At 33.7% G+C, this 288,358-nt stretch overlaps 9 protein-coding genes across 13 annotated transcripts; 4 read left to right on the plus strand and 5 right to left on the minus strand.

Annotated features, from left to right (window-relative positions):
- Positions 1–15,997: 15,997 nt before the first annotated feature.
- Ppcdc (phosphopantothenoylcysteine decarboxylase) lies at positions 15,998–17,411 on the minus strand. Its single transcript, XM_076497437.1, has one exon. It carries the CDS (start codon positions 17,238–17,240, stop codon positions 16,581–16,583), a length of 660 nt encoding a protein of 219 aa, XP_076353552.1. The 5' UTR covers positions 17,241–17,411; the 3' UTR covers positions 15,998–16,580.
- A 1,845-nt stretch (positions 17,412–19,256) lies between these two features.
- LOC143248755 (guanine nucleotide-binding protein G(I)/G(S)/G(O) subunit gamma-12-like) lies at positions 19,257–30,526 on the plus strand. The gene is made up of 3 exons (XM_076497438.1): positions 19,257–19,559; positions 26,002–26,110; positions 29,883–30,526. Exons 1-2 carry the CDS (start codon positions 19,468–19,470, stop codon positions 26,105–26,107), a joined length of 198 nt encoding a protein of 65 aa, XP_076353553.1. The 5' UTR covers positions 19,257–19,467; the 3' UTR covers positions 26,108–26,110; positions 29,883–30,526.
- Positions 30,527–33,926: 3,400 nt separating this feature from the next.
- LOC143248756 (tyrosine-protein kinase transmembrane receptor Ror2-like) lies at positions 33,927–69,301 on the plus strand. The gene is made up of 9 exons (XM_076497440.1): positions 33,927–34,272; positions 43,884–44,150; positions 46,193–46,317; positions 56,757–56,913; positions 57,890–58,235; positions 59,840–60,042; positions 62,579–62,667; positions 63,075–63,228; positions 66,034–69,301. Exons 1-9 carry the CDS (start codon positions 34,197–34,199, stop codon positions 67,185–67,187), a joined length of 2,571 nt encoding a protein of 856 aa, XP_076353555.1. The 5' UTR covers positions 33,927–34,196; the 3' UTR covers positions 67,188–69,301.
- Positions 69,302–77,812: 8,511 nt separating this feature from the next.
- Positions 77,813–88,589, minus strand: LOC143248757 (uncharacterized). The gene is made up of 2 exons (XM_076497441.1): positions 87,953–88,589; positions 77,813–81,240 (listed from the first exon to the last, which is right to left on the minus strand). Exon 2 carries the CDS (start codon positions 81,230–81,232, stop codon positions 80,372–80,374), a length of 861 nt encoding a protein of 286 aa, XP_076353556.1. The 5' UTR covers positions 81,233–81,240; positions 87,953–88,589; the 3' UTR covers positions 77,813–80,371.
- A 12,494-nt stretch (positions 88,590–101,083) lies between these two features.
- Positions 101,084–196,301, minus strand: LOC143248758 (integrator complex subunit 1-like). Its single transcript, XM_076497442.1, is given in 51 exon segments — positions 101,084–101,223; positions 104,351–104,460; positions 104,632–104,723; positions 108,282–108,352; positions 110,474–110,551; positions 110,554–110,711; positions 111,380–111,504; positions 114,353–114,545; positions 115,423–115,556; positions 119,700–119,829; positions 125,042–125,304; positions 126,471–126,558; positions 127,842–128,105; positions 128,287–128,434; positions 130,255–130,468; positions 130,790–130,885; positions 131,460–131,534; positions 135,155–135,312; positions 136,294–136,338; positions 136,341–136,465; positions 136,941–137,013; positions 137,503–137,664; positions 142,375–142,486; positions 145,315–145,479; positions 145,657–145,761; positions 148,427–148,588; positions 151,091–151,240; positions 152,892–153,050; positions 155,376–155,505; positions 155,900–156,024; positions 157,956–158,028; positions 158,565–158,625; positions 160,070–160,161; positions 162,345–162,441; positions 162,703–162,860; positions 166,689–166,766; positions 168,125–168,242; positions 173,584–173,692; positions 174,271–174,359; positions 174,362–174,449; positions 175,216–175,357; positions 179,990–180,135; positions 183,283–183,466; positions 183,864–183,966; positions 184,997–185,144; positions 189,916–190,056; positions 191,367–191,563; positions 191,981–192,229; positions 193,895–193,927; positions 195,020–195,152; positions 196,162–196,301. Coding segments are annotated over 50 exon segments (6,369 nt in total). The 5' UTR covers positions 195,057–195,152; positions 196,162–196,301; the 3' UTR covers positions 101,084–101,107.
- A 7,821-nt stretch (positions 196,302–204,122) lies between these two features.
- Positions 204,123–205,957, minus strand: LOC143248274 (leukocyte elastase inhibitor-like). The gene is made up of 2 exons (XM_076496681.1): positions 205,044–205,957; positions 204,123–204,781 (listed from the first exon to the last, which is right to left on the minus strand). Exons 1-2 carry the CDS (start codon positions 205,950–205,952, stop codon positions 204,473–204,475), a joined length of 1,218 nt encoding a protein of 405 aa, XP_076352796.1. The 5' UTR covers positions 205,953–205,957; the 3' UTR covers positions 204,123–204,472.
- A 14,653-nt stretch (positions 205,958–220,610) lies between these two features.
- Positions 220,611–224,908, minus strand: LOC143248275 (uncharacterized). Its single transcript, XM_076496683.1, has 3 exons — positions 224,431–224,908; positions 223,188–223,523; positions 220,611–222,314 (listed from the first exon to the last, which is right to left on the minus strand). The coding sequence occupies exons 1-3, from the start codon at positions 224,513–224,515 to the stop codon at positions 222,151–222,153; spliced, it is 585 nt and encodes a 194-aa protein (XP_076352798.1). The 5' UTR covers positions 224,516–224,908; the 3' UTR covers positions 220,611–222,150.
- Positions 224,909–226,648: 1,740 nt separating this feature from the next.
- On the plus strand, positions 226,649–249,991 carry LOC143248759 (uncharacterized). 5 transcript variants are annotated; one of them, XM_076497445.1, is made up of 6 exons: positions 226,649–227,184; positions 240,824–241,300; positions 242,528–242,626; positions 244,175–244,591; positions 245,535–245,643; positions 246,601–246,939. In XM_076497445.1, the coding sequence occupies exons 2-6, from the start codon at positions 241,003–241,005 to the stop codon at positions 246,668–246,670; spliced, it is 993 nt and encodes a 330-aa protein (XP_076353560.1). In that variant the 5' UTR covers positions 226,649–227,184; positions 240,824–241,002; the 3' UTR covers positions 246,671–246,939. The 5 variants fall into 5 exon arrangements, with proteins under 5 accessions (XP_076353560.1, XP_076353559.1, XP_076353562.1 ...); XM_076497447.1 differs by lacking the exon at positions 226,649–227,184 and adding an exon at positions 236,090–236,442 and having other exon boundaries at positions 241,097–241,300; positions 246,601–246,945; XM_076497446.1 differs by lacking the exon at positions 226,649–227,184 and adding an exon at positions 236,091–236,287.
- LOC143248088 (uncharacterized) lies at positions 226,693–227,116 on the plus strand. The gene is made up of 2 exons (XM_076496524.1): positions 226,693–226,700; positions 226,792–227,116. The coding sequence occupies exons 1-2, from the start codon at positions 226,693–226,695 to the stop codon at positions 227,114–227,116; spliced, it is 333 nt and encodes a 110-aa protein (XP_076352639.1).
- Positions 249,992–288,358: the final 38,367 nt, after the last annotated feature.

Here is a 288,358-nt window from a genome sequence, read left to right on the forward strand (position 1 = left end):
TCGTTTCAGTATAGTCTTAAACTTTTGACCAGCTAGTATTTAGGCTAATTTCATAGTGTTCACATTTTCTTTATTAAATGCTAAAAAAGTTTTTTATTTTTATTTTCCCTTTTCTTATTTTCATCTTTCGAAGCTCTACTCAAATAAGTGGTTGAGTCTAACAACGCAAAATGCGTATTTTTTCTTTATGTTCATTGGTCTTAAGATTTTGGCCAGCAATGTATAACATTATCACTCCAAGACCTTGGGATTTAGTTAGTCATGTCTTTACATTAGTAATATCTAATCACATATAACATTATCACTTCAAGATCTTGGATTTAGTAAGTCATGTCTTTACATCAGGGGCTCGGCATGGCCTGGTGGGTTAAGGCATGTGACTCGTAATCCGAGGGTCGCGGTTCGCATCCCCGTGGCGCCAAACATGCTCGCTCTCTTAGCCGTGGAGGCGTTATAATGTGTCGGTCAATCCCACTATTCGTTGGTAAAAGAATATCCCAAGAGTTGGCGGTGGGTGATGATGACTAGCTGCCTTCCCTCTAGTCTTACACTGCTAAATTAAGGACGGCTAGCGCAGATAGCCCTCGAGTAGCTTTGTGCGAAATTCAAAAACAAACAAACCTTACATCAGTAATATCTAATCACATATAACGATATCATTCCAATACATTGGATTTGATTAGTTAGGATGTGTGTTTGAAAAATACTGAATATTTAAATCATTTATTCAATGACATTTTAATTGCAATGGTGTAATGGAAAAGTTATGGTTCGCTTCAATGCTAAATAAAGAATTTGGTTACTGAATATTCTATTTCTTTATTAATTGTTTATTTTTCTTTTTGCTACAGATGGCGTTAAATACAGGTTACACTGATTAATTATAGGACTGAAGTGAGGCTTGCATTAACTTCACACTCTAATGGTGCTCAGAGAACAGAACGAGCAAGTAAAGAGCCTGCACGTGTTTCAAACTAAACATTCCATCTCTGAATTATTTTATTTGCTTGCTTTCAAGTGGACGAGAAGAACAATCTTCAAGTTCCACAGTTATAACTGAAAAATATTACGCCACATGAAGCAACACTTTATTATAAAGCGATCATCTCGAGCGTAATAAATTCGAAAATGATAGACACTTACAATATAATGGTGATAATGTTTTCCTTACACTTTCAGTGTTTCACTAATTACTAAACTTCGTCACTTTACAGGAATATGTCACGAGTTGCATAATTTCAATCAGGCGTGTCGTTAGCCATTATTGTACGAATGGTTTCAAGCAAGGCATCAAAATGGAATCGACGAATTTCAACATTTGAAACCTAATTTACTGCAGTAAAAATATTCTTACAATCGTGGTCTTAATTTCTATCGTCAAACACATTTTCGTGCTGAACAAATTGTTTAACCTGAGGTAAATCAATATATGCGTGGTACAGCAGCACAGATGTCGGTGAACAAAGAACATGTAAAAATATTGTAACACTGGTATAAAGAACATCATATAAAGATACTGTAACAGTGACGTAAGTAAATTATATCACGTGCTTTAACATATCTTTGTTTTCTTCAGAAATGATATGCAAGAATAGTGTATTTTTACACGAACACTATACTAGCATATTTATGTTTTATATGAGCATAATACTTGCATATCTGTGTTTTATATGAATACTATGCTAGCATATCTGCGTTTTATATGAGCGCCATATTAGCATATCTGTATTTTTATATGAACACTATACTAGCATATCTGTGTTTTTATATGAACACTATACTAGCATATTTGTGTTTTTATATAAGCACTATATTAACGTATCTGTGTTTTTATAACAACTGTCCTTAGGAATTTCGTATTTTTTCACTCAACACTACCCTAGGATATAGAGGCCTGGCATGGCCTAGCGCGTTAAGGCGTGTGCTTCGTAATTCGCGGGTTCGCGCCCGAGTCGCGCCAAACATGCTCGCCCTCCCAGCCGTGGGGGCGTTATAATGTGACGGTCAATCCCACTATTCCTTGGTAAAAGAGTAGCCCAAGAGTTGGCGGTGGGTGGTGATGACTAGCTGCCTTCCCTCTAGTCTTACACTGCTAAATTAGGGACGGCTAGCACAGATAGCCCTCGAGTAGCTTTGTGCGAAATTCCAAACAAACAAACCCTAGGATATCTGTGATTTTGCATCAACCATACTCTAACATATCTGTCTCTTTACAACTATAGCATATCTGTGTTTATACAATAACAGTATTTTAGCATATCTGTATTTTTACCACAACGCCACCCAAACGTATATTTGCTCTTATATCAACACTGCTTTAGAGTATCTGTGTTTCATAACGACAATACTCTAGCTTATTAGTATTTCTACATTGAGTTTACTCTAGCATATCTGTGTTTTTACAAGAACTCTACTCTAGGAACACCCTAACCCTAGAATCTTCATTCCTTCATATTAATATTCACAAATAATCTTTTGAATCAGTTTGAAATTTCTGATGGGCAGTCGGGTTTATATTATTTGTAAAAACTGTTATATAAATTCTTGCTGATATAAGAAACAGTGAGTTGATTATTTGGTCCAAGATTCGTGGGTTAATGTTAATGCCGTTTAAATAATATTATTTAGTTATTACAGTTAAGGATTTAATAATAATACGCTTGAGTTTTCATAAGGGGAAACTTACCGAGATGAAATTATACATTACATTTTTAATTACAGTTTCTAATCTTACTGAGCGAACGTTCTCGGATCAAGTGAACAAAGTTATGATATAATTGAAAGTTCAATATTTAAGACAAATTACCAAAGTCTTATTTCCTCACTTTAACGTTACAGGAAATTTTCATTTGGAAACTGCAGTTGACATATGAAATTCGGAAGCGTAAAATAATTAATTTTGTTCATTAGAAACCTTCGCCAAAAGTGAGCATGTGGTGTTTATCAGAAAACTATGTCGTTTAATTATCAACCGAATTCGTAGAAAATTCTCTTGATTCATTTGCGCAATAACAAAGTTATCAGAGATTGATTAGAAACGTTCACCACGCAGTTTTAACTTGGTTCGTTAAGCCTTAACGTCTCAAGGCAGACCTTGCAGGAAGAAGATCCTACACTTCCACACCTTTCTACAACAAAAGTTAATTGGTATTATTTGATATTTAGCAAAGTTTAGAGACTAAAAGAGATTAAGAATATTTTTGGTTGAACAGCAGACGAGGATAGAGTGATGTCATTGCTTGTCTTTAACATAATGTTCTCCCACGTTTATCATTGAAAGTATTTCTCCGTTTTGTTTATTTTCGAAAATAAAACGGAAAGTATATTTTGTTTTCACGTATTTCTGTTTTACGACAGCACAATTTTTCTAAGAATTTAAGCAGCTCCTCGGACGCATAAAAAGAGGGGACTAGTGGAAATATTTTTCAAATATTTGGAATTTAGACTTTGGAATCAGTAATATTTTCTTTCACTTTACGTACTGAAAGTCACCTAAAAGCGAAGAAGTAAAATTCTGAAAAAAAAAGTCTTTCAACAAAAATAAGAAACACCGAAGAATTATGAACATAAAAAGTGACATCTATATAACATTGTAGAAAGGAACAACTAACCCTAATTTTGTAAAGGTAAAACTATCAAAAAATTTTAATCAATGCACAAACATTATCCAAAATTTACATAAAAAATACTAAAAGCCATGCTGAACACGAAATGCAAAGAACTACATGATTAAAAAAAACAAAAAAATGAACCTAGACCATCAACTGGCATGCTGCATTGAACCAAAAATTTACGAACTTATACAACGAAACATAAACCAAATCAACACTAGGAGTGACAGGAAGTAAAAGATATGCCACAATAAAAAACTAGAGAAACTAAGATGCAAACAACAGAAAAGACACCAAGATGACAAACCATTGACTAACCTCATAATTAACAGATCTGACCGACAATTAAACACAGACGAGATACGTCTACTTAACAAAGGACTCAACTTTGCAATAGCACCTAGGTACATTCCAACCATAGAAATCAAAACATGTTTAGAAGACCTAGCCAGGAGACTTGTGATACTTTCCACAGAAAACAAAAACAAGAAAACAACCGAAAAACAACCAACAGAAAGCAGACAACTTCGACAATTTTATTGACATGCAACAGCCAAACTTCCCAGGAAAATTTAAATATTTATATTTTTCAGAAACACCTAAAAACAACATCTTAAACGATTTTTTTTCAAATAATTTTCTCACAAAACCATCAACATAATTTCACAAAACAGAAAACTAAAAAAAACAATCTCACATAAAGAGACACTATTTCCAGTAAAAACCTAAAACAAGACAAAAACATAAAAATTATAAAAGCAGATAAAGGAAACGCTATAGTCATAATGAACACGAATGAATACATCAAAAAAATGAAGATCCTATCAAACACTAACAAATTTAAACCAATACACACAAATCTAACAAAGACACACGAAACGCAACTAAACAAAATACGACTAAAAATGAAAAAGGCTAACACAATTTCACAAACACTTTATTCCTACCTATGCAAAACCGACTCACGCACACCACAAATATACGGCATCCCCAGACCTCAAAAACCAGATTGTTCATTACGACCAATAATGTCCACATATGAATCGTTTAATTACAATCTGGGTAAATACACAGCATGGGCATTCTCCAAATATGTAACATCAGCCAGCTCATTTATCAAAGACTCTTTTAATTTCAAGTCTAGTCTTAAGCAACTTAATCATAAAGCCTTAATGGCCAGTTTTGATGTTATATAACTCTTTACATAGGTCCCCAATAGACATTCCCAGCAACCAATAAACAACCCTCATAGAATTCACCATGATAAAGACATATTTCATGTTCAACAACCACAACTATATACAAACAAATGGCCTAAACATGGGCAACCCAGTATCACCAGTTCTAGCCAATATTTTTATGACGCAAGGTGAAACACAAGCAATTAACACAGCATTACATCCACCACTAAAACTAGTACAGATATGTAGACGACACGATTGCGGGATTCACATCTACAGAACACACACTTAAATTTTTCAATCACAATAACTCTATACATCCCAACATTAACTTCACACGTGAACAGGAAGAGAGCAATCAATTATCATTTCTTAACCTCATAATTACAAGAACCGATACACAATTTAAAACAGAAATTCACCGAAAAATTACCCATACTGGACTATACATTTCTTGGGACTCAGCACATGAAACAACACAAAAACTCAACATTTTAAGAAACCAAATAAACACAGCCATAAAACTATTCTCACCAGATAAAATTAACGACGAATTAGACAAAATAAAACAATACTTCATCAACATCAATAAGTTTCCTCCACAAACCGTAGAAAACATTATACGCACACACCTAGACAGAAATTAAAATCAACAAACAAAAGTAAATATATCACACGATTTAAAAAATCATGAAACCATATACTGCTGCATACCATATATTCCCGACATCAGCAGAAAATAACCAACATTTGGCAAAAACTAGCAACAAAATATGACATTCCAGTTAATACAAAATTTATTCAAAAACCAGGCACAAAACTAAGGTCTATACTATGTTAAAACTACACTGACAAACACCACACCAACATTATTTATAAAATACAATGTGATAACTGCCACGACTTCTATATTGGAGAAACAAGTGGAGAAATGGAAACCAGATTCAAAGAACACAAATAGCCACCTTCAGACGTTTTCAAACACTGCAAATCAAACAAACACAACATAACCATAAAAAACACCCAAATACTAAATAAAGAAACAAACATAAATAAACGCAAAATTAAAGAAGTCTTACTTATACAACAACTCAAGCCTAAAATAAACCAGTACAAAGGAACACCTTTATACCTATATTAATAAATATAATCAAACATCTAAGCACGCCCTCTACATTCCTACACTCAGTTACACAACCCCTTTCAAACATGTGATCAGCTATCGGTCAGTTACCTTTTTTTTGTGTGAACCTGACGATGACCGAAGAAGGTCGAAACGTTGTTCGCTCTTCCAGTTTTCTTAACCCAAACCAGCCGTTTTTACATATATGAAAATAAGAAATGTAGAGCAAGCTACAGCACACCTGTTATTCCTATGTATTCAACAACATAACACTAGCGCATGTATTTCATATTTATTCAACAATATAACACTACTATTCTCGATGTTGGTAATGCTGTTTAACTGTCAACCCACAACTTGGTGCTGTTTGTGATAATATAATTGTAAGCCCACAACTTGACGCTGTTAATAGAATATAACTAAGCCCACAACTTGATGTTGGTAGTAATAATATAACTAAATCCACAACTTGATGTCGGTAGTGATAGAATAACTAGATCCATAAGTTGATGTTGTCAGTGAGAGTATAACTAAACCTACAACTTATAAGGATAAAATGTTTGACAGGCGTCTTATGTCTATTACAAACGAAAGGCCAATAATTATCTTTTTTCAATTACGTACGTAACTGCAACAGTTTACTGAATAGTTAACCCTAATAACTCTTAAGGCCTAGCATGGCCAAGCGCTTAAGGTGTGCGACTCGTAATCCGAGGGTCGCGGGTTCGCGCCCGCGTCGCGCCAAACATGCTCGCCCTCCCAGCAGTGAGGGCGTTATAATGTGACGGTCAATCCCACTATTCGTTGGTAAAAGAGTAGCCCAAGAGTTGGCGGTGGGTGGTGATGATTAGCTGCCTTCCCTCTAGTCTTACACTGCTAAATTAGGGACGGCTCGGTGCAGTGGGCTAAAACCTACTCACTTAAATACTTGTTGAAGAATCCGCAAGCGATTGCGGCCCTATGTTCCTAGATGGAATCTAATGGTGATAACTAAACTGACTAATAACTGTTAAACGTCTTTCGTAACTTTGCAATACACAATTTTTCTTTAGAACTAGGCCTCAATTTTTTATTAGCAGAAATAAAACCAAAATATCTCTACCAATAAATATTAATCGTAAGGCCACAATGATTATGCCGCATTTATACAGAGGGGAAGAAATACGTTCCCATTACCTGATGCAAAAGCAATTTGAAGCAATAACTCTAGAAACTGTGTTAGGCGTAATTAATGAGACTCTGCCAATAATTTATTAGTTTTATGAAACAACAGTTTTCAGAAATATTTGACCGATCATCAATCAGTCTCAGACTGTATAACTAGCAGTTTTCTCTCGTCAAGCAACAAGAAACAAATTAGGTTAAAGTTTGTAGATCTCGTGATACTGAACCATACTGGAGCTTCGTTAAGAACAGTTTTATTTTTTGTTTGTTTTTGTTTTTTGAATTTCGCGCAAAGCTGCACGAGGACTATCTGAGATAGCCGCCTCTAATTTAGCAGTGTAAGACTAGAAGGAAGGCAGCTAGTCATCACCACCCACCGTCAACTCTTGGACTACTCTTTTACCAACGAATAGTTAGCTGAAAGGGCGAGGATGTTTGGTATGACGGAGATTCGTACCCGCGACCCTCGAGTTAACCACCTGGTAATGCCGGGCGTGTAAATCTTTAAGGACATTCGTATTAGAAATTTTAGTTTTTAAGAGGTTATGGGAGTTTAATACTTTTGTTACAAAGTTAAATAGATTGTTAACTTACGCGTCTTGAAGATCTTATGTCTTACTGGTGAATAACATTGACCGTAATTTAATCCCACCTTTACTTGTTTTATTGTAAAACACGAACCAATACAATGGACTATCTATCTGTGCTGCATCCGCCAAATGTATCGAAACCCGGATTTAACATGTCAACCCTCAGACTTACCGATGAGTCACTGGAGAAGCCCAGCCATTACCACAACCTGTTTATAATAACGTCACCTGTCCCCACGAGAGGACAGCACTATGCATATATCGGTTTCTCTTTCTTTCTTTACCTTTTATCTGAAACAAACAAATTAATTATTTGATAGTTTTTGTCGTTTTTTCTTCTTCTCACGTTGGCTTTAAAGTTACTCATCCACGTGCGGGTAAAAGACGGATAAATAGAATACTGGACCCTCCCGTTTACCTCCATCGAACATTACCTTTCTTTATCAAGATTGAATCAACGAATTAGTGTAGAAATAAATAAATACATAGCATTAAAAACGTATAACTAAAATAAAATAGGTTGGTCGAAGCTGGTCCTAACAAATTTTACGACAAAATGATAATTGATATCTATTAAAAAGCTAAAGTTCTGTGATCGATTCCCTCAAGTAGACATGGTACAGACAGCCCACTGTGTAGCTTTGACTAAAACAAACAAACAAACTGATATTTATGCAAATCCATTACACAATAAAAACTGATCAAGAGAGTCTTTGTAAAATAATAGTGATTTCATGACACTTAGAAGGAACACTAGACTGATTTACAATATCAAACTACCACAGTCACTTTAAAGTTAAAAAATAAAAACTGGGAAAGCTAAACGAAAGCTGAGGAAATTGTTACATGTGTTGAAAAACAACAATAAGGTGTGTTTGAAACAGTGTAAATGTGAAATAAAGCTGAGGCAATTGTTACATGTGTTGAAGAACAACAATAGGGTGTGTGTTGAATTGATGTAATATCAAATAAAGCTGAGACAATTGCTACATGTGCTGAAGAATAACAAATGATATGTGTTGAATTGATATAATGTCGAATAATGCTGAGAAAATTGTTACAGGTGTTGAAAAGCAACAATAGTGGACATAAAATACTCTGAAAATAGATCAATTCCTCTAACTTGTGAAACAATGTGGACATAAAACAACTATAATAGTAGATATGTCCCTATAGTTCATAATTGTTACCATCAATGTAAATACCGCTAAAACCCAAAACTGTTACTTACTCAATCATTACTTTATGATCTCAGTAATAACGTAATTAATTTAGTAAATATATTCACCAACAGGTGGAAGCAGCATAAATTAGTGAAGAATAAATACACGAAAATATTTGATGTAGATTGATACTTTTTAACCACTTTATGAAAGAAAAAAAAAACATTTCGTAATGACTTAATTCTTGTTGTATTGTGATATGTATATGTATGTATAGCTAAATGAAGCAACTTAAGTTTACAACCCAAAACAGGGATTGAAAATCGTTTTAAAATCTATACAAAATCTATAAAATCTATCTAGTATCACTTTATTTATTTGTTTACTTTTATTGCACGAAACAACCCTACTTTCCGTTAAAAGTTTAATTTTTTTCTTGTTTATTTGTTTACTTTCTATATGTGCATTGACTGGACACAACATTTATAAACTTTTAGCATAACCATATTCCTGATAGCTATACCTTTTACCAGAATGAAAGACACAAAGGCCTCGCGTGGCCAGGTGGTTAAGGCACTCGACTCCTAATCTGAAGGTCATGCGTCCGAATCCCCGTCATACTGAACATGCTTGCCTTTTTAGGCTCTGGGGCGTTATAATGTCACGATAAATCGCACTATTCGTTGGTAGCCCAAGAGTTGGCGGTGAGTGGTAATGGCAAGATGCCTTCCCTCTAGCCCAGAAGTAGGCATCTCCACGGCCACTGCTTACAAGTGGCCAGTGGATAATACAGTTGTGGTCAGCTTGAGTTTAATAATCAACTTTTTCCATCATTTATTTTTCATCACAGATTTGGTAATCAGCAATTGCAATGACTCACGTCATTGCTAATGTCACGCGCTTCATCACTGCCACAGACTTTGCCCATTTTGTAATGTTAGTCTGATTTAGATGTTTGTTATCGAGTGTGCGTTGTTTTGCATGCGCTTGCAAACATATTTTTATTGTGCGACTTTCAAGTGTTTAAATATATTTTGTTTTTAATCCCATAATATGGATAAGTGGATAATTCGAAAACGAAAGAATCCAGATGATGATGAACACTCAGAAAATAAAGACAATTTAATTGATTCTGGAATTTTGAATGATGAATGACTGGAAAACCGTGAAACTAGAATTAATGAAAGTTTGGAGTTGAAATTTACAGTGATTGAAGCAAATAATAAGCCAGTGTGTCTTTTGTGTAACAAAGTTTTTAAGAATAATAACGTATACAACCTTAAGCAACACTTTAACAATTTTCACAACGAATTTGATGTAAAATTTCCAGTTGATAGCAACAATCTTAAGAATAAAATTAGCCGTCTGAAAGCACAACTTCATGAACAAAAGGGAGGCCTCAAAATATTTTTTATTATCGCTACAACTAGTACGTTTTCTAGCTATAAAGTAGCTTGGATTCTAGCTTAAAAAATAAATAATTTTTCTGATGTTGAACTAGTAAAAGAAATATTGATTGTGGTCACTGAAACTCTGTTGAAGAATTATGATCCAAAAATAAAAGTTGATTTTCTTTAATAGGTAAATAATTTGCAATTAAGTAGAAGAACAATTGTCTGCAGAATGCTAGAGTTAGCGAAAGACATAGAAAATCAGTTGTTTGAACAACTAAAGGACTGTTTGTATTTTTTTTAGCACGATATGAGTCAACAGATGTTAGTGACACTGCACAGTTGATATTTTGGGTTCGATACGTAACTTCAGATCTGTAAGTGAAGGAAGAAATGTTTGGCCTTTGTAGATTACAAAATCAAACATGTGGAAAAAACATATTTGAAAAAATTTTGAAATGTCAAAAAAATTCAATCTGGATTTTAAAAAACTGGTTCCTGTCACAACAGACAGCGCTCCAGCCATGACTTGGGAGAAATTATGATTTGTCTCTCTTTTGAAGCAACATTTAATTAAAAATAATGTGTAGTCCACGCTTCCATCTTTCCACTGCATTTTACATGAGGAAAATTTATATGCTCAGATGTCTAAAAGTGATGAATTGAAAAACTTCATGGGCATTGTTATAGAAATTGTGAATTATATTAGAAATGGAAGCTCTCTCATCCAATGACAATTTGTTGAGTTTTTGAAGAAAAGCAGTGAATGTACTTTTGATGATCTTACTGATTTTGCAAATGTAAGATGGTTAAGTAGAGGAAAAGTCTTGGAACGATTTACTTCCATATTTCCTGAAATAAAAGAGTATCTTGTTGAAAAAGGTAAGATTGAAAATTTCCCTGAAGTTGAAACTTTGTCATTGCAGTGTGATTTGTACTTTTTGTGCGACATGATGGATCACTTGAATAATTTGAATACGAAGCTTCAGGGAAGGGGTAAAATAATAAGTCAATCACAGTCTCTTCATGAATTTCATTTAGAGCTAAACCTCCCTGTGGAACAGTTACAAAAGAATGATTTGACACATTTTGCAAAGTTGAATAATTTTCTAAAAAATAATAAGAACTATGATTTCTCTGATGCTAAAGATGATCTATATGTAAACTGGATCAAATATGTATCTCAAAAATTTGAATAATGTTTCTTTGAATTTAAAAATTTGAAATTGATATTTGAATTTTTGCATGTGCTATTTCAATTTGAGTTAGGAAATTTCAGTAAGGAAATTGCATCTTTTTTGTATTTGGAAAAGTGTGGATTTGAAGACAAGATGCTTATCCTGGAAAGTGTATAACACATAAAAGGTAAACAAAAATGTTCTATCAGAAAGATGTGGCTCACTATTCTGAAAAATGAAAGCCTTCCAAATTTAAAGATAGCAATTTCAAAATTAATTTTCATTTTTGGATCTACATGGACGTGTGAGTCAACATTTTCTATGCTAGATTTTCTTAAGTCTAAATATAGATCTCGACTTACTGATATATATTTAGAGGCAGAGCTAAGATGCTTATTGAGCACAGATATTAAGCCAAAATTCACGAAACGTGTTGATGAAACCCCCATCAATCTTCACTTTGAAGGTTAGTTGAAATGAAATTATTTTGATTAAACTAACGTCTTTCAGTTATTTTTAATATTGTGGCCAACAGTGTTTTCATTAGCCACAGTTGTGGCTACTATGAAAAATAATTTGCCCACCTCTGCTCTAGTCTTACACCGCAAAATTAGGGACGGCTAGCGCAGATAGCCCTTGGGTAGCTTTGCGCGAAATCCAAAACAAACCAAAAACCACAATCATAAATTTATAAAATGTAACCCTTATTTTGGCTTACAAGTAAGTGTATAAATTTGTAATTGTGGATTTAATTTCTGTTTCATTACTTGTTGTAGCACGATCCCAACTTCATATTAAAATCTGACTTTTACCTTTAGGAATTGTCGTGTGTCTATTGATATGTAGCGTCATCTGCTGGATTAAATTGAAGTTAAAAGGTATTTAAGTACGTGCATGATATGTTTATCATTTAGAAAAAATCTACATATATCAAAAGCGAATACCCACAGACCAGTCAAATAAGCTGGAGAAGTCTTATAACGATAGTCCAAGCCGTCTAGAGGCTAGCCTCTTTGACATGATCAGGTATGCAAGTCGTGTTTTAGAAATTTTTGAATTGGTCTACGTGCGCATAACAATAACTTTAAATTGTCGGCTTTTTTCTTAGAAATTCGATATGGTGGGTTCTGGCGCATGAATTAGTTAAAACTTTAGCGATCCATGTTAACAAGTACTGCAGAACCTAATATTTTTGTATTTTTCTACTTCAGTAATTTCTCTAATATTTAATTCAATTTGAAGTTCGATTTATCAAGTTTACGTAAACTACAAAACTTGCATTATCATTGAACCTATTGTTTCTGGTTCCAGTATCTCAGAAACTCACCCTTCTAGTTTAACTATGCCTGAAACTAATGCTTCTGGCTCAGATACGTCAAAAATTGGTTCTTTTAGTTTAAATATGCCATAAAGTGATGTTTCTAGTTTAGATATGCTAGCAATTGATGCTTCTGCTTGTATGTCAGGATCTCGTGCTTCTGTTCCAGATATGTCGGAAACTGGTCTTTCCTGTTCAAATATATCAGAAACAGATGGTTTTGGCGCAGATGTGTTGGAAACCAGTGCTTATACATTAAAAATAACAGAAACTGGTACTTATAATTCAAAGATGCCAGAAACAAATTTTTTCTGGTTTGAATATGTCAGTAATGTGTTCACTGTTGTAATTACAGAAATTATTTAATTTTTTTTTTTTCCAAAATTAACAGAAATGCGAGTAAAGAAAGACCTATACATTAAGTTAAAAATGTTTCTGTGAATAGAGAAACAGAAACTGTGCAAGTGTCCAAAACACTGTACGTGGAAAGAAGGTTAGAAAGTAACTAACTGTTCATGTAATTATAGGCTTATTAATCTTACATCAGTGGTGGGAAAGTCTTACAAAAGATGGTTTATAAAGTCATCTAACAAAGTTTAGAATTTTCTAAGATAGTCAGCATGACTTCACTAGAGTGGGACCTTTGAAGGAATTATTGTTTATATAGATAAATATATGGTTGTGGATTTGAAGTATCTGGATATTCAGAAACCATTTGACAAGATGTGGGTAATGAATTGGCTCACATGACAAAAACTGACTAAAATAGAAGACACTAGAGGGTAATTATAAATGGAATACAGTCAAATTGGATTACTGTCCCAAGAGAGATATCTCAGGACTTAGTCTTGGATTATTTTCTCTTTCTGGTTTACATCACTGACATAGGTCAGTTAATAGTCAATAGATTATTTAAATCTACTGATGATATTAAGGTGTTGGGTGTTGCTAGTTGTGAAAAGGATGCTACTGATTTTCAAAAATATTTAGATCATTTAGTGAGTTGGTCAAATAGATGGCAGGTGAGTTTTGATTATAATAAATCTAAAATAATGTATGTGGGTTGTCATAAGTTGAATTGTGAGTGTATTTGTGATGGAAGAAAAAGATCAGTCCTATAAGACATCCATGTTGTTTCTAGTGGAAAAACAAATAGTATATTAGGTTGTATCTACAGAAACATTAAAACAAATAGTATATTAGGTTGTATCTACAGAAATATTAAAACAAATAGTATATTAGGTTGTATCTATTAAAACAGTAAATATTAAAACAAATAGTATATTAGGTTGTATCTACAGAAATATTAAAACAAATAGTATATTAGGTTGTATCTACAGAAATATTAAAACAAATAGTATATTAGGTTGTATCTACAGAAATATTAAAACAAATAGTATATTAGGTTGTATCTACAGAAATATTAAAACAAATAGTACATTAGGTTGTATCTACAGAAATATTAAAACAAATAGTACATTAGGTTGTATCTACAGAAATATTAAAACAAATAGTATATTAGGTTGTATCTACAGAAATATTAAAACAAATAGTATATTAGGTTGTATCTACAGAAATATTAAAACAAATAGTATATTAGGTTGTATCTACAGAAATATTAAAACAAATAGTATATTAGGTTGTATCTACAGAAATATTAAATACACGTCTAAAGAGGTTATAATGTATTTTTATGTTTCTGGTTAAGCTACATTTGGAGTATTATGTTCAGTCTTGGGTTCTTTACCTCAGAAAAGTCATTGAATTGTTGGATATGGCTCAGAGGAGGGATTCTAAGATACCTTTGATGGATATGTTGTTATTCAAGGAAATAATTAAGATATTGTCTTATCTTGAAAAAGTTATAGAATCTGATTGATGTATTAAATGAATTGATAGTATTTGTGCATCATCTTTATCTATATTTAATAATGAGAACACAAATATTAATATTTACAGGTCACTAGGGAACACAAATATTAATATTCACAGATCATGAGTCATCTTCAGCTAAGACAGTTTTTTTGTTTTTCTAACAGGATTGTTGGCCTTCAGACACTGTGGGTGAAATTAAATTAAGAGTTTAAAGGATGACTTGAAAAATAATCAAATGATAAATGTTGTTTTGAATGTTTTATATTTAATTTAATTGGATGGGACAGCCTTGATTCATCAACAAGACCCTTGTTTTAAGATTGTGTTTTATAATATATATAACAATATTATTCTTAAAACACTACACTACAGTCCCATACAACATTTGTTTATAAAACACTCCACTACAGTCTTGTAAGATATGTACATGAAACACTCCACTACAGTCTTGTATGATATGTTTATGAAACACTCCACTACAGTCTCGTTCGATATGTATATGAAACACTCCACTACAGTCCCGTACGATATGTTTATGAAACACTCCACTACAGTCCCGTAAGATATGTTTATGAAACACTCCACTACAGTCCCGTACGATATGTTTATGAAACACTCCACTACAGTCCCGTACGATATGTTTATGAAACACTCCACTACAGTCCCGTACGATATGTTTATGAAACACTCCACTACAGTCCCGTACGATATGTTTATGAAACACTCCACTACAGTCCGTACGATATGTATATGAAACACTCCACTACAGTCCCGTACGATATGTTTATGAAACACTCCACTACAGTCCTGTACGATATGTTTATGAAACACTCCACTACAGTCCCGTACGATATGTTTATGAAACACTCCACTACAGTCCCATACAATGCATTTATAAGACACTGTAATACAGTCCAGTGAAACATGTAGTTTTTTTCCAAGTAACCTCAACTGCATCACTTTTTCCATTTTTTGTAGGTCACTTTTATCACCTACTTGTTTGAAAATTTCAAATTATTAGTTTACTTAAAGTGTCATATAATAAAACACAGCTGTTACATTTTCATCATCATATTTTCAATAAAAACTGAGCTCATTAATGATAACTCTTTGTTAACCTGAAGATGACCGAAGAAGGTTTAAATGTTGTTCTGTACTTTAATGTAATTAAAACTGCAATAGCTCTTTAAAAAATGTAGGTAAACTTCAAAACTGTTCAGCCAGTTTAGATCATCTATGTGTAGATTTAGATAAATGCTTTGTAATTTAAATTATGTATATCTTGATACATTAAACACTCTAAGCATTTAAAAGTTATTTTTATCTTAACAGTAAGATTTTTAAAGTGATGGTTAACAGGGAAGGGTTTGGTAAATAAAATAATTCTACTGATCTTGCACATACAACGAAAAAACTGATGAGTTTATGTATATATTAATATACAGAATGCTACATAAATACCACAACCTTCTGATCCCATGTTGCAATAGCTAAATATTTCTACTTAAACACTGTTACTTTATAAAATTAATTTTAATATTCAGATACTGAGTTTCCATGACTACACAATGTAAAACACATTCCCCATATGCAATCAGAAAAAAAAAAATACTAAAAATGTTCATGTCCGAGATTTATTAAATATTTGAAGAATATGTGCTTATTAACTATGTAATTTTGTTCACAGGTTCTTTTAATTTAGTTTCAACATTTAAGTAGTAATTGCCAAAACATTCTGCATTTCTATAGAATAATTGTGTGTACAACAAAGCTTTAAAAAATTATATTTATAGAAGATATTATCTTCCCAAATACCATTAAAATTGAATTATTCAATAAATGCTTCAAATATTGCCACTGATAAAACTAGTCACACGGACTGAGAAAGTACTGGGCAAACCTGTTTGTTTAACTATAACCTCTAATAGTAGTATAGGCTTTCTGTACTGTTGTAATACACTACTTTCAACCTATTACATTTAAGGTTTAACTATAGTCTTTTTGTAATACACTATTTTCAATTTCATCTATTTTATATTTTATAAAAGTCTGCAAATGATTCACCACAGTTTCAACAATTGTTGGAACTTCAGCCATAGCGCCATAACCAGTATCACCACATGCCAACTTCTTGGCTACACAAGGCACCTCTATGTATCCAAGTTCTTTCAGTTTTTCAATTTGAATGATTGTTATCGGGTGATCCCACATATGAGTGTTCATAGCAGGGCAAAAAACCAGTGGTTTCTTCATATCCCATGCTCTCACTATACACGTTAAAAGATTGTCACAAATACCACTGCTTATTTTGGCCATGGTGTTAGCATCAAGAGGAGATATCACAAGGGCATCGGCCCATCGTCTCAGCTCAATATGCAGCACTGGGTCGCTCATTTTTTGCCAAGTTCTCCATTCATCTTCGTCTCGAAGCACGTTCACTAAAGTGTTAACTTCATCTAAAGGATAAAAGTGTAAGGCACGTTCTGTAGTAACGACCTGTAGATTAATTCTCAGTTCTGGAAACTCTGGAAGTGTCACTGTTTGTAACTGACGAACAAGCAGAGGAAGCTTCAGAGCGGCAACACTACCAGTAACACCGATTAAAATATTAGCTGTTTGAGACGATGGAGTGTCTTTATGATTCATGATAACAATAAAACATACAAGCTTTAAGATTTCGTGGAAGTAGTAGCAGAAAAGTTTGATACTTCTATGATGAATATAAAACGAGTGATAATAACACTAAAATAGAATGTCTCAAATTCATTTTAGTAACACTAGCTCGTGTTAAAAAAGGAATGAGTTTCGTGAAGACCCTCTACCGGGTAAATTGTGTACTATATATATATATATATGTGTGTGTGTGTGTGTGTGTGCGTCATATAATTATTTTGATTAATCGTATTATATGTCTGTAATCTTTATTTCTAACTAGGATTGGCTAATAACTACGAATAAAATAAATTTATATATACTTTTGGAGTACCTAGTATTATTAATTAAATTATTTGGATTTTATTGACTATAACAATTTTCACCAGAACACAAAGTTTCAGAAACTTTGAGAATTTATCATTATATTATTCTCTTTATAGCACCATCGAAACACGTATATAATGTCACTTTAAAGTTTACTGCCCCACAAAAACATAGAATTTATATTAAATTTGTTTTTTCAGTTTCAGCTTTTGTCGCTTTCCAGGACACATATATCCATGATTATATATTATCTACGAGTATTTTGTTTGTTTGTTTGTTTTGGAATTTCGCACAAAGCTACTCGAGGGCTATCTGTGCTGGCCGTCCCTAATTTAGTAGTGTAAGACTAGAGGGAAGGCAGCTAGTCATCACCACCCACTCTTGGGCTACTTTTTTTACCAACGAAAAGTGGGATTGACTGTCACATTATAACTTCCCCACAGCTGGGAGGGCGAGCATGTTTGGCGCGACTCGGGCGCGAACCCGCGACCCTCAGATTACGAAGCGCACGCCTTAACGCGCTAGGCCATGCCAGGCCCTATCTACGAGTAAAAACATTTATTTGTGTAGATAAAATTTCAAGTGGCCTGTATATATAAGGTAAACTTACAATTAATGTGTCTCATTTTTTCCGGATGCGTGAATTATATCGATAAAGATGTTAGCCAAGCTTTAATTAGAAATAAATCGAAAGAACATCATCTAAATTCCGTGTCAATGATTAACCATGATCATATACATCATGTATATTTACAAGCATATTAGCGAGAAGTAAATAAAAAAATCGACTGAAAGGTAGTTCTAAGTTTTGTGTTTTTTCTTATGTTTGTTTGTTTGGAAATTTCGCACAAAGCTACTCGAGGGCTATCTGTGCTAGCCGTCCCTAATTTAGCAGTGTAAGACTAGAGGGAAGGCAGCTAGTCATCACCACCCACCGCCAACTCTTGGGCTACTCTTTAACAACGAATAATGGGATTGACCGTCACATTATACACCCCCACGGCTGGGAGGGCGAGCATGTTTAGCGCGACGCGGGCGCGAACCCGCGACCCTCGGATTACGAGTCGCACGCCTTACGCGCTAGGCCATGCCGGGCCTTTTTCTTATGGCAAAGCCACATCAGGCTATCTGCTAAGTCCACAGAGGAGAATCAAACCTCTGATTTTAGCGTTGTAAATCCATAGACTTACCGCCGTAACAGCGGGGGACAAGTCTTAAGTTTTCAACCATATCAGAAACATTTTTATCATTAGTTATTCATACGATTATATACATGTACATTTATATATACCTGTAATAATTAAATACTAGGTCCGATCTATAAATTGAAATAATAATTTAGGCATAAACTCTAACATTAGTCAAATACCTAAATTATTTTAGGTTACTCTGTTGGTGATTGAAAAGGAATTAAAAGTTCATTAAAGTAATTCGTAATATTTGGGTAAGTAACATTGAAATTAAATATATATATATATGTTATATCCTTTTACAATAGTGAATACTTTTTTTAAAATCATGGATGAAATGTAACTGTTATCTTTTTAAATTATTTATATATTAAATTTAAATTCAAGATATTCTGTATTCTGCAGTTTGCAAAATCAATTAACAACGCCCAAATTTAACACTTCGTTCGATTAGTTTCCCATAGATACCACGAGCTGATGTATCCTATTCGATACAGTTGTACTTTAGTTACCCGAGGATATCAATTGAACTCAATAACGGGAAAGGAAAGAAGAGACAGAAGAGATTAGAAGCAAAATTGCTTAAGTTGAATGTAGTAAACATTGAAGAGTTATTTACTGAAGCCTGTATTTCACTTTGTTTAGAGAATCTGAAGATTTAAATTCTTTGCATTTATTAAGTTGTATACTAATTTGTAGAAACCATGTCTCAAGTTCAAGCTATGAAAACCCAAGTTATGCAGCTGCGTCAAGAAGCCAATATCCAGAGAGTGAATGTTTCTCAAGCATGTGAAGAGTATGTTAATTGTAACATAATTTTAAAACTTCTTTAAGATAATTTAAATTTCGCTTCTTACTGTTAGAATAACTTCATTAACTTAACACTATGCTCTGTATAAGGAGATATAAAGTACACTTATGTCATAAAAATAAATTATAATAATGAGGTTAATATTTAAATACTAATTACTGAGTGATTCTCTGTCAGTGCCTTAATCTGGAAAGTGAGGGCATATAAATATAAACCAAACCTAGAAAATGATTTATTGAGACTAAGACTCGCTAAGAGTTGTATTCATTAGTTTTAGTTCTTAAACTTGAAAGCGATCTTTACCCTAATACTTACCTTGTTTTGCTTCCTTATATTTTACACATTTTGAGTGTACTATGTATCAGTAAAATATCCCCTTATACATTCTCCCCTAATCTTTAGTAAAGTAAAAATTCAAACCCACTTATTAGTTGTCAGAAAATTGTTAGGTCTTAACTTATACTTCTGTAAAGTGCTGACTCCACTAGTGCTGGCAAAATTTCATTCCAATATTGATTACTACTCTGAGGAAAATATAAATGAAACTTAATTGGAGCATGTCAAGTCATATTTGTGTCTTCTAATCCTATTATCTTCAGAATATTTCTAAAAACAATCAGAATACTTTATCCTATTGATCCTATAGATAATGATCTAAGCTTTAATAATATTACCTCTTACTGTATTGTTTGAGAAAAAATAAGTTTAAGATAACCCGTACTTTAATAAAATTACTCATAAAACTTCCATCCCAAGGATCAACTGCATAGTTTCCCTGCAAAATTCTTTTTCAACATGTCAAAATCTTTTTTTAAATTTTAGACAAGGAGTTGAAAACTGATTATTGTTCCAAGTAAGGCCTTCCAAGTGATTATTATAGAGATAATTACTTCATTTAACTTTAATTAATATGTCTGTAAATACATCTTTAAATTTTATTACCTTTGCTTATGTTAACAGAGCATTTCCTCAATGGCTTAAATGATTTATTTACCACTATGTCAATATTTTTTTCTTTGCAGAATTTAAGAGGAGGGTTTATAAATATTTAAATGATAACTGCTAGATTTATATGTCTTATTTTTATTTTAAAGTTCAGTGGATTGAATGATCAAGATGGAACAATAGGTCCCTTTATGTCTTTAAAGTTTGTCTCCACTTCTATTAAATGCATAATCCATATTGTATTGTTTTGTTCTTACTAAAAGGTAATTTGTTGAATATTTGCTCAACTTACCAATTGATTCAAATCATTTACTGGTATCTCATTCTCAACATCCTCAATACAACTAGGAATACTGAAGAATTTAATGTCCCTCTCAGTATCATTAATGTAAAATAATTAACGAAGCAAAAACCCAAGCACTGATCCTGCTAACAAGGGTCCAAATTGATCAGACTCCATTAATAATAACCATTTACTTTCTCCCAACTAACCACCACATAAATTACAATTCAGTTAATTATGTTTTTTTCTAGCCCTTACTGATGTGATTTTCATTGCTAATCTTTTGTGTGTTACCTTGTCATTAGAGTTTTGGAAAACCTAAAAGTTTAATGTCATACCTTTCCCATTGTCCAGTTAACAGACTAGTAGGGAAAATGTAGTGAGTGTGCTGGCTTTCTTTAAAGACATATTTCACTAAATAAATCTCTTAAGTTTTTTTTTTATCAGACTCAGTAATAATACAAATGTAAGAATAAATCCCTTTTATCTTCCATGGTGATGACTCTCATTGTCCCTTTTTAAAAGACTCAGTAATATTACCTACTACAAATTTAAGAATAAATCCCTTTTATCTTCCATGGTGATGACTCTCATTGTCCCTTTTTAAAATAGAAGTAACATTAGCCATTCTTCAGTCCCCAGACATCTTGCTGTCCACTGATAGAACACTGTGATTAGTGATATTTGTTAATTGACAACCCTGGAAATTGATTAGTATGGAGTTTAATTTCTTGTTCTTTTTACTTGGAGATGGCCTCCTCATAAAATGTGTATAGTTAGAAATATTACTAGAAAAACCAGAAGAGAACATTTAAGTTTGGCCATCTTTTACTTTTCAAACATAACATTGTCATCAGCATTTTGTGAAGTTCAGTCTCCATTTTAACATTTTACTTCCCTTGAATATGCTTTAAAAGCCCCTGCTGCTAATTTTAACATTATCATTCAGCAGAATTTTTTAAATCCTTATGGACATCTTAATCTCTAGTTTTACTATATGATGGCAAATCTTGTAACCCATTAGTCAGTTTAAACTTTACATCTAAGGCATTTATCCCTGTTTTCTCCTTTTTGTTCTTAGTAAACTATTTCTTGTTTTCTTTATTAGAACATAAATATTTTGAGTTAAAGCCAGTTTATTTTTCATTTTCCTAGTTCATTTATGATTAATTTCATACCATGGCTAGGATATTCTGCTTTTGACAAATACTTTGTAAGTATTGACCAATACTGAGCATGGACTCGCCATCCTATCATAACAATGTGCAAGTTCAGTAGAAGTATGGAAACATAATTTTATTTTTTGCTGAAACAGGACAGTAAAAATACTTAAAGGATTGATATTAATGTATGGAAACAAAGAGTATATTTTTTGTCAAAGTGCAGCTAATGGTTTTTATTGGCAAAGTTTAGAGGAATTATGTTTGGTAGTTGAATTAAAGCAGTCTGAGGCTGTGATGTAACTGCTCAATATTTCTAGAGTGAGATTATTTCTGTTTAACTTGCTAATTTCTCCATCAACTACAGTACTAAGTATGTTCCTTGTTTGTTCTGTTATTTTTTCCCCTAAACTAAAGTGCTTAGCATTTTATAGAGTGAGCCTATTCCAATTTGTTTCAGTGGCTTCTTACCTTAACCCTTTTATGATGGATCATGGGTCAAAGACCATGCCATTGCATTTGTTGACTTGCATTCAAAATTTTATTGAACTGTTATTTTATGAATTTGTATTAATAAGTTTGGAATCGCATTGTAGATTATAATTCAAACTTTAATGTTATATACGAGTTAATTTTTAAATTAAAAGTAAATATTAAATGAACACATCTAGCCCACTAGTGGCACAGCAGTATGTCTCTGGACTCACACCACTAGAAACTGGGTTTCAATACTCATGGCGGGCAGAGCACAGCCCATTGTGTAGCTTTGTGCTTAATTACAAACAAACAAGAACACATCTAAATATAGATTTTAGTGAGTCACATGGTATGTTGAATGCAGCACTGTTTAAAATTAGATGTTTGTGGTATCAAAATACGAAGTCTGTAGTTTTGTACAAATTAGAAACTCAAATTACTAATACCATAAAGCTAGAATGTAAAATAAGAGCCTCATATCTTTTTATTTTGCTGAGATATGGTTTATTTACTAAATCAAACTTTCCATTTTTGAAAATGGTCCCTTATATACACTTGCTTCAGTATATGACATTTTAATAACCAATCAACAGCTTAGAATGTCTCTCCAGTGTTTTTTCTGAGCCATTTTAATCTCTGAAAAGGCTTCCATGTTCTTTCGATCCAAGATTTCAAGGAGGTAGGTTGTGTCTTTAGTTTAGTTGAAGTTTCATATTTTTAAAAATTTAAATTCATCTTAATTACTAATCTTAATAAATTATAGTGGTATTCTATGGTATTAATATAATTATTTATGATTTTTAGTTATTTAACTGTATATATAACACCTAAAAGTTTTTGACATCCTGCACATACAAAATTTTAAAAGGCTTAGCAACCTGTGTCCAGCAGCAACTAAGTTCAGAGGTTCTAGCAAGAAGAGATAATTTTTTTCTTTACTTCTTGATTTATTGTTCTATATTTTCAGAAAAATAAGCTTAATAATTTATTTCTAAATAGTAATACAGCCAAAGCAGGAAAGACTAAAGGTCAGTTTTATATTACTGGATACGTAAGATGAGTGCATGTGCACCTCATCAATGCAAGTTATGTTGTGTTAGCTAAGCATGACTGGAAGGTCAATATAATAAAAAATAATAAATATATGTAATATATAGCTTATGAGACTTAAGCTACTTAAAGTAAACAGTTGTATTTTTATGTTATGATATGTAGTCATCCTAGTATGAAAAAATCAGTTTATATAAATTTCTTAATTTTTTTATGATGGTTACGAGGTTGGTCAAATGACAGACCCCATATAAAGTACTTAGAATAAAATGTAAAGTCTTACTGAAAATAAACATTTTAAATGTATTTAGGAGGTTCTAGAGACTATGCAAATTTGATTTGAGATTTGAGGGATAAAGAATAGTTTTTTATCGTAACATAAAATCATTTTGCATTCAGACTAGTAACAAATCTTTAATAAAAATATTTCAATAAAAATCTGATATTTTATATAAAAATACTTGTAAACTTTACTAAAAGTCTGCCAGATTTCATTAATATACACATGGTGTATCAAAAGTTACAGTGCAAATACTTAATGTGTGCATATGTGTAGATGAACTTATGTATTATACTGAGCCTGTTGTAAAAGGGTTAGTTTAAGGTTATCAGCATATACTAGGATAAGTTTGTTCCTGGTTTTTTTCAGTGATTTCATCCATTGAACTAAAGTGTTTTGTTTGTTCGTGGGTGAGAGACGTCTTATTTGTTTCAGTGGTTTTTACTCCTGTAAAATACATCTTAATAATATAATAAAAATAAAAAATAATAAATATATATATATTTTCCTGGGTGTGCTTGTTGCCATTTGTTTCAATGATTTCTTACCCTGAACTAAAGTGTTCAGTATATTCTACGATGAGCATGTTCCTGTTTGTTTCAATGGTTTTTATCCTTGAATTAATTATTTATTATATTCTTTGGTGAGCCTGTTTCGATTTCATTGATTTTTCACTTGAACTAAATTGTTCAATATCTTCCTGACTGATCCTTTTCCTATTTGTTCTAGCAATTTCATACCCTGAACTAGGATTACTTAGCCTAGAGCCATGTGCTCAAAATTTACCGTAAACATTTAAAAATGCACTGGTTTTTTTATACATTAATAGTTGATAATCAAACTTTATTACCAATAATTATTCTATGAACATGCCACAAATTTATTTCATGAATTACCTTATTTTTGATTGGCTCACAAAAGAATTTTCCAACATGCGAGTGTCTCAGCTGCACTTTTCTGCATCTTTATTGGCCAAGATCGATTTCACAAAATTTATTTATTTCAGTTAGCCATGAAATGTGACATTAAGGTATACTATGGAATAGGGATGGCCGTACTTTCCCTGTCATTTTTGACGGTTATATGTCAATATATAATAAAATGTATGAATATACTCAGTCAGAAAATGGTTTCAGTACTGCTCTGCCGATAGTCTCAAATGTGGCTTTCTGAAAATTAAAACCTTAAATTATGTTCAGTTGTAGAAACACATTTAACCTATTTATACACTGATCACTTTCATAAACGTTCCTGTATTTAGCAAGTAATGGATATATGGGTAGGCCTGCCACCTGTGAAATTTTTACTGATCCTTACACTAAAAATCTTGCAGGTGGTGTGCTGTTGAGTGTTGTTGATTGGTGTCACATAATTAATTAATTGAAATTAATTTTAGCTTAATAATCAAATTAGTTCTATGGACTACATTTGATCTCCATACATTTTCCCTTATAGGATGATGTTTTTCAATTTTTATAGTTTGGTGTTTTTTTTCTTGCTCTGCCTTTGTTAAGAGAAAGTTACTAAGGCTGTCTGCCACTGACAGTAAATTTGAACAGCTGACTAAAGGGAAGGTAACCATCTAGCAGCACCCTGTGACAGGTTCTGTTTTTGTTGTTTTTTGCTTGTATTTACCATTGTTTGAGGATGAAATGAAGCCATCAGTTTTCTAACACCATTAACTAACCAGCTCTAATTACTCATTAATAAAGAAATTCATAATGGCCTGACTATTAGTTTTCTAAGATGGCTAAAAGTTTTACCAAAAATATTTCAATTTTACTTAGATTTGAGACAGTGGTAAGTTTTTGGATTTTCCACTCTCAAAATCAGGGTTCTGATTTACCTTGGTGGACATAAGATCCCAATATGGTTTTAACACAAGAAAACACAAGCTTGTTTGTATATTGTGTAGTTCAGACAGTAGTATTTTAGATGTTGTTATAACTACCATGGTTTTTGTATGTGATCTATTTATAACAGATGTATCATATTTTTATAGTCAGTGGAATATTGTGGAATTTAATATTAGCATCACCAGATTGTTGGCGTGATAAAAGTTTTATGTTTTATAGTTGTGTCCCATTTTGTTCTTGTTCTTTCATGGTGTAAGATGTACACACAATCTGTTCATTTTCAAATGTTCTGACAGTTTTATTTTGCAAAAATAATAACTTTTCTAAGTATGTTTTTTACTGCATAAATTTTCTGAATAGATTTATTGAATTTTAGATTAATCAAGTATTGTATGGAACATCAGAAGGGTGATATTCTAGTAACTGGAATCAGCCAGTCAGAAAATCCATTTAAAGAGAACAAAGGCTGTGTTATTATTTAACAGGTAAGAATTTCTTAAAAAAGGATTTGTTCTTATTTCACAGGTAAGAGCTTAACAAAGGCTGTGTTATGTAACAAGTAAGACCTTAACAAAGGTTGTGTTGTTATTTAATGGGTAAGACCTTAACAAAGGTTGTGTTGTTATTTAACGGGTAAGACCTTAACAAAGGTTGTGTTGTTATTTAACGGGTAAGACCTTAACAAAGGTTGTGTTGTTATTTAACGGGTAAGACCTTAACAAAGGTTGTGTTGTTATTTAACAAGGGTAAGACCTTAACAAAGGTTGTGTTGTTATTTAACAAGTAAGACCTTAACAAAGGTTGTGTTGTTATTTAACGGGTAATACCTTAACAAAGGTTGTGTTGTTATTTAACGGGTAATACCTTAACAAAGGTTGTGTTGTTATTTAACGGGTAAGACCTTAACAAAGGTTGTGTTGTTATTTAACGGGTAAGACCTTAACAAAGGTTGTGTTGTTATTTAACGGGTAAGACCTTAACAAAGGTTGTGTTGTTATTTAACGGGTAATACCTTAACAAAGGTTGTGTTGTTATTTAACGGGTAAGACCTTAACAAAGGTTGTGTTGTTATTTAACGGGTAAGACCTTAACAAAGGTTGTGTTGTTATTTAACGGGTAAGACCTTAACAAAGGTTGTGTTGTTATTTAACGGGTAAGACCTTAACAAAGGTTGTGTTATGTAACAAGTAAGACCTTAACAAAGGTTGTGTTGTTATTTAACGGGTAAGACCTTAACAAAGGTTGTGTTGTTATTTAACGGGTAATACCTTAACAAAGGTTGTGTTGTTATTTAACGGGTAAGACCTTAACAAAGGTTGTGTTGTTATTTAATGGGTAAGACCTTAACAAAGGTTGTGTTGTTATTTAACGGGTAAGACCTTAACAAAGGTTGTGTTATGTAACAAGTAAGACCTTAACAAAGGTTGTGTTATGTAACAGGTAAGACCTTAACAAAGGTTGTGTTATGTAACAAGTAAGACCTTAACAAAGGTTGTGTTGTTATTTAACGGGTAAGACCTCAACAAAGGTTTTGTTGTTATTTAATGGGCAAGACCTTCCTAATAAAGGCTGCTACTTAATAGGTAAAACCTTAACAAAGGCTGTTATTTCATTTTTTAGTAATGAAGGTTTAAACAACATTCCCAGAGATGCCAACCATTACGATTTGAGCGTAATCATTATGATTTTGGTGTATACGTTACGACTATACGCTCATACAGACAAATATTACGACTTGTTGCAACTCCCAAATTATTATATATTATATAGGCCTATACAATAAAGTGATAAATTGTTCCCCCAGGGCTTGAAAGGGGTGAAAAGAAAATTTCTAGTGGGATACAAATAAATTTTGATAATAACTAAAAGACATAGTCCAAATAGCTACTTGCGATAATTATGTTTGTGCTTGAAATAATAAAAAATATTTGTATCTCCGACGTCTACCAATAGTTTGAGTGTGATGCTTCTCCATACTGGGTACGTGGGGGAATCCAGAGTTATGTCATCAGTGCTTGTCAGCCAATCAGTGCTCATGTAAATGGGTATTTCTCATTTTCTAAGCGGCATAGAAACACCAAGGCCTCATTCACCAGATTGTCTTGTTTTAGGCAAATCTAAAAGGACTAAAACTGTGAAAGGGCTCTGTCTACAATCATTATGCTCAGTCATTTGAAATAGTTGGCATCTCTGCATTCATTATCTTGATAGATAGGAACAAGGTTGGACAAGAAAGTTACATTAATTCTGAGTTTGTTAGGAAAACACTAGGAAGTTTAAAAATAAGTATCCTGGAGAAGATATAATTTTCTCAAGGGTTTTGAAGGAGGTTAAGGATTGGATATGTGAGTCACTTGCTGCTACTTTTACTAAGTCCATGAACAGGGGGCAAGTACCAGAGAATTGGAAGTTAGGTAATGTAACTCCTCTTTTCAAGGGAGGTGATAAAAATTGTCCCAGTGATTATAGGCCTATTAGTCTTACATCATTTCTGGAAAAACTTTTCCAAAGTCTGTTAAGAGATGCTTTGTAAAGTGTTTTAACAAAGTTTCTAGTTTTATTAAATGGTCAATATGGTTTCACTAAGGGAAAATATTGCCTTACAAATCTTTTGAAATTCTATGAAAATGTTGCTGCTTATGTAAATGAGAGTAAGGATGTAGATTTGGTGTATTTGATTTTCAGAAAGCATTAGAAAAGGTGCCATGTAAAAGTCATATAAAACAATTATCTCTAATGATGTTGGGGGTAGAAGAATGGCTGAATGGAAGAAAGCAGAGGGTTGTTCTATATAGAGTTAAGTCAAACTGTATTGACATCACAAGTGGGGTACTTCAGAGGACAGTCTTAGGACTTTTGCTTTCTAATTTATATCAGTGATATAGATGAAGAAATGGTCAATAAATTACTTAAGTTGAGGTCTTGGGTGTTTCCAGATGTGAAGATGTTGCTGATTTGCAAAAAGATTCAGGTCATTTAGTGAGTTGGGCAAATAAGTTGAATATTGGTTTAAAGTATAATAAATGCAAGATAATGCATGTGGGTATCTTATTTAAAATTATACATACAATTTGGATGGGAATAATCTTAACAGTTTAATGAAAGGAAGGGATCTTGGTGTAGTGGTTGATCAGTCTCTAAAACCATACAAGCAGTATACTGTTGCTGGTTGTAAGGCAAGTATGATTTTAAATTGTACCTACAAAAATATTGAATACAAGTCTAAAGGGTTTACAGTTTAGTTGTACAGATCATTTGTCAGTCTGCATTTGGGGTATTGTGTTCAATCTTGGGTTCTTTACCTTAGGAAGGATATTGAAATGTGTTGGAAAGGAGAGCTAAAAATGGTGCCTGGTAGGGAGAGCTAAGAATGGTGCCTGGTAGGGAGAGCTAAGAATGGTGCCTGGTAGGGAGAGCTAAGAATGGTGCCTGTTAGGGAGAGATTGTCATACAAGAAGAAATTTTCTCTTGGGGAAAAAAAAGTGTTAGAAGGGATTTAATTGAAATGTTTAAGATTGTAAAGGGAACTGGTGGTTCTGTCATCATCACACTTAACAGTAAGAACGTTAGGACTAGAGGACAAAAATATAAATTTTGGCAGAATAGGAGTAATTTTCAGCAAAGACAAGGTGATTGGCTTTTGGAACAGGTTGCCTTTAGATGTCGTGGAGGTAGATAACCTCATATAGGCGAAGTGACCACTGTTATTCTTCTGAATGAAATTAAGTATTATCTACACATACATAATTTTTCTTTAAAATTAGATAATAATACAATTTCTATTTTGTAAACTAGTATTTAATATAATTGTATTTTTTGTTTACTTTTATTAATTCTTGTGCTTAATTACTTTTGTGTCAGAGTTAGACCAAACATCCCAAATTTGAGAAGCAGTGTCACTGAACACACACTACACGTCCAGTTGTGGATGAATTATAAAATTCCAAGTCATTCCAGTTACTTATAGTGGCTGGTAATATTGATTGGTTATCTCTTACATGTTCGTAAAGTGCTAATTGGGTTCTAACATTGGTAGCTTAGTATTGTCATAATGCTAACCTAAATCTAAGTTGACTGAATGGACACAAATACTGTCAGTTGTGATGAGTACAAACACGATGATTCACATTAGTTTATAAGTGATATATATGCATTAAAAAGTAACGTGATCAAAAATTATATTTTTCAATATTTTTAAAGTTTTATGTTCATTTGTTTTTGAATACAGAATAACTATTTTTTATTCTATTTTTCTAGGAGCGTAAGTGACAAGTGCTGAGGAGTTTCATCTTCATTTTGCATCAAACTGAAAGGAAAACGTTTATTGAAAGTGCACTATTTCAAATCTGTTTTTAACACAACTTGTATTCGTATCTAGTAAAGGCACCATCATATTGGAAAATAGTTTCTTATCTAATTAGTTAATTCTAGTCACAAAGTAAGCAATTATGAAGTTGTTTTTTTATTTCTACATTCTTTTGTATCATTTTCTTTCGACTTTTATATAATCAAATGGTGGAAAATATTTGTATCATTTCTTTTTTCATATTTTACAACAAATATTTCTTCTGGTTGTAAGAAATGGAACTGTGAAAAGAAACAAATCAGTTTACTTATTACATTTTCTTTATCCTTATTAATGTCATTCTTGAGTAGTTAGGAGTAAGCTATTAGGATTTTAAGGCATAGAATGTTTTAAATGTTATGTTAAATCTTATTTATTCTAGTTCTCATGGTTACATCATTTCTATGATGCTATTTCCTTTACAAAATAGCTTTAACTGTATGTAATATGAAAGAATTAATTTACTGCATTCTTTGTGCTTAAGTGTAGTTGTCATTCTTTCTGGCATAGCTCTCTGTACAATAGTTTTGCAGAATAAAGTTTGTTTTTATTCATATTTATGTACTATTAAGTGTCTTTTATAACATTTTACAAAATTTAAAATAGCCGTGAATACTTGTCGTGGGTTTAGGTTTCCTTTTATATTCTTACCAGTTTTTCAGCATCTATTTTTATTGCAACTTTAACTTTTATCCCTGTATATCTATGTAACCAGAACCTTTAACCTGTTCAGTGCCGTAGACGAGATAACTCGTTCAAGCCGATCGGTAACACAGTGCCACGGACGAGTTAATTCGTTCTCAATAATACCTAACTTCAACGCTAGATGTCAGCACCATACATGCGTTTGACCTACTTACATATTGTTTCACTTTCGATCCAAAATGGCGTCACGAAAATGGTTACAAAATGGTTATTAGAGTCGTATTTTGAACTTGGTTCAGAGTTGCCGTAGCAGCTGAAATACTTGGCAGTCAACAGGTTAAAATAGTCGTGAATACTTGTCATGGGTTTAGGTTTCCTTTTATATTCTTCTTGCCAGTTTTTGAGCATCCATTTTTATTGTAACTTTAACTTTTATCCCTGTATATCTATGTAATCAGAACCTTTCCTGAAAATACTGTGCTGTTTATTTTGATGATCTATAAACATAACTCTAACTGTTGACTTAATGTCAAGTAACCATGAAATAACTGTAGAATTGGTTCAACCTTCATACTTAATGTGCAACAAATAATTATGAAACATCTATACGATTAGTCTAACCTTTATAATTTGTGTGAATCAACTAAACATTAAATATCTATAGGGCTGCTCTAACCTTTATACTCATGTAAATTACTCTAACGAGACATCCAACAATGATTCGACACGACCAAAGAAATTGTCTCGAATTTTCCTTGTGTCAATTATCCAGTTAATACGTACGAGTTGAAACCATCCAGACGCTGAACTATTTATCTAACAATTTTTAAAATTATTTTTAAAGTTTAGCTGCAATGAAATATCTTAGTACTTTAGTTTAAACAACTGTAAAGGTTATAATAGCAATAATGTAAAATTTTGAAAGTAAACATCTGTGTTTAAAGATCGAAAAACTTTCAAGACGTCTTTAATCCAACTCTACTGCCATCTTTCCATAGAAAATATAACTAAACCAGTAATGCTCTCAGTTCATAAAAGTCGCCTATATTTACGTTTCCATGGGAGTACTGAAACTTTTAATGAAATTATTATAGAAGTTAAATAAATAAAAAATATGCCATTGTGTTTCATATGACGAGGGGCCTCGTGTATCGTGATGTTTATCGTGCTCTTAGTGGGAATTAGTGCCACAAAAACGCACTCCCTACATATTATCTGTGGAATGTTCTCAAGAGTGAGAGTCAATTCCAATTATTTACTCAGACAAAAGTAGCCCAGTAGTTGCTATCGGGCGCTTTTGACAAGATACTTTCTCTCTGGCCTATCAGTTCAAAAGTAAGAATGATCATGCATTTTTGTTAAGATCTTCTGTAGCTTTGCGCGAAATTCCAGAACGGACCATAGAGTTTTCTAGTAAAAGACTATTTTATATTGTCCAAGAATAACAGAATTAAACGTTTCACATATTAAATACCAACAAATAAATTCTCTACTTTTATGCACTCGGAAATTTCACTACGTCACCATTCGGTGACGTGGATTCTTTGTTTGTTTTGAATTTTGCGCAAAGCTACACGAGGACTATCTGCGCTAGCCATCCCTAATTTGACTGTGTAAGACTAGAGGGAAGGCAACTAGTCATCACCATCTACTGCCAACTTTTGGGCTACTCTTTTACCAACGAATAGTGGGATTGACCGTCACATATTAACGCCCCCACGGCTGAAAGGGCGAGGATGTTTGGTGTAACGGGGATTCGAGCCTTCGGATTTCGAGCTGAGTGCCTTAACCACCTGGTTAAGCCGAGCCCAGTGACTTGGAGAGACGACGGAACAATTCTAAATCAAATCTCAACAGATAAGTAATAGAAGATGTTTCTAAAAAAAACAACAACTACAATATTATTACCATAAGTTACCTTAAAACTGAAATAAATGTAACATCAATTACCGGAAGATGCTATAAATCTGCTTCAAGGTATTTTAAACCTAAACTAAAAAATAACTCTGGGTGATTAAAGTTAAGTAAGAAAAGGGTAAAGTGACAAAACTGCTAAACTACAGATGACAAATATACGAAAACACTTTAGTAGTTAAATAAAGCGGGCAAATAATGAAAGTATAAAAATCGTACGATTAGTTTAAAGAATTCGGGTGATTAATATGTTAAAAATAAAAGACGTAGGTCTAACGTATATACGAAGGTTGAATGATTTGTACGTACAAAAGGTGTAAGCAGAATTGGTAAAACTACAAATCTTAAGACGTGTAGATCTGAAGAAACGTCAAAACTTGGCTGATATAATGAGTAGAAAAGGTTGAACACTGCTGAAACTACAAAAGACAATAAAGGTGGAAAACAAGGTATTAAATAAGTAAAGGTAGAGAACTGACACAACTACAACAGATAGTATTTAGTTAAATGAAGGTTTGAGAACTGATGAAACTACAGAGATTAATGAATTTAATGAGTGATGAAGACCTGATTAATAGAGTGATTATTTAAATAAAATAGGGTAGAACAATGATAATACCAGAAATTTCGGACAATTATTTAAGTGAGGAATGTGTGCAGCTCAGGTGAATAGCGAAGTGTGTGTGTGTGTTTCTTCTTGTAGCAAAGCTACATCGAGCTATTTGCGGAACCCATCGAGGGGAGTCGAGCCCCTAATTTTAGCGTTGAATAGCGAAGTAAATAATATACTTTTAGGTTTAATGAATTAACGGTGCCACCTGCTAGTCCAGCGGTAAGTCTACGGATTACAACGCTAAAATCAGGTGTTCGATTCCCTTCGGTGGGCTTAGCAGATAGCCCAATGTGGCTCTGCTATAAGAAAACACGCATGAATTCACGAACTTTAAAGATGTAAAAAGTCGGATGATTGATAATTAATATAATTTACTTCATCACTGTTGTTGTTTTCGACAGATGCTGTGATAATGATGGTACATGGGATTTTGGTTAAAATATATTCATAGTTCTATCTTTATTTGAAGATTCCTTTCTGTTTGTCGTGGAGTTCTCAACTTCTAAAATATCGATTTTCATAATACGTCATTGTGTGTATTGATAGAAATACAATTGGAAAGTGTTTTCGAAACAGCATGGATCGCTTTTGTATTCGCTGTTGTCATGCGCAGTACCAAGTTTTGTAATTAATTAAAGTACTGTTAAAGATAAAAGGGTGTTGTGTTCTTTATAGCATTACTTAATCTGGCAAGGAAAACGTATTGGGCACAGATGGCGCAACACTCTCAGAGAAGAGCGCAAACGCCTGAGGAAAAAAAAGAAAAAAACAGTCGCGTGTGCGGATGGTTGTTACATCTAGAAACATCAAGCGGAACACGTCGATAGAAGTAACGTTCGTGTCCCTAAGTTATATACACGTTTTCTGTGATGTGATTCCCCTAAAGTTTTTTGTTTTTTACTTTCACATTGCGATTCGAAAGCTGTACATCTTAATATTAAGTGTATTGACAGTCGTAGGTTCGTTTCGTTAAAAACTTGCATTAAGAAAATGTTTGACTTTGTGGTCCTAATTTAATGTGCGACGTAACGTGCAGAACTGTAAATGGTCTCAGATGACAGGGGACATAAAGACTGTCTTTTCTGTGGTGCTGGTTACTGGGATCATGAAGGTCATCACGGCAAGTGGACGTAAGTATACCGATTAACTTTCCGCGATGTTCACGTTATTACTAGAATGTTACCAGGATGTCCAGAGTAACGTTTCTGGTTATAATATGTTTTATGTCAGTTCGCATTTTGTTCTGTAATTATAAAAATATATATTTCTTACACTAACCGGCGAAGATCAAACTACAGAATAAGTTTAGATTGTTTACAGTATTGATAAAAATGTCATTTTTTTGGTTACTGTACCTCCAATATTTCCCGGCTTGCCTGTTCTAACATTTTCTGTGCTATTCGTTACCTAGTTTGCAGTTCGCACATATAAGACAGACAGACAGACGTTTCTGGATATTTTCAATTGAGATAAAAACAAAGAATACAACGACATCAGCAAGAGTGTGTTAATAAGAGAAATGAACACGTATAGTTTGACGTGGACAGCAGAATTCAAGACTGATACGCCATAATAAGAAATCAATAGAATGTTACTGTGCTACTTTTGACACCACTATCCCTCCCTACAATTTCCAGAACGGCTACTGATCAGCCATATCATCATTATCATCAGTGCGTGTCAACCTCTATCTGTTGTCTTGGCAACCTCATCAGTGTAGGCATTTCGAATCAAATGATTTGGTGTCACTGCTATTGAAATATTGCGAGTGTACCTCAAGTCTAGTATATGTCGCGTGCTGAACTGTGAACCTGCGGGCCCATGGTTCATGCCCTTCTCCAGCATAAACGTACTCCCCCACTTTGGAGCCCTGGGAACATTATAAGAAAGACGATAAGATTACATACACTATTCGATAAAGGTAGCTCAAAACTTGGCGGTGAGTGCTGTTGATTAGTTGCCTTTTGTCTAGTCACTAGTTCAAAATCAGATAAGAAAGCTGTTGTGTAGCTTTGTGCGAGTTTCAGAAACAAATTGTGTGTTAAAACTTACTACACACGCTATCACCAATTATGTCTGTGTTTACGGAGGACGAAAGTTCTTCGAGATAATTAGATAACCCCTTTTTTCTCAACTGTTTCGTATTCTCACCACAATGCTCCTGTGCTCCGACTGTGAGGTTCTTTGTTCCGCAGTGCTGTAAGTGGATTTGTGGGTGGAAGGTTGATTTCCTGAAGACGCCTCCACATCCTTAGACTTGTCGGCTCCAGTGTTATTTCAAATGGTGGTGGTCCACGGCTGGGGGCGCTTGGATCGCTTTTAGCCAATTATGTGTGTTTTATCTTCTTACATAATGTATCGAGCTATATAAATATCGAATAGTTTAGTAATTTATTTTTCTGGGAATTTCGCTTATAGAAATGCTTCTGTAATAAAATTATTTGGTAATGATACAACTATATAACAATATTCTATTATTATATATAGTTTGAGAAATTCAAAGACTGCCAACGATGTATTAAAATGGGAAATTAGTTTGTTTGTTTTTGTTTGGAAATTTCGCACAAAGCTACTCGAGGGCTATCTGTGCTAGCCGTCCTTAATTTAGCAGTGTAAGACTAGAGGGAAGGCAGCTAGTCATCACCACCCACCAACTACTCTTTACCAACGAATAGTGGGATTGACCGTCACATTATACACCCCACGGCTGGGAGGGCGAGCATGTTTAGCGCGACGCGGGCGCGAACCCGCGACCCTCGGATTACGAGTCGCACGCCTTACGCGCTAGGCCATGCCGGGCCAGGGGGGAAATTAGAGAATGCAAAATAAACTTATCCATAAAGTAAAAAACCGTGAAACTGTTGGAACAGAAATTTTAGACAGACAAGATAGTAAAACGATCCAGTGTTGGGACACGATTGCAAAACACAACAGACACTGGACAGTGAAATGTTGGAATACAATTTCTAAACAGTGACATAATACACTGTTGGGAAACGACTTCTTCTACGCTTGCGCAGTAATTCAAAATTGAAAGTCCAAAAAACAAGATAAAGGATTTTCGGCTGCTTGAAATTGAAAGAGTGACGATTTTATGAGAAGAGCAGATGTTGGAAAAGGGGAATCCTCAAACGCCGCAGCTGTAATTAGTTCTTTGTACTAGCATAAAAACTGAAAGCCGTTCTAGGAGCCGCTATGCCTTGCCTAAAAGTTGTAGAGGTGATTTAAAAACAGTGGTCGTTTCTATTAATTATTAACATTACTGAAATATATAATATGAAATTATTTTGTGAGAAAATTATGAAGAAATGGAGCCGTTGTAAAAGTATACAGAAAAATTTACTTTAAACCTAACAAAAGGAAAAAAAGGTAGTTTTTTCAACAAAATTAATATAATTACAAGTAGCGTTGTTACTTTATTTAATTACAAACCATTTACCCCAGCCTCAAAATCCTAATGGCCAGTGGATTAAGGCGTTCGACTCCTAATCTGAGGGTCGCAGGTTCGAATCTCTGTCACACCAAACATGCTCGCCCTTTCAGCCGTGGGAGCGTTATAACGTACAGTCAATACCACTATTCGTTTGTATAAGACTAGCTCAAGAGTTGGCGGTTGGTGGTGATGACTAACTGCCTTCCCTCTAGTCTTACACTGCTAAATTAGGGACGACTAGCGCAGGTATCCCTCGTGTAGCTGGTGGGCGAAATTCCAAACAAACCACAAAAACCATCAAAAGCCTAAATATCTCTATGAATTTCTTCGAAAGTTTAATTACCGTAAAATTGGAATACCAACCAAGTACTAATTTATAATGCCAAAATCAACTTCCCGCCTTTGAAACAGATATCTACATTCAGTTCTCAACCGTTCTATCAACTACCAACACTTAGACCAGACCTCTGCATTCAGTTGACTGTTCCTGCAACTAACAGCCTCTGGGTCATAGTTCTACATTCAACTGACCATTCTACCAACTACCAGCCTCTGAGACAAACACCTACTTTTATGCTTGACCTTTCTACCAGCTGACGTTCTACCAATTACCAGGCTCTGAGACAAATCTATACTCTCAATACTTCACCGTTCTACCAATTACCAGCCTCTGAGACAAATCTTTACTTTCAATACTTCACCGTTCTACCAATTACCGGCCTCTGAGAAAAATCTTTACTTTCAATACTTCACCGTTCTACCAATTACCAGCCTCTGAGACAAACCTCTACTTTCAATACTTCACCGTTCTTCCAATTACCAGCCTCTGAGACAAATCTATATTTCAATACTTCACCGTTCTACCAATTACCAGCCTCTGAGACAAATCTTTACTTTCAATACTTCACTGTTCTACCAATTACCGGCCTCTGAGACAAATCTTTACTTTCAATACTTCACTGTTCTACCAATTACCAGCCTCTGAGACAAACCTCTACTTTCAATACTTCACCGTTCTTCCAATTACCAGCCTCTGAGACAAACCTCTACTTTCAATACTTCACCGTTCTACCAATTACCGGCCTCTGAGAAAAATCTTTACTTTCAATACTTCACCGTTCTACCAATTACCAGCCTCTGAGACAAACCTCTACTTTCAATACTTCACCGTTCTACCAGCTTTCTCTAATAAAAACTGTAGAAGCTCCACTGTGTCAAACTTCTTCAACCTTCGAGCACCCGAACTTCACAGTACAGTACAGTCCTCTCTTCTAACTTCTACACCTAAACTTACATCACAGTACAGTCCTCTCTTCTAACTTCTACACCTAAACTTACATCACAGTACAGTCCTGTCTTCTAACTTCTACACCTAAAGTTACATCACAGTACAGTCCTCTCTTCTAACTTCTACACCTAAACTTACATCACAGTACAGTCCTCTCTTCTAACTTCTACACCTAAAGTTACATCACAGTACAGTCCTGTCTTCTAACTTCTACACCTAAAGTTACATCACAGTACAGTCCTGTCTTCTAACTTCTACACCTAAAGTTACATCATAGTACAGTCCTGTCTTTTAACTTCTACACCTAAAGTTACATCACAGTACAGTCCTGTCTTCTAACTTCTACACCTAAAGTTACATCACAGTACAGTCCTGTCTTCTAACTTCTACACCTAAAGTTACATCACAGTACAGTCCTCTCTTCTAACTTCTACACCTAAACTTACATCACAGTACAGTCCTCTCTTCTAACTTCTACACCTAAACTTACATCACAGTACAGTCCTCTCTTCTAACTTCTACACCTAAAGTTACATCACAGTACAGTCCTGTCTTCTAACTTCTACACCTAAAGTTACATCACAGTACAGTCCTGTCTTCTAACTTCTACACCTAAAGTTACATCATAGTACAGTCCTGTCTTTTAACTTCTACACCTAAAGTTACATCACAGTACAGTCCTGTCTTCTAACTTCTACACCTAAAGTTACATCACAGTACAGTCCTGTCTTCTAACTTCTACACCTAAAGTTACATCACAGTACAGTCCTGTCTTCTAACTTCTACACCTAAAGTTACATCACAGTACAGTCCTGTCTTCTAACTTCTACACCTAAAGTTACATCATAGTACAGTCCTGTCTTCTAACTTCTACACCTAAAGTTACATCATAGTACAGTCCTGTCTTCTAACTTCTACACCTAAAGTTACATCACAGTACAGTCCTGTCTTCTAACTTCTACACCTAAAGTTACATCACAGTACAGTCCTCTCTTCTAACTTCTACACTTAAAGTTACATCACAGTACAGTCCCCTCTTCTAACTCCTACACTTAAAGTTACATCACAGTACAGTCCCCTCTTCTAACTCCTACACCTAAAGTTACATCACAGTACAGTCCCCTCTTCTAACTCCTACACTTAAAGTTACATCACAGTACAGTCCCCTCTTCTAACTCCTACACCTAAAGTTACATCACAGTACAGTCCTCTCTTCTAACTCCTACACTTAAAGTTACATCACAGTACAGTCCCCTCTTCTAACTCCTACACCTAAAGTTACATCACAGTACAGTCCTCTCTTCTAACTCCTACACCTAAAGTTACATCATAGTACAGTCCTGTCTTCTAACTTCTACACCTAAAGTTACATCACAGTACAGTCCTGTCTTCTAACTTCTACACCTAAAGTTACATCACAGTACAGTCCTGTCTTCTAACTTCTACACCTAAAGTTACATCACAGTACAGTCCTGTCTTCTAACTTCTACACCTAAAGTTACATCATAGTACAGTCCTGTCTTTTAACTTCTACACCTAAAGTTACATCACAGTACAGTCCTGTCTTCTAACTTCTACACCTAAAGTTACATCACAGTACAGTCCTGTCTTCTAACTTCTACACCTAAAGTTACATCACAGTACAGTCCTGTCTTCTAACTTCTACACCTAAAGTTACATCACAGTACAGTCCTGTCTTCTAACTTCTACACCTAAAGTTACATCACAGTACAGTCCTCTCTTCTAACTTCTACACCTAAAGTTACATCACAGTACAGTCCTCTCTTCTAACTTCTACACCTAAAGTTACATCACAGTACAGTCCTGTCTTCTAACTTCTACACCTAAAGTTACATCACAGTACAGTCCTGTCTTCTAACTTCTACACCTAAAGTTACATCACAGTACAGTCCTGTCTTCTAACTTCTACACCTAAAGTTACATCACAGTACAGTCCTGTCTTCTAACTTCTACACCTAAAGTTACATCACAGTACAGTCCTGTCTTCTAACTTCTACACCTAAAGTTACATCACAGTACAGTCCTGTCTTCTAACTTCTACACCTAAAGTTACATCACAGTACAGTCCTGTCTTCTAACTTCTACACCTAAAGTTACATCACAGTACAGTCCTCTCTTCTAACTTCTACACCTAAAGTTACATCACAGTACAGTCCTGTCTTCTAACTTCTACACCTAAAGTTACATCACAGTACAGTCCTCTCTTCTAACTTCTACACCTAAAGTTACATCACAGTACAGTCCTGTCTTCTAACTTCTACACCTAAACTTACATCACAGTACAGTCCTCTCTTCTAACTTCTACACCTAAACTTACATCACAGTACAGTCCTCTCTTCTAACTTCTACACCTAAAGTTACATCACAGTACAGTCCTGTCTTTTAACTTCTACACCTAAAGTTACATCACAGTACAGTCCTGTCTTCTAACTTCTACACCTAAAGTTACATCACAGTACAGTCCTGTCTTCTAACTTCTACACCTAAAGTTACATCACAGTACAGTCCTGTCTTCTAACTTCTACACCTAAAGTTACATCACAGTACAGTCCTGTCTTCTAACTTCTACACCTAAAGTTACATCACAGTACAGTCCTGTCTTCTAACTTCTACACCTAAAGTTACATCACAGTACAGTCCTGTCTTCTAACTTCTACACCTAAAGTTACATCACAGTACAGTCCTCTCTTCTAACTTCTACACCTAAACTTACATCACAGTACAGTCCTGTCTTCTAACTTCTACACCTAAAGTTACATCACAGTACAGTCCTCTCTTCTAACTTCTACACCTAAAGTTACATCACAGTACAGTCCTGTCTTCTAACTTCTACACCTAAACTTACATCACAGTACAGTCCTGTCTTCTAACTTCTCCACCTAAAGTTACATTATAGCAAAGCTCACTCTTCTAACTTCTACACCTAAAGTTACATCACAGTACAGTCCTGTCTTCTAACTTCTACACCTAAAGTTACATCACAGTACAGTCCTGTCTTCTAACTTCTACACCTAAAGTTACATCACAGTACAGTCCTGTCTTCTAACTTCTACACCTAAACTTACATCACAGTACAGTCCTGTCTTCTAACTTCTCCACCTAAACTTACATCACAGTACAGTCCTGTCTTCTAACTTCTCCACCTAAAGTTACATCACAGTACAGTCTTCTCTACTAACTTCAACACCTAAAGTTACACCAGAGGACATTCCTCTCTTCTAACACCTACACCTAAAGTAACATCACAGTACAGTCCTCTCTACTAACTTCTACACCTAAAGTTACACCAGAGGACATTCCTCTCTTCTAACTCCTACACCTAAAGTTACAACATAGGACAGTGCTCTCTATTATTTCCTAAACGAGAAGCTTTTAATAGTGTTTCAGCTACACTATGTCCAACACAATCACTGTCGGTGATGTGTTTTGCTCAATCCAGAACTAATCATACCGATCGAGACATAAGCCGGCAGAGCTCTGTTCAGAACATTATCTACGTATAAGCCATTCCTTACAACAACTGTTGGTATAATGTGAGCACAATATCATTTATACGACATTGTTCACTTTTCTCGTCTTTCTACTCTAGTGGTGTTTTTGGCTTCTAGTTCTTCTTTCATCTGTAATTTACTCGTCGGATCTATTCACATTTCTTTTCAAATTTTCTTATCATAATGTTGTAAAGGTGAAACACCTGCGTGAAATACGGAAGAACTGTCAAAGAGAAACTGTGAACAAATTTACAAGTACAGAGAGACAATTTGAAAATTAAACACAGATTTGTGTAGTAGTATTGGCGAGGTTCGATCCTAGATCTTTTTAGACTGGCTTTGTTATCGACTTGTCTAGGGTCACTACCACTACAGACTGTCTACAGTTACTACTACTACAGAGTGTCTAGTCTCTACGACTACAAACTGTCTAGAATCACTACCACTTCAGACTCTTTAGTCACTAATACTATATACTGTATAGAGTCACTACCACTACAGACTGTCTAGAATCACTACCACTACAGACTGTCTAGAGTCACCACCACTACAGACTGTTTAGAGTCACCAGCACTACAGACTGTCTAGAGTCATTACCACTACAGACTGTTTAGAGTCACCAGCACTGCAGAATGTCGAGAGTCACTACCACTACAGACTGTCTAGAGTCACTACCACTACAGACTGTTTACAGTCACTTGCACTACAGACTGTTTAGAGTCACTACCACTACAGACTGTCTAGAGTCACTACTACTACAGACTGAATACAGTATCAGATTGACATCTAACAACATAGAATTTAAAGTAGTAAATAAATAGCATGTATTAATAAATAAAAATATTGTAAAGTAACCAATAATTAGAATTAACCTTTCCAAGTCAAGACTGATGACACGAACAAGTTACATTGTACTAGAACCTTTGACTGTAAGGCGATATTCCTTACAGTTAACGTACCAATTTGTTTCAACTTCACTTTCCAGTAACGACACGCTGTAATTTCTGACCGAATCGATTAGCCATGGCTGGATACATTACGACAAGCTAGCCAATATATTTCAGTGAAAGAGCAACATGGATGGTGTTATTCGGAGTTCACTATCAAGATGTTTCCTCTCAGATACAAAGTGTTGGTTTTTAGTTTCAGATACTAGACTTTGCACCATACATTAGGAACTATTGTTGATATATTTACTTGAGTTGACGTTGTTTTAAGTCTTGTATTTCGGTTGTTTGAATGTTATATATATTTCCAGAGGTTATTGCTACGTTTAACAGTCGGTGTTTTGTTTCAGTAATTAAACAAAATTTCATCAAATCATGTTTAACAGTCGGTTTTCAAAAGAAGTTAAACTGATTAGTTTTAACAGTTCGTTTTTAAAAGACGTTTCAACAGAAAACTTATAACAGTATGTAGATACACTAAACGTTATATTCAGTGTAATCTTTAAAATTTACCACAGGACTGTTGTCTCTTTTCATATAAGCGAAATACTGAGATATGAATGATCATACTGGGGACAAGTGCCCCCTCCCCAATTCCGACGTCCACGGAAGTGCATTCAACTCAATTAGTGGTAAATTTAGCGCCCGATATTCTGTGTTATTTTTTCGGAAGATGAAATGCACAGCGCTTTTGTGTACAGAACATATCTGTGGACGAAAAATGAACAAGTTTCCATGACAACAGAGTGTTGTATACAGACACTAGTCTCAAGTAAAACCTGGTTTAATCCATTGATTCGCTCGAGCGTGATGAACTCCGCAAAAAGTGCTTTTCTTTCCTGCGGGTACTAGTTTCCAGTGTACATGTTTTAAGTGTTAGTATAGAACCTTCTCCCACCAAATCCTGTAATGAAACGTATAAATGTTCTAGAAAGCGTACTTTAACGTGGCAGAGATTTAACATTTGATAACACAATAGTTATTGTGTCAGGAAGTTATGTGAAAACAAACTAACACATTTGCTGTTTTTTGGGAAGTTTCTTTTTTATGTAACAGTACATCTTGACCTCTTGGATCAGCGTAAGGCACGCGCGTCGTACTAATCATTGTAAAGAGCTTCTTAATGCGAGAGTGGGTCTTTGAAGTACAGAAAAGAAACTCTCGAACCAGTTCTGTATTTGTTTCGGTCCTTAGTTTCTAATGCATTAGTTTAGAACTTAAGTTATTTATTTAATTTTCAGAAACTACAAACCAGTTCAATGTAATAAAAATAATTTAAATTAACAAAAATTTAGTTATGAATAATAACAAGGGCCAGTCTTATATTTAACAGTTTAAATAATTTTAAGGGTCTTTCTGCCATGTTTTGTTATGTTTTAAATTTATTTCGAGACGGAGTGTTTCGAGTAAAGATTTCAAGTTCCGTTATTTATTCTCGCTAATCTTCGTATAATCAGCGAGACTGAAATCGTACGACGATCTCATGTGTAGAAAATCAGAGACTTATACGAATAGAAAAACGTCAAGAGAAATTTGTTGATCAGTTGTCACTCTTTCTTAGCCCCTGTAATTACGAACGGTCCTAGAAGTAAGACGGTAATGTCTGGAGATAATGTCAATTTCACGTGTCTAACCAGTGGTGATCCTAAACCGACCGTCACATGGCATCGGGAGGTGCTGCACGGCAGTGATGACAACTATCAAGTCGTCGACAGTAGCGTCCTCTCGCTCAGTAAAGTGGGACTAGCTGACGAAGGGGAATACAGATGCTCAGCGGAAAACATTAACGGAGTTCAAAGATCGAAAGCGGCCATCTTAACAGTTGATGGTAAGTATTGTATCAGATTTGGAGTACATAAACCCAATAATATGTGTCCATAGTAAATAAACACACATGTTAGCTAGATGTTTCATAAACACGTGGTTTGTGATAAACACAATAATATGTTGCTATAATAAATAAATACACATGGTAGCCAGAAGCTTCATAAACACGCAGTTAGTGATAAACCAAATAATATGTGGCAATAATAAATAAACCACATGGTAGCTAGAAACTTCATTAACACGCAGTTGGTGATAAACCCAATAATATGGGACAAAAATAAATAAACCACATGGTAATCACAAGCTACGTAAACACGCAGTTGGTGATAAACCCAGTAATATGTGGTGATAAAACCAATAATAATCACACGTGGTAGCCGGAAGTTTCATAAATACATGTTGTTTTTTGATAAATCCAGTGACAAATCCCGCATATAAACAGACATGGTAGCCAAAGGCGTCACAAACATATATAGTTGTGGTCGAGCACTTCATAAACACACGTAACTGCTTCCAGGTGTCTAAAGAATAAGTCATAACTATTAATCCTTTGTAAACACACGTGGTGTTTGCTGAGTGTTTTGTAAATAAATCCAGTTGCTGTCAGGTGTTTTATGAAGAGTTTTGTAACTATTGATATGACAACTTTAATAATGTATTTATTTTATCTGAATTTACGATATTGCATATGAAAAATAGCAAGATTCAGTTATAAATAACGTTAACCAATAAAATACTTTGTAATTTTTCAATCTACGCCACATAACGAAGTACAAATATAAATATTATACTTATGGAAAACAAAACTGAAAATTGGAGAAACCATCATTAGTTACCCATAAACAGTGGGCTTTTTTAACACACATATTTGACACATGACTCTATACTCTCGTTAACAAATGACAGCCAACATGAAGACGACATGTCCCTCCTGGCTGCTAGGCCTTGTTTTATTCTCTGTCTCCAGCTCTCCCTCTGATACTTACCATTGGCTTCCTACTGACATATCTGTTTGAACGCCCTGAGTAACGGAAGACCTTATGAAAGACTTCTTTCAGTAGTTTTGACAGTTTAACTGTCTCGAAGAATATGGTTTCATTAGTATTTTAGTTTATGATGCGAAACGTAAAATCTTCTCACCACACGTCAGTGACTGGATCAGCTAATTAGGCTTAATAACAAAACGTTTTACTAAATCGTTATTTTATTATTCATTTTAATTATCTTCTCTTCAATTCACTGAGTTAACAAAGCCGATTAACGAGGTTCTGTGGACATGTTGACAAAATAAAACGATCAGTCAGCTCTGAGAATCTGAAGATTTTTAAAAAGTTAACTGAAGAGACACTGCTCGACTTTTTTATAAACATTACGTACATTAGCGAGTTGTCATTCATCAGGGTTAACTCTACTCTCGCTTACATAATACTGACAACGAAATGTCAAAGGAAAAAAAAACAGATTTATGTTACCGTATTAAATTCTGCAATCAACAGATCTTAAAAACGTTTGTTTGTTTTTGAATTTTGGGCAAAACTGCACGAGGGCTATCAGCGATAGTCGTCCCTAATTTAGCAGTGTAAGACTAGAGGGAAGGCAGCTGGTCATCATCACCCACCGCCAACTCTTGGGCTACTCTTTTACCAACGAATAGTGGGATTGATCGTCACATTCGATCCCGCGACCTTCAGATGACGAATCAAGCTCCCTAACCACCTGGTCATGTCGAGCCTATCTTAAAAAAAAAAAAAAAACATTTACAGGGAACACTGAACGAAGAGTCTTTCATAGTTGAGTAATTAACTTGTACCTTTTTAGAGAGAGATTAGGACATAGTGGCAATAAAATTATCTCATGTCTTATGCCAGTTAGTCCTGTAGTTTAAGAGGAACGTTTTTTTATAATTCGAATTTTGAATGAACATTTTCACAGTAGAGAGGAAAAGCTTGTAATAGAGTCTAACTTAAAAAAACAGCCTAAAACTGCGAGTTTGGATAAAAGTGAGCTATGTTAATTTAAAAGAGTCGTTCTCTTTATTTTTAGTGGCTCCATCTATACAAGTGACGAGAACCGTTTACAACGTGACCTGGGGTTCAGAAGTCAAATTGTTTTGCTCAGCCTATGGTGCTCCACCCCCTAGAATGTCCTGGTTGAAGGATGAGAAACAGGTAAGAAGAAATTGAGGGGATAGAGAGAAGGCAGCTAGTTAGGAGCACCCGTCACCAACGCTTGGGTACTCTTTTCTGGCTGCATAGAGGGATTTGTCCTTCACTCTTATAACGCACTTGCAAATTAATTAAGAAGTGTGGAACGCATTTTTTGAGACATTGGGAAGCGAGGAATAAACCTTCGATTTTAACAGTACGTTAGACACGAGGCCACGCCCGATGACAGTAATATTTACTATGACTTAATACTTTATATGTTACACTTTATTTCACAGAGATCTAGAGACTGTAATGCACGCACTCACTCTGCATTTTCTGTATTACAGTTCATTAGAATTCATTCACGAAGTTGAAGCCTTTTATTAATGCAGCTCATTGTTCATTGAGTAACATCTCAGAATGTAACGGCGATTTTGTGGTTAGTGTCATGATAGTCAACTGCACCGCAGGGTAACTTGGAAACACAATCTGTTAATTTCTATTCTTTTTTAAATGGCTTCCCTAATCAAGAAAAAGCTTGAGGAAAGAGGAAAGTAGAGACATTCCCTATTCATTAACTACATAAGAACTTGGTCGCGTTGGTGAGTTTAATACTAGTTATCTCTACGCATATGGTGAATGAAAGTGAGGTGATATTGTGTGTGTATATAATGTATATATATATGTATGTTCAATTCCTGTTCATTATATTATAATGCTTGATATAATACCTGATTTTCAAGGTCTCGCTTTCATTATCATATTATTAAGTATGCTCCAAATCTTTTTTTTGTTAGAAATTTTAAAATACGCGGAAGTTAACGACATAGGGGAGGTTTGGTGTTTTATTTTAGTTTTACGCAGACTTTTCGTTTCTTGTGTTTTTAACGAGGATTTTATTTTTTGTGTGTGCATGCTTGACTGTTTTCTTAATACTTTACCAGTTTATTAGTTCGTTAGCAAGATTTCTTCCTCAAGATCACAAAATAATTATTCTGATTCGTGTATTTTAATGTATCGTAAGAACAGTCATAAATTAATAATGCTTGTATTTCGAAGTACTTTAAGAACAACAGTAAAGATATGGTCCGTGTAACTTAGAGCACAGTAAGAACAGTACTAAACATATCACCCGTGTATTTTGATAGTACGGTTAGAATAATATAAATAAGTTACTGACCCCTGTATATTTGAGAGTATGATTAGAACTTTATAATTAAATTATTGACCTCTGTGTATCTGAGAGTACTACCAGAACAGTACACGTAAATTGCTGACCCCTGTGTATTTGAGAGTAAAACTAGAACAATATAAGTAAATTGCTGACCTCTGTGTATTTGAGAGTAAGATTAGAACAATATTAGTAAATTACTGACCTCTGTGTATTTGAGAGTAAGACTAGAACAATATAAGTAAATTGCTGACCTCTGTGTATTTGAGAGTAAGACTAGAACAATATAAGTAAATTGCTGACCTCTGTGTATTTGAGAGTAAGACTAGAACAATATAAGTAAATTGCTGACCTCTGTGTATTTGAGAGTAAGACTAGAACAATATAAGTAAATTGCTGACCTCTGTGTATTTGAGAGTAAGACTAGAACAATATAAGTAAATTACTGACCTCTGTGTATTTGAGAGTAAGACTAGAACAATATAAGTAAATTGCTGACCTCTGTGTATTTGAGAGTAAGACTAGAACAATATAAGTAAATTGCTGACCTCTGTGTATTTGAGAGTAAGACTAGAACAATATAAGTAAATTGCTGACCTCTGTGTATTTGAGAGTAAGACTAGAACAATATAAGTAAATTGCTGACCTCTGTGTATTTGAGAGTAAGACTAGAACAGTATAAGTAAATTGCTGACCCCTGTGTATTTGAGAGTAAGACTAGAATAATATAAGTAAATTACTGACCCTTGCGTATTTGAGAATACTGCTAGAACAGTATACGTAAATTACTGACCTCTGTGTATTTGAGAATACTGCTAGAACAGTATACGTAAATTACTGACTTCTGTATTTGAAAGTTCGGTAACAACAATTGTGAAAAAATGTTCCTTTTTTACTTATTTTAACAGACTTGAAAACTTATTTATTGCGTTATTTTGTCGGAGTCTGTAGTGATTGTAGGCGAGAAACTTGGACACGATTCTCGGTCAGTGAGATATCGATCTATAAATATACGACCTCTCATAAGAAGGTTATCGCTATTTACCTACGACCAGAAAATGCTAGATAGATAATTAAGTGTAGATTAGATTTGGTTGTAACAAATTATTTTATGTTGTCTTGATTTTAAAACCTTTCAATTTGCGCTTATATTAGACAGTATGGAAACCTTACTAGCAGACGAGACACTCTTATAGAGACATTGTACTGATAAAACAAAAAAACTGAAATATGTATAAACGTTACAACAAGTAGGTAACAAGTCATCTAGGAAAAAAGTGAAAAAAATGAAACGTGATCAGATTTGTTGGCCTGAAAGGAAGGATTTATTCAGCTCAGGTGAGGGTAATTTCAACTATATAACTGAAATAGTCGAGTGAAGTATCTTTGACTATACCTAGACGTCTAACCCTTTGTGTCCACAAATAACCAATATTGTTACTAGCATCTTTGGTCACATCTTTGTTTGGCAGGTTGACTATTTACGGAGCTCTTTTCCCGCAATTTACATAAGTTTTGAAACCTTTGTTTCTTGTGGTATCGACTATGTAGCTATATCATGTTACAACAATAAAGGAAGAACTTTATCAACAACTTATTTTAACCGAATATTCGTCTATTTGATTTAATTATTTCAAGGTCATACTTATAATAGTGGTGTTTCTTAGTCCCCATTTACACTGTGTATACTTTATGTTATATAAGAACAACTGAACGACGCGTTTTACAGTGTTGAAAATTTGAAAAATAAAAATAAAGTTGAACAGTAAACTTTCCCAGCAATGATTAAAATCACGTGAAACTTGCCAGGATGAAAGGATATCCATTAATCTGATTCAAGTTACAGTCTGTTCACAGTATCCACTAATCTGTTTACAGTTATAGTCTGTACACAGTATCCACTAATCTGTTTACAGTTATAGTCTGTACACAGTATCCACTAATCTGTTTACCGTTACAGTCTGTACACAGTATCCATCAATCTGTTTACAGTTACAGGCTGTACACAGTATCCATCAATCTGTTTACAGTTACAGGCTGTACACAGTATCCACTAATCTGTTTACAGTTATAGTCTGTACACAGTATCCACTAATCTGTTTACAGTTATAGTCTGTACACAGTATCCACTAATCTGTTTACCGTTACAGTCTGTACACAGTATCCATCAATCTGTTTACAGTTACAGGCTGTACACAGTATCCACTAATCTGTTTACAGTTACAGTCTTTACACAGTATCTACCAATCAGTTTATAGTTATAGTCTCTACACAGTATCCACAAATCTGTTTACAGTTACAGTCTGTAAGAAGTATCTACTAATCTGTTTACCGTTATAGTCTTTACACAGCATCCACCAATCTGTTTACAGTTATAATCTATACACAGTATTAACCAGTCTGTTTACAGTTACAGTATTTACACAATATCCATCAATGTGTTTACAGTTACGGTCTTTACAGAGTATCCACCAATCTGTTTACAGTGATAATCTTCACACAGTATCCACCAATCTGTTTACAGTGAAGTCTCTACATAGTATCTACCAATTTGTTTACAGTTATTGTCTTTACACAGCATCCACTAATCTGTTTACAGTCACATTCTGTACACAGTATCAACCAATATGTTTACAGTTACAGTCTGTGCACAGTATCCATCAATCTGTTTACAGTTACGGTCTGTAAACAGTATCGAACAATCTGTTCACAGTTATAGTCTGTACGCACTATCCACAAATGTTCGGCCTGTGCACAGAGAATACACTAATCTGATCACTGTTTCTTCCTGTACAGTATACACCAGTTTAAAATCTATACATATTAACAATATAGACAAATTTAACTATAATTGCTGTCTGTACACAGTATTCACAAATCTTATTAACGATTATTGACAACACGGTGTTCTGTAAACTGATTAGAAACATTGTAAACGCTGTATCTAGAAACGTGATTAGCGATATTGTCTACACAGTATCCCAAAATCTGTCTATTCAATGTCGCGAAATATGCTAAAGAAAAAACGTGCAATGAAACAGCGAGTGACATACGAAGATACAAGCCAGTCTGTGTTACATGATATTAATTTCAGTACGGAGCGACAAAAGGGGGCCGTCTCTAGTTCTTGTTCCTTACTCACAAGAAACGAAGCCGATAGACAAAAAATCTTGAGTTAATGTGAAGCAGAACTGAACGTCTTTTGTAGTGTTTTCTGTTATAACTTGTGCTCCCGGACGTACTGAATAACAATCAAGAGGCTCACATCTATCAGATATCAACTAAAACAACTGAACAATAAAAAATAAACTGAAGTAGCTAGCAAGTATTTAAAAAGGACTATAATAAAAAGACACACTTCTTGTTAGGTATCACAGTTCCAAGTTAACACGTGAAGATAATTCAAGTTGAGGAACTCCAAAGTAAGGTCTCATTATATCAACTTTATCCAACGATAAAGTTCAATTGGGAAACTAAGGGTTGAGTTTAGAAATATAAAAGGTTTATCAAATCAAAATTGGAGTAGTTAGAGCCCCAATGGCATTACAGTTTCCCGAAATGTCGCGAGAGGAACGGGTTGTTTAGTTGCCATGATATATGATCACGTCATAATTCCACGAAGTGGAACCAGAGAGCGCAGCTAGCTTAGAGATGGGTGATATCATAGTTCAATACCAGAAAGCCTGTTTCTAAAGGTGTTTTGGTTATTTTAGAGCAAAGCCACAGTGGTCTATTTGCTATATCCACCATGGGGAGTCGAACCCGAGATTTTAGCGTTGTAAGTCCATATACTTACCACTGTCCCATTGGAAGACTAATATAGCTGGATTGTCTTACTAAGGTTTCTAATCACATATTTAATCATAGCTTTACATTTCCTGACGTTATATATTGCTGCTCGTTCATTCCAACTCATTATATAAGAAATTATGTAGTTATAAACAACAGAGTCGAGTCTAAGTCTTCTATTTCAACATTCGGTTGAGACACTGTCAGTTGGCTTAGAATAATTTTTAAATGAAAAATTGATTCAGTTCAAGTTTATAATAATTACACAAACTTGTGAAATGTATGAGATTTCTCTATACACTAATATCTAAGTATTATTCTAAATATCTCATATTATATTGTTTCAAAAGTGTTTAAAGCAGTATTGCTTATCTCTAATTCTTTATTTCTGTATTCAATTACAGATTCTGATTATATACAAATAATCCTGAAAAAGGAGACTTATTTAAATATCATGTAATGATAGAATCCTACACGTTTAATAACTCGATTTTATGATATTAATACACCTTGAGAAAATATTTCATTTATAATACTTTATAACTTTAGATTAACAAGGATGAACATTACACTTCCACAGATGCTGAATTATGTTAAAACCATTATTAGGGACAATATTACTGTCAGTATTACTCTCACAAATCTGCTGTTATCTGTTATTTGAATGAGACCATATCTTACACTTTGCTGCATAATAAATATAGAATAACAACATTTACCATTTTCTTCATAACAGAATTTTCTTGGACATAAGACGACAACGGTAATTATTATAACATATACTAATGAACAATACCGAAAACGGGGTTGGCAATCTAATCATAAAATAACCTTTATTTGTAAATCAAGTAATTATTTTTCATCTGTTTCAAAACCATTCCTCAAGTGGATTTTGAAATTGCTAACATATCATGTGTTATATCTCATTTACACTTTACAAATGGATTATCAATTATATAAAAATCATCTGTTACAAGTCAGTGTTCCGTATTTTCCTTACATAAAACTCACTTATCATCATAGAATAATATACTAAAGATAGTATACTATCTTTAGATATATAGACATATTCCATAAATGGATTGTAAGTCAGTTCTAGCTAGTTATTGGTCACCATAAATGGATTGTAAGTCAGTTCTAGCTAGTTATTGGTCACCATAAATGAAACACAAGGGCATTCTCTAAAGTTATCAAAATATTGAATAAGTACACTGAACCATAGAACTTCTCGTTGGATTTAAGTAAGTATTTTTTTTTAATAACAGTAACGTTATTTTGTAACTTAAACCAGAATGTTCTAAAATGTTGTCAACTGAAGTCTGAGATGCAGCTTCAAATTTTGAAGATGTCTCAAGTCTTACTTTCGCAATTATCGTAAAAGAAGTCTCAACTATACTCCCAATCTCTGTTCTAGTCTCGAGTTAAATTTAATTACGTGAATCATTCTTCTTAGTTCTCGTATAAAGTGAATGTTTTCTGTCCAGAAACAGAATAACTATTGATTTTTAATCTCTTTCTTTCTGATGTTTTGGTCGCGCACGTGCAGATCGAATCGCAATCCACGTCTTTGTCGTAGAGTTCCTCTGTGTGTTATTTGTGATATAATAATCAAATTATAACAGATGTTTAGACAGATGTAGACTCGACTGAGGTCACTCACTGACCTAACCTCTTGAGAAACAATCGTCCGTTTAAATCTCATCAGAGTTTCACATTGAAAAACATGGGTTCGCTTACAAGATCTGAAACATCCTGTATTAGAGAAACCAACAGTTAACGTGTTACTGAATGAAATCTAGACCTTTAATCAACCTGAAACCTCTCAGAAGGAACACATATCAAGAGAGGTAAAAACCACAATGATATCGTAATTTCAACTTTTAAAAACTATCTAATATTTTCGGACTGTTAAGGCTCATAGAATAATAATAATAATAATAATAATTTAACACAACTAAACGTTTCACTCCAAATTATCGCTATTATATACTCTTCAAAAAAAGAAACGCAAAAGGCAAAATATGAGACACATTGTTAACAAGTTTATTCCGGGTAGTTCTGTATGACATGTGTGAAACTTTGCACATTCACTGCTGAACATCCAAAGTCTGCAAAGGCGAAGTCCACGCTCACTAGGTGAAGTTTAACGTCACTCAACATCAATAACGAGTATGCCCCCCGTGCGCATCAATAACTGCTTGGCATCTCTTGCCCATGGAAGCGATGAGATGACGAATCACATCCTGTGGAATGGCTGTCCACTGAGCCTGCAAAGCTGCCAAAAGCTGAGGTAGAGTCTGCGGTTGAGGTTGTCGCAGACGTCGGTCCAACTCGTCCCAAAGATGTTCGATGGGGTTTAAATCTGGTGATCTGGAGGGCCAGGGAAGAACGTTGATGTTGTGGTGTCTCAAGAAGACAGTGGTGAGTCGGGCTGTGTGAGGACGGACGTTGTCATGTTAAAAAACGTCGTTGACGTTCACCATGATGGGTTGCACATGGGGCCTAAGAATCTCGTAGACGGTTGCGTACGGTCTGATCGGAAATTCTACGCAGCCCTGGTATGGTTGAGGCAGTAGACGTCGCAGTGGTGGTCCTATCCCGAAGTTGACGTAACCGGATGTTGCGATCTTGTGCGGGCGTGGTCACACGAGGACTGCCAGATCGTGGACGGTCACGAGTTGATCCATGTTGTTGGTGACGATTTCATAGCCTTGTGATGGTGCTTGGGTGGACATTCACAGCTCTGGCAACATCTGATCGAGATTCGCCTGCTTTCAAGCGACCAATGGCGTTGTTGCGTTGTGCTTCAGTCAGTCTTGGCGTAACTGTATTGCGTGTCGGTGCCTTAACACTGAGCTATGGAAACCGAGAACCCGTCACTTTTATAGGGATTTTGCACATGTTGCACTTGCAGAACATGCAGATCTCTCAAACAAATTTATTGGACACGAATGCATTTTGGCGAAAAATCCGATGTTTTCCTCCGTTTTCAAAGTGCACAACTTTTATTGTCATTTTGGCCTGACAATCAGTGCCTTAACACGTGTAACATCACATACTCTGAGCTTGTAACGTTATTACATATATTTCTCTTTAAAATAACAAAAATATCCCTTTTGCGTTTCTTGTTTTGAAGAGTATATTATATTACCAACGTTTAAAGAATATAAAACTACAAGAGGTAGACCGTTGAAAGATATCTTGTTTGTTTACGAATGTTGTAGACAATCACTTTTTCCTACTTTTGATACAAATCCAGTAGCAGAAGATCGTCTCACACATTGTTTGTTTATCAATGTTGTAAACAGCCACATCTTCCTAAATTTGATACAAATTCAGTGGTAAATGATCCTCTCACACATTGTTTGTTCATGAATGTTGTAGACAGCCACTTCTTCCTACTTTTGATACAAATCAAGTTGCACAGAATCCTTTCACACATTGTTTCATATGAATGTTGTAGATAGCCACTTTTTCCAACTTTTAATAAAAATCCAGTGGTACAAAATACTCTCACACATTATTTGTTTATGAATGTTTTAAACAGCCACTACTTTCTACTTTTGTTACAAATCCAGTGGTAGAGTATCCTCTCACACATCGTTTGTTTATGAATGTTGTAGACAATCACTTCTTCCTACTTTTGACCCAAATTCAGTGGTACAGAATCCTCCCACACATTGTTAGTTCATGAATGTTGTAGGCAGTCACTTCTTCCTACTTTTGATACAAATCCAGTAATAGAAGATCCTCTCACACGCTGTTTGTTCATGTATGTTGTAGACAGCAACAATCCTCTACCACTGGATTTGATTCAAAAGTAGGAAGAAGTGGATGTTTACAACATTCATAAAAAACAGTGTGTGAGACGATCCTCTTACACAATGTTTGTTTATGAATGTTGTAGACAGCCGTTTCTTCCTACTTTTGATACAAATCCAGTGGTAGAGGATCCTCTCACACATTGTTTGTTTATTAATGTTGTACACAGCCACTTCTTCCTACTTTTGATACAAACCTAGTGGTAGAGGATCCTCTCACACATTGTTTGTTTATGAATGTTGTAGACAGCCATTTCTTTTCACTTTTGATACATATCCAGTAGTAGAGGATCCTCTCACACTTAGTTTGTTTATGAATGTTGTAGACAGCCACTTCTTCCTACTTTTGATACATATCCAGTAGTAGAGGATCCTCTCACACTTAGTTTGTTTATGAACGTTGTAAACAGCCACTTCTTCATACTTTTGATACAAATCCAGTAGTAAAGAATCTTCCCACACATTGCTTTTTTATGAATGTTGTAGACAGCCACTTCTTCCTACTTTTGATACAAATCCAGTAATAGAGGATCCTCTCACACATTGTTTGTTTATGAATGTTGTAAACAGCCATTTCTTCCTACTTTTGTTACAAATGAGGTGGTACAGGATCCTGTCACACATTATTTGTTTATGAATGTTGTAGACAGCCACTTCTTCCTACTTTTGACGCAAATTCAATGGTACAGAATCCTTCCACACATTGTTTGTTTATGAATGTTGTAGATAAGCACTTCTTCGTACTTGTGATACAAATCCAGTGGTACAGGATCCTCTCACACGTTGTTTGTTCATGTATGTTGTAGACAGCAACTTGTTCCTACTTTTGATACAAATCCAGTGGTAGAAGATCGTCTCACACATTGTTTGTTTATGAATGTTGTAAACAGCCACTTCTTTTTACTTTTGATACAAATCCAGTGTTAGAGGATCCTCTCACACATTGTTTGTTTATGAATTTTGTAGACAGCCATTTCTTTCTACTTTTGATACGAATCCTTTGGAAGAGGATCCTCTCACATATTATTTGTTTATGAATGTTGTAGACAATCACTTTTTCCTACTTTTGATACAAATCCAGTAGAATTTTAGAACTCATGACTGGAGAAGTGAAAAACATAAATAAATTAATATTGTTGTAAGTTATGTATTAATATTTTAATTTACTTGTTTGTTTACTAAAGAGACCTAATAATGGTGATGATGACGTAATGATGCTGATAATCCATGTCATAAATAGAAAACGAAGATGGTCTAAATACATGACTTGGTGAATTATTTAGTTAAATCAGTTAATGAGTTGTCGAGGAGTTATTCACTTTCGTTTATGATTTAAACACTGAGAGTTATTGCATTTTTTGTCTGTGATTCAGTTAGTTCGTGAGTTAGGCAGTGTGTTTGATTAATGAGGAAATCCCACAAGTAGGTGTCTAGCATTCCGTTGAAACATTCTTTGCGAAGCTAGGCCTAACTGTGAATGTAACCTGCAGTGAACGTTAAACAAGAAATAAGTTAAATTGTTATTGTTATGTGGACTGTAGTTTGACCTAGTAATCCAAAAAGACTTCCTTCTATTCCCAGCGATAGAATAAGTTACTAAAATTTAATACTGCCCGAGTGAATATATGAAAATCTATAAACATTTACACACATGATACTAAAATAAATACTTTATTTAGTTACCTCAGACGAGAAAGGAGTTGTTTCACTCTGTCCTGTCGTTCACTGCTACTCAGTCTGTCAAATACACCTGTCAAGCCGTGACTCATCTCCGAAGCTCCAACCGTATCCTTAAAGACTCCAAAGACTTTTATGTCTATGTTTTTCCCAGTTTTAGTAAGTTTACATTAGTTGAGTTAAATAATTTCTTATTAGCTACAACTTAAAATATTTTACAAAGAATTTCCTATAATAATAAATTGCTGGTTTAAGAGCTTTTTTTTGTTTATTTTTAGAGCGAAATTACATTTGGCTATCTGCTGTGTCAACAACGTGGAATCGAACCCTTGATTCTAATGCTGTAAGTCTGTTTGTTTACGGGATTCAAGACGTTTTATTTCTTTGTAAAGTACAATTTTACTCGCTGAGCCATCTGTGTTCTGCTCACCGCAACTATTGAAACTTGATTTCAAACGTTATGAGTTGTTAGCTGTGCTACCGGTGGGAGTGTTTTGAAGTTATGAAAATTATGTGAACTCAAGTTACTTAATATACAAATAAAATACAACATTAAAAACTAGATTATTGTGTCATATAAATTGTTTTACAGTATCTCACGGTTAAGTCTAAAGGTATATAACCGGGTTTCGATACCTGTGGTGGACACAGCAGAGATAGCCCATTGTGTAGTTTTATATTTAGCATTAGACAAAAAAAACGAACATAAGTACTGTTAAAAATCAGGTTAACATGAAAAATAAGTGGAAAATCACATTAAAAACTTGCAAAAAATTGCAAACCGTTGTGCGGACAAATGCACCAAACTCGAAATGATAATGGAGAAATTCGACTTTGAATGAAATATTAGAGAAACATTGAAACTCAAATCACAGCAAAAATAGTTCTAGAAGAGAAAATCTACAATTTATTTGAATAATTGTTCAGAACAAACCAAGATACCAATAACGACAAATTATTAAACATAAGTAGTCGAAAAGAACATTCCGAAGCTGTGTTTATACTTGTCTTTGCTTTTCTGTAGCTGGCAATGTGTGAGAGATAATTTAATTAATTAGTTGAACTTAAAGAAAGGTGAAGGTTTTGTTCTAGTTTAAGAGTGTTAAAAAACAAACAGGGAATTATACTGATTTAGGTGAAGAGACCGGAGAAGAACGCGTGACGGAAGAAAGGATGATGGACGATGAAAATCTTCCCGAAGTTAGACATAACGTTACAGTACCCTTTGTTTCCAACGGAACATGCCGCCCTTATTCAGGAGTCATCTGTGCTGCTGAGCTTAACCGGGCAGGTTTAGTTTTCTACAATTATAGTAACTCTCTCCTGCATGTCAACGAACAGATCACTGAGGCCCTCTGGACGGAACTAATCACTCCCCTTCCTGAACCGTGCCGAAGTGCAGCTCGAAGGCTTCTGTGTTACTACGCGTTTCCACAGTGTAAAAGAGAAGGTGGTTCCATCCAAGCAATGCCGCTTTGCAGGTAGAGAAAGCTGAATAAATTACACAAAATAATTCAAAAACATATATAAACACAATAATAATTACAGAACAGAGAATAAGTCATTCTACATTAGAATATATAGTCCTAATACACCCTAAAAGTACTTTTATCATGGGTTCTCTTTGGTGACTTTTAGATTATTCTGAATCATAATATGTAAATTAATGATTTTCTAGATTATACTGAGTCACACTATATAAATTAATGATTTGCAGGTTATCCTAAATCACACTATATAAGTTAACGATTTATAGATTATCTTGAACCACGCCATGTAAATTAACGATTTATAGGTTATCTTGAATCATATAATGTAGATTAGTGATTTATAAATTATCCTGAATCACACTATGTAGATTAATGATTTATAGATAATCCTGAATTGCATTATGTAAATGAATGATTTATGGATTATCCTGAATCACATTATGTAAATTAATGATTCAAGGGTTATTCTGAATCACAATATGTAAATTAACAATTTATAGGTTATCCTGAATCACACTATGCAGATTAATGATTTATAGATTATCCTGAATCACACTGTGTAAATTAATGTTTTATAGATTATCCTGGATCACACTATGTAAATTAATAATTTATAGGTTATCCTGAATCACATAATGTAGCTTAATTATTTATAGATTATCCCAAACTACATTATGTAGATTAATGATTTATAAATTATCCTGATAATAGATTAGTGTTTTGAAAATTATCTTGAACTGCATTAAGTAGATTAGTGATTTTTATGTTATCATTCACCACATTATGTAGATTAGTGTTTTGTAGGTTACCATTCACCTCATTAAGTAGATTAGTGTTTTGTAGGTTATCATTCACCACATTAAATAGATTAGTGGTTTGTAGGTTATCATTCACCTCATTAAGTAGATTAGTGTTTTGTAGGTTATCATTCACCTCATTAAATAGATTAGTGTTTTGTAGGTTATCATTCACCACATTATGTAGATTAGTGGTTTGTAGGTTATCATTCACCTCATTAAGTAGATTAGTGTTTTGTAGGTTATCATTCACCTCATTAAATAGATTAGTGTTTTGTAGGTTACCATTCACCTCATTAAGTAGATTAGTGTTTTGTAGGTTATCATTCACCACATTAAATAGATTAGTGGCTTGTAGGTTATCATTCACCTCATTAAGTAGATTAGTGTTTTGTAGGTTATCATTCACCACATTAAATAGATTAGTGTTTTGTAGGTTACCATTCACCTCATTAAGTAGATTAGTGGTTTGTAGGTTATCATTCACCACATTAAGTAGATTAGTGTTTTGTAGGTTATCATTCACAACATTAAGTAGATTAGTGTTTTGTAGGTTATCATTCACCACATTAAATAGATTAGTGTTTTGTAGGTTATCTTGAACCACATTAAGTAGATTAGTGTTTTGTAGGTTATCATTCACCACATTAAATAGATTAGTGGTTTCTAGGTTATATTGAACCACATTAAGTAAATTAGTGATTTGTTGGCTATCTTAAACTAAGTAAATTAATGTGATCAGGTTTGTAACAAGTCTCCCTTGTTTCATATAAAAACTAAGAATGGAAATATTTCCAGGGATGACTGCATAGCTGTTCGTGAACTGTTTTGCTATAACCAGTGGGCACAGATCGAAGACAACAAAGAAAAGGGGATCTACTTTAAATCCCGGGGACATTTTCGACTCCCTCATTGTGCAGACCTCCCCAGTTGGACTAATTCAACCAAGTCCTCTTGCTCATATGCTGGACTGACAGAATTCAAAGAAGAGGAAGTGACAAGTACGACTTTGTACAATATGTTTAGTTCTCTACTTCTAAAACATTAACTGACCTGTTGAGCATCGCCATTTGGATTGAGTATATTGGTTCCAACAACGTTGTTTTAAACTCTAGTGTGTTTTAGGTTTCTTCATTTCTTTCTCTTACATAATCTGTTTGGACATAAAATGTCATTCATCATTTTGAATATAAAATTAACAAACTCCTCAAGATCAGGGGAACAATTAATATGAATCAATATTTTTTTCCAGACTATTACCACTTTTGTGTCATTGGGAAAACACAAATTAAAATGATTTGGGGATGAACCGTCGTTATATTGGCCTTTTTTTATAGAATCGACTTCATGTTGTTTCACCTATAATTGATTTAATTATAGGAGCAGCTCACTAGTAGAAGTACTACAGTGACAATTATTTTATTATGTAAAAGATTCGAGGATGTTTTAAACTATCACACTGATAATTATATTATTACATAATGAATTTCTTGAATTTTTCTAAAGAACTGTAGTTGTGTTTCGTATATTGTTATTATTTAATGTATTTGAGGATTTTCTTAGAACATTAATAGTGTTAATTATATTATTATGTAATTGATTTGAATATTTTCCTATAAATAATAGTATTAGTTGTATTGTGATGTAATGTATTCAATTTTTTAGAAGTATTTTAGTATATAATGGATTTGATGATTGGTTTAGGAACTATACTGGTGTTAATCATACTAATTTTTAATGTATTAGAGGATGTTTTAGAAATACTAGAAGTATTGTAGTTACAATAATGTTATCATGCAATGGATTTGAGGATGACTTAGAAATACTAGAAGTATTGTAGTTACAATAATGTTATCATGCAATGGATTTGAGGATGACTTAGAAATACTAGAAGTATTGTAGTTACAATAATGTTATCATGCAATGGATTTGAGGATGACTTAGAAATACTAGAAGTATTGTAGTTACAATAATGTTATCATGCAATGGATTTGAGGATGGCTTAGAACTATTATAATGTTAATTATGTAATGAATTGGAAGATTTTTTAAAAATATTGTAGTGTTAATCGTATTATCACATAATGGATTTGTAAATATTTTAGAGGTATTGTAACATTAATTGCATAATTATGTAAAGGGTTAATGGATTGATTTAATTATAATAATAAGCTATAGCTGTGACTTTCGTGTTTCAAGCTGGAATAACACGACACTATTATTACTTTCATTTTTTTATGTAATACTACACAAACCAACTGTTTTCTGTTTATTTTACTTTTAGGTAACACTAAGTATGTTGTTTTAATTTTTTAAAATTCAAATCTTTGTAAAAATAATCAAAAGTATTACTTTTTTTTCTTTAACAACTGTCTCTGGTTTTAAATTAATTTGTTTTGAGAGGTGACTAAAAATTAAATGCTAAGTTTACAAAAAATATATTGTAAAACTCCCAATGAAAGAAAATTATAATTGTTGCCTTCTAACGATCACCAAGTGCAATTGTTCATTGTAACCTTCCAACCATAGTCATATATAATTTTTTATTGTTTCCTTTCAATCATCATTGTACAGTTATTCATTGTTTCCTTCCAATCATTATTATAGAGTTATTCATTGTTTCCTTGCAATCATCATTGTAGAGTTATTCATTGTTTCCTTCCAATCATCATTATAGAGTTATTCATTGTTTCCTTCCAACCATCATTGTAGAGTTATTCATTGTTTCCTTCCAATCATCATTGTAGAGTTATTCATTGTTACCTACCAATCATCATTGTAAAGTTATTCATTGTTACCTTACAATCATCATTGTAGAGTTATTCATTGTTACCTTCCAATCATCATTGTAGAGTTATTCATTGTTACCTTCCAATCATCATTGTAGAGTTATTCATTGTTACCTTCCAATCATTATTGTAGAGTTATTCATTGTTACCTTCCAATCATCATTGTAGAGTTATTCATTGTTTCCTTCCAATCATCATTGTAGAGTTATTCATTGTTACCTTCCAATCATTATTGTAGAGTTATTCATTGTTACCTTCCAATCATCATTGTAGAGTTATTCATTGTTACCTTCCAATCATCATTGTAGAGTTATTCATTGTTTCCTTCCAATCATCATTGTAGAGTTATTCATTGTTACCTTCCAACCATCATCAAGTACATTTGTTTATTGTTTCCCTTAAAAAATTGCGATAATCAAGACAGCTAATTTGTACATCTCGACGAGATGTGAAAGAAGAAACAACAAACAAATTGCAGTCAATAAGTAAAATATTCTAAAGCTTCATCTAATGTTAGAAATTAATAAAGTGAAATATCCTATAGCAACTCTTAGCGGGACTCATCAATAAGTAAAATAACCTACAGTTCAACCTAGTGATAACATCTTCACGATGAAGGATGTCATTTTATTAAACTGCAGTAACAAATGTTTACATCAATGGGCATTTTCTGGTAGAAGAACAGCATGTTCAGAACACGGTTTAAATGTTTTTATAATCACAGTTTGTTTGTTTTTTACAACGTCCAGTGGACTGTGTACTAGAACGAGGGCGTTTCTACCAAGGAACTGTTAATGTTACAATGTCTGGATTTCCCTGCCAAAGATGGGACTCTCAGGTAGGCCAAACCAAGAATGCTTTGGAAATGAGAGTATAATATTATATACGAAACACCCAGAGTGCTATTAATTATCGAGAAACGTAGCAAATAACCCGTGATAAAAAGTCCAGCAGTAACTACAGAGAAAAGCACTAGATAAACTATGGTATAAACGACAGCATTATAGTAACTATTAAGAAATATAGAAGACACACTGTGATAGAAAATGTTATAGAAAATATTGAGGAACGTAGCAGATAAACTATTCTAGAAAATTTAATCGTATTTTTTTGAGTTACAAAGCAGATTAACTATGATAGAAAGGTTAACATGACTCGTAGAAAGTTTTGGAATTAATTATAACAGTGATGAAACAATAACTAGAAGAAACTGATAGAACCTTTTCGTTGTTTCTTTCCAAAAAGGAACCTCATCCGCATCACCGGCCGCCAACAGTATTTCCAGAAGTTTTGAATTCCGAGAACTTTTGTCGGAATGCTGGTGGAGAGGAGCCTGTTCCATGGTGTTACACCACCAATTCATCAGTCCGATGGCAGCTGTGTGATATCCCTATGTGTGGTTAGCACGTTGATTTCCTCTACTTTATATAACCTTAAGTGATATCTCTATGTGTGGTTAGCACGTTGATTTCCTCTACTTTATATAACCTTAAGTAATATCTCTATGTGTGGTTAGCACGTTGATTTCCTCTACTTTATATAACCTTGTGTGATATCTCTATGTGTGGTTAGCACGTTGATTTCCTCTACTTTATATAACCTTGTGTGATATCTCTATATGTGCTTAGCACGTTGATTTCCTCTACGTGCTGTGATATCCCTATGTGTGACTAGCACGTTACTAGTCTCGACTTTATATAACCTAGTGTGATATCCCTATGTGTGATTAACACATTACTAGTCTCTACTTTATATAACGTTGTGTGATATCTCTATATGTGGTTAGCACGTTGATTTCCTCTACGTTGTGTGATATCCCTATGTGTGGTTAGCTCGTTGATTTCCTCTACGTTGTGTGATATCCCTATGTGTGGTTAGCTCGTTGATTTCCTCTACTTTATATAACCTGGTGTGATATCCCTATGTGTGATTAACACATTACTAGTATTTACTTTATATAACGTTGTGTGATATCCCTATGTGTGGTTAGCACGTTGATTTCCTCTACTTTATATAACCTTGTGTTATATCTCTATATGTGGTTAGCACGTTGATTTCCTCTACTTTATATAACCTTGTGTGATATCTCTATATGTGGTTAGCACGTTGATTTCCTCTACTTATATAACCTTGTGTGATATCTCTATATGTGGTTAGCACGTTGATTTTCTCTACTTATATAACCTTGTGTGATATCTCTATGTGTGGTTAGCTCGTTGATTTTCTCTACTTTATATAACCTTGTGTGATATCTCTATGTGTGGTTAGCACGTTGATTTCCTCTACTTATATAACCTTGTGTGATATCTCTATGTGTGGTTAGCACGTTGATTTCCTCTACGTTGTGTGATATCCCTATGTGTGGTTAGCTCGTTGATTTCCTCTACTTTATATAACCTAGTGTGATATCCCTATGTGTGGTTAGCTCGTTGATTTCCTCTACTTTATATAACCTAGTGTGATATCCCTATGTGTGATTAACACATTACTAGTATCTACTTTATATAACGTTGTGTGATATCTCTATGTGTGGTTAGCACGTTGATTTCCTCTACTTTATATAACCTTGTGTGATATCTCTATGTGTGGTTAGCACGTTGATTTTCTCTACTTTATATAACCTTGTGTGATATCTCTATGTGTGCTTAGCACGTTGATTTCCTTTACGTGCTGTGATATCCCTATGTGTGATTAACACATTACTAGTCTCTACTTTATATAACGTTGTGTGATATCTCTATGTGGTTAGCACGTTGATTTCCTCCACTTTATATAACCTTGTGTGATATCTCTATATGTGGTTAGCACGTTGATTTCCTCTACGTTGTGTGATATCTCTATGTGTGGTTAGCACGTTGATTTCCTCTACGTTGTGTGATATCTCTATGTGTGGTTAGCACGTTGATTTCCTCTACTTTATATAATTTTGTGTGATATCTCTATATGTGGTTAGCACGTTGATTTCCTCCACTTTATATAACCTTGTGTGATATCTCTATATGTGGTTAGCACGTTGATTTCCTCTACGTTGTGTGATATCTCTATGTGTGGTTAGCACGTTGATTTCCTCTACGTTGTGTGATATCTCTATGTGTGGTTAGCACGTTGATTTCCTCTACTTTATATAATTTTGTGTGATATCTCTATATGTGGTTAGCACGTTGATTTCCTCTACTTTATATAACCTTGTGTGATATTCCCACTGGTTCAACACGCTTTTTTACATTATATATAACCATGTGTTATGTTTGTATGTGTGGTTAGCACGTTGCTTTACCAACTTGTAGTGATTGATCTGGTTTTATACGAACTTTAAGCCCAGTACTCTGTTACCTCCGCCACCGAAGAGAGTTGAACGTTATATTTTCACCTCTATATGAAAATGGCTGAATGGGTTTAGAGAAACGTTGGTTTGCATATGGAGTATGACCCAACTACGTATTGAAGGTCGAAGTCACAGCAAGGTGAAGAAAGTCAAAAACCCTCTATCTGTTAACAGGGATACCAATTTTTCACACTGTATTTGCTCTATCTCTCAGTCAAAAATCATCGGATTTTGATTAAATTTGGTAGACGCATGTAGAATATTATCCTTCATTATACTGACAAATAATAGTGGTTTGTGTTCTTTCTTAATGACGAACAACGGACGCAATTTAACATTTTTTTAAATAATTGAATAGGATGTGTACTATGTGGCGAAGGGAGACTCGGCATGGCCAGGTGGTTGAGGCCCTCGCGGGTTTGAATCCCCGTCACACTAAACATGCTCGCCCGTTCAGTCATGGGGGCGTTGCAATATCACGGTCAATCGCACTATTCGTTGGTAAAAGAGTAGCCCAAGAATTGGCTGAAGTAGGGACGGCTGGTGCAGATAGTCGTTGTGTAGCTTTGCGCGAAATTCAAAACCAAACAAACATTGTGGTGATGGCATATACTCTATCGAGTGCTTCTCTTGATGTTATTGTTGAAAGTATAACCGAAAGTAATGTTTTTTGATATCTAATATGTATGTTATTGTTTTGTAACTGGTGGTATTTCTTTCTGATGTTCACTGTTACAAGTCTAAAAGGCTTTAAACGTGAAAACATTATTTTTCCCTTTGTTTATATGCCTATCTCTCTCAGAAATAAATTTAGTAATGCGACAGGAGTTCCATTATTGATGTCACTTTTTTTTTTTTTTTGATACTTTATATTTTCAGATAACACAACTAAGGAAGACAGAGATGTTTTCGATCACTTCGTCATTTCGAAACAGCCAATGTTCAGTCCAGCCCTCATCCTCATTATAACAGCTCTCAGTTTAATGACAGTTATTCTTATGATGGGGTTGGTTTTGGCTTTTCACAGGATCCGGAGAGGAACCAGTAACTCTCCAACATTCGATGGGGATATTGATCTAGACAAACTTCCAGACAATATTTCATATCACAAGACTGTAGCCGCATTGAACCCCAAACTGGAATCTTTGGAGTTTCAGCGAAACAGCATTATATATATTCGGGATATTGGACAAGGGGCTTTCGGGCAGGTATTTCAGGCTAAGGCTCCAGGGTTAATCCAAGGAGAAGAGTTTACTACGGTGGCAGTGAAAATGCTGAAGGAAGAGGCGAGCCAAGATCTCCAGGGAGATTTCGAGCGTGAGGCTTGCCTTCTGGCCGACTTTGACCACCCCAACATAGTGAAACTTCTGGGAGTATGCGCACTGGGTAATCCCATGTGTCTATTGTTTGAGTACATGGGAAAAGGAGCCTTGAATGATTTCCTTCGATCATGTAGTAACTACAGAGACCGAACATCTAAAGTTTGTGATATGCACTTGAGCCACTGGGATCTGGTTAATATGGCCAGACAAATCGCCGCAGGTATGGGCTACCTGTCGGAACAGAAATTTGTTCATCGCGACCTCGCAACCAGAAACTGTCTGGTCAGTGAAGACATGGTTGTGAAAATATCGGACTTTGGTCTTTCACAAAAAATATATGCTGCTAATTATTATAAAGGCAGTGAACACGACGCCATCCCAATCCGATGGATGCCTTTAGAGTCCATCCTGTACAACAGGTTTACAGTGGAGTCGGATGTTTGGGCTTTCGGAGTTGTTCTTTGGGAGATCTTTTCCTTCGCCCTTCAGCCCTATTACGGTATGACACACGAAGAAGTGATCACCTTTGTCCAGGAAGGTAAAGTGCTTTCCTGTCCAGACAACACCCCACCCTCAGTTTACCTTTTAATGAAGAGTTGTTGGAATAAAAAACCTGGCAATAGACCTTCCTTCAAAGTCATCTACAAAGCACTTTGTTCTGTACACGAAGAAATGGTTAAAGCTCAAACTAAAGTCCAGCTGTTTTCATGAGCTGTAAATCAGTTCTACACATCAAGCATCTGGCTAAAATGTTGTATAGTGAGAAGATTCTACAAGTCCGTCTGACTTCATGCTCAGTCCATAAATCTTATATTGTGTCCATCTAAGTCCATTCGTCGTCCTGCAGCTTTTCTTGCCATAATTGGAGATTTTAGCTCAGGTGAAATAGTACTTAGTGCAAATCTTTTTTTTGTAAGTGATTAGGAAACTTAGTAAGTCCATACAGATTCTTGTCTAACTCAAATCGTTTTTGTATAGTGATTAGGGTTGACTATAGTAGCTCTATCTATAGATATTCTTATATAATTAAAATCTTTTTGTATAGTGATTAGGGTTCACTATAGTAGCGCCATCTATACTTATATTCTTGCTTAACTCAAATCTTTTTTTTTTTTTTGTATAGTGATTAGGGTTTAATAGAGTAAATCTGTATACATTTCTGCCTAGTTCAAATCTCTTCGCATAGTACAGCGCCTAAAGATTAACCCTAAAGTCTATTCAAATTTAACACAAATGTCGAAACACAAAAGAAATATGTACGTTCCATGTTACGTCTCACGTTATTATGTTTACAAACATGTTTCACGTACCAACCTGTTCTTTGTTTATGCTATTGCACATTAACCACAGAATCTTAAAAGTGTAGTAAGTTGAGAAACGTCTTAAAACCCAGAATAAGCGATTTATTACCAACGTTAAATATTATGACTTTTTCGACCAAAGCCGGTCACAACCTGTTTTATTCTGAAATTTACGTCGTTTTCCAACATATGACTTCTCTCCTCCAGTTCTCACGTCCCACAGAACTAATATTGATTTGTTTCTAAAGTTAGGCGATTTATTTGTTAACTTTTTTGAAAAAGTTCAAAGTCTAAGCCGTTGCTTCACCCCGAATGATAGATATTATTCTAATGGTGACTTGTATTATTTGTTCAGTATATTAATGCTCGTTGTGTTGTGTTGTCGACATTTAATATTTAGGTTTTTTTCTAAGAAAGAGGAATAATCTAGATTTATCACAGATGTTACGTTTCTAACTATTTTGGTCATTTTACACCGTTTTCAAGAACTAATACCTCGGTTTCATCCTTCACTCCCAGCCTTGCTGTAATACTGTCTGTTTCGTTACAGATCATAACAACTACCATTCAAGGACTTTACCTTACGTAAACAATGTTTCACTAAATATAATATTACTTACATTCTTGGGACCTTGTTACGAGCATTGTTACAGTAGATATAATAATACCTACAAATCCAATGTTACACTACATGTGATATTACCTCCATCCGCTCGATCTTGGAGTAAACACTTTTTTTAATTATGATACGTTATCTATACTATTAATATAATTTCAGTCTACAAATATTATATGATTAATACAGAATAATATGATTCATATTATTCTCGAATTGTGATGTTTATGTACATTTTATATATATATATTAAGATTAATAACATACATTTCTCACACACAGTGAAACATAAGATAGATATGTAAATATTAGTCGATAAGAGCGAGCAATAACCACTGTTGACTCACGAGTCAAAAGGAAAACTACAAAATGGAGAAGCAGTACTTTAAACATAAAATATCAACCAAGGAAAGGTTTGGTTTGTTTGTTTTGAACTTCGCGCAAAGCTTTGAGAGGGTTTTGTTCTGAATTTCGTGCAAAGCTACACGAGGGCTATCTGCGGTAGCCGACCCAAATTTAGCAGTATAAGTCTAAAGAGAAGGCACCTAGTCATAATCGCCCAACAGGCTACTCTTATACAGAGGAATAGTGGGATTAGCTGTCACATTACAACGCCCTACGGCTGAAAGGTCTAGCGTGGTTGGTGTGAGGAGAATTCGAACTCGCCTCCTTCAGGTTACGAGTTGAGCGACCTGACCATCTGGCCATGCCGGGTCGACATGGAAAGAAATATTTTATTTGTTTTTACTCAAGCCGTAGAGTTCTGTCAAATTTTAATGCCTAAAATAGACGATAGTATATGTAGCAGTAAGTTGATAGTTAAACCATGATGTTCTTATCGGTGGACTTAAACATACTAGTTGATTATAGGGAGTTGATATGTATGAATAAATCGTATTCTAAAATCATTCACTTGTGTCTATGGAATATTCTCACCTCATCAATTCAACATTCCATTTATACTGACCAACAATCATTCTGATACATGTCCTAATATAAACTGGGATTTCGTGACTGACGTTTCTAAATGATTGTACAACATACGTAACTTAGGTTTGTATTATACGAATTATATTTCTACGCGTCTGTAAAGCGTGCCTAACCTAGGTTTGTATTTGACGAATTATATCTTTAAATACCTTTAGAATATATGTAACCTAGGTTTGTATTACATGACTGGGGTCTCTACACGTCTGTAGAACGTATCATCCTCGGTGATTCTGTTTTCGTTTGGTTTGTTTTGAATTTCGCGCAAAACGACACGAGGGCTATCTGCGCTAGCCGTCCCTAATTTAGGAGTGTGAAACTAAAGGGAAGGCCGCTAGTCATCACCACCCAACGCCAACTCTTGAGCTACTCTTTTACCAACAACTATTGTGATTGACCGTCACATTATAACGTTTTCACAGCTGAAAGGGCGAACATGTTTGGTGTGACGGGAATTCGAACCCGCGACCCTCAGCTTACGAGTCGAGTGCCTCAACCACCTGGCCATGCCGGGTCAGATCTCAGGGCGGCACATGTTTGGCCTTGTCTTATCAAAACACTTCAACTGATGATTAAGAGCAATGTTCTCTCGGAACAGTTGATGATGACATTGATAAATGGTATTACTTTCTTTCCCTCCTCGACAAAAGAACGATCATCCGTTCCGGTAAAACTCTTCAAGTCGTGAAATGATACGGTTTTATAATATTTCTATGTTTGGTGATGGAAATCGCTACATTTTTTCTGACTTAGCCGCTCGCTTTGTAAAGTGTAAAAAACATTTGATTTATGGCTCAAGATAATTGTTCCGCACAGCTGAAGTTCTAAGTACTAGGGTGGACTGAGCTTCTTCGATATTTCGCTACATTGATTTGTTCTTTCAGAAGATGGTGGTTTTTCGGTGTGTGTTTGTGTATGTGTGATACGTTCTCTGTGCATGAGGAACTCCAGAGGGTCAACGTAAGTTCACGGATTTATAATCCTAAAATCCGGGGTTTGATTTCCCGGCAGTGGACAAGGCATAGGTAGTCATTTGGGTAGCTACGCGATAAAAGAAACAAACGAAGCAAATTATATATCAGACATTAAAAATACTTGTATCGAAACTTTAATAAAATCCTCGAAATTTCGGAAGTTGTATTTTTTGACGTTAGGTGGATACATAGTTTTGTGTGTGTGTGTGTGTGTTTCCTTATAGCAAAGCCACATCGGGATATCTGATGAGTCAACCGAGGGGAATCGAAACCCTGATGTTAGCGTTATAAATTCGTAGACTTATCGCTGTACCAGGGGGCACTGCATGGTTGTAACACAGTTTTTGAAAGATTCGACTTTACCATGCGCTGTATACATTCTGCTGTTTTAATTCCTGGTACTTCATGTCAGGATGATGCGTATTATCTACTGTATTTGTTTTTCTTTAGATGCTGCTGTTGTTAACGTTAGAGCTTCAACGTTGGTGATAAATCCTCATTCGGTTTCGTTGTTTTCAAGCACGATCTGTGCTCTGTCCACGACAGGTGCCCTAAACCTGAAGACTTTCCTCTCAGCCACTGGATGGCAGTAAAATCAGAAATTAATGTAATATTTTCAAAACCAGAAAATATCCTCCAACTTTCACGAACGAAAATTATTTTTTTACTTACATCAGGTTCAGCGCTCTTAAGATTATGGAGTGTATTAACAATACAAATGTTACTCAAGACAGAAAAGAATATACAACAGTATAAATACATAGTAAAGACAGTAGAGTGCAACAATACAAAGTACACAGTACAAACTAGTAAGTACTACGGTACAGAATACAACAACATAAAATACACAGTGCGGACTAGAGAGTACAATGGTACAGAATATAACATAAAATACACAGTAGAGACTATAGAGTACAATGGTACATAATATAACAACATAAACTACACAGTACAGGCTAGAGAGTACAATTGTACAGAATGTAACATAAAATACACAGTACAGACTATAAAGTACAATGGTACGAAATATAAAAGCGTAAAATACACAGTACAAACTAGTAAGTACAATGGTACAGAATATAACAACGTAAAATGCACAGTGCAGACTATAGAGTACAATAGTACAAGATATAACAACATAAAATACACAGTAGAGACTAGACAGTACAATGATACAGAATACAACAACATAAAATACACAGTACGGACTAGAGAGTATAATGGTACAGAATATAATATAACAACATAAAATACACAGTACAAACTAGGAAGTACAATGGTACAGAATACAACAACATAAAATGCACAGTAGAGACCAGACAGTAAAATGGTACAGAATACAACAACATAAAATGCACAGTAGAGATTAGACAGTAAAATGGTACAGAATACAACAACATAAAATACACAGTACAGACTAGAGAGTACAATGGTACAGAATAAAACAACATAAAATACACAGTAGAGACTATAGAGTACAATGGTACATAATATAACAACATAAAATACACGGTAGAGACTATAGAGTACAATGGTACATAATATAACAACATAAAATACACAGTAGATACTATAGAGTACAATGGTACATAATATAACAACATAAACTACACAGTACAGGCTAGAGAGTACAATTGTACAGAATGTAACATAAAATACACAGTACAGACTATAAAGTACAATGGTACGAAATATAAAAGCGTAAAATACACAGTACAAACTAGTAAGTACAATGGTATAGAATATAACAACGTAAAATACACAGTGCAGACTATAAAGTACAATAGTACAAAATATAACAACATAAAATACACAGTAGAGACTAGACAGTACAATGATACAGAATACAACAACATAAAATACACAGTGCGGACTAGAGAGTATAATGGTACAGAATATAATATAACAACATAAAATACACAGTACAAACTAGGAAGTACAATGGTACAGAATACAACAACATAAAATGCACAGTAGAGACCAGACAGTAAAATGGTACAGAATACAACAACGTGAAACGCACAGTAGAGACTAGACAGTAAAATGGTACAGAATACAACAACATAAAATACACAGTGCAGACTAGAGAGTATAATAGTACAGAATATAACAACGTAAAATGCACAGTACAGACTAGAGAGTACAATGGTACAGAATATAACAACTTAAAATACACAGTGCAGACTATAGAGTGCAATGGTATGAATATAACAACACAAAATACACAGTACTTACTAATTTGTTGACTGATAGAGAAGACCCATACGAGATAAAAATTAGGTATCACCACTCCACAAATTTTGTTAATATGATTTTGTACTTTCAAATAACGTGTACAGAAACTTTATATTCGTGTATCTATGTTTATATTCTGTGTTGCATTGAATTATTCTGTAAAGACTACGGTGGGCAGCATTTATCAAGACTGTCACATACTGAACATAATAATGTATTCTAGAATCAAGACTTCTTTCGCAAACAGGATTTCTTAGAAGTTCACACGATCGAAGGATAAAACACACTAAATCGTCATGTCTCACTTGATACTGATAAGTAAAGAGACAAACATGTTTAAGTATGAAACCTCCATTTATTTCTCAGAAACACACAAGACTGAAAACAATGAATTTAATTTTAAAATATTATATCGTTTCCAAAACTGAAAAGAAGACACAAAACTTTCTCTTATCCTGTTTCAAACAAACTAAAAGGTGGATTAATTTGTATAAGATGCCGAAAATACCATCTTTCTTTCACAAGTAAAGTTTCGTGTGTTTTTTGTTCTGAATTTTGCGCAACACTACACAAGGACTAGGTTCGCAAGACGTCCCTAATTTAGCACTGAAAAACTGCAGGGAAGGCAGCTAGTCATCATCACCTACCGCTGTCTCTTGGGCTACTCTTTCACCATCACAAATAAACGGTCCCACAGCTGGATGGACAAGCGGAATTGGTAGGATGGAGATTCGAACCCTCAGATTACGAGTCACGAGCCCTAAACACATGACCATGTCAGGCCGGAAGAAAAGTAGAACGAAAATTAGCCGGGATAATCAAGTTAAGTACAGGCGAAAGCCTTGAGAATTTCAACGACAATAGTCTTACATTCAAAAGCTCACACCAGGTGAATTTTTGTAGCTAAATGAGAGAAAAGCATTTTTATGTAACTTAAAAAAAATACCAAAGATAATTAATAGTAATAAAAAACGTAATTTTTTATAAACACCATAAAACTCTGTACTAGCGGGGGGCCATAAAAAGTTGGATATTTCAATAAATTATTAAGTAATATATCTCCGTTTCTGTTTCTTTCTTTAAAAGTCGAGGCGGAAACATAAAATAATTAATGAAATATACTGCATCACTTCCAAAAATAAAACTTTTTTATCTCTTATCCAGAATGGAAGCTACATAAAAGGTAGAATAAATTTCGAAAGAAATCATAATTACAATCCAGATTTACGAATTTACATTGGAAATCTCTATGTTTGAGGCCAGTCCATTATTTGCCTTTTCTTCGAAAGTAAAGTGTAAACTAGCCGGAATATTCAATACAAACCGATGCTTCAATCTTGAGAATTTTAACTAAAGTATTCAATTTTTGAAAACGTGTGTCAAGTGCGTTTAACTAGACAAATAACGCCAAAGAAGTATTTCAGAAAAGTTTTAAAATGTACCAGATTTCGGTAATTTAGATGGATTATTTTTTAAACTCGCCCAAAACTTTGAATTTTAATGGACAGGTAACCGTGATATTGCCATATATATATTATTTCTTAGGAAAACTCAAAACTGAGGCATCAGAAACTTAATTTAAAAAATACTCTTATAAAACTGAAAAACAAAACGAAAACAACTCGTTCTTATTGACGATGATACTAACTAAAATAAATTTTGTAAGAAGCCTTAACGATCATAGAAATTAATAAGAGTTTAATTAAAACTTTCTATTTTTGAAGCCTTTCTATTATTAACGTTTCACTCAGAAGTAAAGTAAGGAGGAAACTTACCGGAATATCCGGGACAAATCGAGATTTGTTTGTTCGCTTTTATTAAACATAAAGTTACACAAATGGCTATCTGTGCTCTGCTCGCCACGGTTTTGAAAACCATGTTTCCTGCAGAATAAGTCCGCAGACACATCGCTATACCACTAGAGAGCAGATAGAGGTTTAAGTCTTCAAAGTTTCAATTAAAATAATATATTTTCAAAAGCGTACATCAAATGCAGTTTTATAGTTTAATAACAGGAAAAATGTTTTTCATTAAACGTTTCAAAAATACGTTGTTTTTAGTGCTGGTACTTTTGACGAAATCTAAAATTTGTGGAACGGAAAAAAAGCGAATATTTCAATACAATATTCAGTAATAAATCTCCGTTCACGTTTCTTTCTTCAAAAAAGTCGAGACTGAAATTTCACTTTTAAAACTATGCAACAACAATTTTCTCTTAACCGAGATAAAAGTAATGAAAATCAGACTAAATATGTTTGTTTTTGAATTTCGCGCAAAGCCACACGAGGGCTATCTGCGCTAGCCCTGCCTAATTTAGCAGTGTAAGACTAGAGGGAAGACAGCTAGTCATCACCACCCACCGCCAACTCGTGAGCTACTCTTTTACCAACGAATAGTGGGATTGACCGTCACATTATAATACCCCCACGACTGAAAGGACGAGCATGTTTGGCGCGACCCTCGGATTACGAGTCGAGTGCCTTAACCACCTGGCCATGCCGGCTACTAAATATGGAAGAAAAGAGTAACGGATTTTAAAATGATTTATCTTCATTCTAATTTACTATTTTTGAATGCCTTTAGTGGCATATGTTAGAATAAATCAGTTTAATAGCACTCCACAAATAAACCTTGATAAAACAGTGTTCAACACTATTGATTAAGTTTTATTGTCATTAGATGGTCCAAAACTCGTATAGAATTGTCAGTATAGTAGAGAGTTCACATACAAGCTTTACATGATGCTGTTTGGACTCATCGAGAAGTCGCTGTAGATTTGTAATGCTCCCCAAACACTATAAAGTACGTCCTAGATCGTGACCGAGACAGGTAAATTTGAAAATAGGAAAGAAAGAGGCAAAAGACCAAAAAACAACGTTTCTAATGTTAAGTATTTTTGATTATGCAGCCATCGGGATAAAAAGAAGATTGCCACTGATCTCAAGCATGAGATACTCAGTCATATATCATAAAGTATCCAGATATACAGTATCAAGAAGACAATAAGAAGAGATTATTCGGTCATATAACAGTTAATATTTGGTCATATAACAGTTAATATTTGATTATATAACAGTTAATATTTGGTTATATAACAGTTAATATTCGGTCATATAACACTTAATATTCGGTCATATAACAGTTAATATTCAGTCATATAACAGTTATAAACCTTTACTTCGATCTTCAAATATTGTCAAGAGACTTAAATTCGCTAAAAGGTACAAACTCTGGGCAGTTGATGATTGGAAAAGGGTGTTATGGACGGACGAAATATTCAGTTCAAAGCGTAGATTGTATATTCGGCGGAATAGAGGTGAAATGTATAGCACCTACCAAGAAGCACAGGAACAGCAGCGCGATGATTTATAAGTATTTTTTTGCTGAGGAGAAATGGAATAATTCCAAAAGAAATGGAACAAGGAAACAATGCGAGTACCATAAGATTCTGAACTGTCATAATAAACCCAGAAGTTTATGTACTGGTGAAGGATTCTGCTACAGAAAACATAATAACACAGAACCACGATTTCAAACCAACTGAGTCGGTACACCACACACAGAACCACGATTTCAAACCAACTGAGTCGGTACACCACACACAGAACCACGATCTCGAACCAACTGAGTCGGTTTGAGACTTGATAGCTCAAAAACCTAACAAATCAAAAAATTCTTCAATGAACTGTATGCCAGAGTATTATAAATATGTGTAGTAAATGTCTAAAGATTAAATATGTTGTAACAATGCCTAAAAGACTGTCTTCAGTTATTGAAACAAAAGGGAGATACACAAAATATTAACTGTTTGCTGAACTCAAGCACTTCCATTGAATTTGTGTTGCATTAAGTATGAAACTTAATAACATTTTTAGGTTTCACCTGTGATTACTTTCCATTGTCCTCTCAAGTAGTCTGAAATCTAGTTTTGGCTTAGCCCAAACACTTTTGCCTATTACTGTATATAGCCTTGGTAATTTTGGTGAAAAATAAATCAATGTTTGGAAACACATTAAAAAGGGGGGCATATTTCAATACAGTATTCCATAATAAATCTTCGTTTGTGTTTCTTTCTTATAAAATGCCAAGCCTGAAAATTAAAGAGTTTAATGAAACATATATCACTTCCAAAACTATACAAGAGTTTAATGAAACATATATCACTTCCAAAACTATACAAGAGTTTAATGAAACATATATCACTTCCAAAACTATACAAGAACAATATTCTCTTATCCAAAATTAAAGTAACTAAAATCAGACTAAATATAGAAGGAAACAGTAAAGACTTTTAAAATTATTAATCTTCATATAAATTTAGTATTTTTGAAAGTTTTCCACTGCTTGAAAGTAAAACAAAATGCAAAGAAACCGGAATATTTAGGACAAATAGACGTGTCGTAAATACTGGGAGGCCCAGTATGCCCAGGTGGGTCAAGGCATTCGACTCGTAATCTGAGAGTCGCGGGCTCGAATCCCTGTCGCACCAAACATGCTCACCCTTTCAGCTGTGGGGGCGTTATAATGTTTGGTCAATCCCAGTATTCGTTGGTAAAAGAGTAGCTCAAAGTTACTTGTCTCGGTCACGATCTAGGATGTACTTAATAGTGGTTGGGGAGCATTACAAATCTACAGCGACTTCTCGATGAGTCCAAACACCATAACGCAAAGCTTTTATGTGAACTCTCTACTGGACTACGAGTTTTGGACCATCTAATGACAATAAAACTTAATCAATAGTGTTGAACATTGTTTTATCAAGGTTTATTTGTGGAGTGCTATTAATCTGATTTCTTCTAACATATGTTACTACCATATGCTAGCTTCTTGCTGTATAGTTAAGACCAAATACTTAAGCATCTATTTTTCATAAATATTCTGGTTACTTTGCATTCTACTTACTTCAAAGAAACGACAAACAGTGAAAGGCATCCCAAAATAGTAAATTAGAATGAAGGTAAATCATTTTAAAATTCGTTACTGTTTTCTTCCATATTTAGTAGGCCCGGCATGGCCACGCGTGTTAAAGCGTGCGACTCGTAATCCAAGGGTCGCGCGTTCGAATTCCCGTCGCACCAAACATGCTCGCCCTTTCAGCAGTGGGGCGTTATAATGTTACGGTCAATCCCATTATTCGTTGGTAAAAGAGAAGCCCAAGAGATGGCGGTGAGTGGTGGTGATTAGCTGCCTTCCCTCTAGTCTTACACTGCAAAATTAGGGACGGCTAGCGCAGATAGCTCTCGTGTAACTTTGCGCGAAATTCAAATCAAACCAAATAGAAAATCAGTGAAATGACTTGTTAAGAGGATAACTTATTGTACTGCTTTTTTTTTTCTAGTATTCCTCAAGAAAGTTCGCAATCCAGAATAAGAAAGTGTTATCAGCTGTATTTTAAATATTGCTTTAGATAATTGTTACAGAGAGCTTTTCACTTTATAATAAATGATTCAGTTTAATCTCAGTCAGTTAGTGAGTTAGAAAATTAAAGTTTTTGTTTCAGTTTCTCATGAATAATTTTTTGTGAAGTTAGGCCTAACAGTGAACGTAGTATATAGCAAACCTGTTGAATAAATTAATTAATTCATTATCTATACGTATAGAGGACTCAGTATTATTTTTATCCCATAATCTACCGAGCGATATAACATGTTACAACTGTTACTTGTAAAGTTTCTTGCAGAATTTCCTTGCTAATTGACAAATAACAAAAGCTAACTGACTTACTGACTGACTTTCTAATCGAATCGCTGATAAATAAACGCAATAAATACCGATCTTTAACTGAAACTGAAATCAATAATATTATCCTTAATTTAACTACCTTAGCCTTTTTTATACTGTACTCATTTTCTACGAAATACGAAAGTTTTGAGATTCTAACTTAACTTTCATCAAATTTCTAGGTGTTACGTCATGACAGGTTTCCTATAGCAAACAAACATCTAATCTGAAGCATTGAACGTATTTTACTGCCTTCATTCTTACAATGTCACGTGCTTTTGTACACATTGTATTCACAGTTTTATCCATTCCAACAAAGTTACACACTGTTTTAACGTGACATGTTTTACTTACGTAATGAATCCAGCACGATGCAACACATACTTGTGTGTAGTTTCTGGTTTTGTAAGATCTTATGTTTCAACTTGATAATTTATTTATCATTTTGATGTGAAGTTTATCCCTGGTGTTGGGCTGAATTAACCAGGTTTATTCTGCCAGATCTTTGTGAATGAACCAGTTATATTCTACCAACTCTTTGTGAATGAATCAGGTATGTTCTGCCAGTTCTTTATGAATGAATCAGGTATATTCTACCAGCTTTTTGTGAATAAATCAGGTATGTTCTGCCAGTTCCTTGTGAATGAATCAGGTATGTTCTGCCAGTTCTTTATGAATGAATCAGGTATATTCTACCAGCTTTTTGTGAATAAATCAGGTATGTTCTACCAGCTCTTTGTGAATGAACCAGATATATTCTACCAGTTCTTTGTGAATGAATCAGGTATGTTCTGCCAGTTCCTAGTGAATGAACCAGGTATATTCTACCAGCTTTTTGTGAATAAATCAGGTATGTTCTGCCAGTTCCTTGTGAATGAACCAGATATGTTCTGCCAGTTCCTTGTGAATGAATCAGGTATATTCTACCAGCTCTTTGGAATAAATCAGGTATGTTCTGCCAGTTCTTTGTGAATGAGCCAGATATATTCTACCAGCTCTTTGTGAATGAACCAGGTATGTTCTGCCAGTTCCTAGTGAATGAACCAGGTATATTCTACCAGTTTTTTGTGAATGAATCAGGTATGTTCTGCCAGTTCTTTGTGAATGAATCAGGTATATTCTACCAGCTTTTTGTGAATGAATCAGGTATGTTCTACCAGTTCTTTGTGAATGAGCCAGATATATTCTACCAGCTCTTTGTGAATGAACCAGGTATGTTCTGCCAGTTCCTTGTGAATGAACCAGATATGTTCTGCCAGTTCCTTGTGAATGAATCAGGTATATTCTACCAGCTCTTTGGAATAAATCAGGTATGTTCTGCCAGTTCTTTGTGAATGAGCCAGATATATTCTACCAGCTCTTTGTGAATGAACCAGGTATGTTCTGCCAGTTCCTTGTGAATGAACCAGGTATATTCTACCAGTTCTTTGTGAATGAATCAGGTATGTTCTGCCAGTTCTTTGTGAATGAATCAGGTATATTCTACCAGCTTTTTGTGAATGAATCAGGTATATTCTACCAGCTTTTTGTGAATGAAACAGGTATATTCTGCCAGTTCTTTGTGAATGAATCAGGTATATTGTACCAGCTTTTTGTGAATGAATCAGGTATGTTCTGCCAGCTTTTTGTGAATGAATCAGGTTTATTCTGTCAGATCTTTAACCAAAGCTTTTATTTACACATAAAAATATCCACAATAAGACTACTCAAACACACAGTTGTATTTTTCTATCAGCAGTGATTTATTTTCATGTTGAAGTTTCAGTCATCATCTAGCAGACGAGGGTGAAATCTTTTTTTTCTGTTGCTCCCTAACTCTTCCCGCACACACCTATTCTTTCCGTTAGAACCAGAAAGTTCTGTCTTGTTGTTATCAACTGCAGCCTTTCCAGACTTGGTTTCTTGGTTGGTTTCTTTAGTTGTAGAGTTAGAAACCGTCTACTTCGTCTCATGCGTCCCTCGACATCTTTGATACAGCAGGTCATTTTTTTCTAGTTTTGTTTTTAATATTTTAGAGATGGGAGAATTCCGCATGGATATTTCCATAACAATACCAGGTACTCAGTAGGCAGTGATTTCATCTAACCCATCACTGCTAGACGGTGGGCTACTGAGGCTGGACGCTGTCGAGCTAACACTCAAGCCAGCCTTGTCTTCGTTTCTTTTCTCCTGCTTAATACGTCGAACGGACAGATAGCTCTCACACTGGGAGTCCTGTTCGATACTCGTGTGGAACTTTGTATCCACTTTATTTGTAGAAGGCAGCACATCCGAGTCCATCTGGTTCGTTCGAGTCCCGGCTTGTTCTTGTTTCTGATATTCCAGAACTCCCGACAAGATTCGAATGTAACGAGTCGCCAGGCGCAATATCTCGTTCTTGCTAAGTTTTTTATCGGGTGGATGGGTCGGTAATAGTCTCCGCAGATCAGCGAAGGCACCGTTCACGTTTTGTTGCCGCCACCTCTCGCGGCTGTTTGTAAACACTCGGCGGTTAAATTTCCGAAGGTTCTGTCCCCCACTCACTGGAGCCCCTTCTTCTGAAGAGCCCCTGCTTCTGAGGATCGTCCTGGAAAGGAATTCTATGGGTATTTGCTGACTTGGGGGTAATTCCAGAGAAAGTGTCGGTCTAGAGGCAGATAACGAAAAACCGAATGGAGATTGAGGGGTGGTATGGAAGGGAGAGTCCCAAACCCATGACGGCGTGGCCTCAAAACTCGACGTAACTTGTGAGAAGAACACGTCGTCCATTTCTGTTTCTTGGTGGTCGTCTCCCATGGATCCCCCGCTAGACAGCAGGGAACACGGAGTAGCACTGTCCGACAGACGATCGCCGTCTGAGTCAGAGACGTCTAGTCGGGGACTAGCTGTCCGGTTGTCTTCGGGAAGCTGAGAATCTCCCTCCATAACGGTATGTTCAGTCATTTGAAGATCTTTAAATAAAAATACTATACCATCATTTTAAAAATTAAATAAAACAAACTATCAAAACCTCTACGATCACATCTAAAACTATGAAAAAATAAGATCTGTACCATCATCTCTAAAACCTACAAAAACATTAAAATATCTATTATCATCTCTAAAATTATAGAAGAGATTAAGAACTGTGCCATAGTTTCTAAAACCACAGAAACTACTAAGATCTCTACCACCATTTTTAAACCTATAAAAGACATTTAGAACTTTACTGCCATCGCTAAAACTACAGAAACATTTAAGAACTGTGCCATAGTTTCTAAACTACGGAAACCTTTAATATTATACCATAGTTTCTAAACTACGGAAACCTTTAATATTATACCATAGTTTCTAAAACTACAGAAGACGTTAAGAGATCTACTATCATCTCGAAACCGTACACAAAACTTACATCATAATGTACTGACTCCGATGAAGAAGGTAAGATGTTATATAGAATACACAATATAACACACACACGCAGTGGCACATCAACATGTCTGCGAATTTATACTGCTAAAAGCCTGGTTTCGATAACCGTAGTGGGCAGAACAGGATTGTTTGTTGTTAAGAGTGAGAATACACAAAGGGCTATCTCAGTTTTGCCCATCATGGGTATCGAGACCTAATCTTTAGAATTATAATCTAAATAAGTTATTAAAAATGATTACGAAACCTTTAGGTTTGTTTGGTATTGCGTCAACGTACTAAGTTAAATCAAATCAACAAATTACAATAATAAAAACTTTAAGTTTGGTATTCTTAAGTTAAGTTAATCAACACTTACGATAGTACCAGTTTTGTATTTGATATTACAACAGAGCAATGTTAAACTAGCAGTACAATTAGAGTGACGCACGAATAAAATCTCGTGATTTGTAATGAAACTGGACATAAACATTATGATCCTCCTGAGACAGGAAATAAACATTATGATTCTGCTGAGATAGGAAATAAACATTATGATCCTCCTGAGACAGAAAATAAACATTATGATCCTGCTGAGACAGGAAATAAGCATTATGATCCTACTGAGATAGGAAATAAACATTATGATCCTCCTGAGACAGGAAATAAACACTATGATCCAACTGAGATAGGAAATAAACATTATGATCCTGCTGAGATAGGAAATAAGCATTATGATCCTACTGAGATAGGAAATAAACATTATGATCCTCCTGAGACAGGAAATAAACACTATGATCCTACTGAGATAGGAAATAAACATTATGATCCTCCTGAGACAGGAAATAAACATTATGGTCATAATGAGACAGAAAACAAACATTATGATCCTGCTGAGACTTGACACAAACATTATGATCCTGCTGAGATAGGAAATAAACATTATGGTCATAATGAGACAGAAAACAAACATTATGATCCTACTGAGACAGGTGATAAACATTATGATCTTACTGAGACTGGAAACAAACATTATGATTCTAGTTAGTGTGATACTAAACTTTACTTTATTTTGGTTTACAAACGTGTCTGTATTTGTACTATTCCAATGAATCAAAAAATACAACTTATTAGTCAGATAAGTTAAGAAACATCATTTTTTAGTCTCATCCATGACAAAACTAAAACATGTATATTCGTTCCAATGCAATCAAACTAAACCACACTTCCATACTTGTTTTGATCCAGCAAAACTAAAACACACTTCCATACTTGTTCTAATCTAGCAAAACTAAAACACAATTCCATACTTGTTCTAATATAGCAAAACTAAAACACACTTCCATACTTGTTTTGATCCAGCAAAATTAAAACACACTTCCATGCTTGTTCTAATATAGCAAAACTAAAACACAATTCCATACTTGTTCTGATCCAGCAAAACTAAAACACAATTCCATACTTGTTCTGATCCAGCAAAACTAAAACACACTTCCATACTTGTTTTGATCCAGCAAAATTAAAACACACTTCCATACTTGTTTTGATCCAGCAAAATTAAAACACACTTCCATGCTTGTTCTAATATAGCAAAACTAAAACACAATTCCATACTTGTTCTGATCCAGCAAAACTAAAACACACTTCCATACTTGTTCTGATCCAGCAAAACTAAAACACACTTCCATACTTGTTCTAATATAGCAAAACTAAAACACACTTCCATACTTGTTCTAATATAGCAAAACTAAAACACAATTACATACTTGTTCTGATCCAGCAAAACTAAAACACACTTCCATACTTTCTTTATTATAACAATGTTTGAATATACATCCATACTTGTACTAATACACAAAAACTATAACATACTCCAATACTTGTTTTACTACAGAAAAAATAATACACATTTTCATACTTTTTTCCAATACAGCAAATAGAAAACTTACATAAATAACACTGTATAACACAAATATTGTTCCTAGATAGTATGTGTTATTTTTTAATTACTTATGTTGTAAAAGTACAGAAAATGGCCATTATTCCCTTCAAACTTTATTTTTGTGACCCGGATAATGAAATTTAGAAATTAACCTATTTTATATGTAAAAACGGACAAATTTGCACATTTTAATTTACGTAAGGTCTGAATAAAACAACATGTGAATCAAGATTTGTATGTATTTATACCAAAGTTAAACAAAAATGAACAACATTTAGAAGTGAGTAGTTTTTCGAGATTTGCGACTGTAGTAATGTAAATCATTTTCACATAACAGCCCCCAAATATAGTCGCCCATCATGTTTTCGTTATACGCTCCTTGATAGCGGCGTTCAAAGTCCAGTATATCGTGGTGGAGGCGCTCGCCTTGTTCCTCTGAGTATGCTCCCATGTTCTCCTTGAATTTGTCAAGATGAGCGTCAAGGATATGGACTTTCAGGGACATCCTGCAGCACATTTTGCCGTAGTTCTTCATCAGAGCCTCAACCAGTTCCACATAATTTTCGGCCTTGTGATTGCTCAAGAAACCCCAAACTACTGCGACAAAGCTGTCTCAAGCCTTCCTTTCCTTCCTACTGAGCTTCTTGGAGAATTCTGTGCACTCCAGAATCTTTTTTATTTGTGGTCCAACGAAAACACCAGCTTTAACCTTTGCCTCAAACAGCTAAGGGAAAAGTCTCGAAGGCACTTGAAGGCTACAGACTCTTTATCAAGAGCTGTGACAAATTGTTTCATAAGACCCAATTTTATGTGCAATGGTGGAAACAACATCTTCTGGAGGTCCACTAGTGGTTCACACTTGACTTTGTGCTTCCTCACAGAGAACTCGGTTCGTTGGCCAGTACTTTCTGTTGTAGTTCGCTACGGTGTCCCTGCTGTCCCAAAGACAAAGATAACAGGGAAACTTGGTAAAGTCTCCTCGGAGACCCATCAGGAATGCCACCATTTTGAAGTATCCGATAACCTCCCAGCAATACTCGTAATACTTCAAGGCTTCTAGCAAGGTCTTGACGCAGTTGTATTCCTCTTTGAGGCGCACTAAATGAGCCAGAGGAAGAGACTGATTCCCGTTATGGAGCAGCATAGTTTTGAGGCTTCTACAGGATTCTTATTCCCGTTATGGAGCAGCACAGTTTTGAGGCTTCTACAGGATTCTTATTCCCGTTATGGAGCAGCACAGCTTTGAGGCTTCTACAGGATTCTTATTCCCGTTATGGAGCAGCACAGTTTTGAGGCTTCTACAGGATTCTTATTCCCGTTATGGAGCAGCATAGTTTTGAGGCTTCTACAGGATTCTTATTCCCGTTATGGAGCAGCATAGTTTTGAGGCTTCTACAGGATTCTTATTCCCGTTATGGAGCAGCATAGTTTTGAGGCTTCTACAGGATTCTTATTCCCGTTATGGAGCAACACAGTTTTGAGGCTTCTACAACATTCTAAAAAGTTCAAGAAAATTCTCTATCAGCTACCAGCACTGAATCTATCTGAAATGTTCTGAGAAATGGATAAATTTGAAAATTTCATTACCCAGATCACAAAAGCAAAGTTTGAAGAGGAAAATAGGTCTTTTCCATTTACTTTAGGCAAAAGCAACTGGGAAATAACACTTTCTGTCCAGGAACAAGAAGAAGTAAAAAGTTTGTTACATAGTGTTATTGTTCTAATACAGCAAAAACAGAAACGTGCACTCATACCAGTTCTGATACAGAGAACCTGAATCATACTTCAGTGCTTGATCTGATACAGCGGAATGTGAACATATCTCCATACTTCCTCTGATACAACTAAATTAGAACATACTTCGATACTTTTTGTAATAAAACAAAACTAAAGTATAATTACATATTTGCTTCCATGAAGAGAAATTTGAAAATATTTACATACTTGCTTTAATACAGAAAAAAAATGAACATACTTCCAGATGTGTTCTGATACAACAAAGCCAAAACACATCCGTACTTATTCTGAAAAACCAAAATTAACGCAAGCTTCGATATTTCTTCTGCTGCAGCAAACCTAAACATACACCATACCTGTTCTCATGCAGCAAATATAAACATACACCATACCTGTTCTTATGCAGCAAAACTAAAAATATACTTATATGTTTGTACTGATACAGTAAACCTAAACATACTTCCGTACTTGATGTAATACAGCAAAACTAAAATATACTCCTATATTTGTTCTGATAGAGTAAAACTAGAAAATATTTCTATACTTGTTCTGATACGGAAAAACAAAACATACTTCCATACTTGCACTGATACAGTGAAATTTGAACAACATACTTGTTTTAATACAGCGAAATTAGAACATACATCTGTACTTGTTTTAACATAGTGAATACAGAATATACTTTCATAGTTGTTTTAATGCAACAAAATTAGAACATACAACCATACTTGTTTTAATATAGTGAATACAGAATATACTTCCATAGTTGTTTTAATACAACAAAATTAGAACATAGAACCACACTTGTTTTAACATAGTGAATACAGAATATACTTCCATAGTTGTTTTAATACAACAAAATTAGAACATAGAACCACACTTGTTTTAATATAGTGAATACAGAATATACTTTCATAGTTGTTTTAATACAACAAAATTAGAACATAGAACCACACTTGTTTTAATATAGTGAATACAGAATATACTTTCATAGTTGTTTTAATACAACAAAATTAGAACATAGAACCACACTTGTTTTAATATAGTGAATACAGAATATACTTTCATAGTTGTTTTAATACAACAAAATTAGAACATAGAACCATACTTGTTTTAATATAGTGAATACAGAATATACTTTCATAGTTGTTTTAATACAACAAAATTAGAACATAGAACCACACTTGTTTTAATATAGTGAATACAGAATATACTTTCATAGTTGTTTTAATACAACAGAATTAGAACATAGAACCATACTTGTTTTAACATAGTGAATACAGAATGTACTTCCATAGTTGTTTTAATGCAACAAAATTAGAACATAGACCCATACTTGTTTTAATATAGTGAATACAGAATGTACTTCCATAGTTGTTTTAATACAACAAAATTAGAACATAGAACCACACTTGTTTTAACATAGTGAATACAGAATATACTTCCATAGTTGTTTTAATACAACAAAATTAGAACATAGAACCACACTTGTTTTAATATAGTGAATACAGAATATACTTTCATAGTTGTTTTAATACAACAAAATTAGAACATAGAACCACACTTGTTTTAATATAGTGAATACAGAATATACTTTCATAGTTGTTTTAATACAACAAAATTAGAACATAGAACCACACTTGTTTTAATATAGTGAATACAGAATGTACTTCCATAGTTGTTTTAATACAACAAAATTAGAACATAGAACCATACTTGTTTTAATATAGTGAATACAGAATGTACTTCCATAGTTGTTTTAATACAACAAAATTAGAACATAGAACCATACTTGTTTTAATATAGTGAATACAGAATGTACTTCCATAGTTGTTTTAATACAACAAAATTAGAACATAGAACCATACTTGTTTTAATATAGTGAATACAGAATGTACTTCCATAGTTGTTTTAATACAACAAAATTAGAACATAGAACCACACTTGTTTTCATCGAACAAAACTCAAACATAATTTCATACCTGTTTTGATAAAGCGAAACTAAAACACACTGTTAAACTTGTTCCAATACAGCTAAACTAAACATAGCTCTCTATCTTGTTTTAATACAGCAAAACAAAAACATACTTGATCTGATACAGCGGAACTTAAACATAACTTAACGACTGCACGTTTACAGCGATATTTGAACACGCTTTCTCACTTGTTATGATATATCGAAATCAGAACATAATTCCATACGTGCTCTGATAGAGCGAAATGAAAACATATTTATGTTATTCTTTTGATATAGCCAAATTGGAACACATATAGATATCTCTACTTGTTTTGTTGCAGTGCAAGAAATGCTATAGATCTCCATAGTTTATGTATTAATTACAGTTTAAATACGAAGTACTTCTCCAATTGTTTTAGTATAGTAAAAGTAGAATACACAGCATAATTAGAACATAAATTCGAATGTTTTTTTAATAACGGAAAAATTAAAACATACTCCCTACTTGTTTTTAACAGTGAAATAAGGGCATACCTGTTGTAATAAAAAACGGTTTCTGATTTATGACATCTAAAACATAATAATATTATTAATAATATTTCTTCATAAGTAAGTTTCTATGCTTATAACGTTTTCTCACCAATTTTCGCAGATGTCAAAGTCGATCTTTTCGTAGGTTTCTACTTCAAATCGACGTTTAATTACAACTGGCAGAGAAAAGGCCGAACTTGGTAAATGAACTATTATCGCCTAAACCAGTAGAACTCATGTTTGTGGCTACACCGAGAGCTACGTTTTCTCCAATTTCTAAATCAACGTGAAAAATCTAACTGACTTTGTCAGAAAACCTTGGAGGGTACACTAAGCTGATCTGTCAACGTTCAGTCGTTGCCATGTCAATCGTCACTTTTCATTCATTGGATACTAGTTCCTTACGTCAGGTGTTCGTCCCTACAAGTCAGGCGAGAAAGGCGGGGCTAATTGGTGTTTCCCTGTTGTCGTTGTTTTCTTTAGTTGCTGTTTATTTTGTTTGGTTGGTTGTTGCATTTGTTTTAAATAATAGCTACTTTTTGATACAATTCAAACAAAAACGATATCATTTGTTTAAATAACAACTGTTAAATTAAATATTTTGGCTATCCCCACACAGTTCTGCTTACTGCCTAATTTTAAACTTATGACTACCGACAACACAGCTAGTTAACATTTATAACCGCCAAATCTTAAGATACTGTAATCAGATAGAAACATTTTATTACCACGCTTCTTAAACACTTACAGCCATTACACACTTTTTGTTTTCTGCATCAAGGCGACACGATCCGTGGGCACAGTGCACTGACCAATAAGCTATAACGAACACTAACCAATGGGAAACCGGCATGGCCAAGCGTGATAAGGCGTTCGACTCGTAATCCGAGGGTCGCGGGTTCGAACCTCGGTCTTACCAAACATGCTCGCCCTTTCAGCCGTGGGGGCGTTATAATGTTACTGTCAATCCCACTATTCGTTGGTCGTCCAAGAGTTGGCGGTGGGTGGTGATGACTAGCTACCTTCCCTCTCGTCTTACACTGCTAAATTAGGGACGGATAGCGCAGATAGTCCTCGAGTAGCTTTGCGCGAAATTCAAAACAAACAAACAAACACTAACCAATGTGTCTTTCTCGCAGCCCAAAGCTGAAGAAACGTTATTAACATTTCTATAATAATGTGATGTAGTATCAGTTGTTTAGGTGAAGGTAGTAAAATCATCAGCTTACTGAAAATCTAGTTACAAAATATTAGTTATATTAGTCTTAGACCAGTATATTAAAATAAAGCGATGAGAAAACAACGAAACTTACCAATATTATTCAAAACATTAGTAACATTCACCGTAAACAACAAATGTTTATTTTAATATATTTCAAAACATTAGTAACATTCACCGTAAACAACAAATGTTTATTTTAATATATTTCAAAACATTAGTAACATTCACCGTAAACAACAAATGTTTATTGTAATATAATTCAAAACATTAGTAACATTCACAGTAAACAACAAATGTTTATTGTAATATAATTCAAAACATTAGTAACATTCACCGTAAACAACAAATGTTTATTGTAATATAATTCAAAAGATTAGTAACATCCACCGTAAACAACAAATGTTTATTGTAATATAATTCAAAAGATTAGTAACATTCACCGTAAACAACAAATGTTTATTGTAATATAATTCAAAAGATTAGTAACATTCACCGTAAACAACAAATGTTTATTTTAATATATTTCAAAACATTAGTAACATTCACCGTAAACAACAAATGTTTATTGTAATATAATTCAAAACATTAGTAACATTCACCGTAAACAACAAATGTTTATTTTAATACAATTCAAAACACTAGTAACATTCACCGTAAACAACAAATGTTTATTGTAATATAATTCAAAACATTAGTAACATTCACCGTAAACAACAAATGTTTATTTTAATACAATTCAAAACATTAGTAACATTCACCGTAAACAACAAATGTTTATTGTAATATAATTCAAAATATTAGTAACATTCACCGTAAACAACAAATGTTTATTGTAATATATTTCAAAACATTAGTAACATTCACCGTAAACAACAAATATTTATTTTAATATATTTCAAAACATTAGTAACATTCACCGTAAACAACAAATGTTTATTTTAATACAATTCAAAACATTAGTAACATTCACCGTAAACAACAAATGTTTATTTTAATACAATTCAAAACATTAGTAACATTCACCGTAAACAACAAATGTTTATTGTAATATATTTCAAAACATTAGTAACATTCACCGTAAACAACAAATGTTTATTGTAATATAATTCAAAAGTCTAATTTTATCAACCAATATACTATAGTTGAGTTTAAGGAAAGCTACGGTATTGTGAGTAATGAAACTATAGCATTGTTTGTTTGTTTTGAATTTCGCGCAAAGCTACACAAGGGCTATCTGCGCTAACCGTCTCTAATTTGGCAATGTAAGACTAGAGGGAAGGCAGCTAGTCATCACCAACCACCGCCAACTCTTGGACGACTCTTTTACCAACGAATAGTGGGATTGACCGTCACATTATAACGTCCCCACGGCTGAAAGGGGGAACATATTTGGTGTGACGGAGATTCTAACCCGCGACCCTCAGATTGCAAGTCGAGTGCCTTAATCACTTGGCCATACCGAGCCGGTGAAAATAGAGAAATGTTAATATAATTGTTCAAGAACTGCTCCAGTGACCAGCGAATGGAACTTGTGTGTCTAGCACTATAGTGTTAAATAATATTATCATTGGTTAAATAAATGTATTGGAGTCTAATTAACTGCATATGTTACTACATTAACAATACTGTTTATTTATGTTTTTAAGGTAATCGTTTTTAACAATATCATGTGTAGAATTAATTATTATTTAGCAACAAGAATAAATTATTAGATGTTATAAACAGTATTAAAATTAATTAATAGTTCAAACAATCGCCAAGTTCTTTTAATTTTTATTTAACACTCCTACGAAAAGACGTTTCTAGTCCTGATTTCTCCAAGCCAGTTCCCCTGGCTGTGGTTTCGCTAGATAGTAGATAGGGACAGTGGGAATCTCGTTAATCCATTCATTAATGGATTTAAATGGCAATTTCATTTAAATACAAAATTATTAGCCTAATATTAATAACCTTTCAAGTTGCTCTGGGGCCTATTAGGCCCCATTTTCGTAGGAGTGTTAAAGAACGACGTTCGTCATGTCATACTGTTGAAATCAAAGCCTTATGATTGGACGAACAGTGCTAGCTCCTAACGTCATCATTCTTAAATAAAAATATAAACAACTTGGTTATTTTTCAACCTGTTATTCAATTTTTGTTATATTTGTAGCCTATTCGGTTTTAACTATATGTTTCTCATAACAAACAGTTTCGATAATTTCTACTTCAAATGGATCCTTGTATTAAAGGGTGAAACTTTATGACCGGCCTACACTCAAAATTTTTCCATTTGTTAATCAATAATTGTTCAGCTCATTAAACACAAATACCAACATATTTATCTCCATGTCAGGCATATTTCGGACTGCGGTTTACAACGTAAAGCTGTCGCCGGTCCACAGGTTTTATGGCAACTTTTAGCATGTTTCATATTTAACGTGGAACATACGTAATGAATTGAGAGATGAAAGTTTGCCTCTGCCCACTCAGGGGGAACGAGGTTTAGAGCGATTCTGTCTTGTTTGTTTTCTTATGACTCGGTATTAATGATAGTTTGATTCATAATGGATTCAGCCATCCAGACGTCGACAATATTCAGTCACGGTTTCATATTCATCACCGCGCCGTGAAAAGTTGCGTAAATTAATCGTAAATTATCGGAGCTTGGCGCTGCCTTCAGATCAAAATATGAGGACAATCACCTGTTTTTCCGAACGACTGAGGACGAATGTTTAAGTGTCAGTCCCCGCCAGACCTGCTTTATTGCCCGCCCGTTTCGCTCATCGGTTTCTGCCCCTGCTCGCTTGTCCAGGACGATTGAGGCGTGTTTCCAGCACGTGCATGCCTCGTGGCCCGCGAGGTAACCGCTCTGCTTCTTTCAAAAGATACTTCGATAGCCCGTTTAATTTTTTGCTTATTAGAATCTTTTCAGACGTAACACTGACGTGTAAGGTCAGCGTTTAAATCCCCGTGGCCTAACACTCTCACGTAAAGCAGCTCGTGTCGAGCACGCAGGGATTAGTGCATCCACCAATCCCGACAAGACACAACATTGTCATGCATTTCAGCGCCAGGAAGGACAACAAACAGATAACTGGTATAATCCTACATTTCAATTCTAACTTTAAGGCGTTATACAAATAGTATAAATCACGACCTGCAGATAAGGCTACACACATTCTCGAAGTAAGAAGAAGTTCACACGCGAAAATAATGATTACTTACGTTTAACGCGTCGCTGAATTGTGCGGTCAGAGCAAGCTATCGTTTCACATCCAAAATAAAAACAAATTGAGTACGTAAACGTATTTATTAAACGTTTATGCAGTTTCACTAACGAGGGTCTACGTCACATTTTTGGTCAGCAAATCAAAGAAATACAATTTGGAGAATTTTATGTAAATAGTAACGGGGCTCTGAGTCATCATTCAGTCACCTATACAATTATTGGGCGTGTAATATAATAATTTAATAATATTGTAATATTATTAAATGCCTCTTACCCAACCCGTGCCTTGACAGACGAAACTGCAGTCAGCAGGTGCGTCCAATTAAGGAGCACATTAAGGCCTCTACGTCACAGATGATCTTTTCAGTTTTTATCTTTAGAGAAAAAGAACGTAAATCTTTAATGCACACTCAGGTAGTCACTAAACAGTTAGCCTACTGTATAATACAAAATAATGAAGCAGGTGGAATGTCTCAACATTATTTCCGTACGTAATGTAATTTAGATTACTACATGATGAAAACCTAACAGAAATTGATTAAACTGTAAATAATTATTTCTTCACATTGGTAACGAGACTGTTAACCATACGTACGACAAAGTAAATTCAGTATAACCACGTGGTTGAAACAGAAACAATGGTTCAACCGTCTTTTCTTTGTTAGGCTTTATATAGAATGAATGATAGTCATATGTTTTCAGAAGTTGATATTTTCGGTCATAAACCTAATAATATCTCTCGAGACTGGGCCAACGAAGGAAACTTATTTTAGTCTTAAATACCCATTAAGCTATCACGGTCAAATAATTCCTGAAGTGAAAGTATCATAAGAAGAAATGTAACACACCTAGACACATGGAACATTCTATTCCATATAGTTAATGAAATAACGTTAAAGATACAGGGTATGCCTTAATTACAGCACACACAAACACTAAAAGTCAGTGTGAAGTACAATCGTATGTTCAATAACGAGTTTCATGTAAAATCCACTACTTTACAATAAAGCAATAAGAAAGAAGCTTATATAACACTAGAAATTGGGATTCGCTACTCGATGTGGGAATAAAATGCGTAGTCTATTGTTTTGTTTGGCAATTAATAAAAAACAAAATAAAATATATTTTTCTTGGACTGTGAAACAACAAACAAGGCGTTTCGTATCAAACAACGTTTTGACAACATACTAACTACTTAGGTGATTTGTATTGATATGTTCAACGTCCTTGGTATTCATGCAGTCTTAAATGTTATTTTAGGGTTCAGGTTTTACTACGAAATGACACAGTACAATACCAGTGTTTATAATACAATCCGTAACGCAGCACCAGATCAGTGTTTATAGTACACTCCGTGAAACAGTACCAAGCTAGTATTTATAGTTCAGTCCGTAAAACAGTAAAATACCAGTCTTTATAGTACAGTCCGTAAAACAGTACCATACCAGTCTTTATAGTACAGTCCGTAACAGAGTACCAAACCCGTGTTTATAGTACAGTCCGTAAAACAATTCAAGACCAGTGTTTTTTGTATAGTTGGTAACACGATATCAAATCAGTGCTTATAGTACTGTCCATAACGCAGTCCAAGATCAGTGTTTATATTACAGTCCGTAACACAGTAGCAAACTAGTGCTTATGTTACAGTATGTAACACAGTACCAAACCAGTGTTTATAATATAGTCCGTAAAACAGTATAAGACCTGTGTTCATGATACACTCCGTAACACAGCACTAGACCAGTGTTTAAAGTACAGTCCGTAAAACAGTACAAGACCAGTGTTTATAGTACAGTCCGTAACACAGCACTAGACCAGTGTTTAAAGTTCAGTCCGTAAAACAGTACAAGACCAGTGTTTATAGTACAGTCCGTAACACAGCACTAAACCAGTGTTTAAAGTACAGTCCGTAAAACAGTACAAGACCAGTGTTTATAGGACAGTCCGTTACACAGCACTAAACCAGTGTTTAAAGTACAGTCCGTAAAACAGTACAAGACCAATGTTTATAGTACAGTCCGTAAAACAGCATGAGACCAGTGTTTAAAGTACAGTCCGTAAACCAGTACAAGACCAATGTTTATAGTACAGTCCGTAACACAGCACTAGATCAGTGTTTAAAGTACAGTCCGTAAACCAGTACAAGACCAATGTTTATAGTACAGTCCGTAACACAGCACTAGACCAGTGTTTAAAGTACAGTCCGTAAAACAGTACAAGACCAATGTTTATAGTACAGTCCGTAAAACAGCATGAGACCAGTGTTTAAAGTACAGTCCGTAAACCAGTACAAGACCAATGTTTATAGTACAGTCCGTAACACAGCACTAGACCAATGTTTATAGTACAGTCCGTAACACAGCACTAGACCAGTGTTTATAGTACAGTCCGTAACACAGCACCAGAGCAGTGTTTATACTACAGTTCGTAACACAGCACTAAATCAGTGTTTATAGTACACTCCGTAACACAGTACAAAACCAGTGTTTGTTTATATATAGTTGGAAACACAGTTATAGTAGTCCGTAAAACAGCATGAGACCAGTGTTTATAGTACAGTCCGTAAGACAGTACAAAACCAGTATTTGTTGTATAGTTGGTAACAAAGTACCAGAGCAGTGTTTATAGTATAGTTCGTAACACGGTTCAAAAACCATTGTTTTTCGTACGGTCCGTAACACATTAGATTAGACCTGTGTTTTTGTACGATCAGTAACAAAGTCCAAATCCACTGTTTGTAGTACAGTCTATGATACAGTCCAAGTACAGAATTTGTCGTACAGTCCATAATACTGTCGAAATACAGCGTTGACAGTAAAGTCTATAACACAGTACTTATAATGCAGTCCGTAGCGCAACCAGAGAACTGATAAAAGTTCACATTAATTAAAATAAGTCGTATTTCACTGTTTGAAAAGTAACAATAGTATACGTATAGAGGGCGTAATAAATGTATAAAACGGAATTTCCAGATGTTACGTGTAAGGCACACAATAATACTTTATTTCTCCACATTTCTAAGAGTATTTACCTATCATTAATCTCACTGAGAACTGTAACACCCTTTAGGAATCTTCTTCCTTGTCATTTATATTGAGAAAAAGACACTCTTTTAACTGTATTTTTAGACTGATAAAACACAATTTTTAGTTTATGTTCAACCTTAGGTTGTATTTCCTTTCTGTGATAAACACCTGGTTAACGGCTGTATTTCCTATCTGTGATAAACACCTGGTTAACGGCTGTATTTCTTTTCTGTTATCAACACTTGTTAACTGTTGTATTTCTACACTGCGGTAAGCACTTGTTGTCGGTTGAATTTCCTCCCTGTTATAACACCTGTTTGGAGCTGAATTTTGATCCTGTAATAACCACCTGTTCGACGGCTGTAGTTTGGTCCTCTACTAAACACCTGTAAAAAATTACTACTTAAGTACTATTTCGTTACTGTAATAAAGACCTGTTTAACGGCTGCTTATGTGTGTGTGGTAAATATGTGGTTAACGGCTGTATTTATTTATTTATTTTTGTGGTAAACACCTGTGTATCTCTTTCTTTCGTTGCAAAAGCATATTTACGTGTTTTCATACGCGAACTTCAAGTTAACCATTTTTTGTTTGTTTTCGGTCACAATAAGCTGCGAAATATGAAACCAGTCGTCTGTGTCAGTGATAACCCTGTAAATGGAGATTCGTATAATTTTAAGGAAAATGTTTTGTAAGGTATTTGAAATTCGACCTTTGGTTTTCTGTGTTTACGGAATTGGGTTTCATTTTGTGAATTTTTAACTCGAACCACTTAAGTCTTTTCAAGTGAAATCTCAACTACCCAGATGAAACAAAGGCTGAATGAAGGACGAACGGCCTTTGTTATGTCATATCTTGTAAAGGAAGGACGCATAACAAAGGCTGAATGAAGGACGAACGGCCTTTGTTATGTCATATCTTGTAAAGAAAGAACGCATGTCTTTTATAAGCAGACAAGTCGCTGCTTTATCAACCAACCTTTCACAGTGCTTTTATATTATCCTAAATATACCGTATATTCCGGTTAATAAGCCGAATCGCCGAATAAGCCGAGGCCAATTTTCAGCTCTGAAAATGAGGGTTTTTGCTTATTACCGCCCAATAAGCCGAAGCCATTTTTAAGAAGTGACAAGTTTCTTTAAAATGATTTCTTAGTCTCGTTTCAGCGTCAGCATGCATGTTGTGTGTGATCATTGGCGTTCTGTAGTAAAGCAGAACGTGTCGTATTGAGACAGAGATGGAATCAATATGTCATTCGTTACTGGCTCCACTCACTGTAATTAGGTAACCAATGAAATTCCAGAAACAACGTTTCACTGTAGTCTTAACGTGCTTTGCTGATGGGACAAAATTACCGCCTATGGTAATTTTCAAAATAAAAACATTTCCTAAGAAGAAGAAATTTCCGAAAGGAGTGATCGGCCAATAAGCCGACCCCCAAAAATCAGGTCCAAAATTTAGGGCCAGAAATTCGGCTTATTAGGCGGAAAATACGGTAATTTTTAGTCGAGGAGTGTCTTCAGTTTCTACAGTATTGAAAATACAAATATATAATTATGAAAAAGAAACAATTAGTATTTGATGTCCCTTTACTACTGTAGGAAGATGAACTGCATTGAAGCATAATCACATGGTAATTGATTACTCTTTGATTGGCTGTAATCTAACCAATCAGACAATGATACACTAGCAGAATGCTTATAAAAGCACAATTTACAATATTACAATATTTATTTGTAGCAGTAGTGTGGTGAAATTCCAAATGGTACGACTATCGTTTTGGCTAGTGAAGAACACAACAGGTTAGAGTGAAGTTAGATCTTCTGGTAGAAGCCATTTGGAAACTGAAAAGAATCCGTGAAACGTACTGTTGTAGGTAATCTAGGTAGAAAATCTGAACTTTACCACAAGTAATGTCAGGTAACTCAGGATATGATTTTTGTATACAGGACAATCCAGTAGAAGTCTTGTCTTATCCAAACGTCATAGAGAAAGGTTCAGATTTTACTTGGAATTTTTTTGATTTTGTGTGCGTACGTCTTACTAACTACTTCAGTTGTTATGCGATTACAAATTGCATGCGTTTCCTCACTCTGGCCAATCAGTGTTTCTCAATAGCTCCTTTTAAGTATCTTCAGTTTCTTATTATACATGTGTGGCATTACTAAGTCTTGATATAATTTCTTAATTTTCCAGGGGTATGCGAGTTTTGATAATCTGAAAAGAGAGTTTGGTTTAACTCTTTCTTCTTCGAGGTTCACGAAACTTTAAATCTTGTCTAGATGTATAGGTTATGAAGAAACATGATCCTATCTATTGAGTCCTGAATGTAAAATGGAACATGTCTGTCAACCTTCCTTTTATTCTAACTGAGACTTAAAAGTGTCTGTTCACAGGTGGCGTAGGGGAAACCAAGTTGATGAACTGTACAGTTATGTTTTCGTGTCTGTTCACACGGACGAAGAGGAACTGTAAGTTGATGAACTGTACAGTTACGTTTTCGTGTCTGTTCACACGGACGTAGAAGAAACTGGTTTGGTTTGGTTTGTTTTGAATTTCGCGCAAAGCTACACAAGGGCTAACTGCGCTAGCCTTCCCTAATTTAGCAGTGTAAGACTAGAGGGAAGGCAACTAGTCATCACCGCCCACTCTTTTACAAACGGATTGACCGTAACATTATGACGTCCCAACGGCTGAAAGGGCGAGCATGTTTGGTGCGACGGGGATTCGAACCTGCGACCTTCATATTACTAGTAGAGTGCCTTAACCTCCTTTCCTTGCTGGGCCCAGGGGAAACTGTACGTTGATGAACTGTGCAGTTGCGTTTCTGCGTCTGTTCACAGGGACGTAGAGGGACACTGTAAGTTGATGTCTACGGATATGGCTACATCTACGTCCCAATTGTCGCTTACTTCTTTCATACCCAATAATGCTTTTAAAGCGTCTTTAGAGGATTTCGACATCATCTTTGCGTGAAGTAATAGTGTATTTTGAAAGTATTACAGTCTGTCCTCAATCTTTAATCTAAAGATGTTTGTCTTTGGTTTCTTGACACCAGCATAAATAATTTACCCATCTAATTTCAGTTTCTTCTCCGAAACAAAACATATCAATATTACCTGTTCCCGAAACGTCACCGTATAGCAAAATTTTCAAACTTTCTAAAACCCAGTTATTTTTATTCCATTTTTGTTGGAATATGTTGCATTTTCTTTGCTGTGTAAGCTCCTACCATACGTAAGCCCACCATCTTTCTTCTAATATTTTCTCAACATAGGAAGAACCATGAGGTTTCTTCTTCTTATCGAGCCGGATGGTTAAGGCACTCGTAATCCGAGGGTCACAGGTTCGAATCCCTGTCGCACCAAACATGCTCACCCTTTCAGCAGTGAGGGCGTTATAATGTGACGCTCAATCCGTTTGTAAAAGAGGAGCCCAATATTTTAAGATGAGTATCTGCCTTCCCTCTAGTCTTACACTAAATTAGGGGCGACTAGCGCAGATAGCCCTCGTGTAGCTTTGTGCGAAATTCAAAACAAACCAAACCTTCTTATTGAGGTTACCTTTTTTTTTAATTTCTGGTATCACGTGGCCTGTTCTAACTGTGATCATGTCCGATTTTAATCTACACTTTTTTAGTTTTCTAGTAGCAACTGGTATGTCTGATTTTCTCATCTCACCATCCTCATTTCTTCTGTTTCGACAATTTACGTTATATTTTCTGCCAGATCTGATTGGTAATGGTTAACTTCTTGTTTATGATAAATTGCAAATTTTAAGGAAGGTGTCAGAAAATACTTCGCTTGGATTTTTCCCCTTTAACTATTAAAATGAAGTGTTAATTTGGTTCGATGTACCTGATTTTTGAAACAGATGGTATAATCGCCTATCAGTGTGTTTTCACTTGTGTTTTAACAAACTGTTGAATACATTATCTCTTAAACTTAGTTACGGTTCTCTCTGAAAATATAGGTCTTTATACCAATCCAGTGAGCTATTACATTAACATAACCTTTGAAATAAACTCGCATAATGATGTCACAAGGGTGTTAAGAAAAACCAACAAACCGTCAAGACTTCACAATACGATGGAGATAAAACACGCAACTGAAACGTTAAAAGTAATGGATTACTTCATGAAAGAAACCAGTCGAAACCGTTTCACTGACCCACTTCTTCAGCCGGTTCAAATCGTGTTTCCTCCAACAGATTAATAGAGACGTGGGATACGCACAACGAAAGAAGAAACAGTTTCTTTGACCTCCTACCACTTAAGCGGGTTCTGACGGCGTCAGAACTAGAAGCGCGTGCTTATTAGTTAATTTTTCAGATTGTAGTTTTTATTAGTTATCACCACCCACTTATCGCACTTTTACAGCCGTGAAAAGTCTGTAAAAAAAATATAACAAACGACAGACAAAAGCACATGCAAGGTCACAAGCTGTAAGGAAAAAAACAACAAACAAATCAGATTTAACCTGTTATTCAGATTCCTGCTTAACCCATCAGAAGATCAGCCAGTCTATTTATAGAGGGCGTTGAAAAGTACTATCAAGTAGTAATTGCTGTGAGGAGGTCTCTCTTGGAATGAAGCGAACGTGGCGACAGAGCGTTCTTATCTTTAAGAAACACGCGCTCGCCAGAGACGTTGTAAATCCCCCTTTGTGTACACACCGCTTGTTATCAGGCCCCGTGCAGCCAGCTATTCTGCACAACACCTCAACAAATCACAGCAACTCTGCACGGCAGCGTGGTGTGACGACTCCCGCACGTGTGGGTGGTCACGTGCCACAAGATATTTGCCCGGCTACTGAACAAGCCAATTGATTCTATTATTAAATCTATATTAAAACCTGCTTGATGATGAAAGTGTAGAGGGTTGTTTGGATATCGATAGAGTATCGCTAGGCTGAGATCAACCGCTATGACATGGCCATGTTACTCGAGTCTTAGTTCACTATTTAGTACTGGTTTGTAACAAGACAGATGTTTGTGTACCATCTAACATCGGTAGTGACTCGAGCACTTTAGCGCCATAGATGGTTTTGTGGGTGAGCCACTGATTGATTTAATCAGACTTGTGTAACGCCAATAAAGACTCGACCAGACAAATCCACCTTCTGCGTACAATGAACTGCTCGCTGATACATATCTTATTTAATCCACAGGTCTGAACAGTTGTGAACTCGCTCATGAACTAAAGACAATCGCTTTGACCCAGATACTTGGAGATGGTTACGTCACTCTGATGCTACGGGATATAAACTGACACTCGCATAAATATTTAAGTTGCGAATACGAGAATAGAGAGAATACTTTACTTTAATGTGCAGCCCATGTGGGCAGATAAGGAGATATTCAGAAGTATTTTAGAAGTTAACAGTGTAGAATGTTAGTTGGCATTCTCTAACAAAATATGTCTAAGGTCAATGTAATGTCCTGGTAATACATTTCTGAATGTGAACCAAAATCTTTGCCATCCAGTAGCTAACCCTATCCTGGAATACTTTGGAACTATCTGCAGAGTAGACTGGAATATTTTTGTTCTAATAACACGTTTCTGAATATGTACTACTTTGTTTGGTAACTGAATTGGTTCAAATGTATGTTTCATCTATATGCTGGTGAATAATCCTGACAAAGAACTGATTTTGAGTCATGAAAAAAAAAAAAACTTTAAGAAAACTGTTTAGAAACATAATACAAACTTATGATGATTTTGGTAATATTTCTGTTTATTAAGTTCACAACACCAATGGATATATTTATGAACTAACATAAATATCTGTACATAATCTGAGGGGAATTTCAGCTTCCAGTCTGCAAGTGAAGCAGTTTGATGGATTTTGAAATCTGTGGTGCTGTGTTCAGGTTGCTGGTAATTCCTACCAGGAATGCTTTCTGTAAAACTATGGTAGCATACTCTGTATGGGGAGAAAAAACAGCTGTTATCACCTGACTAGACTGTAACCAAAACATCTACGAGAAACAGCACAGGACGTTTGACTAGAATGTAACCAAAACATCTACGACAAATTATGTAAGGACGTTTGACTAGAATGTAACTAAATTATACATGTTAAACTGTATACAGTCATTTGACTAAAATGTAGGCAAACATCAGATAAACTGTACAAGTAAAAACTATTCAAAAAAGGAAGTAAATGTAGGGATGACATTTGCATCACCCCTAAATAACAACACAGATAAAAATTAACATTCAGCAGTATATAAAATTATTCAACCATAACTGAGTTTAATTTAGTCTATTTTTGTCTGTTAATGTTCTACTACAGAGAATGCCTGTGCTATTATCAGGGATGATGGAAATTCCATCTCAACAATCTTGTTTGTAAAGAATTAATATGAGCCATGCCTACAGTTACTTCCTTTTCTAACGCAGTATTTTTATAGACATAGGAAATTTGTATCTATAACCCAGGTCTATACAATGAGTCCCTAACTGTAATATTTATTATCTATTATTGGCTGGTAATTTCTGTTTTACCCTGTACTTAAACTATTTAACGAAACACCAAAATTCTGTAAGAAAGCTAACCTCAAGGGGCAAGGCAATGAAAGCATCATTTACACTAGAATTATGATTTTTTTAATAATAGTTATAAAATAAACGCCATTTGAAACTGTCACTTCAGTGAAATCAGTCGACACAATTGTTTTGGTTTTTGAGTTATCATATAATAAAAAACAAACACACAAAAGAAAGAAAAATAAGAAATTCAAACTTCTGTATCTCTGAACTGCTGGTACGAGTGTTAACACTTTTATTGATAAGTTAATATCCATACCAGCCATACCGAGATACATTTTTATTTCAAGGGGTTTCTTGTCATCAAACCTTTTTGTTATGATATTTACAGATATAACCAGAACTTGTGACTCAGTCATTACATATATATTGTTATGAAAGGAAACACTGTGTAGTACTGGAAAGTTCTGATGACCTGTTTAGGGGATATTTAAAATACCATTTTGATGGACAACCCAAGCCATCCCTAACATAGACAATGGTACCACCTCATTATACAGTAATACATCTGTTAATGAAACCTCTGGGAAGAAAGATCCTTTATCATTTTGCAAAAAGAGTAAAATAATAAATGTTACATGCACATTGTAAATGTAACAAGCTGGGATTTGTTTACATTATCAGAAGCCAATCAGTGAAGAGTCTTCCTCATCCCACCCAATCAGAGGAGTGTTTTGCAAATCTTCTCTCTTTTTCCCTCAACTACTGGAGCTTGTGTTGGTGGTGTAATAATTTTTTTTTTTATTGACAGTGATAAAGTGATTTTATTACCCACATTATGCCACCCAGGTGACAGCTAGTTGTATTGTTGAGCATATAGGTGCAGTGTAACACAGAGAAGTCAGGGTGAGTACTACTTTATTGGTTATTATCTTATTTAATGTGTTTTTAACGTCTTGTTTTTAATGCATACTTCATGTTTATAGGTGCATTTTAACTTAATTTTCATTTGTTTCTAATGATGTTTTCCTATTGTACTCCTCCCTTCTCTGAAATCTTAGAATGTATTCCTATGAGATATTAACAGATATTAGACTAGAACATAGCCAAAACGTCTACGACAAACTGTAGGGAGATATTAGACTATAACATAGCCAAAACGTCTACGACAAACTGTAGGGAGATATTAGACTATAACATAGCCAAAACGTCTACGACAAACTGTAGGGAGATATTAGACTATAACATAGCCAAAACGTCTACGACAAACTGTAGGGAGATATTAGACTATAACATAGCCAAAACGTCTACGACAAACTGTAGGGAGATATTAGACTATAACATAGCCAAAATGTCTACGACAAAATGTAGGGAGATATTAGACTACAACACAGCCAAAACGTCTACGACAAACTGTAGGGAGATATTAGACTACAACACAGCCAAAACGTCTACGACAAACTGTAGGGACATATTAGACTACAACACAGCCAAAACGTCTACGACAAACTGTAGGGAGATATTAGACTAGAACATAGCCAAAACGTCTACGACAAACTGTAGGGAGATATTAGACTAGAACATAGCCAAAACGTCTACGACAAACTGTAGGGAGATATTAGACTAGAACCTAGCCGAAACGTCTACGACAAACTGTAGGGAGATATTAGACTAGAACCTAGCCGAAACGTCTACGACAAACTGTAGGGAGATATTAGACTAGAACCTAGCCGAAACGTCTACGACAAACTGTAGGGAGATATTAGACTAGAACATAGCCGAAACGTCTACGACAAACTGTAGGGAGATATTAGACTAGAACCTAGCCAAAACGTCTACGACAAACTGTAGGGAGATATTAGACTAGAACCTAGCCAAAACGTCTACGACAAACTGTAGGGAGATATTAGACTAGAACCTAGCCAAAACGTCTACGACAAACTGTAGGGAGATATTAGACTAGAACATAGCCAAAATGTCTACGACAAATTGTAGGGAGATATTAGACTAGAACATAGCCAAAATGTCTACGACAAATTGTAGGGAGATATTAGACTAGAACATAGCCAAAATGTCTACGACAAATTGTAGGGAGATATTTGACTAGAACATAGCCAAAATGTCTACAACAAATTGTAGGGAGATATTAGACTAGAACATAGCCAAAATGTCTACAACAAATTGTAGGGAGATATTAGACGAGAGCATAGCCAAAATGTCTACGACAAATTGTAGGGAGATATTAGACTAGAACATAGCCAAAACATCTGTAAACTGTACATAGATATTACATTAGAACACAGCCAAAACATCTATAATAGATACAACATTATGTAAAAACAATAAATTAATTTGGAGCCACTGTACTAAGTAATGCATCTTTCTTATTATCAACCAAGTATGATTTCTCAATCCATCCAATGACAACCTTTTTAATATCTCGAGTCTCAAGACAGTTTCCAGTTAAATTATAATACTCATGATGATATAGTTGAAATCTCTTCACACTTTATAAAACCTTATGTGCATGAAGACTACGTCAAAGTTTCATATCAACTGACCTTGAGCAAGGACAACAAACTGTGGAAGACATTCCACAGCCGTTAGTACCACATTTGGATGTTTACTTTCCAAACACTGGAGAAACGCTGATAGATACTGCTTGCAACACCTAGATAAAGAATAAATAATTACATTCAAATTAACATGTCATAGCAGTAGATTGTACAGATTTTCAAAAACTTTACAACAAGCTTGTATCTATGGTAACTACGAGCGAAATCATATTTCTAAAAGCTGAGTGTAACGTTGCACCTATTGTACCAACTTATATGAAACTTACCCAGGTTTAGTCTTCAAATGATGCAAAACCAAGTGAAAGGCGGTAGAATGACAGGTATCAAAAGGGGACTGCATCAACTGTTTTAGGTCATCCTACAACACATGAAATACACAAACAGTACAACATTGTATCAACAAGTTTAGATCATCATACAACACATGAAATACACAAACAGTACAACTTTGTATCAACAAGTTTAGATCATCATACAACACATGAAATACACAAACAGTACAACATTGTATCAACAGGTTTAGATCATCATACAACACATGAAATACACAAACAGTACAACATTGTATCAACAGGTTTAGATCATCATACAACACATGAAATACACAAACAGTACAACACTGTATCAACAGGTTTAGATCATCATACAACACATGAAATACACAAACAGTACAACATTGTATCAACAGGTTTAGATCATCATACAACACATGAAATACACAAACAGTACAACATTGTATCAACAGGTTTAGATCATCATACAACACATGAAATACACAAACAGTACAACATTGTATCAACAAGTTTAGATCATCAAACAACACATGAAATACACAAACAGTACAACATTGTATCAACAGGTTTAGATCATCATACAACACATGAAATACACAAACAGTACAACATTGCATCAACAGGTTTAGATCATCATACAACACATGAAATACACAAACAGTACAACATTGCATCAACTGTTTTAGGTCATCCTACAACACATGAAATACACAAACAGTACAACATTGTATCAACAGGTTTAGATCATCATACAACACATGAAATACACAAACAGTACAACATTGTATCAACAAGTTTAGATCATCAAACAACACATGAAATACACAAACAGTACAACATTGTATCAACAGGTTTAGATCATCATACAACACATGAAATACACAAACAGTACAACATTGTATCAACAGGTTTAGATCATCCTACAACACATGAAATACACAAACAGTACAACATTGTATCAACAAGTTTAGATCATCATACAACACATGAAATACACAAACAGTACAACATTGTATCAACAAGTTTAGATCATCATACAACACATGAAATACACAAACAGTACAACATTGTATCAACAGGTTTAGATCATCATACAACACATGAAATACACAAACAGTACAACATTGTATCAACAGGTTTAGATCATCATACAACACATGAAATACACAAACAGTACAACATTGTATCAACAGGTTTAGATCATCATACAACACATGAAATACACAAACAGTACAACATTGTATCAACAGGTTTAGATCATCATACAACACATGAAATACACAAACAGTACAACATTGTATCAACAGGTTTAGATCATCATACAACACATGAAATACACAAACAGTACAACATTGTATCAACAGGTTTAGATCATCATACAACACATGAAATACACAAACAGTACAACATTGTATCAACAAGTTTAGATCATCAAACAACACATGAAATACACAAACAGTACAACATTGTATCAACAGGTTTAGATCATCATACAACACATGAAATACACAAACAGTACAACATTGTATCAACAGGTTTAGATCATCATTCAACACATGAAATACACAAACAGTACAACATTGTATCAACAGGTTTAGATCATACAACACATGAAATACACAAACAGTACAACATTGTATCAACAGGTTTAGATCATCATACAACACATGAAATACACAAACAGTACAACATTGTATCAACAGGTTTAGATCATCATACAACACATGAAATACACAAACAGTACAACATTGTATCAACAGGTTTAGATCATCATACAACACATGAAATACACAAACAGTACAACATTGTATCAACAAGTTTAGATCATCATACAACACATGAAATACACAAACAGTACAACATTGTATCAACAGGTTTAGATCATCATACAACACATGAAATACACAAACAGTACAACATTGTATCAACAAGTTTAGATCATCATACAACACATGAAATACACAAACAGTACAACATTGTATCAACAGGTTTAGATCATCATACAACACATGAAATACACAAACAGTACAACACTGTATCAACAGGTTTAGATCATCATACAACACATGAAATACACAAACAGTACAACATTGTATCAACAGGTTTAGATCATCATACAACACATGAAATACACAAACAGTACAACACTGTATCAACAGGTTTAGATCATCATACAACACATGAAATACACAAACAGTACAACATTGTATCAACAGGTTTAGATCATCATACAACACATGAAATACACAAACAGTACAACATTGTATCAACAAGTTTAGATCATCATACAACACATGAAATACACAAACAGTACAACACTGTATCAACAGGTTTAGATCATCATACAACACATGAAATACACAAACAGTACAACATTGTATCAACAGGTTTAGATCATCATACAACACATGAAATACACAAACAGTACAACACTGTATCAACAGGTTTAGATCATCATACAACACATGAAATACACAAACAGTACAACACTGTATCAACAGGTTTAGATCATCATACAACACATGAAATACACAAACAGTACAACACTGTATCAACAGGTTTAGATCATCATACAACACATGAAATACACAAACAGTACAACACTGTATCAACAGGTTTAGATCATCATACAACACATGAAATACACAAACAGTACAACACTGTATCAACAGGTTTAGATCATCATACAACACATGAAATACACAAACAGTACAACACTGTATCAACAGGTTTAGATCATCATACAACACATGAAATACACAAACAGTACAACACTGTATCAACAGGTTTAGATCATCATACAACACATGAAATACACAAACAGTACAACATTGTATCAACAGGTTTAGATCATCATACAACACATGAAATACACAAACAGTACAACATTGTATCAACAGGTTTAGATCATCATACAACACATGAAATACACAAACAGTACAACACTGTATCAACAGGTTTAGATCATCATACAACACATGAAATACACAAACAGTACAACATTGTATCAACAGGTTTAGATCATCATACAACACATGAAATACACAAACAGTACACAACAGGTTTAGATCATCATACAACACATGAAATACACAAACAGTACAACATTGTATCAACTGTTTTAGGTCATCCTACAACACATGAACTACACAAAGTTAACAAACAAAGTACAACATTGTATCAACAGGTTTAGATCATCATACAACACATGAAATACACAAACATAGCCTATTGGTAATCTGAGACATGAGTTGATACTCACAGATATGTACTTTTAGCGATACTTTCCAACAGACTAATAGAGTTAACATAAATTACTGGTAATTTAGGACATAGCTTTATACTCAGAGACATGTACTTTAGCATTTTAACTTTTAACATTCAAGTACACATAAGAATGACTTATTATTATATCACAAACACTCACACATGACCTTCAAAAACAACTGATTTCTATTGGTACTAAAATAAAACAGTCAACAACAGATGAAATAATATAAAGTATTATGAAGGTAGTTTAATTGTAACATGTCATAATAGCATAAAAAACGTAGGTGATAAATGGCAGATAAAATCTTGCATAATGAGACTTGTTTATCACATGTTTCATTAATTTTCTATACCACAAAGTGCTCCAATATAGCCGGTCTCTTTTCAGCCACAGCTTTCAGTTCGTGTAGAGCAGCCGCCACATCTGTAGAAAGTAAAAATGTTTACCATTAAACGACAGTCGGTAATTAGACACTCAATCAGAAATGAACCATTAAAACATCTGAAGATAAAGTGCAAATAATGTCAGATTTGACAGAAAGAGTTGGTTAGTTGTAGGTTTTTGTATCAGTCGTATTAATAGTCTTGGTTTATAGAATAAAAAAATAATCTATAGATTGTGGATTTATAAAACAAATTAAGTTTGAAATTATCCTTTACTATATAAAGTAATGTCTAGTCTTAAACTCCATAAGGTGGTTTACATGTCTTCAAAAAGCCTAAAGTCAAGATTGGGCTAACAAAGAAAAATAGTTCAAAGATTTATTATATAAAATATTTACAATTCGTCAACTGTTTGACTTTTTATTTAATTTTGATATAAACTAGGGTCAAACTCTATCAAGTGATTTACATGTGTGTGATTTAGCCATACAGTAACGAGGAGAGATCATGACTTTCTGGTGATTAGTTAATGTAAGTACAAATAAAATGGTACAGAACATAAACATGTTTTATGTGTATTGTTTGTTGGAGGAAGAAACTGGTCCAATCAAACACCTTTCACATGATTAGTCAATCCTATCATGATAGATCATGGAGCAAAGGCCATGTTTCTGAGTTTGTTGATTTGTGTTCCAAATTTTACTGAATTCATATTTTATGAATTTATGTTTGGAACCAAACTGTTGTTTACAATTAAAATCTTACAATTATACGTTAGTTGTTTTCTTACTTTAATAACGTCGATCAAAAGGACACACCTAAATATTTATTTCTGTGAGTCACGTGGCATGCTGAATGCAGCACTGGTTCAGATTAGTTTGTGATGTCAAAATACTAAATCTATAGTTTTGGGTACAGTAAATAATGATTTTTTTTGGTTATTCAACTTTATATATAAAAACCTTAAAAATATTTTGTTTCATATCCTCCATATGCAAAATATTAAATGGTTTAGCAACCTACATGTAACAGCAACCGAGTTCAAAGGTCATAGCAAGAAGAGATAATTATCTGCATTACTTCCTGATTTATTGTTCTATATTTTAAGAAAAATAAGTTTAATAGCTTATTTCCAAATAGTAATAATCCACATATAGTAATAATCCACATATAGTAATAATCCACATATAGTAATAATCCACATACCTATGTAAAAACTGAAACGTGACTGAATATTAAAAAATACCAGTCTACTGAAACAACCAAGACAGGATAATTTTGTAAAAACTAAAGGTCAGTTTTATATTATTGGCTATGGTAGTATGAGTGCATATGCACCTTGTCAATGCAAGTTATGTAATGTTAGCTAGGCATGATTGGAAGGTCAATATAATAATAAATAAATAGTATTAAAAGGCTTAAGCTATTTATACTAAACATTTGCATTATCATGCAAAAATCTGTAGTCACTCTAGAATGAAAAGAAAGCTGACAATATTTTCACAAACAAGTCTTTTATTAAAAAATACTTCCTTAACCTGTTGACTGCCAAGTATTTCAGCTGCTATGGCAACCCTGAACCAAGTTCAAAATACGACTCTAATGTTTCTTCATTTTGTAACTTTTTTCATGAAGCCATTTTGGATTGAAAGTGAAACAACATGTAAGCATGTCAAATGCACGTACGGTGCTGATATCTAGTGTTGAAGTTAGGTATTATTGAGAGCGAATTAATTCGTCCATGGCACTGTGTTACCGATCGGCTTGGATGAGTTATCTCGTCTACAGCACTGAACAGGTTAAAAAACCCAATTTTCCACTACAAAAATTTGCAATCTTTACTGAAAATTTATCAAATTTTGTGAAGATACACAAACTGCATCAAAAGTTATGTTATACACACTTAAGATATACAAATGTGTAGATGAACTTGTGTGTATTATACTGAGTCTGTTGCACAAAGGTTAATGTGGATATAAAAAACTTGATAAAAAACATAAACATGTTTTATGTGTATTGTTTGCAGGAGGGAGAAAACTAGTCAGATCACACAACTTTCATGTGATTACTTAATATGAATATAAAAACAAGACAGTACAAAAAAAATAAATGATTTATGTGTATTGTTTGTAGAAAGAAGGAAACTACTCAGATCACACACCTTCTGGGTGATTAGTTTGTGACAGTCTAGTAGCCAAAGGAGCAAGCTGAGCCTGGGTCCAAGCAGAAGAGGTCCTCAAAAGCGACTTGATGTTGTTGTTGTCTGACCTTTGACCTCGCCTCTGTCACTTTCTCGATCCGTTTCATGAATAGACGAGGCCAGGTCAGTAGAGGTTACAGAAATCCCAGTCATAAGTGACTTTAAACTTGACAAATCTGGATACTGAGCTGATAAATACCTGATGATCCATTGTTAAATAACAAAAATACTATTTATCAAAAATATGTCTTGTAAAAATTAAGAGTAATTTCTTCAACATTTCTTTGACTATTTCTAGACATATTTTAACACAAAAAATAGTCATTTAGTCAAATCATATTAAGGAGCTATTAAATTACAGCTTTAGGTGTCTGAGCAATCTTTAGAATGAAGTAGGCACCTTTGCAAAATAAGTTGTTCAGAAATTTCCATTAAATGCTTCATAGCAAGGACTAAATTAGTCTATTGGTTTTATATATGAAAAAACTATTGTGATGTCATAAACAACAACACCTTTCCTGAAGCAAAACTGTTTATATTCTAAGTACAAGTTTGGAATATAAAACATGATGCCATGCATGTTAATTGACCATAACCATTATAAGTTAAAAATATGTATTATACCAGCTATAATTTTCTATAAAGTTTAAAGAACATATCTTATTACTTAAAATATTACAGCATAGATGTACTTTTACCTGAAAACATTTTGCTCACATTCAACACACATGCTGTCATTTTGTCACAGTATACTCCAAGTTACAACTTATACATTCTTCAGTTATAAAACACTTGGAATGTATTACCTCAACTTTTATTGTGTAGGAAAAAGCACTACATACTACAAGTTCTGTTACTAACACTTACATCAGGGTGGACTGACGCCGATGAAGGAAGGCTCGGGCTGAACTGGGGCTGGCAGACAAATACTGCTGGAGAAGCTGGAGATACCGATTCATTAAGGACACCAAGTCTCTCTGTGTACCATGGATCTATAGGGTATAAAATGTTACCATACTTACAAGAAAACTACTATGGATCTACAGTGTGAAATATACTTGCTTATCCTACATAAGTACACTGTATTAGCCTGTCCTACAAGTGTACATTGTATTTAATTAACTATACGTGAATCTACTGTATTAGACTGTACTACCTATCCACATTGTATTAATCTGTCCTATGTGAGAATACTTTATTAGCTTGTTCTACCAAGTCATCCCATAAGTAATGTCCAAATATTTAATACAGAAAATACATCGTCATTTCTGTCTTTGTAGAAAGCTTTAATGACTACAATATGTAGTAGGACGTGCATAAAAATGTTCAAACAAATAAACTAACCCAACTCCACTTTTTCAGATCATTAATCAAATAAACCCTTATGAAGATGGATGTGTCTGAGGAGCACATTAGACATATAATGTTTTATGAGTTTAAAAAAGGCAATAGTGCAGCAGAAACTACATGAAACATTCAAGGTGTTTATGGTGCGGAGTCTCTCAATGAAAGAAAATGTCAAGGTGGTTTCAGAAGTTCAGATGAGGTGACTGCAGCTTAAGTGATTTGCCATATTCAGGTCATCCTGTTGAGTTTAATGATGTCTTGCTGCTGACTGCTCTTGATGAAGATTGTGTTGTAACAGTTGAAGAACTATCACAGAAGCTTAATTCAACCCATTCAACAGTTCACCGTCATCTCATCATTTTTTTGACAGGCTAGTGACTGGAGATAAAAAAATGAGCATTTTATAAAAATGTTAAGCACTGCAAACAATGGCTTAATGCAAGTAAACTGGCTAAAGTACAGTCCAGAATGGACCTCCACCTTGGGAAAGTACTGTTAAGTGTTTGGTGGAATCCACTGAGTTGCTGCCACTCAATGCAATGATTACATCAGACTTCTACTATCAACAGCTAGAATGCTTGAATGTTGCACTGAAAGAAAAGAGGCTTAATCCATGATGACAAGAAAACCTACTTGTAGAGAAAATTATATATTTAAAAACGGCTGGTATGGGTAGAGAAAGCACTAACAGAGGAGCGAACAATGTTTCAACCTTCTTCAGTTATCATCAGGTTCACAAAGAAAGAAAGGGTTATGGGTTATTGACTGGTAGCTGACCACATGTTTGAAGGTGGTTGTGTAATTGAGTGTAGGAATTAGAGGGCGTGCTTAGATGTTGGATTATATTTATTATTATAGGTATAAAGGTGTTCCTTTCTTTCTTTGTGAACCTAACGATGACTGAAGAAGGTTGAAACGTTGTTCGGTCCTCTACTGCTGCTTTTTCTACCCATACCAGCCGCTTTTAAATACATAATGAAAAGAGGCCTGCTTTGATCAATTGTAAAGGTGTTGTGTTACACCAGGATAATGCACGGCCTCACAAGCAAAGATCACATCTGCAAAAATTGAAGAGCTAGACTAGGAAACACTTCCACATCCTCCTTATTCTCCAGACCTTGCTTCATCTGATTATCATCTATTCCAAAGTTTGCAGAACTGTCTTGATGGAAAAGAACTTGGAATACATGAAGATGTCAAAACTACCCTTCAACCTTCTTTTCCTTCAAACCCCAAGAATTTTATAGAAGTGACATTCAGCAGCTTGTGAATCATTGGCACAAAGTAATTAATAATAATGGGACATACATTATTGATTAAATAACATTAAAAGCATTTGAACTCCTTTCTCTTTTTTCTCAACCTAAAATCAGACATTACTTAAAGGATGACCTGATACATATATATGCTGTATCAGTTGATTGTACATATCCACAATGTATTCTATTTTCTCCAACATGTGTACATTTTATTAATAAGCCTGTCCTGTCTTTCATATATGTACTATTAATCTGTCATACGCATGTACACTGTAGTGGTCTATCCTACGAGTGTACACTGCATTGGTCTATCCTACGAGTGTACACTGCATTGGTCTATCCTACGAGTGTACACTGCATTGGTCTATCCTACGAGTGTACACTGCATTGGTCTATCCTACGAGTGTACACTGCATTGGTCTATCCTACGAGTGTACACTGCATTGGTCTATCCTACGTGTACACTGCATTGGTCTATCCTACAAGTGTACACTGCATTGGTCTATCCTACAGTGTACACTGCATTGGTCTATCCTACAGTGTACACTGCATTGGTCTATCCTACAAGTGTACACTGCATTGGTCTATCCTACAAGTGTACACTGCATTGGTCTATCCTACAAGTGTACACTGCATTGGTCTATCCTACGAGTGTACACTGCATTGGTCTATCCTACGAGTGTACACTGCATTGGTCTATCCTACGAGTGTACACTGTATTGGTCTATCCTACGAGTGTACACTGTATTAGTCTATCCTACAACTGTACACTGTACTGGTTGTACATGTCCACACTGTATTGGTCTATCCTACAAGTGTACACTGTATTAGTCTATCCTACAAGTTCACATTGTATTAGTCTATCCTACAAGTGTACACTGTATTGGTCTATCCTACAAGTGTACACTGTATTGGTCTATCCTACAAGTGTACACTGTATTGGTCTATCCTACAAGTGTACACTGTATTGGTCTATCCTACAAGTGTACACTGTATTGGTCTATCCTACAAGTGTACACTGTATTGGTCTATCCTACAAGTGTACACTGTATTAGTCTATCCTACAACTGTACACTGTACTGGTTGTACATGTCCACACTGTATTGGTCTATCCTAAAAGTTCACATTGTATTAATCTATACCACATTAAATTCACTAAATGTGTTGCTATTTTCAAATTAAAATAAAATTTTTATTACCTATTGCTTTTACAACATATCAAGTTTTTACTCACTTCAAAAATTTCCATGTAAGTATCCAAGGTGTCAGGGAGAGCCATGGCGTACTCTGGTCTGAAAAGATGAGGAACCAACAATTCCAAGAGTCCTAGCATGCAGGTGAAAAGGTTCATATGTCTTTGTGAAAGGAAAGTGGAAAACTCCAAGTTGACCCTCCCACAAAGTAGCACAGAAATTAGTGGTAGCTGTCTGAAATCAATCAATGCTAAAATCACAATACCAAGTTAATAAAACACTCTGGTTAAATAACCTAAACAATTCACATTCTTTTAACATGCCCTACAGTAAACAGATCAAAAAATGTATGTTAAAACATAAAAGTTGTTACGATGACTAAACTAGATAACGCATGTTAAAACACATTAAAGTGACTACACCACAGAGCCTTTTAAACTGCACTGATTCAACACATTGCACTAAAAAAAAATAAGCTGAGCAAAGTACACATATTGTGCCAAATAACTATTTTCTGTATTTGTTATAAGTGAATATTACTTCAGTTAACACTGTTACATTTTGTATAATATGATATGACAAATTCCTTCAGTCAAATGGTTACAACCATGTAGGTTAAAACCTTCACATTAATTAGCTCTCTTTATAAAAAAGTCATTTTCACTGATATATTCATACATACGGTGTTCACAAAGGGCTGTTATTTTTAAATAAATATAAAGCTGTTTGCTGTTTACTGTCCAATACTTTCTAAAAGTGTCACTTACATAAGCACAAAATAGAGGTCTGTTTTACAAATACCTATAATATCATCAAGAGATATTTTTTTCCATCAAAACTAGTTCTCATTGAAATGGATTACAGAAAACAAAATTACAAGAAAGGCATGCACTGTCTGATCTTATCTCAAAACAAGGACAAGCTGAAAAAGAATCACAATATGGAGTCCAAATTTAATACTGCCCATAAAAACAGTGGTTTCTCTAATCTCACCTCAAGAGAAGGAGAGGATAAGAGGAAGCCCTTTTGTAACAAACAAGGACCAAGTCAGAAGATTTGTCTTTTGAAGATTTATACCATTCATGAAAGATGATGGTTTCTTTAATCTTACCTCAAGACAAGAAGAGGATGAGAGGAAGCCATTTTGCGACAAACCAACTCCAAGTCCAAAAATCTGTCCTTTGACAGGTCATTACTGCCCATGAAAGATAGTGAAGTCAAAAGGGTGTGGGAGAAAATATCCATCTGTAATAAATCAAACAGCTTTCAAAACTGAACATAAAACATTTGAAGTCATTTCCTATAACCAACTAAGCTTTGTATTGTAAAAATCTGTAGATGTTCCAGTCTTTGCATCAGTCATAACATTAGTTTTCATGAGACTAGATTACATAATCATGTTTCACAACTTTTCTCCTAGAAAGCTTTTATTTTTTATATACTTGCAAATGGCTCCACACATGTAACAACTTCTGTACCTCTCCTGTTAATTCTGTAATATAAGCTAACTGTTATAGACAAGTTAAATAACATTATGAAACTACTGAACTAAAATGCATAATACTGTTCTGACATTAATAAGCTATAATGTGAAATGTAGTACTGCTTTCATCCAATTATAATATGAAAAGTGTGGTGCTGATGTCGTCAAACTGTAATACGAAACCTGTGGTGCTGATTTCATCAAACTATAATAGGAAACCTGTTGTGCTGATTTCATCAAACTATAATAGGAAACCTGTTGTGCTCATTTCATCAAACTATAATAGGAAACCTGTTGTGCTCATTTCATCAAACTATAATAGGAAACCTGTTGTGCTCATTTCATCAAACTATAATACGAAACCTGTTGTGCTCATTTCATCAAACTATAATACGAAGCCTGTTGTGCTCATTTCATCAAACTATAATACAAAGCCTGTTGTGCTCATTTCATCAAACTATAATACGAAACCTGTTGTGCTCATTTCATCAAACTATAATACGAAGCCTGTTGTGCTCATTTCATCAAACTATAATACGAAGCCTGTTGTGCTCATTTCATCAAACTATAATACGAAACCTGTTGTGCTCATTTCATCAAACTATAATATGAAGCCTGTTGTGCTCATTTCATCAAACTATAATACAAATCCTGTTGTGCTCATTTCATCAAACTATAATACGAAGCCTGTTGTGCTCATTTCATCAAACTATAATACGAAACCTGTTGTGCTCATTTCATCAAACTATAATACGAAACCTGTTGTGCTCATTTCATCAAACTATAATATGAAACCTGTAATACTCATTTCATCAAACTATAATATGAAACCTGTAATACTCATTTCATCAAACTATAATATGAAACCTGTAATACTCATTTCATCAAACTATAATATGAAACCTGTAATACTCATTTCATCAAACTATAATATGAAACTTGTAATACTCATTTCATCAAACTATAATATGAAAACTAGTTTTGATGCCACAAAATTTTGAACTGAATCCCATACTACTGACTTTATCATGCTCATGTGTATTGACAAGGACAGGATACCTGTCTGTGAAGTTTTGGATCAGCAACCTCTGTGTGAATCAGAAGTTAATCATTTAGAAGGAAATGTTTCATCATGTAATTTGTAGCTACAATATAGTATTTGTTGACACTGGTGTAGAAGCTGATCATGTCCAGGACCTTTTCATATTTAACAATGTATTCCTTGGCAGCATTTCCAATAGAAACTGCCTCATCATATTTGTGTAAGGATTCATTGTTGTAGTCAAGTTCATGATGTTGCCTTCAAGATATTCTGGCTTGATGTATCTCACAAGTATATTTTTAACTTGTGTAATCAGAGTTCTATGCATAATGTGTATGCAAGGTTCTTCTCTTTGCAATATCAAATTGACTTGCTCAAATAGAGGAATTGCAGACTGAAGAAAAAGACAAAATAACAAGTTTATTTTGTTGTCCAAGAAAACTGTTAACTTATCTAACTTGTTCTGCCCATAACTTTTCTTGGTTACTTCCTTGCTAGCTTTCGTTTTCTTCTCTTTTTTCATTGATTGTCTCTTCTTTAGTTCAAGGTCAGACTGCCTAAACATATATTGAGTCATATCAAATGTTTCTTTGTCTGCTTTTGGAGACTGTTGTCTTGTGACCCTGTGTGGCTGAGAGGATGTCTTGACTGTGTCCCGGTGTGGCTGAAAGGGTGTCTTGACTGTGTCCCTGTGTGACTGAAAGGGTGTCTTGACTGTGTCCCTGTGTGACTGAAAGGGTGTCTTGACTGTGTCCCTGTGTGACTGAAAGGGTGTCTTGACTGTTAAATTCTTGCTGCCTGACTGAGCTGCATGTTTAGATCCTTTTGAATCTAGTTTTTCCTTTTCACAGTGAAAATACTTCTTCAATGGCTTCCACATGCCCAATATTCTGTTGAGGTACACCCCAAGTGATAGCCATCTTGTGTTAACTAGTTGTAGAATTTTTCTTGTTTCTTTGTCACACAATCCTTGAAACCCTCTGAAATGTTGTTTTCTGCTAGTACTTTTCTCCAGAAAATAGTAGATATCTATCAATATATCAGACACTGGGCAGGACAGATCTTTGGAAGATTTCTGGGCAGCAATATTCATGAGATGACAGGCACAGCCCATGAAGTAAATCCTAGGGTGTCGTCTTGAGATGTATCCCAACACACTTTTACCTATACCAGACATAACTGAGGCATTGTCTGAAGAAAAACTAAGACAGTTTTCCCATGGAATTTTTCTCTTTGTCAGTTCGTGGTCCAAAGGCATGAAAATATTCTCTCCCGATAAAGCTTCTTTCCATTCCACCATTGTCAAAAAAGATACTGTACAACCACTGGATACAGTTTTGAAACATCCATGTTTGTGGATCCATCTGTGACTAAACTGTAAACACTGTTAGTAAGTATGCTTGAAATCATTTTGTCATCTTCAAAACCCAACATTTGTACAATGGCTATAGTTTTGGTTCTAGCACAGCCATGTTTTTTTGCTATATCAGAGTCTGGGAACATTTTTCTGAATAGATGTCCTGCAGGATTGACTACAGCTAGGGGTAAATTATGAGCAATGAGGAATTGCGTGAACATCACTTTTGCATTTATGGTTTCATATTCTGAATTCTTACTCATAAATCTCGTTATTTGCATCATTTTTGTCTTTGCATCAGCCTTTTGTTGGTGAGATGCCGATTTTGTATGTCTGGAACAATCGTTTATCCCACCATGCTCCACAGAAAAATCGATGTGACAAACTGTACAAAATGCATGACTGTCACTGACTTTTGATGTAATGACCAGATATTTTGCACTATACTCTTTCATAAATTTTTGATTCACAGTATTAGTCCTATTAGATTTGCCAGAAACAAGACAATCTGGTGAACAAGGTCTCTTTTTTTCCACCTTGTGAACGATCGCATTGGTGTTTCTATGCTGCTTAGAAAACGAGAAATACCCATCTGCGCGAACGCTGATTGGCTGACAAGCACTGATGACGTAACTATGGATTCCCCCACTTACCCAGTATGGAAAAGCACTGCACTCAAACTATTGGTAAACATCGGAGATACAAATATTTTTTATTATTTCAAGCACAAACATGATTATCGCAAGTAGCCATTTGGACTACGTCTTTTATTTATTATCAAAATTTATTTGTATCTCACTAGAAATTTTCTTTTCACCCCTTTCAAGCCCTGGGGGAACAATTTATCACTTTATTGTATAGGCCTATATAATATATAATAATTTGGGAGTTGCAACAAGTCGTAATATTTGTCTGTATGAACATATAGTCGTAATGTATACACCAAAATCATAATGATTTCGCTCAAATCGTAATGGTTGGCATCTCTGCACACAGTATTAGATCCTCACATTACACAAAGTCTTCATGTAAATGACCTATCGTTTACAAACAGTATTAGGTCCTCACATTAGACAAAGTCTTCATGTAAATGACCTATCGTTTACAAACAGTATTAGGTCCTCACATTAGACAAAGTCTTCATGTAAATGACCTATCGTTTACAAACAGTATTAGGTCCTCACATTAGACAAAGTCTTCATGTAAATGACCTATCGTTTACAAACAGTATTAGGTCCTCACATTAGACAAAGTCTTCATGTAAATGACCTATCGTTTACAAACAGTATTAGGTCCTCACATTAGACAAAGTCTTCGTGTAAATGACCTATCGTTTACAAACAGTATTAGGTCCTCACATTAGACAAAGTCTTCATGTAAATGACCTATCGTTTACAAACAGTATTAGGTCCTCACATTAGACAAAGTCTTCGTGTAAATGACTTATCTTTTCCAAACACTACTATACACATACAAAATAAAATATTACAAAAACAATTCACAGACCTTACTAGATCCTGATGTCGTATTCTGAGAGTCTTTCAGAACTGATGACAACTCTGACACTTTAAATACAAGACTTGGAACTTGAAGATAGAGCTGTACTAACAGTTGGTGACCAGAATCTTTGTACAAGCTAAAGAATAAGACATACATGCTTTACTATGAAAGTTAAATTACTGCAAGAAAACTTTTCATCTAGAAATGTTGTTTACTCCTATTTACTTGTACACAGGATGTTCAAAAACAATATCTACTCTTCATGAAAAGTAGGACCAAATAATTGGCTGGTTTGAATTTTGTGAAAAGCTAGTTTAGGATTATCTGTCTAATTTAGGAGTGGTAAGCTAGAGGATTGGAAGCTAGTCAACACTACCATACCAACAACTAATATACTCTTTTACCAACAGATAGTGGGATTGACCATCGTGTTATAATGTTCCATGGCTGGAAGGGTAAGCAAGTTCAAGTGATGGGAGGACACCTTACAAGTTCCAGATATTTAAACTTAGACTTGGATTAACAGCATACAGAAATAGATAATAGATAATTCACATTAAAATAAATATCAAAACCAATGCTGTTAATAACACCTAACACAATCACCAGCAGTAACTGGGCTGACAATTACGGAGCCTTATCTTATCCAAGGGCAATTATTGATGTTTTAGATTGAAACAATTATTTTTACATAAAATAATTTTGTGTTAAAAAACACTAGTATAACCAAAACTATCCTCAAATTGAACCATTAGTGTAAATACTGATTTGAAGACCTTTCTTGTAGAGAAAATTTTCATGGTAGAATCAATGACTTTTGTTTCTATCTCAAACCATACATATGTTACAAATAACAGAAGTTGAGTGTTGATTAAAACACATCAGGAGATATCACACTATCCTCTATTGATAGAATTAAGATATTTCTGTTAACCCTTCTGAAATCTTATGTGGACTGTAATAAATAACTGCAAATAAAACTACATTAACACTGATATGCAAGTCCATTAGTTTATATTCAGAAAATAATAATGATGATCTTACAACTAAGAATGTTCTCCTTCAAATATATACAAACTGGTTAAGTGTATTGGTCAATTTCATGAAACACTTCTTCAGCTTTGATGAGATATGATAAATACAAGTAATTGTATGAACCATATTATTAAAATGAAGAGTATAATAAAGTCTACCAATTCAAACAGAGATGGTAGCACAAAACTTACAAGCAAAGATATTATAATTGACAGGTTATGAGAATAGCAGGAACCTTTGTGCTTTAATATACACATTTACAATACTCTTTGTGTCACATAAACTTTAACAACTTCACATACAAACAGAGGGCTTGTGACATGTGAGAACATGGGGAACCTTATACTTTAATATACACATTTACAATACTTCTGTTTTCATATTAATAAGCCTTAACAACTCCACATATAAACAGAGGGCTTGTGACATGTGAGAACATGGGGAACCTTATACTTTAATACACACATTTACAATACTTCTGTTTTCACATTAATAAGCCTTAACAGCTTTCACACACACAAGGACTGGTGAACCACTGGAGAACACAGGAAAATTTACACTAACCTTTTTGTTACTCATAGATCAAAGTGTGCATGTCATGACCTTTTAAAGTTACATTCAAAGTTTAGTTAAGCCACTTTATTTCAAATATATACAAATAAATATGACACAAAAGTAATTCATCAATCAAAATTTTAATCATGCAAGTTCTTAATTTAGAAAGAAATATTTAACAAAATCCTCAATCTTTCCTATTAAGAGAACTGTGATATTTGTGCTATAAGTCTTCCATTTTCCTTGTTCATTTATCACCTCTCTAAGAAATACTGAATTCAATGTAAATTACTCATTATAACATAGATATTAATAATGCAAAGTAAAGGAAAGAGGCAATTGCTCTGCCTGAGTCTTGTGCCTTAGAAGGTGGGGGATGAAGCAGAAGTGCTAGATGCATCAGAAAAGCTAGGTATCAACAACTTCCTGGCCATCTAAGAGCAAGATCAAAAGGGGGGCAGAAGTATATTGCCCACTGACCTTCCAAATCTTGTTCCATATGACTTTGGAAGTAGTAGTAGAAGAGATGCTAATTCTGGCTTTGATATCTTACCTGCCAAGCATGTGCATGAACCTGCTGAAAAATGATGCAGTTTAAAAGTGTGAGGTATCCCAGGCACGTTTTGAATCTTCCATGCCATATGGCAGGCAGGATTCCACCATGGAAGAGGATACTGTGGAAAACGTGTCAAGGTTTTAGGAATACACTGAGCAGTTGCCAGGACAATACAGTCAGTCACTGCTGTCACGCAGTCGTCTAGTGACAACTTATAGACAACAGCAGGATTAAGTTCTGAGAAAGCATTGAAAGAGGGCCAGCTACCATCGAGGCATGCTGATTGGGTGACATCAACCATAGCCAGTCTCTTTCAAAATGATAGGAAAATGACCAGTGCCATGTGGATCACTATTAACCCTCCAAGAAAAGCAAGAGAAAAGTGAAGGGGAGCAGATAGAGAGATCAATAGCAGTTAAAGACCGACTAGGTGCATGAAAATAAGTATAAAAAACAGTACCGAAGAGAGAAAGATTGTGATCCAAGAGTATATACTCTATGGAATGACCCCTTCCATCAATATCAGCACCACCCAGAGGGATTATGTCCATTAAAATCCCCCAGGATTAAAAAAGAAGACAGTAACTATTCAGTGAAGGCATCAAGGTCTGATTGATCATAGGATTCTCCAGGAGACAGGCAGAAAGAACAAACATTAATGATGACCTAAGAAAATGTGGACAGCTATGGCCTCCAAGGGTGTAAAGTGGTAAAGACAGGGAAGGCACATGCTGATCAACCAGCAGTGGCATCTCTTCATGCAATCAATCATCCATCACATAACCTGTCATTTCTGTACAAAGAAAACTGTCAAAAGTTGACTGCATCTGCAGGTTTTAAAAATTTTCCTGTGAGGAGAGAAACACAGGATAATAAGAATCCATCAAATCCTTAATGTCATCTATATTTGAACAAAACCTCCTAGAGTTACACTGTATCAAAGTGGCCATTTTTATTTATGTGGAAGAGAACTGGGCAGAAGGCCCTTCTATTTTCAACCATGTTTTTTTTTTCTTTATTGAAAGGAGGTCTATTGACTTCCATGAATCCTGCCCTAAGTCAATTAGGCAGGTATCTCTCTGTGGATGAAGATTCTAGTGACTGAGGTCGTGAATGAATTATTGCTTTGCATCAGGAAATGCCTGAACCTGCAGCCAAAAAAAGTGGACCTAGTGAGTGACCACAAGGAGCGGCAGGAACAGGGACGAGAGTGGACATAGTCTTGTCAGCTCTTTTTAACCATGGAGGGCAAAAGACCCTTCAGATGCTTTACTTTGGTGGAGGCATGGAGAGAACTGTCTGTACTCCCACTTTAGCAGTGAAACAGAGTGCATCAGTATACGCCCGAGATGAAGTAGGGACAATAGCTTCTGAGCCTCTGGGTAGGAGATATTGTTCAGTCTTCAAACATTGCACCTCTTTCTCCTCCACCCACTTAGTGCAAGAACTGGAGTTTAGAGGGGTGAGAACCATTACAGTTAACAGTGTGGTTCCAGTTTGCATTCTTAGGTGTCGTGGTCTTTGTTATTACAAGAAGCATGTGTTAAAGAACATTGATGTGATATCTTTGAGTGACCAAACTGCTGACACTGGACACATCTGAGAGGGTTGGGAATGTATGGCCATACCTTACAGTTCATATAACCTGCTTTGACAGTGCCAGGTGGATGTGTTGATGCAAAAGTCAAAATTAGAACATTAATAGCCAACATAATTCCATCTTTGCGAGTGGAGAATCGATGCACTACAGAAATGCCTTGGCTGGAAAAACTAGCAGAGATCTCCAACTCGGGTTTGTTCTTCCAGTCCCTCTTAATTAATAACTCATCTTGAGGAATTAAGGGTAGCATGGGGAATAATCTTGATGGATACATTCCAGTGCTCTTCAAATTCAGAAGGAGGTTAGTGTGTTGTGGTGAGGATATTTCCACCAAAATGTCTCCAAAGGGTAACTTTCTTACTGACTTGAGGGAACCAGCAAGCCCCTCTAATCCCTTTTGAATAAAAAAAAAAAAAGAGATTATCTGCCCTGAGGATTTTTCAGATAATGAATGCAAATTGAGAAATCTAGGTACAGAATCTAACTGTAATGTTCATTGTTGAACAGTTGTTCATTTAATATACCAATAATCTTTTTTTTTCTCAGTTTTATTTATTTCTTTTTCATGAATAGGAGTATCCATAATAAAATAAGAACATTTAAGTGCCCACTGTCCCCACGTACCATGAAGCTCTAAGAGGAGACACACTGCAACATTGAACAAGGACATTGTGGCAATGCCAGGGTTTCATTAGTACAATATCTGCAATACCAGTTGAAAACACTGTTACTTGAGTTGACCCTAGCCCAAATGGACCAGTTGACTGACCTTGGGGGGCACATCCCAAGAATTTAAAGCCAAAGTGATGTGTTATGGTTGGACACTTTAAACACCAGGATCCTCTCCTCCCATTCACGGGTTGCTACTCACAGCAAACATGTGGGTGGATGTTCACATCTTAGAGGAGGTAAACTGAAAGTACAGAACCTTCTCTGGAAGGTGTGTGGTGGGATTATTAGTTAGACAATGGTCAAAAGACAATAACATTTAAGTATAAACAAATATTCCTGCTATAAACTGCAGCCATTCTAATAAGAAAAAAGGGTTAATTTATATTTCATATTTTTGTAGTGGTCACGAGGTCAGTCAAATTGACTAAAAGTTTATAGTTAAAGAAAATAACAGATAAAATATAAAGTTAAAAAGTTTTATATTCATCTAGGAGGTTTTAGGTATTACATGAATGAAATCTTACAATTTTCAAGTAGGAAAAGTATTTTTAGTTTTTGCATAACAATCATTTTGCACTTAGGAACAGTCATCACTGATTCCATATAATCACGAACAAATTTCTAGAAAATACTTAATTAAAAATATTGATATTTTGTGTATGACTTTTGTAATATTTACTGAAAGCTTGCCACATTTCATGAAGATATACATATACTATTAAAAGTTGTAGTATGTAAAACCTGATGGTAACTTTGGGTTCACGTGCTCGACTCAGTCCAGTTGATAAGTCACTAGCGAGAGGGTTAATATAAACATTTACATTAATTCTGTTGTCACATCATTAAACCTTGAAAATTTCATGTTGTGAGAACTCAGGGAACGTTACACTTAACAATCTCAGTTTCTCCTGTGTTGTAATAGTACCATACCTGTCTGATCTGTTATTGATGACGTCTAAGAGATGATCAACAACAAACTTGATTTTACATGACGATGAACAACATCTCAACAACAGTGGTACTCTGAGGGAAACAACTGGATTCACTTCCGTTTTTTTATGAGTAGAGTTTTCATCAGTACCAGCAGGTGTCACTGTGGTTTTACACATGTTTACCGATTCTTCTAGAATGTAGTCTACCACTGTTGTAAGTTGATCTTTAGTTAAAGCTAGGATATCTTCTTCTTGATAATGCTGAGAAGTTTAAAAAATTTTTTAAAACATCAGTCAGTAAATTTCACTTAAACATACATGAAATATTTCAATTAGGTCTCACAGAAATAATAATATTTTTATATCAAAAAAATAAGTGAAGTATTTCCATAAAAATTTTGAAATTCAAGACAAGTGGATTTATAAGAAGAAATGAGGTAATACTAGTTATATAATACAGGGTGTTTGGAAAGTCACTGTACACTTATATATTTATTAACAGACATGTTTCAATATAGAACACAGGGGGTAAATATGAATGACAATTATAAACAATGTTGAAAGTTTGGCATCAATACAGGCCTGGATCCTTCTTATTTTGTTTCTAATCAGTTGCTGGCTTGAAATAGACTGAATAAAATATGATAACAAAACTGCACAGTGACTTTCTGAACACCCTGTACTTTTATTTAGGCTGTATCAATTCAGGGTGTGTTACACATTTTACTGCATAATACTTCTGTAAACTATGTTATGTTATATATACATAAAAGTCATCAGACTAATTAGTCACTTATAGATGATGTATTCTCAATTGCAATGTGGGTCCTACTTCTACAGTCACCTCCACAACCTAGGGTACATTTTATATCCCACATGAAAGCTTGTACCCTGTTATCCTTTCAATTAATGCAGCATGTTTTCTTTGTTTGTTTGTTTATTTATTTATTTTTGTTTTGGCTTGTTTTGGTTTGGTTATAACAAACTAATCTAATTAGTCAGAGGTTTGGATTTGCTGTTTACTTAACTCTATTAGTATTAATTTTCTTTTTAAGAAAAAATATATATATGGTGACTTAAAAGTAATTATAATAATTTATTTTACTAGTGATTTTTTCATGTAATGTTATGAAGAGTTTTTATTTTCATTATTGGTAATTTTTTCTTTATGAAGACAGATTATTTTTACATTTTAAATTAATTTAAACCACAGTATTTGTTCAGCATAATAAGTCAGACTATGCTGTTTTTCTCTGTATTAAGCAGTTTATGGTTTACTCTTCATGTTAAACAGCTACTGATCTATTTAATCATACTATGAACTTATGATGATTTTTTTAATCATGTTAAGCAGTTTAAGGTCTCAGCTGACCAAATCAAGTAATGGTTTTGATTTACAAAAGTACATCATACACGTGCTGACTCACCTTGGGAATTTTCTTATCTCGACCTTGCCAAATCTTGGGTATATGAATACAAGCCCAAAGAAATGTTAGTACAGCAGTAGGATTATAGCTAAAGAAAATACAATAAAAATGGTTGAGCAAATTGCCATAGAACTAACATTCTAACATTCACATAACAGAAGATCAGTATGGCTATTTCTCCAAAACTACTGTCCTAACCCTCACATCATAGTTTCACTAGTAGTGTAGCTACTTTTCAAAAATACTGTCCTAACCTTCACATCATAGTTTCACTAGTAGTGTAGCTATTTTCCAAAACATCATGGTTTCACTACTGTCCTAACCTTTCACATCATACTGTCCTAACTTCACATCATGGTTTCACTAGTAGTGTTACTTTTCAAAAATACTGTCCTAACCTTCACATCATAGTTTCTATTTTCCAAAAATACTGTCCTAACCTTCACATCATAGTTTCACTAGTATTGTAGCTATTTTCCAAAAATACTGTCCTAACCTTCACATCATAGCTTCACTAGTATTGTAGCTATTTTCCAAAAATACTGTCCTAACCTTCACATCATAGTTTCACTAGTAGTGTAGCTATTTTCCAAAAATACTGTCCTAACCTTCACACCATAGCTTCACAAGTAATGTAGCTACTTCTCCATAAATATTATCTTAGCCTTCACACTGGAGCTTCATTTGCAGTAGTTATTTCTCCACAAATGTTATGTTAGCCTTCACACTACAGCTTCATTAGTAGTAGTTACTTCTCCAGAAATATTATGTTAGCCTTCACACTACAGCTTCATTAACAGTAGTTACTTCTCCACAAATATTATGTTAGCCTTCACACTACAGCTTCATCACCAGTGTAGTTACATTTTAAACAAAAACGTTTATAATGTTACACCTTGATCAACAATTTAAGAACATTAACAGCACATATCATGTTTAATTGCAATGGAATGCATAGGCTTAAAACTGAATATTTAATCTTTAAATCTGACAGCTTTCACATTTTGAATATCTTTTTAACTTCTCTCACACTACTATTAAATACACGATTCTGATTACCATATTTCTCGGGTAAGTTTACAGCACATTTCCTTACACTTCTTTTTCATTGTCTTTATAACAACAGGTTCATAGCTCAAAAAGGCCACTGCCACAACTAAACTAGTGCACATTTCTTACTGATTTATTATGAGGTTCTAAATGTATTTATTTTTAGACATTAGATGATCTTTACAACATCCTTTTGACACAACAACAATTAGGTCTGGACAGTATTAACAAACTAAATCACGACTGCAGAAAGAGTGAAGAAAACACAAAATTCTACTTTCAATGATCATATAGTTGTAACAAAACAATGATAATATTTACCTTGTGTGTACAGTGTTCTTGTCTAACAGTGATTTAATACAGCCATTTATTGTTTCCCAGCTTGCCTGATGAATCAGTAGAGCCCACAGACAAGGCTGAAAGAGAACAGATGAGTCACTTGGAAGCTTTCCATTTTCTTTTTTGTGATGCTTCATAAAGAGCAACTGCTGTTGAAGTTCTGGACAAGACCCTATTAGTTCTGGTTCAAGGTGATGTAACCAATCAATGTAGAGAGAAATATGGTGAGTTGCTGATGAAGAAAGGCTAGTAAGAAAAAATATTAAGTAAAAATTGGAGGAACACTTCTCACTGTTCTACACATTAATTACAGAATTCAGAAATTATTCCAAGTTCTACACAAGTTTTTAGAATAATGTGACAAAAATGATTCAAGAACAATCTCGAACCTTTCTCAACTTTTATAATCTATTTCTACAGTACTAACATGCTTGAATCCATAACTTTCTTGATTAACACTTCAGTCAGTGCAACCACCAGTTCTTTGCTCTTTCCTTGTTTGACTCCTTCCCTGATAAGATCACAGACAGCTTCTTCAAGGTACGATGGTTGTTCCTGTTCTACTTTCAAAATTACTGTAAAAATAACATACGTTTATACCAGATACAGTATGCCATAATTTAAGAATTTATAGTAAGGTTGTGACAATTAGATATCAACTCCTGTTATTCTATGAAAGTACAAGTGAAATATACATGAGAGATATAATATGTGAAACACACTACATCTACTACATCCAGTGCTAACAAGGTCTTTCAACAAATGCAAAGGCTCATCAGGCCAGCTGGAAAACAAAAGGTACAGTAGTGGTCCAGGAACTATTTATTAGTCTTCTTGAACAACTGCTATGGTGAAATGTAGATTAAATAAGTAAACTGTTTGTTTGTCTTGTAATTAAGCTTAAAGCTACACAACGGGCTATCTGCGTTCTGCCCACCACAGGTATTGATACCAAGGTTCTAGCGTTGTAAGTATGCAGACATAACACTGTGCCACAGTGGGACATAATAAGTAAATTATATTCATTATCAATTATATTTCAACCATTAACAAATTAGATTTATAAGAACAGAGCAGGACAAGCAACCATAGCACTGTGGGAGGAAACTATATGCTTTATAACCAATATGATCAATCACCTAAGTCTAATTACCAATGAGTAACTTGTATGTTTTCTTTGTTTGTATACCTTGCTACTAATTACTAGCTAGTTTTTATCTATGTTTCAACTGCTGTGTTCCGAGAAGTCTTAACAAAAGGTATTTCTGTATTGATAACGTCCAGGGTTCAATCCTGGGTCTTCTTGACAGGGATCTGGCATGTTACCCACTCAGCTGTGTTCTTCACAGTTAAAACTTACATCATCAATTTAAATGTATTCACCTTCTGCTGACTTCGGTGTTTAATTAACCGTTATCAGTGAGGAGAATGTAGAAGATTTGTTTTATCTTTCTTTTTATCACATGTAATTCGTATCCTATTCTAACTTACTACTGTATGGTTTTCTTCTGAGGTATTGTGGGTTGTTGCAGAAATATTAATATTAAGCTCCTGATTCTAATTTTTGCAGTCTTTCTGTTTCTCCAACATACAGGAATCCACACTGCAAGTAGTGTTTTTCATCTTCATTAGGTATTTACACAATTTTGTGTTTTCTAACTGGTCATTCCAGAATACAATTCTGACTTCATGTTAGTTTCAAAACCTCTGTATAATATAATAAAATGTTCTTTCTCCATCTCATTATTGTTATAGATATTGTTCCTATTCTCATGCAGCCTATAATGTCTGTTTTTATACCATTTGATTGGCCTGAATTATAATTGAGCTACTAAACTGTGTCTGTGGGTTTCCTGTAACTACACTAACTCAAAAACTTCCTTAAAGATGGCAAGAGATTAGTAGGCAAAACACAAGATAAAAACTTAATTAGCAATCAATATCTAGTTACAAACATGAAAAATAACCTTAATATTAATTAATACTTAGGCTTACGTGACTGTATAGCCTACCAACAGTGGTAACAGTACATTGTAATTTCATCATAATCATGCATATGAAAACCTCAGTATAACACTGAAATTTTACTTTAAAAACACAATAAAAAAAACCTTATGATTACAGTTATCAATAGATTAATAATGATATGCTATAAGTTGACTGTAAAAACCCAAAATAAAAACCTTAAGATTACATTTATAACTGTTAAACCTCAGATTAATTAATCTTGACACACTATAAATTGCTGTAAACATCCTGTATAAAACCTAATGGTTACAGTTAATAACATAAAGCTTGTATTCAGTAGTTCAGTGTACAAATTTATTTGTACACTTGTATTTAGTAACTGATCACTGCACATTAAACATAGCTATTCAGTATCAACATCTTCCACCTTTCATTACTATATCTGAAGTAAGTTTGATTTGAGACAGATTCTTCCAGCATTTTCCCTTTTGAACTGACACTTCCACCTCTCCATGTTGCTTAAGAAATTGACGCAAAATTGACAACAAGGGTGAAACACAGGACCCTGCTAAGGTAATGATTTGTCTGCATATCCACACACATTTGCTAGTCACAGGATTGATAGACATGTCTGTATTGGCCTATATAAAAACATCATTACACTCAATGTAGACACATTTTTGAACATGTTACTTTTGGTATGAATTTAAACAGATTTCACTGAAAGTCCTATATGTAATTAGCAAATGATATTATCAAGAGAAAAATGTTCAATTCAAGTTCCAGAAGTTAATACTAGAATATAAGTTTCACTCAATTATGTTGTAATTCCTTGAATAACGTAATATTAAAAACAGAAAAGAAATGCTGAAATACAAAGTAATAGTAAACATTTAAGAGTAATTTCTTCCATAAGAAAATATTCAGTAAATTTTGAAAAAATATTGTAGAAACACACTCACCAAGGCAGCTGTGACTATTCTGAATAAAACACAAGAATACAATCGTTTCTGAAGAAGTCCATCTACAAAAGATTTGTTATTTTTTCCTTCGAGTAACTATGGGAAACAAATATAATATTACTGTGTGTAAAGATTTACATTTTCTTTGTAAAAGTCACTGAAAATATACCCTTAAATAATCATGTAAAATAAAAACAATGTTTAATTTAATATATACTTGTGAGTCATATTCAATCAAATATTCACATGTAAATTAACTTTAATTAAACACATACTTGGAAATTATGTTTGATTATATATATTTTTGTAAGCTGTTTAAATAAATATATACTTTTAAATTATTTATAATTAAATATATAGTTGCATGACATATTCAACATAAATATTTGTTGTTTTTTCCACACAACTTTATTGCATCTTCACTTTTAATCAAAACAAATAAACTATTCAAACAGATCACTTTCATTATTTGTAAAACTTAGTTAAGAAAGACCAAATTTTTCAGAAACAATGTACCTAATATCTGCATTTTCTACTACCTTAAGCCTAGTCCATCTGTCTTTTAATTCCAGTTCCTGTGTTATTTATAAACTGCACCAAAAGAATAAAGATTATGAATAAATCAAACATCTAATGCAATTAACTAAAGAAAGATAAACTGTCAACATACCTGTTCACATGCACAAAGAAAGACATACAAGGCTCCTTGATCAAACTGTTTCTTGGCAATTGAAACTGTCAGATCCTAGAGGGATATAAAATATACACCGATAGTACAAGTTTTCATGGTAAAGAACACAAGAATAACTCTATAGTACAAGAAATAGATTTTTATAATGATCCCATATACATTCCAAGTGTAAAACAACTGTGATCTTACACATGATTCTAAATCCACAAACTGAAAGACCACTAAATGATTCTACCATGGCCAGATTTTAACAGTCTTCTGAGACAACTAATTTAAACCAATGTTGTCTCATGGACAACCAGTGCCTCGTGATGCTGTTTTGAGTAAAGGTCTGTTTACTTCAATCTTCAACCAAAATCAGCTGTAAATTTCCTAACTCTAAACTTGAAAATTTGAACTCCCACAAAAGTATATTTTGGTTAATTTTTTTTTGTTTACAAAAAGATTCTACCTTGGTACTATCTACCAAAAGGGGTAGAAAACACTAGGAAAAGTCTGCTTTTGTGATTGGCTAATAATACTGTTTCAATCATTAAATTTTCTATTGTGGACAAGCTGTGCCTCTGTGCTGCTTTATGCACGTAAATTTTGTGTAGAGTTCAACTAAGTATGAATGACTATATGTGGTAACACAGTACAGCCAGCATATACAGCTAAGTTAGTTACAATAACACACTCTGTATTGAGTGATATTTGTATGCACATGGGTGGACAGGAATTCACAGCACAAATGAATGCCGATAACTTGAATATTTAGCAAAATTAATTTCTAGTATGGATGCTTATGACAACAAAACTAATACGGGTCCCTCAACGTCTCACTGATAAAATTTCAGCAAGAACTAAGTGAACGAAATTTACAAAATGAAACATGTCCAACTGAGTCTGGGAAATATGGAAGACCTTGCTGTCATGAGATAAGTGGGAAAATCCTATTATTAAACAGAATACAAAATAAACAAACAAAATTTAATGAAAATTTTGATCAGTACAAAATAGAATAATGATAAAAAGGTAAAGCTAGCTTTACCTCTCTCCAGGTCAATACTAACTACAACTATGGATGACAATACATGTTAGAAGTGTGTGTGCAGTGCGCAGGTATTGTACATGTATTACACTGCTGCAGTACATATGAGAGTTCTGATATAATCTAGTCTTGCTACAGGCTGCCGTATTTAAAAGGTAGGCCAAACTGGTTAGAATAAAACATTGAATGTGACTAGACAAGATTTCTGCTCCGTTTTTAAAGTTTTACAGGTCTTTGAATGCTTATTTCCTTGAGATACTATGTAATTTTAGCATAGTTTAGTTTTTTTCCAATGTAATGAAACTTCCCAGGAAATAGAACATCAAAAATTAGTTGAATAAAAATGCAAAACTATCAACCAAACAATTGTATTTTTTGGAAATAAATAAGGTATAAAAACATCAAAATTCTTCTAATTGCTTCTTTTTTAGTGTCTCTTGAGAGTCCATGTGCATTTTTTTAGACAACTAATACAGCATTCTTACAACCTCTAATAGAGGTTAGGTTGTCCAAAGGTCAATCTGAATATTTCCTGTTGAATTAGCTGCTGAGAAACTGATGTCCTTATACACCAGATGACTTACGGAAAGCCTGAAAGGAGTAGAGGATGTGCTTCCAACATAAAAGCCTTACAATTTAGTCTTTTGCAATGAGAACTATGCTGCAAACCTAGTTTCAAGATGCATGGTTGTCTGACAAATGATAAAAGGATGAGGCAATGTGGATTGTAATGACTTGAAGTTTCACAGTAGTTTTAATACAACACAATTTCTGAATGTGTTGCAAAATGAAATAACATCAATTCTAAAATGCTTCTGGGTTAAAAATGATTGGAATAAAAATAATCATTAATTTTACTTGAAACTTTTGTACTTAACACCTTAAAGCTACCCAATGGTTGTGACACAAGTCTAACAATTTTGAGAACTATTACCAAGTTATATGATTGTTTAGGTACTATGTTACAGATCTTGTGATCTACAAACTGTATGAGTGTTTATTAGTTGAAGTACTGAATGAAATGTATTTCAGCAGCTTTAAAAAGACTTACTTTTATACAATAACTAAAACTTTCAAATCCCACACACTTACTAAACACTGGTGATCTTTCCAGATTAACAATTGTCAATAGAAGACCATTTACATTATTTTACTAAAGTTACCATAAATGAGAAAAAATGAATGATAACATATCAACAAAAAACTATACAAATGAAACACTACTGGCATTTTTTCTTACCAGCAAGAACATCAAGACAGGAAACACTTCTAGCAAGTTCTTGCTAGCTTTACAACACAAATAAGAACTACAAGACATGAAACACTCCTGGCAAGTTCTCTCAAGCTTTAGGACAAAAACAAGACCTACAAGACAGGAAATGCTCCTAGCAAGTTCTCCTAAGTTTTACGACACAAACAAAACCTACAAGACAGAAAACATTTCCCAGCAAGTTCTCCTAAGTTTTACAACACCAGCAAGAACTACAAGACAGGAAACATTCCTAGGAAGTTCTCACAAGCTTTACGACATCAGCAAGAACTACAAGACAGGAAACATTCCTAGGAAGTTCTCACAAGCTTTACGACATCAGCAAGAACTACAAGACAGGAAACATTCCTAGCAAGTTCTCACAAGCTTTATGACATCAGCAAGAACTACAAGACAGGAAACATTCCTAGCAAGTTCTCACAAGCTTTACGACATCAGCAAGAACTACAAGACAGGAAACATTCCTAGCAAGTTCTCACAAGCTTTACGACATCAGCAAGAATAAGCCAGGAAACATTCCTAGCAAGTTCTCACAAGCTTTACAACACCAGCAAGAACTACAAGATAGAAAACACTTCTAATATTAGGTTGAGGAATAATTCGTGAGCGTTTTTAAATAATTTCATTCAAGCATATACAATACTTCAATGCATGAACACATTACACCCAAAACATTTATTATGATACTTTATTTCATGTAATACCTAGGTATATAGTATGCATTGGTGTGAACGAAATTGCAAGAAATTAAATGCGAAAAGCAAATGGTGTCGAAAATGCTCGATTTTGTCCACTTGACATTCCATTTAATGAGCTGAAAATGAAAGCAAAAATTAAAGAGATATGAAAATCAAACACACCATCTATTAGAGCAAAAAATTATTTACCAAATGACATAAAACATTTAGCAAAAGCGTTTCATTTATGAACATATTTTTTAACTTGAAAAAACGCTCACGAATTATTCCTAAACCCAATAAATTCTTGCTAGCCTTGCAACACCAGCAAGATCTAAAAGACAGGAAACCCTAAAAGCAACAAGTCATTGTTAGCTTTATGATGCCAGCAAGAACTACAGCAAAGAAAATACTCCAAGCAAGTTGTTGCTAAGTTATGACATCAGAAAAAACTACAACACAAGAAGTATTCTCAGACAGTTTGTGTTAGCTTTATGATACTGGCAAAAACTGCAAAGCAGGAAACACACATGGAAGGTCTGGCTAATTTTAAAACACTAGCAGTAGTTCATTAGCTATATCACACCAGAAAGAGCTGCAAGACAGGAAAACCCTCACAGCAAGTTTTTGATGGTGTTATGTACTTTTGGTTTTTAATACATGATTATTTCTGAATACAGAGATGTGAAATACAAACCTTTTGAAGGCCTTTAAACAACTCTTGTCCAACAGTAAGTGGAGAAGATTCAACAAATAACTGTGTTAGAGATAAAGGAATAGGTAGTACAGCTGGAGGTTTAGGAGGAGCTCTCTGGATCACAGGTGTCTGGGCTGGTGTTGGTTCCATTTCTGTATCTAGAGTACACACAAAATTACCAGTCATCAAATACAAGGTAGTATACGAATTATAGTTCACACCGGTTGACTACACTGTGTTTTGTTCTCCATATAGTATACAAATGTTATAAACTAGAGTGTATATTTCATCTCTATATTATTTTTTAAATTCTCTGAGTTCTAGTTTGGAAATTTATGAAGTCTAGTAAAGAAACTTATCTTGTATTTCCTGTATTGTATTCTACTTTACCTAGTGTACAGATTTAGCCTGATGTTTTACTTTATATAGCAGTTTGGATCAATAAACTTATCTACTGTTTCATGGGGTAGTTGTACTGAATCCTTCTGTATTGAGGATAGTTCTCTAAATGCCATATGAAACAAAGACACTTCTACATTCTGTTATCTGGTTTGTCATCTACAGAAATAATGTTTTGTGCATAGAGTTTTAGCAGCCTTGGACAGATTTTTATCTTTCAAAAGAACAGATGTACAAAAGAGAGAGCCAAGACTTCGGTTCTTTTATTCTCTTCTATCACCCTTGCAGCTGGCAACGTTTGTTTGTCTACACTAATATAGTTTACTAATAAAGGTTTGTTATCTCAATGTTTATTAGTTCATCCCACAACAGCGTCTTTCCTCCACGTCATCAGTTTTTATGTTCATTTCTTCTTCAGAAAATAGTTTATTTGTGCTTCAAATTTCATCACTGACTCATCTCTTTCAGTCCAACTGTGGCAAACCACTGAATTTATTCTCTTACATATTGAGCCTCTGTACCTAAGAAATAGCATGACTGTGCAGTAAGTAAATTCTTAAATTATTCAACACTTACAATATACAAAGAAAACAACTAAAATGAAAGCAAAACCTTTCACTTATAGAATCTAACTATTTACCCACTCCTACAGAACTTAATCACACTGCAATGTGTAGAGTGAAGTATTACAATGACAGGAAAAAAAACCTATCTTCAACTTCAAGGTATTAACTACTTACCTATTTCTATACAATCTGTTTCTCCCAGTAAAGCAGAAAATTGAGTCCACCCACAGCACCACGCTGATGCTGTACCTGTACAAGTTGAGCCATGTAAGACTTGTCTACAACGGCTTGATCAACAGCACTACTGTCAAATTCCACAGCAATATCCAAGGCTTTCAGTAGCTTACTACAGCAAAGAATGTTAATGTCTAACTTAATACGTATCAAAACATTTACATAACAGATCCCAGCCTTTGAAACTACAAGTCAAGTTTGATGAAATACAAGAATTCCTCCAGGTTTCGCTAATAATACAGTACCAACAGATGTTTCTCAATATTATTACCACAAACTTAGTTTTAACACAATAATACACTCCAGTTTTTGTTAATAGTGTAGTACATATAGATGTTTTTCTATATTATTACCACAAACTTATGTTTAACACAATAATACACTCCAGGTTTTGTTAATACTATAGAACCTACAAATGTTTCTCTACACTATTACCATATCACAATGATACATTCAAGTTCTTTACAAAGTAATATTTGTGTCATTTTCATCCTAAGTCTTTTAGTTTACTGTCAAATTCAGGATAATATTTAATAAAATATTTTCTAAGCAAAACAACAGTTGGGGTTGTTGTTTTTTTTACTCACCTCATGTTAAGGACAGGGATTCCAAATGACTGAACAAATAAAACCAACTGACCAGCATCTAGATCCTTCAAGGCTATAAGAAGAAATACTAACTAAAGAAATCAGTATAGTAAATATATTAGTGTTATGATCAACCTCATTTAATGATTAGTACACCAGTTCTTTCATGTTTTCATTCCTCAGCCCAATAACGTGATCAACAACAGTTCCATTGCACGTAACAAAATATAGGATACTACTTGATAAATAGGTCGTCAAGTCGCGAAGACCTGACAAATAACGTATTTCTTGTTTCTTCAGAAAACTACTAATCAACAACAGTTTTACAAATTATGCAGGAAAACTAGTTCTCACACAAGAATTTTTCAAATAGAATTACAGAAAACCTTTTGGAATATCTCCCTTTGATAAGTCATTGTGATTAAGTTGTAATTCTCAGAACCAAACCATGAAAAGTATTGGTATTTAATCCCAGCAACACAAAGTTTCAACTAATGTTCATCATATTCCTACTAAATACCAGTGTTTATTGAACATTCCATACAGGATTAATAACAATTACCTGCATCTACAAGAATATCAACAGATGACTGAATCATTCTCAGCTTTAACCAATCAGGTAGGAGAAGAGCTTCTTCAGAAGTATCAACCAAGAATGCTTGGGGAGGTTCAGAATCAGATGGAAACCAGGCTTCTAGCATTTCTTCAAAATGACTCCGGTCCCCTAGGAAAGAAATTAATTTTGAACAAATAGAAATTAGCTACTTTGGTGTACATAGAAGAAATAGACAGTATGACTTAAATAGTAACTAAATAAAAACTAACAAGGAGATGTTCTTACAAAAGAGTATCAACAGTACTTATACTAATATATACACTGCTGGCCAAAATTTTAAGGCTAATTAACATAAAGAAAAAAGTAAAGTTTAACTGAGCTGTTTCGTGGTGTGGAAGGAGGTGTGGCATGTTTACGGTTTTTAAAGCTTTTCTCTTGTAGATGCTGTCTTATTGTTCTTAAGCTGCATTTTGCATTGTTAGACTCAACCACCTATTTGAGTAGAGCTTCGAAAGATGAAAATAAGAAGACGGAAAATAAAAATAAAACACTTTTTTAGCATTTAATAGGAAAAATGTGAACACTATAAAATTAGCCTAAATACTAGCTGGTCAAAAATTTAAGACCATACTGAAATGAAGCATTAATTGGTAAACACAATGAAATTTAGTCATTTGTGTTCAAGCATTAGCGTTGTTAACATCTCCTACTAACATCTCCTGTGTTACATTGGGTAAAAACATGGCAAAGGCTAAAAAGTTGACAGAGTTTAAACGTGGCAGAATTGTTGAGCTGCAGAAGCAAGGTCTCTCTCAATGTGCCATAGATGGTGAGATTGGGCGTCGTAAAACTGCTGTTATGAATTTCTTAAAAGACCCTAAGGGATATGGAAAGAGAATTTCAAGTGGTTAGCCCAAGAAAATTTTGCTGGCGTTGAGCAGGAGGATTTGATAGGTTGTCCAGCAAGACACCACCTGATCGTCGAACCAGGTTAAGGCCTTAACGGATGCAAAATGCAGCTCAAGAACAATAAGACGGCATCTATGAGAGAAAGGATTTAAAAACCGTAAACGTCTTCAAAGGCCACGCCTCCTTCCACACCACGAAACAGCTCGGTTAAACTTTGCTGAGAAGCGCCAAACATGGGACGTAGAAAAGTGGAAGAAGGTTTTGTTCTCTGATGAGAGAAAATTTAACCTGGATGGTCCAGATGGCTTCCAACATTACTGGCACAATAAGAATATCCCACCAGAGATATTTTCTACACGACACAGTGGAGGAGATTCCATTATGATCTGGGGTGCTTTCTCCTTCCATGGAACAATGGAGCTTCAGGTTATACAGGGGCATCAAACAGCGGCTGGCTAAATTGGCATGATGGAGAGAGCATCCTTATTTACTGAAGGCCCTCGGCTTGTGCATAAATGACTGGATATTTCAGTAGGACAATGCTGCAATTCACAAAGCCTGCAGGACAAAGGACATTTTTAGGTCGAATAACGTGATTCTTTTGGACCATCCAGCGTGTTCGCCCGAACTGAAATCCATTTAAAATGTTTGGGGGTGATGGCAAGGGAAGTCTATAGAAATGGACGTCAATTCCATACAGTGCATGATCTTCATGAAGCCATATTCACCACTTGGAATAACATTCCAGCCAGCCTTCTGCAAATGCTTATATCAACCATGCCAAAGCGAATGTTTGCAGTTATTCGCAATGATGGCCATGCAACTCACTACTGAGACCTCTCATTGGGCATTTCATACCCTGTTTAGGACTTCTTTTTGGTATGGTCTTAAACTTTTGACCAGCTAGTATTTAGGCTAATTTCATAGTGTTCACATTTTCTCTATTAAGTGCTAAAAAGGTTTTTTATTTTTATTTTCATCTTTCGAAGCTCTATTCAAATAAGTGGTTGAGTCTAATAACGCAAAATGCATATTTTTTCTTTATGTTCATTGGCCTTAAAGATTTTGGCCAGCAGTGTGTGTGTATATTACACACGTTTATGTATCAACAGTACTTATACCAATATATGTATATACACACACACACGTTTATGTATCAATAGTACTTATACTAATATATGTATATATACACACACACACGTTTATGTATCAACAGTACTTATACTAATATATGTATATATACACACACACACACACACACACACACGTTTATGTATCAACAGTACTTATACTAATATATGTATATATACACACACACACACGTTTATGTATCAACAGTACTTATACTAATATATGTATATATACACACACACACGCGTTTATGTATCAACAGTACTTATACTAATATATGTATATATACACACACACACACACATTTATGTATCAACAGTACTTATACCAATATATGTATACACACACAAACACACACGTTTATGTATCAACAGTACTTATACCAATATATGTATACACACACAAACACACACGTTTATGTATCAACAGTACTTATACTAATATATGTATACATACACAAACACACGTTTATGTATCAACAGTACTTATACTAATATACATACATATATATGTTTATGTGTCAATAGTGCTTATACTAATATACATACATATATATGTTTGTGTCAACAGTACTTATACTAATATACATACATATATATGTTTGTGTCAACAGTACTTATACTAATATATATACACACGTTTGTGTCAACAGTACTTATACTAATATATATACACACGTTTATGTGTCAACAGTACTTATACTAATATATATACACACGTTTATGTGTCAACAGTACTTATACTAATATATATACACACGTTTATGTGTCAACAGTACTTATACTAATATACACACGTTTATGTGTCAACAGTACTTATACTAATATACACACGTTTATGTGTCAATAGTACTTATACTAATATACACACGTTTATGTGTCAATAGTACTTATACTAATATACACATGTTTATGTGTCAATAGTACTTATACTAATATATATACACACACACATATATATATACATATGCTTATGTATAAATTGTAATTATAGTTATATATATACATACACATGTTTATGTATCAATTGTAATTATAGTTATATATATACATACACATGTTTATGTATCAATTGTAATTATAGTTATATACATACATACACATGTTTATGTATCAATAGTACTTATATATATAAATATGCATGTGTTTATGTATCAATTCATACATAATAGTTATAGATAATAACTAGTACGTGACTATTCAGTAGCATAAAGTTGTTGTTACAACAACTAGTACATGAGTAGTAACTAAACATAATGCTGGTGTAACAACAACTAGAACATGAGTAGTAACTAGACATAATGCTAGTGTAACAACAACTAGAACATGAGTAGTAACTAAACACAAAGCTGGTGTAACAACAACTAGAACATGAGTAGTAACTAAACATAATGCTAGTGTAACAACAACTAGAACATGAGTAGTAACTAAACATAATGCTAGTGTAACAACAACTAGAACGTGAGTAGTAACTAAACAAAGCTGGTGTTACAACAACTAATATGGGAGTAGTAACAAAGTGTAGAGCTGGAGTTACACCAACTAGCATGTGAGTAGTAACTAAACACAAAGCTGGTGTTACAACAACTAATATGGGAGTAGTAACAAAGTGCAGAGCTGGAGTTACACCAACTAGCATGTGAGTAGTAACTAAACACAACGCTGGTGTTACAACAACTAATATGGGAGTAGTAACAAAGTGCAGAGCTGGAGTTACACCAACTAGCATGTGAGTAGTAACTAAACACAAAGCTGGTGTTACAACAACTAATATGGGAGTAGTAACAAAGTGCAGAGCTGGAGTTACACCAACTAGCATGTGAGTAGTAACTAAACACAAAGCTGGTGTTACAACAACTAATATGGGAGTAGTAACAAAGTGCAGAGCTGGAGTTACACCAACTAGCATGCGAGTAGTAACTAAACACAAAGCTGGTGTTACAACAACTAATATGGGAGTAGTAACAAAGTGTAGAGATGGAGTTACACCAACTAGCATGTGAGTAGTAACTAAACACAAAGATGGTGTTACAACAACTAATATGGGAGTAGTAACAAAGTGTAGAGCTGGAGTTACACCAACTAGCATGTGAGTAGTAACTAAACACAAAGCTGGTGTTACAACAACTAATATGGGAGTAGTAACAAAGTGCAGAGCTGGAGTTACACCAACTAGCATGTGAGTAGTAACTAAACACAAAGCTGGTGTTACAACAACTAATATGGGAGTAGTAACAAAGTGTAGAGCTGGAGTTACACCAACTAGCATGTGAGTAGTAACTAAACACAAAGCTGGTGTTACAACAACTAATATGGGAGTAGTAACAAAGTGTAGAACTGGAGTTACACCAACTAGCATGTGAGTAGTAACTAAACACAAAGCTGGTGTTACAACAACTAATATGGGAGTAGTAACAAAGTGCAGAGCTGGAGTTACACCAACTATCATGTGAGTAGTAACTAAACACAAAGCTGGTGTTACAACAACTAATATGGGAGTAGTAACAAAGTGCAGAGCTGGAGTTACACCAACTAGCATGTGAGTAGTAACTAAACACATAATTGCAGTTACACAAAGTAGTAATTTAGTAGTAACTGACAGTGTGAATACTGATGACTCAGAGCTAGTTTTTCACAAACTAACATAATGTAATTAGTTTTGTGCTTTATCTTTTTTTGTATAATTCACATTCATACCTTTATATAAAATTAAAATTTCTCGAGTTATGTTTCCCAGATATTTAGTCATGTTTGTAGTATTTCAGTTTAAAGTGATTGTATTATTACTGTTACATTACATAGGTTACTGATTAGATGATAAATTTAAACAAACTATTACCTTCAGGAGGTCCATAGGTCAGAAGAATCACCATGGTATGAACAACCAGAATGTGCATTATGGCTGCTTGACCATTAGCCCACTGGACAAGAATATGCCCTTGTGATTCTGACTGAAAAAAATAATAAAAATTTCATAAGCTGAAAGATGAAACAACACTTACAAAATTAACACTGAACAACATCTAACACTTACTATATAAACCTCACCAGTACATGTAATGTTACACCGTAAATTAATATTTGCTTTATAAACCTGTGTTAGGTTACACTGTAAGTTAATACTTAGTTTATAAACCTCACCAGTATATGTGATGTTACATTGTAAATTAATATTGTATACATAAACCTCAGTGGTACAAGAGAAGCAATTGGTATTTTTAGATAGTTTTGGACAATTGTTTCAGAGAAAAAAAGATGCCAGTCACAAGTTGACAGTGATAAGCTAGTGATATGAATTTTGTTTAATTCATTTGTATAAAATATTGTTTAAAAACTCATGTCTAGAGCTGAAAGTGCAATTCTGTGGGATGACTTGAAGTTCCAAATGAACCTCCAGTTCTTCAGGACAGCTTAAGAGTTATAAAGTTCTTCACAGGAGCTATTCTGCAGAGCCTTTACAATCAAAATGATGAAGGTATAAAACCTCCAATGATACACCTCCTCAGACTTATTGTAAGTAGGATTGCAATTTCTCTAATTCAGTCAATGTAATTCAGAGCAGCACAGTAAAATAAGTGTATAAGAGAAGTTCAAAACTATCCTATTGTTAAATATCTTGAATTTGAGGAACACTATTGTTAAATATCTTGAATTTGAGGAACACTATTGTTAAATATCTTGAATTTGAGGAACACTATTTGCAACATTTCATTCAAAATTTAAATGTTATTAAAAATTGTGTTATTGTGAGAACTTAAATAAAGTTGATGTATTTTGTTACACATATGTCTCAGAATCACTTTCTTTAGTTAGTGATCTGTGAGCTCCATTCACAACTGCATTCATTAATTTAATAAATTAGGTGTAGTTGGTAGTAAAGTCTAAGAACATGTCTGTTACACAAGTACTGTCATACTGTAAGTTAATATTTACTATAAAAACTTGAGCAGTACATGTAATGTCATACTGTGAGTTAATATTCACTAAATAAATTTCACCAGAACCTGTGAATCTATTAATTGTAAGTTAATACCTCATACATAAATCCCAGAAGTAGATGTAATGCTTCATTGTAACTTAATACACATACCTCGTGATATGCATCACTATACAAATCTCTATAGTACATGTAATGTCAACAAGTTAATACCTTCTACATAAATCCCAAAAGTAGATGTAATGTCTCATTTTAACTTAATACACATACCTCATGATACAAATCTCTCTAATAAATGTAATGTCAACAAGTTAATACCTCATACATAAATCCCAGAAGTAGATGTAATGCTTCATTGTAACTTAATACACATACCTCACGATATGCATCACTATACAAATCTCTCTAGTACATGCAATGTCAACTAGTAAGCTAATACTCACTATATATACTTTAGCAGTACATTCTCTCGCTTGTACTGCGATTCTCGTTCAATGCTGCCCTCTACATACAAAATGTCTTTCGAGTGCTAAGAGCCTTGAGCTTCCACAACCAATGTGGTTCACAGCGTTTCACATGTAACTCATCATTTGATAACCCTCTACTAACAGAAATGCAACATTCAGGTAAGGGTAGAAAGAGAAAAGTCACTTACAGAGAACTGTTTCAAGGGGATGAAAAGATGAGAACATGAACCACAGAAGAAAGAAATACAGGAATGTAAGAATGAAGAGCACATATAAGACACAGAAGTCTATCTGGATCAGAAGTAGAACTGTGGGCCAAGAAGGGGAAAACCCTGTCTCAAAAACTAACAAAGGAAGATATTCCATTTATGTTGATAAACCTCAAAAGAGGAAAAGCAAATTGACTGTGCTAAAGAGGAAGCAACACACCTAGAAAATCGACATTTCTTTAGTAGGCATGGAATCAGATAGTATGAAGGATGGGATGGAGTAAAAGGAAATTCAGCAATAGTTTGAGGTGAATCAGACAGTATGAAGGATGGGATGGAGTAAAAGGAAATTGAGCAATAGTTTGAGGTGAATCAGATAGTATGAAGGATGGGATGGAGTAAAAGGAAAAGGAAATTGAGCAATAGTTTGAGGTGAATCAGATAGTATGAAGGATGGGATGGAGTAAAAGGAAAAGGAAATTGAGCAATAGTTTGAGGTGAATCAGATAGTATGAAGGATGGGATGGAGTAAAAGGAAAAGGAAATTGAGCAATAGTTTGAGGTGAATCAGATAAGGAAGCCAGATTTTATTTTGTGCCAGCTAATTAGAAGCAATCAGAAGGGCCTGACTGAGAAAGGCATAAATGACCAAAACCCACCATGAGAAAATATTGGATGGGAGGATAAACAAAGGAAGTGGTAGGTCCTCTGTGTTGAGGAAAGTGGCAAAGGCATCCAGATTGTTGTACTTTTTTATATTTTTACTGTAATTAAGGTAAGTTATTGATGTAATAATGTCAAGTTATAGTGAAATTAATGCATACAATTTCACTTAGTTACAAAACACTTCTTTAGAGTTTGTGTCCCATTTGTTTCCGCTTTTTAAAACTAGCATTTTTTTTAATGCTAGGAATAAGCTGAAAACATACTACAATTATGTTAGTACAAAATGGAAAACTGAGTGACTTATAGGAGAAACAAATATGTACATTTCAACTTAGAGCAAATCGAAACTAAATAATACATGGAAACAGCTATACACATAATAATGTACTTTCTTGTTTAGTAACAGACTACACTGTTGATTCAAAATATATGCAGATACTCATGTGGCTGAAGAATCTTTAACACTAACTTGGAAAACATTAAAAATATATGAGCCTCACCCAGGCATAGGCCTCCTTAGAAGGTCGTCGAACCTGTTTCAGGTACGTAGTGAAAATTTTGGAAATTGCTATTAGGAAAGAATTCTTCCTGCTACTATTGTTTCCATTTGAGGGAAGAATACAGTTGACAATTGTTGGTCTTTCCACAATCAACTGGGCCATGTCCTGTTAAATTACATTGTGCATTACTAATATTAGCATTTGAAACTTCAGAGGAATTTTCTGGTGAGCTTTATTACATATAAAACAATGAATTATTCCAACCTTCAATACTGACCAAAGCACATGATTGAGCATTGCACTTCTCTTATTGATACATAGCAAACTAAAAGTATACATTACCAAGGCAAGGTCTCCCACATTCTGTTGGTCATCAATAGGACTGTAAGCTGACAGGAAGTGGACATAAGCACTGATGGCCATAGGGTCATTCTCAACATGACAGGCCTAAAGAAAATGGTGATATGTAAAACAAATGATTTTCTTGGAATTTTTGACAAAACAATGCTTTTAAGTCTTACTTTCTACATGCTATGCAATGGAACCAACTACAAGTAATAAGTAACATTAAACTTCACACACAATTTGAAGGTATTTTACTTATAATACTATATAAAACAAAAAATTACATTTTTGCAAAATGTATTTGTCATTTCAAAATACACCTTTTTCCCACCTACCTCACATAAGTAGCATAAATCCTAAAACCTTGATACACTAAATTTGTTGAGAGATTTGTCATCCAAAATTATTTCACTAGTTAACCCCTTCACAACAGGCTCAGTGTAATATATACAAGTTTGTCTACACATTTGCACATGTTAAGTATTTACACCATAACTTTTGATACAGCATGTGTATTTTCACAAAATTTGGTAGACATTTAGTAACGATTATGAGTTTTTGTACACAAAAAGTCGTTTTTTTTAATGAAATACTGTCAATAAAGATTTGTTTGTAGAAATAGTTTCCCTACTTGTCTGCATGTAAAGTCATTTCATGTTATGATTAATAAAACTATTCTTCATCCTGAAAATCTCAAATCTTATTTGCATAATCCCTAAAACCTCCTAAATACATTTCAAATTTTTGTTTTCAGTGATACTTTATATTTTATGTTATTTTCTATACCCTAACTATGTGGGGTCTGTAAAATGACCCACCTTGTAACCGTCACAAAAAAAAAAAAGAAATAAATATAAATTATATTTTTCTTTGTGCTACAATGACTACATATAACACAAAAATAGAAATGTTTAATATAAGTAGCTTAAGTCTCATAACATTATGTATTTATACACATTTATCATCTTTTATTATATTGACCTTCCAGTCATGCCTAGCTAACATTACATAACTTCCTCTGACGTTGTGCACATGCACTCGTATTACCACATCCACTAACATAAAACTAACTTTTAGTCTTTACAAAGTGATCACTCTTGGTTTTGTTTTAGTGGACTAGTATTTAGTAATATATATAATTACATTTCCATTATTATACATTATATACACATATAAATTACTACCATTTAAAAATAAGTTATGAAGTTTTCCTTTAAATTATACAACAATAAATAAAAGAAGTAGAGAAAACAATTGTCTTTTAGCTATGACCTCTGAACTCAGTTGCTGCTGAACATAGGTTGCTAAGACTTAGAATTTTGCATATGGAAGATATCAAACAAAAATTTTAGGCTTTATATATAACAGTTGAATAACCACAAAATCATAACTGTAATTGTACAACAGAATTCTAGTATAATTTATTAAAGTTAGTAATTATGCTGTATTTAGGTTTAAAAAAATATGAAACTTTGAGCAGACTGAAGACACAACCTACCTTTATGAAATCTTGGCTTGAACAAAAGTGGTAGCCTTTTCACAGATTAAAATGGCTGAGAAAACCACTAACGGGACATTCTAAGCTGTTGATTGGTTATTCAAATCATATACTGTAGTAATGGAATATAAAGGACCATTTCAAAAAATGAAAAGAGCTGAACAGGGCCACTGTGTTTGATTCAGTAAATCAGCCATATCTCATAACAATAAAAAGATACGAGGTTATTATTTTATATTCTAGCTTGTAAATATTAGTAATTTGAGTTCCTAATTTGTACAAACTAAAGATTTAGTATTTTGACATTACAAACATCTAATTTTAAACAGTGCTGTGTTTAACATACTATATGACTCACTAAAATATATATTTAGGTGTGTTATTTTAACATTTACTTTTAAATTAAGAAATTAATTCATATATAATAATAAAGTTTGAGTCATAATGTACTATTTGATTTCAAACTTATTGACATAAATTCATAAATTATTGTTCAATACAATTTTTAATGCAAATTAACAAATACAATGACATGGCCTTTGACCCATTGCAAAAAGATTAACCAAATGTGCATGGGGATAGTCATCTGACCCTGTATTGGAGAAGGAACTTTGACAATAATGCTGGCTTTGTTAAATATATCTACACTAAATGTGACATAATTTTAGCAAAATATACAAGTATGTTGTACACACAACAACAGATGTATTTCAAAAGCATTTGTACTTACGATCTGTCTGTGAAGTGGTGACACCAGTCTCACTTGGACTCTTAACAAGTACAGGGCAAAGTGATATTCATATAAAGAACAAAAATACTTTCCTCCATTATACAGTTTGCATATACTCTAGAAACTCCAAAATGAATATTTACTGTGTATCTCAATACCCCTATAAACTCCATCTGGTATCTACCATGAACTAGAGTGTATTTCAGTATCACTGTATCTGGAATTTACCCTACCCTACCATTAATTACAGTATCTCATATCCCTATATGCTGTATCTGGTATTTACTATCCTTTATCACAAAGTGTCATTAAATCAACATTGGATAAAATGAATAGCCGATAACTCTGGCATCAAGTATGTAACACTAAGTTAAATGGAACTCTGTAAAAGATATATATAGGTTTGATATTAAAAAACAGAAACAGACTGTAAAAAGAAACAAGCACACAGCCCTCTGGAATAGTTGGAATAGAGTTATTATACGTCCTCAAGTTTACAGTTGAGTTAACAGAAATCCTGAAGTAGGTGAGATAAGTACCTGTCTGAGAACAAAACAAGCTTGGGATTTTGCCAAATCAAAGTGTGGGAGCATTGGCATGTACTTTAACAACCAGCTGTGTTCGGAAGTTTCCTTTTCCAGGAGGTCATCATCGTCTGAGCCAGGTGATCTGTTAGGTTGAGTGAGTACTAGGTTCAAACCCTGGAAGTGAAAAACAGTTTCAGTATTAGTTCTGTGCTATACCATAAAGGTAAGTATTACCACTTTTTGGTTTGATGATATAAACGTGTGTAAAAAGAAAGTAACAAAAGCTGTAATTTTATATGTAAATATTCCTTAGTTTGTTAACTAAAATAAACAGGTATATTTCTTTACCATAATTAGCTTAATATTAACACATGTTAAACATAACAAAACACCCACCAGCAACCATGGAAAGCAAATATAGTTTTGAGCTAAAGAAGATATTAGAATAAATGCTATTAAAATATTCTACTCTAGAAAGTTACTTTAAAAACAGTATACTATTATTATTTTGTAGTTTAAATAAAGATAATTCTGGTGAAAAGCATATAATTGGATTGAAGGAAATACCTGTTTCTTTAATGTAGCACTAATGTAAAACTGGGCATATTTACATCCTGAGGAAACACTGTTAAATATTTCATATAGCCTCGAAATTGTGAAAAAGAAACTAGTATAATGTTACAACCACTGAAAGTACACTTTTAGTCACATGTCATGTGCATAATTAACACAGCAGGGAAAATAAATACAGTAACAAACTGTTTAAACTCCCTAACATAAGAACGATAAAAACATGAAAATTCAAACACATACTCTGTGAATATTCTTATAGTTTGACTAAAAACATTGAAAAATGACTAACACTAATGAACAAAGGCCAATTAATTGTAATTAATGTCTTCATCAGTGGTAATTAATCTCATAGCAAGATAACTGGTAAAAAAAATGTAATTTCAAAACATCAAGATATGAAAGAGTGTTATATCAACAAGTGTGCCAAATTTAGTGCCAATATTGGCTTTAATGATGAAGTGGAAAAACAAACAACTTTCTATTCACTTACTATAGCTTAATTATTAAACATTTTAAAACAAAAATGAGTTACTTTTGTAGGAAAGGAGTGAAACTTTTGACTTGTGCTAAATTTCAGAAAAGTGATTTTGAAATATTGGAGGCACTTCCAAAAATTCAGTATTACTTTAATCCATATCGCATATTACTGGACTGAGAGAAGTCTCTCTCTAATCCATATCATTTTTACTTCCATTTCCAGTTTACATAGTTTTATGCAACGTTATTAAAACTGAGAATAAGGACTACATTACTCAGTTTTACCAAACCTCTCCAAGACACAAAATAAGGACTACATTACTCACTTTTATCAAGACTCAGAATAAGGATTACATTATTCACTTTTGTCAAATCTCATTAAGACTCAGAATAAGGACTAAGTTACTCAATTTTATAAAACCTCATCCAGACACACAATAAGGACTACATTACTCAGTTTTATCAAACTTCACCAAGGCTTAGACTAAGGACTACATTACTCACTTTTATCTCACCTCTCCAAGACACACAATAAGGACTGTCAGTTACTTCTATCAAACCTCATAAAGTCTCAGAATAAGGACCATGTTATTCAATTTTATCAACCTTCATCAAATCATAGAATAAGGACTTCATTACTTAGTTTTATTAAACTTCATCAAGACAGAATTAGGACTATATTACTCCGTTTCTCAAACCTCATCAAGACACAGAAATAAGACTACATTACTCACTGTTATCACACTTCACCAAGACATACAATAAGGACTGTAAGTTACGTCTATCAAACCTCATCAAGACTCAGAATAAGGGCTACAGTAGTCAGTTTTATGAAACCTCAAGACTCGGAATAAGGACCAACTTACTCACTTTTATCAAACCTCATAAAGACACAGAATAAGGATAAGAATAGCCACTTTTATCAAAGCTCACCAAGACTCAGAATAAGGACTACATTACTCAGTTTTATTATCAAACCTCACCAAGACACAGAATAAAGACTATGTTAGATACTTCTATCAAACCTCAGAATAAGGGCTACAGCACTCAGTTTTATGAAACCTCAAGACTCAGAATAAGGACTACATTACGAGGTTTTATTATCAAACCTCACCAAGACACAGAATAAGGACTACATTACTCAGTTTTATTATCAAGCCTCACCAAGACACAGAATAAGGACTACATTACTCAGTTTTATTATCAAACCTCACCAAGATACAGAATAAAGACTATGTTAGTTACTTCAATGAAGACACAGAATAAGGATCATGTTACTCACTTTTATCAAGTTCATCAACACTCAGAATAAGGACTACATTACTCAGTTTTATCAAACCTCATCAAGATACAGAATTAGGACTACTTTACTCAGTTTTATAAAACCTTCATCAATAGTCAAAATAAGGACTGTGTTACTCAGTTTTTATGAAACTGCATCAAGACTCAGAATAAGGATTACATTACTCAGTTTTATGAAGATTTATCAAGATTCAAAAAAGAAAGGTTACTTAGTTTTATCCAACCTCAACTCACCAAGATTCACAACACAGACAACATTAACTCAGTTTTATCCAAAATAGCCACAATGATCTACTCTAAACTTATTTTCTAGCTTATTTAAACCTTTGCTGCAAGTTTTCTTGCTGAAGCTTGCTGTGAGCTAAGTCTCCTCATGAAATAATCCAAGACTTCACATGTCGGTTGAGGATCATCACCAGCATCATGTAACAACGTCTGTAAATGGACCAGCAGCTGCTCCTGTTTTCGTTTTTTCTTAGAGAATAAAAATTATCATTGAAAGTTTAATTTTCTTAAGCTAGGAAAAAATTAATGTAACCTGAAAGTTTATTCTTAATATATCTGAAGAAATTTGTTATAAAAAGTTCATAATACAAACAAAAAAATGAAGAAACTGTATATATCACAATCATCAGTTATAATAAATAACATCTTCTGTTTCCTATAAGGTTATTTAGATACAATAAAAACATTCTTAATTCATATAGTAGGTGTTCTAATTGAAAACTTCAATAACTTTTGAGTACAACTTATTCAAAGTTGTACTCCATAGTCTCTCAGTGTCATAATCTATTTCCCTGCAAATAATGCAACAACAACTTTTACATAAATCAGTTTCTGCAAACTGTTACTCTACATCTGATGCAGGAAACAACCAGAAATGTACTCAGTGTAAAGCAAAACCAAACTCTGTTAAAGAAAAACACTAGTTCTAACTGATATAACAATGGATTAAGAAACTAACTAATACATTTCACTTTTCAAGAGTAGTTCCAAGAGTCTACTGTGGCACCTGCTGGTATTTATAAACTATACCTTAATAACAGCAGTACACCACAGAAGTTGTCACAGTAGACTCTTGGATCTACTCTTGAAACAGGAAAGCAACTTTAACATTAATAAAAAAGATAGAAAACCTACTCTTGTCAAAAGAAATACAGCAACTTTACACTCATCAGAAAAGAAACACCAAACCTTAATTTATCAGAAGAAAAACAACAAACCTAAACTCATCTGAAGAAATACAGCAACTTTACACTCATCAGAAAAGAAACACCAAACCTTATCTTATCAGAAGAAAAACAACAAACCTAAACTCATCTGAAAAAATTCAGCGACTTTACACTCATCAGAAAAGAAACACCAAACCTTATCTTATCAGAAGAAAAACAACAAACCTAAACTCATCTGAAGAAATACAGCGACTTTACACTCATCAGAAAAGAAACACCAAACCTTATCTTATCAGAAGAAAAACAACAAACCTAAACTCATCTGAAGAAATTCAGCGACTTTACACTCATCAGAAAAGAAACACCAAACCTTATCTTATCAGAAGAAAAACAACAAACTTAAACTCATCTGAAGAAATACAGCAACTTTACACTCATCAGAAAAGAAACACCAAACCTTATCTTATCAGAAGAAAAACAACAAACCTAAACTCATCTGAAGAAATACAGCGACTTTACACTCATCAGAAAAGAAACACCAAACCTTAACTTATAGAAGAAAAACAACAAACCTAAACTCATCTGAAGAAATATAGCAACTTTACACTCATCAGAAAAGAAACACCAAACCTAAACCCACAAAGAAAAAGAACAACCTTAAACCCATCAGAAGAAATATAATGACCTTGCACTTATCAGGAGAAACACTAACCCTAAACTCAGCAGAGTAAAACAGCAACCTTACACTCATCAAAAGAAAATGCAAATTTCAACTCATCGAAGAAGAAACACCATAAAGTATGTCAAATTTTTTTTGTAATACTTGCACATTAAATATGTTTGAAAAACTGAAAAAAAAAACATGAAATATTTCTCTAAGTAGCAAAATGAATTAAACAATTTAAATAAAATAAAATAAAACTTAAATTCAAACTACAACTTCATTAACTTACCTTAGCTCTGACTTCATGTGTTCCCTCAGGAGAACACGTGAATATTTCTGGTGTTTCATTCAACAGAAATTCACACAAGCACTGAACAGGCAGCATACTAAAAGAACCTTCACAGGATTCTACGAGTTCAGCCAACCAGGGCATAGAATGAGATGTACCCTAGACAATTCACAAGGCATATTTAGATCATTTTAAACTGTATTTTTTTTCTTTATACAGGTGCATATGAGTATCTATCTATTCAGTGATTAGTTTCAGTTATTAGCTTCAGCTTTGATGTCAAAAGTATTCACAAGCAAGCAACATAACAAAACATATCTATAACTGATGTTTATTGTACATTACATGATATTAGAAACACAAGTCTTGAAGTTACATATCAATAGAGCTAAATATGTTATCCTTTTTTGTCGTGTACTTACTCTATCATACATAAGAAATTAAGCTCTTGAAGCTAACCTGTAGTACACTATAGTAGAAACCAGTACCTGACTTTCTGTTCACAAGTTATCCAAGCCAACCTGTAGTACATTATAGTAGAAACCAGTACCCGAGTTTCTGTTCATAAGTTATCCAAGCTAACTTGTAGTACATTACGGTTGAAACCAATACCCGACTTTCTGTTCACAAGTTATCCAAGCTAACCTGCATTACACTATAACAGAAACCAGTACCTGACTTTATTTTCACATGGTATTCAAGTTAACAACCAATATACTACAGTTGAAACCAGCACCTGACTTTCTGTTCACTAGTTATCCAAGTTAATAATCAATGCACCATAGTTGAATCCAACACCTGACTCCCTTTTTCACAAGTTACTCAAGCTAACCTAGAGTACACTATAGATGAATCCAGTACCAGATTTACTGTTTGTGACTACAAAGAACAGTAGCAATAAAATAACAAAAATGGCACAAAGGTAATTATATCTCTGTGTGTTCAGATGAACTTAATGGAAAAAGTTAATAAACTTTTAATTATCAAAGCTATGGTTCAGATTAATGACACATGAAATTCAAGTAGAAATCACAGATATCACAATATAAATATATCAATCCTATCTGATAAGTGAGTTCTACAATAATGTTTAATCTAATCAAGAACACCTCAGGTGTGAAAACAAAAAAATGTGGCCAAAAGACCAAACCCTGCAACTTAAAAGAATGAAAACAAACTTGGCAGACAAACTGGTAGCTACATTTATAGAACTGATAATAATCTAACAACAAATATTTATTTACAGGCCATCCACGCTGCATTTTTTGTTCAAAATACAGAACTCAGCTAACAAACAAATAAATACTTGCTGTAAACTTCTTATCTGTGCTGTACATATAGCCACCAGTTTTTACCACAAATTTGGATTTCATTCCATGGAGTTGCACACTCATTCCCTTTTTCCACACCTAAAGTGTTTTTATTAGATATTATGACATTTTGTCAATACACACCAAGTAAGGGAGTGACACTTAATAGTAAGCAACATTAGCTTTATGATTTCAGCCCTGTTATTCGAAACAGACTTATACTTTTCACAACCAATCAGATTCTTTAAAATGTATAGTGGTAGCTTTTCATTTCTCTAAACCAGTGTTAATAACTTCTTAATGCCATGGAAAATAGATTAATAGTTTCTTGTCATCATCTGCATGCATTTAGTACAGTTGTATCAAGCACTATTATTCAGCAAATTGTGCTAATATCATGCAATGCTAAACACTCTTTAATTAGCAACATTTCATAAAATTTAGCAAATCTATACTTAAAAGTTTATAACTGCTAATCTAGTTTGCTTGTCCTGACCAATACTTATGTACCTGTACATGCTTTAACCCTACAGTTTTACTGTTTTAAATCAGCAGTCTTTGACCTAAATGACAAACAGTAGATCCTTTATCCTCAGATGAAGCTGCAGTAGAAATGCCAGACTGACAGTTCCTGTGACTTTTGTGTTGGTATGCACAAGTATTTTGATCAAAATTGTTTTTTGTTGAATAACTTTGCCATTTGGCTTACATTTAAACAAAATCTGACACCTAAATGTAGGATGTAAAGATCATCATTATACCAAATTTGAAAAAAAAATAACCCATGTAAGTGTAGTATGTTTTACAATCAAATAATGTTTCTGCATATTTCACAAGAAAAAAACAGGAGAAAATTTAATCAGCATTGGATATTTTATGTCTCATTTATTTCTCAATGGATTGCCTTGAAATTTGGTATTTCAAGTAAGTGTCCAGAGAAACACATTCACTGAAAATATGAGTTAGTTTGGATTACCACAGTCCAAGTTACAGAAAGTTCAAAATTGCAACACTATCACTTCTGTTAAGAACACACTGTGTCCTGCAAGTTTTTTTGGCCACAAGACAACCTACCACATGTTTTGATGACTTCAATTTTAACAATAAATTATTCCTATCAAAAATTATAAAAGTTAATAAAATATTTCAGTTGATTACCAATTCTCTGTCTCACCTGTCTGTGGATTATATCTAACAGAAAGTCCGGGTGACGACTTCGACATAAAAGATGCCCAAGTTTCAACGACTGATTCAAAGATTTTAATTGTTCTAAGACAGCAGCAGGAGGCTTTCGAGAGGACCCACTAAAAAAGTAATGTCTCAAAGATTAAAACATCAGGAATTTTGGAGGCTTAAGAGAAAACCTATTGTAAAAATAAAATCTTAAAGATCTAACACTACAAATATATAACTTATGGTACTTTTTTCAGGTCATAAACTAGTAATTCTAAGACTCAACTCTATAATTCTCAATACTTTTTTCATGCTACAATACGGGATATCTGATATTATGAAGGTAAAATTTCAGATATGTTTTTCAGATGACATTCTTATAAATATAACATAATAAATATACAACTTTTATAGTGCACAGATTTTGTTCAATCCAGTTTTAAGGTTTTCTTCTCTAAATTAGGTTCTACTGAAGTTTAAATAATGGTTAATAGTAGTTCACTTCTGACCAACTTTATAACTCACAGAGGATTCATGGAAAGTAACTTAGATAGAAGCAGACTGTTGGATTCTGTGATAGCAACTTTTGTTGAGGCTGCAGCCAGATGGCTCTCAAACTCCAGAATTTCATGCTTTTCCAACTGAGCAATCTGAAAGAAAATAATCCCATAGTATTTAAACAGTAGCTGAAATACTGTACTTTATTTCAATTAAAGTGCTAATACCCATACCAGCCATCTTGAGATTATATTTTTACTTCAAGTCAGTTTCTCGTCATCACACAATACTATTCTTGACAATGTGCTTTCTTTGCTACAGGGATGATATATAACCTAAATGGTTATTGCTCTATCTTAAACATTCCAATCAGTGATAATTTTTGTAATGAATCAGATAATACGACAGCATAGCCACCCATGGATTATCTCACAATATTAAAACACGTGATAATATTTGCATATTAAAATATAATTGATATTGTCTTGCCATTCTAGTGTTCCTTTCCACTAGCTTTTAAACATAGTAAAATCTTCCACAGTGGTATCTACTAGCATTTAAACAAAGTACCATCTTAACACTATACTATAATGAAGTAGTAACTCAACAATGATGAAACAACCAGTATAATACTATACTGTAAAGAAATGGTAGTTCAACAATGACAGCATAACTATTTTAATACTATATTACAATGAAGTAGTAACTCAACAATGATGAAACAACCAGTATAATACTATACTGTAAAGAAATGGTAGTTCAACAATGACAGCATAACTATTTTAATACTATATTACAATGAAGTAGTAACTCAACAATGATGAAACAACCAGTATAATACTATACTGTAAAGAAATGGTAGTTCAACAATGACAGCATAACTATTTTAATACTATATTACAATGAAGTAGTAACTCAACAATGATGAAACAACCAGTATAATACTATACTGTAAAGAAATGGTAGTTCAACAATGACAGCATAACTATTTTAATACTATATTACAATGAAGTAGTAACTCAACAATAATGAAACAACCAGTATAATACTATACTGTAAAGAAATGGTAGTTCAACAATGACAGCATAACTATTTTAATACTATATTACAATGAAGTAGTAACTCAACAATAATGAAACAACCAGTATAATACTATATTGTAAAGAAATGGTAGTTCAACAATGACAGCATAACTATTTTAATACTATATTACAATGAAGTAGTAACTCAACAATAATGAAACATCCAGTATAATACTATACTGTAAAGAAATGGTAGTTCTACAATGACAGCATAACTATTTTAATACTATATTACAATGAAGTAGTAACTCAACAATGATGAAACAACCAGTATAATACTATACTGTAAAGAAATGGTAGTTCAACAATGACAGCATAACTATTTTAATACTATATTACAATGAAGTAGTAACTCAACAATAATGAAACAACCAGTATAATACTATACTGTAAAGAAATGGTAGTTCAACAATGACAGCATAACTATTTTAATACTATATTACAATGAAGTAGTAACTCAACAATGATGAAACAACCAGTATAATACTATACTGTAAAGAAATGGTAGTTCTACAATGACAGCATAACTATTTTAATACTATATTACAATGAAGTAGTAACTCAACAATGATGAAACAACCAGTATAACACTATACTGTAAAGAAATGGTAGTTCTACAATGACAGCATAACTATTTTAATACTATATTACAATGAAGTGGTAACTCAACAATAATGAAACAACCAGTATAATACTATACTGTAAAGAAATGGTAGTTCTACAATGACAGCATAACTATTTTAATACTATATTACAATGAAGTGGTAACTCAACAATAATGAAACAACCAGTATAATACTAATAGTACAGGGTGTTCGGAAAGTCTCTGTGCACTTATATATGTATATGATTACAAAACTGCACAGTAACTTTCCGAACACCCTGCATAAAGAAATGGTAGTTCAACAATGATGAAACAACTAGTATAATACTATATCATAATGAAGAGGTAACTCAACAATAAAAGCAGGTCTTCCACCACAAACAACATTAAACTTTACCTGTAACTCTCCAGCACACATCTCTTCTGCTTTCTCCCCTGATACCATGGTTGGTGGAGGAAATGTGAAGTGACTGGGTGAAAACATTTAGTGTATTATAATTTCAGAGAGCACTCTCAGGAGAACATCATGACAGTAAAATTTGTGTATTCTTACAAGTTACACTTAGAGAAAGTAAAAAATGGCAATTTAAAATACTAAACAAAGTATTTAATGAAAGTTAAACACACTTGAAAGAACCCCTTTATTTAACTAAGACCCAAACAAGTCTAAGTGATTCTATCAGTTGTTTAACTGGAAGTAATGTAATTAAGAAACCCTATCAGCTACATAATTAAATGAAGTGGCAATAAGAACCCTCTAAGCTGAAAATAAACTAAGGGATCCTCACAGCTAGCTAACTAGAAATAAACTGGGGGATTCTCTGAACTAGTTAACTGAAAATACAACTAAGGTATCCTCACAGTTATTTAACTGGAAACAAAGTAACTAAGGCATTTTCTCAGCTAGTTAAATATAAATATACTAACTAAAGGATCCTCCCAGCTGGCTAATTAGTAATAAACTAAGGAATCCTCCTAAGCTAATTAAAGGAAAATTTACACTCACTTTGTGATGCACATCTCCATTAGTATTCTCAGTGTTGGATAGTTGTTCCAAGCTACACTACCTATAAAAACACAAGATAGCTAAAACAGAAGTCTTCAGCTAAAACGTCTAGTCATTATAAAAATCTAAACAACTAAGGTAATAGCCTACAGCTACAGCTTATAATGTCTATAAAACTCAAGACACTTAACTCTCACACCACAGATGTCCTTTACTGAGCATAACATAAATCTTTTGTGTTACATTCACAATCTTACTAAACTAACTTTTGTTTATGTCATACCAATTAGTACAGCATAAAATCTTACTGATAATTTATAATTAAATAGTATACAAGTTTTTAATTTTACAAGGCAATATTTTAAAATATCCTGAATTTCCCCTGGTGTGACATAGCTTTGTTTGGTGAAAATCAGAAACCCTGCTTCACACCCTCTCTTTCAGTATTAATTAATAGTTCTCTCTTACATTTAATTACATATTACCTATAACCAACAGAAAGTCAAGGTTTTCATCTATCAAACGAATTACTGCATAACGTTGTGCTCTGAACAAATAAGCATCAGTTTCACTCATAATACATGCTTCATTCCAATAAGATAGCTTGGACAACTTTGTAATGGCTCTCATTGCATAGTTAGAAAGCCAGAAAAACTTTGAGAGGGGAATTTGTCTACCATTTGCCTATGTTATTTGATGCATTATTTGATTCAATTCAAAATTATTTAGTGCATTACCACCATCAGTATGAAAAAGTACGGTTAGGTGTCATTGACAATATACACCAAGAAAAAATAAAAAAGACATGGATAAGTACTTTATTTCTTGTTTTTCATGTTTATTCTTTATTTATTATTATAAAAATAACTAAAATGTAAAAATAGGGATCTTTTTAGGTTAGTTAATATTAGATTAGGTAAAACAAATAATAATAACATAATAATTTTTCACAAGGCACCCATGTGAGCAGCTTGTGGGTGATTTAACAGTGTAATGTATATGCTGCAAGTTCTCCAAGTGATTTACAGTTTATAATGGTACAGACAGTAGTTGAACATGAACAATAAGGCTTAACTATAAATAGATATATACTGTTACCAGATTAAAGCTACTTAGGATAACTTTTATATTTTGAAGTCAAGAAAGAAAAAAAAAAGATAATTTAGATTTATTTCATTTTTTTTTTCAATAATTATAAGACCAGTCAAACTTACCAGTCCCATGTAGAGGTAGGGTAGATAAAATAACAACAAAATATATAATTTTTACTTAATGTTACTGTCAAATGTTGTGAAAATAAACATATCATATCAAAAGTTTGTAGTATCAGAGCTACAAAGACTTTAAACAAGTACAAAGAGATCACCAAGCATGTGTTCTGTGTTAAGTGAATCAAGAGCACTGACTTTACAAATTGTTTCATTTTGAATATAGCTTTTCAAAGCAATATCTGTGTTTTTCATGATCAAATTCAGAAAGTGTGATAAATTAGAATGAAAACTTACCAAAATTTGATGGGTTGTGTGCAACAAGTATCAGTAATATTATCCATGCTCTCCAGTACAGGTCAGCAATAGCAAGACTTGGGGGTTGGTATCTGAATAATAGAAAGAAATTTAAAAAAAGTATTCTTACTTGGATATGTAATATGTGACATTTCTGAAGTAAAACATTCTTTTCTTGTTTATTTTAGTATAAACTTTTACCAGCCTTTCAGGGTTCACTTTTGTATAAACCTTTACCAGCCTTTCAGGGTTAACTTTAGTATAAACCTTTACTGGCCTTTTGGTGTTCACTTTGGTATATTCTACTATATTGATTAAATTTTTGTTTCACTTTTCTACAGAAACCAATTTTCTGATCTGGTCCTTATATCTTTCACAATGATCAAATCATCTTGTAACCATTTTGTACTCATTAGTTTCCATACTATAACTTTCACACATTTTCTGCATGTTTTTCTTAGAGCAAAGCTACATCAAGCTATCTACCAAGTCCATTGCACATTTTGTGTATCTTCAAAAGCAGTCTGGGAAACTTTTCATAAACATTACACAAACATCATATTTTCTAATGAAGTATTTTTACTAAATATTTGTCTACGAATATATATACATATAGGAATCTATATAAAATAATCCAAATAATAAGTGATTTCTACATTAAGATTAAAAATACTTTTCTTCATCTCAAAAATCTCTGTTTTGCATAATCTATAAAACCTCCTAAATAATTTTCAAATTTTTTTTAATCAATAAAACTATTTTTTCCTCTGTTATTTTTTCTACCCTAACTTTATACAAGGTTGGTCAATTTGAATAACATAGTAACCACCAGAGGCCTGACTGTCTATTTCATGGCTCTGTGACCAAATAAGATTGAAGGGTATGAAAATTATGCTTTGCCTGAGCAATGACAATATTACAATGAATTATTTAACTTAAATTTCATACTTTTTGGAGAATGGTAAGTAAAGTAGAGAAAAGGTAGCATGCCTATACAGCAAATGTCACAGTAAGGGAAATTTTATTTTTTTTTCTATCTTGCCTTATAAAAGTAAGAACATAAATCTTGCATGTTATTAAAATATTGATCAACAGCTACATTTGTATTCTATATTCATTGGAAGACCATAAAAAATATAGTTTAACTAAACTTTAAATGCAACTCACAAAGCCTCATGACTTGCACAGGGAGGTACGTCTGTAGTGAGAGGGTTAATTTAGTGATAGACATCTTTACAAATACAAGAATATTTATATATATTTGCCTTTAAAACAAAAATCAGGAAAACTGGTAGCACCAATAATAAGTATTCTTCAAATCCTAGATGGAAAAAGGTCCTACTTGGAACATATAACCCATAACACTGTACATATATGTATAAGAAGCCCAGTCTTGTTTTCAATTTGCTCTTGTCCAGAGCTACTGATGAGGGACAGAATTCCTCAAAATAGGTATATCTCTAAATCAAATGACAGTTTGTGTTTCTTTACTATATTTAGTATGTTAAATAGGAATAATGATACATTGATAAAAATCTATACAAGTGTGTGTGCTACTGTGACAAGTTAAAAACACCAGTCTTCACATCTATGTACACATTCACGAGACACTGTATTGACTTAAGAACACCAAATATCACACTTAAGGAAAATTAAGTAAATACATTTAAATGAAGTTAAATAAGTAAACAAAACCATGAGAAAGGACAGTGTTAGAAATAGCATATTCCAACCTCTGATTAATTATAATATAACCATAACTTTTAAGTCAAAACAAAACACATTAAAATTAAACAAAATATGCTGAATTTTAAGGAAAAAAATATCCTAGGGTACAAGCTGCAACGTGGGATTATAAAATGTATTCTACGTTTTGGAGGTGACTGCAGAAATTATGTCTATATTTATGTGAGACTAATGAACTGGAGGTTAAGACTGATAGACAGTGTATCCCCATTGCAATGTGGGTCATAATTCTTCAGTTACCTCCAAAACCTAGGATACATTTTATAATCCCACATTGTAGCTTGTACCCTAGGATCTTTTTTTTTTTCTTTTTTTTAAATGCAGTATATTTTATTTAATTATAATGTGTTTTGTTTTGGCATAAATAATTATGGTTATAATATATATGCATACAAGTTGTGTAATACTGTGTTGAGTTAAAATGCTAAAATTATACTTGTACACAAGCAAATGTGACACTGCAGTAACTTTTAAAACACCAAACATTTCTTTTAATACAGAATATTAAAAATAGTTTAACCCTACTCACCCTGGTGGTAGACTTATGTTGTCAGGATGATGGTATGCGCACAAGTTAAAAATAAGATCGAAAATTTCTTGAATTTGTAGCTCCAAAACAGGATATCCTAAAAAAAACCAAAAAACAGGTGTTAAAAATACAATCGGAAACCTGAATCAAGTTTTAAACATCTTGAAAATATAGCAAACTTTTATCATAAAAATAAGCAACTAAAGTAAATGTGTTAGTATAAACACACAAAAAGAAATGAACTGGAATTAATAAGTTTAGCTTTGCTTTAGCAAACATACACTAAGAAAAACTTTTACACCTTCTACAGGTACTGAACTGGCACATTTTATCTCCAGTTAAAACAAAGTTTTCTCACCTTCTACAGATATTGAACCCACACGTTTGAGTAGCTGATCAACAAGGTCCAAGGTATCAGAGGCATTCAATGGATGCTCTTTGGAAAGTCCAATAATTAATATTCTCATTAGAGTATCTTCTAGGATGGGAACTTCTGAAGCCAGTCTCAGCATCATACTGCAACAAAAGTAATCATACTAGTGACAACTTTTTACATATACAAACAAAGAGTCCAAAATTCCAAACATTATGTATTTTTTAATAAATTAATTTTGTTTTTTTTATACACACAAAATTGTGAATAATTTCACAATGAAGTAGAACAAGCTGCTTTTGATATTTCTTTTGTAAAACTAGATGCATAAACAAGACAAAATGAAGAGAAACTATTGAATTATCATAAAATTTTATCTTCTTCAGCTTGCTCATAATGTGCATTTTATTTTTATTTATTAACAATATTTATTAAAATACTGCTTGTTTCTTATTCCTTAACTTACATTTTATCTTCATTCTTTGACAATAGTTCTTTTAATGAGAAATCAGTTTTCTCTTTAGTATTTTTTCAACAAACTGTTTTATTTTATTGCTTCAACATCACCTTGTTTCTTTCATTCTGTCACTACAAATCACTACACCTTTCCTTATGCATATGATGTCTGTTGGACATTCAAAACTGTGTAGTTTTAAGAGATATTGCTCAGTTTATTTAGTGATTTAATATTTAATGGTTATCTAGTTTTCATAACAAGTGTTAAAAGTTAATTATTTTAAATATGTGACAGCTATGACAATTTTGTTACATAACTCTTTATGAGTCATACATTGTGTATGCAATTTGATTGTTATACTAGGCTTTTGTAATACTGTTGACATCTTACTCAAGCTTCTAGAACTTTCATTATGTAAATACTGTTGTTACAAGTGGATTAGATAATTCATGCAGATACAGAGAAGAAATTAAATGATTAAAAGCCAGACAAAGTTAGTGAGAAATATAGACTGTATTTGTTAGTTTAGACAAAGATAATGTATAGTGATGGTTTAAAAGTATTGTAATCTCAGGCTGTTTTGTACAACACAGAGTAAAGAATAATTCATCTTGTCAGTCGGGCTCTAAAGTAACCGAGCCCACTTGTGTGGACTATTGATTTTAAAGAGAATTACTTAAAGTTCTGTATACAACTTTGATAACCCACCAGGTAAAGTAAGTGAACTTTCTACTAATTATATTGTGATAACAGAGAAGAGTTGAATAACTTATCTTGCTAAAGGATTAACTGAACTCACCTGTGTAAACTTTGACAAAAAAGAAAAGAAAAAAGAGAATTATTCAAAGTTCTGGATACAACTCTGATAATAAATAGTGTAACAAATCTTTGTGTGTATGTTTGACTAGTCTGAATATGTTATTCTAAAACAAGTGGATTGTGTACTGTGTATTTATTGTTCAGATTTATTGCCATCAATTCACAGACACCTACGTAATGAAACCAGCCCCTATAAAAAAAACTGACATTTGGTAAGCCAGCCAGGATTATAAAGTGGTAACAGCAGTATGAGAACACATGAATGACAGCAGAAATAGGCATAACGTGCAGAACTGTAGTAGTGCTGAATACAGTGTAGAGATTATAATCATGCTATATAACCAAGTCAACTGATTTTGATAAATGGATAGAGAGAGGAAAGCAACTTGGACTCAAAGATAATGATCTATGAGAGTTTGTTAAACAACAACAAGAACTAGAGGGAGAAGAATGTAGACAGAGAAGAAGAATGACTAAAAATTAGAAAAGGAGAGAATAGAAATAAAGAGGGTAAGAGATTACTAAGCTCACCCAACAGAAAGAGAAAGGGCCCAATAATAACAATGGGGTCAGTGTCAGCCAACTTAAGCTGCCAAAATCTGATGAACAGAAAGATGACATGCTTTCCTGGAGAGATGTGAAAGATTCATCTAAAGTCAGAACTGGGCTGTCTGTCACAAAAAAGGCCTACAAGCATATGTAGTCATAATGTCAAAAAATGCCACGGACTATGAAAAATTAAAAGTGGCCTTGCTGAAACTCTATGACCTTTCCAAAGAAGGTTTTCATTGGAAGTTCAGGGAAGTCAAACCTGATACTGGAGAAACTGAATTTCAGTTTGCGGCACATCTGTAATTATACTTCACAAGATGGACTGGCACGGCCAAGTGGGAAAATATTTCTGAGACACTAACAGATCAATTAATACATGAATGGTTCATGATCACATGTTCCACTGAAATGTTAATGTTCCTAAAGGAGAAAGCAGATGAAATGACCAAGCTGGCAGAACAGTATATGAAAGCCCATGGATGGAGTATAATGGGCAAGTGCATGAATAACCAGTTAAGATCAAAACCAGTGGTAGCTGACCAGAAGTAGGAGACCACCAAAGGTGACAGAAAGTTAACAGACAAATGGAAAATAAAAATGGATGTTATATTTGTTACAGAGCACAATGCAAATGAGTGCAAGTCTAGCATCAATATGCAACAGCAGAAATCTCAAAATAAAGTTGCTGGAGCTACCTACAAAGATGGTGCTGGCAAGAAACAAGAATAGAGTGAGTAACTGTCACCATGGATGCTGCTGCTAGAATAAACAGAACAGAAACAACCCATCAGATCCACCAAAAGAAGAAAGTGCTAGCCCCATAAGTACTCAGTACACAAATGTTTGTCAGCTCAAGTTAGCAAATGGATCAACAGTGCCAGTAGTGCTTGGAACATGTGACAACATCAAGAGGTGTCAACAAATCACAACATGCCACTAGATGAAGGCTATGTCAGTGATAAGAAAGTGATGGTCCTATGAGAAACTAGGTGCAATAGTGCAACAGTAAGAACCACTCTTGTATCAAATGGCCAGATGACAGGCAAAGTACATCTTTAAGTGCTGACTGATGAAACAGCAAGAAAGTTGCCCATAGTGAGAATAAAGGTGGAAACTCCATACAGTGTAAGAGACCTTGACACCATGTGTATGAAGGCACCCATCTGTGATTTGGTGAGTGGAAATATAACAGACAGTAGAAGTTTGGAGGAACCAGACAGAAAGATGGATGAAGCATCTGCTGTCACTGCTAGAACTCAGAAAAAGAAAAACAAGCAAGACATCAAGCTCCTGCTGCTATCAAAAGTTGATATTCCAAATGTAGATCTGCAAGAAGTGAGCAAAACACAGAATAAGGACCCCTTACTGAAGAATCTTTAGGACAATGACCAACAGGGAGTTGAGCACAAGATAAAGGGGAAAGGGACTTACAGAACAGAGGACTAGAAGGGAATGTTGTACCAGAACTATCACAGTGCCAACAGAATACCAGCCTCATGTGATAAAGCTGGCTCACAAGTCCCTGACAGCAGGAAACCTAAAAGCAAAGAAAATAGCAGAGAGGATTACTAACAACTACCACTGACCAGAGATCAAACAAGTGGATTGTATGCTGTTCATTTATTGTTTAACTATAATGCCTACAAGTCACAGACACCCACTGTAAAGAATTGACCCCTATAAAAACTGACAATGTCTTTGAATCTTTTGTTAAGATCAGGCAGCTGTATTTAAGTTTACCCTGGAAATTACCATAATGTCATAATCCCATTTTAGAAAAATATTTTTACCATTACTAGTTTTATAACAAACTATCCTTATCCATCAAACAATCTATTGAAGAATATCCTTATCCATGATATGGTTTTATTTTTACAGTTAAGTAACATATCCAATTATCTTTCTATTTTTCACATATAAATGTGTTCTACTTGACTGAATGAAGGGGTCCAAATCATTAAGTTAGTTATTGTGCTTTGCTAATACATTATACAAAATCAACAGTGTATAATTATGGGTGATCCAGTTGTTAAGTTACATTATTCTTCCTATTAGATAAGAGCAACAGAAAACACTTCCAGATTATTTCCTTCTTTAGCTACATTATTCTTACCGTTATATAAAAGCCACAAAGCATACTTACGGACGATCTCCTTCTGGTGTCCAATTATCTTTATTGTAATAATGTTCTGCTGGTTCCATGAACAAAACTTTCTGTAAGCTGGAAGGAAATGTTTCAAATCAATAACCTTTTCTGATTATGCTAGGTATACAGAGGGTTATATTAAAAAAATTCTAAATTCAAATAAACAACACATGCAACATCCATAGCTGATATAGAGTCACAGAGGAATGGCACATATCATAACTATATTTTGACATTTTTCATCATTTCATAAATACTGTGAGAGCACCAAAAACAACTCTTTTAAATTATACTAAGTATGCTAGGAAAGGCATGTAACAAAACTCTTTTTGATAAAAAATATCCATAAATTAATATCTTTTAAATGTAAATGTATTAACATTGGTAATTTATGCTTTCTGAAATGTGGATGTATTAACATTGGTAATTTATGCTTTCTGAAATGTGGATGTATTAACATTGGTAATTTATGCTTTCTGAAATGTAAATGTATTAACATTGGTAATTTATGCTTTCTGAAATGTGGATGTATTAACATTGGTAATTTATGCTTTCTGAAATGTGGATGTATTAACATTGGTAATTTATGCTTTCTGAAATGTGGATGTATTAACATTGGTAATTTATGCTTTCTGAAATGTGGATGTATTAACATTGGTAATTTATGCTTTCTGAAATGTGGATGTCCCTAGTATTTATTAGCACTTGAAAACAAAAGAAAAATGATCAAGTTGGGGTACCAGGACCATCCAGAAAGAACTCTGCAACAAGTTGTACCCCATCCATGGTAAGAAGAGTGCAGTATTTTCAAAAAATGAGAATTTGTGAATACATAGGTCAGTGGCAAAAGCCACCCATTTGTCCCAGTCAACATAATAAAAAATTATCTCCATATGAAAAACTAATACAAGTTACATGTACACAAGTTGCTTCCACACGATATCTGACCAACCATCATATTCCTCAGGCAGCTGCAGAATGAAACAGATATTCATGCTATTCCAATAAGAAGATAAACCGGTGAAATCACAAAAAATAACACATGAAATTCTGGACAGTTATATTGTTAAAATAGTTTCTGAAAAACCATATTCTTGTACATTAGATGAATTACTGAAAGCAGTAGGAACCAACACTGAAGAGGCACAGACATCAGAGCATGATCTTTACATGGCATCAGGTACTGTAACAATATGTAAGGCTCTGAAATGATTATTAATATAATGTACTTAATCTCTGCATATTGAACAATATGCAATACAACAGAATAAGAAAATTACAAAAACTTGTCCTACACTTTTCACAGCAAAGAACAATCTCTATACATTCACACTGTGGTATATGCAAGTAAACAAGACAGAAGGAAGGAAAGCTTATTGATGACTGAAAATTTTTTGTTCATAACTTTCATCTAGGACAGAAAAGTAACTTACCAGTGAATAAATGCATTTCGATCAGGTTTATACATCTTGGGAACAATCCAAAGCCACCATACAGCATCACGCTGGATCTTAGCGACCTGCATTTGATATGCTCGCAACACACCGACGTCTGTTATAACAAACACAAACAAGTTATTATCTCTAGATACCAAATCTGTTTCTACATTAGATACAATAACATTGTGATCATAACTAGGCATCAAACTATTTTCTATGCTAATACAATAACACTATGAACATAAAAAGGAAAGATGCTTTTGAAATTTTGTATTCTAAAAATAAATTACGACAAAATGTTTAAAACTTTAATGTCAAACACAGAATTACCATTAATTCATATCTTTATTTTAAAGCAAAGCCTCACTGAGCTGTCTGTTTGTTCACCTTGTGGAATCAAGCCCCAGATTTTAACATTGTAAGTCCATAGACTTACTGCTGTCTTACTTATGGGACAACACAAAGACAATTTATTGAATTACATAAAACAACTAACACCTGTAAGCTCCCTTAACTGTGTTCACAAAATTCATTTACAAATTTTTATTTTAAAAAAATGTTGGTAAGTTTCAGATAGTTCCAAGTTATTTCTCTTTCATAAAAACTTATTGCTCATGATCTCACTACCCTATATAACTTCTGTTATGACAAACATGTAAGGCTCACTGTATCATTAACTCACTTATCTTAATACTGTTTCCAGCAGATAACCCAGGATCTACATACAGTCATGTGAAAAAATTAGGACACCCTATGAAAGCCTGTGTATTTTTGAAACATTTTTGGATATATAGATATTTAATCTCAATTTCAACAATACTGAGATATTATAGGAATATAACTAAACAATTAAAACTGAAGAAAAGACTTTTCAAGATCTTCTGTAAATATAATTCTACAAAAATGCATATTCTAACTGAGGAACAAATTAGGACACCATACCCCCTAATAGCTAGTGTTACCCCCTTTGGCTGAAATAACTGCAGTGAGATGCTTCTTGTAGCCATCTACTAGTTTCTGACATCAATTTGAAGAAAGTTCAGCTGTGAGATGTTTAAGGGGTTTCTTGCATGTACAGCCCGTTTCAAGTCACCCCACAGCATCTCAATGGGATTAAGATCTGAGCTTTGCCTCGGCCATTCCAGGACTCTCTATTTCTTAGTTTTCAGCCAGTCCTTGGTGGATTTACTGGTATGTTTTGGGTTATTGTCGTGTTGCAGGGTCCAGTTCTGCTTCACTTTAATTTTCGTACAGATGGTCTCACATGATCCTCAAGCACCTTCTGATACACAGTAGAATTCATGGTGGATTCTATGATTGTGAGCTGTCCAGATCCTGCTGCAGAAAAGCAGCCCCAAACCATGACACTTCCACCTTCATGCTTCGCAGTTAGTATGAGATTCTTTTCCTGGAATGCTGTATTTGGTTTGTTCTGGTATCCAAATAATTTAATTTTGGACTCATCTGTCCAAAGAACATTATTCCAGAAGTTCTGGTCTTTGTCTACATTCTCTCTGGAAAACTTCAGTCTGGCCTCGATGTTTCCCTTAGAGAGCAAAGGTTTCTTCCTTGCACATCTCCCATACAAGTTGAACTGGTACAGTCTCTTTCTGATTGTAGAGGCATGCACTGTCACATCAACAGTAGCCAGAGCCTGCTGTAGGTCCCGTGATGACATATTAGGGTGTTTGGAGACTTCTTTTAGCATCTTGCGGTCTGCTCTCGCAATGAACTTGCTTGGACGACCAGACCTGGGCACGTTGGCTGTTGTTTTGAAAGCCCTCCACTTGTTGACTATTTTCCAGACAGTGGAATGGATGATTTCAAAATCTTTTTGGGATCTTTTTAAATCCCTTACCAGACTCACAAGTTCCTACAATTTTCTGTCTGAAGGCCTCAGACAGCTCTTTTGCTCTCACCATGGTGCTAAATCTCACTTCAACAGTCAGGAGCACACCAAACTAAATGTCTGAGGTTTAAATAGGGCAAGCCTCATTCAAAATTCTGAGTAACGATTTTCTAATCATGTGCACCTGGTGTGATACACCTGTGTGTGAGTTGAATCATTTTAAGTGGGAATAAATGTGGGGGTGTCCTAACTTTTTCCTCAGTTAGAATATGCATTTTTGTAGAATTACATTTACAGAAGATCTTGAAAAGTCTTTTCTTCAGTTTTAATTGTTTAGTTATATTCCTATAATCTCTCAGTATTGTTAAAATTGAGATTAAATATCTATATATCCAAAACTGTTACAAAAATACACAGGCTTTCATAGGGTATCCTAACTTTTTCACATGACTGTAAGTGCTAAGTTAATCAGGTCCAAAACAGTAAAGAAAAAACAAAAAACTTCTATTACCTCACAGCCAGTGTGACAAATTGCAAATTAAAAAAGGTGTAACACAATCAGAAGGTCATTTACTATCTTATAACCAATCAACAAGTTAACCATTTCCAAAATTATGAGAAAAACTTTTACAACCTTACAACCAAATGTTTCTATAATTATATTTATCAAATTCTAATTGTATATTAACTCTCTAATTCTGGATTAGTTCCAGGGAACTCTATCTCTCTCATTCTCAAGAATGAGGAGGTGGTTGATAAGTGGAGGATCACAGCCCTGTTGAAATTTATCAGAAACTTTTAAGTCTTGGAATGTATTCCATGTCATTAAAACTGAGATGGAGAGTTCTCCCAAGCAATGTATTATATTTCAAAGGAAAGACATACCATAGAGACAAGCTCAACAAAGAAAGTGAACTCTCATGCTTATGGCAAACAAGGATGGAACTGAGAAGTACACATTGACCATCATTGGTAAGTTCCAGAAACCACATTGCTTCAAAAAGATAAAGATGTTTTTAACTGTATATGACTTCAACTGGAAGGTTTGGATGAGGATTGTAGCTTCCAGTAGCTAGTTTCAAAAAGTTTGATGTTCTAAAGATGTGCTAAAAGAGGAAGGCATTGCTATTTGTTGAAAATTGCAGCATTTATTCACCCATAACAGACCTTAAAGCTATCACTCTCCAATTTCTGCCACCCAGCACTATGTCCCAGTTTCAGCCATATGATGTCAGAATAATAAAGAATCTGAAACATTACTACAGAAAATGGCTTATATGAAAGCTGCTCATCTGGTATGATAAAGGAAAGGACATTGAAGAGTTCGAAATTACCCTTTTTGATGCAATGATAATGGTTAAGTTTGCACGGTGCTGTGCGAGAAAAAAGGCACTAAAGAATTGTTTTTGGTACTGAGGATTCATACGGTCAAGTGATGCAGCAGAAAAAAAGATGGAAAACGACATTGGTACATCACTAATCATGATATCAATCCAAAGTTATAAACATGGACCACGATCTTGCAACTCACATGATACCAGCAGAGCCAGAAAATGAAGCTCATCATGCCAAACAGGAAGTAAACAATGACAATGACTGTGGACAGGAGTTACCACACATAACTACAACTGAAGCAGAGAGTGTCAAAGTACTCCAAGACTTGTGCTCTGCAGAAAGAACTGGACAATTTCATCATTAAATTTGAACAAATGTTAACAACAGAACGCTCAAGAACAAAGAATCAGATAGCACTTGATGCTTTTTACCTGAAGTTGTAAACCTTTATATAAATAAAGAACAATCTCTTGATAAATAACAAAGTTATTAGTGATAAATTAACTTTTGTACAATTATAACTTTAGGTTAGCTCTCTTAATAAATATTTCATCCATCTACTTGCATTCATTACTTTTGCTTTACTGTAAAAAACAGTATCTTTCAATTTTATTCAGCTTTGGATATACTGAAGTTTGTTTATACAGAAGTTTTTAATTGAAATTCATTATATCAGTTACCTGTAACTCACTAAAACATCACAATATGCATAGAAAGAGATGCCTGTGGAGAGAGGGTTAAAAAAACGATTTCAAATACATCATGTTTACATCTTTTCCGCACAGTTACCCCTGTAAACACTTTCCTGTGCAAGTCACTGTGTTACATCCTTTACTATCAATTTATGTGAGCAAAAGTAGTATTACAATGTATCTTACGATTTGAAGTTTTATGTTATCTAAGCTTTAAGTCCTTTATTTCAAAACAAACCTTTAAAAAATACTCAAAACTTTAGACGTATTTGTCACAAGACCTACAAGCTACAAAAATGCTTTACTTTGGTACTCAGTATCTTTTGTATATAATAAATGGCAGTTGTATAGATGTACATCTAGATTATAAGATGCTTACTTAACCTAATGACACATATAATTCTCTGGATGAAAGCAGTTGTAACAAGTAATAAATTCTGTTAACCCCTGGCAGGTGTTGTGCTCACCTTCAACAGATTTGTTTAAGTTATATAACCTACATGTAAGAGTTATGTATGCATATATATGGTAATCACAAAGAGCTTATTTTACCCTATAATATAACAACGGTTATTTTGAAACTGGCACACAGTTTTCACCATAAAGTGTAATATTAAACACTTACAACTGTTTAAATTTACTTAAATAAAATTGTTAAGAGTAAAAAAGTACAGTTATATTAATTTTTATATTTTAGTCAACTGTGTATTATTTATGTTTTAAAATGCCTAGTTGAAACAAGCAAACGTTTTTTTAAATACTTTGGGTCAGTTCTCGAGGCTTACAATATGGCACAGTGCAGGATAACTTTGCAAAAGGGTTTTATGTCTCTGCCAGAGACAATGTAATATGCCTTGAGAGTACCACTGATTTCTGTTGATATGAATAATGGTAAAGGACAAAATGGGAAAAACATTAAAAATTAACCTTGTGAGAAAAGATGTTAAACTGCAAATTCAATAAAGAGATTTTAAAGATGTTCTGCAAAAAATTAAAAGGTAATGACTTTTTCTACTTCCTAATTTTATTAATTTATTACATTGTGCCTTGATGAGAACAGCTAGAGTTAGTAATATGGTAAACAAAATGGAATATAAACATTTACCTTAAATAACTTTTGATATTCTGGAAGGTTCTAGAGATTATGTAAATGAAACAAGAAAACTATAAAACAAAGGAATGTATTTTTTACACTTAAAATGAAAACCATCTTGCACATGATTTATTACAAGTTTGAGTACAAGTAACTACAGTTGATAAATAACTTTTGTAATAAAAACACTTAATTAAAATATGATCTTTAACAAAATCTTAGCAGTTTTTGAGAAGATATGTTAAAAAATCTCAGAGTTACCATATGCATTGTTCCATAAGTGAAATCTGATACCTTTTCTGCAACTTACACAAGCCAGACACGAAAGGATGAACAGTTTCTGCCACGCATAAATTGCTCAACTACTACAGTAAGCACGTGTTAACAACATATTTTAATGTTAACAGTTACTGCCATGCAACAGTTGTTAAACTAATACAGCAAAACTTTCTGAATTAAAGTAAATTTATTAATAACCATATACCTCTCTTTTCTTCTCTTGCTAGAGCTGTTGATGCTTCCTTTACGGCAGGTCCAATGCCCTGGAGTATGGCAAGCACGAGCAGGTCAGATATCGACATGAACATTCTCTCCTACAAACAATACCATCAAGAAATAATATTAAATTAAAATTCATTTTGCCACAATTTACTCAAAATACAAATGGTACACCACAAAATAACTACAAAATATTTTTCCAAATATCACTTAACTGTATATGTGGTTTTATTCTTGTTTCCATTCACTGTGGGACAATAAAATCAGACTATTGTTACACATGTCAAGTGTAGCAAAATTTAAGCAGTTAAAGCTTTATTTTGAACAACTGTTGTCTGTTCCTTTAACAAATATATATACATATTGGTCAAGTATTGTTCTTTTCACAATGATTAGAGTATCTGAAAATCTTCCAAACAGAAACAGGAGTAATATGATTAGCTTGCTATAAAGTTATTATTTACTTAACAAATCAGCTATTCCATTTTAAGAATAATAAAAACACTGACAGCTGTTATTGATCAATATATTTCATTTTAAAGAAATTATTGTACATGAATCCTGATCCAGAGTTACATAATTCTGTAAGTTAATGTACCTTATTAGATAAATACTTACAGACAAAAAACAAAAAACCACTAAATCTACTAACTCAGTAAGGACACAAATATACCTTAATCTGGGGATCCATATCAAGAAAGCTCTGATCTTTTCTTTCTTGCATCAAGCCACGACAAAGGCTAAAACTTCACCTCGTGCGGGCGTTCGAACTATTTCTCTGAAGAGAACGCGCAGAGCACGAAGGTAGTCATCTCTGTTTGTCAGAAGGTCAAAAAATACATCAGCAAGTACCTGATAAAAAGTTAATAGTGACACATTAGGCCTATCACATTTTTAAACAATACATACATTCTCTAGTGATTTCCAAGAGTTAGATGAGAGTATTATAATAATAACAGTATTCCAACCACACTGTATTTGTCGCACCCAGTGCCAATGACACATTTCACTCAATTCAAAGCTATTCAGGCTGGCAGGGATACAACAAACACGGCAATGGTTGAAAGAGTATTTATTTAGGCTATTGGTTAAAACAAAATTTATGGTTTGTATGCCTTTCAAAAGCTGGCAAAGAATAATTACACTTATACTTATCAAAAGTTAGTAAGCCAGACTGAACAGTATCAATTATTCTGTATACTCCGTTATTTCTTTATTGTTATTTCACCAACAGTGTTGGTTTGAATGTGTAATCCATCTATTTTTGTGACAATTATTATATCTTTCATTGTCAGCTTCGTATATGCGTTTAGAACTAATACAAATACTCTTCAAAGCTGATCAAATCTTGTATGATATTACTGAGTTCACTGACAAAAAATACTATTAATACTGAGTTATATTCAATTGACAAAAAATGCACTCTAATGTTTATGAGCAGGAAATAATAACAATAACATTCATTAACTATACTAATTATCTGGTTCATTTTTATTTTTGACCTAAGATGGTAGCCATCTCTGACTGGAAGTTGATAATTCAGAATGTTTTGTTATTATCAATTCCATTTCTACAAAGAGTTAAGCTTTAATTTTGTGTAAATTATAAAAATTCATACCTTTGCAGCTCTTTCCGGTGAATGCTGAAATATTACTGAAATCAACTGCATGTTGTTAGGGTTTCGAGAATTGGACAGTTCATTATAGATAGCATGCTTCAACAATGTACTCAGGTTTTCAGTATGCTGGTTCAATAACTCCCTAGAGGAATATAGATTAAAGTTTTGGTTAAAATTCTCACCTGCCAGAATTAAAAATAATTAATAATATTTTATATTATGTGTTCGTTATACCATGTTTATTGTTCTTTATATTTTTGATCAAAATCTAAAAGTTATAATTTTCCTTCAGTGAAAATATTTTTCCAACAGGTATACACCTCCTTTCAAATAAATAGCATTTTTTTTGTTCAGCTTTTTTTTTTTTTGCATGCCACAAGTCTTCAGCTCCCAATCAACTGGTTCCAATGTATCATGCATGTAAATTATCATGTGACAACTCTCCAACAAACGTGTGGGAGACACTCTTCTGATGCACGTGAATCCCTGTATTCAATTCTACTGAACTATAATTTTGAGCTTTGGCAGAAAACGAAAGCAGCAGTTTTCAATGGGAAGAAGGGTGGGAAGTGTGAGATGAAGTAACTACCGTCCAAAAATATATTTTCAGTATGCAAAAATTATAATTTCCAATATGATACCTTACCTCCTCTCACATAAATACCAATAATCCCACACTGAATAGGCAGAGAGAATTGCGCATCTTTTGAAAAAAAATCTGAACACCCTAAAAGAAAAGATCATTACAGCAGAAGATCATATATGGGAGACTGCACCACATATGTAAGAGGTACACTCTTTGCTCAGTGTGGAATGAGGTGTTGCAGACATTGGTAGAAAAAAATAAATGAACACATACCTACTAAAAAGTACAATGCTGGGATCCAAACCACTCTATATCAAATCTCAATCCCATTATACTGCAATGTGAGTGAAAGTAAAACTATGTGCCCCTAGATGTAGAATGGCAAGGGTATGAGGTGGAGAGTACACGTCAACTCAAGTGAATTCAAAACCCAGGATGCTGGGAACCTACATAAGTGTGGGGATACAGGAAAAGATCATACTAGCAGCAAGTCAACTATAATCCAAAACACAGCCATTTAGTGTGGATAGCAATGAGGGTCACAGCATCTACCCATTTAGTTCAGCAGACTGGAGGAAGTCTTGTAGCCCCTGATCGAAGAAAAGGAAACATGATGATAGCAACGTGATAAATTGTTTGACCAATTCAGGAACCCAACATCCAGATGATCAATATAGTAAAGATGCCTCTGTAATGCATACTATCTTAATCAAAACTAACCTGACAGGAAATTCCCCCAGTGCAATAACATCTTTAGTGTAAGAAAATAACTGAGAGATAGTGTAAGAGAGAAAACTATATGAATCAGCAAGTACTACAGCCATGACCCACAACAAAGATGAAGAACAAGAGTGTAACTGAGTGAGAAAACAGACACATCTATAATACATATGTGAGGACTTGTGTTTACAAATACATAATGAAACCCACATTTCAACAGTGAATGTTATGACTATGGAAATTAGAAATGAGCAGTCAACATAGCCTGATGGTGTGGATTTGACTATTAGAAGAAAATCTGGTCAGGCACCACTTGCCACAGAATAGAATGCAGAGAGTAAAAAAAATAAAGATGAGGAAAGCTCATGAAAAAGGTATACACACACACACACAAAAGAAACTTACCCAGTCTCACCAGAGTACGAAGAATGGTTACAGGCATAAGATGATAACCTGAAGATGAAGACATAGCAAACTGAATCAGATAGTGGAATATGAGAAAAGTGTGGTAGTCCACAAACTTGATTTAAAATTTCCTCAAGGAATAATGGAGCTAAGAAACCAGGGAAATGGTAAGGTGCTTGATCTAATATGAAGACAACTGGAACAAATTATATGAAGAATACAATAGGAAGAATAAGCCAAGTAGTCAGAGTGAAAGGAGCAAAATCACAAACAGAGAATGTCTACCAAGAAATGAATATGTGGGAAGGAGCACCACAGTAAAAAGCCATGCAGACAACATAACAATGAAGAGCATGAGCAAGATGTAGTAGTCTATCTGGATCTAACCAAATAGGAAATGGAAGGAACAGATATCAGTGAGAAGAAGGAATTACCTTCCTGAGCCACTGAAGTTTTGGAAAAGAAAGATTGATTCAGATGAAGAAAAATGTATATGGAAAGATACAGACTATACAAAACATCAATGGCAAATAAATCTGACCAATTGTGTTCACAGGATAATAAGAGAAGGAAATAAGTCTTGAGAGATAAGTGAAAAATTGAGCATGAGAACAGAGGTTCAAATGGAGCAGTGAAGAACCATATTAACATTCCAAACTGGGAGAACTACATGCCAAGGTGAACGACTAATCTGGAATGAAAGCAATAAAAAGGAGTGGGTAGGAGGTAAAAACTTTACAGTAGCTGCAAAAATAAAGGTGTGGTATAAAGCAGTTCAATAACTCATGATCAAGGAGATAGAATATCAATAATTAACCAGTCAACTACTGAAATCCATTATATTGGAAACAGTGAGTCAAGCAGGGAAAAACTCTTGACCAAAGGTCCAACTGCCGAAAATATATCACTAACATAACTAAGGTAAAGGAAAATGGAATAAGTTAAAAAGGAAATGACCTGCTGAGACAAACCAGATCTCTCCTTGTTACAGACCGATAAAAACCAGGCATGAAAACCAAGAACATAGAGGTTGACTTAGAAGTGGTAGAATAAGAGGATGAGAACAAATGGGCAGACTGGAGATAGAGCAGCCACAAGAGTCATGATTGTGCTAGCCAGTATGGAACAATCAGAAGGCATTCGCACCAAGTGGCATGGACGATCAAGATCAACCTATGAAAAAAATGGATGGGAGGATAAATATACATGTATTTGTTGGTACAATCTAAACTGAATGCATAAACAGCAAAAATAAAGAGAATGAAGAACTGGAGACCAAAACAGGGGTAATCTGATATTGATGGATGTGGCAAACACATCCAGGTGAGGAGTACCCAACTGAAAACATAGCCACTGGAAAACAAGAGGATCAGGAGAGCACCTCTTGAGATAAACATTGTCAGGATGGGAAAGAGAAACCACAGCAAGATCTAATGCATTCAGAATATGACACACAATAATAAGAATACAAAGTGTGTGGGCCCAAAAAAGGAGATCCAAGGTCCAATCACAATGAGAATGAAAATGGGTACTGCCAAGATGATGGAGATGAAACACTACTACAAAATTGTCAGAATGATGATTCTGACCAGATGATTCCTGCAAAATGATCCAAGGCTTGATGTACAGCCAAAAGCTCCAAAATGTTGATATAGTATGATCTTTCAGTTAAAGGCCACCAACCTGAAGATTCAGGCTGATTGACCCACAACCCTAAAGGGAAGCATCAGTGAAGATATGCAAATCCAAACAAGAGGGAGGAACCAGGACACCTGCCCACGTGTAAGCCTTGTTCAACCACCAGTGTAAATTACCTACATAGGAAAAAGGAAGGGAAATAGGATCCACCAATGTATCCCATGCAAGATTCCAGTGGTTGTGCAGAGTCTACTGAAAAGATCTCATCTGTGCTCAACCCAAGCTTTTATGAAATATCACATCCTCAAAAGTGACAGGACTTTGTGTGGAGAACAGATTGCTCCATTGAACAAAGTCACAAAAAAGGTTGGGCCCAACTGATATTGGTGTTCAAAAATACCATTCAAATGGATAAGATATGGGCAGGTATAAGGAATGACTTCTTCAACTTGATTAAATAACCTATACAAATTGCTTCCAGAAGTAGCATATGAGTATAATGGGATGACTCCTGTTTGGAATGAGCTAACAGAAGCCAGCTGTCTACATAATGATGAAAGTACAACCCTTAAGCATGCAAATGTCAACCACCTAAATACAAAATGCATAAACTCTAATATCTAGGGAAAGAAGTAAAATCAAATACTGAGAAGTGAAGATATCCTGTAATAAAGAAGGACAGGGATAATATAAAATCAGGGAAATGAATAAAATATAACATACCTGAGAAATAATGTCTGAAAAAGTCATATTAAGCCTAGCTGATTCTGCAGTACAGGAATAGGAAGACAAAGCAAAATCAGGTGGATAAAAAAGGCTATCAACCCAAACAGGTTTGGTACATTCAGGAGAAACAGAAGCAAGATTATTCATTATATGAGTCAATCTGCTTCTCCCAGTCTCATGACAGATGATAGCTGATAAGTCCAAAGACTAGTTATCCCCACCTGTAGCCTCTGTGTGTTAATAGAAGGTACTATTTTTGAATTGGTAACTTGAACTACAGAATTCATTGTATAAAAACAAAAATCAAACACAACTATTGATGAAGAGGAATAAAAAGAAAAACTGGAAAAACAAGTTATATAAAAAGGTATTGATCCATTTTGGAATAATTACAAAAAAAAAACAAAGTTAAACAAATTTGAAGAGCTCTACAAAAATGTCTCAAAACAAGAAGTAATACTTTGGGAGAATCAAATAAGTTGAGTTACATGTGCCAAAAGATGGTGCCATGCTCTTATGGGTGGAGGGTTGTTGCACGTAAATCAAATGATTTTACGGGATGTGAGAGCTCAAGGCTTATAACTTGCATAAAAAAGCTTCTTGCACATAAAGAGCAGCACTAAATGAGAACACCTATTTTTAAATGGAGGTAATGTACTATACTGGAAGTTGTATCTAGTTGATTACAACTATAGGTACCTTATACATTGCAGAAAATGGTTTATTACAGGCTTTGTCTTCATCCTAATTTTGATAAGATGTCCAATAACTTCCACATCATTCTGGTTGTGCTGGCTGCAGTTCATACAGACTGCAAGCAAAAGATCCTGAGCTGGTCTTGTCAGCTGTGATGTACAACACATACTTCACAATCAAACAATGGTACTTGGCAGTAAACAGTACATAAATCACAGTTAGAATAATGGTACATGGCAGTACATGTAATGAATCATAAAGTCTGTAATTCACATACTAATTAACACTTGGTTAATGAGAATAGCATACTGGTATGGTATTTTAAGAATTGACTTTTGACTTAAATTGATGAATTTATAGCAAGAAAAAGATATGTAAACAATATACAGTGAAAAGATATGCAAAAATTATAATGTGAGAGATATATAGAAAATACAGTAAAAAGATATGTAAAAATTATAATGTGAGAGATATGTAGAAAATATACAGTGAAAAGATATGTAAAAATTATACAGTGGAGAAGATACATAAAAATCCATAATGTAAAAAACTATGTAAATCTACACCATAAAAGATGTGTAAAATTTATACCTGAAGAAATATGTAAAACTTATTAAAAAAAAAAGTTAATCCTAATCTGTGAAAATCTAAAAATCATACTCTGAAGATACTTAATATTTATACTGTAAAAAAATACGTAAAAACATATAACCAATAATTGAAAGAAATATGTAAAAATGATACTGTAAATTTTATGAGCTTTACTGCTATTCAATTATCTTTTGGAAGAATTAGCTTTGGTTAACCCTCTTGCCATATGTATCCTTTACTGCCCATGACACAAGATTTTAGTATCTTACATTCTAAATTTTATTAAATTACATTTGATTGATGTTATACCAATTAGTATAGCATAAACTCTAAGCTAATAATCCATATTTTAATAGTGTATACAAGTTTTAAATTAATTTTATAATGCAATATTTAAAGAAGTCCTGAATTTCCTCCTGTACTGTGACTCGCATGAGACATTGTCTCTAGATATCTTCCCATCTATATTTTATTCACCACCCCTTGAAAATACATAAAATCAAACACAAATTACTCACTATAAACTTATCACTCCTCAGACAAGCCATAATTTTTATAGCCTTTAATTTTTGTCTGTTTACAAAGATATCAAATAGAAAATCAAACCTCTCCTGTCACCTCATCTCCTTCAGGATTTGTTAATAGTTCTCTCTTATGTTTAATCATATACTTCCTATAACCAATAAAAAGTCAAGGTTTTCATCTATCAAGTGATGTATTGTATTATGTTGTTTTCCAAATAGATAAGCATCAATTTTACTTACAATACAACTTTGATTCTCACAGGAATCACAATGACTAGCTTAGTTTAATTCATAATAGTTCTTGTTGCATAGTTAGAAAACTAGAAAAGTTGACTATCAGAGGAAACTGCCTCTTATTTGCATGTTATTAGTCTATGTTGTTCGGTGCATTATTTAATTAAATAATCATTTATTGTACTACTACCATTAGTATAAAAAAAAAAGTAGGGTTAACTGTCATCAACACTTGATAGTAAGAAAATAATAAGGTAATAATACAGTAATAACAAATATATCATGAGGCACACGTGAGCAGCTCGTAGGTAGTGTAATTCAATAAATATATCATGAGGCACACGCGAGCAGCTCGTAGGTAGTGTAATTCAATAATGTAAATTAACTGTACATTTTCATAGTAATTTACAACTCATAATGGCATGAATAGTAGTTAGACAGGGTTAAGATACAATCAAAAGAGAAATAAAACAATACAGTTTAATTATAAAGAGATGTACACTGTTATGAGTTTAATGCTACTTATGACAAACAAATGTAGTTTCATACTTACATTTGAAGTCATTCTAGAAAGACTGTCAAGTTTTATAAATATGTACCACTATATCAAAAGTTAGTAGTATCAAATCTCTAAAGACTTTATACCAGTACAAAAAGGCCATGTGGTCAGTAAAACTGATTGAGTCCATATGGAGAGAGTTAAACAGCATGTAAATATAGTTCTGTACACTCTACAAGACCTGATATTATGATATAAATACAAATGGATTAAAAAAAACACTTTATAAGAAAGTACTATTCAATTATAATTTTGTTAAAATCAATTATCCTTGATTTTGCTATATTTTGTTTCTTACAATACTTCCTTAAGTCTATGCATATTTAAAACACACAAACATCAGTATTAAGAATGTTTGATAGAACAAAAGATTTATAAGGCTATTTTGATAAGCCTCATTTTTCATGTCAAAAGAAGAGGATATGAAAACCAGCCTTGGAACTACATTTCACTTTGATATTTTTTTGTTTAAGAGTAAAGGACAGCCATTGCAAAATATTAACTGTAACACTTGAAGTAAAAAGGATGTACTCTGTACTTTTACACAACGCTGCCTTTATCAGAGTTTACAACTACGTACAAGCAATATCACTGACACTACTAAATTAAACTATAATTCCAGCCTATATTCACATTATTAGTTTGTATCTTAAAACCCCCTCCCATATTAACAAAGAATCAAAACTTGTTTCCTTAGAGAAACAGTGAAACTAATTCAGTGACAGAATGTCTGTTACTCTGCCTGTAGTTGACACAAAATACCTAAGTATGACCATCTTCTCTTGCTAACAGATCACAATAATCAGGCAAAATTGCCAAAATAACTTTAACACCTTTTGTTTCGTAACAAATCACTATATCTCAGTATTTTTCTTTGTAAAGTTATCATATGTTAGAGTTTTCTGAGCTAAAACCAAAAATATATAGAAACTTTATGAATGTTTTTAGTACTTACAAATAGCATCCAAGTAAACTCTAATTATGGACAAATAACTGACAAGCCCTAACACCTGTAGTTTTGTTTCTTCCCACATTGTTGTATGATGTGGAAAGAAAGAAATCAGAGATCTATTAAAGATATTTTAACAACAGTATCTTTTGTCTTGGCAAATAATTTTACTTTTGGTTTCTATAGGTTGCTTCCTATGACCAAAAGTTACTGGTTGAAAATATCATTAATGGTGAGGATACTCCAACTGAGAAAACAATATATTCTAATTATCACACAATTATATTTAGAAGAGTACATTTCATTACTTATATTCAGTAGCTCCTACACAATTAGTTCTACAAATTTAGCTTCCTTCATAAGAGGTTATTTCATACACAGGTTGAAAATATTTGAAATTATTTAAAACATTTTTATTTCTGAGAAACACATTTCCTACTTTTGGATTCTGGAGCCACATCTCCAGCTTCGGAGCAACAAGTAATCTAACTTCACTGAGGCCACAAGTGGACACAAGTAGCCGAAGCATGTTGCGAGAAACATCAGTTGGCTGTCTCCTGGTCAGGTAGTCCCGTATTAAATCCAAGACAAAATGTTCTACTGACTCTTCACTATTAGAGAATCTAGTAAAAATAACAACACATAATTCTCAATGTTACAAATTCCAACATGCATGTCTAACTAAAAGAAATCCAGATGCTAACAGTGATTATCTAATATTAAACAACACTTGCATCCAAAAAAAAAAAGAAACATAAGGGAACTAACCTTGGAACTACAGCAGTAACATGCTAGCAAACTTACCTTGGAACTACAGCAGTAACGTACTAGCAAACGTACCTTGGAACTACAGTAGTAATATTCTAGCAAACTTACCTTGGAACTACAGCAGTAACATGCTAGCAAACTTACCTTGGAACTACAGCAGTAACGTACTAGCAAACGTACCTTGGAACTACAGTAGTAATATTCTAGCAAACTTACCTTGGAACTACAGCAGTAACATACTAGCAAACTTACCTTGGAACTACAGCAATGTTCTCCAAATTTTCTTGGCATTCCAGATGAAAACTAGATGAAGAAGCTTCATCATCTTCTGCACTGATTGTAGGTGGACTAGGACCTAAACCATAACACAGCTTACACATGTTTACTAGGACCTACACAATAATAACTTCACATACATAAGATAACTAGAACCTACAGAATAGTTTTACTTACATTGATTTCTAGGACCTACACAATAATAACTTCTCTTACAGAGACCTACCAGGACCTATAGAATAACTTCACATACACAGAATTACTAAAACCTTCAGACTTACTGAGACCTACACAATAATAGCATCACTAACAGAAACATTTTAGAACCTACACAATAGCTTTATTTACGTAGATTACTATGACCTATACAACAACTTTTTTTACATAGATTACTAGGACCTATACAACAACTTTATTTACGTAGATTACTAGGACCTATACAACAACTTTATTTACACAGATTACTAGGACCTATACAACAACTTTATTTACACAGATTACTTGGACCTATACAACAACTTTATTTACATATATTACTAGGATCTATACAACAACTTTATTTACACAGATTACTAGGACCAATACAATAGCTTTATTTACATAGATCACTAGGACCTACACAATAGCTTCACTATCATAGACTAACTATGTAAACTATCAAATTCCAAACAGTGTTAAGAGTACAACAAATAAAAGCAACAAAGTTAAAGTAAAAATTGAGTATTATTTTTCAAAACCATATTAAACAAGAAGTTCACAACAACCTTAAGTGTACAAGAAATAAAAGAAACACAGTTAAGTTGGAAACTAAGAACCATGTTCGAAATAATATTATGTGTACTATGTGTAAACTCAACAAAGTTTATGTAAAAATAATATTGTGTGTACTATCTGTAAACTCAACAAAGTTTATGTAAAAATAATATTATGTGTACTATGTGTAAACTCAACAAAGTTTATGTAAAAAGCCAAATTTTTAAACTTTAACAATTATTTGAATTACATGTTCAGATGAGGGGAATAAATTATTAACTATAATTTAAAGATATTTTGTGCTAATTAATAACTTATTTGCATATACATTAGAAACAACACACAATGATACTTGCATGCATCAGGTTTGAAAGTCAATTCAGGTGCCATCATGCTCTTGGGAGGAATTTTTGTCTTAAAAGCTGTTAAGATATTGTCAACAAATCCTTTACAATCCTCGAGGTCTACCCATACTCTTTCCCCAAGAGAATCTTCAACAAAAACCTATGTTAACATGTCAAGTTTCGATTAATCATCTAACTATTTCAACTTTCTCTTTACTTGAAAACAACACTCATCAAATTGAGATAAAAAAAATTAAAATACAATGCTGTGCAAAAATGTTAGGACAAAGTTAAAATTAAATTTCAGGCTATTTTCAAGGAATGATGGAAGGTAAATCATGGGTAAAACATCAAAACTGTATTACTCTTCATATTTAGTACAACACAAACTCAGTGGAAGTGCATGAGATCAGCAAACAGGTAATATTTTGTATATCCACCCATTTGCTCTAATAACTGCAGACAGTCTTTTCAGGTATTGTTACATGTTTAATGTCTGGAACTTTACTACAAATGTCTCTAATAAACTGCCATAAAGTTGCTTTAGAAGTAACTTTTGATTTGTCAAGTTTCTGATCTATCAAATCACAAACCTGCTCAATTGGATTGAAACTTGGGCTCAGTGGGGGCCATTGCATCATTTGAAGGACTCCAGCAGTTTTTTTCTTAGCTAAGTACTTTCTGCACAGGTTGGAATTGAGAGAGATCAGTATCCAGCAGTACTTGCACTGGTCCATTATTCAATCTATTTTGAAAATATCTCCCATTACCTTAGCTGAAAAACAGCTCCTCTAAACCATCACAATGCCTCTCCCATGCTTCAAGAAAGGTGCTATGCATTGTGGTGATTTTCTTTCACCTTTCTTCTGCCAAATATACAACTGACACCTTGAACCAAATACTTCAAATTTGGAGTCACCCATCCATAACGCCATTTTCCAATCATCAACAATCTGTTTTTAGCAAATTTCAATCTCTGGACAATATTTGATGATCAAGGTAAAGGTTTTTTTAACTGCTACATGACCAAACATTCCCTTCTTGTTGAGTCTTCTTGATACTGCATATCTGGACACTTTTCTGTCATTTGGTACATGGTTGTTTATCTCATATTTGAGATCAGAGGCTGTCTTCTTTCTGTCTGAAAGCTGCATAAACAATATTTAACATCAAATTTAGGTGTTCTGTCTCTTCCTTTTGTATTTTCAAAATCACCAGTCTTGGTCTCACAATGTAGAATGTACTCGACAGTGTTTTGAGAACATTTTAAGTGTGCAGCAATTTATCAGACAGATCAACCAGCATCACAAAATGCTTTCACAGAAACTCTCCACTGTACTGGTAATTCTCTACTCTTTTGGGGCCACAGAATGAGAGTAAAACTCAAAATGTAATGTTATAGCAGAGTACTATTAAACTAATTTCTTCTAGCATATAGCAATATGTTGTCTTCTTATATCGTTAAGACATGCATGGGGTACCATGACAGTTATTTCTTACTCTAAATTTCATCATTATGTTCACACAAGCAGAACCCTTATGATGTACCCCTAGTACAGGTATATGGGAATTATAAAGAATTATAAGTATTCTCACCCTGACTCATTCAGCTGTCAACAGGGATAAGTGAAGCATTACCATAGTGTTAAAATTTACATTCTGTAACAGTATGGAAGAATTAGTTACATAAAAAGGAAAGAATGACAAAACATTCTCTTGTTCTAACACTTATGCACATTACTGTAGATTATTAGTTACAATTTAGAATGTTAGAAAATATATTTCTTTCTTAAAAACCCATATTTATTTCCAAGTATCTTCTGTGTACTCAGAAAAAAAAATTTAAATGGGTAACTTTTGGGATCACATGGTTTAATCAAGGTAAAAATAGTTATACTTTGTGAGATGTAAGCAATCATATTAGGTGTATCTGCTAAGCTTGACTTGATGTTGATGATTGACTAGTTTTCATTTCAGTTGGTTAAAATGATGTAGTTGACCCATCAGCAACAGAAGGTTGTAACCAACACATTATAAAAAACAGTTTTAACATTGTAAACTACATTTTTAATACGTCTTCAAGTATAGACTTAAAATGTTTATTTTATATCGGTTTCCTAGTAAACCAAACCTACATTTCAGTTTGCTGGTTGATAACAACCTATATTTCAATGTTAACTGTACGATTAATTAAAACCTACATTTCAATGTTAACTGTACGATTAATTAAAACCTACATTTCAATGTTAACTGTACGATTAATTAAAACCTACATTTCAATGTTAACTGTACGATTAATTAAAACCTACATTTCAATGTTAACTGTACGATTAATTAAAACCTACATTTCAATGTTAACTGTATGCGATTAATTAAAACCTACATTTCAATGTTAACTGTACGATTAATTAAAACCTACATTTCAATGTTAACTAATTAATTAAAACCTACATTTCAATGTTAACTGTACGATAATTAAAACCTACATTTCAATGTTAACTGTGCGATTAATTAAAACCTACATTTCAATGTTAACTGTATTAATTAAAACCTACATTTCAATGTTAACTGTACGATTAATTAAAACCTACATTTCAATGTTAACTGTACGATTAATTAAAACCTACATTTCAATGTTAACTGTACGATTAATTAAAACCTACATTTCAATGTTAACTGTACGATTAATTAAAACTTACATTTCAATGTTAATTTATGATTAATTAAAACCAACATTTCAACGTTAACTGTACGATTAATTAAAACTTACATTTCAATGTTAATTTATGATTAATTAAAACCAACATTTCAATGTTAACTGTGCAATTAATTAAAACCTATATTTCAATGTTAACTGTATGATTAATTAAAACCTACATTTCAATGTTAACTGTAATTAATTAAAACCTACATTTCTATATTAATTGTATGATTAATTTAAACCTACTTTTCCATGTTTACAGCAAGAATATATAAAAAATACTTTATAACCCTTTCATGACAGGTTCAATAACATATACAAGTTCATTTACACATTTGCACATGCTAATTATTTTCACTATAACTTACAATACATCATGTGTATCTTCACAAAATTTGGTAGATGTTTAGTAAAGATTACAAGTTACACAAAAAATCAGAATTTGTAATGAAATATTTTTACTAAAGATTTGTTTGTGAGAATAGTCTATTTCATTACTGGTCTGAGTGCAAAGTGATTTCATTTTATGATTAAGAAAACTATTCTTCTTGCATAATCTTTAAAACCTCCTAAATACATTTCAAACATTTGTTTTCAGCAATACTTTATATTTTATTTTCTATACTTTAACAATGTGGGGTCTGTCAACTGACCGACCTTGTAACCATCATAAAAAAAATAAGGAAATTAATATAAATTATGCTTTTTTTCATACGAGAATGACTACATATAACATGAAAATACAAATGTTTCATCAAATTACCTTAAGTCTCATAATGCTATATGTTATATATATTTATTCGTTTTTATTATATTGATATTCCAGTCATGCTTAATGAACATTACATAACTTGCATTTACGAGGTTTACCTACACTCATTTTATGTATCCAGTAATATAAAGCTGACCTTGAGTCTTCCCTGTCTTGGCTGTGTTTTAGTAGACTAGTATTTTGTAATATACAGTCACATTTTAATTATTATACACTACATATGTATATAGATCATTACTATTTGGAAATAAATTATTAATTTTTTTTTTTTTAAATAGAACAATAAATCCAGATATAGGGCAAGTAATTATCTCTTCTCGCTACAACCTTTGAACTTGATTGCTGTTGAACATAGGTTGCTAAGACTTAAAATTTTGCACATGGAGAATATTAAACAAAATTTTATTTTAGGTTTTATATGTACAGGTTAATAACCAAAAAATCATAAGTAACTATTCTGATACCATAGAATTCCATTATAATTTATTGAGCTTAGTAACTAAGATGTATTTAGATTTTTAAAAATATGAAACTTTGAGGAACCTAAAAACACAACCTACCTTTATGAAATCTTGGTTCAAAAGAATGTGGTAGCCTTTTCACAGATTAAAATGGCTGAGAAAAACACTAAGGGGACATTTCAAGCTGTTGACTGATTATTCACATCAGTAACAGAATATAAAGGATCGTTTCAAAAAATAGAAAGAGTTGAACATGGTCAGTGTGTTTGATTCAGTAAACGAGCCATATCTCACAAAAATAAAAAGGTACGAGGTTCTTATTTTATATTCTAGCTTGTCAATTAGCAATTTTAGTTTCTAATTTGTATAAAACTATACACTTAGTATTTTGACATTATAAACATCTAATTTTAAACAGTGCTGTCTTCAACATACCACACAACTCACTAAAATTTATATTTAGGTGTGTTCTTTTAACAATTAACTTTTAAATTAAGAAATCATATCATATATAATATTAAAGTTTTGATTCAGCTGTGATTTGATTGTCTCATGGTATAAATCTCAGAAAAATACAACCAAATAAGTTTCATATTGTGTTGAAAAACATGGAGATAGTCACACCCATATGGCTGAGGACAGAACCACAGAACCAGCAAGCAACCAACAGGTAACAATTACTCATTACTTGAAACATTCTAGTAGCAATTTAATTTTACCCACCCTTTAAATTCTGCCACGTGCAAGTGGTGGAAAACTAAACCATTATGATGTTTCTTCTACAAGTGAAACTAAAAATCAGCACAAAATAGAGAAATCATTTTTCTTCAACTTCCAAACATTTTCCATGAACCAATGAATACACCATTAAATTAAAATTATCTAGATTTTTAAATTCATCCAATTCTTTTGTAACAATGAACTTGAACCATATTATTCAAAGTGCAAAAATCAATTTATAACTATTTAATTAACTTTATGTTAAAGTAAGTCCTACCTTAACAAACAGTTCTGGCCAACTCTCTTCATCATGATAAGCAGCTAGTAATATGTTCACAACCAGAACAGCCCACATATTGTTCCCCTTTGTTGTTTTGTAACTCACCGACACATCCCGTTTCAGTAAACTACAAAAAGCCTAAAACAAAACGATATACATCATGGAACAGAGAGTAATATCTTACAAGATAGAGTAAAAATAGTCATTTTGTAAAACAAGATATTCTTGATTGGGTTGTGTAACAGTTATTCCAACTATTTACATGTTAAACCACATGTTTCAAATTAATAAAAGACTTCTCAGACTGTTGTGTATCAAGATAATGAAGTTATTAAAACTTTATTACTAATCTCCTTTGCATGTGCCTCAACTAATGCTATATTAAAATGAATAAATAAATAAACCTTTACAACTATTACATTAGAGATTCAAATAACTTAAACTTATGCTAGCTCAAAGGTATAAAACAATATTTAAATTACTTCTGTAAATTCTGATTTTTTACCCACAGATTCAAAACAACAATTTTCAAATTTAATCCACTACTATCAAACACAGATTTGGAATTGGATGTGTAGACAAACAAACAAGGATCACCGACTATTAACCACATTAACCCATCATGCACATGGTTATTCTACTGGATTAACACTGTACTGGAGAAGAAATATTGTCTGTAGTTCTAAATTTACTAGGTATATACAAAAATTGTAGCAAGCTGTTAGTAAAATGTACAAGTCTGTTATGCATAAAAAAAACACCAGGAGAGCTGCAGAAGTATTTGTACTCTAAACTCCTCTGTGAACTAACAAAATTAGTCTGACTCTGACAGATAGTGTGATATGGTATTCATGTGAAGAATATAGATACTTTTGTCCATCATAAAGTTTGTATATTGTACTTGCATAAACTCCAGAACTTCTAAAATGAATACCTATGTTTTTCTTCCGTATTCTTGGATAATGTGATATTTGTTATCCACTACCACAAACTTTCATTAAGTCAGTAATGTGAAGTAAAACAAACATTTGATAATCCTGACAAACTACATGATACCACGTAAAAGTGCACTTTGTAAAAGGTCGTTGCTCATACACTTTGATATCCAGCTGGGCACACAACGTTAATAAGAACCTTTAAGCAGAGCTATGAACAGTTAGTTTTTTAACAAAATTCAAAGGAACCTTTGAGTGCAGTTAATATTCTTAGAAACGTCTTTAAACATTTCCATGAACATGACATCTATTACTAATTAGATGTGTCACAATTTGGTTTTGGTTTTTCTGTAATGAGAATATCTATACAAAGAGTTAAACTGATACTTGAAAATCAAGAAACTCCTTTACTAATTATACCTACACATGAATTTCATGTAAATCTCTGTTAGGTAATTTTTCATAACAATATACAGAATAAGTAAGGATCTTGACATTATCCATTCAACTCACTTCCATAACAATGTCAGTACAAAACATAAGGGGTCTTGTTTTAGCTAAATACATTAGACTCAAGTAGAGTGTTGGTTCAGGCTTTGTTCGGGTAGATTTCAGTTGTTTTACAGCTCCACACAGAAGACTTTCAGCCCTCTCATCATCATTGGAATCTTCTGCTTCCAAAACTTTGGTAAGGAGTTCAGATGCTGGAACTATCACAGTACACAAGTTCACATTATTCAGATACAAGAAACCAAACATCCAAATGACAAGCAACATTTCAACAGCAAAATTAACCATATTTTAAAATACCTATTGCATAAAAAATTTACACTAAAAAGGAATCTTTGGTTTAACAATGAAGTCTCTGTACCTGTAAAAAAAAACAACTGGTTTTAGTAGTTTACACCAACATTAATGACTCAGCAGTCACTGTAAATAAAACATATCTATTTTTAGTAATTAAAACCATAACTAATGGCTTTACAATTACTGTAATTAATAATAATAGAGATGACTTCTTTCAGAAGATAAAACCAAAACTAATGTCCATATGATCACTGTAAATAATAGAGAATTTCTTTTTTAAGTTAAAAATGAAAGCTAATGACTCTACAGCCACTGTTTACCTTCTACAGCTGAGGAATCCCACTGGCCTTGTTTACCAACTTCCTTCTTCAACTGAGTTCCGACTCTTCCGATTGGTGTAAATGCAGTAGCTCCACTCAGTTTTGGCTTCTTGGAAGGAAGAGAAGTTGAAGGTCCTCCACTTGAGCTTCCATCTCTTTTTCGTTCAACTCCAGAACCACTTGCAGATAGTGGTGACTTGGGTGCTGACTTACTGTCTCCAATTTCTAGTGTCCTGGAGGTTTTAGAACCTGTTAAAAAGAGAAAACTTCACCTTTTTAAAGCTATTTTCCTAACGTCACAGGATGCAAAACTCAATGTGAACAGTCCTCTTGGCATTTTCAGTCCCAAATTTGGGATGTTAAAATACGAGTTATCTATATTCAAAACAACTGAAAGACATTGGCAGGACAACTTCTCGTGAATATACTCAAACCATGATCCTGCAAGTAAGCCAATCTAAAAATCAAAATACTTTGATTTATGTCAGTTTAATATCATATGAACTACATTAATGTGTATCAGATTTATTAAAACACAATGTTTATTATTCAAATATACACTGTTTCTCAGAGAAAACAATTTATACAAGTACCATTGTATCCAAATATTTAGAAATAAAATCTACCTACAATGGAGCCAACATCTATTACTATTAACCCTCTTACTCAAAGTATTATTTTCTGTAAATGTCACAAAGTTTCAGTGTCTTACATTCACAATTCTGTTAAATTACTATTTATTTACGTTATACAAATCAGTATAGCACACAATCTTACCTAATAACCCATATTTTAATAACACACAAGTTTTTAGTTATTAATTCTACAAGGCAATATTTTAAAAAATCCTGAATTTCCTCTAGTGAAACATTTTCTCTGGGTACTTTGCCTTCTCTATGTTACCCCCCATCCCTCCAAAAAGTATGAAATTAAATGTAAATTAGTCCCTATAACAATTGTCATCACTCATACAACCACAATACTTGTAGCCTTCAAATTTGTTTGGTTATAGGGCTATCCAATAGAAAATCAGACCCCTCCTGCCACACCCAACTGTCACATCTTCTTCAGGATTTGTTAATATTTCTCTCTCATGTTTAATTATATATTACCTATAACCAAATGGAAATCAAGATTTTCATCTATCAAAAGACATATAACATGTTCTGAAGAGATAAATGCCAATTTCACTTCCCTTACAACCTTCATTCCCATGTGGAAGTTAATAACTAATTTGGATGGATTTGTAATAGCTCTTTTTGCATAGTTAGTAAGCAAGAAAAAATTTGAGAGTTAGGAGGAATTGTCTACATTTTGCATGTTATTAGTTTATGTCCCGTGGTGCATTATTTGATTAAATAAAAATTATTTAGTTCATCACTACCATTAGCTGAAAGAAGTCGGGTTAACTGTCATCAACCATCGAGAGCAAGAAAAGAGAATACTCAGCAAGTACTTTATTTCATGTTTTTATGTATTTATTATTTTAAAAGTAGCAAAAATGTAAACATTTAGATCTCTTTAGGTTAGTTTTGGTTATATCAGGTCAAATAAAAAAATAATAATATTTCATAAGACACACATGCAAGCAGCTCAGAGTAGTTGTACTTAAATTTAGAAGTATTAAATGTATAAAGACTTTAAACAAGTAGAAAGAGGTCACATGGTCAGTCAACTTCACTGAGCCCATATTGAGAGAGTTAAGAAATTTAATTTCAATATTTGGGACATCATAGAAAGAACTGAACCAGTAAAATGTTCACAAAGGAGAATTTATGCTACATGTACAAATTAATATAAATAAAAGGAGAAAAATAAACTGTTGAAAATTCATAAAGAAAATAATTTTAATTACTAACACAATGAAATAAAAACTATTAATGATGCAAAAAAAGTCTTAAACTGAAAACTCACCCAAGGCAATGAAATCACCTGATGGATACAGGGCTGAAAAAAACAACATAATTTGTGTTGAGCTAACAATATCAAAGAATTTAAGATGCATTTCTTCAACTGGTATTAGACAAATGGTAAGAATGAATATATATTTTTTCCAATTTTATTGATATTATTACATCATCCTTACTTCATTAAAATGAAAAAAAAACCATCAAAGATTAGTATTTGTTTTGTAATAATACCTCTAGCATTCCACATGTGAGTATACACCTGTAGCATTCACTATATCTAATTAATTCAAGGAATCTATTTTTCACAGTTATCACCTAACACCTTTCAGTTAGACAAATACACTAGGTTTATTAAGATTACTATCATTTTGTTAATCCTTCTGTTAAAGAAAGGAAAGTTTTTAAACTGTCGATAGTCCCGAGTCAGTACTTTATAAAATGAATTATCAAAACTCAAAACCAAAGTTATCCCATGGTTTTAGTTATAAAGAATGTTTTTACTTATACCCCTATTTTCCTTCTTAATTATATGATTATAAAACATGCAATTAGATGGTAAAAACCATCATAATAAACATCAAATTCTTTAGTACCTAAAATATTTACATAAAAAATCCAACAAACGAATTTCACACTATTTCATTTTAGAGGTCGGTTCACATACAACAATACTATCAGATAACCTTACAAGTTATGCATTCAGACTGGATTTCTTTAGTGAAATTCATGTTATTTCTAAGTTATTTACCTACAGAGAATAGAATTATAAGTCAATGCAGTAATGAAATATAATAACTTTATTTCTCACAACTTATGAGTGACAATAAGTAACACATGGCAATATGTCAGCCATACTACGTCTGCTATATCTAATGATAACAAGGCCTTTCATCCAGTACCAGGGTTCATCAAGCCAGTTTGCTTATAACACACAGTAGTGCTTAAGACATTACACACACTAACAAAATGAATAAACATAAACTATTAAGATTAAGCAGAAGTCTAATATTTATTAATTTTATAAATCGCTTATATTCACACTGAAAATGTTTTAAAAAAATTTAAGATACACCTCAATTAAAGTAATATAATAATATAAATAAAATGTTTTATAAATTGGTTTATTTACCCTTTGGTTTGTTTGGTCCTCGTTTCATAGAAGACATTTCAGGCTCTTGTTAATATATCTGCTGTGGGTTTGTCAACTTCTTGGTTTTGAATGCTATCTACTTGAAGTTGTGTACCTTTCCATCACAAGATGTCTAGAGTAGTTTAAACCAATATTAACACAACAGCACTAGTAAATACTTTCAAAACTTAACTAACACCCATTCAGGATTAGATATCCAAAACTGCCTGTTATTTTACATGTTTGTGTATTTGTGCCAAGGGGTCTACATTAATTATGCTTTTATGTTTTATCAACAGTCTTTTCAGATAACTGTTAAGTTGGAAATTGTAGTTTTAAAACAACTACATTAAATAAAAGGTTGTTTTGGAGAGGAGGAGATAAACAGTTCTAACTGAACTTATGTAAAAGCCCACAGAGTTCTTAATATGATCCTACAGTCCTGTTCCACTGTGATCTTAATCTGTTCATATTTAGTAACCACAACTTGTTCTATTTTTATAACAATTAGAATATTTATTTGTGCCATACATATGTTAAGAAAACTGGAGAAGAAATAAGACACAATTTTTCTAAACAAAACCAAAATTACACACTACAAACATAAACAAGTGCCTGACAGTGACAAGTGTAAGAGGTGAAGTAAAAACTTACATGAACAAAGTGTTTCAGAAAAAATTCAAATACAAGAGCCTTTAACTAAATACATCAGTCTTACTTCGTTATTGTTAAAGGCAGAAAAACAGTAATTATGGCTATATATATATTAATATGTATTATACGATTAAATCGTTAAACATTTTCCAATTAGATGTTTCACAGTTTCAAAGTAAATTTATCATACTGACGTCAGTCACACTTTATTACAGTTTTATACTAAATCTAAGTAACAATAAATTACAAATCGATTAACGCAAACTGAAAACATCTAATAGTAATATTATAACATTATTTTCAAAGTAAAAACAGCAGGATGAAATAAGCGCTGTTAGTTCTACTGTCAGTTAGTGTTGAAATGGTTACTCTCAAGAACATGAAAAAATAATAAGATTGAATTTCAAAGGTGTTTGTTCGAAATAATTAGTGGTATTAACAGCTTTGTTACTGTATCAATAGATTATACATCATCTTGGTATACTCACTACGAAAAGTTTTGCTTTTTCGGAATCTCCCATTCAATTACAAAGAAAGATACACAAAATACATGTAAATCACGCATGAACAATACTTAAGTTAAGGAAATATCAAACTCCACTAAAATATGACACGCACTCTCGAAGATACTTTCTTAACTGACAAATTTTATTTTAAACCATTAAATATATATATATATTTATTTATATTTGAGTTGCCTTTTAATAAGACCTCAAATTTTGAAAGTAAGAAAAATATTAAACTGTTGAATAGTAATTTGAAAATGACAAAAAGTTACTAAATAATATAATTAATTTAAACCTGATATTAAAACTATTCCGCGAGATAAAACTTAGCTGTATGTATAGCAAAGGGGCCTGTTGTAGAAACACAAGTGTAGAGAATGACATTTCGAAAGTATTGTTTGTATAGAAGGTATAATCGGTCTCTATTCTTTGGAGAATTGGAGACTTACGATAAATATGTTACTTCTCATATTTTAATTTAATGTACTAACAGTCATATAAAACACGTACACACAAAAAAATTCTCAAATACAACCTATAATGTAATCGTTAAATATCCGTCATAACAATCTATATTTCCTGAACACTTAATCGTACAAAAAACAACAACAGCATATGTACATCAAAATGCTTATCTTATTTTCAAAAGTACGTTTCAGAAATATCATTTTTGGGGGGAAATTCTTAAAAATTTCATATTGATATTGACATCACTTTGTCAGTCTTTTTTTGTCCTAAGCGGTCAATCTGAGAAAAAACTTATTAAGAACAAAAATTGTTCCTTTCTACAGGGAATTTAAAGAAAACATTTGGACTTCTTTAGTTTGTTTACTAAAATAAACATTTTTAAAATAGGAACATACATGTAAAAACGCATAAAGAGAGAGGCGTATTCATATATACTTGTTATTCATGTCGATATTATACATATGGATGATTTTGTTGCATCATTTGAATAAATTGATTTGAATATTTCATCTTTGACACTTTTTCCCAGAAATTGTTTTGTTTTGAATTTCGCACAAAGCTACTCGAGAGCTATCTGTGCTAGCTGTCCCTAATTTAGCAGTGAAAGACGTAGAGGGAAGACAGCTAGTCATCACCACCCACCGCCAACTCTTGGGCTACTCTTTTACCAACGAATAGTGAAATTGACCGTCACATTATAACACCCCCATGGCTGAAAGGGCGAGCATGGTTGGCGCGATGGGGATTCGAACCCTCGACCCTTAGATTACGAGTCGCACGTCTTAACACGCTTGGCCATGCCAGGCCTCTTTTACAGAAATAGAAACTGTAAAAAGCGCTCACTTCCGTTGTGATCTTTCCTTGCGCTCTTAAAATGACAAGGAGTGGTGGCATCCAACAGGAAAAAAAACTAAGTGGCTACTTATCGAAGCTGGGCACTCTAATGTGCTGGATGTGCCCATTGTATTTTAAAACCAAAGATTTTGGCAAACTTTCTATTGTATTCAATTTCATTTGTTTAGAAATAAATGCGATGCAATTTTCATTGGTAGATTAACATATCGTACGACAAAATATGTTTGTAAGCGGCTCACTAGACAATCATATTGCATACACGCTCTGATTCAAGGGATTGAATTGGCTGCACATTTTATATTTCTTCGCCATTATTTTTAGGAAAAATTGTCATTGAACTGTGTCAACGAGTAAGCGAATGTACTATAATACATGGTATATATATATATATAACAGTTGTGTTGCAAAGTTGTTTCTCTGATGACATGTTCTTTTAAATTATCTGATGAAAGTAATTCAACGTCTAGTCCATGTAATAATAACAAATTATTTTCATCTCTTTCTTAATGTTTTTACATGCTCAAACATTGTGGTGAGTTGTACAAGGTCAAGTTTACAGTCATATTGACTGTACTACAGTAACGTAAAAACATCAACATAACTGTTCAAAGTAACTTCAGATACTTGACAGCTCACACAAATATGTCACTAGAAACCCATTCACTGATTCACTCTGTTAACAACTTTCTACATTCTTGTTGATTCATTGTTTAACTGCAAGTTCACTTATCCAGTTGTTTAGCTCACACATGTTTATAATTTAATCCATATCCTAGATATTCCGGAAAGTCTCTCGTTCATTAATATTCCTTTATAATCTAGCACTAATTGATCTTAATGTAATGTATCCTCTAGATAACATCTAAACTACAGGTACATATCACACTAAAAATGTTCATTGAACATTGAACAATCATTTGCTTATAAACAAAATTTCGTAGCTGTTATCTCTAAAATTTGTGGAATAATATTCTAAGGTATATTTTTAATGTCGTGTTTTAAGGGTTAGTTAGAGAGAATTGCGGTCTCAATGTCGACTTTAATATCATAATGTATAGAATGCTCCATGGATGTGGAGTAAACTGTTCTAGCATATTCGAGGTTAAATTATAAATACAAGTTTGTATGCTTTTATTTCAGAATAGAGGGTTATGTTGATTAATTTTAAGTTAGTTTAAGTTATTTGTAATTTAGAACTACTGAAAATATACAGCAGTACAAGTGTTCAAGTTTGTAAAAAATGCTAAAGGAGGTAAAAATAATTTATTATGGTTACTTGGACTGGGCGTTGGATTACTTTAATATAAAACAGGAAAACAACCTACCCACCAAGAAATTACGCAACTACAACAGTTTCACTGACTTTATGAGTTGCATAACATACTGTGCAAAAGTGTTAGAACAAAGTCAACTGTTTGATTTCAGGCTACTTTCAATGAATAATGGAAGGTAAATCCCACATGAAGCATTAAAATGCTATTAATCTTTAGTGCAACAGAAACTCAGTGAAAGTGGTTGAATTCAACGAAAAATTAATATTTCGTGTGTCCCCCATTTGCTTTAATAACTGCAGACAGTTCTTCATGCATTGTTGCAAAATATTTAAGTCCGGCATGGTCAGGTGGTTAGGGCGCTTAACTCGTAATCTGAGGGTCATTGGTTCGAATCCCCATCACACCAAACATGCTCGCCCTTTCAGCCGTGTGGGCAAGATAATGATACGGTCTATCCCACTATTTATTAGTAAAACAGTAGCCCAATAGTTGGCGGTGGGTGGTTATGATTAGCTGCTTTCCCTCTAGTCTCACACTGCTAAATTAGGGACGGCTAGCGCAGATAGCCCTCGAGTAGCTTTGCGCGAAATTCAAAAAACAAACAAACAAAGCAACATATTTAATCAAAGTGTCCTTTGGGATTTTACTCCAAATGTCTCTAATACACTACCATAAAATTGCTTCAGAAGTAACTTTTGATTTGTCAAGTTTTTTGATCTATCAAATCCCAGATCTGCTCAATAGTGTTGAGAATGGGGTTCTTTGCATCATTTTAATGACTCCAACAGCTTCTTTCTTAGCTGAGTAATTTCTACATAGGTTGGATGAGTGTTTGGGATCGTTATATTCTCGGTAGTAGAATATTTTACCAATAATACGTAAATTCCTGGGTATATCATGAAAGATCAGTATCTGATGATACTTTTCGCTAGTTCATTATTCCATCTACTTTGCAAATATCTTCTGTAACACCAGAGGAACTCTCATTCCAAACTATTACATTGTTTTCCCAATGTTTCATGGTAGGTACTATGTATTGAGACATGTATCTTTCATTTTTATTCTGCTGGACGTATAGCTTACGCTTTGAATCAAATTTCAAACTTGGACTCATCCGTCCACAACACCCTTTTCCAATCATCAACAGTCTAGTTTTTGTACTTTTTAGCAAATTTCAATCTCTTGACAATATTTGGATATCAAAGTAAATGTTTTTTTAACTGCTACATGACCAAATATTCTCTGCTTGTTCAGTCTTCTTGATACTGTATATCTGGATACTCTTCTGTCATTTGGTACATGGTTGTTTATCTCATATTTGAGATCAGTGGCTGTCTTCCTTCTGTCCCGAAGACTGAATAAACGAAGATACTTAACATCAGTATAACCGAGTTTAGGTGTTCTGTTTCTTTCTTTCCTATTATCAAATTTACCTCTCTTGGTCTTACAATCTTGAGTGTATTTGAACAGTGTTTGGGAGCATGTTAATGAAAGTCTGTAGCAATTTATTATAGTCCATTCAGCAACACGTAAAACTCTTATACAAACTCTCTACTCTACCGACAATTCTCTATGCTGATTGGGCCATAGCATGACAACAAAACTTAACGTATAGTGTTAAACACTGTTTTTATCGAGGTTTATTAGTGGGGTGCTATTAAAATGATTTCTTCTGGCATATACCAAACCATATGTTAGATATTGGTTAGCTTCTTTCTATACAGTTAAGACGTTACATGAGATATTATGACAGTTATTTCAAACCCTAAATTTGTTCATAATGTTCATTCAAGGAGAACCCTTACGACATGGCCTTAGTACAAATATATGGAAATTATAAATGATGGTAAGTATTCTCACTCTGACTCATTCAACTGCCAAAAGGGATCAGTGAAGCATTACCATAGAGTTGAAATTTACATTATGTAATGGGATGGAAGAATTAGTCTCATAGAATGGAAAGAATGACAAAATATTCTCTTGTCCTAACACTGTAAGAGGTTTTTAAGAAGTATGACCAGAGATCAGGGCTGTCACGTGTTTTTTATTCTGTTTTTACCTCATGAAAACTGTTGAACAGACGAAAAAGCGGCTACTGTTAATTAATTGGCACTACTTCCCAAGCTCCAACGTACAGCCAATGCCTATATTAAAAAATGAAATTAATGTGTGAATTTTTAAGCTAATAGACAACTACGTAAGTTTATAAATACCATAATCAAATTTAGTGATAACTGTATATCCAGGATATGATTTTTAAAAAATAACTAACTCTCACCCTGAAATTTGTTTTTAGATTTTAGGTTTGTAACTTTAATCGTGAGACTAATATAATAATTTTTACGTGAATTATGACTAAAGTAAAGCTTGCGATTTCTCACTAACAACAAGGAGATACAGGTACTTAATTGTTTTCGTTTTAGTAGATAATGTTGGTACAATTACCTTCCTTTTCAGTTTTCGTATATGGGTTTTCAAGAGGATTCTATATTTTATAATTGACAATCAAAGTGTCTAATTATAAAAACACTGAGAGAAGCTACATTAGTTGTAAATGAATTAAAATAATCCTTCTGTAAACATAAACTCACTAACGCTTTATGCGTTTAAATATTTTAGTTGCATGTGTGTACGTATCGTTAACATCAAATCTATACCTTAGAATGATAGTCTATAAATTTTACAAATAGCAGTTAATGAGGTCTGTTTAAAAGCAAATAACTGTTTATTGAATACTTTGGAATAAACACATAAGGCATAGTTATTAAGTTATGTGTGTTCTTACAGCAAAACCACATCGAGCTATCTGCTGAGTCTATCGAATAGAATCCAACCTCTGGTTTTAGGGTTGTAATTCCGTAAACTTACTGCTGTACTAGCGGGGGATTATTGTTAGTGATATATATAAATTTAATGTTGTAATTGTGGTATTAAGTAGAGGGCGCATGACATTAAGATCAAGTAAGGCATCTTATAGAAACGTAAAGAAAGAATTAAACTAATTTGCTACCGTTACGTGTTACGAAACTGGCCTTACTTCCACAGAATAATTTAAAAGTACCAGCCAAAAAAAAACACAACATTACATTAGTTTGTTTGAACGACAAATTAATATTTTACATTTTTGGTTCATATCAAAAGTTATATGTAAATACGTTCTCATATGCAAGTTGATCAACTGAAGAGGGTATATTCATTGTAAAATTTATTGTGACTAATAATCTGGGATTTCGTGATAGAAATTTATGTTTTTAAACATTGCTTCAAGAACTGAAATATATTTTCATGGTGGCTGGTGTTTCTAATTATTATTTAACCTTTGTATTGTTGTTGGCCAGAGGGAATGTTTACGTTGCGTAATAGGCATGACTTAATAATAGAACAGATGATTGATTTCTAAATTTGTTACAGAGTATGATTGAGTTATCAAACTTGTTATTAAGTCAGTGTGTTCGCGACAGCCAGTTTGGGAATTATTTCATTTTTTTTAATATTGAGTTTGTGTTCAAACGAAGAAATACTGATAAAACTCTTACGAAAAAGTACCATAAGCTAGAGAAGTTAGCAAGTAAGTGAAACTGTTTTATTAATGTCTACCGTGAACTTAGGCCTATGTACTGCACTGTAGCCTGATGACGTAGCTCAAAGTTTGCAGTGAATAAATTTCAATATGAAGCAAAAACAGGTATATTATCTATTTATTAAATATTTTTTACCCACGATATATCACGTAAAAATATACATAAACAACATTCCTATTACTTTCATCCTAATGGATAAGCTTAGGGCCAAAAGAAAATTTACTGTATTATAGTTTTAGCCTTATTCATATATCATTGGTAAATTTTAGTTTGTAGTTATAGTCCAAAACTGGCCCTCTATTGTAGAGTACAATATTGAATTATATAATAACTTAACTATGTAATTCTGTTATTTATCACATGGACAAAAAAGATCATAATCTCTGTAACGAAGTGGAATGAGAAAGATAGAGGACACTAGCATTGAGATCAAGAGAAAGTTACTGATATAATTTTTTTTTTAGCTAAGCCTAAATCTTCGACTTCGTTTCACACCAATTACTAATGATATTATTTTGTTTTTTCCATAGAGCTTGTTTTTGCATTGATTACAATAGATTAAATGGACTTTCTGTTCTTTGAAACTTTTTTTTTAATTCTCTGGTTAACCTTAACGTATTATAGTTTCTTTATAAACGTAACGTTGACTGACTTCAGGGTATTGTAATTCCTTTGTGTTTGCATCATTGACTCGTTGTTCGTATTTCATCATTTTTCGATAGTTTTCTCAGCTTGGTTTATTTTATTGTTGAACACAAAGTTACACCATGAATTATCTGTTTTCTTCGCGCCACTGGATTCGAAATCTGATTTTAGTGTTGTAAGCACTTGGACTTATCGCTGAGCTACTGAGGGGCCTATCCTCCGCTGTTACTCAGTATTAATGTTTCAAGATGGTCACTGGGATTTGTGAAGGACGTGGAACTTATTAATTCTGAATATTTTACTTGAGGTAGGTCAAAGAGTTCTTTAGTGTTACTTGACCTGTTCAGCTTGTATATTAAGTCCAAACGTGAATCTTAAGTTCATAAGTTATCATACTATGCAGACACCTCCTTTCTACAAATAAATAAACGTTACAAAAGATCAGACTGTACCATCAGAAGGAATCCCGTGCCCCGTAATAAGAAATAGGTAAACGTCACAAATGAATGAGATGTGATATCGTAAGGAACCTTGTGTGTGTGTCTCTTGATCAGTAAATGTCACATGTGAAAGTGATATACTATTGTAAGGAACCATACGCCTCTGTAAATAACTACACAGTTGTCCCAAACGAAGGAAATCTGTTATCGTAAAGAGTGTGTGTTTTCTTATAACAAAACCACATTGGGTTATATGCTGAGTCCACCAAGGAGAATCCAACCCCTGATTTTTGCAGACTTACTGCTGTACCAGCGGGGGACGTTATCGTAAGGAAATTCGTGTTCATGTAACCACGAATATCAGAAGTAAAATACACTATCAGATTGAACCTTGTGCCCTTGTCAGAGTATGCACTCTTTTATATAGCCGTCATAAATTGCAATGACTTTGGAAAATATTCTCTACTTCCACAACTTGAGTTTATTGTCAAAACTGTTGAGGTAGTTGCGGTATCAATATGTTTTATAACCTAATGTCTTGAGTACTTTTAACAATTTTCCCTCCAAGATCCAGTTATCACTAAAAGTGCGTTTATATTCTGGATAACTATGATGAAAAAGTTTGAATGAAACACTTCGAAAGTTAAAGTTTTATTAGAGTAAAGACAATTTACAACCTATGAACATAATATATATTTATTTTATCTTACTTATTTAAACGTCTTACATCATCCTTTTATCTAGACGTCGTAGGTGATATATTTTTTCCTTTCTTATTTGGACATCTTACGTAATGTTTTTTTTAATTTTCCAGTAATGATGGCAACAATGTATACTGTAATTTTTTTTTTTTTTTTATGGCTGTTTTCTCACATATCTATATTAATTTTCATTACAAATAAAATGCTTTCTCTTGTACGTACCTTCTCACAGTTTAATGTTAACATTACCATTCACGTGTTATCTTTGTTATATATCAAAAAGACACAATCTCTAGTTTTCCTTTACCGTGAAGGAAAGGACTTTTTTTTCATTGGTTAAAGAATTTTCCTAAAATGATTATCAAACCGCTGATATTATCAATAACGAAGTACACGAACGGCCTGTCCAGATTAACATCTATTGCCGCATTGTCGTCAGAAGTTTCTGGTGTCGCTTCGATCTTGGCTTCTTTAATCTCAATGTTGATTTTGTGAACAATATCCGTCAGATGGAGCCACCGAGAGTCGCTGATACCAAACAGGCCAGCATATCCTGGAGTGAAGATGTTGGCGAGCCCCATGGAACTAAGAGGATAAGATAAGTTCTGGTATGTTTCTTTCAGGGTGATTCGAGGTATCTATAGGAAAGTGCCAAGAGATTACAACCAGTTCGACCAAATTTCAGTCCAAAATATTTAACGACAACAATTTAACAATTGATATTTGTAAGTCACGTCTTCTAGTTAAAAAAAAAAAAAATTTTTTTCGTCCAATAAAATTAATTATTTTCAGTTAAAGGCTGATAAGTGTACGGCTATCTCCTTTGTTATCTTGTCCTTGTTATAGAGACTGTAATAGAGGAAATTAATGTAGAATACTCTGTTACATATGCTTCATTACCTGTAGGTTCACTCTTTTCACTTCCATGTTAAATATAACGTCACTGAGCCGCTGAGCCGAGAGTCTTCTCTCTATTAGGGCGACGTCTTCTGGATTATTGGGAAGTAAAAGCACCATTGATATGAAAGCGTCCTTGAAGGGGACTTCGACGGCCGTACAGTTTAAGTATTTGTCCTCACCATACCGAAGCCGAGCCTTCTTAGCTTCCAGCACTACCGCAGCGTTCTCCACCTCTTCGGCTCCTTCTTCCACCAGAGACATGTTCATGTCCAACAATCCTCGAAAGTGGATTCCGTTCAGAAGGAGCATGGTTGTACTTTTTGCGGGAATGTCGGGCAGAATGTTTCTCAGTTTGCCACCCGTTTCTTTGGATATTACAGCATTTATGTGGTTTTTCGTTTCTTCTCCATTGTTGTAAAAGTCCACCGAGTGGACTGTGATATTGTAATATCCAAGTAAGAACATCTGGAATGGGAATCTTATGCTGAAGTCCCTCTGGACGTATATTGAACTGTAGAGCAATAAGTTGTTCATAGATTCGTTTCCAACAGTTTCATTGTTAAATCGATGGGCCGCTGAGGTTTCAAGATTGGTCGACAGATGGTACAGAAGGTCATAGAAAGCCCCGTGAATTTCCTGCGGGTACATTCCCCAGAGGTAAAGGGCGTGACGAAGAGCAGCAGTGGTATCTCCATGCGAGCCGATCATCACGGCGGCTAGAGCTGTGCTAATGCTGAATGGACTGATGGCAACGTTAGTGTTATTCGAGTCTTGACTCATAGCCCTAAACAAGTCCATCCCGAACTGGTTTGTTGCAAATGCTACTTTTCGAATGCCATAGGATAAAGAAAACACTGAAGTTGTTGACGCTAACAGTATTACCAGCTTCCACAAAACTCTGTTTCCCATTCTGCTATTTTCTGAAAAAAGATAAACGTTATTATATTTAACACAAAGAATTTCAAAAAAATATATTATAATTTGCAAGAAAATCATAGGTTTACGTGTAAAACATGTCTAACTGTAACAAGTTATACATATATTTCTAGAAAATGGAGCGATATATATTGATTTCAGAATCTCGTAATTAACTACACAAAATTACACTTTTGTGTAGTGGATATAGTTACCAAGGATATAACATACAGGCTCCAATGTGTATTAGATATAGTCACCAAGGGTTTAATACAGAGGTTCCAATGTGTAGTGGATATAATTACCAAAACATAAAGGTCCCAGTGTGTATTAGATACAGTCACCAAGGGTTTAATATAAAGGTCCCCGTGTGTATTGGTTACAGTCACTAAGGTATGACTTAGAGGTTTCAATATGTAGAGGATATGGTTATCAATGGTATGATATAGAGGTTCCGGCATATATTGGATATACGGGTATAAGGTTATAATATAGCCACCAAGAGTATAATATAGAGGCTCCTATGTGTAATGGAATGAATATAGTCACCAAGGTTACAACATAGAGGTTGTTATATGTGGTGGATATAGTCACCAGGAATATAATATAGATGTTGAAATATGCAGTAGATATAGTCACCAAGGGTGTAATACAGAAGTCTGCATGTGTTGGATATAGTTACAAAGAGTATAACATAGGGGTTGCTCTATGTAGTGGATATAATCATCAAAGGTGTAACACAGAGATTTATATATGTAGTGGTACAGTCACAGATTTCTCTGTATAGGGAATATACTCACCAAGAGTATAACAGAGAGGTTCCTATGTGTTGTATAAAATATTAAGAAATAACATAATTAAACAAAATTATAACAGTATAGCCATTAAAATATTAAGTTATAACGTTGCCATACAAAATACAAGTAACATCACAGTCATACAAAGTATTAAATGCCAACAATATCATATTTTAAGTATTAACAAAGTCTTATAAAATATTAAGTAATAAAAAGTCATATGATCTATTGTGTAATACTGTTGTCCTATGAGATATTAAGTAATGGCATTGTCTTACAAAATATTAAGTAATAAAGAAGTTGTACAATATATTTTTACTAAACAGTGTATAATATATAACTGTCATATAATATATACTGTCTAGTAAAAAAGCACGTAACCTAAAAAACAAAGTCTTTCGTTCACGGTGGCTCGGTTTGAAAGACAGCTTGCTGTATCTTTATTATACTGAAAAGAATTACTTTTAACGCCTGACCTCCTGTCTAGAGGGCGATACAGCTCGCAAGCCTTGCAGTCACGACTGATGCAACCTTTGTTTTATATATATTATGTGCAGTGAAATAAAAAAAACTTATTCATATCATGTAAAATCTGTTCTAAGCAGGAATAGGACAGTGGATTTGAAAATTTAATATACTTGATGTTCTATTAACAAATACCACTGACAGTATGACCTTTATAAATACAGTATACTGTAAATGACGGGTTCGTAACTTTCATAACATATACAAGACGTACGATTATAAAACCAGCATTACGTAAAATATGGATTTATAATTTACATAACATACCTGTTGAACGATTAAGAAAACAGTATACTGTAAAACTACAATTCATAACTTACATAACATACCAGACGTACAATTATAAAACCAGTATTACGTAAATTATTGGCTCATAACGTACATAACATACCTGTTGAACAATTAAGACAGTAGACTCTAAAACTATAATTCATAACTTATATAACATACCAGACGTATAATTATAAAACCAGTATTATGTAAATTACGGGTTCATAACTTACATAACATACCTGATAAACGATTATAAAGAAACAGTATACTGTAAATTATGAAGTGGTAACTTACTTAACATACCAGATGGACGATTATAAAGAAACAGTGTCATGTAAGTTATGACATCATAGATTATGTAACATAACAGGTGGACGATTATTAAGAAACAGTGTCATGTAAGCTATGAAATCGTAGTTTATTTAACATACCAGATGGATGATTATAAAGAAACAGTGTCATGTGAGTTATGAAATCATAGTTTATGTAACGTACTAGATGGATGATTTTAAACATTTCCCTGTAAATTACTAAGTCATATATTACATAATATACCAGATGGAAGATTATAAAGAAATAGTACCATGTGAATTATGAAATCATTACTTACATAACTTACCAGTTAGACAGTCATAAAAACAGTATTCTGTCCATTACGGATTCATAACTTACATAACATACCAGCTGAAGGATAATAAAGAAAGAGTATCCTGTGAATTATGAAGCTTACGTAACATACCAGATGAAGGATAATAAAGAAAGAGTATCCTGTGAATTATGAAGCTTACGTAACATACCAGATGAAGGATAATAAAGAAAGAGTATCCTGTGAATTATGAAGCTTACGTAACATACCAGATGAAGGATAATAAAGAAAGAGTATCCTGTGAATTATGAAGCTTACGTAACATACCAGATGAAGGATAATAAAGAAAGAGTATCCTGTGAATTATGAAGCTTACGTAGCATACCAGATGAAGGATAATAAAGAAAGAGTATCCTGTGAATTATGAAGCTTACGTAACATACCAGATGAAGGATAATAAAGAAAGAGTATCCTGTGAATTATGAAGCTTACGTAGCATACCAGATGAAGGATAATAAAGAAAGAGTATCCTGTGAATTATGAAGCTTACGTAACATACCAGATGAAGGATAATAAAGAGAGTATCCTGTGAATTATGAAGCTTACGTAACATACTAGATGAAGGATAATAAAGAAAGAGTATCCTGTGAATTATGAAGCTTACGTAACATACCAGATGAAGGATAATAAAGAAAGAGTATCCTGTGAATTATGAAGCTTACGTAGCATACCAGATGAAGGATAATAAAGAAAGAGTATCCTGTGAATTATGAAGCTTACGTAGCATACCAGATGAAGGATAATAAAGAAAGAGTATCCTGTGAGTTATGAAGCTTACGTAACATACCAGATGAAGGATAATAAAGAAAGAGTATCCTGTGAATTATGAAGCTTACGTAACATACCAGATGAAGGATAATAAAGAAAGAGTATCCTGTGAATTATGAAGCTTACGTAGCATACCAGATGAAGGATAATAAAGAAAGAGTATCCTGTGAGTTATGAAGCTTACGTAACATACCAGATGAAGGATAATAAAGAAAGAGTATCCTGTGAGTTATGAAGCTAACGTAACATACCAGATGAAGGATAATAAAGAAAGAGTATCCTGTGAATTATGAAGCTTACGTAACATACCAGATGAAGGATAATAAAGAAAGAGTATCCTGTGAATTATGAAGCTTACGTAACATACCAGATGGTCGATTAAAAACAGTACACTGTAAATTATAAAGTCGTGACATAACAGTTCGACGATTGTAGAAAAACACTTTTCAAGTGAAAGTCGTTCTATATCAGTCAATACTTATTTTCATAACAAGGCCAAAACAATTGTTTATTAAAATGAGTGTCAGTGTAATGTCCTACTATATCAGTCATTACTTATAAATCATAACAAGGTCAAAACAATTGTTTATTGAAACGACGAGTGTCGTTATAAAGTAGTTCTATATACAGTCATTACTTACATATCATAACAAGGTTAACACTGTTTATTAAAATGACGAGTGTCATTATAAAGTAGTTTTATAATATATTTTTTTCATCAAATGAGATCACAGATTATTCTAAAATTTGTTTTTTAGCAAAACTTCCTAGAAAATAAACAAAATAAAACGAGAAACTGGTGGAAGCATAAGAAAATCAAAACGTCGTTGAAAATCACAACAGATACTCAAATATTATGTATTAAACATTATTTGTCTTCGTATTTCTCACCTGCTGAATTACTTGTTTTTTCGTCTCCTCTTATCACTAATCGTCATATAAATCCAGATGTGTTTAAAAGTAATGAGTACTCTATAAATGTAATTTTTATGAACGATTTGTCTTCTTTGGTGATGCTTTCTTTCTTAAGTACCAAAATATTGCACGGTGCTAACTTTTATGAAAGAGTTCACGTCATAAAGTAACTTTAGCATATTTAGTCTTCGACTTATGCTCTGATTATAATGCTATATATGTAGTCTCTGAAGCAGAACAAACGCTTGATTAGTAGTGGTCTGAAGGACGACTTCCGTACCACGCCCACACAGTGTTACACTTCAGAACCAACATTTCTGTTCATACGATTTGCTTCCCTTTAATATTAACACAACTCGTGTATCACTCACTACTACTGATATTAGGGTTAGATCAGTTTTCTACTTTCTTTTGATTAAGTGCACCAGTTTACCAACAGGACACCCTAACCATTCTGAAGTCTTAATAGAAATATATACTGGTAACAGAAATATCACGAGATACAGTTACGACAGAAAGTGTTCGTACCCCTGCGTCGTGAGTAGTTTTTTCCTCATAACTTAAAAAGTATCACAATTAGGATAATGAAAGTATGTTATGTTATAAATATTATACTAACGCACATCTACATATATTTTTATATAAATTGAACGACAAATAAACTGTATATAAACAAATAACCAAACACAGGAGGGGCAGAAAATGTTTGTGCGTCTACTTTTATGGTCAGTTGTGTAGCCTTTCAGGTGAATTACTTGGCACAATCTCTCCTCACAGCCCTCCATGATCGTTTGACATTACTCTGCTGGTATTTTCTTCCGTTCTTCTTCACAGAAGGCCTCCAACTCTTGCAAGTTTTTCGGATGACGCTGATGAACCCTAGTCTTCAACTCATGCCAAACGTTTTCAATTGGGTTGAGATCGGGTGACTGCGATGGCCACTCCAGAACGCTTATATGGTTCCTCTGCAACCGCGATTGCACATATTTTGATGTGTGCTTAGAGTCATTGTCGTGCTGGAAGATCTAACGACGCCCAAGCCGCAAGTTCCGAGCATCATTCTTGATGTAAGTTCCTAATATATCAACGTACTCTTCTTTTTTCATGATTCCGTTGACGCGGTGAAGGCTGCCTACACCAGAAGAGCTGAGGGAATTCCATAGCATGATCGAGCCACCTCCGTGTTTAACTGTAGGGATGGTGTTCTTTGGAAGATTTCGTTTCCCTTTCTTACGGAAAATATTACGAACATCGTGGCCGAAAAGCTCGATTTTAGACTCGTCTGACAAGAATATTCTTCCAATAGGTAAAAGATTTATCTACATGCTTTCTTGCATACATCAATCGTGCTTCTAAATGAACAGACTTTAAATATGGAGTTCTACGAGGTCGGCATGTTTTAAACCAAGAAGAGCGTAACATGTTCGTAACTGTAAAGGTGCTTACTTCAACCCCAGTTTCTGTATGTCATTACGTGTTAAACGAGAGTTATTACTAACTTCTCTGAGAACCTTCCTCTTGGTTCTCTCTGGAATTTTGGTGAGGCGTCCGGAACGAGGGAGGTTAGCAGTTGATCCTGTAAACTTAAACTTGGAAATTATGCTTTGAACAGTAGATTTCGGCACATTAAGTCGTGTAGCAATACCGGAAAGAGACACACGAGACTTGTATTTTACAATAATTCGGTTTTTTAAATCACTGGACGGTTGTTTCCTGTTCGCCATGATGACCAAGCAGATAATGACGGAGACGGCGCTAAATTGCCGGAAGTGAAATTTTTGCTGGCTTAATTCCAATAATTATGAACCCAGTGTCTGGAATGGTATAATGTAGTTTATTCACCAAACTACAAAATTTTTACGGGAATATCAGTTTTTTCACACATTCTGAAATGTACGAACACTTTCTGCTCCTATTTTGGTTATTTGTTTATAAACAGTTTATTTGTCTTTAATTTATATAAAAAATTATGTAGATGTGTGTTAGTATAATATTTGTATGTTATACGTCAATTAGCCAAATTGTGATACTTTTTAACTTATGAGCAAAAAACTACTCGGAACACAGGGGTACGAACACTTTCTGTCGTAACTGTGCAAAATTATTGTTATTGTATGAAGCTATCAGCGGTAATAGTAAAACAAAGTTACAAATAAACTAATTATTGTGAGTGTATTAAATTAACAATGGTATTATTGAAACAATGTCACAAATAAGCTAGTTACGTTAACTATATATAACTGATAACAATAATAGTGAAGCAATATCACAAATAAATTATTTAGTGTGAATGCATGAAATTAACAATAGTAATAGTAAAACAATGTCGTAAATGAATTAATTATTGTGAGTGTATTAAGTTAACAATGTCACAATTAAACTAATTATTCTATGTGTATGAAGTAAATGACGGTAATATTAAAATAATGTCACAAATAAACCAATTATTGTCTTTTATATACAACTGTTTTTGTTTTTTTTTTGCTGGAAACACACCCACGAGTGTTTTCTATGTAACGTTAATTCAGTAGGAAACACCATTCAGTGTTTTATGCGTAATGTTATTTCCACTTAAAACCAGTGTGGAAAGTGATAAAATTACTATTACGCCATTTTACATAAACAAGCAAGTTTTATCGTTTTTATCAATGACAGAGGATTTAAAGAAAGTTTATACCTCTACTAAATATGAGAGAAAGGTTTCACACAGAGCTAGGTGTTTGCGTTATCGAATTAGTTTTGTCTTTAGACAATATTGTATATAACCTTTTGTTTGCTTGTTTTTGAATTTCGGGCAAAGCTACACTAAGGCTATCTGCGTTAGCCATCCCTAATTTAGCAGTGTAAGACTAAAGGGAAATCAGCTAGTCGTCACCACCCGCCGCCAACTCTTTGGCTACTCTTTCATCAACGAATAGTGGGATTGATTGTCCCATTATAACGCTCCCACGACTGAAAGGGCGAACATGCTTTAGTGTGACGGGGATTCGAACCCGCAACCCTCAGATTTCGAGTCGAGCGCCCTAACCACCTGGCCATGCCAAGCCCAATACTTTAGTAAACAACTGTTTAATTATTCGTAGCTCATTCAGTAAGTTTTTTAAACAATTGTTAGGTGATTTGTGATCAGTTTAATTAGTCTTTAGTTATTTGTAATTCATTCAGTAAATCTTAAGTACACAAGTTTGAGTGATTTATAATACATTCAGTAAGTTCTTGTTAAATAATTATTTTGATATTTTGTAATTCTCCATTGTAGATTTACACTGTTTTGTTATCTAGTTTTGACACAGAGAAATGATACTGTAGACCTGACCAGCCACCGAAACGTCAGTAAAATATATATGTTTATACAAAAAAAAATCTCCTTTACTTTCATATGAAGAAACGTGCATTAACTATCCAACAAACATTTACAAACACAATAACTTTAATAATCATTCTGTTCTTTTAATCTTTAAACAAACTGAAAATTTTGTAGTTTCCCAGAAGTTTCTGAAGACAGTTATTGCTCAGAGAACTTTAACCTCTTGCGTGTCAGATTTCTCTCTCATATATAACCTTAATTATGTGTGTATCAATGTTTCATGATATAGCTTTGTAGAAATCCAGCATTGCTGATAATCGTGCGAATCGTGTTAAGTATACTGTAATGATACAGACATGTTATGTGAAGATTCATGAGCGTAAGAACCACTAACGATTTCCTCGTTACGTATGTAAAATAGTTCTCTACTGATATAATAACTAACTTGCGCCATCTCGTGAGCAGGTTCATTGTAAGATTTCCTTACCAAGGGCACACAAGATACTGCTCTAATCATAATTATATAACGATTAATGCGCATGGGTTTTATTCTGTACCCTGTTTTATACTATCTCTTCCATTGTATCTAGCTTATGTAGGTTTCTTATTTATCCTGTATTTTACAAGAATACCTAATCTATATAAATTTCTTCATATATCCTGTTATTGTACTACTGTAATATCTTGTATATGTATATTTATTCCTGTATTCTATATTTTAGAATATCTTGTCTATATAGATTTCTTTATGTATTCTGTATGATACTATAATATCTAGTGTATGTAGTTTTCTTCCTGTATTTTGTATTCTAGTATAGTATCTATTCTAGATAGGTTTCTTCCTGTATGAACAAAACTAAATAATCATAAAACATTCACTCACAGAATAAATTAGTTAATAATATCTACACTAAACAGTCTCTGATATCATTACATAAACCACTCTTCAAGACACATATTTACAATATTTTTCACCATATACAGACTGTTCTTATTTCACATACTAAGTCTTTTCATATATTTATAGTTTCTTTTTCTGTCTCTCCTGGGTTAAGGTCTTCAATAGGGCATCACCTTGACAGGATCTCTTGTCTTCATCTTGATCTGGTGTTGCCTGAGGTCTGTCTCACCTGATATATCTGTATTCTGACACAGCAACTCTTGTTTCTCTTTCTTTTGCTTTGGTCAGTTCAACACTTATGTTGACATCTCATCTCCTCCCAATAGTCTCAGGCAGAGTAGGTCTTTATCTTCCATAACTAAGTCGCTTTATTAAGATTCTGCTTCTATGATGGCTACACCTGCCGTGTTCAGCTATAGCTTAATAGCTGCATCGTAAGGTCTTCTCTTTCAAAGTACCTCTTCAACAGATCGGGGTGGTAAACCTTGGTTGTTCTATCAACATTCTTTTGATAGTGCATTATGTTTGTCACTTCCTTTGTAAACACAGGTGAACCTTGCCTGTTATCTGACCGTCGGATATTCGACTGGTTTTCACTGCTGCACTACTGCACCCTGTGTCTTTTCACTTTCTTGTCCCCGACATATTCTTCACATGTTAGCATATTATGATTTATTGTCACTTCTTGATGTTTTACACATTCTTCCATCACTACTGGTTATGTTGATTTATTTGTTAACTTATTTGTTTGTTTTGGAATTTCGAGCAAAGCTACACGAGGGCTATCTGTACTAGCCGTCCCTAATTTAGCAGTGTAAGACTAGAGGGAAGGCAGCTAGTAATCACCACCCACCGCCAAATCTTGGAATACTCTTTTACCAACGAATAGCGGGATATCCCGTCACATTATAACGCTCCCACGGCTGAAAGGGCAAACATGTTTGGTACGACGGGGATTCGAACCCGCAACCCTCAGATTAAGAGTCACACGCCTTAACTCACCCGGCCATGTCGGGCCTTGTTAAGATGAGCCAACCATTAGACTTACACTGATCAATAATAACTATGACACTTCCTCCTTGTAGTGAATATGACGAATTGTCTTTATTCTGTTTCTTATGGCGGCAGCATCCATGGTGTCAATCACTCTTTTCTTGTTCCTTACCTGCAGTAAATACATTGCTGGCCAAAATCTTGAGACCAATGAACATAAAAATATGCATTTTGCGTTGTCAGACTCAACCACTTATTTGAGTAGAGCTTCGAAAGATGAAAATAAGAAAAGGGAAAATAAAAAAAAACCTTTTTAGCACTTAATAGAAAAAATGTGAACACTATGAAATTAGTCTAAATACTAGCTGGTCAAAAGTTTAAGATCATACCAAAAAGAAGTCCTAAACAGAGTATGAAATGCCTAATGAGAGGTCTCAGTAGTGAGTTGCACAGCCATCATTGCAAATAACTTCAAAAATTCGCTTTGGCATAGTCAATATAAGCGTTTGCAGAAGGCTGACTGGAATGTTATTCCAAGTGGTGAAGATGGCTTCATGAAGATCATGCACTGTTTGGAATTGACGTCCATTTCTATAGACTTCCCTTGCCATCCATCCACCCTCAAACATTTTCAATGGGTTTCAGTTCGGGCGAACACGCTGAATGGTCCAAAAGAATCACGTTATTCGCCATGAAACAGTTCTTTGTCCTGCGGGCGTTGTGGATTGCAGCGTTGTCCTGCTGAAAGATCCAGTCATTTATACACAAGCAAGGGCCTTCAGTCAATAAGGATGCTCTCTCCAACATGCCAATTTAGCCAGCCGCTGTTTGACCCTCCTGTATAACCTGAAGCTCCATTGTTTCCTTGGAAGGAGAAAGCACCTCAGATCATGATGGAACCTCCTCCACTGTGTCGTGTGGAAAATTTCTCCGGTGGAATATCCTTATCGTGCCAGTAACGTTGGAACCCATCTGGACCATCCAGATTAATTCTTCCACTTTTCTACATCCAATGTTTGGTGCTTCTCAGCAAAGTTTAACCGAGCTGTTTGGTGGTGTGGAAGGAGGCGTGGCCTTTGAAGACGTTTACGGTTTTTAAATCCTTTCTCTCATAGATGCCGTCTTATTGTTCTTGAGCTGCATTTTGCATCCGTTAGGGCCTTAATCTGATTCGACGATCGGCTGGTATCTTGTTGCACAACCCGTCAAATCCTCTTGCTCAACGCTGGCGAAATTTCCTTAGGCCGACCACTTGAAGTTCTCGTTCCGTATCCCTCAGGGTCTTTTTAAAAAATTGCAACAGTTTTACTATGCTCAATCTCACCAGCGATGGCACGTTGAGAGAGACCTTGCTTTTGCAGCTCGAAAATTCTGCCACGTTCAAACTCTGTCAACATTTCAGCCTTTGCTATGTTTTTACCCAATGTAACAAAGGAGATGTCAGTGGAAGATGTTGACAACGCTAATGCTTGAACACAAATGACTAAATTTCGTTACGTGTCTACCGATTAACGCTTCGTTTCAGTATGGTCTTAAACTTTTGACCAGCTAGTATTTAGGCTAATCTCATAGTGTTCACATTTTCCCTATTAAATGCTAAAAGAAGTTTTTTATTTTTACTTTCCCTTTTCTTATTTTCATCTTTCGAAGCTCTACTCAAATAAGTGGTTGAGTTTAACAACGCAAAATGCATATTTTTTCTTTATGTTCATTGGCCTTAAGATTTTGGCCAGCAGTGTAGCTCCAGCTACTTTATGTTGAGATTTCTATTCTTGATTGCTGGTAATGAACTTGCACTCCTTTGCAATGTGTTCCATTTTATAACAAACATATTATATCTTCTCCCTTCTCTCTGTTTATCCTTCTCACCTTTGATAAACTCATGCTTTTGGTTTCAAATTTAACTGTATGTTTTGGACTTGCCTATTCTACTTCCTCTCTGAGCTTCTACATGCTGTTCTGCCAGCTCGATCGTCTCATTTACTTCGTTTGGTGTTTTGTCCTTTAAAAATAGTGACATGTCGGTTGAATACATGATCATGAACTGTTGTCGTACTAAGAGGTCCGCTATTTCCTCAAAACTGTATCCCCACTTGGCCATGTCAGTCCATCTTGTGAAGTATCACCGCAGACGTGCCTCGAACTGAAATACAGTTTCTCCATTTACAGGTTTAACTTTTCTAAACTTGCAGTGAAAACCTTCTTCAGTAACTTCATATCATTTCAGTGGAGCCATTTTTAATTTATCATACTCCATGACATCAGGCCTTCATATACATGTATGCCTTTATCTGTGAGAAGTGGGCTGAGATAGAATGCCCAGTCGCCTTTGCCCCAGTTCTGACTTTGGTCGAATCTTTCATATATCTCCAGGAAGGCTCGTCTTATTCTTCATCAAATTTTGATAGCTTGGATCAGCTGGTCCTGATTCCACTGTCCTTCTTGGGCCATTCTTCCTTCGGTTGGGTGAGTTCTGTTATCTAAATTTTTGCTCTAATCCTTTCTCTTCAATTTCTAGTCTTACCTTTCTCTCTCTATGGCCCCCCGGTGGCTCAGCGGTATGTCTGCGGACTTACAACGCTAAAATCCGGGTTTCGATACCCGTGGTGGGCAGAGCACAGAGAACCCATTCTGTAGCTTTGTGCTTAATTCAAAAACAACAACAAACTTCTCTCTCTATGTCCAGTCGTTTATTTCTCTCGTTTTTTCTTTCTCTCTCTATGTCCAGTCGTTTTTTTCTCTCGTTTTTTCTCGCTCCTTTTCTTCTTACTATATTTGTGTCCTTATTCTTTCTATTCCCTTTTCTCATTTTAGTTTTTCTTCCTTTCTCTCCTGTCTATGTTTTTCTTTCTCTAGTTCTTGTTTAACAAACTATCGTAGTTCATTGTCTTTTAACTCGCTACGGTCCCCAGCTGGAACAACGGTAAGTCTACGGCTTTACAACGTTAAAGTCAGGGGTTCAATTCTCCTCAGTGGACACAGCGGACAGCACGATGTGATTTTGCTACAAAAAAAAACACACAAAAACACTAACCCAATATGTTCTCCAATTTCTATCAGTTTATCAAAATTTGACATGATTAATAGTGTGATTGCAATATTTTTACTGTTTTCGTTACTACTACTATAGTTGTTCATATGTAGGCCTACTTATTTCTGCTGTTGTTCATATTTTCTTCTATAGCTGATCACCACCGTAAAATCTTGACTGTTGTTCACTGATTGTCAAAAATACTTAATTTCTTAATAGTAGTAAAAAAAATATATATAGGTGTATGTGTGTGTGTGTTTAAGATTCTTCTATAGAAAGTGTTTGTGATAATAAATGTAAAAAAAAAAAATCAATGAACAGCACTCACTCCACTCGTTTTCAAGATATGTACATAAGGAACTAGTTAAACGTATGTACAACAAATTATTTATGTTATAGAGATTATAGATATGTCGTAAACACAATATAGTTTCTCTTATTGTCAAAATTCAGTTTTGACAATCCAAACAATCTTTCTTTGTTACTATCGCCAAATTATCCGAGTATAGTTTACTTACTTTATTGTCGAGTTACCATGGTTCTAATCTTGTACTTCTGAAATCGTTTGTTCCTTTTTTTTCTGTTTATATTACCGAGAATCGTCTGTCTACTTTTCAAAGTCCACTGAGGCTAATTCAATTACTTTAGAACTTCCTTTGACGAAATAAACCATTATTTTTATCTCTTATTAACACTGTTAGTTTCACTCTAATATATCATCCGTTAAGCCTATATTAGTCAATAGGCCTTCAACTCTTATGACGATTAATGAGATATTTAACTTTTCTTTGGCTAAATTCATTCTCGTAACTTTACTTTACTTCTCGTTTGGTCTGTCTGTGTTTGTCTACTTTCCCGCTCATTTCACACTATTTATATGTTTATTACTTTATCGTCTGCTTGCTATATCCTCGACATCAATGGGTAATAAACACAACGTTCAACTCTTACCTGTCTCAACAATTACTTTAAAATAATTGCTTCTGACTTTCTTGTCAGGAACAAAGTAAAACAGTCGTAAAATGTTTACTCACAGAATAAATAAATTAATAATATCTACACAAAACAGTATCATATATCGTGGCAATATTCTACTATGATATCTAGTCTCTGTAGGTCTACTCCTGTATCCTCTATTCTACTGTAGTATTTATTCCATGCAAGTTTTTCCTGTGTCCTGTATTATATTATAAGATCAAGTATATGTGAGTTACACTTTGAATATACTTTCCCATTCTCTTTACAAAGGGTTACTAAATTTCATTATTTTACAAAGTGTTTATTTCTGTACTGTTTCAACACATGTTTGTAATAACTTTAACATTACACCACATTTGCAGTATTCTGCTCGGTCTCGGGTGGGTGGATTATCTTAGCAATCGTGTAGAAATGGTTCAAAGGAGGGCTACTAAGATGATACCTGGAATGAAAATGTTGTCGTATGGAGAATGTTCTAGGTTTCTGAAACAATTTTCTTTTAAAGAAAAGAATTAGAGGGGATATGATTAAGTTGTTTAAGGTTGTTAAGATAATTGATAGTGTTGATGCATCGTGTTGTTTCGTTCTTATTGTTGAGAATCGTAAGACCAGAGGACACAAATATAAACCGTGGCGGGGTAGGAGTCGTTGTCACTTAAAACAACATTTTTCTTCTAATAGTGTGGTTGGCCTTTAGAACGAGTTGTTTTCAGATGTGGTAGATGCAGTCAATTTAAGGGAATTTAAAGGGAGAGAGTGGTAAACATTTGACTCACAAGGATTGGTTTTGACTGCATCACTTTCAAGTTTAATTTTGTGGGTGGGGCAGGCAATGTGGGCCAATAGATCTTTTGTTGTCCTTAAATTATATCCAGTGGTAGCTGTTTGTGTTATTAATTACTAATCGTGGAATTCATACGTCGTTGATAAAATTTAGAAAGTAAAGATTTTCTAAGAATTAATTTTTTTTTCTGGGAAATACTCCACAGCAAAGACATTCGAATTGTTCTCTTCAGTCATGCACAATTCACTGCATGGAAATAATTCTATGTACAGAGCTTAAATTTTTCATAACTTTTATTGAAATAAATTAATGTTTTGATATAGCAAAAGTGTTATCGTTTGATGGAAAAATACTAGTTTTTTAAGAACTGGAGTTTCTTAATTTACGTTTAACAGTTCACACTTAATAAAGATATAATCAAACAATTTCATACAGTCCTAATGAAAGTTGTGTTCTTGTTGTAACGAGAGTACTTTTGTTTAAAATTGTGTTCTTTGAAGTTAAACACATAGATACACAATGAGCTATCTGTGCTCTGTCTACAACGGGTATCGAAACTGGGTTTCTAGCGTTGTAAGTTCGCAGACGCACCACTGTGCCACTAGGAAGCAGTTGTGTTCTTTGTTTTTGTTTGTTTTGTTTTTTAATTTTGCGCAAAGCTACACAAGGGATATCTGCGCTAACCGTCCCTAATTTAGCAGTGTAAGACTAGAGGGAAAGCAGCTGCTCGTCACCACCCACCGCCAACTCTTGGACTACTCTTTTAACAACGAATAGTGGGATTGATCGTCACATTATAACGCTCCCACGACTGAAAGGGCGAGCATGTTTTGGTGTGACGGGGATTCGTATCCGCGACTCTCGATTTACGAGTCGAACGCTTTAACCCACCTGGCCATGCCGGGCCTCAGTTGTGTTCTATTATAAAGAAATGCTTGTTGCATATACTATAATTATTTCGGGTATTGTCTGAATCTTGAACACGTAAAGTGTGAAAAGTTTTATCTTTTTTGTAATGTCATTTGTTAGATGGCGCAGGAGTTTTGGTTGCATGCATAGATACTGACATATGCCACGTCTGTTATAGTAAGATGACTGTGTACGTAAAAGAGAAGCAGGTATTCTTTTTGAACACTGAGTATATTCATATTTAAGATGTAGATATTTCATTTCCATGAGATATAAAACTCATAGCTTTACAAACATCATACCAAATCAAAAGGGTTGAAAGCAAATTTTGCAAGTTATCTTTAAATAAAGAACGTCGCAAGTTAAACTCGGATAATCTTGTTTCTTAGTTTTCAATGGCATATGTGTTTATTCATTCACTTCGCACGGGTTTAATAAAGTTTTCTGGCTTTTTTTTCCCCCTAAATGCAAAGGACATTATAAAACGAATCGTATTCTAAACAACATTTTATTTTCGGTTGAAAACTTGAATTTCTGAACATGTGGCTGATTATCATTAGAGATCCACGCAACTCAAGGTGTTCTATAGAAACAAAACAGGTTATTATTGAATTATATAATAACGTAGATCAATGTGCTGTTTTGTAGCAACAAAACAGATCATTGTTGTATTATAGAGTAACATCACAGATCATTGTTGTGTTCTATAGTAAAAACATATATTATTATTGTATTCTAAAGCAACTACATAGATCACGGTTGTATTTTTAAATAACAACGTATATTCTTATTTCATTCTCTAATAATAATATACATTATTGTTGTGTTATATATTAAAACATAGATTATGGTTGTGTTATATATTAAAACATATATTATCGATGTGATATATATTAAAAACATAGATTATTGTTGTGTTTTATATTAAAAACACAGATTATTGATGTGTTATATATTAAAAACATAGATTATTGTTGTGTTATATATTAAAACAGAGATTATTGTTGTGTTATATATTAAAAACAGATATTATTGTTGTGTTATATATTAAAAACATAAATGATTGTTGCTTTCTGAAGTAACATAGATCATTGTTGCATTTTTAATAACAAGGTAAATTCTTATCTCATTCTAGAATAACTCCATGGTTCGTTGTTGCATTATAGAGCAATACCATAAATCATTGTGTTTGGGTAATTGTATAAAACTAGAAACTATTTTCCAGTTACATACGTAAAAACTAATCATACAGAATTGAAAAAAGATCGCACTTTGAGAAATGTGGGCTAATAGATTTGATCTAAGTAAAGTAAGCGGTAATGAAATAAGTTAATTATTTAATTGAAATATTAAAGCAATGTAAGACTAATCTATCCTAAGTACTGACAACAATAGCAGGTACGATGTTACATGAACTGTGACGTCAGGTGCTTTATGGTATGACGTACTAGCTTCTGTTGTCATTGGATAACTCTTTCCTCTGCGAGAGTCGTGGTCTTTGTACACAGTCAGCTCGTTCCATGACCCCTCTAAAATAAATATAGAAAAGATATAACTAAAGTAATTACTTTAAAAAATAAATACAACGTGAACACAGACATTACTTCACGAAACAAGGATTATAATAACAACACCGAAATAGTGATAAATCAAAATATTCACTCTAAAACTCGTAAAAGAGTTTACTACATCAACACGTCAGAACAATCCAACTACAACTCAGGGCAAGGAATTTTGTAACAATTATTACTTAACCATAACCATGTGCAGATAACTTTACCTGAAAACATATTCAACAGCATTACCATGTGCTGATAAAATTTACCTATAAATACATTCAGCAATAATGTAATGTGTTGGAAAGTAATCTAGAAATACACTCATAACAATCTTACCATGTGCAGATACCTTTACTTACAATAACAATAGCACCGTGTGCTTATAACATTACCGGGAACACATTCACAACAATCTTATCTTGTGCTGATAATGATATCTAGAAACATATTTAAGCAACATTATAAAGTACTTATAACTTTACCCAGAAACACTGCTAACAATATTATCTTGTGCTGTTAACTTTATTTAGAATCATATTCACACTAATAGTACAGTATCATGGTAACTTTACCTTGAAACACACTACTAGCAACGTTTTCTTATGCTGATAGTTTTATCTAGAAATGCTGCTAACAATATTATCTTATGCTGTTAACTTTCCTAGAAAATTATTCACAACAATACCATAGTGTCAGGGTATATTTACCTAGAAACACACTGCTAACAATATTATTTGTGCTGATAACTATACTATGAAACAAATTCAGAGTAATACCATCTTATGTCCATTAATAACTTTCTACTGATAAATAACATTGATTCCACCGGTTAATTTTACGCACTTCCGGTTCCATCAGGAAACTCTTCAGACGATGACGTCGCTCTTCGGGTAGAATTTCTTTCCCATTGTTCACTGCTGTTTATATTTATGTCAATGGTCAATGGAGAATCATGTATAGTAGACGTTAACCAGCGATCATCCTGAGGTTCATGAGCCTTTTCTGACCTGAGAGAATCATCACTGGTTGCTGTATTTTGCTCTGTCCGACTGATAGTAACTACCTGTGTTTTTTGAGGTTTTGACGTGAATAAAGATTCAGAAAGTGTTCTTTCGTCGTGGTGGTTGAGGATATAAGGTGGTGATGTTGACCCTGCTTCGCTCTTATCTTCCGCGGATGCTACAAAATACGAAACAAAGCAAGTGTTTCATATTTCATCAAAAGTCATAATTTGACAAAGAAGTAAGTAATAATTAATTTATTTTGTTGACAGATGTCTTCAATAGCTCATACGAATTCGGGTTTAAAACACACTTTATCCAACAGAGAAGCCTTACGGTAGCGGTTCACAATTCCAGATGGGCGTAGTAACGTTATCCATTATGAAATGGATTCATAATTTAGTAATTAAAGGGTAACACGACGAGTGAAACGGTTTATTGTCTTTCTCCTGTGTACGATGTAACTGAATGTTTGTGTATATCTCTGTATGTACATTAGATGCCAACGTTTGAGTATGTCCTTGTAAAAGGATTAAAAGTGAATGTTTATGTATATCCCTGTAAATACACACTAATTAGCATGGTTTGAGTAATTCCCTGCAGATAAAATAAAAGTAAATATTTGTTTATATTCCTGTAAATACACTGAATGTCTGGATTTTGGTCAATCCAAAATGCCATCTCTTTTCATCCCAGGTTTCATATATTTTGGCATATATAGGTGTTAATAATAGACAAATAATGACCTCCCATCTGTGGCATAGTAGTATGTCTGTGTATTTAAATTGCTATAAACCGGGTTTCGATACCCGTGGTTGGCAGAGACAGGGAAAGCTCTTTTTTGCAGCTTCGTGTTTAAAAACAAACAATAATATAGACAAACAATGTCACACTGATAAAAATATGAATAATTCAAGGGCGTTAAAGGTCAATAAATAGCGCAAGTTGATGTCACTGACAAACATATCTGTTTCATTAATATTTCAACAAGGTTACATACCCTGATAATCCTGAGTATCCGGTTTTAATTAAACAATATAAACTTAGCAGATATTCGAATACTTTTCCTCTAAGATAGCACTTACCGTAGCTTTGCGGTTCATTTCTCATCAGAAGTACATAAAACAGTGTCAGTGTACACAGAGTTTGAGCTTTGAGTCCTCTAAGCATCACGATGATTCAGAAAAGTGCGCATACGTATAACATTCTTGTAGCTTAGCAATCAAACTTAAGAATGCGCTTACGTATTTCGATCTAGAAGAAGCTGCGATGGGCGGTTTTCTTTCAACAGGTAGGGGGCGCGCGAGAGCCAATCACATAAAACAGCACAGCGCTCCAACTCCTTACTTTGTTTGGACGGACGCCAGAATATGAGCAGTGTGCTACACGTAAACAAACCATTTCTTCTAAAAGTTTTGTGACGTAGTCAGGCGAACGACACGTTCACAGGCGGTTTGTTACAAATACCGTGAGACGGTGATAACTCACGGCCATTAATGAGTTTAATTTTCGTTCTGAAACATTTCGTCTTCGTTTATCTTTCCCACTGACCTAGAACATCTAACCTTTCTCAAGTTAACGAGGTACTTCATACATTCTTCAGAAGATATGCAACTTTGTGTTTCTTTAACGCCATCTCGTGGCAAAACCTGTGCTAATTAGCCTGACATATCTTCATCTGGACGAGATATCTTATTATCGTATTTTTTACTTTGTGTTTCTAAAGATGGCAACAGAGCCCAAATCGTGCTTGTTGTTGAGAACAAGGCTGCACAAGATCGAACCTTGATTATTAGTGTCATAAGCCTTCAATATTATTACTGACTAGCACTCGTGCCTGGGGTAGAAGTTATAGTTTTATTAGGTTTTAAGTTTTTATCGTTTATAAGGAAACATAAACTAAACTGTGAAGCAATTGAAACTGATTATCTTACAAAGTGTATTTTAGTCACTTATAATGAAACAAGTAATTGTATGCAATTTAATCACTTTATTTTTTGAGCTAATTTTTATATTATACTTATTTCTTTCTTCGCGAGCAAAAAATCTGGCACAACTGTCAGTGCGTTGGAGACATAGAGTCAGAGGTTTTATGAGTATTTCGGTATATGATCCACAGGATACACAAACTGTGTCTATAATATTTTATTCAGAGATTTTCACTGTATTTTAGTATATGATCTATACGAAGTGCATTTGTATCGGTAGCAATACATTAGTCAGAGGTTTTCAATATGTTTTATTATATTATTTATCGGAAGTACAACTGTATCGTCAACAATACTTTAGTCACAGATTATCACTGTGTTTTAGTATATGATCTATAAGAAGTGTTCATATGTCGATAACCTTACTTTAGTCACAGATTTTCAGTGTGTTCTTGTATATGATCTGTAGGAAGTGTTCATATGTCGATAACATTACTTTAGTCACAGATTTTCAGTGTGTTCTTGTATATGATCTATAGGAAGTGTTCATATGTCGATAACATTACTTTAGTCACAGATTTTCAGTGTGTACTTGTATATGATCTATAGGAAGTGTTCATATGTCGATAACATTACTTTAGTCACAGATTTTCAGTGTGTTCTTGTATATGATCTGTAGGAAGTGTTCATATGTCGATAACATTACTTTAGTCACAGATTTTCAGTGTGTTCTTGTATATGATCTATAGGAAGTGTTCATATGTCGATAACATTACTTTAGTCACAGATTTTCAGTGTGTACTTGTATATGATCTATAGGAAGTGTTCATATGTCGATAACATTACTTTAGTCACAGATTTTCAGTGTGTTCTTGTATATGATCTATAGGAAGTGTTCATATGTCGATAACATTACTTTAGTCACAGATTTTCAGTGTGTACTTGTATATGATCTATAGGAAGTGTTCATATGTCGATAACATTACTTTAGTCACAGATTTTCAGTGTGTTCTTGTATATGATCTATAGGAAGTGTTCATATGTCGATAACATTACTTTAGTCACAGATTTTCAGTGTGTTCTTGTATATGATCTGTAGGAAGTGTTCATATGTCGATAACATTACTTTAGTCACAGATTTTCAGTGTGTTCTTGTATATGATCTATAGGAAGTGTTCATATGTCGATAACATTACTTTAGTCACAGATTTTCAGCGTGTTCTTGTATTTAATAAGCAGGAAGTACACCTATGTTTAAAATGTATAAATCATTCAGTGAACTTGAACTTGACGAATTTGTAGAAAAATAAATTAAACCTATGGTATCCTCAAGGAAGATATTTAGTTGATATTTAGCAACCGTAACAACGCGATAAATAAGGTGAGTCAGAACTAATTAATTAACGTTAGATAGTGACAATGCATAGGTAATAGCAGCCGTAACAGCATGATAAATAAGGTGTGTCAGAACTAATTAATTAACGTTAGATAGTGACAATGCAACATCCTCAATATCAGGTGGCCGGAAGTTGTCTCCAACGACCAACTGTGGGACAGGACCAGACAAGCCCCTATCGAGAATGACATCAAGAAACGGAAATGGGAATGGATCGGCCACACGTTGCGCAATCCTGCTTCTAGTGTCATCAGGCGGGCCCTTGACTGGAATCCACAAGGGAAGCGGAAAGTGGGTCGACCAAAACAGACTTGGCGCAGAAGTAACGACGCAGAGGCGAAGGCAGCCGGTAAGACATGGGTCGAGCTGAAGAGGATTGCCCAGAACCGCGTCCGCTGGGGAGGTGTTGTTGCGGCCTTATGTTCCACAAGGAATCAAGAGGCATAAGAAGAAGAAGAAGAAGTGACAATGCATAGGTCATAGGTCATAGCAGCCGTAACAGCATGATAAATAAGGTGAGTCAGAACTAATTTATTAACATTAGATAGTGACAGTACATAGGTCATAGCAACCGTAACAACATGACAAATAAGGTGAGTCAGAACTAATTTATTAACATTAGATAGTGACAGTACATATATCATTCTAATCGTAACAACATGATAAATAAGGTGAGTCAGAACTAATTAATTAACGTTAGATAGTGACAGTACATATATCACACTAACCGTAACAACATGACAAATAAGGTGAGTCAGAACTAATTTATTAACATTAGATAGTGACAGTACATAGGTCATACTAATCGTAACAACATGATAAATAAGGTGAGTCAGAACTAATTTATTAACGTTAGATAGTGACAGTACATATATCATATTAATCGTAACAACATGTTAAATAAGGTGAGTCAGAACTAATTAATTAACGTTAGATAGTGACAGTACATATATCATACTAACCGTAACAACATGACAAATAAGGTGAGTCAGAACTAATTTATTAACATTAGATAGTGACAGTACATAGGTCATACTAATCGTAACAACATGATAAATAAGGTGAGTCAGAACTAATTAATTAACGTTAGATAGTGACAGTACATATATCATACTAACCGTAACAACATGACAAATAAGGTGACTGAGAACTAATTTATTAACATTAGATAGTGACAGTACATAGGTCATAGCAACCGTAACAACATGACAAATAAGGTGAGTCAGAACTAATTTATTAACATTAGATAATGACAGTACATATATCATACTAACCGTAACAACATGACAAATAAGGTGAGTCAGAACTAATTAATTAACATTAGATAATGACAGTACATAGGTCATACTAATCGTAACAACATGATAAATAAGGTGAGTCATAACTAATTTATTAACGTTAGATAGTGACAGTACATATATCATATTAATCGTAACAACATGTTAAATAAGGTGAGTCAGAACTAATTAATTAACGTTAGATAGTGACAGTACATATATCATACTAACCGTAACAACATGATAAATAAGGTGAGTCAGAACTAATTAGTTAACGTCAGATAATGACGGTACATAGGTATTGTATTATTACTGACGTAAGTCATAGAACTGTTGGTTCAAACATTATTATTATAGATATCAGTCATATAACATCTATACAAGGTGTCCCAAAAATGTATACACACTTTGAATGATCATAAATACAATGTTTATTAAAATATATCTATGTTTTATAATCCAAGTTTAAAGAGACAAGAGTAGAATCTTTTGAGTTATCGCAGGTGTTCGAACTAATGACCATTCTGATCCAGGCACTGGTGATAACACAGACAGATGGAAATGCAAACTTCACGAATCATTTTACTTGGTATTTGGGTGCATTCTCTTTCAATTACTGCTCTCAGCTCATTGATTGTTGCAGGTTTTGTGCTATAAACCTTATCTTTGACGTATTTCCATTAAAAGAAGTCCAGGGGTGTGAGGTGTGGTGAGTCCAGAGGTGTGAGGTGTGGTGAACGTGGTGGAAATAAAACCCCTCATCTCCAAATTGATCTCGAATGCGTGGCACGACAGATTCTTGCAGCAAGTTCAGATAAACGTGACCACTGGCTGTGTTTTCAAAAAAAGAATGGTCCAGTTACACTCAACGATGATACTTCACACCATACTCTAACCTCTGGTAAGTTTACGTGGTGTTCAACCGTAACATGCGGGTTTTCAGGTGCCTAGTGGGTGCAATTGTGACGATTAACTGAGTCATTTAACTTAAACGTGGCCTCATCGCTCCAGACGATCTTGTTTGGAAATTTATATGCAAAAACGGCTCGTTTGGGTTGATAAAATATTTTACATAGAAGAGCGAACAACGTTTCGACCTTCTTCGGTCATCGTCAGGTTCACAAAGAAAGAGGTAACTGACCGGAAGCTGACCACATGTTTGAAAGGGGTTGTGCAACTGAGTGTCGGAATGTAGAGGGCGGTGTTAGATGTTTGAATATATAATTTTATTTTATTATATTAATATAGGTATAAAGGCGTTCCTTTATATTGGTTTATTTTGGGTTTAAGTTGTTGTATAAGTAAGGCTTCTTTAATTTTGCGTTTGTTTATGTTTGTTTCTTTATTTAGTATTTGAGTGTTTTCTATGGTTATGTTGTGTTTATTTGACTTGCAGTGTTCGAAAACGTGTGAAGGTGACGTTTTATGTTCTTTGAATCTGGTTTCAATTTTTTCTACTTGTTTCTCCAATATAGAAGTCGTGGCAGTTATCACATTGTATTTTATAAATAATGTTTGTGTGGTTCATCCTCTTCAGATTTTATCAGGTAGCACTCACAAAATTCAACTCTCCGGTCAGGATCATCTCCATTGTGGGCGTGGACTAATGCCAGAATAAAAGTTTTCCAATGAACATAATTATGTTGATTTTTGGATTCCTGTCTCACGAGCTGTTTGCCGAACAGAATTTCATGTAGGTCGGTGAAAAACTTTTTAACAACTCTGAGTTTCGTGTGGGACTGGTGGACGACAGCGGTTTTCCAGAACGCCCTTTATGGACTTCGTGAACAGATCCATGCGAGTAATAGTGAGTAGTGTTGGTGGATCTGTTTGAAACTCCCTTCTAAACCGTCTTTGTACTTCAGCTACGTTCTCACACTTCCAGTTGTACTTCAAGATAAATTTTCTTTTCTTAAAGCTTCAAATCAGTTGCACCTGTGAAAAAAGAAAGTTTGAGTGAGTTGCAATCATTCAAAGTGTGTACACAATTTTTTGGTACACCCTGTATATATACTGATTGAAACAGCTTTATTATTGGTATTAATCATATAGCATGTAGATAAATACTGGTTCAAACAGTATTATTATTAATATCAGTGATATAACATGTATATAGATACTGGTTCAAACAGTATTATTATTGATGTCAGTTATATAACATGTAGAGAGATACTGGTTCAAACAGTATTATTATTTATATCAATGACATAACATGTAAATAGATGATAGTTCAAACAGAATTATTATTGATATCAGTTACATAACATGTAGAGAGATACTGGTTCAAACAAGTTATTATTGATGGTAACACAAATAACTTATCATATATTAAAGCCCAATTGTCTCCGGATTTACAACGCTAAAATCAGGGGTTCGATTCCCCTCGGTGGGCTGCGCAGATAGCCTTTGTGGCTTTGCTAAAAGAAAGCACACACAAACACACATTAAAGCCCAAACTGAATTACACTATGTAACACAAATGTTGTTCCTGGATAGTATGTGTTATTTCTTAACTGCTTATGTTGTAAAAGTACAGAAAATGGCAATTATTCCCTTCAAACTTTGCTTTTGTGACCTGGATAATGAACTTTAAAAATTAACGTAATTTCTATGTACAAACGGACAAATTTGCACATTTTCATTTGCATAAGGTCTGAATAAAACAACATATGAATCAAGATTTACATGTATTTATACTAATGTTATATAAAAATGAACGAAAAAGTTTAGAAGTGAGTAGTTTTTCGAGATTTACGACTATAATGTAAATCACTTTCACGTATCAGCCCCCAAATATAGTCTACCATCATGTTTTCCTTATACGCTCCTTGATAGCGGCGTTCAAAGTCCAGTATATCGTGGTGGAGGCGCTCGCCTTGTTCCTCTGAGTATGCTCCCATGTTCTCCTTGAATTTGTCAAGATGAGCGTCAAGGATATGGACTTTCAGGGACATCCTGCAGCTCACTTTGCTGTAGTTCTTCACTAGAGTTTCAACCAGTTCCACATAATTTTCGGCCTTGTGATTGCCCAAGAAGCCCCGAACCACTGCGACAAAGCTACCCCAAGCCTTTCTTTCCTTCCTACTGAGCTTCTTGGGGAACTCTGTGCACTCCAGAATCTTCTTTATTTGTGGTCCAACGAAGACACCAGCTTTGACCTTTGCCTCAAACAGCTTAGGGAAGAAGTCTCGAAGGCACTTGAAGGCTACAGATTCCTTATCAAGAGCTGTGACAAATTGTTTCATAAGACCCAATTTTATGTGCAATGGTGGGAACAACACCTTCTGGAGGTCCACTTGTGGCTCACACTTGACTTTGTGCTTCCTCACAGAGAACTCAGTCCGTTGTGGCCAGTGCTTCCTGTTGTAGTTCGCTGCGGTATCCCTGGTGTCCCAAAGGCAAAGATAACAGGGGATCTTGGTAAAGTTTCCTTGGAGACCAAACCCCAGGGTTTGTCTTGATCCCCGATAGGCATACCGAAATATGCCTTGTAGGCTTCACACATTTTAGCAGATGCTGTCACAGAGTACTTTATCGCTCTTGTCTTGATAAATTGGCCACATACACAGCAGAATGCGTCTGGAGAATGCTTGCAGCTTCTTGATGCCGTCTCTGATAAAATCAGATAGATCTATGTGCTCACTTAGGCAGCTAAAACTAAACTGAAGTGGTGAGCCCCTATATATGTATTACTATGGAAAGTTCTAGAAAAGTATAAAGGGTTCTTGAAAATTCTCGTAAATTGTTCAACATTCTTGAACATTTCAGAAAGTTCGTGAAAATTCTCTATCAGCTATTCAGCACTAAATCTACCTGGAATGTTCTGGAAAATGGGTAAATTTGAAAATTTCATTACCCAGATCACGAAAGCAAAGTTTGAAGAGAAAAATAAGTCTTTTCAATTTACTTTAGACATGAGCAATTGGGAAATAACACTTTCTGCCCAGGAATAAGAAGAAGTAAAAAATTTGTTACATAATGCAATTGGTTTAAATAATGCTATCTCTAACGACACCTTTACAATTGAAACGTATATTAATTTTGAAAATAATTCATGTCCGTATCTGGTATTTGATGAAATATGTATTCACGTGTTGGATTACCCGTATTTGATTTATATAATTAACGTCCTTTCAGAGTTTATAATCCCTTATATTCACGCTAGATAGCTTATTGCGGCTAAATATTACGTGCAGCGAAATCTGTGCATGCTTTCAGTATAATTAATTGAACTATTCCGCACTCATGCACAGTCCACTTACATAACACGTGATCACCATGTGCAATGGAATTGTGGCTACGAGAAATTACCGGTTTCCAAATCGATACTGTACAAACGTGCTCTTCGTTTCAAATTCTCGGAAATCTAGGTTTCAGGCGAAGTACTTCCACAGAGCTTTGGTATTGTCTTTCAACAAAATGAAAAACAGCATATAAATGAAAAATAGTCAAGTTGATGCTCATTTCCCGTTGTCTGTTGAATAGAGTTTCTATTGGTTGAGCTAGTTCATATTTACTGTATTACCGTATCCTAAGTTATTTTCTGCGACAGGTATAAATTCGGCTAACGAGTATACAGACAGTTGCAGCTGGGTTTAAAATTCTGACACTTTGTAGACAAATATTTAGTGGCAGCTGAGAATTTATCATGTTACACCTTCTTTATGGAAGATTAATTATATGTAACCAAGAATACAGGTGGATCTTTATTTATGTAGTAACAATAGCCATTTGACATTACTCTACGGTGTAATAAAACACCAGTTTATTCTTTAGTGTTCGTAAATTATGTTACAAATTATCTACTATGAGATATTATACTACTTGAAATTTGCCAAAATATAACATTTGTGATACAATACGTGTGTGTGGCTAAAAAATATCGTTTATTTCAAGTCACTTTGTGAACATCTACCAGTGTTTATATGGTCAACTTATATGTGAAAAGTGTTTGCAATGTAGGGATAATGAAGCCATTGTTTACGTTATTAAGTCACAGTTTTAACAATACCTGTCAATATAGAGATGAGCAAGTCATAATTTGAACAATATCTGCAATGTAGATATGATCAAGTCACAGTTGGAACAATACCTCCCAATGTAGATATGATCAAGTCACAGTCTGAACAATACTTGCCAATTTAGAGATGACCAAGCCAGAGTTTGAACAATACCTTCGGTGTTGAGATTTTATAAATTACTGCTCAAATGATGAACAAGCCAATTACGATAATCACATGATCTTGAAATAATGAACATAAATATCAGATGAATCAAATCATTGTTCATCCATTAGTTACCGTATTAATATAATCAAATCATTGTTCATCAATTGGTTACCGTGTTAATATAATCAAATTATTGTTCATCCATTAGTAACCGTGTTAATATAATCAAATTATTGTTGATCCATTAGTTACCGTGTTAATATAATCAAATTATTGTTGATCCATTAGTTACCGTGTTAATATAATCAAATTATTGTTGATTTATTAGTTACCGTGTTAATATAATCAAATTATTGTTGATCCATTAGTTACCGTGTTAATATAATAAAATCGTTCTAGACTTCTTAATTACCGTGTTGATATAATCAAATCATTGTTGATCTGTTAATTACCGTGTTAATATGATCAAATCATTGTTGATCTATTCATTATTGTGTTAAAATAATCAACTCATTCTACATCTCTTAATTACCGTGTTAATATGATCAAATCATTGTTGATCTATTCATTATTGTGTTAAAATAATCAAATCATTCTACATCTCTTAATTACCGTGTCTAGATAATAAAATCATTGTTGATTTATTAATTACCGTGTCTAGATAATAAAATCATTGTTGATTTATTAATTACCGTGTCTAGATAATCAAATCATTGTTGATCTCTTAATTACCGTGTCTAGATAATCAAATCATTGTTGATTTATTAATTACCGTGTCTAAATAATAAAATCATTGTTGATTTATTAATTACCGTGTCTAGATAATCAAATCATTGTTGATCTCTTAATTACCGTGTCTAGATAATCAAATCATTGTTGATTTATTAATTACCGTGTCTAGATAATAAAATCATTGTTGATTTATTAATTACCGTGTCTAGATAATAAAATCATTGTTGATTTATTAATTACCGTGTCTAGATAATCAAATCATTGTTGATCTCTTAATTACCGTGTCTAGATAATCAAATCATTGTTGATCTATTAAATACCGTGTCTAGATAATCAAATCATTGTTAATCTATTAATTACCGTGTCTAGATAATCAAATCATTGTTGATCTCTTAATTACCGTGTCTAGATAATCAAATCATTGTTGATCTCTTAATTACCGTGTCTAGATAATCAAATCATTGTTGATCTATTAAATACCGTGTCTAGATAATCAAATCATTGTTAATCTATTAATTACCGTGTATAGATAATCAAATCATTGTTGATCTCTTAATTACCGTGTCTAGATAATCAAATCATTGTTGATCTATTAAATACCATGTCTAGATAATCAAATCATTGTTAATCTATTAATTACCGTGTCTAGATAATCAAATCATTGTTGATCTATTAATTACCGTGTCCAGATGATCAAACCATTGTTAATCTATTAATTATCGTGTCAAGATAATAAAATCATTGTTGATATTTTAATTACCGTGTTAATATAATCAAATCATTGTTGATCTATTCATTATTGTGTTAAAATAATCAACTCATTCTACATCTCTTAATTACCGTGTTAATATGATCAAATCATTGTTGATCTATTCATTATTGTGTTAAAATAATCAACTCATTCTACATCTCTTAATTACCGTGTTAATATGATCAAATCATTGTTGATCTATTCATTATTGTGTTAAAATAATCAAATCATTCTACATCTCTTAATTACCGTGTCTAGATAATAAAATCATTGTTGATTTATTAATTACCGTGTCTAGATAATAAAATCATTGTTGATTTATTAATTACCGTGTCTAGATAATCAAATCATTGTTGATCTCTTAATTACCGTGTCTAGATAATCAAATCATTGTTGATTTATTAATTACCGTGTCTAAATAATAAAATCATTGTTGATTTATTAATTACCGTGTCTAGATAATCAAATCATTGTTGATCTCTTAATTACCGTGTCTAGATAATCAAATCATTGTTGATTTATTAATTACCGTGTCTAGATAATAAAATCATTGTTGATTTATTAATTACCGTGTCTAGATAATAAAATCATTGTTGATTTATTAATTACCGTGTCTAGATAATCAAATCATTGTTAATCTATTCATTACCGTGTTAAGATAATCAAATCATTCTAGATCTCTTAATTACCATGTCTAGATAATCAAATCATTGCTGATCTATTAACTACCGTATCTAGATAGTCAAATCATTCTAGATCTCTTAACCACCGTATCTAGATAATCAAATCATTCTAGATCTCTTAACCACCGTATCTAGATAATCAAATCATTGTTGATCTGTTAACTACCGTATCTAGACAGTCAAATCATTGTTGATCTCTTAATTGCTGTATTAAGATAATCAAATAATTTTGATCTGTTATTCATTGTGTCAAGATAATTAAATCACCATTGAAAAATAAGCTAATAAATTAATATTACTTAAAAATAATTTTAATGTTCAGCCAATCATCTCATTGTTCAAACGTTTCTAAGAATAATCAAACTACGGTTGAGATAGCCACCCTCAAGGTAAAGAACTGATGTTAACTAGTCGACTCAAAGTCTCGTAACAAAATACCAGATTTCTTCACTTTAATTCATTACGTCAGATCTTTTCGTTTCTTTGTCCGTGATATCTTTATATGTGACTCTTCGATGTTGTTGTTTTTCACGAAACTTAACACAGAAGTATTTTAGACTACATACTATGTTGTTTTAGGTGCTTTTTGGTGGATTGTAGTGTGAAAAAAATGTTGAACTTAAAATGTCACAGAATAAAGACATTACTCAAGTTTTGTATGTGTTTCGTGTTCAGTATGATTTAATACTGCTGACGTCAATTGACAATTATGGGATCGGTTAACCCTCTAGAATATAAATTGATACTTCTTCACGGAAACAGGCTGTTTTATCTGTATTTCTCAAAAGTCGAGGTTAATCTAAATTCCCCACACGGATTTAAAAATCGCTATAAACACCAATGGTTTTAGCCAACCATTAGCTGTCGAGTGCTAGTTACCTTTCGGTGGAAGACATCCTATTGCCATGGTAACCTGCGTGAACAACTGAACGGTTGAGTAGAACAAAAAGTGCTGTTAAACCGTCCGGCAGGAGTACTCACTAAAAAAGTTCTGGAGTTTGTATGTTGTAAGTGAATGTTGTGTGATTGTTCTATGAGAACAGAAGTCGCGACGTGTGAGAAGTTTACTTTGTTTCCTGTACATGTACAATGACGGCCCTGATAATTCACTGTACGGTACTTGTGTGGGTTATGGTGTTTTGGAAAATGGCAAGTTGTTCGAGTAAGTTTCTTTTGATTACCACACTTGAATCAAAGTTCAGCTCTATACGGTAATGGTTAGTTATTAAGTGCCCAACATGACTCGGTTTCGTAAGTCTCAGGTGGCGTTAGAAGGTACATCTTTACGAGATACACGTGACATTTATATAGGCATCTCGACAAAGTCAGAGTGAGTCAGTAAGATACATATCAACAGTCAATGTGACCTATCAATGCTACATGTACAAGAGTAAAGGTAATATGATAAGACAGATCTCCTCAGTGGGACCTATCAATATACATGGACAATAATTAAGTTTAGTCACTTAGATACATCTCCGCAGTCACTGTGACCTATCAAGACACATTTACAAGAATCAACTTGAATCATTTAGACACATCTCCACAGTCACTGTGACCTATCAAGGTACGTGTCTAAGAGTCGATGTTATCTAATAAGATAATCTCCACAGTCTGTGTGACCTCTCAAGGTACATGTTCGAGAGTCAAGATGAGATACTAATGTACATTTCCACAGTGTGAATTCCCAAGGTGTACGTGCATGGTGAGTTACACAGTCACGTATTATGAACAATGCTTTACATCACAAAGACTAAAACTCATATCATCCTGTGTATTATTAATTGTATTTTACATGAGAAATATTGGTACGTTAACTACGCATGTCACTTCACATATTATGAATTGTACTTTACATGAGAAATATTGGTACGTTAACTACGCATGTCACTTCACATATTATGAATTGTACTTTATATTTAAAATTACTACACATTCATATACCCACGTATTATTAACTGTAGTTTACATATAAACATCGGTACGCTACCCGATCATCATACCTCACGTATTATTAGCTATTTTTATTTTTAATATTAGTTCTATTTGAATATATTATTAGCGATACCACAGATGTTCAGAACTTGAAACAACTGAATATTCAGTTTTATTCACCCTTATAGCCTTTTTCCCCGCATAGCTTGAACGTTCAATGTGTCGACTGGACTCTTTCTCCTGTTCAATGTGTCGACTGGACTCTTTCTCCTGTTCAATGTGTCGACTGGACTCTTTCTCCTGTTCAATGTGTCGACTGGACTCTTTCTCCTGTTCAATGTGTCGACTGGACTCTTTCTCCTGTTCAATGTGTCAACTGGACTCTTTCTCCTGTTCAATGTGTCGACTGGACTCTTTATCCTGTTCAATGTGTCCACTGGACTCTTTCTCCTGTTCAATGTGTCGACTGGACTCTTTCTCCTGTTCAATGTGTCCACTGGACTCTTTCTCCTGTTCAATGTGTCAACTGGACTCTTTCTCCTGTTCAATGTGTCAACTGGACTCTTTCTCCTGTTCAGTGTGTCGACTGGACTCTTTCTCCTGTTCAATGTGTCGACTGGACTCTTTCTCCTGTTCAATGTGTCGACTGGACTCTTTCTCCTGTTCAATGTGTCGACTGGACTCTTTCTCCTGTTCAATGTGTCGACTGGACTCTTTCTCCTGTTCAATGTGTCAACTGGACTCTTTCTCCTGTTCAATGTGTCAACTGGACTCTTTCTGCTGGAGACGTTTTATCGTCGTTTTAATTTCGTTGTCATAGTTTTCAGGGTGAAGCTTTAGTTGTGCTTGGTTTTCGTCATTAAGTTTTACGTATTATGCACGAGAATTCGTCATTTTCTGTATAAGAGAAACGAATACGGTGACACCAAAGAGTGACTGATAGATGAAGAAAGAATACGCCGGAGACATTTTTTTAAAAATCTTAATACAACGCCTCATCGAAATAAGCATTGAAATATGAAATACGTGGTCGGATATTATTAATCGGTCTTAACGTGCACTGCTTAACTGATGGCAGAGAAAATGAAAGTATTCAACTAAGCCTATTTCCGTTAAACCATTAAAGCAACCGAATATAAAGTTTGATAAAAAAATCACGTTTATATTACATTCCTGTATCTATCTTTCTATCTTTGTTAACTAAGCACATAGCGCCCCAGTCTCACATTCTGACGGCCCTAAGTTCGAACCTTACCCGAAGCACATTTTCTTTCTGCTCTTCCCCTCACAAGTGTCTTAACGGTAAATCTGCAAGATAACGACGCTAAAATCGGGTTTGAATACCTCTGTATGGCAGGTAGCCCGTCTTGAAAGTTTGCACCCAGTCGACTTGAGATCAAACATCTTCCCATATTTTTTCATTCAACCATTGCATCTGCTACTTGTCTATTTATTTCTGGTTGTGTACACAATATAAAACTTTCCATATACCAACTCTCTATTGTCAGTTTTTCATCAGTTTCTATTTAAAACGTTCGCCAGTTACTGAGTTAAGATACATAGTATTATTCCAATAAATTCTGCTCTTTTCATTCACATATGTTAGCCTACTAATCAATGATGGAACAACTTTAAAACCCGTTAAATGTATTAAACAATAACAGCGACGTGTAACATTCCAAAAAATATGATGGATTCAAAATTTCACTTGTTAGAATTCATAAATAATGTGAAGGTGAACTAACGTTCTGGGGATTACGTTGGATCCACAATTTCATTTTTAAGGATTCTATAAAGTGTTGATGAGATCTTAGATCGTAACAAATATATATGGAATATTAGAGTTCTCTTGTTCAAATGTATATTTTGGATTAGTATAAATTTGTAGATAATTTTCTAGACTCGTGTTAAAGTGAGAGTTCACATGTACGACTTACATATGACTACATTAACCCGCTCACGTGAAGTTTGAAAATTACTTGTTCATTTAACAACAGCAGAGATTGTTTTTAAAACAGTTTACACAAACTATGATGTGAGACAGGTCTTTAAACAGTTTACACAAACTATGATGTGAGACGGGTCTTTAAACAATTTACACAAACTATGATGTGAGACGGGTCTTTAAACAATTTATACAAACTATGATGTGAGACGGGTCTTTAAACAATTTATACAGTGTATGATGTGAGACGGGTCTTTAAACAATTTATACAAAGTATGATGTGAGACAGGTCTTTAAACAGTTTACACAAACTATGATGTGAGACAGGTCTTTAAACAGTTTACACAAACTATGATGTGAGACGGGTCTTTAAACAATTTATACAGTGTATGATGTGAGACGGGTCTTTAAACAATTTATACAGTGTATGATGTGAGACAGGTCTTTAAACAATTTACACAGTGTATGATGTAAGACAGGTCTTTAAACAATTTACACAGTGTATGATGTAAGACAGGTCTTTAAACAATTTACACAGTGTATGATGTGAGACAGGTCTTTAAACAATTTACCCAAACTATGATGTGAGATAGGTCTTTAAACAATTTATACAGTGTATGATGTAAGACAGGTTTTTAAACAATTTACACAGTGTATGATGTGAGACAGGTCTTTAAACAATTTACACAGTGTATGATGTGAGACAGGTCTTTAAACAATTTATACAAAGTACGATGTGAGACAGATCTTTAAACAATTTACACAGTGTATGATGTGAGACAGGTCTTTAAACAATTTACCCAAACTATGATGTGAGATAGGTCTTTAAACAATTTACCCAAACTATGATGTGAGATAGGTCTTTAAACAATTTATACAAAGTACGATGTGAGACAGGTCTTTAAACAATTTACACAGTGTATGATGTAAGACAGGTCTTTAAACAATTTACACAGTGTATGATGTAAGACAGGTCTTTAAACAATTTACCCAAACTATGATGTGAGACAGGTCTTTAAACAATTTACACAGTGTATGATGTGAGACGGGTCTTGAAACAATTTACCCAAACTATGATGTGAGACAGGTCTTTAAACAATTTACACAGTGTATGATGTGAGACAGGTCTTTAAACAATTTATACAAAGTACGATGTGAGACAGGTCTTTAAACAATTTACACAGTGTATGATGTGAGACAGGTCTTTAAACAATTTATACAAAGTACGATGTGAGACGGGTCTTTAAACAATTTACACAGTGTATGATGTGAGACGGGTCTTTAAACAATTTACCAAAACTATGATGTGATACATATGTTCAAACAGGTACATAAATCTTGCTCTGATGTACCACACCTAAACAAGAAAATATACTTATTGTGTAGCTCAATTGAAACAGAGGGATATTTTAATATCTCGGTAATTATTTTCCATAAACCAAGATCTCGTTATATCCAAAATATCTGACTCCTGCATAGTGTTTTATAAGTGACTTTGTGTAAATCAACGAACACAGCATATTTCCGAAAAAACTAATACAAATAAACCACTGTTTGTCTACGTGATATGATGACGCATAAGTAGCTTTATGTTAGTAAAGATCTCTCTATTATACAATATCATGTTATCTACGTTTTCTTTACAAGTTTTCGATATTTCTAGATGACCCACAAACTGGGATTCCTGTTGTTTTCAAACGTCAGGTAGAAGATATTTCAAAAACTGGTACCGAAACCGTTGGCTTAAGTGGTATTTCCAACCAAACCGTCGCACCCCCTTCTTTTCAGCCCACCAAAAATGACCAAATCGACTCAAGTTCAGACGAAGATTTCATAAACAAAATGGCTTCTACCACGCAGTTTTTAGTAGATGCTAACAGTAATACAACTGGATTAATTTCATCGCGCAGTTCTCAGGATTCAACGTCTTTTCCAGATACTACCATGGCTATCAACCAATCAGATGCTTTAACTAGCACAACCTCTATCACCGACCAATCAGATGTCTTATCAAACATAACCATTATCACCAATCAAACAGACGCTACAGCGACGTTTAGTTCAACTCTGAGTAATACCGTTAGTACAGAACAACAGGAAAATTCGACAAATTTGACACCAGGTGAATCGGAATATCCAAGTAAGTAAAAAACAGAAAAACGTGAACTAATGTGGCAACCTTACATCTGGTGACTTACTTGTTGACGGAAAATGTTACGTCACTCTCATAGACCAGCTTCAGTGGCTTAAAGTTCTGTTTTTCAATGTTAAAATATTTTTATGGTATCATTTTCGTCATCTAACGTAGCGTCAAGTTGTAGGATTGTTAAAGACACTGTTTTAAAACATTATAAAATTGCAATGTCGTTAAACAACACTGTTGTAATGTGTAATAAAGTCGTGGGATTGTTAAAGACTGTTTTAAAGCATTGTAAGATTGCAATGTCGTTAAACAACACTGTGGTAATGTGTAATAAAGTTGTAGGATTGTTAAAGACACTGTCTTAAAGCATTGTAAGATTGTAATGTAGTTAAACACTGTGGTAATGTGTAATAAAGTCGTGGGATTGTTAAAGACACTGTCTTAAAGCATTGTAAGATTGTAATGTCGTTAAACAATACTGTTGTAATGTGTAATAAAATTGTGGGATTGTTAAAGACACTGTCTTAAAGCATTGTAAGATTGCAATGTTGTTAAACAACACTGTTGTAATGTGTAATAAAGTTGTAAGATTGTTTAAGTAACACTGTCACGATGTGAGGAGAATTGTAAAGTTGTTAAAAACATTAACGTACGAGCGTTAAAGTTGAAGAAATATTAAGAAAACTGTGTCGCAACGTAACGCAAAAATTGGTAATTTGATTTTAGGCCAAAGCTACATACTGGATTATCTATATGCTTTCCACTGCTTAGATTTTAGCAAAAGTTAGCATTAATACCGACAAAAACATAATAAAAATTGTTTTATTCAAATTATTTTTTATACATCCGTCAATTATAATCACGCATTACGTCATATTGGACCTTTCTGAGTGAACAATAATAGATGTTTATATCTTGTACTTCTTTCTGGTATAAAGCGGTGACATAGCGGTATGTCTGCGGAGTTACAAAGCTAGAAACGGGCTTTGATACCCGTGTTTGGTAGAATACCGATAGTTCATTGTGTACCTTTGTTCTTAATTTACAAACAAACAAAATCCTAATTTGAAATAACAAATTAATTGGAAGTTGCTCATACATTTTTGCATAAGTAATAGACTTTTAACAGTGTTAGTTGCAAATAAGATTGTGTGTCATACCAGTATTGTTTGTCAGAATCACTTTATTGTCTAATTTTTATGAGTAAACCTTGTTTTTCTCCAGAAACTCAGTGCGTCTTGGAGGAAGGACTGGAGTGCACAGAACAGATAGTTTGCTACGGCGAGGGGAACATCAACTGTGATCAGGAAGATGAAAAAGAAGGTGAGAATCCTGGTGTTGATCTTAGTAACTACTATTAAAAGGAAATATTACAATCATATTTTTCTATGATAAATGTATGTCGACATCACCGTGTTGTTTTGTGAGTTTACTATTAGACAAAGAAGATATATGTAGGCTCAAAACTAAGACCATCTTGAATATTATATCAGTCGATCATTCAATAAATTAATCATAGAAATATGGAACACAGTTGTTTGTTTTCACAAATTATGCGTTAAGTTCACTTACTGGCTCTTAATAACACACAGCAACCAACCAAGACGCCCTCTTTAGTTGTTTTGAGGGGCAACAAAAATAATTCTCCTTTGTCCGCAATTTCTAATGGATTGTGTATAGTAACAATTAATGTTAATAAAGAATTTAAAGATTATTTATTTTAAATACGGTGTGTATAGTAACAATTCATGTTAATAGTAGACTTGAATATGTACAATTATTAATTTCACATATGATGTGTATAATAACAGCTATAAACACACATTTTCACCTTAATGTTAGCTTACCGATAACCTCCCACCTAAAGTTGACAAAGCCACTGTATCTGAATTAGTTGACCTCTTGACTGACCTATAAGTATTATTATAGGTGTGGTATCACACCATTAATTAGGACTTTCTACCAGAAAAGGTTTCAAGTCAGTTAGGTGTTTAAACTGCTGAAGTTAGTGATAAGTTAGGTGTTTAAACTGATTTAGTTTGTGATAAGATAGGTGTTTAAACTGCTTTAGGTAGTGATAAGTTAGGTGTTTAAACTGATTTAGTTAGTGATAAAATAGGTGTTTAAACTGTTTTAGTTAGTAATAAGAAGGTGTTTAAGCTGTTTTAGTTAGCGATAAGATAGGTGTTTAAACTGATTTAGTTAGTAATACTTTGGGTGTTTAAACTTCTTTAGGTAGTGATAAGTTAGGTGTTTAAACTTCTTTAGGTAGTGATAAGTTAGGTGTTTAAACTGCTTTAGGTCGTGATAAGTTAGGTGTTTAAACTGCTTTAGGTAGTGATAAGTTGGGTGTTTAAACTGTTTTAGGTAGTGATAAGTTAGGTGTTTAAACTGCTTTAGGTCGTGATAAGTTAGGTGTTTAAACTGCTTTAGGTAGTGATAAGTTGGGTGTTTAAACTGTTTTAGTTAGTGATAAGTTAGGTGTTAAAACTGATTTAGTTAGTGATAAGATACGTGTTTAAATTGATTTAGTTAGTGATAAGTTAGGTGTTTGAACTGATTTAGTTAGTGATAAGATGGGTGTTTAAACTGCTTTAGGTAGTGATAAGTTGGGTGTTTAAACTTCTTTATATAGTGATAAGTTAGGTGTTTAAACTGCTTTAGGTAGTGATTGATAAAATGTACTAAATAAAGGTATAGCACTGGGTATCTAGAATACAACATTACTTTCATTGTAATGACTTCATGAATGTGATATATTGTAAAGAAGTAGGTTCTCAGATGTTAAACCTGAGATGTTAAGCCTGAGATGTTAAACCTGCTTGGAATTAAGTTGTGTAAGATGAAGTTGATGGATGTACTTTTTGGCAGGATATCGAAACGATGAGTCAGAGGTTGATGATGATGTGATATTCAACACATCCAGTAAGATGGACAACATCACAGCTAACTTAATGTTTGGGATACTTCCCACTGACATCGCTATCGTTGCGCCCTCTGAAGCTGACGACACTAACGCTTCGATATCAAAAGAAGCATTTCTGAGAAATAACTTCTCAGAGATGAGGAAATTTTATCCACAACAACGTATTTCTCCAGCTTATAACATCCACCGTCTTTACAGTGTGGAACAAATGGCAGATAATAAAACAGATGCTGCAATGAAAGACGCATCTGACAAGATGTCTTCTCTTCCAAACAAACGTAGCCATTGTAAAATGGAGGGAGAACTGAGATGTAGCCCTCAACCAACAACCATGATTTGTCGTGGAAGGACAAAGTGTGTTGGTAGGTTTTTATCAACCTGTAATGACCTAAGTGTCCATTTGTAGCGCACATTCTTTACTTTCCTGTCCAGATACAAATTATATCCTTACATTTAGTTTAATTTTGTGCTTCCAGAAAATAGAACCTCATTCAGTGCTGTCATACACACGAGACATTCTCAGGTCAATAATAGAAAAGTTCCATATATAGTATAGATCTATCTATTTCCCTGATTCAGTATGGCCAGGTGGGTAAGTCACTCGACTCATAATCCAAGGGTCGCGGGTTCGAATCCCTCGTCACAGCAAACATGCTGTGGGGGCGTTATAATGTATCGGGCAATCTCATTATTCATTGGTAAAAGAGTAGCCAAAGAGTTGGCGGTGGGTAATGATGACTAGCTGTCTTCCCTCTAGTCTTACACTACTAAATGACGGACGGCTAGCGCAGATAGACCTCGTGTAGCTTTGCGCGGGCTTCAAAACAAGCCTAATCTATTTCCTTATAGATTTGTCCGAATATTCACCAAAGCAGCTTTTGCCCTGATACTACTTTTCGTTCTATTGGTGTAAAGTATAGTTGGTGTTAATAAGTTCTGCTATGATCTGGTTGTCCTCTGAACTGTAATAAATTTTTGGCAACCTTGAAAATGCCGTTGAAAATTGCTGTTTCACGACTTAACCCTCTGAACTAAAGTAAAAATTTCACGACTGTCACAAAGCTGTTTATCAATAGCTGTTTTATAAGTTAACCTGTCCGAAGAATAGGCGTGTCCAGTTAATATCTGTTGATCGTATTTCCATACAACACAGTAATAGTTTATAGACTGCACAAAGTATAAACATAACTCTATTAAACATGAATCAGACAGAAACGAAGGGGTAAAACCACATCATATAAAAACACTCTTACATTCTCCATTAGAGAATGGATGAATCAGTCAAACTGAATGTTTTATTTTCAGTTTATAAGGCCGGACGTGAACTAGAAGACTGGGAGATTGGTGTAATTGCTCTACTTACCGTAGTTGGTCTTTTACTACTGGTGGTCTTACTTGGCGTTTTTTACACCTCGTAAGTAAACACTTTATACACTATTGTAAACACTTTATACATTATTGTAAACACTGTATACACTATTGTAAATACTTTATACACTATTGTAAACACTTTATACACAATTGTAAACACTTTATACACTATTGTAAACACTTTATACACTATTATAAGCACTTTATACACTATTGTAAACACTTTATACACTATTGTAAATACTGTATACACTATTGTAAACACTTTATACACTATTGTAAATACTGTAAACACTATTGTAAACACTTTATACACTATTGAAAATACTGAAAACACTATTATATTTTAGTTCATTATGTTTCTTCCAATCTAGTTGGTGGAGAGAGGGTATTTGTTACACTAAGGAAGAGAGAGGGTATTTGTTAAACTAAGGTGGAGAGAGGGTATTTGTTAAAATAAGACAGAGAGAGGGTATTTGTTAATCTAAGGCAGAGAGATGGTGTCTGTTAAAATAAGCTGGAGAGAAGGTATTTGTTAAACTAAGCTGGTTAGAGGGTATTTGTTAAACTAAGGCGGAGTGAGGGTGTTTGTTAAACTAAGGCGGAGAGAAGGTATTTATTAAACTAAGCTGGAGAGAAGGTAGTTGTTAAACTAAGCTGTATAGAGGGTATTTGTTATACTAAGGCGGGCGAGGGTGTTTGTTAAACTAAGGTGGAAAGTAGGTGTTTGTTAAAATAAGCTGGATAGAGGGTATTTGTTAAATTAAGGTGGAGAGAAGGTATTTGTTAAACTAGGTGCAACTAAATGTGCGTGCAATAGTTGTTAACATGTACAGTGTTAAAAGCTGTATAAAGGAAACTGATATTTGTGTTACAGCCTTAAGGGAAAAACTGATTTAGTGGTAGAACACTAAAGCTCTAAGGAAAACTGAGGTTAGAGTTACAGCGTTAATGTCTGTACCAAGAAAAACTGATGTTAATGTTTTTGTTTCGTTGGCAGCTGGAAAAAACTGAAAGTTCGACCAAACCAAGGAAGTGGTGATCAACTGAACTGTCAGGAAAGCGCATGAGAAAAATTAAAGCAGAAATCTGATTTATATTTACAAATGGTGGACATGTACCCTTTATTTAACAGTGATACACAAGTAACAGTTTCTTTAGTCAGTAAGAACAACCTAACAGTGACAAACAAGTACCCTTTACTTTAGTCAGTAAGAACAACCTAACAGTGTCAAACAAGTACCCTTTATTTAGTCAGTAAGAACAACCTAACAGTGACAAACAAGTACCCTTTACTTTAGTCAGTAAGAACAACCTAACAGTGACAAACAAGTACCCTTTACTTTAGTCAGTAAGAACAACCTAACAGTGACAAACAAGTACCCTTTACTTTAGTCAGTAAGAACAACCTAACAGTGTTAAACAAGTACCCTTTACTTTAGTCAGTAAGAACAACCTAACAGTGTTAAACAAGTACCCTTTACTTTAGTCAGTAAGAACAACCTAACAGTGTCAAACAAGTACCATTTACTTTAGTCAGTAAGAACAACCTAACAGTGACAAACAAGTACCCTTTACTTTAGTCAGTAAGAACAACCTAACAGTGTTAAACAAGTACCCTTTACTTTAGTCAGTAAGAACAACCTAACAGTGTCAAACAAGTACTTTTTACTTTAGTCAGTAAGAACAACCTAACAGTGACAAACAAGTACCCTTTACTTTAGTCAGTAAGAACAACCTAACAGTGACAAACAAGTACTTTTTACTTTAGTCAGTAAGAACAACCTAACAGTGACAAACAAGTACCATTTACTTTAGTTAGTAAGAACAACCTAACAGTGACAAACAAGTACCCTTTACTTTAGTCAGTAAGAACAATCTAACAGTGTTAAACAAGTACCCTTTACTTTAGTCAGTAAGAACAACCTAACAGTGACAAACAAGTACCCTTTACTTTAGTCAGTAAGAACAACCTAACAGTGTTAAACAAGTACCCTTTACTTTAGTCAGTAAGAACAACCTAACAGTGACAAACAAGTACCCTTTACTATAGTCAGTAAGAACAATCTAACAGTGTCAAACAAGTACCATTTACTTTAGTCAGTAAGAACAACCTAACAGTGACAAACAAGTATTCTTTACTTTAGTCAGTAAGAACAACCTAACAGTGTCAAACAAGTACCTTTTACTTTAGTCAGTAAGAACAACCTAACAGTGTCAAACAAGTACTTTTTACTTTAGTCAGTAAGAACAACCTAACAGTGTTAAACAAGTACCCTTTACTTTAGTCAGTAAGAACAACCTAACAGTGTCAAACAAGTACTTTTTACTTTAGTCAGTAAGAACAACCTAACAGTGACAAACAAGTACCCTTTACTTTAGTCAGTAAGAACAACCTAACAGTGACAAACAAGTACCCTTTACTTTAGTCAGTAAGAACAACCTAACAGTGACAAACAAGTACTTTTTACTTTAGTCAGTAAGAACAACCTAACAGTGACAAACAAGTACCCTTTACTTTAGTCAGTAAGAACAACCTAACAGTGACAAACAAGTACTTTTTACTTTAGTCAGTAAGAACAACCTAACAGTGACAAACAAGTACCATTTACTTTAGTCAGTAAGAACAACCTAACAGTGACAAACAAGTACCCTTTACTTTAGTCAGTAAGAACAACCTAACAGTGACAAACAAGTACTTTTTACTTTAGTCAGTAAGAACAACCTAACAGTGACAAACAAGTACCCTTTACTTTAGTCAGTAAGAACAACCTAACAGTGACAAACAAGTACTTTTTACTTTAGTCAGTAAGAACAACCTAACAGTGACAAACAAGTACCATTTACTTTAGTCAGTAAGAACAACCTGACAGTGACAAACAAGTACCCTTTACTTTAGTCAGTAAGAACAACCTAACAGTGACAAACAAGTACCCTTTACTTTAGTCAGTAAGAACAACCTAACAGTGTTAAACAAGTACCCTTTACTTTAGTCAGTAAGAACAACCTAACAGTGTCAAACAAGTACCCTTTACTTTAGTCAGTAAGAACAACCTAACAGTGACAAACCTATTCTAGCAATACACCACAATCATCAGGTTATATTCTTAACAGGTATTTATAGTTTTAGGTGACTGGATGTTTTGATTTAAGGTAGTTACTACAGACGACCAACATGAGGTTTGTGTGTTTGAATATTTTCATCTGGTGAGGAAATCTCTTAAACCTATTTTACTAAATCCTACCATAACTGTCTTACTAAATTCTCCCATAATTACCGTACTAACTATCCAGGCAACCATCTTACTAAACATGTCATAACTTTTCTGAATAGTTGTTTTGTAGAAGAAGCTATTCCAGTACTATATATAACTACGCTTCCTACCAGTGGATCAACAGTAAGATTGAGGGCTAATAATGCTAAAAATTAGGTTTAGGTATTCTCGGTGGTTGTGTACGTACAGCAAATTGTGTATCTTTGTGTTTAACAATAGGGAAACAAAAAGAAAACTAAAACCAGGAAATTTTAATGGAGAGTAAATCAGTTGTAAAAATATATTTGCGTGTTTTATAAGCTGCTAATCAAAGTCGAACCCTCAATCAATATCACAAGCCAATGACCAGGACAATGCTTTTGTATAATGTTATGAGATATGAAGTCCTCCCCTAATACAGCGGTAAGTCTATGGACTTTCAACGCTAAAATCATGGGTTCGATTCCGCTCGGTGGACTCAGCAGATAGCCAGATGTGGCTTTGCTTTAAGAGAAACACACACACACATGAAGTGTGGAAAATAAGTTAAATATCGACCTGCCATAATAAATATTCTTAATTGCTGGACTGGTGACCTCATTATTCGAATTTTTTTATATTCTTTATAATATTAGCGAAGTCACAAAATACCAAATCCTATTATTTGTTTGTAGTTAAGCACAAAGCTACACGAAAGGCTCCCACCAGTGGCACAACAATATGTCTGAGGACTTATCACGCTAGAAACCGGGGGTTTAATACCTGTGGTGAGCAGAGCACAGAAAGCTCATTGTATAGCTTTATACTTAACTTCAAACAAATACAAAGAGCTATTTGTGTTCTGTCAACTACGGGTATCGAAATCCGGTTTCTAGGGATGTAAGTTCTCAGAAATTCCGCTGTGACACGGGGGGGTGTGTGTGCAAATTGTATTGTGAAATTTCTGTAAACAAAGTAAATGATTTCTACATATAATTGGTCTAAAACTAAAGAGTCGCTGAATTACTATAATTATAAGATATATTTGTGATAAAATGTTTCAAAGCATGCCCTGAAGATCTCTTGTCCAACTTTATTAAACTTTATTTCAGAAAATTGTCTGCTGGTTTGTTCTGTAGTCTCACGTTTATGAATATTTTACACACTTTTAACACGTTTTTAGTACTTTTTATATGTTCTAATGTTATAACCTTTACTCTCTGTATCTCTGGAATTTGCTTCATGTGAGAAAGTGATAATGTTTACGTAGAACAATATATCTCCATTTTTTAATTGTCGAATTTTTCTGAGGAAATAGAAGGAAAATATAGAGCTCAAAATGTAATTGACTTAATACTGATGTCTTGTAACAAATATAATTAGTAAAAGCAAAACCATTTTTTGAAGAGTAATTTATTATAATAAATGTTATAATTACGTAGGCTTTGCTTACAGTAGCGCCATCCAGTAACAGAAAACAATACTGTATCTCAGAACGGCTGGTATGGACTTGTATTGATAAGGAGAGAACAACGTTTCGACTTTCATAGATCATCTTTCTTAACCTCAAGATGACCTAGGAATGTCGAAACGTTGTTCTCTGCTTATCAGTACGAAGTGTTAATACCCATACCAGCCGTTCTGAGATACATTTTTATTTCAAGTGGGTTTCTCGTCATCAAGAGTAAACAATACTATACACCCCACGTGGTGAATAGAACAAGATATAAATCTAACAAATTATTTTGAAGTAAATAAATGTATGTTTTCTGCATGGTGGCGCTATCTATAAACAGAAAATATTATTATACATCTTAGGTCATTAGGTAACAACACTCTATTCAATGTGTCAGAAGTCAATACTTAGCACAAACTTTTCTTGATTTAATATAAACAAATTGTTCGTAGAATAATACAGGGCAAGTGAAAGAAAGAACAAAAATATCATGAGTGTACCACAATTACAAATATCATATATATTAGGGTGTGCAACTAGTAGAACGTCCCGACGTTTTAGGTAAATCTAGCCCCACCCCTAAAAAAAAAAAAAAAGAGACAACAAAGCATTGATTTACTTACGTACCATTTCACATGAAGAAACAGATCGAATCCCTGTCCACCAAGTATGCTCGCATTTTAAGCTGTGGGAGCGTTATAACGTAACAATCAATCCCACTATTCGTTGGCAAAAGAGTAGCCCAAGAGTTGGAGGTGGGTGGTGATGACTACTGCATTCCCTCTAGTTTTACAATGCTAAATTAGGGACGGCTAGCGCAGATAACCCTTGTGTAGCTTTGCGCGAAATTCAAAAAACAAACAAACAAAACAAACTACAATGTTAGTAAATGATGCTAACACCTATAGTCTACTGTAAATAACACCCGATCTACTCAAATCATAAAACCATCTACCATACGTAACATATGCTCTATAGATATAATAAAACTATCTGCCATACGTAACACTTTGTCGGCTCACACGACATGTAATAATAACTTATACAAGTTCAGAATTGGATCAGGTAGATAATAATATCTTATACAAGTTTGTTTTGCTTTTGTTCTTTTTTAATTTCGCGCAAAGCTACTTGAGGGCTTTCTGCGCTAGCCGTCCCTAATTTAGCACTGTAAAACTAGAAGGAAGGCAGCTAGTCATTACCACCCACCGCCAACTCTTGGGCTACTCTTTTGCCAACGAATAGTGGAATTGGTCGTAACTTTATAACGCCTCCATGGCTGGGAGGGCGAGCATGTTTGGTGCGACAGGAATTCGAACCCGTGACCCTTGGATTACGAGTCGAACACGCTTGGCCATGCCGGGCCCCTTATACAAGTTTGGATCTAGGTCAGGTAGATAATAAAAACTTATACAAGTTAGGATTTGGATCAGAGAAGTGACGTTATGATGTATAACCCCTTAAATGTTGGTTTATTTTTACACCCTAATGATAACGCACTAAATATTTGATCTTCATTACTTGATAGACAACAGTTCCTTTCGGTCACCAGAACGAAACGGTCTATTTCCAACAAACGGCGTTACGAGAATCAATCAGTGAGGCGGCAATGATCACGTGACCTTTCTTCTGGCTCATGTCCAGATTCACATCTTTCTTCAGTTCACGAGAGTATCGGTTTTCCGTCGTTTGACCTTTCACTTTGGTTTATATTAGAATATAAGGATTTAAATTGAACTACCAGATAGATAAATAGGTGAAGGCACTTAGCTTGAAACAAGAACCTCTGTCCACTTGTATTTTGTGTACTGGAGGAGAATCTGAGATACTTGTTATGTCTCACACACACACAGAAGTATCACGTAAGCAATGTGTCGTCCTAGTACAGTGATGGCGAACCTTTTAGAGATTGCGTGCCTCAATTGTGATCCAAAATTATTTTGTCTATCCGAACGTGCCAGGATTTTCATGAAAATGACAGTTACTTTCCAATAAAAAACCGACTCTTTGATGAGTATCTTTATTTAAAAAAAAGTCGAATTACAAAAGTTTCAATAAAACTAATAAATAGCCTTGACTTAAAATTTGTATGTTTTGTCTTGAATTTTATTAAATCAATGCGATCTCTGCTGTTGTGAACACTCGGATAACTTGTTAATTAATGGTTTATATTTTGTTGATTTGAGCGCAACACATGCAGCACTCAGTTCATCTGTAAGCTTGTTTCTTCTGTCTGATTTGATGAAATTCAAAGCTGAAAACAGCTGCTCACAAGAGTAAGATGATCCAAACAAAGTAAGAAGAGCTATTCCAAGTAATTTCATTGACTTAAAATTAATTGGCAAAGAATTCCACACTTTAAGAATTTCATTTTCACAACTCTTTGCAACGTTTTCTTCCAAGATCCCTCCACACTCTATTTTCTCAAGTGTTTTACGCAGGGCACAGAATTTATTAGTTCAAGTATAGTTTTCCTGAAATTCTACCAGCTCCATTTCTAGAGTTTTCAAACCCAACCAGTGTAAACAGGAAAGATCGAGATCTTCAAATTCAGTTATATCGGGAAAGATAAGAAAATACAAAGTTTTCTCTATCTTTCGAAAATGCATAAATCTGTTACTAAAATTCTCCTTCGCTACCGCGATAATGCTTGAAAATTCTTTGGAGATTTCCTGTTTGCTTAAGGAACAGCCCGCAAATGTTGTCGAGTTTTCTAAATGGATCTTCAGATTTGGAAAATATTTGAGTTCCCCACCTTCGATGTCTTTTCCAAAAACTTGCAATTTTCTCTCAAATGCCTTTATATCACAGAACATTCTTTCTGCTGTTTTTCCTACTCCTTGTAGTTTTGTGTTCAGTGCATTGAAGTGTGATATAAAGTCTGTAAAGAACATGAGGTAATTTAGCCAAGCCACATCAGTGAGCTGTGGAAAGTCTTGTCCTTTTTCATGCATAGAAAATCTAATTTCGTTCAAGCAAGCAATAAACCTTTCCAGAAAACGTCCTCTGCTCAACCATCGGATATTGTTATACATAATTAAAGTACTATATTGTGCTTGAACCTCATCAAGAAGTGTTTGAAACTGACGAAAATGAAGCGCACGAGTCATAATGTAATTCACCATTTTTGTAACATCTTTGAGTATATCATCTAATTTTTTTGCTACTTTCTTTTGCACAAAGAGCTTCTTGATGTATAATACAATGAAACTGGATGACTTGATGTTTTATTTTGTTCTCAAACAACTTTATGAAACCAGATGTTGACCCAACCATACATGGTGCTCCATCACTAGTGATCGAAACTGTCTTTTCGTGCTTAATACTTTGTGTCAAAAAACATTCCATCACAGCATTGTAAATATCTACTCCTTGTGTTCTTCCGGGTAAAGAAATCAGTTTCACCAATTCTTCCCTCATGGAGTCACCAACAGCATAACGCAAAATTACTGCTAACCTTGCATGATTATTTATATCCGTACTCTCATCCAAACACATGGAGTAACAAGAAGCCTTTTGTAAATCAGTACTGAGTTGTTGATTGACATCATTTGCCATACGTAAGATACGATCTTTCACGGTATTTCTGCTAAGTGGTACCTCACAGATTCGTTGTAAAATTTCACGTTTATTTGAAAAATCACTAAAAAGGGAATCACTTCCAGCTAACATAGTCGTTTTTATGAAATCTCCATCAGATAGAGACTTACCATGTTTAGCGATACATAATGAAATTTGAAAGCTGGCCTTCGTCAAATGATTAGGTTTAGAAAGAAAGTTTCCAAGATTAAGACATTGAGAATGATATTTCCTCAGTTCGTTTGCAAGAAATTCCTCCTTTTCTGTTTCATCAAGTTCAGCAACACTTTTGTGGTTGGTTTCAAAATGCCGTTTGACACTTGAAGAACGACACACAACACTTTCACCACATAAAATACATAACGCTTTTCCGTTGCGTTCAATGGTTCCATATAATTTTGTCCAATTTTCTTGAAATAATCGTCCACTATCCATTAGCTTTGCCTTTTTTGCATTCATTTTTGGTATAACTTAAACACACAAAAGTAAAGTTTAATGAAACAAACTTTTAAAAGTTTACTTAAACAAAGAACAGTTAAATATTTAAACAAATTAAATTGGCCCGTTTCGTTAATGTAGCTTTTTTAATGCCATGATAATGTGGAGTGCAAAATTTAAAACTAAACACGATTGGTTGAACAATATTCTCAAGTTAATCAATAGTTTATAATGTTTTGCATTTTTAGCTGCATTTAGCTTGTATTATATTCAAATTTTCAATAAAATTACAAAGAATGATTTATGACAAGTTTTTTTTTTTGTTAATTCTTCATGACTGCAGAATAATAAGTAACCGATATAATTATTTATTCATATTGGTTGAAGACCAATACGAATAGATGTAATGACTTACGATGCCACCCCCGTCGTTCAAAAGGTTCGACATGCAACCTGTAGGGATAATATCCCTAATATATCCCTGGGATATATTATAGTATTAATCTAACCCGAAGTAGAGACAAGGGCTGACGTTAAGGCGCATTAAACTGGGAACAACGATTTCCCAGGCTTTACCGATATCCAATCCTTCTCATCGATCGTACCGGGAATATCCCTAGTTCTAGTGTTAGCTACACTTACGTGCATTGCCTCCTCTGGACCACGAGGAGGCCCTGAAAATCGAAGTACTTGAACCCTAGTGCTCTCTGGTCATGCCACCTCTCATAATTACCTAGCTCGCTACATACTTCTTGGCAAAGATGCGGGAATCCTATCACGTGCCAGCAATCGTGGCCTTGCGTGCCATAGGTTCGCCATCACTGTCCTAGTACATTCTGTATGTAAACAATGTGTCGTCCTAGTACATTCTGTATGTAAACAATGTGTCGTCCTAGTACATTCTGTATGTAAACAATATGTCGTCCTAGTACATTCTGTATGTAAATAATGTGTCGTCCTAGTACATTCTGTATGTAAACAATGTGTCGTCCTAGTACATTCTGTATGTAAACAATATGTCGTCCTAGTACATTCTGTATGTAAATAATGTGTCGTCCTAGTACATTCTGTATGTAAACAATGTGTCGTCCTAGTACATTCTGTATGTAAACAATGTGTCGTCCTAGTACATTCTGTATGTAAACAATGTGTCGTCCTGGTACATTCTGTATGTAAACAATGTGTCGTCCTGGTACATTCTGTATGTAAACAATGTGTCGCTCTACCTACTGAAACATATCTCTCTCTGGCTTCACGAATTTAAACAATATATCGCTTTAACTGCAAATCTGTCGTTTTAGTGAATTTTGTCGCCCGATTGAATTTTGTACGAGAACGATTTGTCGCCTTACTGTACCTTATTTTGCCCAATTGTTTTTTCCATGATTTACTTCAGCGGTCACGCATTTTTTTCTTAATTCGTTCCCTTCCATTTTTTATTTTTTAATATTACACGACTTCCGTGTGGGGATTTTAACGAGCTTACCGCTGACTACCCCCAAGGGAGGGAAATCCTCTTTTAACCTATGATAAGGTTTTTGTGCACCCTATTAGACGTGTTAACACTTTGTTTTTCAAGTGAATTTAAATCATTTCGGGTTCAATCATGCTGCATTTAAAAGAAGTGATTTATATATTATACTGTTTTAGGAAAACGTCAATAGATGGCACGGCAGTATTATTACTAGGTGATATTTATAGAGAAATTTTAGAATGGTATATAGTATTTACTGTTCTCAAATACAGTATCATGTTACTTAAACACATGTAGAAGAAACATTAGATTCAATGTTGTGGTTACGAAGTGCGTAGTGAATTATAAATAGTTCGTATTACTAGGAAATTAATTACATTAAGAAAAGGCTTTGTATTACAGAATGCACTTCGTTATGTCTACTAGGCTCTACAACTGTATGAATACATAACCCTAATTAAGTAATAACACATTTCTATCACATGACTGAAGTTAAAGTTCATTTTCGAAATGACTTCGCAGCTTATTGAAACAAGACAAAATTAGTTTTTACTTAAAATTAGCAGACATTACGAGCATGAGATCAGATAAATCAATAACGAAAGACGCCAGGTCTTGGTTGACGTAATTATGACAGTGAGACCATGAACACATACGCCACATATAAACCTTAAGTTATTGACATACAAGGAGACCGTTAGACATTATATATAGACATCATGCGTAAACATAAACACCTTGGCTTCCATGTGTCCCACCGGTGGGTTATAACCGACTTTTAGTTATGCACCGCGTGACACATGTTTCAAAGCCAAATTTCTCTTGTTCATATGAGTTTGGAACATTGTGACTGCTTCCCGGAATCTTTTCAATGTTTAATGTTATTTATATTTAATTTATTATGTGGCAGCAAACGTATTAAGTAGTTGACACACAAGCTGACTTTTAATATTATACATGTCAGTGACCTTTATACGTTAAACATACATCATATATCAACATTAAGTCACTAACATGCTAGGTGACCTTTATACATCATATAGAGATCATACATAAACATTAAGTCACTGACATGCTAGGTGACCTTTGTACATCATATAGAGATCATACATAAACATTAAGTCACTAACATGCTAGGTGACCTTTATACATCATATAGAGATCATACATAAACATTAAGCCACTGACATGCTAGGTGACCTTTGTACATCATATAGAGATCATACATAAACATTAAGTTATTAACATGCTAGGTGACCTTTGTACATCATATAGAGATCATACATAAACATTAAGTTACTAACATGCTAGGTGACCTTTATACAGCATATAGAGATCATACATAAACATTAAGTCACTGACATGCTAGGTGACCTTTATACATCATATAGAGATCATACATAAACATTAAGTTACTAACATGCTAGGTGACCTTTATACAGCATATAGAGATCATACATAAACATTAAGTCACTGACATGCTAGGTGACCTTTGTACATCATATAGAGATCATACATAGACATTAAGTCACTGACATGCTAAGTGATGACCTTTATACAGCATATAGAGATCATACATAAAGTCACTGACATGCTAAGTGACCTTTGTACATCATATAGAGATCATACATAAACATTAAGTTACTAACATGCTAGGTGACATTTATAAACATTAAATAATTAACACGCAATGAATTTTATTTCTCTTCCAAGTGTTTTAAACACGAACTAGATGTTATAAATTCAAATATTTAGAAAAACTGTTTATTTGTCATTATACACAAAATTACGCGGTGGGTTTCTTTACTCTATCCTATGCAAGTAACGAAACCCAATTTAAGCGTCACAAGCCCTTGGACTAACCGTTGAGGAGGCGGGGCTATATCAAGGTCTAACATAGTTAATCAAAGATAATAATATTGAAAACGTAATGAAATTTATTAAAAAATTTAAAAAATAAACAAACTGTAACAACCAATATTCATTAATATTTATTCGTTATTGATTCCTAAAACCCCTAAAATGCTACAAGTAATATAGGAAATCTGCAGAGGTTTTTAGCTCTTAGAAACCTACATAATTTTTAGTGTTTACAGAAGTACAGTGGTTCTAACATTTGGACACATACAGAAGTTATATTTTGAAAATTACAGAGTGTCTAGTATTTAGAAAGCTACAATGGTTGCATCTGGTACATGGAAAGCTATAAATATTATAGTGATTGAAATGTAATAGAAAATTGAGTGTTTGGAAAGCTACGGAGGATCAAGTGTTTGGAAAGCTATAGAGCATCTAATTCTTAGAAAGCTATGGAAGATCAAGCGTTTGGATAGCTATAGAGCATTTAATTCTTAGAAAGCTACGGAGGATCAAGCGTTTGGAAAGCTATAGAGCATCTAATTCTTAGAAAGCTACGGAAGATCAAGTGTTTGGAAAGCTATAGAGCATCTAATTCCTAGAAAGCTACGGAGGATCAAGTGTTTGGAAAGCTATAGAGAATGTAATCAGTGAAACATATCAATTTCACAGACTGAGTTCAAACCCCCTTCACAAAATATATGATATTTCCCAAACGAATATTTTCGTGAGCTTTTAATTTTATATTTATTTCATGTGTTATCTCAACCGAACTTGAAAATAGATTCTTTTTGTGTACCACGATTGCTGTCAAGCCCTCATTCTTAAAGTCAGTGATTCTAGTTTTCGTATAAAGGAAAGTTTATTTGTTAGTTTCAATCGGGAAACTTTAAATCTTTTAATTGAAACCAATTAGCATTAAGAGTGAGCGTTCGTCATTTGTCCGAGCAGTAGAGGTTCCATTGTCTACACGGTAGGTGTCTTAAGTATTCCATATTTTGTTACTCTATTGTATTAATTTAAAATATAGAGCCAAGTCTGCGTCTGTTTGTTTGAACGTTTCAGCCTCTATTATAGCATCACGTCAAAGATGTGGAATCAGTGATGTCGCTCTTTTTGTGTTTCAATGAAAATTTTGTAATCTAATTTTTACCACAGAAGACGGACCGGATTTTTGGTCTGATTTAAATGGAAATGACATTCGAAAAATGTCTGTGTATTTTATAGAATTGTGGTTGTGATGTCAAAATAAATATTTATCAAACACTGTTGTGTCTACGGAGAAACTAGACTAACATGTTGTTGTTGTTGTTGTAAAATACACGTGTTGAATCTGTGATATTCTGAGAGGGAAGAAAGAGTTAAGTATGATACACATTTCTGATCATGTGCATCAGAGTAAAATATCCAGATAAAAGGTAAAAACAATCATATTTCCAATCACAAGCAGTAAAACGTATAACACAGAAAAAATAGAGCGAGACTCCACAAAAAGGGGGAACACGCCTACTCCACAAGAAGGGGGAACACGTCTACTCCACAAGAAGGGGGAACACGCCTACTCCACAAAAAGGGGGAACACGCCTACTCCACAAGAAGGGGGAACACGCCTACTCCACAAAAAGGGGGAACACGCCTACTCCACAAGAAGGGGGAACACGTCTACTCCACAAGAAGGGGGAACACGCCTACTCCACAAAAAGGGGGAACACGCCTACTCTACAAGAAGGGGGAACACGTCTACTCCACAAAAAGGGGGAACACGCCTACTCCACAAAAAGGGGGAACACGCCTACTCCACAAGAAAGGAGAATACGCCTACTCCACAAGAAGGGAGAACACGCCTAGTCCACAAGGAGGGGAACACGTCTACTCCACAAGAAGGGGAACACGCCTACTCCACAAGAAGGGGAACACGTCTACTCCACAAGAGGGGAACACGTCTACTCCACAAAAAAGGGGAACACGCCTACTCCACAAGAAGGGGAACACGTCTACTCCACAAGAAGGGGTAACACGCCTACTCCACAAAAAAGGGGAACACGCCTACTCTGCAAGAAGGGGAACACGTCTACTCCAAGAAGGGGAACACGCCTACTCCTCAAGGGGGAGACACGCCTACTCTGCAAGAGGGGAACACGTCTACTCCACAAGAAGGAGGAACACGCCTACTCCACAAAAAGGGGAACACGCCTACTCCACAAGAGGGGAGAACACGCCTACTCCACAAGAGGGAGAACACGCCTACTCCACAAGAAGGGGGAACACGTCTACTCCACAAGGAGGGAACACGCCTACTCCACAAGAAGGGGAACACGCCTACTCCACAAAAAAAGGGGGAACACGCCTACTCCACAAAAAGGGGACACGCCTACTCCACAAGAAGGGGGAACACGCCTACTCCACAAGAAGGGGGAACACGCCTACTCCACAAGAAGGAGGAACACGCCTACTCCACAAAAAGGGGGAACACGCCTACTCCACAAAAAGGGGGAACACGCCTACTCCACAAGAAGGGGGAACACGCCTACTCCACAAGAAGGGGAACACGTCTACTCCACAAGAAGGGGAACACGCCTACTCCACAAAAAGGGGGAACACGCCTACTCCACAAAAAGGGGGAACACGCCTACTCCACAAGAAGGGGGAACACGCCTTGAACATCAACAGAAATGACAAACTACTCGTCTTCTAGTCGAAACTGAACAAGAACGAAGTTTTGCAGAGACAGTAACGACATCTGTCATGCTTTACAAAATAGTTAAACATTGGCCCTCCGCTCAAATAATACCCGGGCAACGCCGGATAAGGACAGCTAGTATAATATCAGGTTTTCCTTTAAATAATGTCCAATTTTAGGCTCAGAAAAACAGAATGGATTTCAAACGCTTTTAATGTTATTTAATCAATAATGTATGTTCCATTATTATTAATTACTTCCTGTCAACAATTCACAAGCTTCTGAATGCTACTTCTATAAAGTTCTTGGGGTTTGTAGGAAAAGAATGTAGAGAGGGTAGTTTTGACATCTTCATGTGTTCCAAGCTCTTTTCTATCAAGATAGTTCTGCAAACATCGGAACAGATGATAATCAGATGGGGCAAGGTCTGGAGAATAAGAAGGATGTGGAAGATTTTTTTTCCAAATCTAGCTCTTCAATCTTTGCAGATGTGATCCTAGCTGTATGGAGCCGTGCATTATCCTGGTGTAACACAACACCTTTACGACTGATCCAAGCAGGCCTCTTTTACTTCAGTGAAACATTCAAGCTCTCTCACTGTTGAGAATAGAAGTCTGATGTAATCGTTGCATTGAGTGGTAGCAACTCAAAGTGGATCACACCTAAAATATCCCACCAAATGCTTAACAAGATTTTCGTATGGTAGAGGTCCATTTTGGGCTATGCTTTAGCCACTTCACCTGCACTGCGGCGCTTAATATTTTTATAAAATATTTATTTTTCAATTTCTTCACTCTGAAGATGATAAACCAAACCATTTTGTTACAGCTGAATACTAAACGAATTACTTATTGTTTAACCAAACACTTTACTATTATACAAATTATTTAAAATAGTAACGACTACCATTTTCTATAGAACATTCAGTTGAAGTAAAAGATTTGCTCTACAATTAAAATTAACGAAACGTTGCAGTTTTAGTTTGTTTATTTGTAAATAAGCATGATGCTACACAAAGGGCAAATCTGTTCTCTGCCCGCCACTGGTACTGAAGCCCGATTTGTAGCGTTGTAAGTCCACAGACATACCACTATGCCTCTGGGGAGGTGCAGATTTAGAGTATAGATATAAACAAGCTTTCTTCTTCAACTAACATTAAGGTCATAATTCAGATCTGATACGTCACCCTTTCAATATATTAGTGATGCGTACTAGCTAAAGGCAAGTTTAGAAACCTTTGATTCTAGTGTTCAGTTCGTCTAAGCCTGAAACAAGTAACGCTTAAGTTTCTATAAAAATAACATAAAAACCAAAAAAATCTAGTTTTGCATCTTTCAGAACTTGACTTTATGTGTACTATAACATCTAAACTTGTAAATGAACATAACCAAAAGAATAGAGTTTACAGTCTTAATATTAAAAAGCTTGTTTGAAGTTAAGCGCAAAGTGATTATCTGTGCTCTGCCCAGCACGGGCATCGAAACCCTGATTCTAGCATTGTAAGTCTACAGACCTGCCGCTGTGCCACTGGGGAGCAATCTTAAAAGAAATTTTAATTACAAATTAATTATTATTTATTGACTATTTCAAAGTAGATATTTCTCTCTGAAAATTTTTATACACTGTTTTGTTAACATGCAATAGATTATCTTTCGCTTACAATTTATAGAAAGATTATGAAATATATATTAATGAACAGATCAGTGTTCTGTGATTTTCTTATTTAGAATTCACGTTTCATGATAGCCTAGTATGCTATCATTAATATATGTAAGTAAAATAGTAAACTTAACAAGTACCATACCTGCTTAACAAAACTCCAAGTACGATAATATACTATTTACATAAGCATTTTAGTTTCTGACGTGCTAGATTAGTTTCACACAACTTACGTACATTATGTCCGTATTACTATTTGTTCATTTCAGATTCAGTATTTAATATATTATATCGTTTGTAAACCATACTGTAAAGTTATTGTGTTTCAGCTGTGCTTTATAATAAAAGTATTTTAAGCTCACTACTCAATACTGTGCCCGATATAAAGCAAATGGTCAAAAGCTCAGACAAGGTCAGTTGGAAAATATAGCCTAGACAAATTTCAAAATGAAAGATAATTTGACTATGAGAAATTCAATTCTATTTTTAATACTTATGCTATATATTTAGACTTAAAAACTACATGAAACATAGAGAGAATTATGTACTCGAAAGGTAACATTATTTCTGCATAGTGTTGATAGGGTTAGTCACAAGTTCAGACATTCAGTCCACAACAAACAGAATAATTTTTATCTTTAAACATTAACAAACTTTCAAACTCGTGTTGTAATTATTCGATAACTTTTCACATTCGGAAAAAAAATGTAATTTTTGCAAACTGGCATGGATTTTGAAATAATATTATGGTAATATGGGTTTCACTAAACGTCCTAAAAAGAAAAGTTGGACTGAATAACAAAAACATAAATTCTCTGCTACTGGGAACAACACAATTGTTTCTAAGTATATTCACTAATTCTAAAAATCATGCTGAATATTACTGTTCATCTCTAGTCTTTGATCAAAATGTTATTATATACTGTGAAACTAATAAAATGTTATTATATGCTGTGAAACTAATAAAATATTATTATATACTGTGAAACTAATAAAATATTATTATATACTGTGAAACTAATAAAATATTATTATATACTGTGAAACTAATAAAATGCTATTATATACTGTGAAACTAATAAAATGTTATTATATACTGTGAAACTAATAAAATATTATTATATACTGTGAAACTAGTAAAATATTATTATATACTGTGAAACTAATAAAATATTATTATATACTGTGAAACTAATAAAATGTTATTATATACTGTGAAACTAATAAAATGTTATTATATACTGTGAAACTAATAAAATATTATTATATACTGTGAAACTAGTAAAATATTATTATATACTGTGAAACTAATAAAATGTTATTATATACTGTGAAACTAATAAAATGTTATTATATACTGTGAAACTAATAAAATGTTATTATATACTGTGAAACTAATAAAATATTATTATATACTGTGAAACTAATAAAATGTTATTATATACTGTGAAACTAATAAAATGTTATTATATACTGTGAAACTAATAAAATGTTTATTATATACTGTGAAACTAATAAAATATTATTATATACTGTGAAACTAATAAAATATTATTATATACTGTGAAACTAATAAAATGTTATTATATACTGTGAAACTAATAAAATGTTATTATATACTGTGAAACTAATAAAATATTATTATATACTGTGAAACTAATAAAATATTATTATATACTGTGAAACTAATAAAATGTTATTATATACTGTGAAACTAATAAAATGTTATTATATACTGTGAAACTAATAAAATGTTATTATATACTGTGAAACTAATAAAATATTATTATATACTGTGAAACTAATAAAATATTATTATATACTGTGAAACTAATAAAATGTTATTATATACTGTGAAACTAATAAAATGTTATTATATACTGTGAAACTAATAAAATATCATTATATACTGTGAAACTAATAAAATATTATTATATACTGTGAAACTAATAAAATGTTATTATATACTGTGAAACTAATAAAATGTTATTATATACTGTGAAACTAATAAAATATTATTATATACTGTGAAACTAATAAAATATTATTATATACTGTGAAACTAATAAAATGTTATTATATACTGTGAAACTAATAAAATGTTATTATATACTGTGAAAGTAGTTATTGTTGTTTTGAATTAAGCACAAAGCTACACAATGGGCTATCTATGCTCTGCTCACCACGGGTATCAAAACCCGGTTTTTAGCGTTGTAAGTCCGCAGACATACCGCTGAGCCACTGGGGGAAACTGTGAAACTAACAAAATATTATTATATACTGTGAAAGTAACATTTTCTTTAGTAATTTTGTTTATTAATTGAAAGTTGTCTTTAATAATGTTTAAAAACGATACATGATGGCAAAACCAATTTAAAAAACAGTGTGTGTGATAAGAGTATATATACTGAAAATACATTCAGATGATGGTCAAAACTTTTACTTTGGGCTTTTTGTTACAAAGTATCTGCTTAATTTGTTGCACCTTCTGTGTGTGTTTTCAGTTTTACGCTGTAAGAACCAACAGTAATCTTCCATCATCGCAGGATTTCACGGTCCTTGATATCTCTGTTCTATTGTAGAAATATTTCACCATGCTCCTCGCTCACTGCACCTAGATCATTTGGAAATAAGTCTAAATGGGAGTGTAAGAAATACATCTGTCTTCAGTGACATCCTAGACCCCATCTTCCTGTAGCTTTCAAGCACCTCATAAATCATCACAGAATAGTTTTCATCTCTGTGATTTCCTAAGAAATGCTTGATGACCAATTCTGAATGACTTCCAGGCAGAAAGTACTTTCTTATTGAATATTTTTTTCAAAATCATCACCCATTAGCTCTTCTTGAAATAGTGGCTAACAAAGATATCTCTTTCCATTTTTGCTTCATTGATTTTGGAAACAAATATTTGAAACCATTACCATCTCTATTCATTCCTTTTACAAAATTCTTCATGAGTCTTAGTGGACCTGAAGTACATTTTGAAGATTTATTAAGGTTTTTTTTTCCCCAGGTATGTAATTATTTTCTCACTGACCATTACGTCTTTTCGAAATGATTTTTTGTCATCTTTGCTGTCCCAGGGATAAAAAGCAACAATATTTGGTATACTCACTCTTCAAGCCTAGTAGAAATGCAATACCTTTTAGGTCACTTCATATGTTCTACCTATGTTGGTCATATATGACGGCCTCAAGTATAATCTGCAAGATTTGATAAGTTTATTTCATGTTTACAGATAAGCAACAGGAATCGCTTATTTAGTGTTTCCATTGTATTCTAAAGTTAGTCTGAGTCGAGAAAAAAATCTTCATTCTGGAGGATGATGCTCAATATTTAATTCTTCAACAAATGTAGAAAAACCTTGTTGGCTTTGCGTGGTATTGCGAGAAGAAAAACTTGGATGGTGACTTCGAAAAACCGAAACTCTTGTTTCTAGAGCCAATACATTCCATTGTTGTGAATGAGAACTGAGAAGTTAAGGTGTCACAAGAATAAGATGTAGATGTAATTCACAGAATTACTCTTCTGTTTCTCAACGTGCTGGTAGATGTGGTACTGGAAGATCAGCTCCATGAGGTACATGTCTCAATGCAATATCTATATATTTAACGTATTGCTTAGGTTTGTCCAAATATCGAGAAATATTAGTAATGCAAAAATAACAGTGAATTAGAAGATCTTTGGGCTCGTGCCATGCCATGGGAACTGCATGTGGCATACTTGTTCTCTCTCTTTGTTAAGCCACTTTGTCAACCAGATGTGGAGCCAAAGTTGGTCACTAATATTACATCCAACATAGAGTTAGTAAGTGTTAGTGTCAGTGTTGGTAAGCCTACCTTTTTACCTTGAATGTGATGTTTTTTATTCGTGAAACTGTAATATATTTTACACAAATGTAAAAGAGACTGATTTGGTCATTTTTCTGAGTTCATTTGAATTGGAGGCAATCCGTATTTCAAATAAAGTTCTAAAAAAATCATAAAAAAATTATGTTTAGAGATATAGAGTTTAAGTAATGTAAAAGCGAAGTTTAGCAAAATTTGATTATATTACAGGTTTGATGCGAGTAAGATGGGCCTTTGTTTTGATTGTGCAAAGAGTGAGACAAAGTGACCAACTGAGTGAGTGAAAGGAAACTGAGAGAGAGGCTTACGACTCTGTTCCTTTTATGCTCAGTCGAGGGACTCCTCGAATATTCTAGCAAAATGAGCACGTGAGGGTTTTGTGATTCCCGAGTGCATCAGGCGAACGTGTGAATGAAGAAAAATTAATACAATTCTCTACAATTATATTGAGAACAAACAGAATATACAAATAATAGATTTGAAATTTTACACCAATGCAATACAACCAATGTATGAAGTTGTTAAAAATGTATGCTCTTTACACATTAAACTGTTCAAGTGAGCTTAATTTCACAGCATAAATCTATTGTACTCAATTGATTGCATGGTATTTAACATAGTGCTGATAAGATATTGAAATATTAGAACAATTCAAAATCTAGATGTGATGGACAAATTCTTACTACATGTTTAAAACCTGCACCATCAGATTATCCTATATCACTTGTGTTTCCTCCAGTAATAAAGGATTGTTGTCCGGTGTTACTTATATCTCATGATTAGGTTTGTAAAAGACTTTGTTTCATTTGTTTAAAGGATCTGTGTAAATAGCATCTATTACTCACTATGATTACGATATTCTTACCTCTCTGCAGATACTTGCAGAAGTCTTTGTCTGGGATTTACTTTTTGTTGATTGAAACTAGTTCCATACAGGTTAAAAGCTCGATAAACTTTGATTGTCAAAAATGAATATATACCACCCTATGTAAGTAATATTTTTACCATTTTCTTTTTCCGATATATATTTGCCATCAAATGATTTCTAGATATTTAATGACCAGTATCATATACATATACACTGCTGGCCAATGAACATAAAGAAAAAATATGCATTTTACGTTGTTAGACTCAACCACTTATTTGAGTAGAGCTTTGAAAGATGAAAATAAGAAAAGGGAAAATAAAAATTAAAAATAAATTTAGCATTTAATAGGGAAAATGTGAACACGACGAAATTAGCCTAAATACTAGCTGGTCAAAAGTTTAAGACCATACCAAAAAACAGTCCTAAACAAGGTAGAAAATGCCCAACAAAAGGTCTCTCTCAGTAGTGAGTTGCACGGTCGTCATTGCGAATAACTTCAAACATTCATTTTGGCATGGTCGATATAAGCGTTTGCAGAAGGCTGGCTGGAATGTTATTCCAAGTGGTGAAAATGGCTTCACGAAAACCATGCATTTCTATAGACTTCCTTTGCCATCCACCCCCAAACATTTTCAATGGGGTTCAGTTCGGGCGAACACGCTGGATCGTCCAAAAGAATCACGTTATTCGCCATGAAACAGTCCTTTGTCCTGCGGGCGTTGTGGATTGCAGCGTTGTCCTGCTGAAAGATCCAGTCATTTATACACAAGCAAGGGCCTTCAGTCAATAAGGATGCTTTCTTCGACATGCCAATATAGCCAGTCGCTGTTTGACGCCCCTGTATAACCTGAAGCTCCATTGTTCCATGGAAGGAGAAAGCATCCCAGATTATGATGGAACCTCCTCCATTGTGTCGTGTAGAAAATGTCTCCGGTGGGATATCTTTATCGTGCTAGTAACGTTGGAAGCCATCTGGACCATCCAGATTAATTCTTCCACTTTTCTACATCCCATGTTTGGTGCTTCTCAGCAAAGTTTAACCGAGCTGTTTCGTGGTGTGGAAGGAGACGTGACCTTTGAAGATGTTTACGGTTTTTAAAGCCTTTCTCTCGTAGATGCCGTCTTGTTGTTTTTGAGCTGCATTCTGCGTTCGTAAAGGCTTTAATCTGGTTCGACGATCGGCTGGTGTCTTGCTGGACAACACATCGAATCCTCCTGCTCAACGACAGCGAAATTTTCTTGGACCTTGCTTTTGCAGCTCAACAATTCTGCCACGTTCAAACTCTGCCAACTTTTTAGCCTTTGCCATGTTTTTACCCAATGTAACGCAGAAGATGTCAGTGGGAGATGTTGACAACGCTAATACTTTAATACAAATGACTAAATTTCGTTACGTGTTTACCGATTAACGCTTCGTTTCAGTAAGGTCTTAAACTTTTGACCAGCTAGTATTTAGGCTAATTTCATAGTGTTTACATTTTCCCTATTAAATGCCAAAAAAGTTTTTTTTATATTTTCCCTTTTCTTATTTTCATCCTTCGAAGCTCTACCCAAATAAATGGTTGAGTCTAACAACGCAAAATGCATATTTTTTCTTTATGTTCATTGGCCTTAAGATTTTGGCCAGTAGTGTATATGCAAACGGTATCGGCTGTTTCAATATATTATCGACACATCCCACATGATGCTAAGTTAACATACTTCACCTCTTCTATAAAACAAATTGATGTATTTGCCTAGAACTTAAATAAGTATTGGTTTCGTTTCTATAAAACTGACGAACAAGTTCTTTATCCCTGTCTTATAAAACTTCACTTTATGTACATTATAAAGATTACAAGGTATTAACCAACCTAAAGTAGAATTCTGATTTAGCACAATGTTCTTGCTTTTTTATTTCTCAAAACTTTGAAGTCCTGGAGTCTATACGTTCCTACAATTCGAAATATTTAGAATATTTCCTTCATTAGTATCAGTATGGTTGATTGGCTCTGGAAAAATTAAGGACGTAATCTGAGGGTCGCGTGTTCGAATCCCCGTCACGCCAAACATGCTCGCCCTTTCAGCCGTGGGGCATTATAATGTAACGATCAATCCCACTATTCGTTGGTAAAAGAGTAGCCCAAGAGGTGGCGGTGGGTGGTGATACTAGCTGCCTTCCCTCTAGTCTTACACTGCTAAATTAGGAACGGCTAGCACAGATAGCCCTCGAGTAGCTTTGTGCGAAATTCAAAACAAAACAAAGAAATTAAGGAAATGTGAAGTTTAAAATCAGTACACGGTAGATTGCGTATTGCGTCAGCGAAGTAGGTCAGCATCAGAGGTTAGCAGCAGTGAAAATGTGCTTATTATGTGCGTATTTTATTGACAGATTCAGCTGAGGTTATTTCCTGTTTTTAAGATAAACTGAGATTCAAAAGTAAAAGAGGAACATTGAATATCAGTTTTCATATTTCACCTCAAAACTCTTGATGTCTTTAATGAAGATTACTCTGAAATATTCGTAGCCACAACTTACTGTTATAACATGTATTTATATAGCATTCTGTTCATGTAAAAATTTGATACTATAATTACGCGTAATAATACAGCTTTGTGTATCATTACATGTTGTTAATGGACTTTAGGTTTCACAAGATGCGAGTTTGATCCAAATATTGAAATAAACCAACTGGTCACTTTTGAGCATAGACTTGAGTAGAATATAATCGGTCATCTCATGATCAGTATGACAGAATTGGTCACCTCATGATCAGTATAGCAGAATTAGTCATCTCACGATCAGTATGGCATAATCGGTCATCTCATGACCAGTATAACAGAATCGGTCATCTCATGATCAATATGACAGAATCAGTCATTTCACGACCAGTATGACAAAATCGGTCATCTCGTGATCAATATGGTAGAATCGGTCATTTCACAACCAGTATGGCAGAATCGGACATCTTATGATGTGTTATAACAGTTTTATGGGCTTCAGTCCAAGTTTAAAATATTTAATATAGAAAAAAATATATTTATTACTTTGGCCAAAATTAAAATGTACACAGACTGGTTCTTATCTTGAATTCATGTCTTTGACGTTTTTCCGGTAAAGATTTCAAGGTTCAGGAAATCAGCGCATGCAGAATTCCAGTTGCTGCAGAAAGAAAGCATGTTGAGGTTACGTGATGTAGGTCACCTCTGTGCTCCTTTTCCTTAATTGGTTTTAATGGGTTTAAAGCCAATGGTATATTATTTAACAAAGGATCACCAGGTGGAGCGTGTTATTCTTCCTCATTGAAGCAGTATTTCAGTAACCTACTTGAGGTTAACTTACAGTAAATAGATTATCGCACTTATACAGACATATATGTCAACCAGACTTAACTATCGCTGCGTATTTGGGACAAAGAAATACAACTAGGATACAATTAGCTTTGGAGTAGTCTAGATTATTGAAGTGTTAGGTGTATGTCGAGCCTATAAAATTATCTCTGTTAGAGTTAGCTTCAATTCAAAAACATTAGGTATGAAATACCATTAGAAACTTAAACTATGAGATAATATAAGTGATCAAACCCAATAACCTCCGGCAGTTGTAAATGCTCGAGCCAAGAACGTTTTACGTTAAACCACCATCCAGTTAAACAAAACAGAAATAACAATTGAGTAAAAATTAAAACTAATAATCAGATTATTAAAAAGTGGACTTCTGGGGATAATTACAGCTTTACACCGCTTGTTTGTTTCATAATTACAGTTTAACACTGATTGTTTCTTTTATAATTACAGCTTAACACCTGTTGTTTGTTTCATAATTTAAAGTTAACACCGAGTGTTTTTGTTGTGTTTTGTATCCTGGTTGTTTGTTTCAATCCTTTAATAATACTATAATCCAAAGGATACTAGCCAGGACAGTGAAACGAACCAGATTAGAACGTAGTTCAAATCCTCGTGTCTGAGACTGACCAGTGAAAGTGAAACGATCCAGATTAGAACGTAGTTCAAATCCTCGTGTCTGAGACTGGTCAGTGAAAGTGAAACGATCCAGATTAGAACGTAGTTCAAATCCTCGTGTCTGAGACCGGCCAGTGAGAGTAAAACGATCCAGATTAGAACGTAGTTCAAATCCTCGTGTCTGAGACTGGCCAGTGAGAGTGAAACGATCCAGATTAGAACATAGTTCAAATTCAAATGTCTTTAACACTTGTCTTTTTTTTTGTTTTGTTTCTAAACACAAAACTCTATGATGAGCTGTTTTCGCTGCATTTATTACGAGTATTGAACTCTGATATTTTAATGATTTAAACTTTCAAGTTTGCCACTGAGCCACAGGAGTCACCACTGTTTTAATGTTAGTGTAAATTATGGAAGTGTACATGGGGTGTGTTAAACTTTGACACGGATTCTCATGTCAGACACCTGTAACATGGTCACAGGTGTAAAATAAATCTCTTAAGCCAAACTGGATCAAGAATTATGATCTGGACGAAAACTGGTTCTGGTTAAAAACAGAGTTAATTTTATTTTCCTTCTGCACAAAGCTTTCTCCTTGGTTTATTTCGCAACTTTTATGAACTGTTTAGACAATTATTTATACGTTCACAAGCTCAAGACGTCACACAACGTTCGAGTTGTTTTTCAGCGGGTGATGCAAACTTCGGTTATCTGATAACACGGTTATGGTGGGTTCTACTTCTTCGAGCAGAGGGACAGCAACCCCTGATGTCAATTATTACGTCTTGTAATACATTCATTACTCGTAGCATGCGACAGCGTTTTCCTCCTTGATCAAATCATACCATTCGAGTTGACATAAAAGTCTTGGCAAAATGCCATCTTAGCGATAAATTAGGGTTTCATTACATTTAATTTTGCAAGGATGTAAAACTAAATCAAACTTATACACGTGGTTTGAAATAAAATAAAACTGACGAAACGTGGTATCAATAATACTGCTACTGCTAGTGATACGAAACGAGCTATGGTTACGGCTAAATGTCCAGCATTGACTGCTACTTTTACCGGTACTAATGCCACAGTGAAGCAATGCTTTCGTTTCGCTGGGAAACGAGCTAGTCTTCAGCTGAGTTTCCAAAACTATTACTACTGGTGTTACAGGGACGCAACACTACTTCTTCCCTACAGAACGTACAATGGTTATAGTTGAGTATCTTATTCAGTTACTACTAGTAGTAGCGCTCGAGTGGAGAAAAGCTTTATTATCTCCGGGAAAAACAAACTAAGAGAACATCTAAACGTCCAATACTACTAGTCGTATTAACGAGGTAAACGACTTTCAACGTGCAGTTATTATAGAATTATCCAGGTAGATGGTATTCAACTTGTAATTATTATGGAATCACTCAGTTAGACGGTATTCAATGTGTATTTATTACAGAATAACCCAGATGGATACTGTTCCATATGTAGTTAATGTAGAGTAAGGGGTGTTTTAATGTATTTATTATAGGGTAACCCGTGTATTCGGTATTCGAGTGTAGATATTATTAAGATTCCCAGGAAGACACGAATCGTTGTGTTGGTAGACAATGTTATCTCCCTGACACAGCAAGCTGGTTAGGGCCATCGATTCGTAATCTGAGGGTCGCGAGTTTGAATCCCCGTCACACCAAACACACTCGCCCATTCAGCCGTTGGAGCATTATAATGTAACGGTCAATCCCACTAGTCATTGGTAAAAGAGTAGCACAAGAGTTGACGGTGGGTGATGGTGACTAGGTGTCTTCCCCCTTATATATGTAAAAACGGCTGGTATGGGTTGAAAAAAATTCTATGTTTTTACATATATATTTTCTCTTCAAGTTGGTTTTCTAGTCATTACGGATTGCCTTCCCTCTTGTGATGATTTCTCCAAGCACGTTCCCTTGGCTGTGGTTTCGCTAGATATTAGATAGGGACAGTGGGACACTGATAAATTAGGGATATATAGCGCAGATAGCCCTCATGTAGCTTTGCATGATATTAAAAAACAAACAAACAGCGGTATCTCAGGTGAGGCTGACAAAAAGGAAAACGTGTGTTTAAATTCTCTCATGTTTTATCAACGTTTTTTTTATCATCGGTAGAGGAAATACTCGTTGGTAAACCAGAATACTGGCTTGTTTTCCTTGATTGTTTGGTGATAAAACTTAAATACTTGGTTCATGAGTCTATGTTAAGTAACGTGTTCTGTAATGTAGTCTGAGTTAGGCTATCGGACACTTTATTTACATGCGTAGTTGAATAGCTTCATCTAAAAGGAATGATGGGTTTTCAAAAATACTCACCACAAAAGTAATACGAACCACAAGTGAGAATGACCCATTAACTAATTAAAACGTACTTCGCGAGAAGTATGTAATAACAAACATTGAATAATAATAATAGTTGTTAAGTTATGTGGGGCAGAATAAACAGTTGCCGTCAAAACAAGTCAATTGGTGTGATAGGTTCTAAAGTACAAAATTCTAATGATTTTATATGAATATGGGACTATGGTAGGGAATTAGATGAATAACACGTTCTCCTGATAGGTTCTGAAGTACAAAATTCTGATGATTTTATATAAATATGGGACTATGGTAGGGAAATTGATAAATAACACGTTCTCCTGATAGGTCCTAAAGTACAAAATACTGATGATTTTATATAAATATGAAACTATGGTAGGGAAATTGATAAATAACACGTTCTCCTGACAGATTCTTAAGTACAAAATTCTGATGATTTTATATAAATATGGGACTATGGTAGGGAAATTGATAAATAGCACTTATTTTTTATAGGTTCTAAAGTACAAAATTCTGATGATTTTATATAAATATGGGACTATGGTAGGAAAATGGATAAATAACACATTCTCCTGATAGGTTCTAAAGTACAAAATTCTAATGATTTTATATGAATATGGGACTATGGTAAAAAATAAAATAAATAACACGTGCTCCTGATAGGTTCTAAAGTACAACATTCTGATGATTTTATATGAATATGAAACTATGGTAGAAAAATTGATAAATAACACGTTCTCCTTATAGGTTCTTAAGTACAAAATTCTGATTATTTTATAAAAATATTGGACTATGGTAGGGAATTAGATAAATAACATGTTCTCCTGATAGGTTCTAAAGTACAAAATTCTGATGATTTTATATAAATATGGGACTATGGTAGGGAAATTGATAAATAACACGTTCTCCTTATAGGTTCTAAAGTACAAAATTCTAATGATTTTATATGAATATGGGACTATGGTAGGGAATTAGATAAATAACACGTGCTCCTGATAGGTTCTAAAGTACAACATTCTGATGACTTTATATGAATATGAAACTATGGTAAAGAAATTGATAAATAACACGTTCTCCTGATAGGTTCTAAGGTACAAAATTCTGATGATTTTATATAAATATAAAACTATGGTAGGGAAATTGATAAATAACACGTTCTCCTGATAGGTTCTAAGGTACAAAATTCTGATTATATTATATAAATATAGGACTATGGTAGGGAAATTGATAAATAACACGTTCTCCTGACAGGTTCTTAAGTACAAAATTCTGTTGATTTTATATAAATATGGGGCTATGGTAGGAAAATGGATGAATAACACATGCTCCTGATAGGTCCTGAAGGACAAAATACTGAAAGTTTCATATAAATATGGGACTATGGTAGGGAAATTGATAAATAACACGTTCTCCTGATAGGTTCTTAAGTACAAAATTCTGATTATTTTATGTAAATATGGGACTATGGTAGGGAAATTGATAAATAACACGTTCTCCTGATAGGTTCTTAAGTACAAAATTCTGATGATTTTATATAAATATGGGACTATGGTAGAAAAATTGATAAATAAGACGTTCTCTTGATAGGTTCTAAAGTGCAAAATAATGATGATTTTATGTAAATATGGGACTATAATAGGGAAATTGATAAATAACACGTTCTCCTCACAGGTTCTAAAGTACAAAATTCTGATGATTTTATATAAATATGGGACTATGGTCGAAAAATTGATAAATACCACGTTCTCCTGATAGGTTCTAAAGTACAAAATTCTGATGATTTTATATAAGTATGAGACTATGGTAGGGAAATGGATAAATAACACGTTCTTCTGACAGGTTCTAAAGTACAAAATTCTAAAAGTTTCATATAAATATGAGACTATCGTAAGGAAATGGATAAATAACATGATCTCCTGATAGTTTCTAAAGTATAAAATTCTAATGATTTTATATAAATATGGGACTATGGTAGGGAAATTGATAAATAACACGTTCTCCTGACAGGTTCTAAAGTACAAAATTCTGATGATTTTATATAAATATAGGACTATGGTAGGGAAATTGATAAATAACACGTTCTTCTGACAGGTTCTAAAGAACAAAATTCTGATGATTTTATATGAATATGGGACTATGGTAGGGAAATGGATAAAAAACACGTTCTTCTGACATGTTCTAAAGTAAAAAATTCTAAAAGTTTCATATAAATATGGGACTATGGTAGGGAAATTGATAAATAACACGTTCTCTTGATCGGATCTAAAGTACAAAATTCTGATGATTTTATATAAATATGGGACTATGGTAGGAAATTGATAAATAACACGTTCTCCTGATAGGTTCTAAAGTACAAAATTCTGATGATTTTATATAAATATAGGACTATGGTAGGGAAATTGATAAATAACACGTTCTTCTGATAGGTTCTAAAGTACAAAATTCTGATGATTTTATATAAATATGGGACTATGGTAGGGAAATGGATAAATAACACGTTCTCCTGACAGGTTCTAAAGTACAAAATTCTGATGATTTTATATAAATATGGGACTATGGTAGGGAAATTGATAAATAACACGTTCTCTTGATAGGTTCTAAAGTACAAAATTCTGATGATTTTATATAAATATGGGACTATGGTAGGGAAATTGATAAATAACACGTTCTCCTGACAGGTTCTAAAGTACAAAATTCTGATGATTTTATATAAATATGGGACTATGGTAGGGAAATTGATAAATAACACGTTCTCCTGATAGGTTCTAAAGTACAAAATTCTGATGATTTTATATTAATATGGGACTATGGTAGGAAATTGATAAATAACACGTTCTCCTGACAGGTTCCAAAGTACAAAATTCTGATGATTTTATATAAATATGGAACTATGGTAGAGAAATTGATAAATAACACGTTCTCCTGATAGGTTCTAAAGTACAAAATTCTGATGATTTTATATAAATATGGGACTATGGTAGGGAAATTGATAAATAACACGTTCTTCTGATAGGTTCTAAAGTACAAAATTCTGATGATTTTATATAAATATGGGACTATGGTAGGGAAATGATAAATAACACGTTCTCCTGATAGGTTCTAAAGTACAAAATTCTGATTATTTTATATAAATATGGGACTATGGTAGGGAAATTGATAAATAACACGTTCTCCTGACAGGTTCTAAAGTACAAAATTCTGATGATTTTATATAAATATGGGAAACTATGGTAGAGAAATTGATAAATAACACGTTCTCCTGATAGGTTCTAAAGTACAAAATTCTGATGATTTTATATAAATATGGGACTATGGTAGGGAAATTGATAAATAACACGTTCTTCTGATAGGTTCTAAAGTACAAAATTCTGATTATTTTATATAAATATAGGACTATGGTAGGGAAATTGATAAATAACACGTTCTCCTGATAGGTTCTAAAGTACAAAATTCTGATGATTTTATATAAATATAGGACTATGGTAGGGAAATTGATAAATAACACGTTCTCCTGATAGGTTCTTAAGTACAAAATTCTGATGATTTTATATAAATATGGGACTATGGTAGTGAAATGGATGAATAACACATGCTCCTGATAGGTCCTGAAGTACAAAATACTGAAAGTTTCATATAAATATGGGACTATGGTAAAAAAATTGATAAATAACACGTTCTCCTGATAGGTTCTAAAGTACAAAATTCTGATGATTTTATATAAATATGGGACTATGGTAGGGAAATTGATAAATAACACGTTCTCCTGATAGGTTCTAAAGTACAAAATTCTGATGATTTTATATAAATATGGGACTATGGTAGGAAATTGATAAATAACACGTTCTCCTGATAGGTTCTAAAGTACAAAATTCTGATGATTTCATATAAATATGGGACTATGGTAGGAAAATTGATAAATAACACGTTCTCCTGATAGGTTCTTAAGTACAAAATTCTGATGATTTTATATAAATATGGGACTATGGTAGGGAAATTGATAAATAACACGTTCTCCTGATAGGTTCTAAAGTACAAAATTCTGATGATTTTATATAAATATGGGGCTATGATAGGAAAATGGATGAATAACACATGCTCCTGATAGGTTCTAAAGTACAAAATACTGATGATTTTATATAAATATGGGACTATGGTAAGGAAATTGATAAATAACACGTTCTCCTGATAGGTTCTAAAGTACAAAATTCTGATGATTTTATATGAATATGGGACTATGGTAGGGAAATTGATAAATAACACGTTCTCCTGATAGGTTCTAAAGTACAAAATTCTGATGATTTTATATAAATATGGGACTATGGTAGGGAAATTGATAAATAACACGTTCTCCTGATAGGTTCTAAAGTACAAAATTCTGATGATTTTATATAAATATGGGACTATGGTAGGGAAATTGATAAATAACACGTTCTCCTGATAGGTTCTAAAGTACAAAATTCTGATGATTTTATATAAATATGGGACTATGGTAGGGAAATTGATAAATAACACGTTCTCCTGATAGGTTCTTAAGTACAAAATTCTGATGATTTTATATAAATATGGGACTATGGTAGGGAAATTGATAAATAACACGTTCTCCTGATAGGTTCTAAAGTACAAAATTCTGATGATTTTATATAAATATGGGACTATGGTAGAAAAATTGATAAATAACACGTTCTCCTGATAGGTTCTAAAATACAAAATTCTGATGATTTTATATAAATATGGGACTATGGTAGGAAATTGATAAATAACACGTTCTCCTGATAGGTTCTTAAAGTACAAAATTCTGATGATTTTATATAAATATGGGACTATGGTAGGAAAATTGATAAATAACACGTTCTCCTGATAGGTTCTAAAGTACAAAATTCTGATGATTTTATATAAATATGGGACTATGGTAGGGAAATTGATAAATAACACGTTCTTCTGATAGGTTCTAAAGTACAAAATTCTGATGATTTTATATAAATATGGGACTATGGTAGGGAAATTGATAAATAACACGTTCTCCTGATAGGTTCTAAAGTACAAAATTCTGATGATTTTATATAAATATGGGACTATGGTAGGGAAATTGATAAATAACACGTTCTCCTGATAGGTTCTAAAGTACAAAATTCTGATGATTTTATATAAATATGGGACTATGGTAGGAAATTGGATGAATAACACGTTCTCCTGATAGGTCCTGAAGGACAAAATACTGAAAGTTTCATATAAATATGGGACTATGGTAAGGAAATTGATAAATAACACGTTCTCCTGATAGGTTCTAAAGTACAAAATTCTGATGATTTTATATAAATATGGGACTATGGTAGGGAAATTGATAAATAACACGTTCTCCTGATAGGTTCTAAAGTACAAAATTCTGATGATTTTATATAAATATGGGACTATGGTAGGGAAATTGATAAATAACACGTTCTCCTGATAGGTTCTAAAGTACAAAATTCTGATGATTTTATATAAATATGGGACTATGGTAGAAAATTGATAAATAACACGTTCTCCTGATAGGTTCTAAAGTACAAAATTCTGATGATTTTATATAAATATGGGACTATGGTAGGGAAATTGATAAATAACACGTTCTTCTGACAGGTTCTAAAGTACAAAATTCTAAAGGTTTCATATAAATATGGGACTATCGTAAGGAAATGGATAAATAACATGATCTCCTGATAGTTTCTAAAGTATGATTTTATATAAATATGGGACTATGGTAGGGAAATTGATAAATAACACGTTCTCCTGATAGGTTCTAAAGTACAAAATTCTGATGATTTTATATAAATATGGGACTATGGTAGGAAATTGATAAATAACACGTTCTCCTGATAGGTTCTAAAGTACAAAATTCTGATGATTTTATATAAATATGGGACTATGGTAGGGAAATTGATAAATAACACGTTCTCTTGATAGGTTCTAAAGTACAAAATTCTGATGATTTTATATAAATATGGGACTATGGTAGGAAATTGATAAATAACACGTTCTCCTGATAGGTTCTAAAGTACAAAATTCTGATGATTTTATATAAATATGGGACTATGGTAGGGAAATTGATAAATAACACGTTCTCCTGATAGGTTCTAAAGTACAAAATTCTGATGATTTTATATAAATATGGGACTATGGTAGGGAAATTGATAAATAACACGTTCTCCTGATAGGTTCTAAAGTACAAAATTCTGATGATTTTATATAAATATGGGACTATGGTAGGGAAATGGATAAATAACACGTTCTTCTGACAGGTTCTAAAGTACAAAATTCTGATGATTGTATATAAATATGGGACTATGGTAGGGAAATTGATAAATAACACGTTCTCCTGATAGGTTCTAAAGTACAAAATTCTGATGATTTTATATAAATATGGGACTATGGTAGGGAAATTGATAAATAACACGTTCTCCTGATAGGTTCTAAAGTACAAAATTCTGATGATTTTATATAAATATGGGACTATGGTAGGGAAATTGATAAATAACACGTTCTCCTGATAGGTTCTAAAGTACAAAATTCTGATGATTTTATATAAATATGGGACTATGGTAGGAAATTGATAAATAACACGTTCTCCTGATAGGTTCTAAAGTACAAAATTCTGATGATTTTATATAAATATGGGACTATGGTAGGGAAATTGATAAATAACACGTTCTCCTGATAGGTTCTAAAGTACAAAATTCTGATGATTTTATATAAATATGGGACTATGGTAGGGAAATTGATAAATAACACGTTCTCCTGATAGGTTCTAAAGTACAAAATTCTGATGATTTTATATAAATATGGGACTATGGTAGGGAAATTGATAAATAACACGTTCTCCTGATAGGTTCTAAAGTACAAAATTCTGATGATTTTATATAAATATGGGACTATGGTAGGGAAATTGATAAATAACACGTTCTCCTGATAGGTTCTAAAGTACAAAATTCTGATGATTTTATATAAATATGGGACTATGGTAGGAAATTGATAAATAACACGTTCTCCTGATAGGTTCTAAAGTACAAAATTCTGATGATTTTATATAAATATGGGACTATGGTAGGGAAATTGATAAATAACACGTTCTCCTGATAGGTTCTCAAGTACAAAATTCTGATGATTTTATATAAATATGGGACTATGGTAGGGAAATTGATAAATAACACGTTCTCCTGATAGGTTCTAAAGTACAAAATACTGATGATTTTATATAAATATGGGACTATGGTAAGGAAATTGATAAATAACACGTTCTCCTGATAGGTTCTAAAGTACAAAATTCTGATGATTTTATATAAATATGGGACTATGGTAGGGAAATTGATAAATAACACGTTCTCCTGATAGGTTCTAAAGTACAAAATTCTGATGATTTTATATAAATATGGGACTATGGTAGGAAATTGATAAATAACACGTTCTCCTGATAGGTTCTAAAGTACAAAATTCTGATTATTTTATATAAATATAGGACTATGGTAGGGAAATTGATAAATAACACGTTCTCCTGATAGGTTCTAAAGTACAAAATTCTGATGATTTTATATAAATATAGGACTATGGTAGGAAATGGATGAATAACACATGCTCCTGATAGGTTCTGAAGTACAAAATACTGAAAGTTTCATATAAATATGGGACTATGGTAAAAAATTGATAAATAACACGTTCTCCTGATAGGTTCTAAAGTACAAAATTCTGATGATTTTATATAAATATGGGACTATGGTAGGGAAATTGATAAATAACACGTTCTCCTGATAGGTTCTAAAGTACAAAATTCTGATGATTTTATATAAATATGGGACTATGGTAGGAAATTGATAAATAACACGTTCTCCTGATAGGTTCTAAAGTACAAAATTCTGATGATTTTATATAAATATGGGACTATGGTAGGGAAATTGATAAATAACACGTTCTCCTGATAGGTTCTAAAGTACAAAATTCTGATGATTTTATATAAATATGGGACTATGGTAGGGAAATTGATAAATAACACGTTCTCCTGATAGGTTCTAAAGTACAAAATTCTGATGATTTTATATAAATATGGGACTATGGTAGGAAAATTGATAAATAACACGTTCTCCTGATAGGTTCTAAAGTACAAAATACTGATGATTTTATATAAATATGGGACTATGGTAGGGAAATTTATAAATAACACGTTCTCCTGTCAGGTTCTAAAGTACAAAATTCTGATGATTTTATATGAATATGGGACTATGGTAGGGAAATTGATAAATAACACGTTCTCCTGATAGGTTCTAAAGTACAAAATTCTGATGATTTTATATAAATATGGGACTATGGTAGGGAAATTGATAAATAACACGTTCTCCTGATAGGTTCTAAAGTACAAAATTCTGATGATTTTATATAAATATGGGACTATGGTAGGAAATTGATAAATAACACGTTCTCCTGATAGGTTCTAAAGTACAAAATTCTGATGATTTTATATAAATATGGGACTATGGTAGGGAAATTGATAAATAACACGTTCTCCTGATAGGTTCTAAAGTACAAAATTCTGATGATTTTATATAAATATGGGACTATGGTAGGAAAATTGATAAATAACACGTTCTCCTGATAGGTTCTAAAGTACAAAATTCTGATGATTTTATATAAATATGGGACTATGGAAGGGAAATTGATAAATAACACGTTCTCCTTAAAGGTCCTAAAGTACAAAATTCTGATGATTTTATATAAATATGGGACTATGGTAGGGAAATTGATAAATAACACGTTCTCCTGATAGGTTCTAAAGTACAAAATTCTGATGATTTTATATAAATATGGGACTATGGTAGGGAAATTGATAAATAACACGTTCTCCTGATAGGTTCTAAAGTACAAAATTCTGATGATTTTATATAAATATGGGACTATGGTAGGAAATGGATAAATAACACGTTCTCCTGATAGGTTCTAAAGTACAAAATTCTGATGATTTTATATAAATATGGGACTATGGTAAGGAAATTGATAAATAACACGTTCTCCTGATAGGTTCTAAAGTACAAAATTCTGATGATTTTATATAAATATGGGACTATGGTAGGGAAATTGATAAATAACACGTTCTCCTGAAAGGTTCTAAAGTACAAAATTCTGATGATTTTATATAAATATGGGACTATGGTAGGGAAATTGATAAATAACACGTTCTCCTGATAGGTTCTAAAGTACAAAATTCTGATGATTTTATATAAATATGGGACTATGGTAGGAAATTGATAAATAACACGTTCTCCTGATAGGTTCTAAAGTACAAAATTCTGATGATTTTATATAAATATGGGACTATGGTAGGGAAATGATAAATAACACGTTCTCCTGATAGGTTCTAAAGTACAAAATTCTGATGATTTTATATAAATATGGGACTATGGTAGGAAATTGATAAATAACACGTTCTCCTGATAGGTTCTAAAGTACAAAATTCTGATGATTTTATATAAATATGGGACTATGGTAGGGAAATTGATAAATAACACGTTCTCCTGATAGGTTCTAAAGTACAAAATTCTGATGATTTTATATAAATATGGGACTATGGTAGGGAAATTGATAAATAACACGTTCTCCTGATAGGTTCTAAAGTACAAAATTCTGATGATTTTATATAAATATGGGACTATGGTAGGGAAATTGATAAATAACACGTTCTCCTGATAGGTTCTAAAGTACAAAATTCTGATGATTTTATATAAATATGGGACTATGGTAGGAAAATTGATAAATAACACGTTCTCCTGATAGGTTCTAAAGTACAAAATTCTGATGATTTTATATAAATATGGGACTATGGTAGGGAAATTGATAAATAACACGTTCTCCTGATAGGTTCTAAAGTACAAAATTCTGATGATTTTATATAAATATGGGACTATGGTAGGGAAATTGATAAATAACACGTTCTCCTGATAGGTTCTAAAGTACAAAATTCTGATGATTTTATATAAATATGGGACTATGGTAGGGAAATTGATAAATAACACGTTCTCCTGATAGGTTCTAAAGTACAAAATTCTGATGATTTTATATAAATATGGGACTATGGTAGGGAAATTGATAAATAACACGTTCTCCTGATAGGTTCTAAAGTACAAAATTCTGATGATTTTATATAAATATGGGACTATGGTAGGGAAATTGATAAATAACACGTTCTCCTGATAGGTTCTAAAGTACAAAATTCTGATGATTTTATATAAATATGGGACTATGGTAGGAAATTGATAAATAACACGTTCTCCTGATAGGTTCTAAAGTACAAAATTCTGATGATTTTATATAAATATGGGACTATGGTAGGGAAATTGATAAATAACACGTTCTCCTGATAGGTTCTAAAGTACAAAATTCTGATGATTTTATATAAATATGGGACTATGGTAAGGAAATTGATAAATAACACGTTCTCCTGATAGGTTCTAAAGTACAAAATTCTGATGATTTTATATAAATATGGGACTATGGTAGGGAAATTGATAAATAACACGTTCTCCTGATAGGTTCTAAAGTACAAAATTCTGATGATTTTATATAAATATGGGACTATGGTAGAAAAATTGATAAATAACACGTTCTCCTGATAGGTTCTAAAGTACAAAATTCTGATGATTTTATATAAATATGGGACTATGGTAGGGAAATTGATAAATAACACGTTCTCCTGATAGGTTCTAAAGTACAAAATTCTGATGATTTTATATAAATATGGGACTATGGTAGGGAAATTGATAAATAACACGTTCTCCTGATAGGTTCTAAAGTACAAAATTCTGATGATTTTATATAAATATGGGACTATGGTAGGAAATTGATAAATAACACGTTCTCCTGATAGGTTCTAAAGTACAAAATTCTGATGATTTTATATAAATATGGGACTATGGTAGGAAATTGATAAATAACACGTTCTCCTGATAGGTTCTAAAGTACAAAATTCTGATGATTTTATATAAATATGGGACTATGGTAGGAAATTGATAAATAACACGTTCTCCTGATAGGTTCTAAAGTACAAAATTCTGATGATTTTATATAAATATGGGACTATGGTAGGGAAATTGATAAATAACACGTTCTCCTGATAGGTTCTAAAGTACAAAATTCTGATGATTTTATATAAATATGGGACTATGGTAGGGAAATTGATAAATAACACGTTCTCCTGATAGGTTCTAAAGTACAAAATTCTGATGATTTTATATAAATATGGGACTATGGTAGGGAAATTGATAAATAACACGTTCTCCTGATAGGTTCTAAAGTACAAAATTCTGATGATTTTATATAAATATGGGACTATGGTAGGGAAATTGATAAATAACACGTTCTCCTGATAGGTTCTAAAGTACAAAATTCTGATGATTTTATATAAATATGGGACTATGGTAGGAAATTGATAAATAACACGTTCTCCTGATAGGTTCTAAAGTACAAAATTCTGATGATTTTATATAAATATGGGACTATGGTAGGGAAATTGATAAATAACACGTTCTCCTGATAGGTTCTAAAGTACAAAATTCTGATGATTTTATATAAATATGGGACTATGGTAGGAAATTGATAAATAACACGTTCTCCTGATAGGTTCTAAAGTACAAAATTCTGATGATTTTATATAAATATGGGACTATGGTAGGAAATTGATAAATAACACGTTCTCCTGATAGGTTCTAAAGTACAAAATTCTGATGATTTTATATAAATATGGGACTATGGTAGGAAAATTGATAAATAACACGTTCTCCTGATAGGTTCTAAAGTACAAAATTCTGATGATTTTATATAAATATGGGACTATGGTAGGGAAATTGATAAATAACACGTTCTCCTGATAGGTTCTAAAGTACAAAATTCTGATGATTTTATATAAATATGGGACTATGGTAGGAAATTGATAAATAACACGTTCTCCTGATAGGTTCTAAAGTACAAAATTCTGATGATTTTATATAAATATGGGACTATGGTAGGGAAATTGATAAATAACACGTTCTCCTGATAGGTTCTAAAGTACAAAATTCTGATGATTTTATATAAATATGGGACTATGGTAGGAAATTGATAAATAACACGTTCTCCTGATAGGTTCTAAAGTACAAAATTCTGATGATTTTATATAAATATGGGACTATGGTAGGGAAATTGATAAATAACACGTTCTCCTGATAGGTTCTAAAGTACAAAATTCTGATGATTTTATATAAATATGGGACTATGGTAGGGAAATTGATAAATAACACGTTCTCCTGATAGGTTCTAAAGTACAAAATTCTGATGATTTTATATAAATATGGGACTATGGTAGGGAAATTGATAAATAACACGTTCTCCTGATAGGTTCTAAAGTACAAAATTCTGATGATTTTATATAAATATGGGACTATGGTAGGAAATTGATAAATAACACGTTCTCCTGATAGGTTCTAAAGTACAAAATTCTGATGATTTTATATAAATATGGGACTATGGTAGGGAAATTGATAAATAACACGTTCTCCTGATAGGTTCTAAAGTACAAAATTCTGATGATTTTATATAAATATGGGACTATGGTAGGGAAATTGATAAATAACACGTTCTCCTGATAGGTTCTAAAGTACAAAATTCTGATGATTTTATATAAATATGGGACTATGGTAGGGAAATTGATAAATAACACGTTCTCCTGATAGGTTCTAAAGTACAAAATTCTGATGATTTTATATAAATATGGGACTATGGTAGGAAATTGATAAATAACACGTTCTCCTGATAGGTTCTAAAGTACAAAATTCTGATGATTTTATATAAATATGGGACTATGGTAGGGAAATTGATAAATAACACGTTCTCCTGATAGGTTCTAAAGTACAAAATTCTGATGATTTTATATAAATATGGGACTATGGTAGGGAAATTGATAAATAACACGTTCTCCTGATAGGTTCTAAAGTACAAAATTCTGATGATTTTATATAAATATGGGACTATGGTAGGGAAATTGATAAATAACACGTTCTCCTGATAGGTTCTAAAGTACAAAATTCTGATGATTTTATATAAATATGGGACTATGGTAGGGAAATTGATAAATAACACGTTCTCCTGATAGGTTCTAAAGTACAAAATTCTGATGATTTTATATAAATATGGGACTATGGTAGGGAAATTGATAAATAACACGTTCTCCTGATAGGTTCTAAAGTACAAAATTCTGATGATTTTATATAAATATGGGACTATGGTAGGAAATTGATAAATAACACGTTCTCCTGATAGGTTCTAAAGTACAAAATTCTGATGATTTTATATAAATATGGGACTATGGTAGGGAAATTGATAAATAACACGTTCTCCTGATAGGTTCTAAAGTACAAAATTCTGATGATTTTATATAAATATGGGACTATGGTAGGGAAATTGATAAATAACACGTTCTCCTGATAGGTTCTAAAGTACAAAATTCTGATGATTTTATATAAATATGGGACTATGGTAGGGAAATTGATAAATAACACGTTCTCCTGATAGGTTCTAAAGTACAAAATTCTGATGATTTTATATAAATATGGGACTATGGTAGGGAAATTGATAAATAACACGTTCTCCTGATAGGTTCTAAAGTACAAAATTCTGATGATTTTATATAAATATGGGACTATGGTAGGAAATTGATAAATAACACGTTCTCCTGATAGGTTCTAAAGTACAAAATTCTGATGATTTTATATAAATATGGGACTATGGTAGGAAATTGATAAATAACACGTTCTCCTGATAGGTTCTAAAGTACAAAATTCTGATGATTTTATATAAATATGGGACTATGGTAGGAAATTGATAAATAACACGTTCTCCTGATAGGTTCTAAAGTACAAAATTCTGATGATTTTATATAAATATGGGACTATGGTAGGAAATTGATAAATAACACGTTCTCCTGATAGGTTCTAAAGTACAAAATTCTGATGATTTTATATAAATATGGGACTATGGTAGGAAATTGATAAATAACACGTTCTCCTGATAGGTTCTAAAGTACAAAATTCTGATGATTTTATATAAATATGGGACTATGGTAGGGAAATTGATAAATAACACGTTCTCCTGATAGGTTCTAAAGTACAAAATTCTGATGATTTTATATAAATATGGGACTATGGTAGGGAAATTGATAAATAACACGTTCTCCTGATAGGTTCTAAAGTACAAAATTCTGATGATTTTATATAAATATGGGACTATGGTAGGGAAATTGATAAATAACACGTTCTCCTGATAGGTTCTAAAGTACAAAATTCTGATGATTTTATATAAATATGGGACTATGGTAGGGAAATTGATAAATAACACGTTCTCCTGATAGGTTCTAAAGTACAAAATTCTGATGATTTTATATAAATATGGGACTATGGTAGGAAATTGATAAATAACACGTTCTCCTGATAGGTTCTAAAGTACAAAATTCTGATGATTTTATATAAATATGGGACTATGGTAGGGAAATTGATAAATAACACGTTCTCCTGATAGGTTCTAAAGTACAAAATTCTGATGATTTTATATAAATATGGGACTATGGTAGGGAAATTGATAAATAACACGTTCTCCTGATAGGTTCTAAAGTACAAAATTCTGATGATTTTATATAAATATGGGACTATGGTAGGGAAATTGATAAATAACACGTTCTCCTGATAGGTTCTAAAGTACAAAATTCTGATGATTTTATATAAATATGGGACTATGGTAGGAAAATTGATAAATAACACGTTCTCCTGATAGGTTCTAAAGTACAAAATTCTGATGATTTTATATAAATATGGGACTATGGTAGGAAATTGATAAATAACACGTTCTCCTGATAGGTTCTAAAGTACAAAATTCTGATGATTTTATATAAATATGGGACTATGGTAGGAAATTGATAAATAACACGTTCTCCTGATAGGTTCTAAAGTACAAAATTCTGATGATTTTATATAAATATGGGACTATGGTAGGGAAATTGATAAATAACACGTTCTCCTGATAGGTTCTAAAGTACAAAATTCTGATGATTTTATATAAATATGGGACTATGGTAGGGAAATTGATAAATAACACGTTCTCCTGATAGGTTCTAAAGTACAAAATTCTGATGATTTTATATAAATATGGGACTATGGTAGGGAAATTGATAAATAACACGTTCTCCTGATAGGTTCTAAAGTACAAAATTCTGATGATTTTATATAAATATGGGACTATGGTAGGAAATTGATAAATAACACGTTCTCCTGATAGGTTCTAAAGTACAAAATTCTGATGATTTTATATAAATATGGGACTATGGTAGGAAATTGATAAATAACAC

This window comes from Tachypleus tridentatus, chromosome 4 (genome assembly GCF_004210375.1).
Source record: "Tachypleus tridentatus isolate NWPU-2018 chromosome 4, ASM421037v1, whole genome shotgun sequence".
Taxonomy (NCBI): Eukaryota; Metazoa; Arthropoda; class Merostomata; order Xiphosura; family Limulidae; genus Tachypleus; species Tachypleus tridentatus.

Excerpts from the sequence above, each read along its gene's own strand:
- Ppcdc (XM_076497437.1), bottom strand. The coding sequence starts at position 17,240 with ATGAATCATAAAGACACTCCATCGTCTCAAACAGCTAATATTTTAATC.
- LOC143248755 (XM_076497438.1), top strand. The coding sequence starts at position 19,468 with ATGTCTCAAGTTCAAGCTATGAAAACCCAAGTTATGCAGCTGCGTCAA. Across the intron at positions 19,560-26,001 it reads GTTTCTCAAGCATGTGAAGA|ATTAATCAAGTATTGTATGG; the intron begins GTATGTTAATTG and ends ATTGAATTTTAG.
- LOC143248756 (XM_076497440.1), top strand. The coding sequence starts at position 34,197 with ATGACAGGGGACATAAAGACTGTCTTTTCTGTGGTGCTGGTTACTGGG. Across the intron at positions 58,236-59,839 it reads CAAGCAATGCCGCTTTGCAG|GGATGACTGCATAGCTGTTC; the intron begins GTAGAGAAAGCT and ends AAATATTTCCAG. Across the intron at positions 63,229-66,033 it reads GTGTGATATCCCTATGTGTG|ATAACACAACTAAGGAAGAC; the intron begins GTTAGCACGTTG and ends TTATATTTTCAG.
- LOC143248757 (XM_076497441.1), bottom strand. The coding sequence starts at position 81,232 with ATGACTGAACATACCGTTATGGAGGGAGATTCTCAGCTTCCCGAAGAC.
- LOC143248274 (XM_076496681.1), bottom strand. The coding sequence starts at position 205,952 with ATGGGAAACAGAGTTTTGTGGAAGCTGGTAATACTGTTAGCGTCAACA. Across the intron at positions 204,782-205,043 it reads TGAAAAGAGTGAACCTACAG|ATACCTCGAATCACCCTGAA; the intron begins GTAATGAAGCAT and ends ACTTTCCTATAG.
- LOC143248275 (XM_076496683.1), bottom strand. The coding sequence starts at position 224,515 with ATGCTTAGAGGACTCAAAGCTCAAACTCTGTGTACACTGACACTGTTT. Across the intron at positions 223,524-224,430 it reads AAATGAACCGCAAAGCTACG|CATCCGCGGAAGATAAGAGC; the intron begins GTAAGTGCTATC and ends CGTATTTTGTAG. Across the intron at positions 222,315-223,187 it reads GTTTCCTGATGGAACCGGAA|AGGGGTCATGGAACGAGCTG; the intron begins GTGCGTAAAATT and ends TATTTATTTTAG.
- LOC143248759 (XM_076497443.1), top strand. The coding sequence starts at position 236,370 with ATGACGGCCCTGATAATTCACTGTACGGTACTTGTGTGGGTTATGGTG. Across the intron at positions 244,592-245,534 it reads TGGAAGGACAAAGTGTGTTG|TTTATAAGGCCGGACGTGAA; the intron begins GTAGGTTTTTAT and ends TTTTATTTTCAG. Across the intron at positions 245,644-246,600 it reads CTTGGCGTTTTTTACACCTC|CTGGAAAAAACTGAAAGTTC; the intron begins GTAAGTAAACAC and ends TTTCGTTGGCAG.